General features: G+C 35.7%; 13 protein-coding genes across 25 annotated transcripts; 5 read left to right on the top strand and 8 right to left on the bottom strand.

The window, feature by feature from the left end:
- Nucleotides 1-3,382: 3,382 nt before the first annotated feature.
- Nucleotides 3,383-4,380, bottom strand: LOC128204840 (uncharacterized). The gene is made up of 2 exons (XM_052906249.1): nt 4,141-4,380; nt 3,383-3,633 (listed from the first exon to the last, which is right to left on the bottom strand). Exons 1-2 carry the CDS (start codon nt 4,348-4,350, stop codon nt 3,508-3,510), a joined length of 336 nt encoding a protein of 111 aa, XP_052762209.1. The 5' UTR covers nt 4,351-4,380; the 3' UTR covers nt 3,383-3,507.
- A 4-nt stretch (nt 4,381-4,384) lies between these two features.
- LOC128216228 (fatty acid synthase-like) lies at nt 4,385-16,062 on the bottom strand. The gene is made up of 14 exons (XM_052922802.1): nt 15,952-16,062; nt 15,558-15,704; nt 15,139-15,337; nt 12,885-13,118; nt 12,205-12,317; nt 11,519-11,687; nt 11,026-11,189; nt 9,555-9,705; nt 9,222-9,410; nt 7,652-7,773; nt 7,240-7,462; nt 5,590-5,708; nt 4,652-4,925; nt 4,385-4,410 (listed from the first exon to the last, which is right to left on the bottom strand). The coding sequence occupies exons 1-14, from the start codon at nt 16,060-16,062 to the stop codon at nt 4,385-4,387; spliced, it is 2,241 nt and encodes a 746-aa protein (XP_052778762.1).
- A 440-nt stretch (nt 16,063-16,502) lies between these two features.
- LOC128216217 (fatty acid synthase-like) lies at nt 16,503-38,012 on the bottom strand. The gene is made up of 16 exons (XM_052922790.1): nt 37,955-38,012; nt 37,563-37,730; nt 36,255-36,449; nt 35,849-35,971; nt 35,002-35,235; nt 33,360-33,667; nt 32,625-32,771; nt 32,183-32,416; nt 31,817-32,029; nt 28,139-28,458; nt 26,099-26,295; nt 25,515-25,694; nt 21,131-21,300; nt 19,644-19,734; nt 19,213-19,386; nt 16,503-16,534 (listed from the first exon to the last, which is right to left on the bottom strand). Exons 1-16 carry the CDS (start codon nt 38,010-38,012, stop codon nt 16,503-16,505), a joined length of 2,844 nt encoding a protein of 947 aa, XP_052778750.1.
- A 3,015-nt stretch (nt 38,013-41,027) lies between these two features.
- On the top strand, nt 41,028-58,321 carry LOC128243444 (leucine-rich melanocyte differentiation-associated protein-like). The gene is made up of 7 exons (XM_052961233.1): nt 41,028-41,140; nt 45,550-45,650; nt 46,190-46,316; nt 47,119-47,258; nt 50,839-50,971; nt 51,241-51,319; nt 54,004-58,321. Exons 1-7 carry the CDS (start codon nt 41,033-41,035, stop codon nt 54,081-54,083), a joined length of 768 nt encoding a protein of 255 aa, XP_052817193.1. The 5' UTR covers nt 41,028-41,032; the 3' UTR covers nt 54,084-58,321.
- A 22-nt stretch (nt 58,322-58,343) lies between these two features.
- LOC128243421 (lipoxygenase homology domain-containing protein 1-like) lies at nt 58,344-69,138 on the bottom strand. Of its 2 annotated transcripts, XM_052961201.1 has the most exons (12): nt 68,769-69,138; nt 67,602-67,739; nt 67,363-67,430; nt 66,790-66,951; nt 66,320-66,475; nt 65,736-65,910; nt 65,164-65,414; nt 64,623-64,761; nt 63,820-63,885; nt 62,099-62,265; nt 61,247-61,333; nt 58,344-60,436 (listed from the first exon to the last, which is right to left on the bottom strand). In XM_052961201.1, exons 1-12 carry the CDS (start codon nt 69,010-69,012, stop codon nt 59,633-59,635), a joined length of 2,457 nt encoding a protein of 818 aa, XP_052817161.1. In that variant the 5' UTR covers nt 69,013-69,138; the 3' UTR covers nt 58,344-59,632. The 2 variants fall into 2 exon arrangements, with proteins under 2 accessions (XP_052817161.1, XP_052817170.1); XM_052961210.1 differs by lacking the exon at nt 63,820-63,885 and having other exon boundaries at nt 58,345-60,436.
- Nucleotides 69,139-72,141: 3,003 nt separating this feature from the next.
- LOC128243433 (heterochromatin protein 1-binding protein 3-like) lies at nt 72,142-94,049 on the top strand. The gene is made up of 11 exons (XM_052961223.1): nt 72,142-72,175; nt 77,022-77,283; nt 77,745-77,868; nt 78,617-78,781; nt 79,485-79,616; nt 79,893-79,994; nt 80,662-80,848; nt 84,242-84,517; nt 87,938-88,115; nt 88,601-88,867; nt 90,112-94,049. The coding sequence occupies exons 2-11, from the start codon at nt 77,036-77,038 to the stop codon at nt 90,614-90,616; spliced, it is 2,184 nt and encodes a 727-aa protein (XP_052817183.1). The 5' UTR covers nt 72,142-72,175; nt 77,022-77,035; the 3' UTR covers nt 90,617-94,049.
- Nucleotides 94,050-96,600: 2,551 nt separating this feature from the next.
- On the bottom strand, nt 96,601-124,774 carry LOC128225081 (protein Gawky-like). 4 transcript variants are annotated; one of them, XM_052935100.1, is made up of 14 exons: nt 124,695-124,774; nt 118,794-118,862; nt 117,143-117,186; nt 114,073-114,140; nt 113,614-113,708; nt 113,347-113,464; nt 111,274-113,056; nt 110,340-110,480; nt 108,298-108,438; nt 107,048-107,134; nt 106,428-106,485; nt 104,596-106,194; nt 103,872-103,954; nt 96,601-103,655 (listed from the first exon to the last, which is right to left on the bottom strand). In XM_052935100.1, exons 7-14 carry the CDS (start codon nt 112,807-112,809, stop codon nt 103,176-103,178), a joined length of 4,125 nt encoding a protein of 1,374 aa, XP_052791060.1. In that variant the 5' UTR covers nt 112,810-113,056; nt 113,347-113,464; nt 113,614-113,708; nt 114,073-114,140; nt 117,143-117,186; nt 118,794-118,862; nt 124,695-124,774; the 3' UTR covers nt 96,601-103,175. The 4 variants fall into 4 exon arrangements, with proteins under 4 accessions (XP_052791060.1, XP_052791059.1, XP_052791061.1 ...); XM_052935099.1 differs by lacking the exon at nt 124,695-124,774 and adding an exon at nt 120,755-120,990; XM_052935101.1 differs by lacking the exon at nt 124,695-124,774 and adding an exon at nt 120,755-120,990 and having other exon boundaries at nt 104,644-106,194.
- A 4,577-nt stretch (nt 124,775-129,351) lies between these two features.
- Nucleotides 129,352-152,856, top strand: LOC128221120 (PRKCA-binding protein-like). 2 transcript variants are annotated; one of them, XM_052929585.1, is made up of 10 exons: nt 129,352-129,431; nt 139,350-139,590; nt 146,152-146,218; nt 146,455-146,544; nt 147,138-147,254; nt 147,593-147,726; nt 148,269-148,361; nt 150,051-150,151; nt 150,532-150,626; nt 150,970-152,856. In XM_052929585.1, exons 1-10 carry the CDS (start codon nt 129,391-129,393, stop codon nt 151,200-151,202), a joined length of 1,212 nt encoding a protein of 403 aa, XP_052785545.1. In that variant the 5' UTR covers nt 129,352-129,390; the 3' UTR covers nt 151,203-152,856. The 2 variants fall into 2 exon arrangements, with proteins under 2 accessions (XP_052785545.1, XP_052785539.1); XM_052929579.1 differs by lacking the exon at nt 129,352-129,431 and adding an exon at nt 135,445-135,941.
- A 1,794-nt stretch (nt 152,857-154,650) lies between these two features.
- LOC128225132 (40S ribosomal protein S2) lies at nt 154,651-156,802 on the top strand. Its single transcript, XM_052935167.1, has 5 exons — nt 154,651-154,669; nt 154,891-155,126; nt 155,334-155,615; nt 155,846-156,005; nt 156,574-156,802. The coding sequence occupies exons 2-5, from the start codon at nt 154,893-154,895 to the stop codon at nt 156,735-156,737; spliced, it is 840 nt and encodes a 279-aa protein (XP_052791127.1). The 5' UTR covers nt 154,651-154,669; nt 154,891-154,892; the 3' UTR covers nt 156,738-156,802.
- A 3,357-nt stretch (nt 156,803-160,159) lies between these two features.
- On the bottom strand, nt 160,160-164,436 carry LOC128221443 (kelch-like protein 25). 2 transcript variants are annotated; one of them, XM_052930061.1, is made up of 4 exons: nt 164,420-164,436; nt 162,728-162,909; nt 162,077-162,290; nt 160,160-161,629 (listed from the first exon to the last, which is right to left on the bottom strand). In XM_052930061.1, the coding sequence occupies exons 2-4, from the start codon at nt 162,884-162,886 to the stop codon at nt 160,290-160,292; spliced, it is 1,713 nt and encodes a 570-aa protein (XP_052786021.1). In that variant the 5' UTR covers nt 162,887-162,909; nt 164,420-164,436; the 3' UTR covers nt 160,160-160,289. The 2 variants fall into 2 exon arrangements, with proteins under 2 accessions (XP_052786021.1, XP_052786013.1); XM_052930053.1 differs by lacking the exon at nt 164,420-164,436 and adding an exon at nt 164,227-164,387.
- Nucleotides 164,437-164,515: 79 nt separating this feature from the next.
- LOC128221461 (gamma-glutamyl hydrolase-like) lies at nt 164,516-178,626 on the top strand. The gene is made up of 10 exons (XM_052930070.1): nt 164,516-164,589; nt 167,563-167,644; nt 170,668-170,779; nt 173,228-173,278; nt 173,454-173,538; nt 173,900-174,038; nt 174,920-175,026; nt 175,265-175,358; nt 175,657-175,794; nt 176,107-178,626. The coding sequence occupies exons 2-10, from the start codon at nt 167,563-167,565 to the stop codon at nt 176,235-176,237; spliced, it is 939 nt and encodes a 312-aa protein (XP_052786030.1). The 5' UTR covers nt 164,516-164,589; the 3' UTR covers nt 176,238-178,626.
- A 3,595-nt stretch (nt 178,627-182,221) lies between these two features.
- LOC128225165 (uncharacterized) lies at nt 182,222-196,796 on the bottom strand. The gene is made up of 9 exons (XM_052935212.1): nt 196,407-196,796; nt 194,346-194,503; nt 193,285-193,460; nt 192,716-192,843; nt 192,172-192,310; nt 191,749-191,958; nt 191,139-191,286; nt 190,724-190,884; nt 182,222-182,683 (listed from the first exon to the last, which is right to left on the bottom strand). Exons 1-9 carry the CDS (start codon nt 196,566-196,568, stop codon nt 182,361-182,363), a joined length of 1,605 nt encoding a protein of 534 aa, XP_052791172.1. The 5' UTR covers nt 196,569-196,796; the 3' UTR covers nt 182,222-182,360.
- A 7,273-nt stretch (nt 196,797-204,069) lies between these two features.
- Nucleotides 204,070-217,759, bottom strand: LOC128206535 (casein kinase I-like). Of its 7 annotated transcripts, none has more exons than XM_052909118.1 (10): nt 217,584-217,758; nt 217,389-217,469; nt 216,300-216,410; nt 213,729-213,877; nt 213,223-213,451; nt 212,791-212,961; nt 212,430-212,578; nt 211,512-211,641; nt 210,402-210,419; nt 204,070-205,732 (listed from the first exon to the last, which is right to left on the bottom strand). In XM_052909118.1, the coding sequence occupies exons 2-10, from the start codon at nt 217,462-217,464 to the stop codon at nt 205,503-205,505; spliced, it is 1,263 nt and encodes a 420-aa protein (XP_052765078.1). In that variant the 5' UTR covers nt 217,465-217,469; nt 217,584-217,758; the 3' UTR covers nt 204,070-205,502. The 7 variants fall into 7 exon arrangements, with proteins under 7 accessions (XP_052765078.1, XP_052765094.1, XP_052765085.1 ...); XM_052909134.1 differs by lacking the exon at nt 210,402-210,419 and adding an exon at nt 209,158-209,394; XM_052909094.1 differs by lacking the exons at nt 204,070-205,732; nt 216,300-216,410 and adding exons at nt 206,091-209,394; nt 216,123-216,233 and having other exon boundaries at nt 217,584-217,759.
- Nucleotides 217,760-220,011: the final 2,252 nt, after the last annotated feature.

Below are 220,011 nucleotides of genomic sequence, written 5' to 3'. Positions count from 1 at the left end.
TATAAATTAAACAGAAATGGTTAAGAATTCATACTTTGCTGTGATTAGGGCACAACTACCAATAGGTGTCTTGGTTATTATTACCTACTCAATAATTCATTTCTTGACAGGTTTGGGGAATCTATGAATGTCATTTCTCTTAAGCACAAAACCTGTTTAACAAATTAAGTACAACGGATGGTTGTGAACCCTTGAATAAAGTTTCAATGAATTACACGAAGTATTTGCTGAGATATTGACATTATGTGTGCTAACATGCAATACCTTAACCAGACTGTTTAAGTCAAATAATAATGGGGCAAAGTGTATATCATATGCAAGAAAGAGTTATCTTACTTGATTAAATATGTTGGATAGTTAGGAGACCTTGTATAAAATTTCAATACAAAACATCAAGTAGTTGCTGAGATATTGGCTTATGCATTTAAAACCAGAATTTCCATGCCAAATAATGAAGGGCCATTATTTAAATTACATGAAAGGTATGGTTATCTAACATATTTATTAATGAAGTAGGTTGGATAGTTGGAAACACCTGTCTAAAGTGGCATTGCAATGCATGAAGTATTTGCTGAGGTACTGACATGAGGTTAAATGCAAAACCGTAACAAGGATTTCTAAAGAAAAGGAAGGGCCATAATTTGCATTATATCAAAACAGATTTATCTTACTTGATTTTTTTTTATATGTTTGATGGTTAAGTATAAAGTCTCAATGTAATACATCACATAAATGCTGATGTATAATCTTGTGTGCTTACATGCAAAACCTTAACCAGATAATAAAAGACCAAAATTTGCATTATACGCAAGATATAAGTTTCTAACTCAATTAAGTAGGTTAGATAGTTGGGTACACATGTCTTAAGTTTCAATGCAATACATGATACATTTGCCAAGATGAGTTCAAGGTGCTTACATGCCAAAACTTAACCAAGATGTGATGCTGATGTGAAGCTGACACTAGGGTGTGTAGTATGGCTAGGGTGTGTAGTATGGCTAGGGTGTGTAGTATGGCTAGGGTGTGTAGTATAGCTAGGGTGTGTAGTATGGCTAGGGTGTGTAGTATGGCTAGGGTGGGTAGTATGGCTAGGGTGGGTAGTATAGCTATGTAGTATAGCTAGGGTTGTATAGCTAGGGTGAGTAGTATATCTAGGGTGTGTAGTATAGCTAGGGTGGGTAGTATGGCTAGGGTGGGTAGTATGGCTAGGGTGGGTAGTATGGCTAGGGTGGGTAGTATAGCTATGTAGTATAGCTAGGGTTGTATAGCTAGGGTGAGTAGTATATCTAGGGTGTGTAGTATAGCTAGGGTGGGTAGTATAGCTAGGGTGAGAAGTATAGCTTGGGTGAGAAGTATAGCTAGAGTGTGTAGTATAGCTAGGGTTGTATAGGTAGGGTGAGTAGTATAGCTAGGGTGTGTAGTATAGCTAGGGTGTGTAGTATAGCTAGGGTGTGTAGTATAGCTAGGGTGAGTAGTATAGCTAGGGTGAGAAGTATAGCTAGAGTGTGTAGTATAGCTAGGGTTGTATAGGTAGGGTGAGTAGTATAGCTAGGGTGTGTAGTATAGCTAGGGTCTGTAGTATGGCTAGGGTGTGTAGTATAGCTAGGGTCTGTAGTATGGCTAGGGTGTGTAGTATAGCTAGGGTGAGTAGTATAGCTAGGGTGTGTAGTATAGCTAGGCTGAGTAGTATAGCTAGGGTGAGTAGTATAGCTAGGGTGTGTAGTATAGCTAGGGTGTGTAGTATAGCTAGGGTGAGTAGTATAGCTAGGGTGTGTAGTATAGCTAGGGTGAGTAGTATAGCTAGGGTGTGTAGTATAGCTAGGGTGAGTAGTATAGCTAGGGTGTGTAGTATAGCTAGGTTGAGTAGTATAGCTAGGGTGTGTAGTATAGCTTGGGTGTGTAGTATAGCTAGGGCGAGTAGTATAGATAGGGTGAGTAGTATAGCTAGGATGTGTGGTATAGCTAGGGTGAGTAGTATAGCTAGGGTGTGTAGTATAGCTAGGGTGAGTAGTATAGCTAGAGTGTGTAGTATAGCTTGGGTGTGTAGTATAGCTTGGGTGTGTAGTATAGCTAGGGTGTGTAGTATAGATAGGGCCAGTAATATAGCTAGGGCCAGTAGTATAGCTTGGGCGAGTAGTATAGCTTGGGTGTGTAGTATAGCTAGGGTGTGTAGTATAGCTAGGGTGTGTAGTATAGCTAGGGCCAGTAATATAGCTAGGGTGAGTAGTATAGCTAGGGTGAGTAGTATAGCTAGGTAGTATCGCTAGGGTGAAATCACTACATTAACATGGACATATAAACTTTTATAATCATTTTCATGTCCTTGATGTTGGTGAGAACAAGTGGAACACTGTATTATGAACAATGCATTTGGTTAGTACTACTTTTCATAAATGAAGCAAATTGATGAGCTGGTTATATGTATGATTAAAGAGAAAAGAAACCAAAAATTTAATTGGAAATGTTTGAAAATGAAAATTACGTCACAGTGAAGTATCTGAAGGCCAGTAGAGCCTATGCGTTGGCACGGTGTCCGTCATCCTCGAGTCTGTACGTGTGTGCGTCTGTAAACATTTGCTAGTGAACTTGATTTAGTCTTCACTTTTGTTAGTATCTTAATCACACTAATACTGTATATAGATATCCACAAGAGCTTGATTCCTTTCTTAAACCAGCCAGATCGGGCCATGCATTACTGGATTATGGCCCTTGTAACTATCAAAATTGCTACTGTTATGTTCCCTAATAAAAAAAATACAGCCTAAGGGAGACAACCTGCTTTTTGTCACAGTATTTTTTTTTCACTCACTTGCCTTTGTAAAGGGGTGAAAAGTACAGTTTAAGCGAGACAACCTGTTCAGACTGAGTGCAATTCGCTTTCTCCCTTACCTTTTTGAACTTTTAAGTATGTTGGGTATTAGTCATATATACCAGATACTCTGGATTGAAAATGACCAAAGAGCCATGCCAGTAGAACACATGGGGTCCTCTGCTTTATAAAATAAACATTACTTATGATCAAGTACCTTGGCACTTTACTAAAGAGGCTTGACCATATATTTTGCTGCCATTTCACCAAATTGTAATATATTGAAGTTATATTGTGTCAACCATGTCAAGTTTTTGGACTATTTTTTTACAACAGAAAATCAATGCATACATACAATGTAATGTCCAAAGTAGATTTTTTTTTCTGCTGCTTGATAAAACAAAACAAAATATTGCCAAAAATATTTATTTTTCAAATCCAGAAGCCAAACAATAAGCCTTATTATAAATCATACAATAATCCATTTGAAAGACATATGTTGCTATGAGAAATGAGAAAGAGAAATAACCAACATCACTTCACAAATGACCCACATTCAAAAGCACAAAAGCATAATTATTCAAGTTTTAATCCAATCATTTTAATTAACCAATGAATGATATGTCTTGACATGAAAAAAAGTATGTTTTTTCTTTTAATGTCTGCAATACAGACACCATAAAGTCACAATCTGAGTTCTAGCCTGCTGTCTTGGCCTTTTCCACTGTAGCGTTGATCGTTGCCATGACTTCGTCAGCCATCTTTTGGAGGACGGTGCCATGTGGGGTGTTGAGAATGTGGACTGCCACCCCTCCCTCGTACACCTGACACACAAGCATAACAGTTATATGCATGCATGCTGTGTAGGGGTTGACCTCCAAGAGTAACCTTGACCTCCAGGGACTGTGGTCATGTGTAATACATGTTCCAAAGTAGTAAAAATCTTGACAAGGCTATTTTTAGCTCAACAATCCAAGCCATATGTACCGTGAAGACTTGTAGTATAATTATTGTATGTTCATTTTATGTATGATTATTTGAGGTTTTGTGACCTTTGCTTTTGATATTGCTGTGAACATGCTCAATTAATTAAATGTTTCTTAAACTAAGCAATGTACATTCATTAAAAAAAAATCTGTGCAGGTAATATTTTTTGAGTGCTATAGATTATGTGACCTGTATATGTCTGTAGGTTTTAAGCATGACTCAATGTGATAATAATAATTGTCTGAAAGTAAGTAATTTTTAAATCTAGGGAAAGTTAAGCTTACATTAACCAAAGTTATCACTATATGTCAAGCATGATATACAGAACATATAAAAGCATTTACCTTAGACAATCCATAATCCCCCGGCATCTTGGAGCCTTTCTGGTTCTGCCGGCCCCTGATCAATGTGACTGGAGCCTTTACAGTCCCAGCTGTTGGCCTAAAGGTGCAAACGTTCATATACTGCTGGACATAGCGGGTGATGACCTCACGGACCTGGGGTGAGGTTAGACCAAGGGAGACCAATCTGGGAGACTGCTTCACTTCTGCCATTTTGGATAAAGTGCTGATGTTGTCATCATCATCATCAAAATTCTCCAGTACTTCTAAAGCCTAAAATGCAATGTTTTACACCAAGTATCAACATTTGATTTTTTTTAATTATATAAATGAGGTGCATTGTGTTTGGTTGGGTTGTGACAAAGCTAGGCAAGTTGGTTTTATCTGGATTTCCCAATTTCCCACACAACATAAGATCACACCCACACAATATTGTGCCAACGAGAGTGATTTATATGATGTAATTACTTGTTTCACAACTGTTGTAAAATAAATAAGTTAAAACTGATCAAACTAAATCCAACCTCTTCAGAAGTAACATCAAAACTCTGTAAGAACGAGATCAACGCCATTTCTTCCATCTCATCTTTGTCGTATTCCCCCTTTGATGAGACACAGTCATTTTCCCCAGCCATCACATACATCTGTGAGCCCTCTAAGCAGATAAGCTGTTTCACAAGGTCAAGGTCATCTGTGTCTAGTTGTAAGGTCATCTCTATGGCAACAGGGCAACCAAACTTGTGACCAATCAGAATGAATGGTTCACAATTGTTGTTCAAGCAGAGATTCTGAAACGGTGTTTTGAACCATTATAATTGACTGGTATATACCAAATATTGAAATAAACATTATTTTTAAGCAGTCATAAGGAAAGCAGTTACCAGCTCATTAACATTTTTAAGTACATAATATAATTGTTATGAAAGGCTCAAGTGTAATCGTTTTTTAACCATATTTTGAAGAATCTACAGAAACAAGCATTCTCTTAAGCAGGCAAAAGGTCACTGTTGAATTTTGACTTGCTGACCTCAAAATCAATAAGGTTCATTTGCAGATCATGACAACATCTTTAATGAGTTTAAGGGCCGTAGACCTAAGCATACTCTAGTTAACAATTGGACAAAGCTTTTTGTGTCCAAGGTCATATTGACCTTTGACCAACTGATCTCAGAATTAATAGGGATGACCAACCTGCAAGACCCAGCAAACTCTAGTTATCAATTTGACAAATAAGTGTTGACCTACAGACTCCAAAACCAATAGAAGCTATCTGCTTGTCATGACCAACCTCCTTACCAAGTTTGAGGACCTTAGGCCTTAGAGTACTCTAGTTATCTTTGGACGAGATTTGGTCTATTGACCAACATGATCTGACATGAAAAGCTAAGTACCCTCTAGTTCTCCGAAGGGAGGCATAAAAATTTTAAAGTTAAATAACAAAATGAAGCCTACCTGCAGGAAGTATCCAGCAAGGGCATTCACAGACATTGTGGGTGTGTCAGCAGTGACATGGAGGCCGTACACTGGGGCCTTTACCATTCTAGCTAGCTCTAACACCTCCCAAACAGTCTCTGTCAACAAGAAAAAGGTAACTTGCAATAGCTGAAGAAAACCATGCTTCAAGCACCGACCTTATCATTCAACCAAGGGCGTAACAAAACAAAATCAAAACCATAAATTTAAAGACAAGAGATGTTTGTCAAACATTATGCCCCACTGAGCGCCATGTTGTCAGGATTATATGGACAATTGAATGACATAGGATGCCATTGAGGCAGTTTTAAGATTATGACCATTCAAAGGATAGAGTGTGTTATGACCATGACCTTTGACTCAATGACCTCAAAATCCATAGGAGTCATCAGCTGGTCACCAAAAACCTGAATGTCAAGTTTGAGGGCCATAGGCATTGTCAAGTTATCACACAGAAAATCTTTTTTGGTTAAAGGTCAGCCTGACCTTGACCTTTGACCCAATGACCCCTAAAATCATAAGGGGTCATTTTCAGGTCAGACCCAAACTCCAGGTCAAGTTTGAGGGCCATGGGTGCAGGCATCATCGAGATATAATTCAAACAAATTTTTGCATTCACGGTCACTGTGACATTGACCTTTGACCTCTAAAATCAATAGGGGTCATCTATTGGTCAGGTCCAACCTCCAAGTCAAGTTTGAGGGCCATGGGTGCAGGCATTGTTGAGTTATCACTTGGACAACCTTTTATCATTCAAGGTCACTGTGACCTTGTCCTTTGGCCTGATGACCCCTAAAATCAATAAGGGTCACCTACTGGCCAGGTCCAACCTTCAAGTCAAGTTTTAGGGCCATGGGTGCAGGCATTGTAATCAGTAGGACAACCTTTTATCATTCAAGGTCACTGTGACCTTGACTTTTGGCCCAATGACCCCTAAAATTAATAGAGGTCATTTACTGGTCAGGCCCAACCTCCAAGTCAAGTTTGAGGGCCATGGGTGCAAGCATTGTTGAGTTATCAGTCAGACAAGTGCTTATCATTCAAGGTCACTATGACCTAGACCTTTGGCCCAATGACCCCTAAAATCAATAGGGGTCATCTACTGGTCAGGCCCAACCTCCAAGTCACGTTTTAGGGCCATGGGTGCAGGCATTGTCGAGTTATGACTCGACAACCTTTAACCAATCAAGGTCACTGTGACCTTGACCTTAAGCCTGATGACCGGTCATCTACTGACCAGGCCCAACTTTCATATCAAGTTTGATGACCATAGGTCTAGGCATTGTTGAGTTATCACTCGGACAAGCTTTAAAATCATTTTATCATTAAAGGTCACCTTGACCTTGACCTTTGACCTGATGAGCCCTAAAAAAAATAGGGGTCATCTACTGGTCAGGCCCAACCTTCATGTCAAGTTTGATGACTATACGTCTAGGAATTATTGAGTTATCACTCGGACAAGCTTTGGTCTACCGACGGAACGACTGACTGACCTACCGACCGACATGTGCAAAGCAATATAGCCCTTTTCTTCGAAGGGGGCATAATAATAATCAGACATGTATAATTGAAATGTAAAATTGAAATCAATCAAGATTAAAACTTCTGGATAGTAATTTAAAAAATTACCATCATTGTATATAATATAGACAGGCATTGCAGGTTGAGGCCAACTGTTCAGCTTAACTATCATTTGTTGGTCACTGAAAGATGGTAGGAGAGGCCTCAACTTCTTGTTGTCTGAATCAGTCAAGTCGGCCATTGAGTGGTTCTCAGTTTCCTCTTCACTTTTCTTATCATCAGTACTTTCTGGCAGTAAGTCGAGCAATTCTTCGACCTTCATATGCTTCAACTGCAAGAGGGAGTTTATAGCTCATGATACAAGTGATCTTCATATCAGATATTCCATACACACAACGTTTTAAAAGCGCATTCCAACGATAAATACTTCATTTTACTTCATGATTTAAAGCAAAGATAAATTAGTTAAACATTGTATGTATTTTTTTTATATTATAAATAGTCAAATGTATGCTTCTACCTCTTGGGATGTGAACCATGCCAGTTTGTCAACATGCAGTTTAAGCTCTGCAATGTCCAGTATGTCTAACCCCAGCTGATTCAGGCTCAGGGACCCTTCCAAACTGGACATGTCAAGCACACCTGGAGGACACAGTAAACTGTTATTGTTCCATTTCAACTGGGTATTTATTATACAAAAAGAACGCAGCATATTTTTAGCCATATATATATATATTTATTGTTGCCAAAGTCACAATATTTCTAAACCATCAGCATAATTTTCTTATTGGCCTCTAACAACCAATAAACTTTAATTGCATATACCAAGCTAATGCATACTTTTCGAGCTATCACAGGATCAATGTTCTTTCCAAATTGAGGGAAAACATTAACACTATGTTGTCATAGAAACCACATGACCTTATGGCCTTCTAACCACATATCATGTTTACCATGTTTACATACTTCTCAAGTTATAGCAGGATCCATTCAATAAGAGTAATATTTTCACTGTTACTGTTGCCATAGCAACCACAAAATGTCATCTCATAAAAATCCTGCCTGAAAGTGGTATTTTCACCATTTTTGTTGCCATAGCATAAAAAAGATAGAAACATTTGTGCAAATTGTTCCTGGTGACCTTCTTTTAACATAGATAAATCAAGTTACCAATGTAGCTTTTATATGGTTTTGAGTTAAACCAAAATCCTGCCAAAGAGAAGTATTTTCACTATGATGTTGCCATTGCATCAATTAATTTGGTCGAACAGAACAATGAGGTGCATAATCTCTTAATAGCCCTCTATCCACACGCTAAAGTTCATTTACCTAGCTTGCATTTTTTTTTAGTTATTTCAGCATTTCTTTGGACAGACAGACGTACCAACAATAATGGTTGATGAGGTTTCTAATTCTTTAAATATAGCTTGTAATCAGGAGGTTGTAGGAGCTTTTCATGTGGAAAACTATACAAAAAAGCCCCTAAACCTAATGTCAATATAAATTATAAACCTAGATGTTGGTGCCGACAAGCTGACAGACAGATGGACCGAGAGTAAACCTATAGACAAAATCCCTCTGTAGTCTGGCAAAATTAATATAACTGTTTCAGTTATAATATAGTAAAAGATTTAAAGTTTGAAAGTTATCCTAATAACAAAAAAATACTTAAAACTTGTAAAAACAAAAGCTGTCACAGTAAGTGACAAATGCATCCAAAGTGCCATCTACATCAATGGAAAATGCAATTACTTATGTGTCTACATTTAGGACGTTTGACTCTCACTTGACACATCACCTCTGCCTACCAAACACATGTGCCAATTTATTTTAGAATCCCTGTTCATGACAGTTACAAATTGGACACAATAAACTATACTTTTTCAGCATACATGTATATATTATTATGTAACAGTCCATAATGCTACGTCTGTAAGCCAAACATCACCTTAATGCATCAAACACATGTGCCTATTTATATTAAAATACTGTTATCTTAATATGGCCACCTTGGTGGGGGGACAAACATTCCACCTATACTATTGTTTACTATTTTGACTACAAACTTAATGCTTAGAAAAACAAATCACCTGATAATCTGCACAAACACTCCAAGGTGGTTTCATTTTTGGCCTTTCTTTCTTGTGTTCCCCCTGCATCCAGGCATAAATCACATTCAGTGCAGTCCTGCAACATAGCTGCCTCAAGGTCATTTGGTGGTAGTCGCCAAGGAGATGGACATCCAATTTGTTGATGGTCAACCAGTTTAATGACTTGGACTGGAAGGATATTTAAATTATGTGTAACTTTACAGCATTAAAATTAATAATATTTTTCAGTACAAGTATATCATACAACGAGTTATTATTTGGTAGATACATTGAAGTTCTCAACAATTCAAACATTTTGCAATGCTAAATCACCTTTGTAATTTTCATCGATCTTGCCCTCACACCATTCCAACAGTTCTGTTGACTGGCTATCCCTCCTAAACACAATAAACCAGTTGATGCTCCTGCATGTATCCCTCACAACAGTTTCTAGGTTTTTGACCCTGGAGTAGCAATCCTCTCCCTGTAAAAAGATGATGGATGTCTTATGCCTTAAAAAAATTAATGCCTTAATTAATTTTCAAGACTTGAATGAGGGCTGTCCCACTAAATCGTAGACTTTGTTGAAAAATTATACGACGTCACATTTTTCACAAACTGCCCAAAAAAACATTTACAATATTGCCCTCATTTCTGACAAATTCTTTATTTATTAACAAGCATGCATTCCCAATGATTCATAAACACAAATTAAGGATCCCTAACTGTCACAAAATACGCTGATCCTAATTTTAAAACACCAAGTTTGCCTTAGTTTGGTGATAAGTGGTTGTTCGTTAAACCAAAACCAAAATTAGAGAGCAACAATGGTAAAAACAATTGCCAATTCAAGGGTTATAACTCTCAAGTGACTAAGGCGACATGGCTGGTCATCAATCCTGACCAAGATATTCTGCCCAAATACATTCTGGCCAAATTTGGTGATGATTGGAAAACAGCTTCTAGATTAATTGATCTGACAAGACTAGTTTTAGGTAACTTATATTATGGGTGATTACTCAAGCAATAGGGCTTGTTAGAGAACTTGTCCAAAATTTATTTCCATACCCATTCTGACCATATTTGGTGATGATTGGCAAAAGCTTCAAAAGCTAGAGGGGACAAGACTGAATTGATGTATTTCTAAAAGTAAAGGGCAATAACACTTGAGTGACTATAGCCATATGGCTGGTTATCTTACTTGTCTGAGAAATTATGCCAATACACATTCCGACTAAATTGAGTGATGATTGGACAAAGGCTCCTAGAATTAATAAGCGGGCAAGACCAATTTTAAGAAATAACTAAAATGAAAGGACAATAACGCTCGATATAGAGACTAGACCAATATGGCTGGTTCTTGTCCAAGATATTATACCAATACACATTCTGACCAAACTGGGCGATGATTAGACAAAGTATTCTTAAGTTATTGAAAGGACACCATACTGGACACTGCCCGACCACCCACCGTAGGTAAAACTATAATACATGTATGTCCTGTTTGTTTTTTTAAAAACCGGCTTATAAAAACCAATTTTACATGTAATGATTGTTTAATTTGTTAATTAATACTAGATTTGGTCAAATATAACTTGATTATGAAGATTGTTATAGGCTGATCAATATGATTCACTCTCAACATTGTTACAGAAGGAAACCAGTACTTGTGTCCTCTATGAGAGGTCAATATAATATGATCCTTGTGAGATTAAAACCCATGAGCTCTTTGATGAAAAGCTGACATCTTCATCCATCGACCACTCTCAACCTCAAAATATTGTTCAATTAGGACCATTCTTACCATTTTTATATCAAATATTCCTCCTACTGGTCCCAGTTTCTTGGCATCAGTTATCAGCACAACTGCACAGAACTGGGTACCAGTGATTCTCTCAGAAACCATTACTGTAACACCCATTTTCTTCCACTCACGAAGTTTCCGTTGTTCGTATCCTGTCTCTTTTCCTGAAATGTGAATACAATTTTCTTGTATCAAGTGTATAATCGTATAATACTTTTATAATACATTTTAAGGGCAAAACTGATTTACCAGTAAGTCATTAACACTGAAAGCTAGATTATGCAATTTTAGAATGTTGACAATCATCCATATATCTAGTAGATCCTGAATCTATAAACCGCAACCAGAGAAATATTTACTTTAATTAGAACTCTAAACCAAGTCTTAGAGGTTTAATATAAGAATTTATAAGAATATATTGTTGATTAGTTTGATAAGTAAAAGGAGAGCTATTAGATATGCTGAATTCACATTGGCTATTCCTAACCCCCACCTGAGTCAGCTGTAAGGAGGAGCTTCCTGGCCCCACGCTGTACAAGCCAGTGAGCCAGCTGCAGCCCCAGCTCCCCAAGGCCTCCCAGGACAACATACACCTTGTGAGGGGCAAGTAACAGGCGCGTCACGGCCTCCACTTCCAGGGGACCTGGCTTGCTTTCTCCTAGCTGGATGACAAAACCAGGATTGAAATCTGTTTGGATTCATTCAATATTTAAAAACTGAGAAGCATGATTTTTAAAACTAATGTTATTAGAAATAGTCTTAATCAAGTTTGTTAGATGATATAATGCCTTAATCAATTACTTCAACAAATGATGAATCCATTTTTCATGTTTTTATGCTGTATAACACATGATGACATGTGAGCAAATACAATGTATTAAACTAGCTCTTCTCTGAAATCAACTGATTATTATTTAATGTTGTAGAATGGTTCCCGACAACATGCATTTGTATAAAAAAATTGTTAGTATGGCCTACACCAGTGGTTAAATAATGTTGTGCTAATGCAATCAGAGTGCAGTTCTGATATTAACAAGAATGGCATGAGGATCATACAATGTGAATGTCAAGCTTTCTATTTACAGAAGACAAGATGAATGTAAATATAAGATGTAAAGTAGTAAAATCATGTATCATCAATTTGCTTTGAAAAACTAATAAATGTAAACATTACTATACCTTCAAGACCACGGAATCTGAAGGATGGGCCTCCTTGTAGCTGATGGCCTGATGTACCTTATCCACCTCAAACAATTTGGAAGAGAAAGGCCTCACGGCTCCAGAATCGATACCTTAGATGTGAAAGGAAGATTTAATATTCTTTGAATTGATGTAAAATGAATGGTAAAACATTGCAATCCTTTTTTAATGTAACAAACCCAACGTTTTCATTTCTCTGAGGCTCTGTGAATGTCAGCTTTATCTTATACTGTTGTTAACTTCTCTCAGTACAACTCATGAAACCCTTACTTATACTGCTGCTTGAAATAATCTTCAACCAGCAACTTAACCTAACCTTGTTATTAACCTCAAGCAAGCTGAGCTGGCTGCTTATCTCTCAAAACATCTTAAGCATAAAACATTTTATTATCTTTCTTCATTTAGCTAAGTCTTCCTCCTTCAACTTTATTTAAGAAAACAAAAAAATAATTCTTTCTTTTTTATAAAAAATTCCTTTTAAAATCTGAGCACTTTTTTAAAGGAGAACTTAACAATAAAAAATAAAAATAAAATATATTCCAAAACAAAAATTGTGTGCTCAGCCTGATCCTGTTATAAAAGACTTAGGGCCTGCCTGTTAATACCCAGCCACTAAAAACATCAGCCAGCTTATACCCTCAAGCCAGCAAACAACTTACCTTCAGCCAGCAGCAGAGCGGCATGATGTTCAATTTCCCTGTCCAGCCTGTCTATACTGATGTGACAGAGGCGACAATTCCTCTGTAGCAGGCTAATAAGCACCGTCCCTTGACCTTCATCGGCTGGTACATTTCCTGTGGTGTGGCACTGCATTAGACTCCCACCATCCCTTACTAGTGGGCACACAGTCTGCAGGCTGCCTGGCTCACCACAGTGGAACACTATATCCACTCCTAGCATAAAAAATAGAATTAAGGTTCCTGTACACTGCACTTCCTCTCATTATGATCTATCACTGTATGAAGTTTTATTAAATTCCATCCAATAGGTTTCAAGTTATGCTCCGGACAAGAAAAAGTAACAAAGGCCAGTAACTCTGTAATTAGCTGAAATAGAATTGCGGTTCCTGTATACTGCACTTTCTCTCATTATGATCTATCACTGTATGAAGCTTTATTAAATTCCATCCAATAGTTTTCAAGTTATGCTTGGGACAAGAAAAAAGTATTAAAGGCCATAACTCTGTTATTAGCTAAAATAGAGTCATGGTTCTTGTGCACTGCACTTTCTCTCATTGTGCTTTACCATTGTATGAAGTTTCAATAAATTCCATCTAGTAGTTTGCAAGTTAATGTCTGGAAAAAAAATTGACAGCAAAAAAAACAAATAAAGGGCAATAACTCAGTAATTAGCTAAAGTAGAGTTATGGTTCTTGAACACTGCACTTCCTCTCATTCTGCTTTACCATTGTATGAAGTTCCAATGAATTCCATCCAGTACTTTTCAAGTTATACTCCGGACAAAAAAAAGTAACAAAGGGCAATAACTCAGTAATAAGCAAGAATAGAGTTATGGTTATTATACACTGCACTTCCTCTCATTATGCCCTACCATTGTATGAAGTTTAATCAAATTCCATCCAGTAGTTTTTAAGTTATGCTCCGGACAAGGTAAATTGCAACGGACCGACCGACAAACCCACCGACCACAGGGTGACTCCAATATACCCCCTTCAAACTTTGTTTGTTGGGGGTATTGATATCAGTTTTTTTAAGCTGGCCCTTCGCAATTTTTAAATCAGTATCAGTTATACAACTATTTAGTTTTAACAGAAAAATGTCAGACCTGAAAAGAAAGATTTAAACTTGTCATACTGTTGATATTACTTTCTATTAGGGATGCAAACGGATATTGGAATATTAGATCAAACCTTTGGTATTCGAATGTCAACAACGGTATTCGAATATTTGATTGTTTTTTTGTTGAATAAATAAAATAACCAACCTTTTGCCTTCAACTGTGTTGTTGTATATGAAATTTGTTTGTCTTGTTTCACAACGATTGGCCACTAATACAAGAGGTGTGAATGTGATGACAAAACACTATACATGCGTCATATGTCAATTAGGGCATATGCCATGGTCAGGTACTAAACAGTCCCAGTAATTTAACAATAACTGACTATTTGACAAGTGACTTAACACAAGTTTCAAATTTTTACAGTGAAATTTAAATGAACAGGCCAATTAAGGTCATAGGGAATCGGCATTCACACGATATTGTTGTCTTAACTTCCAATTAAGTTGTACATATTGTTTTTAAATTGCTGTGACGATATGAATGCGATGTTCTGCTTACATGTATGTGCCACAAACTGTGTTTTCCGTCTTTCAATATTTCGGTCATGCTTTGAAATGTAACTGTATGGTATAGAATTATAGGATGTATTTCCTGTATTGTTGTATAATGGTTGAGTCAAAATCCATGCTTGTTTTTATTTTTTTATTTTACTAATTCCGGAGTAGGTTTGGTTTTTTCATAGTTATATATAGTAAAGGTCAATCCCAGAACAAGGCTGCTCGTCATACAGAAAACCCTTCTGTTATTTTAAAACGTCATAAAACGTGAAATATGAATGCAGTGGAATTGAAATTATTAGATTTTGTGTTGTGTTTGCTCAAAATGTATTGCCTTTTGTTGGGATGGGGAATTTCAGAGGCTAATTTAGGGAAGAATCAGGATCTGTCAAGTGTACCGGCTATAAAAAATAAGGGTATAAAGGCCTAGTCTATAACTATAGCAAATAATAATAGTTAACTACAACTTCTTAAAGATTCATTTTGGTAATCTAATATTTGATCCAAAGAATTACTGAATAATAGAATATCAATTTTGGCATTTGTTTGCATCCATTACTTTCTATACAGGTATACAATTGCATTATCATGAAGCATAACAACATAACATGTAAACCTTGTCCATTGGTTCTTCGCAAAACTTCCCCGTGCATATCCTGCTTTAAGAATGTCCAATCTTTTAAATCCTGGAAGTCTTCCAGTAACATGATTTTGTGCTTGTCAGTTTCTGCTGCCACATACACAGAGCAGGCATACTGCATGGCCACCGCCACCCCTGCACGACCCTCAGCTCCTGATCCTACCACAAGTACACTCTGGAAATGTGTACAACATACACACAGATGTAATATTGACTTGATTTTGTAAAAGTGGTATGTTCTTGTTAATCTTCAGTCAATTAGTATGTATTATCTTTCATAAACTAAAGCTTTTACTAAAGCCCAAGACATTCACCAACTATATTATGTGTGTTATGATTAATCTTTGTAAACTTTGTTCTTAGACCTTACGAGTCTAAAAGATGCCATATTGTACCTTATTCTTGTCAATCCCTGCCCTCTGCACCAGGGCATGGTAAGCCTGGAAATATGGTAGAGGCACGGTGCTGGCTTCCTGCAGGCTCCAAGAATCAAGAACCCGCCACTGGTGAACCTTCTCTGCATACACTTTGGTGGCCATTGCCTTAACCAATAATTCATATCTGGTGTTAACATTCCCACTGACCACAACTCATTAATGTCTCACTGACCACAACTCATTAATGTTTATTTTTTATCATGTATGATAATTTAAGGGACTATATCACTGCAAAAGTTCCAACCATAAATAAGCACAAACTATATGGGCATTTTTATTAAATCTGTTAAAATGTACAAGGTCTGGTTATGTTTGTAGAAAAAATAAAAACATCCATCAAAATAAGTCCTACCCCTGTAGGCACAAATCCGATCACCCTCTTTCCACTGTTGTCATATCCACTGAACATCTTTCCCAGTCCCTGTCCTTCCCAGTCCACTAGTCCTCTGCCTTTGGGGTTCATGTTCCTTCCCCACCCACCCCTCACTATGGCTACATCATTCTCCCCTATCGTACAGAAGCGGGGATAGCAGAGCACATGATCTTCACTGTTACCAAGGTAACTGGGGTAGGTCAACAAGGAGGACACCCATCTGGGGTTGGAAGCTTTTCTTGCTATGGCTAGGTATGCAGACTTTGTCACATGCACTGCTTTAAAATCTGAAAAGAAATAAAGAATTTAAAACTTTCCAATACATAAAAGAAAAAAAATCAAACTAAATTTACAGCCTGCACAATAAATGTTGACTCTCTCCAAATTTATTAAGATATTTGGATTTTATAATTTAAATCTTAAATTGCTTAATAACCAACATATAACGTCTAGTACCAAACAAATACCTTTGCAGTCTATTGCAGGTTCAACACAAACTGGTTCTACCACAGTGACCACGCCCTCTAGTTTTACTCCTCCTGAGGTAACACTGTTGCATCCTCTGTTTACATGTACTGCAATAACCAATAAATGCACAATATCCTGAATACCTGAAGTACATTGTAATAGTTAAGAGATTTTCCCTGAACACTTTTTTACACACAGGGCATAACAACAGGGTTCGAATTTAACTTTGAGCAGCACTCGCAAAAATTTTCAAGTGCTTTTTGAGGCAACTCGCAAAATGAAAAATCAACTTGCAATGTTATTATTTGCTTTATTCCCTTATAATTTTGTCTAATTAAAGTAGAAATTTACACTTAAGACCTATTATGAGTATTAAAAAGTTTCAATCTTGAGTAACTTGGCTACTAGAACTTGTTGATGGCTTATTCTTTTTGGGGGGTACGGAAAGACTCATCAGATGCTGGCCGCTTTTTGATAACAAAGCTGTCCAATAATTTGACATTGTTCACTTTGTATATTTACCCTAGCCATTGGGTAATACCCATTCGGCAAGCACGCTACAGATTTCATTAAGTCTATAAGTATTAAAAACAATAACATTATAAATTTAAAATAAAAGCAACAGTAAATGTTAGTGGATGCTTTGGACCATGAAATATATTGATTGACGAAGTCTCTTCACTTTGACAGTTGGGTGGAAATATATTCAAAGGTTGATGGGGTTTACATATAGTGCGCGAAAGCGCTAAAGTTAGTCAATGATTGAGCTAGGTGATTACGTCGTTTGTATTCACTTTGTATTATGCACGCCTCGGAGCATCCCGGAACGATTCGAGATAAAACTCGGCCTTTTCCGTATTTGTTCTATTTTTGAAAACTTACTAGAGCGTGACTCCGTACTATCTTCTTTAAACTGGTAGTGTAAACATGCCACTTATAGGCTGTTTACACTCGACTACGTAGAGGAGTTAAGTTCATGTTTATTCTACTTTCCTTTTAACATTTTGTGGCCTAGAAAAAGCCACTCGCAGAATTTCGCGAGCTTGAATAAAAGTCACTCGCAATTTGCAAATGTCGCTCGCATTTTGCGAGTCTAAATTCGAACCCTGAAAAAGCAAATTGGTTTAACAAGAGCGGTCACAGACAGCCGCCCCCGCCTCATGGGGACATTTTTTGTAACGAAAGCCAATCAATGGTAAGGGTAGTTTCTCAGGAAAATAAGAAATGTGTAAAATTAAGAAAGGGCAATAACTCTTTCAAAAAAGGTCAAATTGCAAAAGCCTGACAATATGCACTGTGTCACTATAAAGTCATAAACGTAAGAGAAGTTGCGAAGAAACCAATTTTAAATGTAAAATAAAGAAAGGGCAATAACTCTTTCAAAAATGGTCGAATCGTGAAAGCCCAACAATATGCGCTGCGTCACTATATAGTTATCAATCTGTGAAAGTTTGGTAGAAATCACATGAAAAACATAAGAGGATTTGCGAAGAAACCAATTTTAAATGTAAAATAAGCAAAGGGCAATAACTCTTTCAAAAATGGTCAAGTCGCAAAAGGCAGACAATATGCGCTGATTCACTTTATGATCACCAATCTGTGAAAGTTTGGTAGAAATCGCATGAAAAACTTAAGGAGTTGTGGAGAAACCAATTTTAAATGTAAAATAAGCAAAGGGGAATAACTCTTTCAAAAATGGTCGAATCGGGAAAGCCCGTCAATATGCGCTGCTTCACTTTATGATCATCAATCTGTGAAAGTTTGGTAAAAAGAAAAACATAAGAGAAGTTGCGAAAAAAAACAATTTTAAATTAAAATAAGCAAAGGGCAATAACTCTTTCAAAAATGGTCAAATCGGGAAAGCCCGACAATATGCGCTGCTTCACTTTATGATCATCGATCTGTGAAAGTTTGGTAGAAATCGCATGAAAAACGTAAAAGGAGTTGAGAAGAAACCAATTTTAAATGTAAAACAAGCAAAGGGCAATAACTCTTTCAAAAATGGTCTAATCGGGAAAGCCCGACGATATGCACTGCTTCACTTTCTGATCATCAATCTGTAAAAGTTTGGTAGAAATCGCATGAAAAACGTAAGAGGAGTTGCGAAGAAACCAATTTTAAAAGTAAAATAAGCAAAGGGCATTAACTCTTTTAAAAATGGTCAAATCAGGAAAGCCCGACAATATGCGCTGCTTTACTTCATGATCATCAATCTGTGAAAGTTTGGTAGAAATCGCATGAAAAACGTAAGAGGAGTTGCGAAGAAACCAATTTTAAATGTAAAATAAGCAAAGGGCATAACTCTTTCAAATATGGTCAAATCAGGAAAGCCCGACAATATGCACTGCTTTACTTTATGATCATCAATCTGTGAAAGTTTTGTAGAAATCGCATGAAAAACATACGAGGAATTGCAAAGAAACCAATTTTAAATGTAAAATAAACAAAGGGCTACAACTCTTTCAAAAATGGTCGAATCGCAAAAGCCCGACAATATGCGCTGCTTCACTTTATGATCATCAATCTGTGAAAGTTTGGTAGAAATCGCGTGAGAAATGTAAGAGGAGATGCAAAGAAATGAATGTGGAGCGGACAGAGGCACACACACACGCACGCACACACGCATGGAATCGCGCCTACCATTACTATATCCCCTCGCCTTTTCAAGGCGGGGGATAATAAAAATCCCAGCCTGATTAGGCAAAGTTGATGGAAGTAAAGAGCTTCGGTATGGCAGGGGAATAATGAACCACATTTTACAACTTTGCATACCTAGTGCCAATCCAGATTCCACACCATCCCTGTGTACAGCTGGATTGATGGAAACCTGACCAAGTCTGGTGATGTGTGGAGATCGATGGACTGGTTCACCAAGAAGGCTCAGCTGTATCATTCCAGTCATAAATGTCAACCAGTCACCAGTCCAGGTAACCTGACCACTCTCTCCTAAGGACAAAACATTGTGGTAGCAATTTTGATATAAACGGGGGTGAACAAAGTTATACATTCTAACAATATATCTATTCAAGGCAATAGTTTGCTTTGAAATCTTTCTCGCATTATCAACTTGTGGATCAATGTTATCTTATATTACAGTATATTCTTTCAAAACAAGATGACTTTCAATTATAAAGTAATAATTGAAATGCATAATCATAACATTTAACCTAAACAGTAAATATGTTGTAGTAGGGTTCATGTACCATTGTTGTCTGCCTGTGTGACCACCTGAAACTTTCCACTGTAGTTGTGACCCATCAGACATAACTCCCTGTATACCTCCTCTTGAGTTAACTGGTAAAAGGAAAAAAAAGCTCAATGAACAAATAATGTACCTTCTTCATGTTATTATATATTGCCAACCAGCTGTCTTTCTAGCTAAATGTCTACGTCATAATTCATTACCACTGTCATATTTCATTCTTTTACTCAAAGCACAGTAACATTTTAATTTGAGATACATGATTTAAAGGCCCGGTCACACCGCCCGAACTCTGTTGGAGCGTTCCTTGAACGGTAGGGAGAGGGGATCGAATTTCGACAACGCTCGTCACCGCGCACAAAATGGGGAAAAAATCGAAAACACGGGCGTTGCCTTAGCGGTGCACCGCTGAAGCCGGCATTGCTATAGCGTTGGCTTAACGGTAGCGAGCGTTGGTTTAGCGGTGACGGGAGCGTTGATAGAGCGGGGTTCTGCGCATGCGGGCGTTGGCTCGGCGGGGGTTTAAAGTTGGTTTAGCGGCATACCGCTTTTGACTACGGAGCTGAAAGGATCGCTTTGATAGAAGTTCTGATAGATTTTTGATAGAAGTCAATAGTTGAAGTTCATCATGCCACGTAGACAAAAGAAGAGGAAGGCTGGAGAAGGAAAGGCAGCAGCCTTCTTCTCTCTCTTCTCCTTCTGTCAACAGCTTGTTGCAATCTGAGGAGGTTCTGATTCTGCTGCTGGACTAGTGCACCAATCATAGCAAGTCTCTCAGCATCCATGGTAGTACAGTTTTACTGTAACTTTGAGCAAATTCGATGTAAATGAGGTCTGCACTCAACGGCAGCTCGATTCCAAATGGGCTACTGGTCCATTTCTCCCCGTATTTATAGCCAAATTCTGGTCCTGCTCCGACACCTCCATACCAACGCCAAACCAAAGTTCATCACCGCAATGGATAGCTGCTTCAACGCCCGACACCGTTCCAGCAATCCTGTGTCCGCTCGTAAAATGCTTACAACCGCTCCACCAAAGTTTGTGCAACGTTTAATCACCGCCCAGGCAAAGCTGGCGAAGCAGCGGTGGTCCAGCGTTCAAGATTTCTGCGTTGGCCTAGCGGACCCAAGCGTCCACAAACTTGCGTCTAGCGGTGCCAAACTCTGACTGGGCGTTGTTGGAGCGGTGGTGAACTTTGCCGGAGCGGAAAATTGCCCGCTCATCACCGCTCGCAATATTTTGTGCAGCTCAAAACTTTCAGAGCGGTAGGAGGGGACCATAAGCGGTGGCCAAGCCTATAGGGCGTTGCCTTATCGGGGGCCAACTTCTGGTGAACGGTAGCGAGCGGTGATGAATTGTTTTCACCACTCCAGGAACGCTCCAGCAAAGTTCTTGCGGTGTGACCGGGCCTTAACAAAACAATGCCTTAAATTGAATATCCCAGTCAATGTAACCAGATTTTACAAACTACGATTTCCTTAAACGTACATGTATCTCCAGCTTCCTCAGTGGTGATGTGGGTGGGGCATCTAGACATGTGTCAGGTAGGGATTTCCCAAGGCGTGTGATTCTCCCACTACACACCAGCTCCTGGCCTTCTGTGATCTCAAACTCACCAACAAGGGGGATCACCCTGACATGCATGCTTAGCAGTGCTCCTATGAATTTCAATTGTTATCAAACAGAGTTTGTGTATAAACTTAACATAATACATGTTTTTGGGGCAAATGTCCACTTTGATGATTGTGATGAAGCAGTAAAATGTATAACCCAACAAATGACATGAATCATGCTCTGGTAAATAATAAAAAAAACAAGAGATGTTTGTCAAACATTATGCCCCCCCCCCCCCCCCCTGAGCACCATGTTGTCAGGATTATTTGGACAATTGAATGAAATATGCATGGACCTCCACGTCAAGTTTTAGGGCCATGGGTGCAGGCAGTGTCAAGTTATCACACAGACAAGCTTATTGGATTTAAGGTCACTGTGACCTTGACGTTTGACCTGATGACCACTTAAATAACAAGAGCGGTTATAAGACAGCGCGGTCGACTACGCTGCTTTGACTTAGAATACAATAACGATGTAATAATACCAAGTTTGGTCTCTTTATGTCAAACCTAACTAAAATTATTCGATACATAAGGTGACTTTGATGCTGCCCTCATACCAGCCCACCCAAACAATGATGAAAGTCATTCAAATAAATTGATTTCCCATTATGAAAATGTGGTTAAGAATATACAAATATGCCTTTCAAAGAAAATTAAAAAAACAAAAACAAAAAAAAAACAAAAAAACAAGGGCCATAATTTGTATTTAGGCTTAAAATGGAGTTATGTTTCTTGTTGTAAGATGGGCGTAATTAATTTTGAATTTTATTAAGTGCATTTAATGAATGGTATAAATGTTTTTTTATTAAAATCCCAACTTGCCCTTAACTTTAACTTGCCTAAAACTTTTACCCAAGTCAATCAGGGGCCATAACTTGTATTAAGGATATGGAGTTATGTAACCTCATTGGGTGATGGTCCTGAACAACTGTGTGAAGTATTAAGTCAATTGAATGAAGGGTATAGAAGTTATTAAACAATATCCCAACCTGCCCTAAAACTTTAACCTAAGTTCCATAGTCAATCAGGGGCCATAATTTGTATAAAAGATCATATGGAGTTATCTAACCTCATTATGTGATGGCTCTGAACATCTGTGAATGGTATTGGAGTTTTAAGTGAAAATCCCAACTTGCCCTAAAACTTTAACCTGCCCTAAAACTTTAACCTAAGTCAATCAGGGGCCATAACTTGTATTTAGGATAATATGGAGTTATGTAACCTCATTGTGTGATGGTCCTGTACAACTGTGTGAAGTATTAAGTCAATTGAACCAAGGATATAGAAGTTATTAACAAGAGCTGTCACAGTATGTAACGAATGCCCCCGAATGTGACATTGACCTACGAACAAGGTCAGTACATGAAAAGTTGATCTTGCCTTTACTTGTCAAATACATATGGCAAGTTATTTTAAATTGCCTCTGAACATAAAAAATACCACCCATACTTGACAACCTACACTGTTATGTCCTTATATTCAGAATTCCCTTGTGAATAAACGCTTAGTGTATCTTTCACCTTAGAGGTAGAGACATGGGTCTTGCACACGACACGTCGTCTTCGTATGTGGAACACATGTAGCAAGTGATTTTAAAATCTGTCCATACAAGGGAAAGTAACAGCCCGGACACGACAACCTATACTCTATGTCCTTATATGCAGCACTCCATTGTGAATAAACACTAAGTGTGACCTTGACCTTTGAGGTAGGGACACGGGTCTTGCACGCGACATGTGGTCTTGGTATGTGGAACACATGTGGCAAGTTATTTTAAAATCTGTCCATACAAGGGAAAGTTACAGCCCGGACACGACAACCTATACTCTATGTCCTTATATGCAGCACTCCATTGTGAATAAACACTATGTGTGACCTTGACCTTTGAGGCAGGGACACGGGTCTTGCACGCGACATGTCGTCTTGGTATGTGGAACACATGTGGCATGTTATTTTAAAATCTGTCCATACAATCTAAAAGTTACAGCCCGGACACGACAACCTATACTCTATGTCCTTATATGCAGCACTCCATTGTGAATAAACACTAAGTGTGACCTTGACCTTTGAGGTAGGGACACGGGTCTTGCACACAACATGTCGTCTTGGTATGTGGAACACATGTGGCATGTTATTTTAAAATCTGTCCATACAAGAGAAAGTTAAAGCCCGGACACGACAACCTATACTCTATGTCCTTATATGCAGAATTCCCTTGTGAATAAACACTAAGTGTGACCTTGACCTTTGAGGTAGGGACACGGGTCTTGCACACGACACGTCGTCTTGGTATGTGGAACACATTTGGCAAGTTATTTTAAAATCTGTCCATACAAGGGAAAGTTACAGCCCGGACACGACAACCTATACTCTATGTCCTTATATGCAGCACTCCATTGTGAATAAACACTAAGTGTGACCTTGACCTTTGAGGTAGGGACACGGGTCTTGCAGGCGACACGTCGTCTTGGTATGTGGAACACATGTGGCAGGTTATATTAAAATCTGTCCATACAAGAGAAAGTTACAGCCCGGACACGACAACCTATACTCTATGTCCTTATATGCAGCACTCCATTGTGAATAAACACTAAGTGTGACCTTGACCTTTGAGGTAGAGACACGGGTCTTGCACGCGACACGTCGTCTTGGTATGTGGAACACATTTTGCAAGTTATTTTAAAATCTGTCCATACTAGGGAAAGTTAAAGCCCGGACACGACAACCTATACTCTATGTCCTTATATGCAGCACTCCATTGTGAATAAACACTAAGTGTGACCTTGACTTTTGAGGTAGGGACACGGGTCTTGCACGCGACTCGTCGTCTTCGTATGTGGTACACATGTGGCAAGTTATTTTAAAATCTGTCCTTACAAGAGAAAGTTACAGCCCGGACACGACAACCTATACTCTATGTCCTTATATGCAGCACTCCATTGTGAATAAACACTAAGTGTGACCTTGACCTTTGAGGTAGGGACACAAGTCTTGCACGCCACACATCATCTTGGTATGTGGAAAACATGTGGCAAGTTATTTTAAAATCTGTCCATACAAGGGAAAGTTACAGAGCCGGACGGCCGGACAGCCAGACGGACGGACGGTGCGATTTTAATATGCCCACCTTCGGGGGCATAATAAATATTCCAACTTGCCCTAAAACTTTAACCTAAGTTCCATAGTCAATCAGGGGCCATAATCTGTGTAAAGAATAATATGGAGTTATCTAACCTCATCATGTGATGGCCCTGAACAACTGTGTGAAGTATTAAGTCAATTGAATGTAGGGTATTGGACTTATAAGTGAAAATCCCAACTTGCCCTAAAACTTTAACCGGAAGCCGACGCTGGGGTGAGTAGTATAGCCCACCTATTCTTCGAATAGTCGAGCTAAAACGGGTCATTTACAGGTCAAGCCCAACCCTCTAGTCAAGTTTGATGATTATAGGTTCAGGCTTTGTTGAGATATCTCTGGGAGAATCTTTAACTTTTTTGTGTTAAAGGTCACTGTGACCTTGACCTTTGACCCAATATCAAGAGGGGTCATCTACTGGTCAGGCCCAACCTTCATGTCAAGTTTGAGGGCCATGGGTGCAGGCATTGTCCAGTTATCATTCGGACAACCTTTTCTCATTCAAGGTCAATGTGACCTTGACCTTTGGCCCGATGAGCCCCAAAATCAATAGGGGTCATCTACTGGTCAGACCCAACCTCCAAGTCAAGATTGAGGGCCATGGGTGTAGGCATTGTCAAATTACCAATCGGACAACCTTTTATCATTCAAGGTCACTGTGACCTTGACCTTTGACCCGATGACCTCTATAATCAATAGGTGTCATCTGCTGGTCAGGCCCAGCCTCTATGTCAAGTTTGATGACCATAGGTCTATATATTGTTTATTAATCACTCAGACAAGCTTTAAAATCCTTTTACCATTTAAGGTCACTGTGACCTTGGCCTTTGACCCGATGACCCCTAAAATCAATAAGGGTCATCTACTGGTCAAGCCCTATCTTCATGTCAAGTTTGATGACCATACATCAAGGAATTGCTGAGTTATCACTCGGACAAGCTTAGGTCTACCAACGGACCGACCGACCGACCTACTGACCGACCAACATGTGCAAAGCAATATACCCCTCTTCTTCGAAGGGGGGCATAAATTTTTTTGAAGAGACCATTCAAAAAAGGGCCCTAATGTCATCAATAATCTTATTTGTTTTGCAGGAGTTCAGTGTCTGAAAAATGCTTACCATTGTCAGGCAAGATAACTGGGCGATGGACTTGTACACCTTCAAGCTGCACAGCCATTTGTTCAAACAGCTCACCATGGTAACGGGCTAGACACTTCCATGCCAACAGAATGTGACCAGCCAATGGGAACACTGGACGACCACTGATCACATGATCCAGCAGGTGACTGTATTTGCCATCTGTGTTTAAAGTATAAGAGTACATGTAGCTCACTCAAATGCGCTTAAAAGTGTTCCCAAAGCATTCAATGTGAACCAAAACTTCTTGCTGACTCCTAAAAGAAATCACAAATGTAAACATAATGCTTGTAAAGTTGCATAAACTAGTGCGGTCACATAAGGGGAATAATATATTGACAAATCAGTTCATGAATTCTTGTGTGACAATGAAAAATCCACATTCAAGTGTAATTTAAGTATTTTTCTGAAAATAGGGCATGGTTAAAGAAAGTAGAGTTTAAACACTGTAGCATGTTTTGAAATGGCTTTTATTGATCATACCACACATTAAATTCACTGTTATATATATTTCTTTTAAACATGCGACTTGCTACATTTTTAAGATCTCTATTCATTATTATCACCTGTAGCAATCTGAAAGCTGGTCTGGCTGAATTGTCCGTGTCCCCCAGTAAGAAAGTCCTCTTGGTGTGGCACGTCCCAGGAATGGGCGTGGTCCCAGGTAAAGAAGGGTGATAGCAAGGGGACGCCTCGAGAGACAGGATACTCCATGGGGGGGAATATTCCAAGGGGGTTAAACTGCAGGCCAGCCAGATAGCACCTGGGTAGAAAGTGGTATTATTTACATGTGCCTTTACTTATACTGCTAGCTGTTCACATGATTTTGAAAACAATTTAATGTGAAACATAACCAATGATCAAATTTTAAGATAATGACAAAAATCAATAAAGTTCACTGAAACTGGAAGAACACTGAAGTACAAATACATGTATACAATAATGTTGATGTTCTGCAAAATTTGTTTTACAGTTTTCTTTTGTTTGTAGTAGTCATTCATAAATGTAAATGTACATGTATGTCTCATTTTGAGACAATAGATAAGCAAGTTTCTTAAACATTTGAAATAAATTTATGTGCCCACACATTTTAGCTTTTATTTTCAAAACAGGTCTTTACAAAGAATATTGTACAGTAAAACTGCGATCGCTCAAGGACGCCGGGGTCCGAGCTAAAACCTCGAGGGATCCGACACCGATTATGTGTTGCATTGTGAAAATTGCTCATATGTTCAAAGGCTGTCATATACTAAATGTAAAAGAAAAAACAATTATTTAAGGAATGAATTGCGGGCTTGATGTCATTATCGGGGTATGAACGCAATTGGGCTGGTCTAAGTGTGTGGAGTCCGAAGGACTCCATGCGTACTTTGACCAGCCCAATTGCGTTCGTATCCCCGATAATGACATCAAGCCCGCAATTCATTACTTATATTTACACCAGTAGTTCATTATTTCATTTAATAATTGTTAAAAAAATACTTTATTTCATTTTAAAAAACCTTTCAGTAACCCTTTCCTACCCATTCTGTAAATAGAACGACCCGACTGTAACCGGAAGCATTTTTTTCAAATGACGTCACAATATCGCGGGAAAAGATCAACCAGTTGAAACAACTTTTAAACGTAAATTTCAAATAGTTATGGCAAATATACAGCCTCTTCCCTTCATGTACGTGACTACTGACTATGTTCTGTATAGAGAAATTCAACTTGTTAGGTGTTTGAAACCATGTATAGCAATACATCATTTGATCACTCAGAACTCCTCGGCCATTTTTTTCAAAAACAACCTCGGATATATTTGGACGGTTTACATACTCAAAAAGAGGTACATTTAAGTCCGCTGCAAGCAGATCGCGTAGTGATTTTATTTAGCAGTTAAACTTTATGTCTTTACTCTTGAAAATCTTTATTATGTTTGCAATAATACACTTCACTGGTAATCAATTTAAACTTAGATCACAAGATAAATATTTTTCATGTATATTGTTATGTAATGAATTCCGATCCAAACATATCCGAAGATGTTGCGTTCATCGATTGATGAACGCAATTGCCGAAAGGTAGTTCATTTAAGGAATGGAAGCCGAGGTGTAAATATAAATGAATAAATAGTTTATTTTTGCAAAAAGGACATTCTCTACAAGCACAAGCAACAAGCAACATTGCAATATGACAGTAAATTTTTACGGCATTTGTGAGATTTAATTTTCGCAAAATCAAGGATTGATGATTGGCGCATCTTGTCTGTCTCATGAAACTGTTCAAACTCATAATCATCTTCTCAAATGCCCTTATAAATCAACTATCATCGGTCATACGTAAACAGTGATAAACAGTTTTTTCCAGAAAAAGTGTGATATTATGACCTTGAGGGAGCCATATGGTTTTGTGCATGATTTGTGTGTTTGTGACAGACTAATATGCTGGACTCCTCGACTGATTTAGGTTTCGATGCAGCGTCAGTATATTTTATATAAAAATAGAAGGAAAAATGTTCGGAACCAAGCTCTGACCTCGAGGGACCGCCGGTTCTCGAAAGACTGCCGTTCGAATGACTGCAGTTTAACTGTAATGATATTCAAACAAAACATGACACTTACTGTCCAAGACTTTCGAAGAAATTTTCAACTTCATCATCACTCCCTTTTTCCATCAAGCTTACAGCAGTAACTTGGTTGTCTAATAACTCTTGTATCTTTTTCGAAGTCCCTTGTCCTGTTGCAACCTCAATGACAATTGCGTGTCTAGGTACTTGTTTAAAGGCTTCTAGCTGGTGTTCATCATGGCTTGGAACTTCTTTAGCTTGTTCCCTTTTTGCTTCACAAGACATGATCTCCACAAGATAGTCAATGGTACAACTTTCAGCCTTTGATTGTGATGTATGCACCCAACACTTGGAAAATGACTTGGGCTGAATAATCTAAATGAAGAGTAAATTAATTTATTAATCTGTTGTAAAGTACTTTACAAAACAAGAGCTGTTGTAAGACAGCTTGCTCGATTATGCTGCTTTGACTTAGAAGTGAATACAAAAATGATGTAATATGTGCCTGTCAAAAGCAATAAAAAAATCAAAGTAAAAAGTAAACAAGAATCGCGATGTGACAAAACCGGCTTTTAAATGATTGGCAGAAGAGATTCAGTTTCAACTACTATCCTCTATTTTTTGTAACAGTGAGGCCACACCAAATTGATATTTCGTTCTGCGGATTTACCGCTCCTATTTTTTTGAAAACCTAAAAAAAATATTTTGATCGCCAAGCAGATTTTTTTCAGGTAATAATTTATTAAAAGGCTAAAAATACTCAAGTATAATTTTTCTACACTAGTTTTTGAAAAGGGAAGTTACCGATGCGTAGTGTTTTTATACTGTATATCGATCGGTTTAGCATGGGTTTCAATAAATTCAATCAAAATGGCAGCTTCCGGTATAAACAATGTGGCTCGAAGTTTGGAAATAAAATCTTATTTTTGACAATAAATAAGTTTTGAGCATGCTTGAAGTCATTGTTGATCGTCTCATTCACTAAAGGATCATTATTTAAAGCAATCATTATGCAATAAAGCAGGTGTATCTGAGACTGGTAGCGATTATATTGTGTAATTAGTGACTCGTTTTGAATGGAAATCGGACAGGTCAACTTAACTGGAACACGAGTCATTGTTTGGTCCAAATTGATGTTTCAAGCTCATTTTTGATCAAATTCTGACAAAACAACAGTTTTGAACAAATATCTTTTCACAAATAGCGATATAAACACTGGTCTGGATATACCTCAATATAAGTAAGCCTAAGTTTATCACCTTATATTTTGTTTTTATTTGCAGCATAATCCGGGATTGTAATACACTTGTCAATTGTAACCACTGCCCCGCCCACCCCTCGCCCTTGTTCAAGGGGTATTCCGGGGACAGCAGAGGCAATGGGCTGTGTTTTTACCTTTCAGGTGGCCCCGCAGTGCCTAGTGAATGTGGTTTTGTCCTCATATTGAAAATAGTCGGGAATGGGCCTCACATAGGTATTTGGGGTTGAGGGGCCATTTGGCAGGGATTTTACCAGCAGTGTGTCCCTGCAGGTCAGGTATTTTACCCGGGTTTTGAGAGACCGGAAGTCAAAGTCCCTGCTATTCCGGGGGGGGGGGGGGGGGGGGGGGGGCATATACAATTGGCTGGTGCATAAAAACATCTAAATAACCAAAAAAAAGTACTCTGAAAAACACCCTTGTTCTTTTTGTTTTAATAAGCACATGTCATTGCATTTCCTGTGATAATAAAAACAAAATTTATTCTATGTTATATGGAATCTGATGTTTGATGATGCCTGTGTAAGTGATCATTTTTTACAAATCCAAAATCAATCCTAAGTTATGTCTAAATACAGTTGCATTTATGATGTTAAACTGATTCAGGTAGATTTATATAAGTTGTTTCAAACTTTTTACTAAAAGCAGGGTTATTTATTATTATGAATGATCGTCATATTAAAGTACGTTTTAATTATATAAGAAATTAGATTTATCCATATAATGTTTGTACTAAACACGGATGTATAAATAGTATGTATTCCGACATTTTCCCAATGTCCATTAGAGGTTCAGTTCAAGATGGCATTAAAATGGGTTTAAGGGCAATTATTTTGAACAATCTTTCTTATTTATATTGAATATAAGGAAAAAAATATTTTTTGCTCTTCGCTCGCTTCGGTTTTTATGAAAACTGACAAAAAAAAAATTTTCTTTTTTTTTTCTTCGTTCGCTCGCTCCAATTTTTGTTGGCAAAAATCGGAGGAACTAAACATTAATTTGGTGTGGCCTGACCTTGATTCTAGGGGCCCCAAACACAATCCCATGGAAGTCTTCCATAAACTCTTCCTACATATCAAGTTTGGTCACAGTATGTCAACCATAACTAAAGTTATTCAGTACCAAACAGTAATCTATTTTAGCAACAGTGACCTTGACCCTATGGGGCTAAAAGGCAATCCAATGAAAGCTCTGCATAAACTTATCCTATATACCAAGTTTGGTCACACTAAGTCAACCCTTACTGAAGTTATTCAGTTCTAACCATATTTCTATTTTTAGCAACAGTGACCTTGACCTAGACAATGAGTCTCATCGCCCAAAAAACAATCTCAGGAAAAGTCTCTATAAACTCTTCCTATATATCAAGTTTGGTAACAATATGTCGACCTTTACTTAAGTTATTCAATACCAACCGTTTTTCTATTTATAGTAACTTTGACCTTGACCTTGAGCCTAGGGTCCTCAAATGCATTCCCATGAAACGTCTCCATAAATTCTTCCTTTATACCAAGTTTGGTCACTATATGTCAAACCTAGCTAAAATCATTCAATATATAAGGTGACTTTGACACTACCCTCTACCAGCCTGCCCAAACAATGGCGTAAGTCTTTCTAATAACTTGTTTTCCCTTTATGAAAACCTGGTTAAGAATATAAAAATGTGCCTGTCAAAAGAAATAAAAAGATAAATTGAAAAAAAAGTCAATAAAAGGCCATAATTTGAATTTAGGGTTAAAATGGAGTTATGTGACCTTATTGTAAGATGGTCATCAATAACTGTGTAAAGTATTAAGTCAATTGAACAAAGGGTATATAAGTTTGTTTTTATTAAAATCCCAACTTGCCCGAAAACTTTAACCTACCCTAAAGCTTTAACATAAGTACGCAAGTAAATCAGGGGCCATAACTTGTATTAAGGATAATATGGAGTTTTGTAACATAATTGTGTGACGGTCCTGAACGACTGTGTTAAGTATTAAGTAATTTGAAGGAAGGGTATATAATTTATTTATAAGTATCCCAACTTGCCCTAAAACTTTAACCAAAGTTCCAAAGTCAAACAGGGGCAATAATTTGTATAAAGGTTTTATGGAGTTATCTAACCTCATTATGTGATGGCCCTAAACAACTTCGTGAAGTATTAAATGAATTGAATAAAGAGTATTGAAGTTATAAGTGAAAATCCCGACTTGCCCTAAAACTTTAACCTGCTCTAAAACTTTAACCTAAGTTCCTAAGTCAATCAGGGGCCATAACTTGTATTAAGGATAATATGGAGTTATCTAACATTATTATATGATGGTCCTGAACAACTGTCTGAAGTATTAAGTGAATTGAATGAAGGGTATTGAAGTTATAAGTAAAAATCCCAACTTGCCCTAAAACTTTAACCGGACGCCCACGCTGACGCTGGGGCGAGTAGTAAAGCCCTCCTTATTCTTTGAATAGTCCAGCTAAAAATGATTTCATTACCCCTTTCATATTCCTCCTAAATGCCTCTGCCGCAGCCTTAAGATCCTTGTTCTTGCAGTTTTCCAATGCATGACCCCACCAGTATGCAGCAAGTATAGCTTCACGGGCAGTCAGACTGCCATCCATGTAGCAACAAGCCAACTGACCACTGCCCAACCCAAGCAGACCATCTACCACAATTTCCATTTCTCTAAGCAGGCTCACGAATCCAATCTGTCAAAACACAATATTTGTGCACTTTAACAACTTTTCATCACAGTTTCAATTACTGTAGTTCCCAACAAAGAATCAAACGCACAAAACAATATGCAAGTGTTGCTAATAGTCATAGGGAAATTACACCAATGTCGTATGACAAATACACACCTGTATGACTGTAAGAGCAACTTGTCTGTTAAGAATAACCTCAAAGGCGTTGTCACCACCCTCTGTAAGCAGGCAGTGCAGGTTGAAGTCATACTGTTTAAGGACCTCCCCACTTTCTAGGACTGACTGGTGGAACAAATCAAGACCTAGCAGTGACCGCCCAAGGGCTGGAGACATACTGCCCACTCCTGAGAACACCAGCCACAATGGATGATGCAATGGAGCTGAAAAGCACTGAAGAGTATAACAGTTAAAAATTAATATTATTATTAGAAGTGAGCATAAACAACTAATAACACATGATTGAAATCATCTTTATGTATATCTATATAATATTTACTAACTTTTTTAACAAGTGTAAACTCTCAAAATTACGAAGGTCAACTTGATATTTCAAACCAGGCAAAAATTACTGGGAAAAAATAAAACGAAGACGTCTTACCTTTACATGTACCTCAGGTGCCCCGGAGTTTAGGACACAGTATCCCCTGTATGGGTACTGGCCGCTCTGTCCCGAGGTCAATTCCAACTGGCTGGTTTCATTCAACAGGCTGTGCAGTTCGAAGTCATCACAATGGTTGCACATGAACTAATGGAGAAATAGAGAGGTTGGAAAAGTGGATTAGTTTTGTTTGAAAAAATATTCTTCAAGTATAAGAACAAGAGATAAATGGTTTAGGAGACGTGGTCTTTTGTTACTTTAAACATTATTTGTTTAATAATGTTTGTTAAGAGTTATTTAATGATGTTAAGGGTGGGTGTGGTCTTCTTATGTTAGCGCACTACCTGAGAAAATCACTGGTCTTGTGAGCTTGGTGACCATAAACCAACCTCTAAATGCTATGCAAAGGCCGGAAGTGCGTTAATCAATGCGCTTACTGGACGAATGTTGTTTTTCAGTTGTAGGGGTAAACCATAGAATTAAGAGGAAGTCTGCTGGTTCACCAAACACACATACACCATGAAGGCTGTGAATTGTAAACCTTTGTGAGAAGTTAGCACAACTGCAAATACTGGAATTCCATTTAGATTACCATTGGAAATGCATTACTAATGTTCAATGTACACTATAATAATGTACTTATATCAGTTTATTCTGTTATTACAAGCGTGTCTTCTAAAGAACACATCACAAACCTACCGATACTTCTATCTGCCATTTCACATTGTTTCTTACCTGAAGCAACTTATGCAGGCCCTCTTCTGTAACTCCTTGATACACACACAGTCGAGCGGAGTGTGACGCCATGTAATGCAGTGCGCGGGTTTTCTCATTGGCCAATAGGAGGGTATGGCTGTGATAGCCACCCATACCAAGGCTATTTACTGCACAATACCCATGATGCATTCTTGTGTTTTCTTTTACAATTTTGACTCTTCCATCTCTTAATGGAGATATTTTAGGGTTGTTTTCAGCAAATTCTGTGTTTGCTGGTATCATACCACTTCCCATGGCAACCAATATCTTTGCAATTGAAACCAAAACTGAAATGAAAATCATAGCTGCTTTGTATATTCACAAACTCTATAAACAAGCTGAAAATTAAGGAATTGAGAACAAAAGTGTTGCTCTGCTAGTAGATTTCATATGCATCAGAAGAACCAATGACAATGTATTTGTACCGTATTATATCATGCATAGGACGCACTTTTTTACCCCCAATTCTCGTCTTAAAAATTGCCTGCGTCCTTTCTATGCTATTAGAATTTCATCTGTTTTTTTCCAAGTCCATTTCAGGTCGAAAATATCGGACCGGGGAAGAACGCGGTAATAGTAAGTATCTGTACTGCGTCACCGAAGAGAACAACTGACATAGGTAAAATCACGCAAGTTAACACACAAAGAAATATATTGAATGTCTACTTTAAAATGATTTATTGAGAAATAAATTGAAAAAAAACATGAGTGTTTACTTTTTTTATAAAAGGGACGCTACTCACAAAAACTCGATGTGAGTCAGCACTTTAACTGGATTGAGATATAACGGAAATCGGGAAAGGAGGTAAATATCAATTAATCGTTCGATATTTTACAAAACATTTTGTTGTATGTTACTGTTTTAAAAAAATGATAAATGAATGTGCATAACGCAGAGTAGCATTATTGTCACTATCAAATCTTTTCAAATGTGCGAAGGTGTGAAAAAATCCCGCTGTCTGTCATTAGAAAAACATCAATAGAACAAACTATTGTGATGGTAATACCTTATGGTTGTTTGTTCGCACTTTACCCGATGTGCCTTCCGCTGGCAAGGCTAATTACTGACACTTAATTATGCTGACATGCTTTAATCCGCACAGCGACAAGCCTTATCAAAACAATCATCAGTTTTGACAATACACAGTTTTGTTCCGATTGCAACGGTTGCAACGGTTGACTGTCATTCAGAAGGCATGTCGAGACTATTGTAACGGTTACAACGGTTGACTGGCAGTCGGGACTATTACGGCATTTGTATAAGTCTTATAATATGCGTAAATGTTGTCAAAATGTCAAGACATATATCATTGTTGTGTACGTACGCTAAATTACCAATATACGACAATAATTATCGAAATACACAAGACAGTTACCAAAATATGCCTTATATACAATTTTTTGTTTGTTTTTTACTTCAATATATATGTTATAAATACTTGACCAACCTCAATTTTTCGGCTCCGATTTTGACATTTTTTCGCTGCGTCCTATCTTATATATTAAGGGTTTTTACCCGTTTTCTCAACTATTTTTTTGCCTGCGTCCTATCTATGCTAGCGTCCTATACATGATATAATACGGTACTTCTTAATCTATTAGCCACAGTGTTTGACCCTACCTGACACAGACAATGTGTGGCCTGTGCTGGCCTTTACTGAGCCTATCTGCAGCTGCCCCACCCTGTCCTGACACAGCACCCTGGCAAGAGCCCCAACTTCATCCCTGTCCACATCAGGTATACCTAGACCATGGGCTTCCACATACTCCACCTCATCGTGAACATCTTCATCCAGAGAAACATAGAAGTCAGAAAGAAACTGCTGCTGGCTCTGGAGGCTTGGGTAGCAAAGACCTAAGAAAGGAGGTTTGAGAATGTTATTGGCATAAAATAAAGAATTTTCTGTAAGTTAATTATAAATTTCAGCTTTCATTAAGCACATGATGTTATGGTTTGGCATGATATTCATAAATTTAAGCATCAATACATGTAAACATCCAGGGTCTTTTTTGTCAAAACGACATAACATAGAATAAAAATATTTCAAAAATTAAACTTCCAAGAGCCATTTTGATGCTCAAGTTTACTAGATTGCATGTAAGTGACACGAGACCTTCACTGTGATTGTGCTTGTTTTTTTGAAGGCTGTCTGAACCATTAATAAGCAAGAGTGGATCAAGTATATGAAGTTAGAGGATGTTTATTTCAGGAGCTCAACTTAGGATATGCAACCCTTCCACAGGGGACCGAAAAAATAAGCTCAAAAGGTGGCTATTTTAGTCTAAAATGGTGCAATAGCATTCATATTGACATGGAAAGCTTGCTTGGACAGTTTTAGGGGTCATGTGTCAAAACTACATTAAACATAGAATAGTAATATTCCAAAAAATAAACTTCTAAGAGTCATTTTGATGCTCAACTGTTGCAAAATAAATACTAAGTCATTTGCCAAGACAGAGTACCCCACCTGTTTCATCTGGCCTGGAGACCTGTGTCTCAGTGTTTACAATGATGGCATGAACCCTCTTGGCCGTCTCATGACACTGTAACACCATAGCAACCACTCCATCACCACCAATAAATCCTGAGGCTTTAAATACAGAATGAACAGAAGAAGCATTTAAAGCATAATTTTTAGCAATAAAAACAAATTATAAAGGAATTCAAATTAAATATCACCATATAAAACTTATAAGTTTTAATAACAAATGGGTCCCAGAGACATGATCCTTGAAAAACACAAAATTTTCATAGTATCATTTATTGATTTCGAGGTCACTCATATTAATGAAATCTTAAAACACAATAATAAGACAAGATTCTGTCCCTATTTTAATAGTTGAGTAACTACCAGTGTGCATAAATTATGATACCAGATTTGTCAAAAGGCTTCGGCATGTCTGAGCCAAGGCCATGTTCTGTCATCCACATGTTTGCAGCCATTTTGAATGCAATGCTTGCCCCGGCAACCACTGCACATTCAACATCACCCTGCCTCAGACTGGAATATGCTTGCTCAAGGGCCAAACAGCCTGCAGCATCACTGCCCTGGAGGGTAAGACTGGGCCCTGAAATCGGGATATCAATGCTGAAAGCAAGCCATCTTTCAAGTCTTTGTTTTTAAAATTATATTTTTAAGCCAAATCATTTAGGTTTTATTCCATTACCACATTATCATATGGCTTTATTTATGGGTATGTTTTAACATAATAGTTCAGTCAATCTTTTCCAATAAAGTGCCCATCAAACATTCTTTTGGACACTCACTTACTGTGAAATCATTAATGTTCGTGGGGCATTAATGTTCGTGGTTTTCGTGGATTGGGTGATCCACGAATTCAAGATCCCACGAAATATAAACCCTTTATTCACTTTTTCAATTGCCATGTTATGTAAATAGTCTAGTTTATTTGTTATAGAGGCCGCAGTATACAGCGTAAATATCCGTCACACTGTAAATCTGAAGCACGTGCCTAAACATGTGCTGTTCATGAAAATCTCTAAGTTTACAAGATGTGAGTGATGAGTGTTTGTTCTCGATTTTTTTATTTAATGAAATAATTAATCCATTACATTGGAGGTTACTGAGCACCCAACGTGACAATGTACAAAACAACGCGTTCAATATACTTATTAAACAAAAACGTGTGAATAAATATTGAAATGAAATGATATTCAAAAGTGATTGAATTTGTAGACATCAGCAATTTTTAGGGATTGTTTACTCAAATATACGGACCTTCTCTGTGTTTTCACAGTTTGCAAAATTCTTAATTGGCATTCAATGGCTTCGCCTATTTGACTTAACTTGTAGTTATGATCAGGGTACATCTTCTTTTATGAACTTATTTTCCATTTAAATCGATAATTGATATGCACTAATTGGCATGTCGTACCACTTTAGCGAGTGTCATAAACCGAGTGACGTAGAAGATGGAAATCACGGGCCAGCGCGTGGAGATAATGCAGACGATCTAGAACGATCGCAGTTTCGATTATTTATTTTTTTTCAAAAATGAAAAACCACGAATTCAAGTACCCACGAAATTGTAATTTTTCGGCAAACCACGAAATTTAATGCCAACGAATATAAATGATTTCACAGTATTCACAGCAAATGACAAAAATCAATAAGAATCATATAAGTTGACAAAGCAGGTAAGGACTATCATCAAACCCACCAGTCCAGTGGAACACTTCCGACACAGTGTTGGCCATCATGTGTTTTGCACAGCCAGTCCTCACCCCTGGCCTCGGCTTGTCTGGGTCGGAACTCCATGCCTCCCATGCCTGGGAATCCCCAGTCCCCACATACACACCCACCCTCGCAAGGCAGCTTGGATCCAGTCCTGTAGTATGCAAATAAGTTTATGTTGCAATGTACAAACAACTGTTCATCATTTTTTAGTAATAAATAGCAGATTTAAGCATTTTTAATAGTCTCTAAAGACACACAATACCTTGAAAAAGACACGAACTTACCAATGCTCTCTAAGGATGACTGACATTTGAAAATAAATGAAACTTTGGTCAAACGATGAAACAAGCAAATTCTTCAAAGTAACCAACATACCCGCATCTACAAGTGCCTCCATAACAACCTCCAGCAGAATTCTGAGCTGTGGGTCCATTACCCTGGCCCTTTCCTCTGGGATCCCAAAGAACTGGGCATCAAACTTATCGACATCGTCCAGCCTGCCCCAATGTGGGCACTCTTCTATGAATACCCCATCTGATAGTTTGAAACATACATGCATTAAAACATTTTTTATGTATTTCCCTGAAAACTGACAATGATTGTAGCAAATATTTGCCTAAGACAAACGGCCCACAAAAGCCTATGCTCTACTGGCATAACTTGTTTTTTTTTTGTGTTTTTTTTATCCAAAGCATACATTTGTACTTGAAATAGGCAGTATATTGAACCCAAATTCAAAGGGCAGTAGGAAGTAATCTGTATGTTTCACAAAGGGCAAAGGGATGGAATCACTACAAATAAACACAACTCTCTGTACAAGTTGTCTCCCTAGACTAGACTTTTGTTTGAGCTGCAGCATTTCAAGGACAATAATCCAGTCATGCATGGGTGGATCTGACAGGTTTTAAAGACAGCTTCAAGCTCTCATGGATTTCTAACTCCTATGTAAGTTTGATTTAGATACAATCAAAACTGAAGACTTTATCGCATTCACAAGCAATTATGTATGAACACAATGACTACTGACAGCACACCATGGCATAAGCTTTTCTAACCTTTGCCAGTAGATCTTAAAACAACAACATAAAATAGTTTTCACCTTCACCTCTCGCACCCTAAAAATATTATTTGGTTGTCCTATTAGAGGTGGTTGCTGCCACAATAACAGGTTTGAAAATCTATCTGGGTGCATGTGAGTTTGGTTTGTGCTCACCAAGCTGTACAAGTGGTTTTCCTCCAAGTACTCTGGTTCCCCAAAAGCACAATACCACACTCCCATGTAAAGTTGTATCAATAACAGTGATTGTAATATTACAATAATTTGATTCATGACTGCTATAAAATGAATCGGTTTAAACTATAATCTGAATCTGGCTTTGAGTGTCGACTTGATATAAATATTACACTCACAATGAGTCTTCTGTTGCTTGGCATGTCCCTGTAGTTTGCTTTGTAGCATTGTGATGATGCGTATTGAATACACTTAACTAAATGATGACGTCTCTTACCATATTGATCATCCTGTGAAACCTTGTCACTGATCATTTCCTCTCCTTTCAGCAGTTTGTTCAAGAACTCTGCCATGTTGTTGCAGCCTGGCAAGCGACATGATATTCCTGAGATGACCACAGTGTCAGTGAGCTCCTCTGCTTCTCCCCACTTCATCTTACTGGGGGACTTTTGAGGACTCGAGGTGGAACTGCTGGCTCCATCATCTTCCTCAACTTCTGACTTTGGTGTTGTCATGGCAATCACAGAAAGACTGAAAAGAATATGCCTTTACAAGGAATACTTCAAATCAAAGTTTCAAATGAAAAATGAAAAAAACAACAACATTCAATGGCTGCTCATTCAAGATACTATTCTCATAAACATTGCTATGAGTGCTCATTCAAGATAATATTCTCATAGACATTGCAATGGCTGCTTATATCCAAGATAATTTTCCCATAAACATTGCAATGGCTGCTTATTCAAGATACTATTCTCATAAACACTGCAACGGCTGCTCATTCAAGATAATATTCTCATAGACATTGCAATGGCTGCTTATATCCAAGATAATTTTCCCATAAACATTGCAATGGCTGCTTATTCAAGATACTATTCTCATAAACACTGCAATGGCTGCTCATTCAAGATACTATTCTCATAAACATTGCAATGGCTGCTTATTCAAGATAATTTTCCCACAAACATTGCAATGGCTGCTTATTCAAGATAGTATTCTCATAAACACTGCAATGGCTGCTCATTCAAGATAGTATTCTCATAAACATTGCAATGGCTGCTCATTCAAGATAGTATTCACATAAACATTGCTATGGCTGCTTATTCAAGATAATATTCTCATTAACATTGCAATGGCTGCTCATTCAAGATAATATTCTCATAAACATTGCAATGGATGCTCATTCAAGATAATATTTTCATAAACATTGCTATTAAGTCTTCAGACTATAGGATAAAGGCAGGAGCATACCTTCAGCCTTTTGAACTGTATGCCAATACACTTAAATGGTTTGTCTAAATGTGACATCCTTTCTTTATATTGGTGTCAATATGTTATATGGTGTGAGTGGGAGGGCCGACTCCTGCCAGAGATTTTTTTTCAGAATACAGTTTTAAAGGAACCATTTTCAAGCATTTCGAAAAGCTAACATTCAATCAAATTAAGACAAAATCTTAAACCAAAAAGTATAAATGTATATACACAGGGTCCAAAAAAGCAAGTGGCATAAAAACTTGATTGCTCAATTGTCAAAAGTACTTGCTTTTTAAAAAAGATCATTAAATCGCATGACTTTCAATTCTATTTTGATTTAAACTAGTTAAAATGAAAACTTTTGTAGTGGATGTTTTAAATCTGGGACCCATTTAGCTAAAGAACTTCAGCGAACACGTTATATATTACCTTTTTGGATGTTTAATGTGTTGGAAACATCAAAAAAATAAATATCAACATTAAAGTTATGGAAGCCAGAACTAGGACCCATTACAAATCCTACTTCCAGCTTTAATGGAACACTTCAACTCAAACCAATAATAGGGTATAGAATAGAACAAATTTAAAGAAAGACTCTTTAAAAGCATAATTATCACCGATATCTTTAATTGTACAAAATAGTAAGATTTAAGTTGTACTTTACCTATTGCTAGTGGTCAGCCAACAATTACGTTTCCACGTGCAAAACGTGTCAAACTAAGGGTCGACTCAGTGAAGAGGAAAACATGATTGTGGTTCTTCTTTTAATATAATTTTAGTTGTGTATGTTTTGTTCCGAAAAGCACCAGACTCTTGAAGTGTTTCAGGATATGGAACTACATTATTTCTAAATAAATTATTTATTTAGAAATCAATGAAATCCGTCGTGAAATGATTTATACAGTAACACATATTTTGAGACGACCCTTGATTTATTGTCATGTGACTGTCACGTGGTATCAACTAAAATGGCGGACAACCAAAACAGTAGTCAAAATGATGAAGACATGGAAAATGTGGATTTATCTACATCAATTGTAGACGACAGTGCATGGGAGGGGTTTCAAGACGGACAGGTATAAACATTTGTACATTGCTCACCGTGATTTATTTGTATAAACTCTGTTTTTGATACAATTATTAACTTCCTTGAATTTTGAACGACGTGATTTTTCTGTACCGATGTACTAGCTAAAGAACTCCAGCGAACACGTTATATATTACCTTTTTGGATGTTTAATGTGTTGTAAACATCAAAAAAATAAATATCAACAATAAAGTTGTGGAAGCCAGAACTACAGATGTACATGTATGTGTTTTTACATTTTGTTATTCTTTATGTTTGTTCTTTAAAATAAGCTTTGTCATACTAAATAAGCTGACTTAATAGCATCAGCAGCTAATATTATGCATCTGATAGATTATAAAACATCTTTATACTGTAACGGTCCGCTGTATGCTGCGGATGTGTGTTGTATGCTGCGGATGTGTGTTCATAGTATATCACATTCCGTTTAAACGGAAGTACGTTCATAGTATGTATGTTAACTTGATTGGTAATATGCAAATTAGCAAAGCCCGGGTTCTGTGTGGATTGAGAATTTACTGTATATAAAGACCAGCAGACCCCTTCAGGGTCGAGCATGCTTTTCCCTGAAGGGATCTGTTGGGCTTGTTTGTTTAACGTCGCACGTTATGATACGTTTTTTGTTGGCTGATATTATATTCCAACTTATGTGTGTTTTTTAGCCACAATAATGCACGTATAGGGAACTGTTTTAACATTTGGATATTCATTTTGTTCCTTAAAGGCCACAAGTCGACTGATCCATACCAGTGTAATGTGTATTCTACAACTTAACTCCACAACACTAATCACTTAACTGTTAAATAAAAGCACAAAAGTTCAACTTTATTTTCTAGCCAATACCTTATACTTATTACACTTAAGTGTTTAGTGAAACACCAATAATTAGTTTAATTTAGAGCGACATAAATGTCAATAAAGCATCGCCATTTTGAAAACATCTAGCAGGTGCCCGTTATCTTTCCGCTCAATATACTTAGCGCTGGGATCTGTCATTCTTGGCTAGGAAAACAACAAGTGGGACGCATAGATTTGCCAAATTAAAAATGGTCAAAGACTCTGAAGTGTGCTGTTTATATGGACTAGTGTTTTTTTATGCGCGGGCAAAATTTAAGGAACTCCTATGATGCAGACTTTCTTTATATTGGTGTCAATATGTTATATGGGGTGTGAGTGGGAGGGCCAACTCCTGCCAGAGTTTTTTTCTTCTTTCTACCAAACACAATTAAATACTAATTGTTCTCTTATTGCAGTTAAGAATTGTGCGCTGTCAAAGCCTATTAAAAATGAATAGTTTTGCTAGTCAGAGTTATGCACCAGTCAATTGTAACCACGCACACACGAGGTAAGGCCCATTCCCTGCTATTTTCAGCACAAAATTAAACCCCATGGCATTCACTCGGCACTGCCAGGCCACCTGGAAGGTACAAACATGGCCCATTTCCCCTCCTGTCCCTGGTATACCCCTAGACCTAGGAGGGCTGTAGTTACAACTGACTGGTGCATTAGAAAATGACATAAAGATAACTTATTCATAGAAATCAAGTCTAGTGCTGAATCACAAAGTAGAAATGTTATCTGATAATTGGCACTCTGTTGATGCCTTTTATGCACACTCGGTTGAAGGGTTGAAATTTTGCTTTAGTGTCAAATAACTATGCTTTTATTTTGGACAAAACAATTGGACTAGATCAATTCTTTGTATTTAGAACCTATAGTGGGAATAAAATGAAACCACTGAAAATATGGTACATTAATGAAAAAGATACATGTAGAAAAATTGACTGGGGGCTGGTTCAGGGGCTGGGTCATTCTTAAATATGGCTATGATTTTTGTGTTTAGCGAGCTGTATATATCTTACATAATTGTTTATTAATCCAAATAGCCTTGTGTATATGCATTGTATCATTTTCATGTAAGTACATGTTGTTTTCATGATGATGACACAATGCATTAAATATATATATTTTTATTTTTTAGATAACATTATGATTTATCTTATTCAATGTATACTCTCCATACTCAATAATTGTGTTGCTTTAAGTACAATGTTGACTTTTGCATAATTGTGGTCAGATGGGTGACTGTTAAATGACATCAAAACAAATAGCACTTTCATCCATTTTTGCTCACTTACATTCTTGATGTTATCAAATTAGAACAAGAGAGGCTGCTGCACTGTACTGATCAGCTGTTGATATTTACCTGAGTATGTTATCTCCTGGCACGTTTCAAACAAGATATTTCATTATCTTATTACCAATTATGACTGAAGTGACAACAGTAAAAGTAATAGTTAACACAACCCAAATTATTGAATCATACAGGAACTCTACAGCGCAAGTGTATAATTTTAAGTTGTCAAGGAAATCATTTGATAAATAGCGGCCAGAATAAATGAATTGCTTTTTAGCTCACCTGAGCACGAAGCGCTCAAGGTAAGCTATTGTGATCGGTCTATGTCCGGCGTCTGTCGTCCGTCGTCTGTCATCTGGCGTCCGGCGTTCGACGTCAACAATTGGTTATAATCATCTTCTTTTCCTAAACCAATTGGACAATTTTGCTGAAACTTCATAGGAATGATCCTTTGTTGGTGCTTTTTCAAAAGTGCTCAAGGAAATGAATTCCATGCAGAATTCTTGTTGCCATGGCAACCTGAAGGAAAAGTGTCAACAATTTGTTATAATCATTATCTACTCCTAAACCTCTTGGACAATTTTAATGAAACTTCATAGGAATGATCCTTGGTTGGTGCTTTTTCAAAGCTGTTCAAAGAAATGAATTCCATGCATACCTCTGGTTGCCATGGCAACCTAAAGGAAAAGCGTCAACAATTGGTTATTATCATCATCTTCTCCTAAACCCCTTGGACAATTTTAATGAAACTTCATAGGAATAATCCTTTGTTGGTGCTTTTTCAAAAGTGTTCAAAGAAATGAATTCCATGCAGAACTCTGGTTGCCATGGCAACCTAAAGGAAAAGTGTCAACATTTTGTTATAATCATAATCTTCTCCTAAACCTCTAGGACAATTTTAATGAAACTATATAGGAATTATCCTTGGTTGGTGCTTTTTCAAAAGTGTTAAAAAAAATTAATTTCATGCAGACCTCTGGTTGCCATGGCAACCTAAAGGAAAAGTGTCAACAATTTGTTATAATCATCATCTACTCCTAAACCTCTTGGACAATTTTAATGAAACTTCATAGGAGTAATCCTTGGTTGGTGCTTTTTCAAAATTGTTCAAAGAAATGAATTCCATGCAGAACTCTGGTTGCCATGGCAACCTAAAGGAAAAATTACAAAACTTAATTTGGCAAGATTTAATACTATGAGGCATAGTGCTTAAATATTTGGTGGGTAACATTGTCTATTGGTTACCTACCATGTTTATTCAAGTTTTGCCCCTGGAGGAAAATTGGCCTCACCCCTTCGGTTACAAGGTCATTATAAATACATTTTGTTAAAATCTGATAGTTATGTAAAGTTTACTCTTGAAGCAAGGGCAGCAAGTCTTGCTATATGGTCTCCCTTTTTGTTGGAGATTCCACTACTTTCTATTTTTAGTAACAAGGGAATAGATTTTATATTTTATTAAGTCTTCAACATACATGTAGTCACTTCTAAGGTAATTATTGTTCTGTTTTTAGGTTCATAGATTCAAATAATTATTATACAATTTATTCTTTGGAAGAAATTTCATTTTTTCTTAATTTTAAATTTAATAATCAGACTTTTCCATTGATCTTTATGTAGATTATTGTAATATTCATGTAGATTATTCTAAGCTACACTCTTATCTTCTGTGTGGATAGTGTTATTTACTTACAACTTATATAAGGAAAAAAAATATTATGAACATTAGAAGGAAGGTGATTTTGTCCTAGATGGAAGATGTGATAATATTAGTTCAATGTGTTCTGATATTTGATTTTTAGAGCTTAAGGCAGTTTATTGATTTTATTGGGTTGTGCACTGTTTGTGTATCTATACTAAAAGTTCTTTCAGTGTGCAAGCAATTTTACATAGTTTTGTCAGTGTGCAGGCAATTGAACAACGTCCTGTCGGTGTGCAGGCAATTGAACAAAGTCCTGTCAGTGTGCAGGCAACTGAAATAAGTCCTGTCAGTGTGCAGGTATCTGTACCAAGAGCTGTCAGTGTGCAGTCAATTATCAAGTCATGTCAGTGTGCAGGCAACTGAACAAAGTCCTGTCAGTGTGCAGGTATGATAATAAAATTTTGTCAGTGTGCAGTCAATCATCAAGTCCTGTCAGTGTGCAGGCAACTGAACAAAATCTTGTCAGTGTGCAGGAAACTGTGACAAGTCCTGTCAGTGTGCAGGCAACTGTGACAAGTCCTGTCAGTGATTATCCAGGCAAGTTTAATTCTCTTTTCAGTTATCATTTATAGGAAATGAAGTAGAATCTATACCTCAGAAGTTGATAGATGACTACTCAAAAGTCACACGAAGATTAGATCTGAGCTTCAATAACATCAGGTAAACACAACTGGCCAATAAACTTTGCTAAAGCCATATACTAGTACATAGAATTAATCTGAACAATATACAGTCTGTGAAATAATTTTTTCAATTAAGGAGTTACTTGGCCTCTTAAACATGCCAACTGACAAAGTTTGGAATTATTAGTTTATAGCATGGCAAAAATTTGAAGAAGTTTTGGTGTATCAGTCTTTAAACAAACATGTACCCGGTAGTTGAAAAAATGTGTATAATAATTTTAGATATTGATTGATGACCAGTTGTAATAAGTCGCAACAAGTTTGTAATTCAGTCATGCTACTGGTTCTTGACAATTGTAGATAATCTTGTGCAATAGTAAGACAAATCAGTCAATATCTTGCGACTTGTCATGCTGCAAGGCGCAGAACAAACTGGGACAGGTCTTACTGTGTAACTGCTGTGATGACCAAGACAAAAACCTTTAAGCAATATTATTATATTAAAGATTGTTAGATAGTAATTATAATAAAAATAATAATAATGATAATAATAAGAATAATTATTCTCCGTTTTAGCTGTGTGGATGGTCTGGAGGAGTTTTGTCACCTGGAGGAGCTGGTGCTGGACAACAACACTCTTGGGGACACTACCATCTTTCCCCGGCTGGACAATCTACACACACTCACACTCAACAAAAACAAGGTATACTCACACTCAAAATATGACTAAGTCAGTCTACATTCTAAAATGCAAGGTACATGCACACTGCTTACACTGAGCAAAATCAATGTACACTTTTACAACCTAACATTTATCTGTCAATGAATACAAACAACTCTCCCACTTAAGAAGTATAAAGTACACTCGCACTAAACAAATACAAGGAACACTCACACTTTAAAGTATATAAAAAACACTCACACTCGAGAAGGATGAAGTACACTCACGCTCAACAAATACAAAGAACACTCACACTGAAGAAGTGAAAAATACTCTCGCACTCAACAGATATAAAGAACACTCACATTGCAGAAGTATAAATTACACTCACACTCAACAAATACAAAGAACACTCTTGCTTAAGAAATATGAAGTGCACTCACACTAAACAAATACAATGAACACTCACACCTACAAAGTATAAAATACACTCACACAAAAAAAATACAAAGAACACTCACACTTAAGAAATATAAAGTACCGGTACACTCATGAATACTAAACACATACAAAGAACACTCACAATCCCAGGTTACAAGGTTTACAAACTTAACAGTATGTAAGATCTCTATAAATTATCGACACAGACTTTATTTAACTTAAGCAGATATTGTTTTAATTTGTACTAATATCTAAATATTTGTGTTTTGAAGTGTAATAATGTTATTTCTTATTTGTTATCCCAAGATGCTTATGCAAAAAATACTTTCAGATAAAATCAAACTAATACAGACAAAGCATAAGTAATTGTTACTGTTGTCATAGTAAATATTTTTGCATTCAGTTGACAGACTTGGACCACTTGTTAGAAGACATAAAGGTCAAGTTTCCGCGACTGAAGTATTTGAGCCTGCTTGGTAACTCAGCCTGCCCAAATCAGCTGTCTTCAATGGAGAAAGATGAAGAAGACTACCAGAGATATAGGTGTGTATGGGGGACTAGTGTATGACCTTGGGATGAATCAGACATATGGGTGTGTATGGGGGCCTGTTGTATGACCTTGGGATGAATCAGACATATAGGTGTGTATGGGGGCCTGTTGTATGACCTTGGGATGAATCAGACATATAGGTGTGTATGGGGGCCTGTTGTATGACCTTGGGGTGAATCAGACATATAGGTGTGTATGGGGGACTATTGTATGACCTTGGGATGAATCAGACATATAGGTGTGTATGGGGGACTATTGTATGACCTTGGGGTGAATCAGACATATAGGTGTGTATGGGGGACTATTGTATGACCTTGGGATGAATCAGACATATAGGTGTGTATGGGGGACTATTGTATGACCTTGGGGTGAATCAGAGATTTAGGTGTGTATGGAGGACTATTGTATGACATTGGGGTGAACCAGAGATATAGGTGTGTATGGGGGACTTTTGTATGACCTTGGGGTGAATCAGAGATTTAGGTGTGTATGGGGGACTATTGTATGACCTTGGGGTGAATCAGAGATTTAGGTGTGTATGGGGGACTATTGTATGACATTGGGGTGAATCAGAGATATAGGTGTGTATGGGGGACTGTTATATGACCTTGGGGTGAATCAGAGATTTAGGTGTGTATGGGGGACTATTGTATGACCTTGGGATGAATGAGAGATATAGGTGTAATAAGGGGCTTTTTGTATGACCTTGGGAGGGATCAGAGATATAGGTGTGTTTGGAGGCCTGTTGTATGACCTTGGGATGGATCAGAGATATAGGTGTGTATGGGGGCCTGTTGTATGACCTTGGGATGGATCAGAGGTAAAGGTGTGTTTGGGGTGGCCTGTTGTATGACCTTGGCATGGAACAGAGATAAAGGTTTGTATGGGGGCCAGTTGTCTGGCCTTGGGTTGGATCAGAGGTATAGGTTTGTATGTGCGACTGTTGTATGACCTTGGGATAGATCAGAGGTATGGGTGACTGTTGTATGACCTTGGGATGGATTAGAGATATATATGTGTATGGGTGACTGTTGTATGACCTTGGGATGGATCAGATATATCGATGCATATGGGGCCTGTTATATGACCTTGGCATGGATCAGATATATCGGTGTATATGGGGGCCTGTTGTATGACCTTGGCATGGATCAGAGATATAGGTGCGTATGGGGGACTGTTGAATGCCCTTGGGATGGATCAGAGATATGGGTGTGTTTGGGGTGGCCTGTTGTATGACCTTGGCGTGGATCAGAGATATAGGTGTGAATGTGTGACTGTTGTATGACTTTGGCATGGATCAGAGATATAGGTGTCGTGTGTATGTGCGACTGTTGTTTGACCTTGGCATGGATCAGAGATATCCGTGTATATGGGGGGCCTGATGTATTACCTTGACATGGATCAGATATATCGGTGTGTATGGGGGACTGTCTTATGACTTTGGGATGGATCAGAGATAAAGGTGTGTATGGGGGACTGTTATATGACCTTGGAATGGATCAGAGATATAGGTTTGTATGGGGGCCTGTTGTATGACCTTGGGATGGATCAGAGATATTGGTGTGTATGGGGGACTGATGTATGACCTTGGCATGTTTCAGATATATAGGTGTCGTGTGTATGGGGGCTTGTTGTATGACCTTGGGATGGATCAGAGATATAGGTGTGTATGGGGGCCTGTTGTATGACCTTAGGATGGATCAGAGATATGGGTGTGTATGGGGCCCTGTTGTATGACCTTGGGATGGATCAGAGATATAGGTGTGTATTGGGGCCTGTTCTATGACCTTGGCATGTTTCAGAGATATAGGTGTGTATGGGGGCCTGTTCTATGACCTTGGGATGGATCAGAGTAATAGGTGTGTTTAGGGGCCTGTTGTATGACCTTGGCATGGATCAGAGATATAGGTGTGTATGGGGGCTTTTTGTATGACCTTGGGATGGATCCCATTATTTCGTTGTCATTGTCACCTTCATTGTCAGTGTGAAATACTATAATCTTGGTCATAAAATGGTGTTTTTAGCTCACCTGAACACAAAATGCACGATTGTGATATATGACTGTCCGTCGTCCATCATTAACATTTTTCTTTAAACAACTTGTCTTTAACCACTATGTCAATTGCAACCAAATTCCACAAGATTATTCATTGGTTGGTTCTTTCCAGGATTTATTAAAATAGAATTGTTCCATGTATAACTCTGCTTGCCAAGGCAACTAAAAGGAAAACATTTGAAAATTGTTCGCTCAGAAATTGGTAATATTTCAAAATAAATTCACAGAAATGTTTTTACAGTTGTCTTTTATCAAATTCATCCAAGGCATGTTTGTTCGTTTAAAACTTTGCCTTGGTTAGTTTTCACTATATGACTATAATTCTATATATTTTTTAGTAATATCTTTGAAAATCTTCTTCTCTGAAACCCAAGATCTTGATATTTGGTAGTGGCCCTTTACCTAGATTGTACAAATTATGTTCATGGGGTTGCACTGGCCTGGCTTAATAGGGGGGCCCAGGTTTTCTATATACTTATATCTTAAAATTTTAAAATCTTCTTTGAAACAGCATGGCCCAGACAATTGATATTTGGTACAAAGTCTTTTGTAGTGGCTTTCACTAAAATTGTTCAAATAATGTCCGAGGTTAAAGCTGGCCACATCCCAGGGGTTCAAGGTTTGCTATATACCAGTATAGAAATAATCTTTGAAAAACTCTGAAATTGCAAGCCCAGATCATTTTAATTTGTATGTAGTCTCATGTAGTGGTTTGTAACTACCTACATCAAATGCAACCAATGACTTCCTCAGCAACCAATGATTACCTTAGGAACCCATGGTTTCCTGAGCAACCAATAATTCTTCATAACCAGTTTCTTTCTTAGCAACAGCTTATGACTTCCTAATCAGCCGCTTACTTACTAAGCAACCAACGATTTCCATAGCAACAAGTGACTACCTAAGCAACTGGCTTCCTTATCAACCAGTGACTTCCTTATTAATCACTTACTTATAAACTACCAATGACTTCCTTAGCAACAAAAGACTAAATAAGAAGCCAATGATTTTCTTAGCAACCAATGACTTCATATCAACCACTTACTTATTAAGCATCCACTTTCTTCCCTTGCAACCAATAAACTCCTTAGCATCCATTGATTTTTTGCAACCACTTCCTTAGCAACCAATGACCTCCTTGTTGTATGACCTTAGGATTGACTTACTTAGTGACAATTAATTTACTTAGCAACAAAGGACTTTCTTTTGCAACCATTGCCTTCTTTACCAACTCATTCATTAATTCCACCCTACAACTTTCTTATGAACTAATGACTTCCTTAAGAACCAATTGCCTTAGCAACTACCTGCATCCATAGCTACCAATGACTTCCTTTTCAACCAATCACTTCCTAAGCTGGTTTGATCAAACCATGGAATTATAAATTGTTTTTTGAAAGGAATGCCATAGCTTTGGAGATCGGTTGTGGTTTAATGGCATAATTCCCAATGTCATAGACCTGCTTGCATGTACTTCTGTTATGTACTATAAGGTCCGATTGTTCCTTCCCCTTCAGGTACTATGTGCTGTACAGATTACCCACGCTGAAGTTTCTGGACTCAACACAGGTGACAGCAGCAGATCTCAAAGAGGCCAACCGTGTTGGCCCATTTATGTGTGTCGTGCGGGGACCAGAAGACACCTCAAAAGTATGGTTGTTTTACACGCTGTTGAAATGTTGTGCATTCAAGTATAAAAACACCATTATTTTCACAACTTTCATACTTTTTCGTTCGACAAATTAACTGTCAAATGAATTCAGTCAAATTCAAAATATTTAATGTCATAAGTTTGTAAAACATGCTTAATTTACAATAATTCTTTTGCTTAGAAAGTTTCTATAAAATAGCAATTTTATGGGGGGAAAAATACTGCTAAGCTTTGTACTGCATCCTTACAATGTTGCTGTATATTTAAGGCCCCTGAAGAGTCACCCCCTTCACCAACCCAGTATACCCCTCTTCCACAGAACGCCCGCAGTTCTGATGACCATTTGAGTGAGTTCATAGTGTTATTCTTTTTTAACCATGTGTCATATGCCAGCAGTTTTCATCCAAAATAAAATTTTGGTAAATATGTGTTCTTGGTTGACAGAATTATTGTAGTTTTATTTATTTGTAGTTCAACAGTTGTTGTTTTTAGCTCTACTGGCCAAAGGCCAGAAGAGCTTATGCGATGGTAATGTGTACGTAGTATGTGCATCCGTGCGTCCGTGCGTCCCTGCGTCTGTAAACAATTGCTTGTGAACACGATACAGTCTTCAGTTTTGATTGTATCTTGATGAAACTTGTACAGTATCTAGATATCCATTAGAGCTGGGTTCCTTTTCGAAAACCAGCCAGATCCGCCCATGCATGCCTAGATTATGGCCCTTGATAGTATAAAAAAATGCTATTGTGTAAACAATTGGTTGTGAACATGATACAGTCTTCAGTTTTGATTGTATCTCGATGAAACTTGTACAGTATCTAGATATCAATTAGAGCTTGGTTCCTTTCGAAAACCAGCAAGATCCGCCCATGAATGCCTAGATTATGGGCCATGAAAGTTTCAAAGAAATCCTTTCTATTTTTAGCCAGGTCTGCATGAGCGAATTCTACTTTTAGCCAAGTTTACATGTACATGTAAATTCAAGTCTAGAGTTAAGGGAGACAATTTGCAAGTCTAGGATTTTGAGAGACAATTTGCCTTTTGCTTCTGCAGCTGATTTTGTGAAATACTCTGCCTTGTTCTTGTTGAAAGCCCAATGGCCATTTTTTAGCTTTAAGTTCTGTAGTTTGCTCATTCATCTTAACAAAATTGGTTGTGAATGTTTAAGTTATGCACCTGGTGTCATTAGTGGCCACACCCAGGGTTAACAGGTTTGGTAAACATAAATCTGGAAAGGTTTGAAAATCTTTTTGTGTGTTCGTGCATCCATCTCAGCACAATTGATTGTGAATGTTTGTTCAAATTGATCAATGTTGTCCTAGGATGCCCTTGACTTTGACCAACTTTTAAAACTACAGAAATTTTTACTATGAGTACAGTTTTGAAAGCATTTTTTTTTTGGTCAGATGACTTTTACTTGGCACATATTAAAATAGTTCATGCAACTTATCTGCTTAAAATACTTTCTGGGCTCAGATGTGGAACGTGCTATGTTTTCAGGTAACCCGAACACAAAACATAAACTATATGTCTGTTGCCTTTTACCCATACATACATGCTCTGGATTGATATGACCACAAAAGCCATGCCAGTAGAGCAAAGGCCCTTTTGGGCCTCTTGTTAGCTCTACTGGCCAAAGGCCAGAAGAGCTTATGCGATGGTAATGTGTACGTAGTATGTGCATCCGTGCGGTCGTGCATTCGTGCGTCTGTAAACAATTGCTTGTGAACGCGATACAGTCTTCAGTTTTGATTGTATCTCGATGAAACTTGTACAGTATTTAGATATCCATTAGAGCTGGGTTCCTTTCGAAAACCAGCCAGATCCGACCATGCATGCCTAGATTATGGCCCTTGATAGTATAAAAAAATGCTATTGTGTAAACAATTGGTTGTAAACAATTGGTTGTGAACACGATACAGTCTTCAGTTTTTATTGTATCTCAATGAAACTTGTACAGTATCTAGATATCCATTAGAGCTCGGTTCCTTTCGAAAACCAGCCAGATCCGCCCATGAATGCCTAGATTATGGGCCATGAAAGTTTTAAAGAAATGCTCTCTATTTTTAGCCAGGTCTGCATGAGCGAATTCTATTTTTAGCCAAGTTTACATGTACATGTAAATTCAAGTCTAGAGTTAAGGGAGACAATTTGCAAGTCTAGGATTTTGAGAGACAATGTGCTTTTTGCTTCTGCAGCTGATTTTGTGAATTACTCTGCCTTGTTCTTGTTGAAAGCCCAAAGGCCATTTTTTAGCTTTAAGTTCTGTAGTTTGCACATTCATCTTAACAAAATTGGTTGTGAATGTTTAAGTTATGCACCTGGTGTCATTACTGGCCACACCCAGGGTTAACAGGTTTGGTAAACATAAATCTGGAAAGGTTTGAAAATCTTTTTGTGTGTTCGTGCATCCATCTCAGCACAATTGATTGTGAATGTTTGTTCAAATTGATCAATGTTGTCCTAGGATGCCCTTGACTTTGACCTTTTGACCAACTTTTTTTAACTTTTAAAACTACAGAAATTTTTACTATGAGTACAGTTTTGAAAGCATTTTTTTTTTGTCAGATGACTTTTACTTGGCACATATTAAAATAGTTCATGGAACTAATCTGCTTACAATACTTTCTTGGCTCAGATGTTGAACATGCTACGTTTTCAGGTAAGCCAAACACAAAACATAAACCATATGTCTGTTGCCTTTTACCCATACATACATGCTCTGGATTGATATGACCACAAAAGCCATGCCAGTAGAGCATAGGCCCTTTTGGGCCTCTTGTTTAAACCATGCCTGACTTCGGGGAAAAGTACTATGATGTGACTCATAAATGTTTTGAATGATAAAAATGAACAAAATTGTAATTTCACAAGGTGTCTAAATGGATAGTGTATAGGTAATAGTTTCAGTTCACAAGCTGTTGAAAAAGTAAGTCAAAACCAAACGGAAAACCTTTCTGACATTGTCCTTTTAAATGGAAAGGAATCAAAGTGATCTTTACATATAACTTTTCAAATGTCTCTGTTTCAGGTACATTTGGTAAAAGCAAGTATGTGTACTATGGGAAACATTCTGAAGGAAACAGATTTATACGCAATAATGATCTCTGATCAAACCTGTGACAACAGCTTTTTTTTAAAAATTACAGGGCAAACAACATTATTATATATTAAGAACAAGGAGAATGAACCATCTGTAAATCTTACATAAATGGCACAACTAGAAAATGAGTATGTGCTACAATAGAGAGAAGATTGATGCATGGATGCAAGGATACAAGTAGATTCATTTCAGTGAAGATTTTGTAATTATGAGATTAGAACATTGTGTGTTTAGTCATGCCTGTGTTGAATCATCAAATAGAAGAAAATGATTGATCAGATGTGTTGTTATTCCAAATTAGGAGAACATGTGTCATCATTTTATTCCTTTTGTTTTGTGTATAAAGTGCAAGTGCAAACTGTTAATGAAAGCTATACAAAGCACTATAAAGTAGGGCAATATGCTTCTACGGACCAAGATGATGTCATGGAAACAGGGTATATTCTGCAAGGTCTTCGGTTTTTGCTTTTATTGGGGTGGTTATAACATGACAGACACTGTTTTTAGCTCACCAGAGCACAAAGTGCTCAAGGTCAGCTATTGTGATCGGTCTTTGTCCGGCATCCGTCCGTAAGTCCATCCGTCCGTCCGTCAACAATTGCTTAAAAAACATCTCCTCTGAAACTACCAGGCCAAATTCAATGAAACTTCACAGGAAGCTTCCTTGGGTGACCCTCTACAAAAATACAACAAGTGGTCATGATTTATCAACAACAACAACAAAATGGTTGACTTCCTGTTTTGCTTAAAAAAACTTCTCTGAAACTACCACTCCAAATTCAATGAAACTTTACAGGAAGCTTCCTTTGGTGACCCTCTACAAAAATACAACAAGGGGGTCATGATTTATCAGCAACAACAGCAACAACAACAAAATGGCTGACTTCCTGCTTTGCTTTAAAAAAACATCTCTGAAACTACCAGTCCAACATCAATTTAACTTTACAGGAAGCTTCCTTGGGTGACCCTCTACAAAAAAACAACAAGGGGTCACAATTGATCAACAACAACAAAATGGCCAAAATGTTAAAATCTGATAGTTATCTAAAGTTTACTCTTGAAGCAAGGGCAGCAAGTCTTGCTATTTGGGCTCCCTTTTTGTGGAGATTCCACTACTTTCTATTATTAGTAACAAGGGAATAGATTTTAAATTTTATTAAGTCTTCAAAATAGTCACTTCTAAGGCAATTATTGGTCATTTTTTTTCGGTTCATAGATTCAAATCATTTTTACTTAATGATAAATTTAATAATCAGACTTTTCCATTGAACTTAAGTAGATTATTGTAAACTTCATATAGATTATTCTAAGCTACAATCTTATCTTCTGTGTGGATAGTGAATAAGCCTTTATATATGAAGAACATTTTGATTCTTAACACTTGAATGAAGATGATGTTGACCAAGATGGAAACAGCGATAATATTAGTGGAAGGTGCTGATTGTGTTCTGATATTTGATTTTTAGAGCTTAAGGCAGTTTATTGATTTTATTGGATGGTGCACTGTTTGTTGTTTGTGTATCTATACTAAAAGTTATTTCAGTGTGCAAGCAATTTAACATAGTTTTGTCAGTGTGCAGGCAATTGAAAGAAGTCCTGTCAGTGTGCAGGCAATTGAACAAAGTCCTGTCAGTGTGCAGGTAACTGAAAAAAAGTCCTGTCAGTGTGCAGGTATCTGTACCAAGTGCTGTCAGTGTGCAGTCAATTATCAAGTCCTTTCAGTGTGCAGGCAACTGAACAATGTCCTGTCAGTGTGCAGGTATGAGAAACAAATTCTGTCAGTGTGCAGTCAATCATCAAGTCCTGTCAGTGTGCATTCAATCGTCAGTGTGCAGGAAACTGTGACAAGTCCTGTCAGTGTGTAGGCAACTGTGACAAGTCCTGTCAGTGATTATCCAGGCAACATGTTTGACCAGTATGTTTTTCAATATTCTTTGAGAACAAATATCAAGCTTTATTGATTACAAAGTTTAAACTCTTTTACTCAGGTGAGCGATTTAGGGCCATCATGGCCCTCTTGTTAATATAATAGTAACACTAAATGTAATGTTATACAAATATATTTCCTTTTTACTACATATATATATATACATGTATATATGAAAATTGCTGTACAGTTTGACTTTTTTGTATTGTCTCTATATATATACTGATGTATTAGACCTTAGTGATAGTCATTTTGTCATATATATCTTTGCACATTGTAAAATCAGTAGTGCTTTTTTATTCTACACAATTATATACTAAAAAAGGAGGACATTGCAGCTTAGTTGAAGTTTTGTATGAAGCATTTATTGTACACATAGCTCATAGCCACTCTTTGAATTGATTTAAAACTTTGTCCGCATATGCGGGTGAAATAGACAATCAAGTAACATAACTTGTGATTGTATTATTTAAAAGTTATGGCCATTTTTTTAATTTTATTATTAGCTCGACTATTCGAAGAATAAGGAGGGCTATACTACTCGCCCCAGCGTCGGCGTCGGTGTCCAGTTAAAGTTTAAGGGCAAGTTGGGATTTTCACTTATAAGTCCAATACCCTTCATTCAATTGACTAAATACTTCACACAGTTGTTCAGGGCCATCACATGATGAGGTTGGATAACTCCATATTATCGTTTACACATATTATGGCTCCCGATTGACTATGGAACTTAGGTTAAAGTTTTAGGGCAGGTTAGGATATTTATATACTTCTATACCCTTCGTTCAATTGATTTAATACTTCATACAGTTGTTCAGGACCATCACCCAATGAGGTTACATAACTCCATATTATTCTTAATACAAGTTATGACCCCTGATTGACTTAGGTTAAAGTTTTAGGGCAAGTTAAAGTTTAAGGCAAGTTGGGATTTTAATAAAAAAAACATCTATACCTTTCATTCAATGCACTTATTAAAATTCAAAATTATTGATGACCATCTTACAACAAGAAACATAACTCAATTTTAACCCTAAATACAAATTATGGCCCTTGAATTACTACTATTTTTTTTTTTTTTTTTTTCAATATCTTTTGAAAGGCATATCTGTATATTCTTAACCACATTTTCATAATGGGAAATCAAAGTCAAAGCGGCATAGTCGAGCACGCTGTCTTACGACAGCTCTTGTATTTTCATGCAAGCCACTACCCTGCAAGTATTGCGATAAAAATCAATGAAAATTTATATCATCTAGTTTGTTGATGCCGTTCACAGTCTTGATGCTTTGAATAAAACTCAGAAAAGGGCTTATACTTAGTAAAACCAGTTTGAAATAAACAATAAACATGACAAGAGCACTTCATTTCATAGTTTCTAAAGTGGCACAGAAGCTTGAAAAAAATTATTAACACCATTTCTTAGTCAACAGGATACAGTAGTTGCGTGGCTTTCACGAAGATGTAACCTTTTCAATTCAAATATACTAACTAGTCTAGTTTAGTGTAAAATATGCCAAAATGCATCACAAGCAAGATATGGCATCTTACAGTGACTTAAGAATACCTTATATTTTAAAGTATTTTTGCAGCATGCAATTCTGTGATATGTTTTCAGAAACAGTGTAAATGGGTTTTATGGTACATATTTTATACTCATATTTTCATTATTTTCATATCTGCATATAGACGTGGATGTGCAAGTTTACTTACAGATATAAAGAAAACTACGTGCAAATTTTTTTAATTTTTTTTTTGTCAGAAAGCTAAAATGTTGTATGTTTATTTTCATCATTATCCAGAGTCTTAAGATTAAAACTCACTACATTTTGCAGAATAAAAAAAGAACATTGCCTAATATTATAGGTATTTGCTCAATTTAAGTGAAATATTCTACTGAATATATTAGCATTTCTTTTTATAATATATGTAACTGGTCACTATCATTGTCAATGACAGTACTAGGTCATATAGCGCCTTTTGAAGTTTAATGGCTATTTCCTGCAATGATCTTATACAGCATGTATAAAAGAACTGTAGTAGTGATTCAGAACTTAGTATCTTGTTTAAAAGTAAGATTTTTGGCTAACTTTTGGCAACATACATATATGTCATGTGTGTTTGAAAATTTGTTGCTGCAGTTTTTAAAGTTGATACAAAAATATTGTTTGGCAATTAATATGACAACATTTTGGCATCAGCTGATGAAAACAGAAATGCTTTGTTATTGATACTTTAAATTCTGTGTTTCTTCAATGTATTCTTTGCTGTACTTATTATTTCTGCAATTGGATGAAAACATTAAAACTACAATGTCTATTTCTTTTTTTTATTTCATAATTTCATTTTACTACCGATATAACAAATTGTAACTATAACAACAACAATTTTACATTTGTCTCATAAAATCTAAACAATGATGTAAGGAAAGGTATGTCTAGCAATTTATGATTATATTGATCTCCATAAACATTTAGACATATCAAGTACCAGTAAGCATGAAGATATTATGTGCATGAAGTATGTCACACCTTCATGAGTAGATTGAGTACAATTAACTTCACATGTATCAACATTTTCAATATAAATCTGCTCTTTTGTCGTCTAAGGCAATATAAAACTGCATAGGCAAAATAAAACTTCACATGTGCCGACTTCGGCAATATAAAACTACACAGGTAACAACATAGACTATATGAAACTGCAATCTACAGTGAAGTGCAAGTATCATTTGAACGATTGTATGAGCATTTTTAAAACATACCGTAATATATAGTTATTTGTCAACTGATATATTCTATGTCCCATTAACAGTTTTAATAAATTAATTATTCTTCAAACAAACCATAGTTTAGGGCAACAATTTAATATAGTTTTTGTTTGACTACATTTTCTGATTTTTCATTACACCCTTAAAGTAAACAGAGCATAAACTAATCACTCAGACCATAAAAAAATGTTCATTTTGAGAGTATAGAAAATTATATAGAATATGACAGAGCTCAGTTAACTGCAAAAATATTACTTTTTACTTAACAGTTTAATTGGACCAACTAAAACTACTAAAACTCAACAAACAATACAACACAAATCTACCATATCTTCAACATTGTACTAGTATCCAATATTTCAAATATGAAAAATAAATATAAAGTCCTTGAAAAAAGAAATCTGGAAGAGAAAGAGGACTGATCACTTTTGATTCTACGTGATGAAATATATTTAAAAAGACACCTAAGAAATGGTTCAAAAGACTTTAAATGTGCTTAGTTGCTTGAGTATCTAGCTTAGAGTCAACTGTGCTACTGAGTATATTACAAAAATACTATCTCTTGAGTATATTGTAATCTAATGATTGACTAGCTTACGTTTGTGTATTATACAAAATGAAAATTAATGTGTATGACGAAAAAAATGAAATACAATCTTGGAATTGGACGGTCACTAAATAGAGGGTTTGGTGTGTGAATGTTGTGTTTAAAATTTTGTTTTTCACTACAAAATCTTGCTGGATTAAATCACAATAGCTGTTGAATCATTTGATATAACCATTAGATCCGAATTGAATCAATTTACAGGAGCTGGTTTGAAATCTAGTTTGATTGTTAGCTATTCGTCTCAGACTAATACTTAATTGTCTTTGTAGTATGTTTCGGAAGAGGACACTTTAAGTTCCCTAACAAACAATCCATCATCCTCATCCTGCGCCAACCAGCGGTTGCACATAAACACACATTCCTCGTACAGCGGAATCCTTGCATCTTCCTGATCATCATTTTCATGACCTTTGCGACCTCTTCTTCTGTCCTCCTCTGCTTGTCGTAGACCTGAAGCACTTGTGCTTAATCTCCTGCTAGAGGTCGAGTCTCTTCTATCTCGTTCGCTGCTTGCTGAGCTTGCTCTGCGAGACTTGCTTTTCTTTTTATCATTCTTATCACTTTCTTCTAGTTCATTGATTGTCGATTGTTGTCTACGCATAGCTGATCTAGGTCGAAAGCTGCTTGCTGCTGATCCGGGTCTCCTGAGAGCAGATCCAGGGCGTTTAGAGGTTTTTAAGTCTCTGTCAGATTCTGACTCAGAGGAGCTCTCGGAACTGGAGCTTTGGACAGAAAATAAGTCTTTTTTCTTATCGTTCTTACTTTTCTTATCCTTTTTATCAGGGTCTGTTTTATGTTTCATGTCTTTGCGTTTTTTAGAATCAATCTTATCTGGTTTATACTTATGCTCATCATCATGTCTTACAGATTGTCTCCTTTTCCCTTTTTCATAACTTTCCTCATCACTGCTAGACACGTCATCATCCTCACCGTCTAAGTCTCCCCGACCTCGTGCCTTTCTTGCTTGTTTGTTTTTCTGCTCATTTCGTTCCTTCTTCCTCATTTTCTTCAGTCTCTCCTTCACTTCATCTTTTGGAATGTACCGTCTGATTGTAACCTGTGGAAATTTTTAAGTAATGTAGTAGATTAGATACAAATTTTATATTCATGAATCAGTAATAACTTGAAATGCATATACAAGTTGGGCTAGCATTGAGTATGAGTAATAATAACCCCGCACATGGACACCAACTTGACGCTGAGGACTTTATATGCAGAAGGACCATTTTCTAAGTGTTGGGATATAATCTAACAAATGTACCCATTAAAGTGACACTCATATTTAAAATCAATACATACTGGTACACATGTATAACAAACATAATGTTTGAGTGATAAACCTGTAACTACCTACTAAATAATGCATTTATGGAAAATATTAATTTGAGAATAAGTGTGCATCTTAAACTATGTTTAAGCCTGTCTGTATTTTTATTTTAAAAATGTCAAGGTAGCCTTCAGTGTCACCGTTGCAGCGAGGGTGTTCAAAAACTTTGACCTTAAAAAAAACCAGTTAAAATATTTAAAAGAAACTTGGTTAAAATGTTGCCAGAAACAAAACACACTTGTATTGCAGGGCCCATTTCTCTGAGTTACCGTATGCCACTATTCCCGCAAAAAGTCAAAATACAAAACCTGTAACTGGCCCTTACTAAAAAACATTCAAGGGATTGAAATGAATCTTGGTACTGGTGTTGGTATAGATGTTGCTAGAGATAAAGTATAGCAAGGCCTGAAACTTTGATCTTGTTTTAACTTTTAATACAAATGTGGAGATTTCTTCCAATAAAATTTGCAACTATTTGTCCTAGGCTCATACCCCGAAAAATTCTCAAACAGTAATACTCTAGTGATGAAATTCCATTACCTTTTCTAAGAACCAGCCAGCACCAGGGTTTGCGTTGTCATGGCCAATAATTATGTGCTGTAGTTTTCCAACATTCACTGCATTAACCTGATATAGATAAAAAAACACTTCAAAATAATTTTTCCATTATAATTTATATTAGCCAAAAATGTAATATATCATTAATTGTACTTAAGAACTGTTACTTTGAATTTTTGGATGGCGTATCTTGAATTAAAAAAAATAAAAAATGACATAAGTATCTTTATAGTGGTGCTATTATGGTAAGCTCCAGTTTTATTTACATCTTATGCAGGCGTGTAGCTGCCTATACGCGAGTAAGCGGCTGATTCTGACAAAAAACAAATCAGCCAAAGTTGCAGTATGCGTACTTTACTACATAATCCAAAAACTCCATTTTCCAGTACTAAATAAAGCACCCCAGAACGCCCAGAATGCGTCAGATTGCACCATTGTTTTCAAAAAATTACGAGGGGTCTTGCCCCCGGGCCCTCCCTTGCACAATTATGAATCCACATGAATAGAGGGCTAGCTACGGCCCTGTTATGCCAATTGACATGATTCTGTTGATCACTCAACCATTCAACCAACCAATAAAGGGATTCAATTCAGTCTATAAATAATAACATATGGTCGGAAAATCCCATGAATTACTTTGACCACCTCTGACAAACAACATCCAACCAGTGACAGGGTGGAGTGAGGGTCGAATTCCCTACTTGTTAAATGTTAATTACAAAGGAATAACAAAATTTTCATTTCTTTTATCAACTGCTTACAAACAAATCCACGTGTTCTAGTCAAATAATGAGCATGTGATATCTCTGGGTATTGATTGGACAATCAAATTACCTCAAAAATATCTGTCATATTTCTCTCAAAATTGTTTTTGGGGTTGTCAATGGGGAGTTGTTTGGTCTTTCCCTTCTCTCCGACCATCTGAATGAAGACGTTCGCATCTGTCCCAGCATACCGTATGTCCCCGGTCTTTGCAGAGATTACGTATTTTGTGTCTGTACCTAAAGATGGCAGATTATGTGAATTTGTGACCTATAATGTAATGTTTTACAATGAATGTGTTAATATTCAAGTAAACTGAACATTTGCTGTCAAAAAAGCATTTTTGGCACAAGTCAATTACAAGTAAGCTTTGCTATTTTTAATCCAACCTGTAAGTAACCTTGTTAACAGACATTTTTTGTACTCTTTTATAGAAGGAATAAAAATCATTTAACCAAGGCAATCTTAAGGAATTTATTTTGAAAAAAGAAGCAACCAAATTCTTCACATGGATATAATAAGGCACACATAATAGACATCTGAAAACATTGTGGGTCCAGATCTGAGAGACTACTGTACAGAACTTTGAACAAAACTGTACCAGGTCGTGGAAAATAACTGTTAAGACATGTATTTAGGAGATGGGAAACAGAGATAAGTTACCAGAGTCATGTTAGCCTCAGTTTGGTTTTTCAGAAATATGAATACTAAAAGGGCTTAAATGGTAGCATTGGTATTTATCTCATTTATATACTGGATAATTAATGTCAACCTTCTGTCACTTATTTTCCGGACATGCCCATGTTTACAACATGTACAATTTAAATGTAAACAGACAACAGCATCTTTATAAAGCATCTTGGTGAAAATGGTCAACGTGTTGATTTGTTTATGTGTTTTTTCTTCGTTTAATTCAAAAAGGAATGATACAAATATTAAAAGCATAAATTTGATGAAAAATAGAGGGTATATAAAGTATTTGTTGTTTAAATTTTCACTAAGTTGAACATTTTCACTCTTATTTATGTAGCGAAAAATTCACGTCAAAATCTTAAGACAAATATATAAAGAGCAATGTTTCAACAGTATTGTGTTTTTGAGTTTGTTCATTTTATTACTAGCCATATCTCAGCAATGATTTTCTAGATTCTGCAAACATCTACAAGCTTCTATGAAATGAAAGGCTTTTAAAATAAAAATAACCTGAAATCAATTAAATGATAAACATGCAAATGAACTGAAGTTGTTAGTGAAATGTGGGTTACAGTAACTTAAGACAGATTATATAATCTTACCATGCTTGTCTAAAAATAGAATAAGAAGACAAAATTTTGTTAGAAATAAAATAAACCGAGAGTAGTGCGATTTTGTTATATATCCGTAGAGTTTGAGGTTTTTTTTTAAAATTATGATGTGGAGTATTGTGATATAAAACTAACACATGCCCCAGCCCTTCTTGCCACCATTATGCCCATATGCACAAACTTGCCAATAATCTCTACCAGAGATTGATGTGGTGTTATCTTTGGTAGTAAGTATAATTGAATTATGACCTTACTGTGCCCCATAGTATAGTGTCTATTGGATCATGTCAAAATGGTGTGCTTCTGATCAGAACAAACTGATTTCGTATTATTGCCAGTCAAAATAGCAATTTTAAGATTTAATTATATTTAAGATTCATCCAATCCCTGAATCAATTCAGGTTTTAATGTACATGCTGATGTTCCAACCACTAGTGCAAGTCATGCAAAATAATCATAACATTCCTGCCCTGAACCATGTTTTGTTACCTTTCTCAGCTTTGTGAGAATGTTCAGGTGTGTTTTCATGCCTTTGTTGTTTTCTTGCTTTCCTTCCTTTTGTGAATTATGAATTCAATTCCAAAATAAATATTATACAGTAGATTATAAACAAACATACATGTATACACTATTGTATAGATATATGGAAAAAAGTTAGTATTCCAAAATCAACTAAGGCTATCAGATAAGTAATGAAAAACCTTAAGCGCCACCTGGACACAGGAACAGTTGTGATTTGATATTAACAAGGCTAGCTTGTGGATTGCAAAACTGACCAACATTATGCCTGACTGTTATATCAGTCTGAACAATTTTAAGACCATATTTTACCAATTCAAGGGACATAACTTTTTTTAGGCCATGAAATGTTACAGAAATTGCAGGTGCACTATTTCCCATGATAATCAACAACTTATACAATTTCGCCAGTGTAGGTGGAAATCTACATACTACATGTCATTACGACATGTGTTTTCAGTATATAGAAATTGATGGGACATGGCTACACAACTCCTATAATAGCTTTTAAATATCTATCTGTGGGTAAAATAGTATCAGTTAATTGTTAAGTCCTAGCTATAAGACAATAGAATGTAAAAACAGCTATATTGCAACATTGTTATTGGTTAAAAAGCTCAATATTAAAGCTCAATATTACAAAATACTTTTAATTTTAAAATTCTATACAAGAATGAGTACAAATACACCATAGAAAAAAATATTTGGTATTAAAATGGCATAAAACTAAATATATATATACAAAACATAGATATTATTTTAAGTTTCTCTACCTGAGTGTAATTCCTTGGGTAGTTTTTTCTTGGCAGGTATTTCCCGCCATAGTCTGCCATCACCCTCATCCTCAGCAATCCAACCTCCGTACATGAAGTAGTAAGTGTCTTTTGGCCTCTCACTGTCACGGATTATTATCTGTTAAAAGTCAGAAATACATATCACATACATACATTTGTCTGTATTCCACCTAGTGCCGTTAGATGATTTCCACTCTTCTGATGTCACATTAAAACAAGAATCATTACAAAATGCTAGAATGATGTCAAAAAACTAAATCCTGAAATAACCCCATTATAATTGTCTCATCATCTTTTCATTTGGCTATTGCTAAGAAATTCCTCGATAATTTTTACTTTATTTAACAAAAGAATCCCTTGAATTCAAGTCCTGTGCATTTGAATGTCCATGGTTATCATGTGACTAGTAAATCTCTCCATTGGTTTATCATTTATTAATATTTTTATCAGGGTGGTTAGGCGTCTTACATCGAATTTTCAAAGTCCATGAATCATATATTTTACAATCAAACATAGTAACCTTATCCAGATACCATCCCGCAGCAAATCCTTTCCCATCATGCTCTATTTTGATCTTCTTAAGTTCCCCAATCCCATTCATACGGAAAGCAAATTTATCGATGCTGCCCTTTTCAAACAGTTTTTTGTCTGATGTTGTATCTTTCAGAAGAATTTTTTTGCTGGTCCCATACTGGCCGAACAGTGTGATGAAAATGCTGGAGTCAGTCCCTGCCATCTTTTTGTTTGCAGTATACACTTCTATTGCGTACTCTGAAATTTTGTGACTCAAAAATTTGAAATTCATCAATTAATAGTATTAAAAGCATGTCCACTTCTGCATTATATGAATTTATATCATGACAACTGTAAAAGTATAAAGAAACATTGCAACCCCTCATATTGGGAAGATTGATAAGAGTTTTGTAAATCATCAATTGATTATTATAAAATACATATCAAGTAAACAAAGAAAAAGGTGATGTTACATACTAGTATCAGCACTAGTGAATATCCCACATATTTGCAATAAAATAAATCCAATCATTTCCCCAATCTATAATATAACTGTTAACTCCTCCACCTCTCAGCTACCTGTAGGTGGATGTTCTAGTTCCTGAGCATCCAGGTCCACCCTGTTGCTGTAGTGGGGTTTCTCAAACAGTGAGAGCCACTCCCCACAGTGGAATATCCATGTCTTCATGGCTTTCACATCCGTGATGAGCACCTTCTCCAAGTGCCAGGCCTCACTCTTGCGTGTACCGTCATGCTGGGATTAATATAGCATTAAGATAGATTTTTTTCATATTACATCCACAGTGGAAGAATAGCCATACCAAAAAAATGTATTTATATGATATTCTTTTACATACTATTATATGGACTAGATGTAGTGGCCATTATAAACACTATTCAGTGGGATGTCATACCTGAATGTTCTTCTTTTATGTATGTTAAGTAGCTTTGTGCATATTTAAATTGATAAATGAAATTAGTTGATGCAGTTAATTGTGACACTTTCACCCTCAAAAGTTTTTTTTCTTTCAGAATTCAGTCAAGTACTAAAATCAGCATGTTCAGTTTGAATTGAAAATTTAAATGTGAAAAATCCCTACAAATGTACTTCAGTGATCATCAGAGATTTGTAAACAGTGTGTAAGTTTAAAAAAATAAAATACCTCAATGGAGAGAATCTGTAGATTTCCTAGGAATGGTCCTTTGATATGAAAGACCTCTTTGGATGCTCTAACGAAACAGAAATTTGAAGATCCCTGATTTTTCTTCAATTGAGTTTTAGGCAAAACATTTAAGGTTCCTTTGATTGCAACAAAAACCTGAAATTAAAATAAGCCCAAAAGTACAGGTTCAGTATGTATGGTGAGCACATATATATAATTTATATCTCAGAATGCTTTTATGTGTCTATTGAACATGTAACTTAATAACAGCAGCTTTTAATATAAGTACATCCAAATAATATTTTAACAAGCTATTATATTACTAACTAAATTCTCATTACATTAATGCATATTACTTTCTCATTATATATTAGAACTTAACATATCATATAAAACTCTACATGTACATATGTTGCGCTGATATGACTAGCGTAACACTCATCTTTCATCTTAAACATATTGGAATGTACCTTGGCACTAGTTCCAGCATTGCACTTGTCCGATGTGAACACCTCAATCTTGTAAAGTCTCTCCTTCAGCAAGACCTTGTCATCTTCTTCCACCACTCGTTTCTGCTTCGGTCTTGGGGCGATGTACTCTATCTTCGTACGACCAGTGTATTTCTTCTTTGGCTATAGCAATAGAGAAAGACTGCATAAGAAGTAGCAAACAAAAATTGATAGGATTATAAATGTTTGCATACACTGGTGAGCAGCATTTCTCAATGTTCATGAAAAGTAATTGAAAACTATTTACATTTCTTTGATATTAATACAGAAAAACTACAGGAACAACACCAGCAGCCAAAAAGTTTTACAATTATCATTTAAGGAACAAAGCCCTGCAATATACCAAGACAACAACCAAAGATACCGAAACATGAAAATATTGATAAAGCAATAAAGGTTAAAAGTATTCATTTTACAAAATAATTGTGCCTAGATTATCACAGCAATCATAATACCTGTAATACATTATTTATGAGTGTTCAACCTGACACATTTATCAATATCTATAAAAAATCTTTTAGGACAGTAACTTACCTTGTGCAAAAGCATGTGCCTTTTATGCTCCTCAAGAGTAGTACAGAGGTAGCAGAAGGTGTTTTTCACTGAAAAAATAATAAAATTAATAATCTTAATATTATATTCCTATTCTTGAAGTATGTTGTTAAAATTCTGAATTAAATTTAGTTAAATAGATCTCGAATTTCTGATCAAAAATATTTTAAAGGAAACATCTAGCCTCTGTTTACTATCATTGCGATATTCTTACACTCTACCTGGAGGATCGATATATGTGTCCCTCTGTTCATCTGTGGCAGGGTCACCCAATGTGACTGCAGTCTTATTGTCAGTAAACATAACATCAACACTGCGGCATCGATCATGCTTTCTCATCGACTCAGGTTTTGAAACAGCTGGGGTAAAAAAACACCAAATCAGTTATTTCGGTCCAAATTTAAATACAACATATCAAATGCATATTCGCAATTTTTAAATTTCTAGGAGCACACAAGAAAGAAAACATCATACATAACTACCTGAAGTAAACCGAACTTGGAGGAAATGTGTGCTCACTGCAGGGCCAAAATCGAAAACCTCCACAAAAAGCATGGATCTCTATTGACCAGGTGCACACTTTACTCCTCATTATTAACATTTAAGGACCTCAAATCCAGGTCAGTAGAAGGTAACAGAAGAAGTCGTACCAACACAAACTCGCACCACTACGAAGTCGCACCATATACGGTGAAGTCACCCCACATATGGATTAAAAAAATTATAATTATAGGCAATAGTCTATAAAAAAGGTGATCAAGGTGTGATATTGTTATCAGTGGAACATTAAAGAAAACTTTTCACATAATTTTATAATTAAGTGTAAAAGATTGTTGACAATGGGTTGAGAAATGAAGTAAAATAGGCATCCAATAATATTTATTTACAAGCATAAATAGCACTGTTGATCAAATAATACACTATAAATACACGTAATAATATGAAATAAACATTTAATCATACCATGCATGCTAACATATTAAAAACTGAATTATTTAAATAAAGTAAACCAGGCTCCACTAATTGTTTTAGATTCATAAAAGTAGAGTGTCATAAATACCTTATCATAATGTACAATGATAATCTTAATCAATAACATTAAAAAACAATCTTTTATCCAATGTACGTTGTGTTCTTACACATAAAGTTTGACAGTAATAACATGTACTATATAATCTTTATGTGGCGTAACTTCTCTATATATGGCACAACTTCATAGTGGTGCGAATTTGTGTTAGAAGGGAGGAAAAGTGCACCTTTGAGGTGCTGATAATCTCGGACAGACAGGCATGGTGTCCTACCAACTTATCTAACAAGGTGAATGTTTCTAGTACACACACACACTGCATGAGGGATATATCTTTCTTTCAGCCATATGCACTACTTACCTGACTGTGGCCGAGATGTAGGGTGCCAATGTTTTACTCCATATTCCAAGCATGGATCAAGCTTTTGCATCTGCTGTGACAGTCTGTGCAGATTGTTATGGGTTTTGTCACACAAATCTGTTAATCCTTTACCATATAGTTCAGTACTGACAGGTCCAGTCCATGTTTTCTTTAAATCACCCCGGCCTTCACAAAATGCTGGGGTAGGACGTAAATGCCACGTGCCGACGCAATCAAGAGACATTTTTTGAAACAAAAGAAACAATTATTAGACTTTCAACTAATATTTATTACGTAGATGATTGTATTAAGGGTGCTAGATTATTTAAAACATGCAAAATTGGCTGTTTATTTTCGTAACCATTGTAAACAATCGTTTGCGGTGTGAGTGAAAAATAAATACTCGTAAAAATAAGAATAGCATATTAAGGGAGCAGGCAACACTTTGATGAAATAAATTTCAACGCAACTCCGTTCGGTCTTTAACGGATATTGTGACTGGTTCAATATTCACGCTAAGCATTGATATTCACGTAAAAAATAGAATATTTAAAGATGCCATTTCATAAAGAATTCTTTGAGCAATTTCGTACTAAGGATAGCTTTTATACTTATGAAAATCAGAGCAGTTATACTTATGAAAATCTGTTCTGGTATGTAATTGCTCCTTGGATTCTAGATAAAATAGCACCCACTGCATGGGCTAAATGTTTACTATTTAAACGGTAGAAAAAACAACAACAATATTTCTTTATGATTCGGTATGGCAAGGAAAGAAAACACTTTATATGGCTATATTACTAATATAATATCCTAGTATTTCATTTATAAATACACATATAATTACAGGTATACATGGTAAATGAATTCCAATTTGAATTCAACTTCGGTTTGCCATTTTAGGGAAATCGCCCGAGGAAGTCCAAAACCGTTTAAACACTCTTTACTCGTATTGCAAAGCATGGGGATAAAATGTAAATATATCAAAGACGAAACTAATGGTTTTTCGTAAACGGGGTGGAATACGTCGTAATGATCGAGCGTTGGACATATAATGGCGTACTATCGACGCTGTTGATAATTTTAAATATTTAGGTACTGTGATAAATTACACAGGAAGTTTTACATTGAATCAAGAGCATTTGGTTGGAAAAGCCCTTAAGGCTATGAATACTTTATTATATAAATGCAAACAATTCGACGTTAAACCTAAAATATTTTGTCAATTATTTGATTCTTTTGTTGGCTCAATATTGAATCATGCCTGTGAAATCTGGGGTTTTAGCAAGTCAAAAAAAATAGAACGCATACATTTAAAATTTTGTAAGCGATTGTTACATGTTAAAATAAACACATGTAATGCTACTGTGTATGGAGAACTAGGTAGATATCCTTGAAGACTATACATTAATATATATGTTAGAATTATTAGATACTGGTTTAAGATTTACAACAGTAATAACATTATAATAAAGTCCGTGTATAAACAGGCCATTGATGACTGTAATAAGGGTTGTATTAACTGGGTTACTAAGGTTAAAAAACTGTTGAATGATTATGGTTTTGCATATGTATTTAATAACCCAAATATTGTACACGTTAATGTATTTATAAACGAATTTAAATGTAGAATAATAGATACATTTAAACAAGAGTGGTATGGTAATATTAGTAACTGTTCTGTTTTTGGATATATATAGAATTTTTAAAACCTCCCTTGATTATGAAATATATTTAGATTTAGTTCCAAAGAATTTAAGTTTATACTTTGTTAGATAGAGAGTTTCTGGACATCCTTTAAGAATATAAACAGGACGTTATGCACGTAATAATATACCTCGTAACGAACGATATTGTTTATGGTATAATAGTAGGGACATAGAGTATTAATATCACCTCATATGTATTTGTCAATGTTATCGTCAGTTACGAAAAACTTATATAAAACGATTCTACTATGTCAATCCATCTGTATTCAAATTCCATCAAATATTTGTATCATGTGATAAAAGGAAGTTAGGAATGTTTGTAAATATATAAAAGAAGCATTTGTTATACGCAACTCACTTGTAAATAATATAACTTAATATAGTAGTTACGGAACTTTCCCTCACTACCAAAGTTAACATAATACTTATTTTGTATTCAATTTACATAAACGTTTTGACTTCATTACATTCTATTTAATAATATTATGTTCTAAAGTTTAGATACGTGACATATATAAAAAAACTATATGTATTACGACGATGTAATCTTGTATAAGTCGAATAAACTGTCTGTTCTGTTCGTTGTATAATATTACAATCCATCTCAATCTCGACACATGAATATACCTTTGTATCATCGGCGAATACTTTCACTGCGGATGATACATATGTTAAGCCACTCATAGGGATGAGGAATAAAATTGATCCTAACACAGATCCTTGAGGTATTCCGCTCACTACTGACTTCCTCTCTGATGTTGTTTTTCCTATTCTGACTGACTGATGTCTATTAGTGAGAAATGCTTTATTTCAATACAACAACTAGCCATGTATTCCTTTGCTGTTAAGTGACAATATCTAACGCTTTTGCAACGTACGACCCCCTTCGATCATCTATGATAATATAAAACAGATATATTCAGCTGAAGCAGATTTTTCCTAACTTATTCAGGTATTACAACTATATACCATAATGCATTTCATTTTAATTTCTTCTCCAAGTATAGAGGATTTTCAACCTCTTCATTTGTGAAAACAAAACAAATGAACCCGTTAAAAAGCCTATATTTCAGCCCATTGTCACTAGTTAAGTGTCCATGTCCCTAATATTGCACAATTGTTTTCCCAAGATATTTTCGTTTTTCACATGTACGACGGCTGATAAAAATGTGATTTTTTTATAACTTTAATATAAATGCAATAGTCTAGGAAATTCATATTCTCCATTCTTGATGTTTAGTCTTTTCTCTACAATTTAATAAGTTTGCCCAGCTACTTGCAAGCAAGAGCATTATTGGTCCCAGATTCTAGTAAACTGATGCCACTTTAAAATGCATGCTGGCTAATTCAGATAAATTCCCGGTAATTATTTGGACAAGAAAACTACATTCAATATTCTTAAAATAATTGGTCAAAGCCTCATCATCATCATCATCATCATCATCATCATCATCATCATCATCATCATCATCATCATCATCATCATCATCATCATGATGAGTGTCTTTAATATATAAGTGTACACATTCATAGATGATAAATGAAAAATATTACTTTTAAAACTTAAATATATATGAATGAACAATTACAAATCTTTATTTCCAATAAAGGGAGATCACTGCGTAGAATATTGATAGCCGCCATAATAAAACATTGACTGCTCGGTGTTTTTGCAGTCTCGTTCTGAAACCTATTAGCGTATGTATCAAAATCATAGCGCAATTAGCGCAAAATATTGCTTTAAAAATGATATTTGAAAAGTGCATCCGTGTTATTAAGTGGTTGTAGTATATGGATACAATTTTGCAATATGTGTTGCATTTGTTTCTAAGGGAAAATAAAGATGCCAACATTGACCTACTTTCAATAAAAAAAACATTCGGATGAATCAGAATTTTCGGATAAAATATTTCTTAATTCTTCCCGTATTGTCCGGCAGATGTTAATCAATTTCAACTACATACGAAATTTTCTGATTTTTTTTTTATTTTGTTTCTGAATCATTGTTAATAATGCATACCTAATTAATAATGGATTAATTAATGCATCAAATGCACCTTGTCCAAATATTTGTACGTTTACAGATTTTTTCCCCGATTTTTGATATGGCAAATCATTCACGTACAAATTGTTTATAACCAAAAGTGGGTAGTTATTCCGATTGGGATTCAGGGTTAAAGCATATTGCGTCTATGGAATATCATAAAAACAAGAAAATAACCAGATAATATTTTATATTAGTTCAGTACAGAAAAAAATAAATTTGCAACAAATTATTATGAGTTTGATGTTTTACTTCATTTCATACTGTCAAAACATAACGATATATACATGAAGGGCACCTGCAAGGCTGAGCTTCACAGTTTTACAACAATTGGAACACTTCGGCCATGGCCAAGTTGTTACGATTATATTTACAAGGTCTATCTCCAAGCTTGCTGGAGATGGTCAAGTTTTTATGGTTGGCATAATTGTTGTCTGTGTCGGTCAAGTTTGGTTTTATAGGAAAGGTAAATCCTGTGTTTTAATGCATTTAATGCTTGTTTTGTGCAAAATATCTTTGCACTTACATGGTCAAATATAAATATTAACCAAATATAAAGTACTTCTCTAAAATTTAATACAATTTCAATATTTTTTAAAAAAAAACCCTGTTTTTGCACAAACCCGTTTAGACGTTAGGGATAGGAAAAATCCCGTATAACATGTCTATTATTTTGACTACAAATGCATCTGACTGGCCAAGGCTGGTAAAATCTTACGGCAAATAAATTTTCCAATTTTACAAAACTGTTAGCCACAAACTTTCTTTGCATTGTAATTTGTACATTATAAAAGTAAAGGGCATTCAGAAAGTACTTTTTCACTATATCCTTCAAGTCTTGATCAATTTGAAGATTCCAAGCACAGGTCTAGTGGGCCTTAAAAATTGAGTTCTTGCACACTTAAATCTACAATTATACTTATTCTGGTTATTATAACTCTGTAATTATACTTGCGTGGTAAAATATGCTCCAGTTAACATTTGAGGCTGGTCCATTCCTTTTTAGCAAAGAAAAATCACAGTTATTGGATTAGGTATGCATGATGTTGGTCAGGCGTAATGGCGCCAGCCAGGTGGTTTCTTATGAACAGCTTTGATTAGAAGTGATTGTTTTCTTTTAGTTTTACTGCCAAATATAGTCTGTTTTCCTTGGCTACAAGCTTCCATTTTCCCCCTAAAAATAATTCACTTTTTTCACTACTAACTAGTTGCATTTTATTGAAAATTTGAACATGCAAACCCCTTGGTTAAGGTTTTGCGTGCAAACACACATAAATACACAGGTAAATATCTCAGCAACTACTTGTAATTGAGACTTGATACAATGGTACTCAACCATCCAACCTACCTTATTAACCAAGTTAGATATCTATAGTTTGCATTTAATGCAAATAATAGGCCTTTATTATTTGACTTAGAAATTCTGGTTAAGGTTTTGCGTGCAAGCACACATAGGTTAATATCTCAGCAACTGCTTGAGGTATTGCATTGAGACTTGATACAATGGTACTCAACCATCCAACCTACCTTATTAACCAAGTAAGATAACTCTAGTTTGCATTTAATGCAAATAATTGCCCTTTATTATTTGACTTAGAAATTTGGTTAAGGTTTTGCGTGCAAGCACACATTGGTTAATATCTCAGCAACTACTTGAGGTATTGCATTGAGTCTCGATACAATGGTACTCAACCATCCAACCTACTTAATTAACCAAGTTAGATAACTCTAGTTTCCATTTAATCCAAATAATTGCCCTTTATTATTTGACTTAGAAATTCAGGTTAAGGTTTTGCGTGTAAGCACACATTGGTTAATATCTCAGCAACTACTTGAGGTATCGCATTGAGACTTTATACAATGGTACTCAACCATACAACCTACTAAATTAATCAAGTTAGATAACTCTAGTTTGCATTTAATGCAAAATAATTGCCCTTTATTATTAGACTTAGAAATTCTGGTTAAGGTCTTGCTTGTAACCACTTTTAAGTCAAAACCTCAGCGAATACATCATGGCTTGCATTGAAACTTTACACACAGGCTCCCAACCATTTAACCTTCTTATTTAATCAAGTAAGATAACTCTTTCTCCCACCTCAGATAAGTAGATCTATTAATTTAACCATGCTAGAAATTCTTACCTTGCCCACGGGCGAAAATAAAATGCCCGTGTGGAACTTCTTTTAATGGTCACCACATTGTAATTACCTCCCTTGTTGAAGACTGTCATCTGTAGCGCATCATGGAAACCTTGTCTTGTGGCAATATTTAGAACGCTAGTTAATTATTTCTCGCTTCAAATGTCACCATAAAACAGATTTCACGCACCTTTCAAGAAATAATGTTTCACTCTTTATAGAACTATTTAAAGACCGATCAGACCATTTACATACTCTGAATCACTGCGCGAATATCCATGACAACCACGAATTATCGCATATCCGTACGCAATTATTTTCACTAAGCACAAAAGAGTTCCAGCAAAAAAATACATTTTTACTTAATTTTGTTTAACTGAGGTGGGAGAAAAAAAATCTACCATAGCCGCTCGTGTAAGATAGGTTCAACCCGACCCTCGCGCAGAGTGTTTTGCGGAAACTCGGTAAACCTCGTTTCCGCAAAACATCCTACGCTCGGGTCTGAATGAACCTATCTTACACTCTCGGCCATGGAAGATACTTATAATCCTTCATATTATATAATTTTTGCCCCTTTATTATGCGACTTAGAAATTCTGGTTAAGGTCTTGCATGTTAGCACTCATAGGATAATATCTCAGCAACTACTTGATGTATTGCATTGAGACTTCATACAATGGTATTCAACCACCCAACCTAATTGAATAACCAAGTTAGATAGCTGTATTTTGCAAATAATGGCCTTTTATTATTACACTTAAAAATTCTGGTTAAAATTTTGCATGTAACCACATTTATGTTAATATCTCAGCACATCATGTATTGCATTGAAATCTAATCTAACAGTGATCCATGCATGTTTCGCCAAAAATTTTCAATTCTTACACTGAAAAGCGGCGGAATAGTCGAGCGCACTGTCTCTGTGACAGCTCTTGTTATGGAAGAAATTTCCATTCTATATTCGCTCAGGCAGGTAAACTTGGCATTGATTTTGGGGTTTTTGGAAATAAGTTATAGTGTTGAAACTTAGTGCATAGTAAGCTTATCGGTATGTAGACTTACCAAGTACATTGGGATTACATTTAGGGTCAGTAGGATCACGGTGAAGGTGGCTGTAACTTAAATGGAAAAATGATCTCAGGTTAATCCCTTTTGTAAGAATTAACATAGTGATAAATCTTGTTTTGTAGGATGCTTATGATGAGACAACATACCTTTGGACTGCTTTTGTGCAGGACACTGCTTGTCTGTTACTAAAGTAGTAAAATAGTTTCCACTTAACTTAAAAAAAGGATATATGTATGGTGAGGAAATTTGTTGTGTTGGAACATCACATAAAGAGATCTACCATGAGATTGCTAGTTTGTGTTTATGAGATCAAGGTCAATGTAGCAGTTACTAAATGTTGAAAATGGTTGCATCTCAATTACTTAAGAATTGATGAAGACATAATTTCCAATTGGTTTCGGGGTCAGTGGGATGAAGGTATTAGAAGGTAGATTATACCAAAACTAAAGAAAACATCTGTGTACAATAAATCATTGTAAAGAACCTTTACATGAAGTTGTAGTTTGGGATTGTATGTGGGCTCACTGGGGTTGAGGTCAAAGTCATTCATAATGAAAAAGAGTTAAGAATAACAGCAGATATAATTTGATATTAATAAGGCACATGCCAAACAAACCTTGGATTGCATTTAACTAAATTAACAGATAACAGAAAACAGTTCTGGTTCAATAATTATAGTTTGATGTGTAGTGATTTTTGTTGGAAAATAGCAAGCTGTAGATAGTTTTTGGGGTTGGTACGACCCAAGGTGAGGTAAACTCAAATCTTAGATGAACCAAATGAACCAATGTTTCTTATTGCACAAAATAAAAAACCTGGTTTCTTCGCATTGCAGCGTTTTTAGTTATTTATTATTTTGTGATATTTGTAGTCAAAATAAAAGGATCCATTCTGTACAGATCTAGAAGGAAAGAACACTGAGTGAACTATTTTTTAAACTCAACACATCTCTGACCTAACTCACGCTGTTATCTTAACTTTATGTCCTCATAGAATAAAACAGACACTCACAGATTGTCATGTACTTATTGATAAGTATTACAATTATGCATGTAGTGCATAGAAATATTATAAATAAAATAAATGCATACAGATAAATTGAATGATGGAGAAAACCAGAGATTTGATGCACTGCATTTTATTGTTATATCCATTTAAAAATGATACAAACTAAACTAAGTAGATATGTTTGTTAACTGCTTTAATAGGATGTTCCTTTTCATTTTTAACTGTAGGCTGTTTTTTTTTTCAATTTGCAGTAACTGTAAAGCTTTATGCATATTTCTTTCAGGCTAATTAATTAAAATGCCAGCAATAAAACTGAAGAAGGTGACAGCTGAGTATTTAGCGGAGAAAGAAAAGAAAGAGGCTGAACTGCAATCTAAAGAGAAAGCAAAGAAGAGCTTGGAAGATGTAGCATCTGAAGAGTCGGGGGAGGCAAGTGGGGACGGAGACGAAACTGAAAAGAAGGGAAAAAACTTCCTGGATGTGGAAATTCTGTTCGATAAGAGGAAAAGAACACTCCCAAAAGCTGAACAAAATCTTATTGAATGGTAATATTTAATGCATAAATATATAAATACATGTACACAGTCTTTGTAATTAGTCTTTTGAATGTAAAATGCCACTAATTCAAATGTTGAGTAAGCTCTCAAAGCATTTTACCAGTGCTGATCTTGCGGACTTGTATTGACTTTAACCACCATGTACATATGTTTATTTCTGTAACTTGTCTGACTTTTGAGATAAAACAGTTTGCGATATCTGTTGTGGTAGCCATGATGTCATTTGGTCAGCATTATTGTTGATGTCTTGCAAAAACCTTGAATGGTTCCATTCCATAATCCATTCAATATATTATTATTAATCTTGATACAAATGGTTATAACAATTAATGTGCACATAATATTTAGCAATTCAACTTAGTTTTGCACACAAAAAACCCATGCATATAATTAGTTTTAATTGAATGATACATAAATAAAACTCAAACATCATGCATCTGGTTTGATAGGCTGGATACCAATTTGGAGAAGAAGGAGGGTGTATATCTGCCTCTGATGACCCTATACACATACTACTCTGAACTCGGCCAGATGACAGGCAACAGTGTGGTCGACACACCAGTCTTTCAAAGGGTATTTAATCTCTTTCATGTACATCAGTGTTTTATTACAAGATATTATCAATGCAATGGATCATGTGCTGATTTATGAACTTAAAAGCTCAAGCTTTCTTAGCGATCATTGAACAGTTAAATAATAAAATGTTTTGAAGAAATATGATACCATTTGAATTCATACATTTATACCCAGTTGTGTGTTTTTTCTGGCTGGCAACTGAAAGTGACAACTATCTATTTGCATCAATTATGATATAGAAGGGCTTCCAAGATGCAGAATTTTTTTAAGCAAAAGAATATGCGATGTAGGTGTTATTTCTGCAAAAAAAGTGCTTGCTCATGTACTGTGCACAAAATGTTCTTAAAGCTGCATCCTCACAGATTGTCAATTATTTTTTATCTTGAAATGAGCAATTTTTTGCTTAAATGTCTGGAAACCAGTGATAGGAGACTGCTGACAAAAGATTAGATTGCAGTTTTCAAATTTAAGTCAATAATTTGAGGTTTTGTGTATTTTTTTTCTTCTAAAAGCGTTAGTTATGATTTTAAGCCCTAAAACATACATTTTCGAAATGTAAATATGACAAGTGCAATCTGATATTTTGTCATCAGTCTTATATCACAGGTTTCCAGACATTAACACAAAAGTTGGCTCATTCAAATAATAAAAAAAAAAGATTTGTGCAGCTTTAAAAATGTCAAAATGGTCAATATATTAGAGTGCAGCTTTAAAAAATATTGTTTAAATGTTTTCTAAATTTCAGTATCTGAGGGAAAAGTTTGGTAAATTCTTTGGTTTCCAAGACAGCTCGCCATACAAAGTGTTGATCAAAGAGAGAAAAGAGAAGAAAAAGAAGGTCGAAGGTGAAACAGCTCAGATTAAGATTAGAGAAGTCATCAAACAGGCCCTTGAAGACTTGGGAAACTTTGTATCCTTCATTCATGATTGATTTAACTGAATTCTGCATTGTTATTTTTTTAGCTTAGTTTTCGGTATACTGCAAGGTCAGTGCTGTTGTTTTCACTGAAGTGATTTTGGTCAAGGTACTTGTAAATACTGCATTGACCAGGCCCCAATATCACAAAATCAATCTTTTCAATCTGAACGCATTTAAATGTATTATAAGATAAACTGATTACATTTTTCTTATGACCTTAATATTTTTATAAATGCACTTAAAATTAGATTAGATTATGTTGATTTTGATAATTAATTTAAAGAAATTAAATTCTGTAGTAAAAATTGTATTTAAGTACAATTTATAATATCTAGTTATTCCTCATGCTCTTTTTGTTTTAAGAGTTACGTTTTTCAAGAATAATGACCAAATATGTAATACATATCATATTAAATGGACGTTTTAAAAAAGTAAAACATTTATAATTTTGAAAAATGCCATGCTATTCTGTGACAAAAAGGAGTTGAGATAGAAACTCAGAGACAACTGAAGTATTCTTGTGATATTGGGGTCCTTCAAAATTATAGATGTTTTACTTTTTGCTACCATGAAAACACAACTTAGTTCATTTAAAACTATTTTAAATAGTTTACATTGTTGAAGTAAATATTTAAACAATTTATTGAATGTGATTAAGTACTGAAATAAGAATTTAAGCCTTGACGTAAAACAGAGAAATGGCCACTCGTTCAAGAACATAAGCAGGGCCATAATGCAGAAGTTTCCAGCTCAGAGGGTGGATATCTATCCCAAACGCCTGAAAAGTGCTTTAGAGCGAGGCCTTTCTTATGGACATCTTGAGCTAGTAAGTTTAGAGTTCTTTGTGTAAGATAGTGTGCTTAAATACAAGGTATATTTGTCTTGCATGTCTAACCTGTAACATCTTCAAAATAAAAACCACTGCTTAAAATTGGTTCATAATACATGGAAAGTGAAGATGAAGATTCATTTATCAATGAAGATAAAAAGAAGATATTTAAAAAGAAGATATTTAGGAAGCAATGCTTTCCTTTAGAAATATTGAACTGTTATTGACAATTGTTACATCCATTACATTTTGACGAAACAATTGTGCATTTAGATGCGAGGAGTAGGCATGTGTGGGTACTATCGGTTACCAGGGGAACCAACAAAGGAAGAACCAGAGAAAAAGCCAAAGAAAAAACCAGAAGAGGAGAAAAAAGTACTTAGGTTTATCATTGCCCATGTCATTTTTCAAAAGATGGTAAAAAATATATTTTTCAACAGTTGTTTGTATATTTTACAACAGTTGTTTGTGCAGAATATGGGTTGTTAAACAGTATTAAACCAAGCTCTGACTTTCAAGCCCTGGGGTGGTATTCAATATAAAACTTAAGTGTGATCATACATCATTGACCGCATTTACACTGTTGGTCAGTTATTCATAACAAGTAATATGATAAGCTACATCATTCTTTGATCCAATTAAGACCAATATTGAATACCAGCCCTGGCCACAATTTCCCAAGTTCCATGTTTCAGGATTGTGCTAGCTCAATATTTTGTTTTGGTATAATGTGTGTAATATTTACATTCATATTGAGTTTTTGGAAATTATATTGATGATAATCATGATAAACTAATTGTTATAGAGTAATATTGCGATCAAGTAAAAATTTGGTTCAATGAAATAATCTACTTGTACTTAAGTAGTAACACTTAAGAATTTTTGAGAAATGTTTGGCCTGCTGGTTGATCTTATGTTTCGAATAAATTTAAACTACCCCCTGGGTTTGATATTTGCAAACTGAATGCCATTAGCTCAAGATTAAGTCATGATATAAAAACATGCATGTGGCATGGAAAATAAACAGTTGTGTGTTTTTCAGGATGGTGAAGATAAGAAAGATGCTGAGAATGGGGAGGGAGAGTCGAGCAGTGGCGGGGAGGAGAAAAAGGATGAGGGGGAGGATGGAGAGGCGAAGGAAGGGGACAAGGATGAAGAGAAAGACGAAGGGGAGAAGGCCACGGGAGAACAGGAAGAGAAACCTAAAAAGAAGAGGAAGAAACCAAAAAGTAAGTTAAGGAAGGCTTGGACAGTATTAGGACTTTCAAAGATGACAGTCTTAAGTTCAAGGTTTTGGATGGCTAGAATAGAAGTTCATCGCATTATCCAACTTTACATGACTCAGATTATTATTATGTCTCCCCCTCTCTGGGGGAGACATATTGTTTTTGCCCTGTCCGTCAGTCCGGTAGTCCGGTAGTCCGTCAGTCCGTCCATACGTCACACTTCGTTTCCGATCGATAACTGGAAAACCGCATGACCTAGGATCACCAAACTTGGTAGGGAGGTTGGTCATGAGGTGTAGAAGATCCCTATTGTTTTTGGGGTCACTAGGTCAAAGGTCAAGGTCGCGGCGACCCCCAATGTAAAAAACATTTCCGCTCAATTTCTTGACAATGGTTTGACCTAGGTTCACCAAACTTGGTAGGGAGGTTGGTCATGAGGTGTAGAAGATCCCTATTGTTTTTGGGGTCACTAGGTCAAAGGTCAAGGTCGCGGCGACCCCCAATGTAAAAAAACATTTCCGCTCAATATCTTGACAATGGTTTGACCTAGGTTCACCAAACTTGGTAGGGAGGTTGGTCATGAGGTGTAGAAGATCCCTATTGTTTTTGGGGTCACTAGGTCAAAGGTCAAGGTCGCGGCGACCCCCAATGTAAAAAACATTTCCGCTCAATATCTTGAGAATGGTTTGACCTAGGTTCACCAAACTTGGTAGGGAGGTTGGTCGTGAGGTGTAGAGGATCCCTATTGTTTTTGGGGTCACTAGGTCAAAGGTCAAGGTCGCGGCGACCCCCAATGTAAAAAACATTTCCGCTCAATATCTTGAGAATGGTTTGACCTAGGTTCACCAAACTTGGTAGGGAGGTTGGTCGTGAGGTGTAGAGGATCCCTATTGTTTTTGGGGTCACTAGGTCAAAGGTCAAGGTCGCGGCGACCCCCAATGTAAAAAACATTTCCGCTCAATATCTTGAGAATTGTTTGACCTAGGTTCACCAAACTTGGTAGGGAGGTTGGTCGTGAGGTGTAGAGGATCCCTATTGTTTTTGGGGTCACTAGGTCAAAGGTCAAGGTCGCGGCGACCCCCAATATAAAAAACATTTCTGCTCAAAATCTTGAGAACGGTTTGACCTAGGTTCACCAAACTTGGTAGGGAGGTTGGTCATGAGGTGTAGAAGATCCCTATTGTTTTTGGGGTCACTAGGTCAAAGGTCAAGGTCGCGGCGACCCCCAATGTAAAAAACATTTCCGCTCAATATCTTGACAATGGTTTGACCTAGGTTCACCAAACTTGGTAGGGAGGTTGGTCATGAGGTGTAGAAGATCCCTATTGTTTTTGGGGTCACTAGGTCAAAGGTCAAGGTCGCGGCGACCCCCAATGTAAAAAACATTTCCGCTCAATATCTTGACAATGGTTTGACCTAGGTTCACCAAACTTGGTAGGGAGGTTGGTCATGAGGTGTAGAAGATCCCTATTGTTTTTGGGGTCACTAGGTCAAAGGTCAAGGTCGCGGCGACCCCCAATGTAAAAAACATTTCCGCTCAATATCTTGAGAATGGTTTGACCTAGGTTCACCAAACTTGGTAGGGAGGTTGGTCGTGAGGTGTAGAGGATCCCTATTGTTTTTGGGGTCACTAGGTCAAAGGTCAAGGTCGCGGCGACCCCCAATGTAAAAAACATTTCCGCTCAATATCTTGAGAATGGTTTGACCTAGGTTCACCAAACTTGGTAGGGAGGTTGGTCGTGAGGTGTAGAGGATCCCTATTGTTTTTGGGGTCACTAGGTCAAAGGTCAAGGTCGCGGCGACCCCCAATGTAAAAAACATTTCCGCTCAATATCTTGAGAATGGTTTGACCTAGGTTCACCAAACTTGGTAGGGAGGTTGGTCGTGAGGTGTAGAGGATCCCTATTGTTTTTGGGGTCACTAGGTCAAAGGTCAAGGTCGCGGCGACCCCCAATATAAAAAACATTTCTGCTCAAAATCTTGAGAACGGTTTGACCTAAGTTCACCAAACTTGGTAGGGAGGTTGGTCATGAGGTGTAGAAGATCCCTATTGTTTTTGGGGTCACTAGGTCAAAGGTCAAGGTCGCGGCGACCCCCAATGTTAAAAACATTTCCGCTCAATATCTTGAGAATGGTTTGACCTAGGTTCACCAAACTTGGTAGGGAGGTTGATCATGAGGTTTAGAAAACTCCTATATTTTGGGGGGTCACAAGGTCAAAGGTCAACGTCGCTGTGACCTTTAATGCAAAAAAATATTTCCGTGCAATATCAGGAGAATGCTTTGATCTAGGTTCACCAAACTTTGAAGTGAGGTTGGTCATGATGTCTAGTTGATTTTGCAATCAGTTGGTCAAAGGTCAAGGTCACTGACCTTGAGGTGAAGAACCGGTTTCTGCTCAATAACTCAAGAACGTTTACACCCAGGAACTTCATACTTGGTATGCCAGTTAGTCATGACTAGTTGATGGCCCCTATTGATTTTGGGATCCATCATTGATTATTTCTCACCTACGACCACACAATGGGGGAGACATGCGCTTTTTCAAAAAAGCAATCTCTAGTTTTTACCAGTGATATATGATACAAAGAATGGTTTTGCAACACATTTTGAAATTTCTTGTAGTTGGAAGATTTTTATGATTTGGCAATTTGGTCTACTAACAAGACCCATACTAGAAATTGGTTCTGTGTTATCAAAGTTGTTTTCCATGTCATAAATTTAAATTATTGTCCTTTTTTAACTTAATAAATTCTGTTTGAGATTTTGCATGTACTGGTAAACATATTAAAGTCAATATCTCAGGAAATTCATCATGTATTGCATTGAAACTTTATACAAGGGCTCCCAACCATCCAATCTTCTTAATCAAGTTTAATAACTCTATCTTGCATTGAATATAAATTTTACACCTTTATTATTTGTCTTAGAAATTCTGGTTAAGCACATTTAAGTCAATAACTCAGCAACTACTTGATGTATTGCATTGAAACTTTAGACAAACAAGTATGTGAACTCTAATTTTGCATAAAATACAAATTAAGCCCATTTTATTTTTTTACTTAGAAATTCTGGTTTAGACTTTGCATATTATCTAATTGTACAGGGACAAATGCATGTTTCACCAAACTTTGCAATATAAATCTTTAAAATGTCATAATAGTCGAGCGCGCTCTTTCTGTTACAGCTCTTGTTTTGTTTACATCTTTGGTTTCACCCTGGAACCATGTTAATTTCAATTTTCTAAATATAGAGCAATTTGTTTGAAAATTACACATTTGTGATTTCTTTAGTTAAAGATAAGTAAAATTACAGTAACAAGCTTAAATGATCAATGAATAAACATGTGCAGATGTTAATTAATTGATGACATGTTTCAAATGATTATCCCTTACAGAAAAACCTGTAGAGGCCTGGGTACGATCAGAACTAGAGAGACACAGCAACCCACAAAAGGTTGAAGACGTCATCCCGTTAGCCATCACATACCAGAGTGACCCAAAGCAGGCATCAATGACCAAGATTAAGGCGTACATCCGCAAGTTTTACCACACAGAGGTGGCACCAGAGAAGCTGAAGCGCGTACTTGACGAGGGTGTGGCGAGTGAGACGTGGGAGAATGTTGGGGGGAGCACCTACCATCTCCTGGTCGATACATTCACACCCAGTCGCAGTATGAGGCTTTCTTACATTGTGTAGCATAGTTTTTAATTTTGTATGAGTTCAGTTAAACAATCCTGTTTTCACTGTCAAGCTTGATTTTTATAATTTTCACTTGGGTATACCTTTTTATACCCCCCAAAACAAAGTTTGGGGGGGGTATACTGGAATTGGGTTGTCCGTCTGTCCGTCTGTCTGTCCGTATGTCCGTCCGTTTTTTTTTTGTCCGGGATTCATCTTTGTCGTTATTGAACAAATCTTTTTCAAACTTTCAAATATTAATGACCATGATGTAAACCTGTGCCTCCGTGGATTTGGTCAGAGTCGCATGATCCTGAGTGGAGTTGTGGCCCCTTAATGAGTTAAATTGGGCAAAATTAGCTTTGTCCAGGATTCTTCTTTGAAGCTATTGAGCAAATCTTTTTCAAACTTTCAAATATTAATGGCCATGATGTAAACCTTTGCCTCCATGAATTTGGTGGGAGTCACATGATCCTGAGTGGAGTTGTGGCCCCTTAATGAGTTAAATTGGGTAAAATTAGTTTTGTTCGTCCTACTCCTTCGTCATTTTTGAATGAATCTTTTTCAAACTTTTAGCCATGGTGAGAACATTTGCCCCTGTGATTGTGGTTGGAATCACATGATCATGTCTCCAATTATGGCCCCTGAATAAGTTAAAATAGGCAAAAATTATACAGCTTTGTCTAGCCTAATCCTTGGTCATTTTTTCTCATTTTTTCTATAAATCTTTTTCAAACTTTCAGATGTCAATGACCATGATATGAACTGTTGAATATGTGATTTGGTGCACCTGTATTAATCAGAATGTTTGCATGGCCTTAAAAAGACCTTTAATTGATTTTGTCCTTAAAAAGACCATCAAAAGTCCTGAAGTTAGGTGCATACAGGCCTTAAATTTGTTACAATATTCGCTTTGGTGGCCTACTCCTTTGTCATTTTTCAATATATTTTTCTCAAACTTTCAGCTATCCATGACCATGATGTGAACCTTTGTATATGTGATTTTGTGCACCTGTATTATTTCCTTGGTACTCATGTGTGGGGGGGAGGTGGTGGGGGTGGGTAAACAGAAATTGGGTTGGCAGACTGTCAAATTCACCCGTCCACCTTCATTTTGGAATATCCTGTCAGGAGTCATGACCCCTTTATGGTGAAAATGAGAGAAACAGGTTTGTTATCTCCCCTGAGGTGGGTGGGAGTGGGGTAATATTCGCTTTGGTGGCCTACTCCTTTGTCATTTTTCATCATGACCCCTTTATGGTGAAAATCAGAGAAACAGGTTTGTTATCTCCCCTGAGGTGGGTGGGAGTGGGGTAATATTCGCTTTGGTGGCCTACTCCTTTGTCATTTTTCAATATATTTTTCTCAAACTTTCAGATATCCATGACCATTATGTGAACCTTTGTATATGTGATTTTTTACACCTGTATTATTTCCTTGGTACTCATGTGTGGGGGGGTGGGGGTGGGTAAACAGAAATTGGGTTGGCAGACTGCCAAATTCACCCGTCCACCTTCATTTTGGAATATCCTGCCAGGAGTCATGACCCCTTTATGGTGAAAATGAGAGAAACAACAAACTTTCAGATATCCATGGATATCCATGACCATTATGTGAACCTTTGTATATGTGATTTTTTACACCTGTATTATTTCCTTGGTACTCATGTGTGGGGGGGTGGGGGTGGGTAAACAGAAATTGGGTTGGCAGACTGCCACATAACTAAGGCCAGGGCAAACAACCTAGACAGGGAAGGCTTGGGGGGTATTCGTTAGCCTTTGGCTTACAGTTCTAGTCTTTGAATTGATTTGATGAGAATGAAGGATACAAATTGTAATGGCTGACAAATGTTAGTTAACTAATTAGAGCTATCAATGGTTGTATTACCGGGTAATACCCCCACCACATCACCTTCTTGGAAAAATAGACTTATCCTGTACAGGATGGACGGGACATGGTTGTTCCTATGTAGCCAGCCCACTGCCAAGTGGTGGGGGTATAACATTCATTATTATGTCTCCTCCCATCAGGGCTAAGCAAGAAAAAAATGAACCATTTGATGTTGTGCTATCTGCCTGGATGTAAGGGTGTAACAAAGTTTTTTGCACAAAATCTCCAAAACTGCTGGCGGGAATTTTTATGAAACTTCACAGGAATGATAAGTTCCAAGCTTAGTTGTGCATACACATCAGCATGTCCTGCTCAAGTAGGTTTCACAGTGTTATGGTCTTCTGATTTCTGGTCTACACATTATTTCCAGAACATTATCACATGGATTTCTTTCTACCTTGGCACAGTGACTCAACATTGTGAGTAGTTATGAGTTACATAAAAAGTTGCATTCAAGGTTATTGGTGGCCATATTCAATTTTGTTGAGCATACTTTTTCTACAGTTTATGCTGCATCTTCTTGAAACTTCAGAAGTTCACAGAAATAATCTTCATGAGCAGTGCTTCACCTGATTATTTTTTTCTTATCAACTTGTGGCCGACACACTGAATGACCATATCTACCTGAAAAACCTGAATGCCATAGCCAGTGGTGTCATTCCTACATACTATAGTTCTCATGATTTGACATATCTGGCCATTTGACGTGATATATATATTGACATTAAAATTCTTACTGATGACTACTAGTTGTGTAATTTGTGAAGTTACTGTACTGTTGGCATATGGAGGAGGTAGACATATGTTTTGCAACCAAACTGTCTGCTTTACCATGTCCTGGCTGTTGTCATGCAGGAGAGATTTTAAAATGACTTGGCAAATGTGTTCAGTAAAGACAAAGTGTCGAGTGCAAGACACATGACCCCCACCTCAAGGTCACGGTCACACTTGGGAGTTTAATCATTATGTAACTTTGTCATGGAGGGAGGGATATTAAAATTACTGGTATATAACTTTGTCATGCAAAGAGTGATTTTAAAATTACATGTGATTGGTACATAAAGCCAAAATGTCACATACAATACCCATGACTCTTCCTAATAGTTCAAGGTCACACTTGGAGTTTAATCATTCTGGAATGCTGCATATATACATATACAGTATAGTTGGCTGTGTCCAGGTTGTGACTTTGTCATGCACAGAGCCATTTTAATATTAGTTGGCACATGTGTTCCATACATAAAGGTGATTCAAGGTCATATTTAGTTTAATCATTCTGGGAATGCTTACATCTTACAACACCACCTTCAAACTTGATGTCAATCATCAAAGGGGCCTGCATATGGTTCAAGTTTATGACTGGTCTTCCTGAATTAAGGCATATTAGTAATTTCATAATCCATTGAACTCAATGACATTTCCAAGGCATTTGTCACATCTTTGAAAGCTCATGTTCGAAAATAGGACACAATTTGGCAATTAGAGTTTCAATTTACAACAACATGAATCTATTGTTGTTTAGGTGGAAAGTTAGCTGACCAAATAGCCCAAGCCATTGTTGCCTGTAGTGAGCCCAAGATAGCGTCGGCTGTGATCATCAAGAAATACATCAGCGAGTACCACCCCAAGTTCGACATTGATAACAAGGTCCACCTGTTCAAGCACGCTATAGAGAGAGCCTGTAGCAAGGGGAAAATCAGGTGCCCAGTTTGTTTCTCACAATTTACTGTTGATTGTTTAAAAAAAATGTGATTCTTTAATAGTTACCATTCTTCATGAATTGATCATGATGCAAAATAATAATCTACAAAGGTGATCAAATATTGTCATGATAAAATAATATTGGCATAACTTAACAATTGCAAGCAAAAACATGTTAATTTACTATAATCTATTATTAAAATGATTATTTAAACAGTTATTTCGGCAAATAGCTGTTGATTGCTTATTTTAACTGTTTATAATGTTTCAAGGATTAATTAAGTTAAACTTTAAACAATAGTATATAATTATGCTTTTTGTGGTGCATTTAAGAAAAAAAATGAAATGTGTATTTTTTCTGTATATTTTTTCTTCCTTTACTACATTACTAGAAACTGTCTGACATGACCTCAAGATATAAGGCAAACATATTTTCCATTAGCACTTAAACATTTTATAAATAAAAGGCTGCATATTTCCACAGGCAGTTGAGTGGCATTGGATCAACTGGGTCGTTCCAGCTGGTTGACCAGTTTTATCCATCACCCGCCATCTTGGCCGGGTACACTTCGGATTCTGAGGACGAATCTGCCGCTGATGATGAGGCAGAGGAAGTGCAGGAGTACGTCCCTCGACCAACCAAAAAGGGACGCCTAGCTATAAAGGACAAATATGTCCCTGCGCCAGTTAGCAAGCGGCCCGCCCCTGGGGCTAGGGGAAGGTCCAGGGAAAGCAAGTCGAAGGCCAAGAAGTGAGTTGCAGAGTTTGTCATATGGGCTCTTCAGTTCTCTAGACACTCAAAACAAGTCTCATTAATCCAATATTTCAGTACCATTTAGCCATCATTTACTTTCTTACCATAAACAAACCACTGACTGAACATGAAACTGTACTTTCATCATTTTCGCAATTTAACAAAAGTATTATGTATGCTCATACTGAAGTTTAAAGTAAGTAGTTCATATATATTAGCAGTGATTTTTTTAAAAAATATTTTACCGCCTGTGCCTTACAAATTGGGAATAAATGTCGCCTTTGGGAAGAACACAAAATCAGGCAAAATAGCTGAAATGATGGCAAATTTACATGTTTCAACTTTTTTTATGCATACATTATGCTGTGAAGAAGTAAGTATTGTCAAGATTTTGTTTATATTTCAAGATATTCATTGCCTTTTTATTCATTAATGTAATGAACATTTATCAAATTGGGAAAAATATATAAAATTTTGGGAAAAATGGACAGTTTTTCACAAGGGAAAAAAATCACTGATTAGTATGTAATTACTTGACATTAATATTAAGATTAAATTTAATGATTTGCTCACATTTTTGTTACAACCACCAAATGGACAGAGAAAGAGAAACCAACAGTAAACTTTATTTTCAAACAGAAATTTCAGATAAATAGTTCTTATAGTTCAATTTAAATACCTTTGATACAATTCAAAGTCCAAAAGTTCACAAACTATCTTCACTGAGCCTGGTATTTTAAATGTTCACAGATTAAAATCCATTTGAAATATTGCACACTCTATATGAGCACTAGTTAAACCTAACAACACTTTCATAATAATCCAAATAAAATGTTGTCATGTATTCCTCACAGTATGATTGAATAAAATCCAAGATTTGAAAAATGGTAGCACTAGTGAAACTTTTATAGAAACTTTAATTTTAAAAACCCAAGATGAAAGAAGTTTGCCCTAATATACCAAATAACATCTAACATCCTAAAGACCTGTCTCTCAAAGTCTATAAGAGTCTAGTTTATTCTAAAACTTTTATACATGGAATAAATAGAAAACATTTTAAAACATTTTTAAACAAATCCTGATTAATGCAGGGGTTAAACATAGTTTATTTTAATAAATCTATGTCACCTAATAATAAAACTAGATAATTAAACAATGAGTGTTGAAATACATACATGTAACAATAGACAATGAAAACATTTAAAATAACCATTATTTATCAATTAACCTTGACATTTCAGGTATGTTGATGTTGACAGTTCAGATGAGGAAATGGCCACATACACACCACAACCATCGAGGAGCAGGGGAAAATCTCCCGGCTCTGCTAAAGCTAAACCGGCCCCAGCTAGCAAAACAGCTGCAAAAAGTACACCAAAGAAATCTAAGGCAAAACCATCTCCACCCAAAAAGGCACTTCCATCAACAGACCGCAAGACAAGAGATAGGGTCAACTACCGAGACGAGGATTCCGACTTAGAGAACCTTGATGACTACACTCCACGCCCGAGCAAGTCTAGGGGAGATGATAAGACTGCGGCTAAGCCCGCTCCAGCTAAGCCCAAGGGAAGACAGGCAGCCAAGAGGCTTCAGATCGAGATCTCAGAGGATGAGTTCAGTGAAGAAGAGCAGGAGGTCGCGCCTTCTCCACCTAAGAAGGCAAAGACAGAAGCAAAAACACCAACACCCAAGAAAGGGCAGAAAAAGGCCGCAGGCTCAGCAAAGAAAGGGAAACGTAAGCGATAAGAAAATCTGTAATTGCTTCTATAGCTTTCATATTTGGCGCGAAATCTCAAATCATTAGAAACAGTTGCCATATCTGTTTGGGCTTTGTATTTTGCTGCAACACTTTGTAAATCATATACTTCCTTTTCAATCTGGGTTTTTTGTGGGGTGGGGCTAATTTTTGTGCCCATTTAAATATACTTAAAACATTAATGATAAACAAAAGTTTGGGGGGAGGGGGCTTATTTTTGTGCTGATTTGAATTGAACTTGTAACATTAATTATAAACATATGTTTTACCTAAAACCAATTTCTTTATACAGTTGCAATATGGTGTCTGTCAGAGACTTATCATTTAGATTAGATATAAGTTTTATTTTAATACTGTGTTCAGGTAAAAATGTGTGTTCAGAAAATAAACACAGCACTCTACCATTCATTTTGTTTTCATCCTTGTATAAATGTTTTCAACATTTTCATACTTTAAAGAAAGATGCCTGTTTCAGTAAGACATAAGAAATTAGAGAGGGTTGTGAAACATGACTATACATGTCAAAATTGTAGTTGGATTTTAAAATTTGTTTAAGAAATTTCACTTAAAACCTACACAAGTAGGCTCCCTGATATGTGCGTAAAACACATTCCTCATGCAATCATTCATTTCATTCTAAAGGTTTAAGATATACACATTCCTGGACAGAGGAATGAATGAAAAATAGTCCATGCATACAAGTACCTATACAACCCACATGTTGATTACCCATACAGCCTACATGTAAAGGTACCCATATAGTTCACATGTATAAGTAACCATACAGCCCACACATACAAGTACCCATACATACCATGTGTACAAGTACCCATATACCGGTAGTTCACATGTACAAGTAACCATACAGCCCACACATACAAGTACCCATACATACCATGTGTACAAGTACCCATATACCGGTAGTTCACATGTACAAGTACCCATATACCGGTAGTTCACATGTACAAGTACCCATATACCGGTAGTTCACATGTACAAATACCCATACAACCCACACATACAAGTATCAATGTAGTCCAGATGTACCTTTACCCATACAGCCTACATGTACAAGAACCCATACAGCCCAGATGTACAAATACCCATACAGGCCTCACAAACAAATACCCATACAAACTACACATAAAAGTATCAATGTAGTCCAGATGTACCTTACAGCCTACATGTACAAGAACCCATACAGCCCAGATGTACAAATACCCATACAGGCCTCACAAACAAGAACCCATACAGCCCCCATGTATGTGTACCCATACAGCCCACATGCACAAGTACTCATACAGCCCATACATACAAATACTCATACAGCCTACACATAAAAGAATTGATGCAGTCCACATATATGATTTCCCATACAGCCCAAAATGTATGCAAACCCATACAGCCAAAAATGTACAAGTACCCACACAGCCCACAAGTATGTGTATCCACACAGCCCACTTTTATGTGTACCCATACAGGCCACTTGTATGTGTTCCCACACAGCCCACAGGTATGTGTACCCATACAGCCCATATGTATGTGTACCCGTACAGCCCATATGTATGTGTACCCGTACAGCCCATATGTATGTGTACTCACACAGCCCACATGTATGTGTACCTATACAGCCCACATGTATGTGAACCTATACAGCCCACATGTATGTGTACCCTCACACCCCATATGTATGTGTACCCACACAGCCCACTTGTATGTGTACCCACACAGCCCACTTGTTTGTGTACTTACACAGCCCACTTGTTTGTGTACCCACACAGCCCAAATGTATGTGTACCCACACAGGCCACATGTATGTGTACCCACACAGCCCACATGTATGTGTACCCACACAGGCCACATGTATGTGTACCCACACAGCCCACATGTATGTGTACCCACACAGCCCACTTGTTTGTGTACCCAAACAGCCCACTTGTTTGTGTACTTACACAGCCCACTTGTTTGTGTACCCACACAGCCCACATGTATGTGTACCCACACAGCCCACATGTATGTGAACCTATACAGCCCATATGTATGTGTACCCACACAGGCCACATGTATGTGTACCCACACAGCCCACTTGTATGTGAACCTATACAGCCCACATGTATGTGTACCCACACAGGCCACATGTATGTGTACCCACACAGCCCACTTGTTTGTGTACTTACACAGCCCACTTGTTTGTGTACCCTCACACCCCATATGTATGTGTACCCACACAGGCCACATGTATGTGTACCCACACAGCCCACTTGTATGTGTAACCGATCAAGTTTTGTTTCACAACCTCTCTAGTATTTTAAATCTAAGAAGAACTAGAGTATATTTGTATGTTGTATGGAGTGTTGTAAGGAGTATTGTATAAAACATGTTGATGTTAAGATTATTAAAGAAAAATTCTTTTTAATCTCTCTGTTTTGAAATGTTATCAAACTTATGTAACAAAGTGTAAATCATTTGATATTATTTTTATTTTATTTTTTTGTTATGATTAAAACCTTTTCAAACCACATAACATAAAAGCTTAAGTAAAAATAAGTATAAAATTGATATTTTCTTAACAATCGGGCTAGATACATTTTATGGTGTGTTCATTTGTTTTAGCCACCAGTTAGTCAGGTCGTCAAGGCTCCAGATAGGCAGCATTATCATGTACATTTTAACCCTGGCTGGCCATTGGTAGTTCTATTTTCATTACAGTCCTCATTTTTCATTCAATTTTTGTGCATTTGTTAATGTCTTATTACCCATGTACATACCAATTTGTATGCTCTTTGCTAAACATGTAGTGCAGTGGTAAAAAAGTGTAGTTATAAGTTTGTATATTTCTCATAAGAAAATGGTACATATTGTGCTTTTTGAATGTTTCCATAATGCTTTAGGAATTTTTACTTTTTATGATGACATGGAATAGTCTCACTGTGAAGTTTTGTTAAGTGTTGTTCATTTTAGGACATTGGTTATAATATTTTTTCATTTATCTTGATTTTATGGTTTTGTTACCGCAATAGAGGCAAGGCACTGGTGAATTTGAGCTTATTATAAGCTGGTAGTCATAATCGTAAATAACAGGACTTCCAGCTAAGTTAATTCAGGCAAAGTACTAGTAATGAGTCTTATCAAAAAAATGATGAGTAGACAAGATTTATAAAAAAAAATTGTTTAATAATGCCAGTACAATGTTGGGCTTTTTTTACAAGAACTAAGGATTGTCAGTCTAGTGCCAGCCTCTGCGATTTTTGTCACTGAAAGTGACTGCATTTCTTATTGTTTATAATTAAGATCATATATTTTTGTTTTTAGTTTAGTTTGTATAACAAGCCATTACTGATTGAAATTGTTTTCGAAATTTTAGACCACAATGTCTTTTAACATGTCTATGTATACTTGAATAAATATTTAGTGTATCAATAATTAGAGTTGTTTTCATTTTCCATTCAGCTCTACCTTGTAGAAAGCAGCAAACACATGTCACGTTGCAATAAAAATGGGTACATGTGGAACAATATTTGCTTCCAGCCATTAGCAACACAGAAATAGCTGGGCTTTTTTCTACTCATACACATTAATAGGTACATACTTTACTGGTAACTAATTTCATCTGTTTATTCAGTGCTAGTTAATCTTACTGCCAATGGAACAGCTGTCATAATGTTCATTGAAGTCAAGAAATAAATTGCTACAATTATGTCCAGGCTGAATCTTGACCATGCAGCCATATAGGATTTAAAAAAAACACATTTCCTGAAGAAGGTTCACTATGATGGCCGCATGTCATACACAAGACCCGAGTCTGCACCTTAAAGGTAAAGATTACATCAGGTTAAATGACAAAATGAATACTTTTGATAGGACTTGGCTGGACTGAATCTTGTCCGATCTGTACTTTCCCATGTACCGGTAGTTTAGGATTTAAAAAAACTTGCCTTGAAGGTTGAGGCTGGATGTCCTGCACAAGACCAAGGTCTTTGCCTCAAAGCTCAAGGTCAAACTAAAAGGTCAAAGGTTGAAATGAGTTGTGTTGATTTGACTGAACCTTTCCAGGCTAATGAAAAATTGGGTCTGTAGGTTTTAAGTTAACCAAGCATTACAAGATTTCCAAAAAACTTGAGATTAATTGTTTGACGATGATGTTGTAGATCAAAAGCACACGTCCCAGGTATGTACCTTAAAGATCAAGGCCCCACTTATATGTCAACATGAGGAATGTTTATAGGACTGGTCTGGACTGAACCATGTCTAGGCAGTATCTTGATCATGCATTATAGTATTTTCAAAATAATTGCCATAGAGGATCACTATGATGATGTGGAATGATTATAAAGTTATTCCTCAACTCAATGTTATTCTGTGTTACATTTGTATGGAGGGGCATTATGTCTGTGTCAAAGGCTCTTTCAACGTATACAAATAGCCATAAACTCTTTCAAATAATCCCAAAATCAAGTCAAAATATTTTTATATGTTTGGAAGATCCCTCTGCTTGGCTTGGCTTAGCTTTCATTCAGGCATAACATGGAAAAAGCTTTTATAAGGGAGAAGTAATAATTCTAGTAAAGATTGCGAGTTTAAACATGTAAAATGCAAAGGGTTAACAAATTTTCTGTCCTTTAATTTACCTGTACTGTTCGATCCTAAGTTTCATGTGAAGACATAAGAATCTGTAATGTCATAGTAACCTCATAGGTTTTGACCAACCATGACCCATATCTAACATAACTTGACAATGTGATGTTGCATTGGAAATAAAATTATGGCATCTAGGCATGCAATTAATATCTTGGTTTAAACTGAAGAATTAAACTATGGACAAGTTCAAAGTTTTTGCATGATTGACTTTCAAACTATCAAAAGACAAAACAATAAAGCTGGAGTTTGGGGCCTTGCTGTAGATGCGCAGTCTACTTTGCAATATGTCTGCCAAGTTTTATCCGAATATCTATGAAGGATTTGCCAAGGATTCACTGAAGCCAGCCACCAAAGCTATCGGTTTGTCTTGGAAAATCAGATCTAGCTGATATACCATATAAGCACTTTTTTCTTTATTTTGTTTTTGGCTCAAAGAAAAATATCTGAATACCCGGTTACACAGTCATACGACAAGTACGGTAAGTCCCTCCATCAGTTTACCTGTTCCAAAAATACAGGCATCATGTTAATCACATGCGTTTACAATTAAGGGGTTATTGGTTCAAGGACTTTCGCATGGATAAGCTGTACTTCACCCATCATCGATTAAAATATCTCAGGCCCTCAGTTGATTAATCCAGATATCTTTGTCAGATGAATTGACCTACCGTAGCTTATTGCCATTGACCTTCAAAGGAGTTTAATCTGCAGATTTTATCTGGGGACTCACCAAGTCTTTCAAAATGAAAAGAACTTATTCATAAACATTGAAAACTGCCTACACGATTTTTCATTAGACATAAAAGAAAAACACGACCTCAGAGGTATTGCCTTGAATCAACTTGTGCATTGATCTGAAGGCATAATGATCATCAAACACCTACACCCAGCACTACATTTTAATAAGAGACCTTGACCACTGTGCTGGAAGTGAAACTGTTGTGCCCAACATTATTGGTGCTGCGATTATTTAAACCCATAATAAAGGCTATGGTATTTTTCACAGATCGCTTTTTCTTTCAGTGTGAGAAGTATGTACTCGGAGTTACCAATAGATGCAGAACAATCAGATTTTCAAAATTGACCAGTTGCCAAAGCAATTACTGCAACTTGTCCTTGTCATTTGGTTTTTCAGTTAATCCATTGGATAATGCAACCATGCGCTTTCTTTTACTTATAAAATAATAAATATAAAAAACTATTACTGGTCAACCGATTGTTTGAATAACAGCTGGCAACAGGTTAATTGCTTGATGATCCACAACATGTTTTGTTACATTTGTCATTGGACAAAATCAAAAGTAAATGCATAAAAATAGGAAGTAAAAACAAAATGTTTTGAGGTAAAGATTTATTCATAATACAATTTTAAGCAATGCTACGAGCACAATAATTATGTCATGACCACTTCGTATTTTTACCACTTGTTACATCAAAGCTGCCAATTCTAACTGATCTTACTTCCAAAAATTATAAAGCATCAATTACTTCAATACATCTTACAGATTGTTCCAAGTGATAAAATAAATCCACAACTCATAACTGTCAAAATACATATTCCAGAATCTGAACTGATATGCCATGAGAAAAATAAATACAAAAGAACATCACAATCTGATACACATGGTGTATGCTGCTTACCTGCCCCGTTATGTAATCAACATTACAATCTATGTAGATATATTGAAGGAATGTATACAAAACACTTTGGCAAAAAGGTGTCTAGGTGGTTTACTGTGAGCAGGCACTGATGGGATGGCAGTGCTTGTTTGAAACCGTACCCAGCCAAGTTCCCTGGGCAGGTCAAGGACCAATCACCTAACTTTGATTTTGATGAGTGGCATAGACAGTCTTAATAATCACAGAAACATTATACTACTTAGTAATGCGTAAAGTGACCTGGGGGGTGATTTTTCTAAGAAAAGAAAAAGTATTTGTTCAAAGTTAAGATTGACCACATTAATGATGATCAAGTCATGAACTAACATCACCTTGAATTTCAAATCCAGTATCTTGTACAACAAATTTAACAAAGTTATGGCAACTTTTACAATACATGTTGAATACTACTATGACTAGCACAAAAATCTAGTATTTTCACCTTAAATAGTGTTAATATAAACCCAATACATTGTAATCAATACATTAAAAACATTCTGATCAAATTATGAACAGTTTTCTTATCCCCCAGACCATTTTAAACATAAACTGAAAATTCACACTACATAGGTAACATTTTTCATGAACCAAAAATATCATATAGCAACAATAAATCACAAATGTACCTTCAGTTCATTTATGCTTTTGAGAATGTTCAAGTCAATTTCATCAACAACACAAACATAATATTATGAATAAACATGAGTAAACAATCCAGTGCCCTTGCGTTCCCTTCCTTCAATTCTCATTCTACCATTACCTCTATTATAAACATAAAACTATCATAATCTACAATATTATAATTATTATGACAAGAACTGACATGATAATCCAAAATTAACCCTCTGCTCAAGAACATGAACATTCTGTCACATTCAGTGTTTATTAAAATACAGAACACGTCCCTTGCCTTGCAAAAATCCCTCTCCATAGAAATCCAACAAACAGCAGCTTGTAGTTTGAGATAGGTTCATTTGCACCTATATTGTAGCACATTTCTCCCTTCTATTACAAAGGGCAAACTCTGACCAGAGTTAGCCAGCAGACTAGACGTACATACAAATGACCAAGTTATAAAAAGGCACATGACTATCATAGACACGACAAGATCATTTGACTACGCAATTGTTAACTTCCTTCCCGCAGACTCCCCTATCGTGCCTCTTGCAGAAAACAGATGGCTCATACCCGGCAAGATTCCTTGCCCAAACATGCGTTAGCTCCAAATCATGTATTTCTTTAAATTCAAAGCTACATGGCACTTATGCAGTTCACACAATGAACACGGCTGCGGCATGTAATTTACTATCACGCAGAATTGCACGTTTCTATCACTATGATCAAGACTTTCCAATAAACACGCAGTGAGCAGAATTGTGTTCAAGCGAGAGGGTGTACATAATTATATCATACAATATATAAATATCACAAAGGTGCTGCCCCATGCCATGGCAAGTATTGGGGACTGATCACACCAAAATGCTGTATTTAACATCTGACAAAACAGTAAGCATATCAATAAAATAACAGGGTACATACAAAAATTAAAATCTTCAAAATCTCACAATTTTAACACCAGGAGCACAGTAGTTAAATATGAACACATGGAAATCTTAATAGGCATCACAATCAATCATGAAAAGAAAACAATATCGATGAATGCTTAAATAAGTGACCTGCAGTAAGATTGTTTTGCTCAGTTGACATAGAGAGTACACATAAAAAATAAATTTCAACTTGGATTTGATAATACACAATGTGTTTTAAAGATCACAGACAATACATGCTGCAGTTCTCGCTAGATTACACGCCTCCAAATAAGGCAATTGCCATTGTAACTGGTGAATCACTATGGTTACAAAAGTTCTTATTCTGGCAAACTCTTAAGTTAATAAATACAGAGATTCTTGTCATAACTGCCAATACACCAGTAGCATCACCTTACCATATAATTCACAACTAAACTAGGCAATCTGTACTCTGGTATTGCAATTTTTTCTCAAGATCAATCAGAGTAACTAGAGTTTTGAAAACGAGCACCTACAATTTCGATAGTATGACAACAAATATCACAAATTTAAATTATTAATAAATCATTTGTACATAAAATCTACAGTGATACAATAAATACAAAATGAACGATTTTTGCTTTGGCTATGATGGTTACAGGGAAAACAATACAGTTTATGGCAAAGTCAACAGTAATATATAGGCAGCAATTTGGTTTACAGTTTTAAATAAGTGATTAAATTTCCATATAAATCTGGAACTTACATGACTTATCATGTTATCTTGACATTATTAAACAATTTTTCTATGATGGTTACAAAAGAATGTATGCAAAGGTGGTTTGTTAATATTTTTTTTGGCAAGACAAAAATCATTGTTCTATTGTACAAACATTATCTAAAATGCACACTATATTCTTAAATGCTTAACACAAAGTAACTTGCTCATTATGGTGATTTGAATCTCATCTACACAACTTTACTAATATAAATATATAAGTAGCACCTATATCTAAACAGAAAAACAGCTAGAAATACTATTTGGTCGATTGTTTCCTTTCTGCTTTTTAAGTGTGGATAATATCATGAGTTTGTTTGTGTTGATATCCAGCTGTATGCAATGGTGCTCCACTTTCCATTATTTGAAATCAAAGTAACCAGTAACTATACACTGTTCAGATGTATTATACATAAATACATTGTCATGACCAGATATTGCAAATATTTTGAAGCATTGAAAGACATCACCAACTATGCTGGGCCCTTGTGGATAATTTGGAATACACTTTTCATCATAACACTCTCATGGCACTGTTCATATTCTCCTTAAAAATCTACCTTCGAACAATTTGTTTGAAAACACCAAAGTCTAAAACATACAAAATGCAAAATACAAAATAAAGGTTATGTTTAAACAGGTCTAATTTTGAGCACATAATATCTGTAACATTCAATCTCTATTAGTCTGAATACAAGGTCATAATATTAGCACTTGACAATCAAAGAATACACTTGAATATTAGATCTACAACATAGAATGAGATACAAACATGGCTCATAATACTCTACATTATAAGATTTGCACTAGTGTTATTATTACAGACAGATATTTATCCTTTGAGCTCCGTGGAATACAGTTATATACACAGCATGATTATTTGTTAAAAGTTTATTGCATCGTTTCCCTCAGCATCTCAAATATTAACTGAATTTAACAGAAGTAATCAACAAATCTCAATATCTACGACCAGATTGTTTTTTTCATAGTTTGCATCAGTTCTCAAGTATGCATAAGTAATAAACAATTTGTAATAGCTGCTTAATAGACAGGGATTTAAAGATGAGAATGGGACTGCCTTATAAATAGATTATCACATTTACTGAGCCTGAATATCAGAGAAAACTTGTACTCTCTTGTGAATATGCAAACAATCTTTTTTAATGTTTTTTTTTACATATTTAAATGTCTTCACATTGTATGATGGCTAAAGGTATTGCAAGACAGAAAAGCAGAATTTTCATATATATATATATATATATATATATAAAATAAATTTCAATGGAAGATAAAACAGTTTCTTTCTTTGCATATTCACACCAGAGTATGGCATATGGATAATGATTAATGCTCGATTTATTTGGTGAGATGGAATTATTTGGTTCAATACTTGACATTGGTGCCCTATATCAGCCATGGTGAGAGTGGATTACCCTACTGGATAGGACGACCTCTCACAGCACGGCTTGGCAAACTACAGAAACTTGCTGTGCATTTCTTGAATATAAATTTGCTAAGAGATGACTTTGAGAAAATTTTAAGTTTTGTAGTAACCCTAAATGCACAACGGAACAAGACCAACTGAACAAAATACATAAACAGTAGCATCTGAAGGCTGAACTATTTACAAACACAGTTATATCCCTTCACCAAATTACTGTGAACACAAAATTATGAATGTCAACAATTTTGATATAATGCCATATCTTTGACATACAGAAGGCATAAACAAACATGGAATTGGCCATTACAAGCAGTCATAGTGCCCATAGGCACAGCAACAAACTTAAGTAGTTTGTATTTATGGACGTTTAGTATTTGATACTTAAATATAAATATTACACATAATTAACATGTATATAATTTGACAATAAACACTCTCAAGCAATAATATAGACTGGACTTTGGAAAGAAAAAGCTGTACACGATTAGGGTGAATAGAAATTGAGACAAATTTACAGACATCAATTCACATGATTAACCAGTAGGCAAGCCTTTAGTTAACCACAGACTGTATCCGTGAATCTTAAATAAGACTGGGTTTTTATAACATGTCAATGTGATGGTACAAATTCTTCACGATTAATGCTTAAAGACACTAAACAGGCAAGTACCACATCACAAGTGTAAACCAACCCTCAACACTAGCACTAATATGCAATTAATTCAATCAAGCTTCTTCAACATTCACACAACTCATTCTAAACAAACCACACACAGACTAGTACCTTAAGGCCTGAGCAATTTTACACTTACAGCCCTCACAGGACCACCAACATTGAAATGGAATTGTATTCGTTAAAAAATACAGATCATTAAAATGAAGACAAAAGTTTGGAGAAGTTCTTAACATTTGCATATATATAAAACATCTAATGCAATAACAAGTATTACTTTCTGCTTGGATTTTATATTATAAAACATTTTTTTTTATTTTCTGTAAAATGAGAAATAAAAATCAATTTTGATTAAAACTGGCATTTTTGTGTTTTATACATTATTTTTTTGGTTCCAGTTTTTATCAAAACAATTTCAAAACAATGCAAACAGATATACTCAAATGAGAATGTATATGGGTTTTTTGTATCACTAACATTAAAATGTATTGAATAACATAGGCTACCCTTTTATCCGACATATTTTTTGTTATTTTTTTGGGTGGTATCCTATGTTTTAAAATACTCCTTAAATACACATGATTAATTTGCCAAGATATGAACAAAGAAGAACAAGTGGAACAAAACAGGTTCCCCATAGCCATATTGCACGGGAGGGAAAAATCTCGGATACATTACACTTCTCTGGGACACTGGTAAAAATAGCAACTCTTCAATTCAAGCACATTCTTAGAGTAACTGATTGGAATCTGGCCAAATATACAAGTACTGATTAAATCTGTAGGCACTATGTAAGTTAAAATACTATTGGTATTTTAAAGATTACTTAAATTAAGAATTTGTGTAGGCTATTAAAAAGCTGGCCATTTGTCTTAAACAGCTACTATAAATACATTAAAGATGACTTAAATCTATATACAAGTTAAATAAGTTATTACAACTTCAAAGATATGGCATAATAAGAGCTCCATTTTCAATATGGTTACCGAGATGCTTCAGAATGTGTCAACTAACATAGCACGTAAAAACATTCAATAAGATACATCATTCAACTATGGCTGAATCTCCATATCACAGGTAGAACTTATCCAAGGACAAGCAACATTTCCACTCAGTGAAAATAAACAAAATATTACAAATAATACAAACAATTAGGAATTATACAAGTCTATAATAAAATTTGCACTTATCTTTGTACATATCAAATAATATAGCAATAATAAAAATGACATAAATATCTGTTTTATGAGTTTTTTTAGTGTTTTTTTTTGTAGTTTTTTGCATTTTTTTGGTTGTCATGATGTGATATAAATAATAAAAGAACTTTAATAATCTTAATCATGATAATTGAGGTTAAACAATGTTCAACATAGCAATAATGACTGACATTAAAAACTCTCCTATGATGCTACTGGTAGACAGGCTTGGCAGATTTCCTTGACACACTATCTGACAAGACAAATGGAAAAAAAAAATATGAAAGACACATTAATACTTCCGTCGAAGTATAAAAATAAAAACATGTGCGCTACTTCTTTGAAGAAGCACCAATATATTTGCATCAAGTGATATGTGTCCATCTGCCAGAACCATAGGCCCAGAGAACACAATATAACCATCAAGTGATCCCACAACTACCATACATTTATAACTAACCCGCATACAAGAGATCAATAAGATGCATTAGGGAAACAATTACAACTCTTTCAAAGTAATATACATAATCCATTAAGTAATCATTAACATAAAAATAAAACTAATAATTGCTAATACAAATCACAATGTCAACAAATACATAATACAATCAATGTATGTGTATGTTACTACACATCCTCCTAGTGTTTCAGAGTTACATGGGGCCGCCCAGCATGCTTCCAAGCAGATTGTGTGGGCCTGTGTCTTCCATGCCTCCCCACAGTACAGAGCTGTTTGGTCTGCCCCCTGCGCTCCACATGGCACTGGATACTGGGGTTGGGGCGCCTCCCCAGCCACCACCACCCATATCATTACGTCCACGCCCTCCACCCACCGCTGAGCTCCTCGCCTGCTGTATGCCCCCCTGGGGCCACTGGTTTCCCCCTGACATGCCTTGGCCAAGCCCACCACCACTCTGTTGTTGCTCTATGTACTGCATGGCATCCATCTCTGACACAGACTGTGCCATGATAGTGGTGTTCCCGAGCAGACAGTGGTTCAGGGCCTTTTGAGCCTTGCTGGCCTCATCCATGGAGCGGTACTTGACAAGAGCTTCCCCACGGTTCAAGTTTAGATAGAACTGCTGAAGAGGGCCATGTTGCATGCACAGGGTCCGCAGTGTAGAACCATCGGTCTGTTGAGCAAAAGCAGAACATTAATACACAACCTCATATTTTGCATACAACGCTCGCTCAATTGACCAAACTGCTTTTAACAATATTACATGAAGCTGATATAACAGGATCAAAACATTTAATAATTCAGTCAAAAGCATTTAAACCTAACAGAATGAACTATTATTAATGATGTATGAAACACATTTTAAACAAAGTTCCAAAAATAAACTTACAGTAGGTGTCAGGTTCTGCAGAATAAGGACTGTGGATGCCAGCATGGATGGCTGCATATGATCACCTGACCAGTTGCCCCGACCTGCAAAATGCAAGCATTGTAATATTCCTGCAACATAGCTCATTATAACAATCATACACTATCTTACATGTTTGTTAATGGACAATAATTAATAACAATAAGTATGTTGATAACAGTAATATCAATGTCTTACATTCTATCTAATAAGATTCTATCCTATTCTGTTCAAGGAATTTGAAAACTATTTCATTACTTAAAAACAATGAAGTGATTATGAACATGTATCAAGTCACCAGCTGCACCCAAGGCATGCATTCTCCAGTTAATTTTTCAAAGAAATAACTTTTAATGTTTTCTCTATCTTGGTTATACAAAATATATTTGCAATGCACTGGTGTAACTACAAGTTGATATTAAGCAGATCATCCTGATTTTGTTCCTGTTTAATTGATTGAAAGGCCAGAAGTGTTTGCCTGAAGTTTTAAAAAAAAATACCAGAAAAAAAAATACCAGGATTTCCTGCATAATCATCTTGTAGAAAAAATATATTTTGAGTTTCAATTTTAATTTGCTTAAATCAATGTTGCAATTTGCGAAGTTATAACATTTTGACAGTGCATTACAACTAAGCTAAGTACAGGCTGCCTTGCATGAACCAGGTAAGATAAATGGAGATTGGTATGACCGAGGAGCGGACATACCATCCAATCTGGTTGCAGTGCCAGCCCACGAATGCTGTCTACTCATACCAGAGCCCATCCACTTCTGCTGCATTCCCTGCGGAAGGCCTGGCGGGGGTCTCGACATGGCGCCCTTTCCCATCTGCACGCCCCATACCTCGGAACCAAAGCTTGAAGGAGCTAAACTGTTATCACCAGCACTCCATGGTTTGTTGTCTCCCTCCTGAGGCTTTGGGGGCCAGGAAGAGTTGCTTTCGCTGTTTGGGCTTGATTTGGTCAATGTAAGCAGATAGTCATCTTTGATAGTGTTCACACTCAGAGACCGGGCAAAACTGCCAGGTGTGATGTGAGGGTCGTCCTCAACATTCTTTGGAATGCCCTGCCATGGCTTGCCAGGAACAAACTCCGGAATGGCTGGAATTGTGTCCAATACTGAGCTGCTGCTTGAAGATGTTGTGCTTGCTGACGAGTTCTGAGATTCTAAAGCAGACTTGTCATCTTCTGTTGAGGAGTTGGGCCAGCTCTGAGAACTACTGCTTGTAACTGTAGATGACCAAGTAGAATCACCTCCTAGCTGACCAAGACCAAGGTCATCAAATCGGCGGAGATTTGACTGAGAGTTAGATTGCTGTATAGGCTTGGAACCGACTGTCTTGTTGAGTTCAGACTTGTCGCCTCCGTCATCAGCTGTTGTGGTGGTGGGTGTCAGGTTGGTGGGAGTGGTAGCTTGGTTAGCTGTTGAGGTGGGCGTGTCATCAGGAGAGTCCTTGTCAGGCGTGGACTTCCTCCACTGGTTCAGGCGGGACTGGGGCTGGGAAGAGGCAATGGACAGGTTCTGCAGTTCATTCTGAAGGGCATTCTCCGAGGTTTCAGGGGAAGCCTGGGGCAGTTGCTGGGGAGGCTGCTGTGGAGGTTGGATCTCATTTTTGTCCATGAACACCTTCTGTGCAGCTGTGATGTTCTTTTGCAGATGTAGTATTTGCTGTTTAATCAACTGGACTTTGCCGGCCACATCTTCAAGCTGCTGGCGCTGGACAACAGGGTTCATTTTCAGTTTGTTCTGCTGCAGCATGTGTTGCGTAGTGATGAGCTGCTGAAGGTTCTGTTGCTGTTGCAGTAGCTGCTGGAGCATGACTAGGACGGGAGTGGGGAGCTGGCGGTTCAGCAGTTGTGGGGAAATAAGGCCGGCCTGGACGGCCATTCTCAGCTGCTGCAAAATCTGCTGTTGGGCCATCTGCTGATGCACTGCAGCATTTTGCTGCCCTCCAGGCCCAAGCCCTCCCTGAGATGGGTTCATGGAATTCATAGACTGTGGTGTGGGCGGCGGGGGCTGGTTTTGGAACTTCTGCATCAGCTTCTGCTGCAGGGCATTGTTAATACTGGGATTGTTTGAATTAAGACTAGACTGGTTGAGACTAGGTCCATTGTTGAATGGGTACTGGTTGGGTAGCTTGGATTGAGCATTGTTGAATGGAGTATTTTGCATGGGAGTCAAGTTAGGCACGAAGGAGCTGCTGTCATGTTGAGCATCTGATATGTCATCGTCTGGAAGCAATCCTGGAATCCTTCCCATATCAAAGTCTTCCTTCTTAGAAGCACCACGACGATTGTACAGGTCGGCTGAAACAAACAACTCAGTTATTTTTACATGACCAAAACTTAAAAACTCGAATACAAGTCAGGTGATAATAATTATAATGCTTTAAATGCTATCTTGATTAGAACATCCTTACAAATATCAACATGAATCACTGATGAAATTTGCATAAAAAAACTTCAAAGTTGACATTTAAAATACCAGTATGAATCACTGAATAAAAAGAAAACGTTGCAGCAGTTTGGCCTGCACTCACCAACGGCACTCTGTATGTTCATGTTGTTGGTGATGAGAGCATGCTGAGCCTCATCTTTCTGCAAAACAAACACAACACATATGCTTAAACTTTCACTTACAAAAACACCAAGGATTCAGGTCCATGTACCTAAGCACATGGACACATACTGATATATTGTAAATATTTTTTACTATATCATGTCTATTTTGCAGCTGTTAAACATCAAAGATATTATAGATAATCAGGCAATACATTTTACACCTCACATTAGGAGGTTCTTATCTGTGATGCAACATGTTACACAGCATATATGATATTTCTTAACAAATTACCCTCAATAAGTTTCATAAGTATAAACATGTATATTTATATTTCCATCTCATGTTTAAAATACTTGAATAGAAAATTAACAGTAGATGTGTCCTTTTTCCCCCATGTTTGCCTCTAGAAAATGAGACAACTGCCAGGTTCTTTTAAATACACTTTTATTGGACTTAAAATACCGAGATTTCGTCACATAAGCAGCAGGTTTGTAAGGAAAGAATGGCAAGTGTAAGAATTTGCCCACTGAGGCTATGAATAAGCAGTAGTAATCGATGGATGTTAACATGTTGAAAGCTAGATGCAGGAGAGTTTACCTTGAAGCCCATGTCCATGAGTTGCTGGAGGAGTCTGCTCCTCATCTGGGGCTGCTGGGAGGCTGCGCCAGGGAACTTCATGTTATCCTGAAACAAACACATACATAAACATATACATAAATAGTTGCAACACGAAGCCCATCAGTAAAGAAAGCTATAGCGCAGTGGATGAGTGTGCCTTGCTTTACATGTACATTCAAGTGAAGTTTACGCGACAAGACAGAGTGTATCAACCAATCATGCTTATAATTTGCTTTCTTTTAAAGTTCATAAATATAAGTCATCGTCAATGAGCTCCTTTCAAGGCAAGCGTCAACATATCAACAAATCGCCTGATGTTTGAAGGTAAAGTAAACAATTTTTTATATACCTTAGTCATCAAAACATTATATATCCTCTAACAAATAACTTTTTATTTTTTTACATTTACCTACAACTACAAAGGAATAAAGCAAAAGACATTAATGCAGTTTGCCATCCAGATTAAAGCATGCTTAAATATTTGTCATTGTTTAAATCTTTGCAGACAATACATTGTGCAAACATTTTCACATAGTAATTACCAAGTTAGGCAGAAAATAAGTCTCTTACAAACAACCTCTATTTTATTTATTCGGGGAGAAGAAATAAAGTAAAGTGTTACTAATTTGACAAAGCATGCAATTTTCCATTAGGTTAAGCAAAAGCAAAAGTTAAGCTTCAAAAAGAGTTAACATAGTTATTGCAAAATCAATCAATTGAACTAAACCATGTATTATATATTTTCTCGATTGGCAGGGCTTCAGTTAAATAAATAGCTAAATTAAATAAACATAACTATTATTATAAAAGAAATTGTTTCATTTTCAAGAATATAAAGATACAAACTTAAACCAATAAAAAAGTATTAATCAAGGTGTAACCAAACTAATCAAGCCTATGATTGGTTCCAGCCTAATCAGTGTTAGGTAAGAAACACTAGAAGTTTGTAAAGGGCAGATGAACCAATTATCATGATGATGTCACCTCAAAAAGACAACAAAAACTCAAACAATGTTAGTAGGTTAGATGTAAAATAAGACCAGGGCCACAGAAACTGTTTTTTAATATTTCCATAGAAAATGTCCTCGGCACAAGATGCAAACTCTACTTGATAATAAATAATGCCCAGAACCCATAGTCCACACACATCTGGACTGAAGCAGCCAAGAATTTCTAGGGCCCTGGCTTATAAGGCGAGTGAGCTGTTGAGAGTGAGGGTTGCTGGATACCTTGGCAATAATATTTCTCTTGTCCTTATTCCAGCCAGTGGCACTATTCCAGGAGGAGTTAGTCTGTGCGGCAGTGTCATTCCATGTGCCCATATCTGCATCATCCCAGCCTCCCATACTCTCTTCACTCCAGATGTCTTCCTGTTGACAACCAATAATAACACTGCCCTTAACCTGTACACTCTTACTTGGGGCATGGGGGGCAACTAACTGCTTTCATTGATTGTTTCTATATTTCTACTCTACAGCAAATCAACAGTTGAAATGGGTTTTGTTTTTGTTTGCCTTGCATGGACAAACATTATTTAGGGCAAACTACTTGAGAATTCCTGAAAAAAGCAAACACAGAATGCCGGACAGAGAAAGATAGGAAGCCAAATTACAAACTCTGACATCATCATGATATAGTCCACTGCCCTTCATATCAAAGGAATACCAATCTAATACTCCAGCAACAAAAATGTACACAAAGTTAAAATACTCATGAAAATCATGCCTTTAACTCAGCGTTAAGACAATAACATGTTAATTATGATGGCATGTGTATCATCTGAACACGGATGCTTATGAATGATTTTCAGTGTGATTCAAATTTCCTATACAACATTTATCCGAAGATATACATGTACAAAAACTGCCATTATGCAACATGTTTCAAGTGAAAAGGCTACATGTACTTGCTCTTGTCTGCATGCCTGTCGCCATGGTGATGTGCAACATGCAGGTGGTTGTCATGGTATCCAAACACAGGGCTGTGTTACCTGGTTACAACTACATGCACACTGGAGTGCCATACACGGTACACACTCGGATATGTACATTCATTGATGGTATAGTACCTTCACCATTTATGAGAAAGTTGTATTGCCAGATAATCTTTACATTCCTGTAAGAGTTTGTTTCTAGCATCGTCACTACATGAAAATTATGTAAGCTTATGCCAAATCACAACTTGTTTTGGTGGATTTTTGTTCTTAAAATGAAAAAAAAACACACAACAATGCTGCATTGTTCTGCAATAAACTAATCTTATAATAAATTAACTTTAACAGAAAATATGAAATACTTGAGCTTTAGGCATTTAAGTATGTTATTTTTAAGCTGAATTCTTATAAATTTCATTATAATTAAAAATAAACTAAGCCAAATGCATAATAATAAATCAGCCACAAAATGATCAGCTACCACAAGCTTTGGTCTGGGATTTATGCACTTGTACCAAACCAATAAATAACATAGGAATGGGCAACAAAACGAATGAAGATGTCAACAAACAAAACTTTGAGAAAAATATAAACAAAACAGGCAAGGCACTAATGATGATGTCAGAGGAGGACGGGCATGAAATGATCTGTGCTGCATATTTGCAGTGTTTTCTTTTCGAATAATTTGATCACAATGTTCCAAGCATTGCCTCACGCTTTTGGATAATGACCATCAGTTAAGTTACAGTTTTTGCCCAAAACAGTTCTACCAGTTAGCTCTCTAAGCAAGCAAGTTAAATGTACAAGCCATTTGCACAAAGATTACAAAACAAGTACACATGAAAATGTTCCTATTACATTATTTATCATAAATTAAAAAAAATTATTAATGATCTGACATGCATTTTTAACAGCACATATATTTCTTGCTTTTTTAAGAAATATGACTTTTGTAACAATACATAACAGGGTAGACATGTAAAGATGTGTTCAGTGAACAGGAATTTCAAAATTGCTTTTAGACCATAAATAAGAAAACCAATAATTGTTATATATAACAATGTTTTCCCCCATTATTTTCATCTCAACTCCCCAAAATTTGGTATTTATCATGCTCTTTTTCAAAATCAAAAAGGCACTGAAAGTCAATAAAAAATGCTAAAAAAAATAATTGATACAGATATTTTTTGACGAAGATTTTTGTTTATATAAACCAGAAGTAATTGACTTAAGTCTAAAAGCAATTATAACAATTTCATTTTGCAAAGCAAATACGACTTCAATTGCTTAAACATCCAACTAGTGCAAGTATTGTATGAGAACCAACATCAAACTTACTTTGGGTAGATTCCAATTCAGGTCGTCAACGCCTCCATAAGCAGCAGGATTCTGGTTTGCTAATTTGGGATTGGGTTTTCCTACAGTGGGATTCCATTGTCCTTGATTTCCAGGGTCACCTCCCCAGTTCCCTGGGCGGGGCTGTAAAAATTGAAACAAGATTCAAGATTCAACTTATTTATTAAGTAACTTGAACACAAAGTGCTCCTCATTACATGATAGATATAGTACATTCAATTAAACATTTATACAACGATAACATGCTGCCAGGGTTTGAAATCTCAGACATGAGAAAAGAACTGATAATTAATATTTAAACATCTATGTACATGGACCATTTTCATCCAAAAAAAATCTTGCCAAATGAGCCATAATTGACACAAGGAAAATACTGATAGCAAACATTACATTGTGCGTAAAAACAAGCTATGTGGCCAACAAACAAACTTTTTTCGTGAAAATATATGATATTCTGTAATCCGACATCATTGAAATAAGGAAAATACTGATAGCACACAAACACATATATAATACACATATAGCCAATGTTTGAAAGAGAATGCGATGACCATCTGCATCAAAATAACAATGTTTAAAAAAGCCTGCCTGGTTTGTACAATACAAATTGTCCCTTTTTCTTTACTTTTTAAGTGCTTGACGTTTAAATCATTCCTATGGTTTCAATTTGATCATCACTGAAGGCAGGAGTTCTCTACATTCTGATTTGCTGATGTTCAATAGCTCCGCCTACTTGCGATGTTCCAATAATTGGCAAACTCGCAACCCAATCATTGGATAAGGAAATTACATGTTTAAATGTTGTTTGCTTTTTACATAAGAAGCTGTCCAATGACAATGTCAATGCACAAGACAAGGTGAAAGGAAAGCTCAAATTGCCTAGCCAAAACGCTATGGTGTGAAAAGTTAAACCTACTTGTTGTGGAGGAACTCCTCCCTGCCAGAGGCTGGTACCATCATCAATCTTTGAATCTGGTGGTCCGACAGGCTCTCCCCATCCACCTCCCATTTTGTTCATACGATTCTGGCCAATAGCCGGAGGTCCAGGTGGAACACCGACAGGGGCATTGTTCCAGTTAGGTTGGCTTGGTTTGCTCTGTGGTTCTCCCCAGTAGTTAGTTCCATCGCTAGTTGCCGAGCCCCTGCTGTCACCCCAGCCTGCAGTGCCCTCATTGTCACCCCAAGTAGAAATACCACTACTGGCTCCAGAATTTCCGCCACCGAAATTTCCGCCCCATGAGCCAGTTTCTGTGCTACCGCCCCATTGTCCACTGCCCTGCTGACTATTTGGCGGTGCTCCCCAAGACCCTTTGTCAGGACCTGGAGCCTGGCCTGGAGCACCAACCCACTGTCTACCACCGGAAGGATCTGGTGGCTTCTGACCACCCGGCCAGTTAGCTGGGGGCTGGCCTGGGGCCCTAGCTTGGTTTGGACTGCCCCCCCAAGCCTGTTCTTTGTTGGCCTCCCATATGGCAGTTCCATTATTGTTATTCCACATGTTATTTGTTCCCTTTTGCTGTTGTTCTGGCACTACTGGAGCAGTGGTGATTTTGCGTTGTACTTTAGGAGAAGTCTCTACATTCCACTCAGTATCTTGGCGGATGGGTTTCTTTCCCCATCCCTCATGACTTTCGATTGCCATCCTGAATACAGCTTGGCGCTGAATTTCTTCTGGGGTCATAGAGCTTGGAGCAGGTTGGTTACTGGCTTGAAGATTTAGGCCTTTGCCTGCTGCCTGGGCCCAGGAACTTGGTCTCGGATCAGCCTGGCCGGCAGCCTGGGGGTTTGGGCCCACATTCTGAGACACACTTGTGGAGTTTTGATCCCAATCAGCACTAGTTGGATTTCCCCAATTATTTGTTCCCGTTAACCTGGAATCGGCTCCTGAAGAAGTTGCTCCCCATCCAGCGGAGCCAAGATTGTCACTGTTTTGAGCACTACTCCCATTTGAACTGTTCATAATACTAGTGGCTGGATTAATAGCGAGACCAGAGGATACATTACCGGTGGAGGTTTTTTGAAAGCCCACATTGTTACCAAATGCACTATTACCCTGTGAGTTTAGGCCCCCATTAGGCCCAGGTGACTGAGAAGTGGTGAATGAACCACTCTGCTGGTTAGACTGAGGTCCATTTGGTTGAGCACCACTTACTGGCAAAGACCCTTGCATATTTCCAATTGAACCTGTTGGCATTTTGTTTGTAGACTGTGAGGGGGGTATTGTCCCTGGGGCACCCCAGCCCCCACGGCTGGAATTATCTGCAAATGTGGAACTTGCACCAGATTGCATATGTCCTTGGTTGTTCGAAAGACTGCTGTTGACTCCATAACCTAACAGATTCATGTTATTGGCACCTGAGGAATAATTTGAGGTACTGATACCCCAGTTTGACTCCAGTCCACTCAAACTGGAACTGCCTCCCCATGGGCTGGAAGCTCCTGGAGTCTGCATGGCACTTACTTTTGTGTTCACGACTCAAGTTTGAGCGACTTTGAAATATCACAGACAGATTTTATCCACAAGAATGTCACTTAGCATCCTACAGTGGCAGAAGTCAATATTTCAGTGAACAAGTGAACACTGATGTGGTTATCTTTGAAATACAATATTGGAACAGTTTGTCACAACCGTAGTTTGATATAGCTTGCTAATATCCAGTTTCCTGAACTCTACCATCGACTAGCTCCAAGTTGGGAATCTGAAAACAAGAAATCACAATTAATCAAATATAAAAATTCAACCATCTTATATAAAGAAACCCAGTAATAAAACAGGGAATGTTTCCAATGTAATAAGATGCTTCCAGTGTGAAAAAAAAACAAAAAACAATTTCCCTGTTGACAAAAGAACTTTAATACATGCATTGAACTTAGCTCATCATCTATTATATGATTAAAGCCCAAAATGTCATATATTTATTACAATAAAAGCAGCATTACGTCTTTTCTATTTTGCTTATAGCCTTATTGATATATAGCTGATGCTTACCAGTTTTAATATCTTGAACTTTGGCAATGTTATCATCCAGTCAAACCACACAGGTTTAAGCTCTGGAGTTTGATTTGGCGTTGATGTTTGATATTGTTCTCATTGGCTTCATCCAATCCTTAAAGAGTAAGAAACTGTATAAGAAAATGTTAATTGTAAGTACAATACATGATTTCTATTCATTAGAGCCAGTACAGTTACTGTTCTTATTAATACAATGTCAAGTTTCAACAAACAAAACAATGGCTAACACTTACATGTACTTACCTCTATATGTAATTTTACGAAAACTTGAAGAACTGGCAAAGCACATGTATGTGGCAGGCGGCAGGTTGAAGAGTACAATGGCAACTGATGAGTACCTGAAATACAGCATTAACTGTTATAGTGCCATGTATGTAAAGATATGTATTTATTATTAGGAGAAATCTATATCTTTAATACAGTTATAAATAATAAGTTTGGTGTATGATATCAAGATCACAGACAAACACAATAATCAGCACATAGAAATGAACAGTGGCATTTTGTACAAGCTCCAAAACAATTGGAAGCAATTTATATGCGTATTGCTATTTTGAATATGTTCATTTTACTTATAACCAAAGGTTTCCCATGCCAAAAGTGCTCCCATCTAGACTTGTCTGTAACAGTATCTTTTATATCTTTTAATAGTATGATCTATAAGTTCATCGAAAAAATAGTAAGCTTCATGGTATGACTTACTTATCAGACAGTGTAGTATATGAGATCTTAAGATGTATGGTTATGTTGGTAGATCATAAACTGCGAGTCTGAAAGACACAAACATTATAAAAGAAATTATTTAAGAAAGTAAAAGAATGTGCAATTGAATACATTTAATTACTTTTTATTGAGATATGTTTAAACAAATAATGCTGCAGTTCCTGTAACTCATCAAGAACTTCCTGACGTCCCAAAATTAAATGTTTCGTTTTGGTAAAAAATATAATAATAAACATTTATTATCTACTTTTTGAAATATATCCAATGTGGCATATGATTTGTTATACATTTACTTCTCATTTTCATGGCATATTAATGTCAGAATATTATGTTAACAGTACAAGGGTACACATACTCCGTACACCATAAAAAAAAGAATTCCAAAATTAGTCTATGCTTCATATAAATTACCAATTCAATGAAGTAATGAATATTAATAGAAATATGATAGTCCCCTGCCAGTGTTTTTTGTCTAGTCACCATCCTTTAAATCCAGTTAAAAATAACCTGCAACTGTTAGTACAAGAAATTGTTACATTTTATATTGCTTTAAACCACCACAACTTTTTTCTCGGCACAAAAACATACAACTGATAGGTATTTTTCATTATCAGTTTTAACCCATTTCATTCTGAGACCCAGTTAGATATGATACCTTGAATATCTGGGCATTTTCCAATAACTGATAAGCCATCTGCCTTTTTATGACCATTGTGTTGTATAAACACTAATAACTTCATTATTATTGGTACAAGACCCAATAAAGATTACATATTTGGAAAGGAAATAAAAATATGCACATGTTTATGTAAGTTTTATTAGCAAATGATTTTAAATAAATTATTTTTTGCAAGTTAACCAGGTGATGATGAAAAAAAAACCACCAAAAAATAAATATGCACAAATTGAAAGCAAAAAAAGCACACAATTCTTTTCAAATGTCACATAATCCAATGTATGAAAGTTTCTAAATTAATCTGTCTTTAAAATGCAGAAAGAATTATGCATATATTTCAAATCTATAAAAAGTTATAACAGTTTATATCATCCCATGTCCACTTCGGAGCAAATCGGGCGGGTGGATGTTCATCGCGATGTTGGTTGGAATAGCAGTTTGAGTCTTGCCCCCATAACAGTTTTATTGATAAATGACAGTAATGCAATATCCTGGCTTTCTTGGGTCATATTGTTCTTTAGGACCACCATTCTTTGTATTCCCACTTGGAAACCTTGGGGTGATCCTCTTTGTCATTCAATCATTCTAGAACTCCTCAAGATCGTCATAAAAACTCCACCAAATAATGCAAATGTCATAGTTTGTGATTTCTATCGATGTTTTAATATGTCTTCTGTTTGTATCAAACAAATTCACATAAACTTCGTCATTATAACCATCCCAATATCACTATCGTCACTGTGGTCGAAAGTCCTATCCATTTCAACCAAAATTTTCATCAAAATCGCAATAAAAAGCTTAAATTTAACTCGATTTTTGAGTTTTAAAATTATTTCTTCATTAAAATTTTCTGCGCATCTATCTGCGCATAACATCCGGTCATTCCGGAAAACGTATAAACCGGAAACAATACAGTCAAAACGAAAGTAAATAAAGTGAAAGTTCAGTACGTCAAAAACTACACCTTTTGGTGTATCCCGCATGTAAAGGGTAACTACACCAAAAGGTGTATCCCGAATGAAATGGGTTAATAAAATACCATAAAAATCATTTGAAGCTCATCAGGAATCATTTCGACAAGATAAATTAATATGACAAGTAACATTACCCTTATCTCAGGGGTGCCAACACACAATTGTAAAAAGAGAGGAAATCAGTAAAAAATAGAGGAATACCCCTACCCCATTATAAGAAATTAACATTTTTGCACAGATCAGATCAAATGCAACAACTTTGTTTTGTGACCAAAAAAGAGGAAATCAGCTGAAAAGAGGAAGATTGTCATCTCTGTAATATCTGTGTGGTATTCAGAATTGTTTCAAAACCACAGCATCCACAGAGTAAATCCTTATGGTCAAAGAAAATAAATCTTGAACACTATATTATTTACTCCCCAATTCCAGTTTCATTAATATAAAATCAATACTTTTTGACATCTTGATTCAGTAACCAGGTAACAATTTTTTTGTCCAACAAACATGTTAATCGTTCTATTGCCTGGTTTGCTTACTTCTTCAGCTATTGCAGGATTCTGCCATGAGCCTCAAATTCAGGGTCATGATGCAAGTGAATATGGGCACTGTTATTTATTGATAGCCCTTCTGCCTTCATAAAATGAAATGCTCAAGACATTGGAATCTTCTTTTAATAGAATTAAAACTTTTAATACGTTTGCAACTATATACACTCATTACATATTTGTCAGTTGAAAACCTAATATTATTGCAATTAAACACAATTGCAAATAATTTTCTGTCAAAAAAAGTTCTTCACAGCCATATACAATGTGCCCTAGCTAAAATCCTGAAATTGTAATTGTACCCTACAAGTATAAGAACACACCAGTCAATTGTAACCATGCCCCCCTAACCCTAGGTCAGGGGAATAGAGGGGACTTTACTTCTGGTCCTGCCAATCCCTGGTAAAATCTCGCTGTGGAGAGAAACTGCTGGTAAAATCCCCACCAGATGCCACCACAACCCAGAGACATCCTAGGTTAAAGGCCTAGTTTAAGCCTTCTATAAGTGACCCCCCCCCCCCAACTGTGTATAGTACACAACCTCTGTTTATTCATCTTAATCTACTCACCTTGATCCCTCTTATTGATCTCCAATCTGAGTATCCTGTTGTGCAGTTTTAGAAGTTTCATCATAGAAATGGACCCTAAATGGCCCTGAGCCAATAAACAAATACAAAGGAAATTGGCCCCTACTGTGACACCAGTGCAAGGCCCATTCACTGCTATTTTAATTGCGAAAACTAAACCACCACATTCACTTGGCACTGTGTGGCCTACCGGAAGGTAAAAAAACATTTCCCCCGATATATCCATGGTAACAATTGACTGGTGCATAACTGATGACAAGTACTTACCAGAGATTACACTCACATGAAGGCAGTGGGATACATAGGATGGTCTGAAATGACAGGAATAATGATGGATGACATTAAAAATTGTAGAAGATTATGTTCCATATTTTGAAAAACACACACACTTTTTTAAGCTTAATTCAAACTAAAATTGTAGTTCTTAAAAAAGGTTTGATAAATTTCAAACTCAAACTTTTCAATTGAACCATTGTTGTTGTTTTTAAATAACCAGCGTTCAAGACCAATGGTCGAAATTAGCACAAGCCCGCAAGCCCTGCACTGGTAAAATGTCTTTTGTGCTTGCTCAAATTCTGAATTTTATATAGCAGGGCTTGTTACAAAATTTGATGCCAAGCATTAGTATAAGCATTCGGGCTTGTTCATCCAAATTCTAATTTCGATGACTGCAAAACTATCACTAAAATTCGGCTCGGACTACCGGATATTCTGTCTAGGCAGTCTGTCGGACTCCTCCATTTCAATCCTATGTTCACAAATCGTATCCGAAGCTTAAAAGTATCCGAAAGCTTGTACTTATTTATTTTGCGACTCATCAAATTGTTATCATTCTGACACTCTTCAAAGTGGTAGGTGACGTCACAGATTGGTATTCATGTATCTTTTACTGTTTGTAAAATGGAAACTAAATCCTTAATACCCGGTGTTTACAAAAAATATTCCTCGTAGATTTTAGATGTAAACAATGTTTATGTCAACGGTAAAACAGATTTCGCCACCGGCAACGAAAAATAAAATAACTGATTGAGAAAAAAGCTGAAAGAGTTTGTAATTTATAGAAAAATGACACTCAGCAAGCATGGTTAAAACAATTGTCTTGGCCGATGTTTGAATCTGACATCTGTATAAGAGTATTAGACTGTTAGGAGCTTTGTCACTGTGTGCTCTAATGTGCGATTGAAAGCCATCAAAAAGCTTCTAAGGGGTATGCTAATAATGTAAGCAAGGAAAAAGCAAAAAAGGAAAAATAATTAAGTTCATCGCCAGCTGGCTGCTTGGTAATTAAGCTGAACAAAGCTATCTTCGACAGGTAGTGCATTCTGTTTATAACTGCTGAACATTATCAAATAGTCATCAGTACGACAGCCAGGATTTGAAAATGGCAGGGTGCTAGGTCAGGAATGGCACTTTTGATGCGCATTACACGAGCCTTAATGGGGCACTTGCAAGGGCCAATGCTCATCTTATTATGTAATGCTATGTTTCTTCTTTCAATACTAACAGTTTGTTACCTCAGCTGTTATCTTTGAGTTAGTGTCAAAAGTATGTATATTAATTTCTCATTTCTGGACATTGGCAAACAAAAGGGCACAGCAGGGTGTAGTAAAAAGGCAGCAGGGTACTGGAAAAGGGCAGCGGGGTGTCCCACCCTGCTATTTAGGGATAGCTGGAGCATTGAGTCAATACATTTGAATAAAGTTTATTATTATCCTGTTCTCCTTAATTTTATGCCGGACTCCTTAATTTTGTGATTACTCCTTCCCTAAAAGTCTAAATTGTCAAATGCTGATAACTGGGGAACTATCTCAAACTAATTGTCAGTTTTGATATCACATACACTGTTTATTAACTATAGACATAAACATGTGTTTTTAAACATAGTTATAAATAAACATGAATAGGTAAGATGGTTTACCTTCAATCAATGATGAATGAAGAGTCAACACAGAAGGCAAGACTTATCAACAAGATCTTTGGATATCAGCTGCAAAATGAAACAAACAAAAATTTAAATTGTGATTGTGTGTAGCTGTCAAATACAGCAACAGTCTTTGAAGCCTGTTTCCGCCAGGCCTTTATGACTTGCCGGGACTAACATCCCTTCAGGTTGACATGCCCCAATTCCCACAGTGTCAGGTTTTCGTAATAGTTGATTGATAGTAAGAAGGCGTGTCAGTTGTATAATTGCATGCTGATCTGCTATAGTAATCAGGGCTTTTTCTATGGTACCCACTGGTCCGACTATCGGACGCATTCCCAAAGCAAAGTATAAGATAATTTTCCCAATCTTCAGAAAATAATCCCAATCAAAAATAAATATAAAAAATATATTATTTTTTTTGAAGTCATTTTACCTGTACTGGTTCATTTTCAACATCCTAATAAATTACGTGATGTAAAGTTTTTTTGATTATTGAACTTGGAAATCATTGATTTTCATCACATTCAGAGATCAGTATGAAATAATATCTGTCATGATTTACACCCCAAGGATTGATATTATTTTGGTCTTTTAAAGGGAAAATAATATTTAATAATTTCCTAATTCGCAGGAGACTAGACAGCTTTTTCTTTTAACTGTAAAATTTCCCAATTTCTGCATTTTCACAACGCAAAATTTCCCAAAATGTCTCTGGTCTTTTTCCCCAAATGGGAATAAAAAGCCCTGGTAATGGTTGTATGATCACCAGAATGTGTGTCGTGATTATTTCACTTGACACATCCAATCGCGTCCATGGCTCTCACCAACTCATTGGACATTCACCTTTCCAATCATTAATATTATTGGCCTTTGATTTTAAATTAAACTGTAAAACAATGAGGTGTTAATTGATGGGTGTACTCAATTTGTAATTTAACACAAAAATTTTACGTTGCACTGTTCTACAAAATTCCGTCAAATTGAAATTTTGACATGGCATTGCATCTTTAATATACTATAGAAAACTTAACTGAGAACCCCATTGAAGTCTCATGATTCCTCACTCTGACATTGAAATTGTCATTAGAAATCAAGAATGCCAATTAAAGTTTAAGTTTCGATTAAAGTTCATGAAAAGAAAAAGTCATTCGGTCTAAGAATGTCTAAATGCAAACTCCTCATGCATCCTATGACTCGGCGATCTCATCTTCCTTCAATATATATTTCACTGACAATTATCAGAAGTAATATAGCCAACTAACAATTAAAATATTCTACAGGGGGCATTAATGTGCATGTCTGCAGAACAGTTTGATAATTGCATGTGGGGAATATATATAAGTGTCCCTAGATCACTTCAGGCCGCCATGAACAATGCGGTTTTGCCTTCAGATTTTTCTCAAGGTCAAAAACCATGCATTTTTAAAGCAATAGGAAACTTAAAAAGGTACCTCAAAGAAACCCCAAATCTATTTAATTGCTTTTAATATCACAAAAAAATCATTTACATTCCCCCCTATAATAGTTTGGACTGATCTGAAAAGCTGATACCTGTCCACCATTTTGAATATTCTTGATCTCCAGATATCCTTAACATTTTTTCATCAAGATCATTATTTTAACTATTGTTAAAATTGTAGGTCAACATAGCTGTTAAAAAAAACAACAACAGAAGTAATGTCTATGTTCGGTAACGAAATGAAAGGTGTATAAACAAGTGGTGGAAAAATGGCTGCCGAATACACCATCTGACCTACTTTACAGCCTCGTCTAGACGACCATTGCTATTTTAAGAAATTTTGGGTTTGGAAAAGTTCTCAACAAAACGACTCGATTATAAATACACTGGCGCACTAGCCTATTTAATAACAAGTGTTTATCGCTGTACTGTTAGCATCAGTTCTTGACGCAGTTGTACTTCTAAAATACAAAAATACCGACACTGAATTTCTTACCTCGGTAAGGAATTCGACGAGTTGCTACCCTGGAAAGATTGCACTTTTATCACAGATTGCTTACATTTTACAAACATTTAATACACAGTTTATGAGAGCACCGGTAAAGAGACATAGCAATTGTCGAAATATACAAATTTTAACTTTAATACGCTGATCTAACAGGCCCGAAAAGAGCCAGGTTAGGCAGCAAAGCTCATCTCTCCGAGCAAAACTGTCAGATTAAATGCCGGACGCGTCGCGCATGCGTATAACGAAACACGTGATCTGGCAAGCCGCAAGTTTATTAGAGCTGTAAACACGCTGATACAGGATATTGCACGCTGCACATCGTTGGGCTACATTGCACTAAATGTTCTAAGCAGATTCAAACTGTACAAAATATTGATGAAACTGTTCAACTTTAAAAACTAAGACATGGACTTTTTAATGCTATACAGAAACACGAATAAAATTGGCAAATACTTAAAAAGTGAATATGGTAAATTGGTGATTAAAAAAGGTATTTAAGCAAGGTGTCTTAGGTTGTCTACTTTTGATATCGAAATTGCTTACATGACTAAATGTTGTACTCTATAAATTGCATATTTAGGATGGATCTTTTGAATTTCACTGCAAATTATTCTTAGTCAGAAAAAAAAGTACACTAAATGGATTGATGACAATTTTAGATATGGCAATTTTTACACCATGTACCTATAAACCACGGTTATATGTCGGTTAATCTTCAACTGAGAGAGTAGTTGCAATAAGTACAAGCCCTGCACTGGTAAAATGCATTCCCGGCCCACTCTTATTCTTAATTTTATAGCACATGGATTGTTGATTTTATTTATGCAAAGTACAGTTGTGAACAAAGTTCTTGCATTATTTCAAAAACTTGGAGGCTAAAGAGATTCTCACAGACATTCGGAGCTCCTCGGCCATTTTTTCAAAAACAACCTCGGATGTATATGGACGGTTTACATACTTAAAAAGTGGTACGTTTAAGTCCGCTGCAAATAGATCGCGTAGTAATCTTATTTAGTAGTTAAAATTTATGACTTAACTCTTGGGAATCGTAATTATGTTTGCAATAATACACTTCACTGGCAATCAATTTAAACTGAGAGCAATGAATAGAACTCTTAAACACTACATTTAATTAATGCTTTTATTAAAAAAAATACGGACTACTTCAACAGATGTACCGGCATACATCCGAGGTTGTTTTTGAAAAAATGGCCGAGGAGTTCCGAATGTCTCACAGAAAGACACCAAAAATGCACTATCCATAATCAGTCAATAAGCTACAGTTTAGAGTAATAAAGTTACATAAAATGGTTTTAATAATTTTGAAATACACTTAAAATAACTGCAGAAAATATAGGTAACTGTATTGTTATTTTGAAATATGCAACAGTATAATTATACGTTTAATATGACAGTGATGGCGAGTATATGAAGTTGGCGATATATAATTGCTATTGGACATACCTTATTCAAAATTTTGTTGTTTCATATGTACCAAAAACTTACAATTTATTAATATTTGCCTATATTGCTTGTACAGAACTACATATAACATCTAAAATTAAATGGGATTTACATGGTACATTAAAGATAAACCCAGTAAATTTCAAATTGGAAAAAAATATGCAAAACCTGCGGAAGATTGAAGTGTCGTAAAAGATATGATACATCAGTTAGTAAGATTCAATGGGCTGTACACAACAACATCAATTTTATGTAAGTCTGACATTCAATATTAATGTTTTATTGTTTTGTGTGAATGGAAGATACTTGATATGAATTGCTAGATTTCCTTCACTGCTGCCCCTTTATTGTATAGGCAGTTCCTTGTTTGCCTGCAGATTTATAAATGCAATATAATTCAATACAATATGCATTTATTTGTAGTATAAGGCCTCCAGTCCAAAATATTATCATAACATGCAGTATATGTAAGAGCATCGGTAATTTCATTTGTTATTTATGCATTTAACATGGATATATATATATATATACAAATCAAAAATAGTAGGGCAGCTTCTTTTGTAAAGAAAGCATCTTCCTCACCAAAGGTTTAAATTAATGAACTATGTTGAACCATATAATGAAACACTTGACTACTGTTGGGAAATTGTTTCTAAGAATTCAAAACAGCTGATTTAGTTTAAACTTTATATATTTTAAATTGATTGTGAAGAAACTTATGCTATCTTATACTAAATCACTCTCATTGTCATGTTGCACTAGTGTGTCTTGTGTTGTGGGGGAAACCGGAGTACCCGGAGAAAACCCACTTGTCCAGCTTGGTGACCTCTAATCAAACTCACAAGCCCCAAGGCCAGGAATCTAACCCGGGTCACCTTGGTGGGAAGCGAATGCACTAACCACTGCGCTAACTGGACTGGTTTTATGATGGCTTTGGAAAATGCAGACATAAAAAGTCATCAATTCTATTGATTGTCAGATGTCATGAAAATTTGATATTCTAGACTTGTTTTCAAATGTTGCAACGAGTAACTTAAACTACTGTCTATATGTCATTAGTGGTCAAGTCACCAGTGTTTTTACTCTGCTTTTTTGTGAATGGGGCCAGGGCCGTTAGGTTTGTGAAAATAGTGACATGATGCACTAAAGTTGCCATATAAGTTTGGAACCTGTCTATGTAGACTAGATTCTAGTGGTACCTTGGTTTCATGGTATCATCTGACACTTCAAAGTCCACATATGCTTAGAGGCATAAAGTCTCCTTCAAAACAGCAGAGTACAAGTTGCAAATGTCCAAAACAAATGCTGAGTGACCATTTCGCTCCCTCTTGGCGAAGGTCTTTTGAACTGTGATAATGGAGACACAATTCACTAATTTGAAAAAAGCCTGATTTTTAAAAGATACTTATTTACCTGCTTTACATGTTAAGGATCCTAATAAATTGCTTTGTGTGAATTATATGATAAAATACACTTCAGTTCATGCAACTGAAGGAATTATGTCTATCCTCATTAACAAAATATAGAGTGAAATGATGAAAAACAAGTTAATTTGTTGAATTGATATCCCCCTGCCCTGATTAGGCAAAGTAGATAAAATAGAAAACAAGTGTGGTTATATATTCCAGCCGAAACATGCCATACAACTGCAGTGTGATGGAGTCTTATGAACACTGTGTATGAGATATGGGTTTATTTATATACAATTTGAAGAAAAAGGATACTGTTAACAGCGTAGCATTAAGATTTGAAAAAGTAACCTAGTTTTTGACCCCACATTACCCAGTTTCAAACAAATAAAATAATGCCTCTAGAGTATTCAAACCCATTCATTTATACTTGACCTTAGTGACCTACCTTTTGAACCCATGTTTAATATTGGACCAGATATATTGCCTGTACATGTATGTTCCAAAATGTTTTCTAAAATTTGACCTCTTGACCTACTTTATGACCCAATGTGACCCACTTTCATAATTTGGTGAGAATTCATCAATGGTAACATTCTGTCCAAGTTTGAACATAATCTGACTAATAATTACCATAATTCTGTCCAGACAAAAAAAAAAGATTTGACATAGTGACCTAATTTTATCACATGTGACCAAATTATGAAAGGAGGGATCCCTGGTTTAAGCTGGGACCTATAACCTGGGATCCCAAAGTTCATAAGGACGAGTCCCTGTGTTAAGTTAGTGAGTGAAGTCTGAAGACCCCTCATCCAGCCCAAATTCCCTTTATTACATATCATACCACATAGATGCTTAGTTCATCTTCTTTTAATGCACTTTGACTCACTTCAAATACCCCCTTTACCGTTCAATTACATGAACTAATTCGTTTCAGCAATGATCAAGAAACCTAGTTGACAACATAATGAAGAAGTCATTTGAATTTGTCTAAACTAAGTGAAACAGTGGACGATATACTTATTCTGTTAACATTTACACAAGTGTCATATTACCTGAGTTTTTAATACGACATTTTTAAGAACAATTCAGCTGTTCATTCCATTTTTCATGTTTCACCAATGTCATAGTGCCGGTGTCATAGTACAATGTTCACACCTAACAGTAAAGCCCCATAATAAAAATTGACTCGCTCAAGATTTATTCTCAATCGGAGCTCCTCGGCCATTTTTATCGAAAACGATCGATGTAAAACCCATATCTTTACAAATTAAATCGAGAGTTTTATGTTATTGGAGTAAGATAGTAAACGAAAAAGATTGTAAAATATCTAAGTTATTATATAATACGGTTCTAAAACTACATAATAGTGGTGTTATTGTTTCTCCATGGTTATCTTTCGTTAACAATACCTTAAACGAACTTGCAATGGTTTGTCTGATTATTTTAGAAGTCAAACAGTCATTAGTCCTGTTAATTTTAAGTCAATTGTTAAAAGTAGACTGTATGACCAATTCTTACAAAACTGGACTAGTACTGTTGATAGCTCTTCCAAATGTCTTGTATATAGAATGTTTAAAAGTAATCATTGTTTTGAAGATTATCTTGACTTGTTACCTAGTAACCTTTGTAAAATACTTTGTAAGTTTAGGACCACAAACCATTCTTTGCCAATTGAAAAAGGCAGGAATTTGAACATTGAGAGAAATCAAAGATTATGTCAGTTATGTACTAAGAATGTTATTGGTGATGAATTTCACTACTTACTTGAATATAACCATTTTTCAATCATACGTAAAAAAACTTATTGTTTCTTATTACATTCGTCACCCAAACTCTTTTAAATTAGATGAACTTATGAACTGTAACAATAGACCTAAATCAATTAAGTTGGCATTGTTCTGTAAAATCATCTTACTGAAATTCAGATGACTCACTCTCCATACTCCGATTAACCAAAGATCTATTGATAATTACAATACCATTCCATTGTGCCTTAATTATTACTTCATATTTTCACTGATGTTGTTTAGAAAAGTTCCTTTTTTATTGTGTTTGACATGTTTGTTCACTGTTTTATTTGATGTTAATTAATATGTGTTTCATTGTTTTGTTATGTCACATGCATATTATATGCCTTGACGAATTAAACTTGAACTTGAACTTGATAAAAATGGCCGAGGAGTTCCGAATGCGTTTTGTGTGTAAGCTGCCCGCATCCTAGAACCAATAATCAGCCGCATCCCACCCATTCCATTTGTCCGCAAAAATAACAAACGAAAACGTATTTTTCGAAGTGGAGTTCAAAGGTCACAATTACTTTCCACATGTACGGATACAAATGTTTGATATGCAATTATATAACATACCAAAATACCACATTCAGTGTGTGTATACCATGTGATAAACTACGTCATAAATGCTACGTCGATTAACTAACTAGTACGCCTGAAGGCAACTTTTTGCTTCGAATGAAGACTTTAAACAAAGATTACTTCACTATTTCTTCAACATTTCACGTCGCTTTCGGAGCCCCGCCTTCGGTCTTTTACCACAGTTTGCTTGAGAGTTTAGTTTCTTAAAACACTTCAAAAAACCTTTTTCACAAAACGGCCGTCTGGCGAAGGACTGTCAAAACACTTTTTTTGGAAACAGGTTTGTCGAAGTGTTCGATGAAACGAATCACCTTATCAAACTCCGGTAATAAAACGAAGGCGGAACACTTCAAGTGGCATGGATGGATCATGGATAAAATTATTTCGTCAATATTTTAAAGGAGAATAATTCTAGAGCAAAAATTGAACTTGGTTTCAATTTATTGCTCAATTACATTTTGTGCTCTAAAAAGAACATCAGACAATGCGCTTTTTAGAAGGTATACATATTTATATAAGTAATTTTTAATCCTGCATGATACCAAATTATCCTACCCCCAGATCCTACCAAATATGTTTTAATATGGACAAAATAAGTCGAGCTTTAGTTTGAGAAATGACTTGAATATGTTCGTAATATTGAGTTTAACAGTACGAAAAAATGCACAATAAAACGAGATAAAAAATGCAATGTACATGGATTAAGCAATATTAAAACCAAGCATCAATCATTTGGACTTACACAGAGGTACTGACGCTTAAGGAGAAGCTATGAAAGTACTATTTTCCGAACATTTTACGATGAAATACCATATATTGACGCAGGTGCACAATTTTATGATATATAAACAATAATTATCGTGTTGTATATGCGGCCTTTCAAGTATACTGTTTATCTTTAATAGTAATTTATAAAGTGCCGTCACGAATATATACAGTTTGAATATCGGAATGTTTTTGGGTGCAGCACTAAAAATAGGATAATTATTTATTGCCAGAAACATTGAACGGAATCCTACTGTGCTGTCACGATCTATAGTTTGAATCTTCCGAAATAGTAGTTTGATTTGAATTAATTTGCTTTTATAGGATAAGTGTGACGATGAGTGTCCCTAAACAAGCCTAACCCCCAAAATTACTCATGTTTCTCTGGCCGATCCAAAGCGGTAACTTCAATATTTACTCCTGCTCTATGCATCTAAATAGGGAAAGTGACTGGCATTCGGCTACTCATTGAAGTATTTCCATGTAGTTTCTATTCACGATATTGTTTTCAATATAATGAAATTGTCAATGAGTATACTGTATATTAAAGCTATATACTGTAAATATGCTTAATATTGTCGCGTATTCAGATTCAGTCTGTGTGTAGCAACTTTGCTTCTTTTACCTTTGGCTTTGCTCGCCCCCATCTCACTCCGAGCGAGCTTTTGAGAACAGCTTTTCTCTTAATTACCAGGCTTGCACTATCCATCGATTACCCCTTAAAACAAAGAATTGAATTCAAGTTTCTATCAATTTAAAAAAATAATAAAGTGCACACATTTGTAAAAAAAGAGTAAATGAAATGTTTTATGCTTGTATTTTGATGTCAGTCTTACCTGTAACGAAACCATACACTGCCAAATAAATTCAAAATCATTCACTGCCTAATAAATTTAGAATCATGCATTGCCTAATAAATTCAAAATCATATACTTGCCTAATAAAGAGAGCATATCGTTTTATCCGTTAAATGCTACCTGTTACATCTGAGAACTTAAATATTATTCAAAACAAAACAAAATACAATTTCACAAATGAATTTTCACAAATATAATAAATGCATGTGAACAAAGGTCAACATACATGGCTTATTATAAACTTTGCCTTCAAGGCGGTTTGCATTAATATCTTCCGCCGATTTAACATGACTTTCTAAGAAAATCGCCGGCACGTAACGCATCTATAAATAATAAGTTATTTTAGAAAGTGAGATAAAATGAATATATTACATAATTTTTAAGCGTTCCGATGGAACAGGTGCAAGCATACAGTACTTTAAGTTTAATGTGAAAAGGTGTTATAAATATTATGATGATCTTTAATTATAATGTTCCTTCTATTGAACTCAACCAATTGAAAATACAAACTATCTATCTTTGTTACTAGTAAATGCACATTGACGATTCCGACGATTATTTATTCACTTATTATGTTAAAATGCATAAAAGAAAATTTTTTTTTGCGGAAAACGCTATTTTGGTTGAACATTTGGTTGAAGGATAAATGATACAATGATACAAAAATTTATTTAACTACATTATAAACAACTTGAAAATATTTTTTAATATTTTCAGAAAACCGTTTTACTGTATCTTATATTTTTAAGAAGTGCTTATCAGTTTTGTTGCGTTCCGGCGTAAGTACTATACATTATGTATAATAGTACTTACGCCGGAACACAACAAAACTAATAAGCATGTCATAACAGTTATATTTGCATGCACCAGAATGTTCTTACAGTGTTTGCTAGCAAAGAAGTGTACTTAAAATGCTAACAGATCTCAAAATATGCACAGAAATTTAAGCTCTTAGCATCACAATTCGCACAATATTGTACCGAAGTCGTAGCCAGCCTGCAGTAAAAAACGGTATTCTTACACGGTACCACAGCCTCCGATTTTCAAAATATGTCCATTTAATGAAACTATTAAATAATATATAAACCATATAAACGTTTGTAGAAGTCAACACAGGACACAGCCCCAGCAAGTGTCGACAGCTCACTTTTTTGCACCACCGTTAAGTGGTGGAGCTGGCGTTTAGTGGCAATGTGCTACGGTATACAGTACGTCTTAAATTTATCATCGTCGGATACCAACATTGAAGGTAGGGTATCGGAATGGACCAGCCGTTGGTATTCATTAGAAATAGAAACTTGAAGATACAACACAATTGTTAGTGAACAGTACATGTCAAATATATAATACCGCCAATACAGTCGAATCAGAGTACCATTTTCTTGATTTGTATTAATCTTGTCTAGTGATAACAGCCTGAATATATTAGAAATCTTTCAAAATTTGTGTTTAATACTATGGCAAAATGTATTGATGCTTTCGCTGTCGTTGCTTGTTGATTTGATGCAATATATTTCTTAAATTCTTTCTTTTGTATCTTGTATATATATACTCGTCCGATAGACATATGGTTCTTTTTTGTGGCTACCTGTGTATATATCATAATGTTTGTGTATGACCAAACACATGCTGATATTGCAAATAAACTAAACCCAAGTTTCGGTTTATTGGCCGTATTGTCTAAATAAATAATTCATGTTCAGAATAGTCCATTCCGAAAATAGGGTTGGTACTACAATAAGTAAACAACAAAGATGGACGCTTATCCGGGATACGAACTGGAGGAGGATAAATTGTAAGTTTTAAAAGGAAACAGAGAAAGCAGTTTAGTTTATCGGTTATACACGACAATCTTAATAAGTAGGATGAGTTAATGCCGTTAAATTTGAGAAAAATATACAAATATGTTCTATTGACTTGGCCGTATTTCGGATAGAAGTCTGACCGGATAAAAGTAAACACTTTGGTCCGAATTGGAACCACCATGTCGGATTAATGATTATAATATTGATGATATTACTATTGACTCATTTAAAGTGGTTAGGAATTGGAAGAATCCCGTATAACACGTCTATTATTTTAGACTAGGAGCAAAAATACTGTATATTGTGTGTGAGTTATAATAAGCCTCCCATACTGGCCATAGTCCCGGTAGGTCTAAAATATTAAATCTAAAGCCAGTATTTACATTTATTTTGGAATTCTGAGTTTTAGACTCACACTCACAAATTTTATTTTTTTCAAAATATATCATTCATGTTAATAATGGTAAAATTTGTTATCTGTATATTTACAGCTAATTTTACAGTCCTTCGTTTAGAGGAGGCAATTTTACAAGGAAAACAAGATTTGCACATTTAATTATTGAGACTAAAACTTTGACTGAGAATGTTAGTGTATATGAGCTCAAATGTGCTGCAACTTCTAACTGGATTATTTTGCATTAAATATCAAATATTGATTACTGTTCTACTTCTGCTTGGACTAGTAACGTATCTTGAATGGTAAACATTTTTTTTAATTAAAGGAAAGATTATCTGACAGTACACATTGTTGAGCTAATGCAAATGCTACTCCCCCTGCTACTATCAGAAGAACATGTTACATCACAAATGTAATGACATGTATACAGTTTGTTTGTGTGCTCTGCTTAAAGATTTTTAATGGCAAATTAGTCCATCAAAATGATTTTTTTCTTGTTTAAATATTCAAATTTTACACATAAAAATGAAATCATATTTACACTGTGCTAAGGACAAAATTCCTGGTTTTGTTGTTGATTTTAGGAAGCGTCTTAGAACTTCTAGTGTCAGACTGAATTTGCTCTTGGTTCTGAACCAAAGCGAAGTTGTTTAACTTCAGTTAAGTTTGCATAATTTGAAGATGAGCTAATGGTAATTATAAGTAAAATGTTATTCAGATATCCTAAAAAAATCAGGAGAGAATCTAAAAAAAAAAGAAATAAAAAAAGTGTACAAGAACTTTTATCCTGCTGGTAGAAGAGGACAATGACTGCGTTTAAGTTGGAAACAAGAGTAATACCATCAACAGGGTTGCTCAAGTTTTGATATTGGTATAAGTTAATTTTACAAACTGTTTTGGTGGATGGAACTCCTGACATTTCACTGGAACAAGAATAAATTGGGAATGAGCTGTTATAACTTGGAGAGGAATTTTGGCAAAGAAAGTGGTACTACATACCTTTTCAGGTATTGAGGTTTTCAGCCACGGAAATGGCAACAACAGCAGGGGCACAATTTTCCTTGACTGGATTGGTAAGTGGTACTGCAGTGAACTATGAAGAAGTTGTAACATTGGCGGCATGGGCTCCAATCTGTTTTGGCAATGGTACTTGTGAGTGATAACGATGTTGAGAGATCACAGGTTTCAGTTGAAGTTGAGCTGTGGCAGTGCTGAAGATTGAAAATGTATGAGTAAAAATATGTGTTTACTTAAATGAATAATGATTTGATCATAAAAATGAAGTCATGATACTATATACCTGTCGGATAGTTTTAATTTCTTGTTGAGTAATTAACTTGAGCTATCATGATGTGTATTATATGATAATCTTTTATATATCATTAATCAAGATTAGACTTTTGGATGAACAAGCATCAAATTTTTTAATAAGCCATGCTATATAAAATTCAGAATTTGAGCATGCCTGGATGACATTTTACCAGTGTAGGGCTTTCCAGCTTTTGTTTATTTCGACCACTGATATTATATAATATAAATGAATAAAAAGCAGTAAAAGTACTTATTTGAATAGCACTTGATGGACTGGGACAGAGCCTATACCACATGTAAGATCTGACAAGCATCATCTGTCATAAACATCTAGCTTGTTAACATTAGCATCAACTTTTTCTTCCTAGTCTTCACCTTATTTATTAACTAGGTCAGAATGTGTGTCCTTATCATAAGTTATGAAATGTTGGTTGCTTTATAGCTTGACTATTTGAAGAATAAGGAGGCTTTACTACTCGCACTGGCGTCAACGTCCGGTTAAAGTTTTAAGACAAGTTGGCATTTTCACCTATAACTCCAATACCCTTCATTTAATTCACTCTTTTTTAGCTCGACTATTCAAAGAATATGGAGAGCTATACTAATCACCCAAGCTTCGGCGTCACACCTTGGTTAAGGTTTCGCATGCCAGCACACATAGGTTAATATCTCAGCAACCACTTGAGGTATTGCATTGAGACTTGATACAATAGTACTCAACCATCCAACCTACTTAATTAACCAAGTGAGATAACTCTTGTTTGCATTTAATGCAAATACTTGCCCTTTATTATTTGACTTAGAAATTCTGGTTAAGGTTTTGCGTGCAAGCTTACATAGGTTAATATCTCAGCAACTACTTGAGTTATTGCATTGAGACTTGATACAATGGTACTCAACCATCCAACCTACTTAATTAACCAAGTTAGAAAACTCTAGTTTGCATTTAATGCAAAAAATAGGCCTTTATTATTCAACTTAGAAATTCTGGTTAAGGTTTTGCGTGCAAGCACACACAGGTTAATATCTCAGCATCTACTTGAGGTATTGCGTTGAGACTTGATACAACGGTACTCAACCATCCAACCTACTTAATTAACCAAGTTAGATAACTCTAGTTTGCATTAAATTCAAATAATGGTCCCTTTTTTGACATAGAAATTCTGGTTAAGGTTTTGGATGTAACCATTTTAAGTCAATACCTCAGTGAATGCATCATGTATTGCATTGAAACTTTACACACAGGCTCCCAACCACTTAACCTTCTTCTTTAATCAAGTAAGATAACTCTATCTTTCATATTATATAATTTTTGCCCCTTTATTATTAGACTTAAAAATTCTGGTTAAAATTTTCCATGTTACCACATTTATGTTAATATCTCAGCACATCATGTATTGCATTGAAATCTAATCTAACAGTGATCCATGCATGTTTCGCCAAAACTTTTCAATCCTTACATTGAAAAGCGGCGGAATAGTCGAGCGCGCTGTCTCTGTGACAGCTCTTGTTTTTGCTCAAACTTCACATGGTTGTTCAGGACCATCACACAATGTTGTTACTTAACTTTATATTATCAAATTATGGCCCCTGATTGAATTAGGAACTTAGGTTAAAGTTTTCGGGCAAGGTGGGATTATATTATCCTAAGTACAAATTATGGCCCCTGATTGAATTAGGAACTTAGGTTAAAGTTTTAGGGCACATTGTGTCAGGTTAAAGTTTTAGGGCAAGTTGGGATTTTTACTAATAACTTCTAAACACTTCAATCAATTGACTAAGTACTTCACACAATTATTGACGACCATATAACAATGAAGTTACATAACATCATTTTGTCCTAAATACAAATCATTGCCCCTGATTTACTTAAGAACATATGTTAAAGTTTTAGGGCACATTGTGTTTTGTTCAAGTTGAAGGGCAAGTTGGGATTTTCACTTATTACTTCTATAGCCTTCATTCAATTGACTTAATTCTTCACGCAATAATTTAGAGGGTCATCATACAATTAGGTAACATCACTCCATGTTAACTCTAAATACAAATTATGGCTCTTGAGTGACTTTTTTTATTTTTATTGCTTAAAAATGCTTTTGACAGGCACATTTTTTATATTGTGAAACCTGGTTATTAGAACGATGTACGCCCTTGTTGGGGTGGGCCAGCATGAGGTTGGTGTCCACATATGGTGTCAAGTAATTTTAGTTAGGTTTGACATATGGTGACCAAACTTGGTGTATAGGAGGAGTTAATGGAGACCTTTCATGGGCCCCTGGGGTCATGGTCAAGGACAGTGTTACTAAAAATAGAAAAATGATTGGTTCTAAATAACTTTAGTTAGTGTTGACATATTGCAACCAAACTTGGTATATATGAAGAGTTTATGGAGACATTTCATGGGATTGCATTTGGGCCCTTAGGGTCAAGGTCAAAGACACTGTCACTAGAAATAGATAACCGTATAGTACTGAAAACTTATGTTAGGGTTGTGACCAAACTTTTATATTTTTAACTAGTTATCACTAAGTAAAACCTTGTTATAAGAATGATGTCAGATGATGTTTGAGCGGGCGGCAGGTTGGTGGCGTAAACCTCACCTATGGTATCAATAAATTTAAGTAAGGTTTGACATATAGTTACCAAACTTAGTATGTAGGAAGGTTTTATGGAGGACTTCTATGGGATTGCTTTTGGTCAATGTCAACGTCACTCTTACTAAAAAGTAAAAATAGAAAAAAAAAACGTTAAAACTGAATTTTAAAAGGAAGGCTGAAGTACTTCGGTCAATAATTGAAAACCTGGTTTCAACGCAGGGTTCCTTTTTTCTTTTTTAAATTGTCCTTTTTTTATTGCATTTGACAGGCACATATTAAATCTTTATTGTAATCATTTCTAAGACAAAGCAGCCTTTAGTAAAGCATGCCCCACAACAGCTCTTGTTTTATTTTTTAAACTGTTGAATATTGTTACAGTAGAGTCGGTGCGAATTACCTGAATGAGAATAATTTTTTAAGGCTCAGGTAATGTAATGGGTCATTTCAGGTCAAATCAGATACCGGTACATTCTTTTTACCAAAATGTACAAAAAAATATTTGTTTACACTGTTGAGGCCACATTTTCTGAACAATCCTCATGAAATGTAATCTGAATGAGTATCCCATTGAAATTGAGGTCATCGGTCATGTCAGGCTCTGGTCAAATGTTCAAAATACAGAGTTCCCACGCAGGAGTCTTCATATAATATTTAATTAATAATTATTTATGAAACTTGGTAGGACAGTTTTTTTATGTAATTTAAGTCAAATATTATTTCGGTTCAGGTAACAGTGGATCTTGAAAGTAGGTCACTGTGAAATATTAGAGAAATAAGAAACTTTTACACTTTAGAAGAAATATTTTCATCAAGTTTCCAAGTTTATTCAACAAAACTCAGGTCACAAATACATGACAAATTAAAAAATATTGAGTCATTAAGATACTTGCATTTTTGTATTACTCTGAAACATACATTTTCATGCCTATTGATATGATAAAATCCAAAATATGAACAATAACAAATTTACAGTTTAACCTATTTTGTCACATACACATTTGAGTTTGATCATATAGCACTAGCGGTTTTAGAGGGGGGCGCATCCGGCGCGCGCCCCCTCTAAAATCGTCAAAGGTTACTTTTTATGTCAATTTAGGAGATAAAAAATAATAAAATACGCCCATAATGCATCATTTCCAACTACAAATTGTTAATTTTTCTTGATTGCTAAACCCCAATCCATCTGCAAACAGTTTATGCCATACACTTTCGGTTCAGAGGGAGGGGTGCATGTCAAAAGGTTGCACCCCTAAGCTACGCCCCCTCTAACGTTGATTCCTGGATCCGCCCCTGTATAGTACAGGAAAAATAACTGACTTGATTGTACTATATATATCAAAGCGTCTAGGCATTTTATGAGATTTTGTTTTCCAAATTTTGAATGCAATGTACAGCAATTTCATTGGCAAACTTTATAGAATGGTAGACTGTTATATATTTTAAAACAACATCCATTAGAAAAAGAAGTCAAGATTATAGATCAATATAATTATTTCATACCAGATAATTTAATGAAAAAGTTCAATGAAGAGATTAAAAATCCGACTGGTATATGTTGATACAATCACGACATGGTTTTCATCAAATACACTACAGGCACAGTATACGCATGTGTATGTTGAATACACACTGTACAATATCAATGGATGTAGATAAATAGAAAAACCTAATTTTATGGAGAACAGCTGTTTCTCTCTGACGTGGCATGTGTAGGATTTATGTACAAATGTTGGTTTTAGGTTTACTGGAATATATAAAGCAATGACCATTGTATTTTTAAAGTGTTTTATAGTTTGCCTTATGTATGGGATGTGAGAGTGTTTTCCAAAGCAGCTATTATAAATTGTTTTAGGACTGAGTGAATGTAAATAACACTGCTAATCTAAACAATTTGACAGTACCGTACTTCCTGGATTCTGCACTGTTTAGAAGGATGGTGGTATAACAGAATTGCCAAGGTCAAAGTTTAAGAAGAAATACACTGCTTGACCATAGTTTGTATGTACATGTTCTGTTTGAAAGTGATCAGTGTGGAGTAAGTGCTAGGTATTGTGATTTGTGAGTGTCTGGTATGTCACTATGAGTACGACCTTCAAGGAGTACCAGTATGAGTATGAGCCAGTGGCTGAGGAAGACTGGGAGGAGTACTGGCTCGATGATAACAAGTTCACCCAGCTGCCCTGGGAAGACCTCAGGTACTCGTCAAAGACAGGAGGGGAGTCTTATGAAATGCTCCATTAGAACAAATGTGTGTCTATTGCAATCCAACCATTTTTAAAAACAAAATTCATCTGATTTTATATCTGTATGTCGTTATTTGTGTCTAGGCAGTTTCTTAGCAACTTTCAAACTGAATTCAATTAAACTCTATGGGAAGCTTCACTAACAAGAGGATATGCTCATATTTTCAGAAAATTCACACTCTCAATATTTTTTACTGAGTCATGGCCCTTTAAATTCTTTATACTATGATATAAGGCCAATCCACTCAATATTGATGTTCAGGCTATTTTCAGCAACTACTGAATTTAATTTAATGAAACTTAATAACAGCTTTTCTCCCACCTCAGATAAGTAGATCCAATAATTTAACCATGCTAGAAATTCTTACCTTTCCCACGGGTGAAGATAAAATGACCGTATGGAACTCCTTTTTAATGGTCACCACATTGTAATTTCCTCCCTTGTTAAAGACAGTCATCTGTAGGACCAGTCGGTCCCACTATGTGTGTTATTGCAACTACCGGCTTTAATTCAATAAAACATTATTGAAAGCTTTTCTGACTGAGTTGATGTTCAATATTATCATAATGATTAATTGCCCATTTAATTTCTGTGTAGTGTGATATTGGTTCATTCGTGTCTTGGTGATTTCTCAGTAATATAATGAAACTTTATGGGAAGCTTTACTTACTATCTAGAGGTGATATGCATGCTATCAGCACGTTCCGGTTGGATCATTAGTTATGGCCTTTTTAATTTCTATATAGTGTGATATAGGTCAATTTGAGTCTGGGCTATTTCTCAGCAACTGCTGGCTTGAATTCAATGACATTTTATGGGAAACTTAATTAACAAGAGAAAATGTGCATCATGTAAATCTGACTGAATAATTTAAAGTTGTGCCTCTTATGGAGTAAAAGAACAGATCAGTACACATGTTTTTACTAGGGATGGAAACCGGATACCAAATCGGTATCCGGATATTCGTATCAAGTATTCGAATACTATCCGGATACTCGTATCAAATTGTTTTCATAATAAGTAAATTTCCTATTATATGTCACCCACCTTCTGTTATTTGTATAATTGTCCACTTAATTTATAATTCGTCATATGGCAATTTCACTTTTTCATTCATTCTTTCTCAGTCTTAATAATTTATAATGTTAAAATCAAAGCTAAACAACTCATTTTACGTCATAAAACTCATGATAGTCACTTCGGCCGAGGTGGTTGCTTGGTTACTGCCACGTGCTTTTGAGTTTGTTATTTGTCAGCAGGTTTCATGTTAAATGACGCTTTGATTATTTGATAGTTGATTGTAATTTTATTTCATTACATTGTTTGATTTAATGCAATACCTACAATTTCTGCGGTGTTTTGTAATGAAAGATATAATTGCGGAAAAGATAAGAAGACAAACAGACTATCTGATTTTTCTTTATTTACATGCGTGTACTTTTTTTTATTTATCAATAAACTAAACATGTTTACATATCGTATGAAAAATAAAATACACTACACAAAATTAAACGTGAATAAATACTAAATAGTAAATTAATCATTTATATATTTGATAATTTGATTAACGTCATCGAGCCGGCCCTTGATACGATGGTGCCGCGATCGCCATCATTTCACGGAACCCCTGACCCTGAACAACGCTGAGGGGGAGGCAGTCGCGTACGAACCAGTCCGACATCGCTCGCGTAAGACTTTCGGCTGTGGCAGCCTACAACTGCGGAGGAGTGGACATGGTTACGTCAAGAGTCGTCTGCCTCATGGTGGACTTCGAAGGCGTAGTCGGTGGACTGCATACGGGGTGTTTTTTCATGTGATTTCTAAGATTTGAAGTTCCACCACAATATATACCAGTTTAACCTTACACAGTTGACACACAACACTTTTACCATCCTCGGATTTTGTAAAATACTTCCAAACACTTGAAGACAATGTTGGAGGCATATTTCCGTAGTCGTGATACAGGAATAACGATATATTATTCAAAACATAATTACAAGATTCAAAATGAGGGAAATTTGATTGAAAAGTGAAAAGATAAACAAATTTGTGTTTGTATTTATTGTTCAGATAGCAATAATTTCTTCATGCATATTCATCAAAAATACGATTGGTCATTAATAGCTTTGATTGCACGACCCTTATCTTGTGATTGGACGATCAATTCCTACGGATTAATGATCAATCCGTTAAATATCAACTAGTGCCAATTAGTGTCAAATAAGCACATCTGAGATCATAAAACAACACTTGTCATTGTAAACAAGGTCATAGAACTTCACAGGGTGCTGCACAAGGACACAATTTCACGCCTTGTGCAAACACCCAATTAGCAGACGATTTTTGTGACACATACTCGCTTCGCGACAGACACTGTTGATCACCTGAAACATTTCATCTGAAAAGTTTTATAACAATTGCTATGTCTCTGTTAAGCTATTTCATTGAAATTTAATTCTTAACGAATATTCGAATACCCATTTTGGTATCCGAATACTTGCGTGATATCCGGATATCCGGATACTCGGATATTCGCTTCCATCCCTTGTTTTTACTATGGTTATATATTTACATATACATTATAATAAATAAGCCGTTTCAAAGTATTTTATTTAAGATTAATCCATTTTCCTCGCATCTTTCAGATGTACAGCCAAAAGTTATTGGCTTAAGTGTTCCAAATTATACTTTGTCCAATGGGATGGCAGTATAGTTCTATCTGTCATACATTAACTTGGGTAAATCAGCAGTCATGATCGGATGAATCTGTAGAATAAAACAGAGTCCGGGTCAGAAGACAAAATTTAATCTCAAACACTACCTGGTTAAAGGGTTATTTAGTTGCATTTACTTAAAAAAATAGGCCTTATACCATTACATAAAAGCACTTTTTTAAAACTTAAAGATATGGTTTATTATGAGGAATTGTCAATATTATCTTCTAAAAACACTGAACATTAAAATCATTACTTAAAACAACTAAAAAATAATTTATGTCAAATGAAGTATTTTGAATGTTTTAAAGCAACCAAAGTTTTGTTATACGGATCTTTTTCTTTTTTAGAATTTCATTTTGCTAAATCTTCAACATTTGGGGAAAATCCATTCTTTTTGTCATTGCGAACAAAACCTTATTTCGGCTTTAAAAACGTTCAAACATATGGCGGAAGGATATGATTGTAAGATGAATTAATGCAAATGAAGATAATTTTTAATGCTTCACTTTAATGCTCCTTAAAATGAGAGCATATAGTAGCAGCTTCGTCCATCCATCCTGGATCCGAATCCTGGGGATAATTCGTTTTCATAATTTCATTTGTTTGCACAAGGATGTAGAGTGACATACTTTCTCTTTCCAGAGGCATGACAGTGACCTCTGGGTCAGTGACCTTGACAAAAGATGAGAAGAACCTGATAGGCATAAGTATTGGGGGTGGGGCCCCTCTGTGCCCTTGCCTGTATGTGGTACAGATCTTTGACAATACCCCTGCTGCCAAGGAAGCCACCCTGCAATCTGGAGATGAGCTGGTTGGGGTCAACGGGCAATCCATGAAAGGTCGCTCCAAGGTTGAGGTCGCCAGAACTATACAGTCAATAAAGGTAACAATTGCGACTGGCGATAAAGTAGTGTTTTTGTATTTTGTTCAAAATTTTAATCAAATGCCATTAAAAATAGAATAATCAATTATATGGGCCAATAACATCATCTTATTAAAAAAATCATACATTTATTCTAAATGCAAATATGAATTGCTAGAATAGAGAAAGAGTAGACAAGACTAAAATTATATGACATGTGTGGCGAAGTTTCTTTTTAGTTATTCATTTGGCCCCAAACTTGCCACACTGGAGTTGAGAGATACAAAGACATACTTTTCTTCAAACTTTTATATATTTCTTTTATTAACACAAAGTTACCACAAATGTATGATTTTAATTTATTCACGAATCCAAAAAGTAAGCAATAATCCAATTTCGTTTTATATTAAATAAAGATGGTTCACAAATGTCCAAAATAAACTGATATAATGTAAGTCCAGAAAGATCCAACGTTAATTTTTCTCTGGCGAATATAAATCACACGGCTTTATATACTTAGTACAAGAGCTTGAAATGCACGAGAATTCCGAGTTACATGATATCCCGTTTCAACGGAGCAGTCTCCGGCGGAGCAAAGGCACTGTTACAACACACTGGCGGTTCTAATCCATTATGTAAACTTTAGCGGAGCAATGCTGTATAGTAAATATTTAACATGTGAAAATATAGTACATGAAGTGAATAAACCTTTGTAAGAGTTGCATACACAATCTTTAACAATTTTAGTTGTATATAATACTTACATTAAGAAAATTAGTATTTATATTGCAAATAAAACATATGACTAAACAAGTATAACAGTTATGCATATAGTCAATGTTACTCTCACGACAATTCGCGACAGTCCGGCCGACGAAAGTGAAGTTCAACCGTTGTCCTTTGATATGCATTAAAGTTTACACTAATCACAATGTTCAATCCTTTTGAAAGATTGCCATTAATCACAATGATGAATGCTTGATCGTTGTCATTAAACAGTTACATCTGCGATTTAATTCTTTTTCTTGCCACCTCGAATGCCTTTCGTGTTGGTCTTTTTATTTTGTCATCAATATCATACTTTCTACTCCACGTCTTGGAGAAGAACCTTACCCCGTAAGACTACGGGAGCAAATAGACCTTGAGGGTCAAACACTGATGCAATCACTCTTAGCATTGATCTTTTAGTGAAAATGTCATTCCTTGTATTCAATGCCGTTACTTTAATTGACAATGTGTCATTTGTGTTGTTCCATTGGTGTCCAAGAACGTGTGTTTCACCAGGAGAAGCTAGGTCATTATGGGTTATTGCTTTGTTATATTCATCACAATTTGATATCCACTCTCTCAAATTCATGGAGGCGCTGCTAAAAATTTCCTTTGTTTCTTTGTACAAGTCAAGGGCTTCTTTAATGCTATCTGTTCCTGTAACAAGGTTGTCTACGTAAATATCATTTTTCACTTTGTTGGAAATGTTTGAATTGTATAAATCCAAATGCTTTTCAATAGTAGCTCCAAGCAAGAAAGGACTTGAAATAACACCGAACGGAATTCTGCAAAATCTGTACTCCTATATGTTTGAATAATCCGTTGACGGTATCTCACAAGATTTAATCCACATAAATCTAGTCACATTTCTTTCTTCCGGTTTGAGCCCAACTTGCAAAAATGCTTTTTCAATATCAGCTATCAATGCAACACGATTAATTCTAAATCGGATCAGTAAACCACAAAGATCATGCAGCATTACAGGGCCCCTGAACAAACACTCGTTTAACGATTTATATTCCTTTTTCATCTTGGCCGAAGCATCATACACTACACGTAGTTTAGTCGTGGTTTTCTCTGGTGTTAAGACGGCATGGTGAGGAATATAGTGCCTTGGGCCACCATCCATTGTATCATTTACCCTCCCAATAATTCCTTTTTTGAGTTGCTCCTGAATCACCGAATCATACCGTTTTAATACTTCAGGATGATCTTGTAGTTTACGCACACATGATTTCAATCTGCCGTATGCAAGAGCTCGATTTTCAGGTAAATTAGGATTTTCTTCTTTCCATGGCCATGCTACTTCATATCTTCCATTTACGTACTTGGTTGTTTCGTTAAATCTTTTAAAGGCAACCTCATCGTCGGATGTATTTACCTTGTCAGTGATCCCAATAGATTCAATATTCCAAAAATCTGTCAAGTCTGGTTTTTTCTGAATGGCACTATCAACACTTGCGTAAACTTGATTTTCTAAAATGTTTGAACCATATGTTAGAATCAGCAAATTTGTATCCGATTCATTTTCATCATCACTGATTTCACATGTTCTTCCACTTAGTATCCATCCCAATTTTGAACTCAACAGATACAATCCCCGCTTGACTTCTATTTTCTGGGCCATTACTATGTCTAAATAATAGTCGCTTCCTATCAGTATATCAATGGTTGATATTTCTCTTTCAACAGGAATTGAATCTGCAAGGTGTACACTTTTGACAAGATGTTTGACTTGATCTTTCAGGAGACAACTAATTGGACTTCTTTGTACGAGGGTTGATCCAGAATTACGTGGACTTTTTTAATAATTCAAATATCATTTCACATAGAACGTAGAAACTTCACATTCAATACATATAACATATCTACTATAATTCCTGCAATTTTCAGAGCAAAATATTGAATTTTCGCTAAATTACAATCATATTACGACATATGGTTGAACCCGACCGGCACAGTCCAGTGACGTCAATGACGCTGCGCTCATAAAGCGTCATATTTTTTTAGTTTACCAACCAACACTGACGCATAGTCAACTTCATATATTATGATAAACATAAATAAATAGAAAAATAAATAAATAATATTAATATAAAAAAAATAATTAATTAATTATTTTAAAAAAATAACGCCTTTTCGAAGTAACCCGGTTCATTAATTGTTCACCTTCCTGTGCAAATCTTTGCAGTCTTTGAATAACGCATACGTTTTTCTCTCTCATCATTTCATAGCAATTGAGGGACCCATCTCGCACAAACTTTTCGCACGCCTTAATCTTCTCTTAAAACCCTTTGGACTTCCATACCCTGCCCCGACTATGCTTGCTACGACGTGCTGTCAAACGGCGATCCCCTCTGATGACGTTCTTCACCAACGTCGAAAACGTCGTTCCTCTTGTCTTTTTCTGTCCCTTTTCCTTATCGTCTTCTATGAAATATCATTGTTCTCTTAATCGTTAATGCCAGTTAAATGCTAATGAACGGCACATGTTGCTTCATCTCCACCTCGGCCATCTTTATCATAATCTGTGTCCTGGTTTTCCCCAATTCAACGCAAATCTTTATCGTCTCGCGCTTATTCAAAGTCCAATGGCGCCATGTTGTATCCCAGACTGTGCTTGTAATCAAGTCAGAATATTACGACTTTTAAATGGAAATGACGTCAGAAATTTGAAAAGTATATTCGTATGAAGTCAGCGTTTAATATGACGTAATTTGGCGGAATTTCATAGAAAAACATGGAAGAAAAGCATGTTGTAAGAGATACATAAAACGTTTGTGAACGTTCATTTTAGTCGGTGCGCCGACCGTCCGTTCCTGTTATCTAAGAACCCGTAATTTTTCAATACTCATAAATTTTACAGATCTAAATTTCATACCATCTATGCAGAATACTTCAAATAAGATACGCATGAATTTTAAAATGATTTAGACGAAAAATATAGAAAATATTAAGAAGTCCACGTAATTCTGGATCACCCCTCGTATGTTGCCACTGATTGTTGGAACAATGTGGTATCTCCATTTATCAACTTGATTTGAATTTGTGTTGACTTTGTTTTTATTATTGTAGGTTTAGCTTTGCCAAAAGTTACAAGTTTAATGTCTTGGTCTTGTTTAAATTTCAGTCCCGATAACTTTGCCAATTGTTCTGTTATGTATGTACATTGGGATCCAGAATCCAAAAGAAGTCTTGCACTTTCACCGCTGTTATGTCCTGGTTTAAAAACATCCGTCTTTGCCGTTTGCATTAGCACAATCTCGTTTGATGCTACCATAACAGGTGTTTCAACACATGCATCTGGATTAACAGGCTCTTCAGTCAAGTTTGACATTTCATCAGCAAGATTGTTTTTTGAAGCCTTTGTTCCAAACTTCTTTGGGCATAAACTTCTGTGGTGTTTACTGTATATCCCACAATGAACGCACACTTTCTTCGTCTTGCAATCATTTGTCATATGGCCTTCTTTCAAACATTTGTAGCATGACCCTTTTAAAACCTGTCTTCTTTGTTCAATTGTTTTGAATTTGTTGCATTCGTCACTCCAATGATTTTCTTTGCAATATCTGCATTTATTTCCGTACACTTTAGTTTGCTTTGCTCCTGTAAAGAATGCTTCTACAGAACTTGATGCTTTGTTCTCGTATTTTACAAAATTCGACCGTGATCGCCTCTTTTGAGTGTATCCCTTAAACGTACGTCTTTCACTCTCTTTATGTTCTGAAACAATCTTGCCAGCCTTTTCGCTTGCAATAATGAATTCATATAATTCATTTCTAAGACTCCCCACAGTCCAATCAACGCTTGCACCCTTTTGTAATTCTAACTGCCTCAACACATTTGGGGGGGAATTTTGATGTTATAATTGATACAAATATGTTTTGATTCACATTTTTTCCTAACACTTCCAAACTTCGAAGATGCTTTTCTGTTGTATCCATGAATTGCCTCAAACTATCAACTCTAAATGTTGCTGGAGATAAATTCATCATTTCTTTGTAATGCATATTGATTACTTCTTGTTTGTTTCCGAATCTCTTCTTTAATATATCCACTGCAATAAGGTAATTATCGTTCGATAAGGCAAGTCCTTCAATTGCACGCTGTGCCTCATCTTTTAGTTTACTTTTGAGATAATTGAATTTCTCAATGTTTGAAAGTTTTTCATTTTTATATACACTACACTCAAATGAGTCCCAAAAAGCTGTCCATTTAAGTTTATTTCCGTTGAAGTAGCATATGTCCAACTTCGGAAGTTTTACCGAAACACTTTGTTTTTCTTTTATTTCATATCTTTGAAAGAATTCTCTTTGTTGATGCATTTGGGAAAGCATCATTTGTTGCATGTTTTCTTGCATTTTTAATAGATTGGAAACAACAGATCCTTCTTGTTTTGGCTTCGCATCACTTAAAACGGTTGTTTCAATATCCTTTTCAATAGACTCAGCAAATTGTTCCAAGTCTATTGTAACTCTTTCGGCACTTAGTATAAGAACACTATCCTCATCTAACACCTTTTCAGTTAATGGTGTGTCTTCGCTCCCTATGGTTTCGGTGAACTTACACATGTGTAATTCCAACTTGTTTGTGTAATTCTTCAATAATTTAACACATTTGTTTGCATTAAGTAAACACTCTTTTTTTTTATGGAAGTAACATCACAGCCGATTATAGACACTGCGTTAGTAATTTCCTTATCTAAGACGTTTCGATATCTTGTTCTTACAACATTTAAAGAAGTAACAATCGACGCCATTTTGTTTTATTTTCCACCATTAACTTTACCTCCTACGCCGTTAATCCCTTCCCTTTTTATTTTATTTTTCACACAAGCACTTTGTTTTATTACTCCATGCAAACACAATAACACTTTAAAGTAACACTCTTTTTACAAACTCTTTATACAGAGAAACCACAACTGTATTTCTCTTCTTTTTTAACTTTTTTTTTTACCTTTAACCTTTTTTACTAACACACACACTTTTTAATACCATAGTATTCACCTTTATTTTACTAATCCAAACTATTTTGCAAAACAATCACTTTTTAAATTCGTTTTGCTTCTTATGCTTCCGGTTGTTGTTTTTAGTATTCCCGGGTTCCGGCACCATTCAATGTGGCGAAGTTTCTTTTTAGTTATTCATTTGGCCCCAAACTTGCCACACTGGAGTTGAGAGATACAAAGACATACTTTTCTTCAAACTTTTATATATTTCTTTTATTAACACAAAGCTACCACAAATGTATGATTTTAATTTATTCACAAATCCAAAAAGTAAGCAATAATCCAATTTCGTTTTATATTAAATAAAGATGGTTCACAAATGTCCAAAATAAACTGATATAATGTAAGTCCAGAAAGATCCAACGCTAATTTTTCTCTGGCAAATATAAATCGCACGGCTTTATATACTTAGTACAAGAGCTTGAAATGCACGAGAATTCCGAGTTACATGATATCCCGTTTCAAAGGAGCAGTCTCCGGCGGAGCAAAGGCACGGTTACAACACACTGGCGGTTCTAATCCATTATGTAAACTTTAGCGGAGCAATGCCGTATATTAAATATTTAACATGTGAAAATATAGTACATGAAGTGAATAAACCTTTGTAAGAGTTGCATACACAATCTTTAACAATTTTAGTTGTATATAATACTTACATTAAGAAAATTAGTATTTATATTGCAAATAAAACATATGACTAAACAAGTATAACAGTTATGCATATAGTCAATGATACTCTCGCGACAATTCGTGACAACATGTATTTTTCTTAGAGCCCAAATAAAAGAACTTATATAATTATCTAGGGAGAAGTGACGATCAATTACAACAAGCTACATGCTGATCCAAAGCAGGGCAAATCACTGGACATAGGTATGTCTCTTGCATCATAGATGTAAGCTTTATCATGACTGTAACAAAAAGCAAAGCTTCAATTTTCATACAAATATCCCTGTTTAACAAATGAATTAACATTCTGCAATACATTCATTTGTCTATTGTCTATACGGCATTATCTGTTATTTTGATTATAAAAAATTGATGATCACATAAATCCGGATTGTGAATATGACCAAATATTCCTAAGATATTATGTGATCATGTTTCAGTGCTGAAGAAAGCAAAACATCGGGTGGTAGAATCGTTAAACTCAAACACAGCAGATGCCCTTGGTCTCAGTCGAGCCATTCTCTGTAACGGTGAGGGGATTGTTTGTGCTTGTGAACAGTTGTAGGGGATCATCTCAATACATTTTTACCAATTTTATTTCACTGTCACTTTTATTTTGTCTACATCCATTCCTCTAATTGGTAATTCCTGTCACTAGTGTTAAGCTGTCTGTCGTTGTCATTGCAGCATAGTCATTCAAAAACAGGGGGAGTCTTACCAACACATATTTCGTGTGATGGCTTTTTCAAATTAATATTTTTTGGTAGTAATGCTTTCTGTTCGAAACTTCAAAATAACTTTTTTTGCTTGTTTCTTGTTTATTTTTGCAAGGAAGACATTTCATTTAATTTCTCTCATTCAATAAATATTTGATAGAAATTCTTCAATAATGTGGCCTTGTAATGAATGGTCATAAATTAAAAAATGTTGCATAAAACTACATGAACACATTATGCTAGCCTGCCATTGACAAAACGCATCACATCTCCATAACTGTGGCTAACAATGATTGTCCAGGAAGTTACGCACCTTGACCAAATGAGAAAAGTGTTAGCAACCACTTGCAGTGCTTGTTAAACATGTAAGAAACCATGTCCCAAATATTGTACCTCGTCTAATTCAGATGGTCTGGTAAAGAAGCTACAGGAGTTGGAGCGTACAGCAGAGACGTACAAGGGCCTCATTGAGCATGCCAAGAAATTACTCAAGGCAACATTTGACCTCTCACACTCTCACAAGGGTAATGAAATGTTTGTATATCTAGCTATGTTAGAAATAAGAAAAAGTTGTTGTTAACTGCATGATATACAGTAGCCCTTGCCTGTCCATCTGAACGTCCTTAAACCTTGTGTGTTGAATTTGTCTTACATCATTTCAAGGATTGCTTCAAGGTTCCACAGATGTTATTATGTTCAGACGACTGTAAAGAAATGGTTTTGTGCTGCATCCATTTTGACCAGAATTATATTTTATTACCGGTATAAGGCATTCAAAGGAAAAAAACGCATTGTATATGACTGCATGTAATATTTACCAGTCAGATTTTAAAAGTTTAATGTTCAAAATGGTGTATTTCAGCATTTGGTGAGGTGTTTAGCAGTATCGGTGTACGGGAGCCCCAGCCGGCCGCCAGTGAAGCCTTCTCCAAGTTCGGGGAAGCACACAGGGACATGGAGAAGTTTTCCTTCAAAATGCTTAAAACTGTCAAACCAGTAAGTGAAAATACATTTTAATCTCGTCTGTTTTTAAAGAATCAGAAGTCTGTTTATTGTCAAAGCCTTGGTGATGTATTCATTGCCCTTTCCATAGTGCAAAATCTTAAACCTTGGCCATAACTCTTAATACCATTTAAGACACTCACTTGAAACTTGTTGCCAGAGACAAAGCACAAAATGTACAGCAAGAACAGTTGAATCTAGCTGAATCTGTCTGCATTTTGTTACCGTATATGGGAACAATTGTTTACCGGTAGTTACGGCATATGCATGTAAAGAAATGCCTCTTTTGATAAAGTAAGTGATATAATACTTATACTCAAGTTTTTTTCTGCCAAAAATATGTTTAGTTTGTATGAATTTATAAAAATATTTTAAGATTTTATCAAAACAAGACAAATATCTGAATATTTTAAGCATCTAATTTTATGAGGGCAGGAGGGTTCACATGCTGATCTCCTTGAAGGCAGAAGGGTGCTATAAAAAAGCAGCCTTTCATGACTCTTTGGCTAAAACCCTTATCCATGTTTATCCTCCAGATGATCAGTGACCTCAATACGTTCCTGAACAAGGCAGTGCCAGATACTAGGCTGACGGTCAAGAAATATCTTGATGCTAAGTTTGAGTACCTGGTAGGTTGAGTTGATTCTCATTCTTGTATGTTCTTTTAAAGCAGCTCATTTGTTTTCATATAACAAATTGTCCACATTTTTGGTTTGATACTTTATGAAAGACACATTTATTACTGAAGAATTAAGAAATGGAATGTTGTCCTTTTTACTTTTGCAAATAAATATATTTTTTTTTATTAAATTCTGCTAAACAAATGACTGGTTTAGTGATCAAACAGTATATCCTAACAAATCCATACTCTTAATCCTTGCTACTAGTAATATACAACACTAAGGATTGGCCTTCTGAATAACTAAATCAATTATAAATTGTCCATTGATCATAGTGATTGACACATAAGCACTAACACTAAATGCATAACTTTGTATTCTTTAATTGCAATCAAATGTAAACACATGCCAACATGCTTGCGTGTCCACTCAATGTTATTGTATGCCATTACATTTGTCTTCCCTGCCATAATTTTATTCTCATGCCACCATATTTGTCCTCCCAGTCATAATTTTATTCTCATGCCACCATATTTGTGAGTTCAGTGACAAATATAACCATATTCTGTCACATTTGAGTGTTCCCAGTAATAATTGTAATCTCATGCTGTCATATTTGTGTGTCCAGTAGTAAACGTAATCTCATGCTGTCATATTTGTGTGTCCAGTAGTAAACTTAATCTCATGCTGTCATATTTGTGTGTCACGTAATCTCATGCTGTCATATTTGTATGTCCAGTAGTAAACTTTATCTCATGCTGTCATATTTGTGTGTCCAGTAGTAAACTTTATCTCATGCTGTCATATTTGTGTGTCCAGTAGTAAACTTAATCTCATGCCATCATATTTGTGTGTCGAGTAGTAAAAGTAATCTCATGCCATCATATTTGTGTGTCGAGTAGTAAAAGTAATCTCATGCCATCATGTTTGTGTTCCCAGTAATAATTGTAATCTCATGCCGTCATATTTGTGTTCTCAGTAATAATTGTAATCTCATGCCATCATATTTGTGTTCCCAGTAATAATTGTAATCTCATGCCGTCATATTTGTGTTCCCAGTAATAATTGTAATCTCATGCCGTCATATTTGTGTTCCCGGTCCTAATTGTAGTCTCATGCCATCATATTTGTGTTCCCAGTCATAATTGTAATCTCATGCCGTCATATTTGTGTTCCCAGTCATAATTGTAATCTCATGCCGTCATATTTGTGTTCCCAGTCATAATTGTAGTCTCATGCCGTCATATTTGTGTTCCCAGTCATAATTGTAATCTCATGCCGTCATATTTGTGTTCCCAGTCATAATTGTAATCTCATGCCGTCATATTTGTGTTCCCAGTCATAATTGTAGTCTCATGCCGTCATATTTGTGTTCCCAGTCATAATTGTAGTCTCATGCCGTCATATTTGTGTTCCCAGTCATAATTGTAATCTCATGCCGTCATATTTGTGTTCCCAGTCATAATTGTAATCTCATGCCATCATATTTGTGTTCCCAGTCATAATTGTAATCTCATGCCGTCATATTTGTGTTCCCAGTCATAATTGTAATCTCATGCTGTCATATTGGTGTGTCAAGTAATAAATGCTATATCATGCTGTCATATTTTTGTCCCCAGAAGTAAAGGTAATCTCATGCCGTCATATCTGTGTGCCAGTCACAAACATAATCTCATGTTGTCATATTTGTGTTTCCAGTCGTATTGCCTGAAGGTCAAGGAGATGGATGATGAGGAGTACAGCTATGCCGCCCTCCAGGAGCCACTATACCGTGTAGAGACTGGAAACTATGAGTACAGGTATGCTGTACGGGGGCTTGCGTTGGGAGTTGCATGTAAAGCCATTTAAAAAGCTGGTGGCCATTTCATCAAGAATGCTTCTAACTTTTTTCATAGAGACAGAGATTAGTTTTAGCAGTATCATGGCACTGTTTAAAATCCCTCCTAGGTACGACACCACTCAAAGAAGTCTTGACGAGTCTTTAAATTTGATTTTTCCAAACAGTTTTGGAATAAAATGAATGTTAGATGCTTATTTAGAATTGTATGTTACAATTGTGCAATATGCATTAATTATGAAAAGAACATTCAGGACAAATCTGACAGGGGTTTAAATACTAACAAACTATTATAGTTTTCAGACTTTGCTTATTCTACTTGGTATATATGTTTTTTTATAGACTGGTGTTAAGATGCAGACAGGAAGCTCGTATAAAATTTGCCAAGATGCGGTCAGATGTTCTAGTAAAACTGGAGCTGTTGGACCAAAAGCATGGTTAGTGTTTCAACAATACAACATGGCACATTTTCATATATTCTTAAATTCACTGTTCATTACAGGATCTTTAAGTCATGCTTAATTGTTTGAGTCACCAACCATTTGTATGATATTGTGTTATTGTGTTATTCAGGTAAAAAAGCTCTCATGGTATCTTTAAAACCTGTAATCAAGCTGGCGTCATTCATTAGCATTGAGAAAAACTGTCATCTGCTTACTAATAAAAGTCTTGTATAGAATAAGATTTTTGGTAACTTAAGATACAAATATAAATAATTATTAATTGACATCAGTCCAATATACTTTTAAGAATCATTAATAATAAATTTTCCATTTTCAGTCCAGGATATAGTGTTCCAGCTGCAGAGGTTCGTGTCAGGTATGGCCAAGTACCACAGTGACTGTCACGCTGTCATGAAGGATGCCATTGTGTTTCCCATCGAGGTGGATTTATCTCGTGGGACGTTCACCTATGACACATCACAGCAGTTTAACGATGAAGAGGAGGATGAAGAGGAATCCCACATAGATACAGGAATGGAGTTCTCCGGGGATCTTATATCCACTGACTGATAATTGTGTAATTGTCTCACGTAGATATGGTAAAGGAGTTCTCTGGGGAGCTTATATCCGTTCACTGAATATTTTGTCATTCAGAATTGTAGGATTTTAGAAAAGGTTAAAACTAGCCAAAGATTAAAAAAAATGATAAGCCATATTGGTTTGTTTGTAGGAAAACATAGCTGTTGAGATTCATTGGATGAAAAAAAAAAATTAAAATGAATTAGTAAATCCAAAAAAGCGTGTAAAAGAATAATTCCTTTTCTTATTTTTATACTAAAAAGAGTGTAAAAGAATATTTCCTTTTCTTATTTTACAAACAAAGCTTTTCCATTTCTAGAGTAATTAGATGTGCATTTGAATAATGTAAGGCTATTTAAGAATCTACGGTACATACATTCAAGAGAAAACTATTCAACAAAGTGTTGTGACATATTGAAACTATTTACGGCATGTTAGTATGGCTGTAAGATTTTAGATAATGCATGTGTGATTAACTTATGAGGAGATCTTGGTCTGCACTTCCTTTGAATGTCGATGTGAAATACGTAAAACTGTATTTATTTGCAAGGCAAGAGAGATAGTACAGTGATGAATGGACTATGTTTTGTGCAATATGTTGTTACTGTTTTGTTATTTGTATGTGAAACTACACAATTACATTTTATGTGACAATAGTTTATCTTTGATTGTGCAGTTTGATATTGTTTTTGGCTGGATTCTTTGTTAAGTTTTGAACTTACGTTTTACTGGATTGTGAAAATGAACTTATTTTCTCTGACAAACATCTATTTTGTATGGCCTGGTTGTTCAAAACTCTCGTTAAATTACTTACGCTTACGCTGACGTGTTAACGTTAACCATAAGCGTTAACGTAAACTAACGAAATCAGCGTTATCCTGTTGTTCAAAATTCTATTGGCGTAAGCGTTACCTAACACTGATGTAACAATTACCATTTGGCGTTAACATCAGCGTTAAGCTCACTTCCTGTTTGTATTTCCATAATCCTTTACAATTTCTGTGGCCTGATGTGGTAAAAATACAATTAAGCTAACCCTGTCTATTTTGTTACAGTATATGTCTTTCACCAAAAAATGTTCATGCATTCCTACTTGTCTCATCTAACGGTTACATTCCATTCATGCATTTAAGTGATCTGTCTTACTACGCATTGAATCTCCATTTTTAAGGTCTGATATTTGATATTTTCAAACTGTTTTTGTTATTTTGTGCAATATAAAGACAAACTTGTGAAATCCTGTTATGTTCTACATTGCTTGTATCAGTTTGTATTTCATGTTAAATTATATTGTCATAAGATAAAAATGTTTTGGCAACTGGCATTGAACTAAAATGTGAAGATATTTATAAGTAAGTTGTAAAAAGATACCCATGGGGTATACTTGAAAACCTGTTAAGTTGCAATTATGCAATTATTATACTGGAATTAAATACTACAAACAATCTGGGACCAATAACATCTTACTCCCAGTTACAATTAATTGTTCACATCAAATCATTCCTTTTTGTGTAAAACATTGTTGTGTGACTAAGTTAAATGATTTGTTACTTTAAAATAGAAAGTCTATGTCGTTATTCATATTTCATTCCATGGAATTATAGTATTTATGTTGTAATTAAAAGAAATAAAACCAAAAAAAATAGTCATTTCTTATTCCTTAAACTAAATTTCATATACAATCATAGTGTCTGGTCTAGAAACCTTGTGAAATGCAGCCATGAAAGGTGGTGATGATGATAATGATGGTCACATATTGATGTATTACCACTAGACCCATACAAGTTAATACTTAATACCCTTTAGTACCATTCATGGACCATTTATGACAAGGACAGCAAGCCTATTTAATGTATAGTTTAATGTGTCAAAAGTTCAAAACAGTACCAAAACCTTGTCATTCTATGCAACCAATAATATTACAATGATGATGGCGATGATGACAAAATGATGATGACGATGATTCCAAGGATCATCATCCTCTGCACCACTGATGATACATAAAATAGATATGTATTAAAGAATAAATACTGCAATAAAAGGCCTCCAGTCCATACATGTTACAAATCAAATCAAATACAGCAAGTAGCAAGTTTTATTGTTGAATAATTTTATAAACATACAGAACAGCAGATTTAATTGGATTAGCATTTAAAAGATGCTATTACAATACACATATGTGCCATGTCTGTGTTTCCAATTTAACCAACAAAACAAATACTTTGGCAAAGGATGTCAACTCAAGGATATTTGAAAAATACAAGGTACTCATCTTCAGTGTATAATTATGCCCTCTTTCGAAGAAGAGGGGGTAAATTGCATTACAAATGTCAGATGGTCGGTTGGTCCGTCCGTCTGTCGGTAGACCAAAGCTTGTCTAAGTGAAAACTCATCAATCCCTGGACCTATGGTCATCAAACTTGACATAAAGGATGGCCTTGAGATGACCCCTACTCATTTACGGGTCAAAGGTCAAGGTCAGAGTAACCTTTAACGCGAAAAGGTCAGAGTGATAACTCAACAATGCCTGGACATATGTTCATCAAACTTGACATGGAGACTAGGCCTGATTAGTAGATGGCCCCTATTGATTTTAGGGGTCATCGGGTCAAAGGTCAAGGTCACAGTGACCTAAAATGCGAAAAGCTTGTCCAACGGGGATAACTCGACAATGCCTGCACCCACGGCTCTCAAACTTGACATTTTCTACTGGGGGATGACCCTTAAATGACCCCTATTGATTTTGAGGTCATATAGTCAAAAGTCAAGGTCACAACTCATATAGGTCATTAAAATTTACGTCATATTTTCTTATTCCCTGCTGCTAAGAGGATATATACGTGGTTATCTGCAAATATCTGTCATCATATGAACATGATTAAAAACTGTACCTTTGAATGGTCATAATCTTAAAACTGCCTCAAAGGCACCCAATGTCAATGACAAATCAGCTGTCAATTCGGTCCATGCATATATTTCATTCAATTATCCAAATATTCCTGACAACATATGGCGCTCAGGGGGCATAATGTTTGTTGTAATCATTGTTTAAAATATAGAATCTCCCAAAACAATCAATTCTTTCCATGTAAAGATGTTAAATATCAACCTACATCTATATGAAGTTTATAAATATATGTTATACATCTAGAATTTGATCTCTCCAACGGTGTCTTAATTTGGAATGGTTAGCCTACAGGTACAGTATGGATTGTAACGATTTCCAGATATGTTCTCTTAAATATATTTTACTGATACGCTCAGAATTAGTTTTTGTTATTCTATTTTATTGCTATTTAAAAAATGTTAATATACGCGCAGGGATATTCTCAGCGGGAGAGGTTTGGGGTAGTGACAGGGACGTTCACTGCGTTTGCGTTCGCCAAAAAGCAATCGATTAATATATTCAATTAAATCGAGTTCAGTTCCAATTATCTCCCTTTTCCAAAAAGATTCACGTACGTAATGGACGGAATATTTGTGTAGCTGATATTTAATCCGTGTAAAACTTATACATCGACCACCTAATTGTATCCTGAATCATATCATATTCGTGATTAGACGTCCAGATTCGCATTGATATCCTTATTTTCCGTTTACAACGTTTCTGTACGATTTTACAGTGTTATAAGGTGAAGACATGTTCACGTTGTTCAACATATCTGTATTTCATTTATAGCAATGGCGGACGCAGCACCAGCCGGTGGACGTGGAGGTTTTCGCGGTGGGTTCGGTTCCGGCGAGCGTGGTCGTGGCCGTGGACGAGGCAGGGGACGCGGGCGCGGTAGGGGCCGTGGGCGTGGCAATAAGGATGGCGACAAGGAATGGATGCCCGTCACCAAACTAGGCCGCCTTGTAAAGGACATGAAGATCAAGTCATTGGAAGAGATCTATCTCTATTCTTTGCCAATCAAGGTAGGTAGTGACAGCTGATATATGCTAAGTTATTCATCTGATCAGGTCCATGAAAGAGCTAAATTGACACGTTGTCTTTCATGAGTATGCACTGTGTCTGAATGTCTCGTGTGGTCTGAATAAGATTTTACATGAAATACAAAATGATATATTTAAGCTCTTTAAATGAAATTTTTACAAACATTTTTAAGCAAATTATTTTTACAGGAGTTTGAAATTATTGACTACTTCCTCGGCCCCAGCCTGAAGGATGAGGTTCTTAAGATCATGCCTGTCCAGAAGCAGACTCGTGCTGGTCAGAGGACAAGGTTTAAGGCATTTGTTGCTATTGGTGACCACAATGGTCATGTTGGACTGGGAGTCAAGTGTTCCAAGGAAGTGGCTACAGCCATCCGTGGTGCCATCATACTGGCAAAACTGTCTGTGGTTCCAGTAAGACGAGGCTACTGGGGTAACAAAATCGGCACTCCACATACTGTCCCATGCAAGGTATATTGAAATGAAAATCTTTTTAAAGACAGTTAACTTTGTTAAGTCAGTAAGATGTTGAAGTTTTGCAGTGTTGAGAGTTTTCAAGATTTTATGGTGACTATGCTTACCAGATTATCGAAATTTTATTTGTCCAGACAAGTTAAGCCTAACACCACCAAAAACATTAAATCTTTTAAATCAGAAGTGAGAACTAAGTTACCAATTCAGTGGGAAAAAAATATTTTCAGGTGACTGGCAAGTGTGGCAGTGTAATGGTGCGTTTGATCCCTGCACCCCGTGGTACAGGTATCGTCAGTGCCCCAGTCCCCAAGAAGCTGCTGAACATGGCAGGTATCGAGGACTGCTACACCTCAGCTAAAGGATGTACAGCTACTCTTGGCAACTTTGGTACGTTGTTATTAGTTTTGTGAACTGCACCCGATCTTCTTAAACTAGATCTTGCTTGATTCCTTCAATGTTGTCATGTCAAGTATCTAATCGCAAAATTCTATTAAGGGCTTGAAAGAATTAAACTATTTAAGTTATTGGGACTGACTTTGAATCGTCATTATATCAAATCATTCACTATAAAATTAATCATAGTGTATGCAAAAACATGGACAGGTGATAATAATTAAAACAACCTCATCTATTAAATTGGTGCATCAGAATTGACCCTCTTCCACACTTGAATGGAACAAATCAACACCAATCTGTTAGTTGTTCGAATGGAACATTCACAACCTGGTAACAGAGATTTAACTGAATTAGTGTCCAGTGTAGATCAAAGCAGGTCTTTATATACTCCTTCAAATGCAGAAACCTCAGATTTTGTATGTTGCAGTATAATGTCCTGCATAGCATTAACATTGTCTCATAGATGTAAGACTAATTTCCAGAGTGCCAACATGGTTTTTCACATTCATTTTTTAACAGCTTTCGTTAAGTTGATTATCACACTTAATTCCTATTTTAGCCAAGGCTACCTATGCTGCCATTGCCAATACGTATGCGTACCTGACCCCTGATCTGTGGAAGGAGACAGTTTTCACCAAGTCACCTTACCAGGAGTTCACTGACTACCTGGCCAAGAACCACAAACGCTCGGAGTTCCAGAGACAGGAACAGAAGATCTACTAGACCACATGAACTCACTGTGTATTGATACATTTTGTGTCACATGAATGAATAAATCGTAAAGAAGATTGTTTTTCCATGTGGTGATCAAAATTAGCACAAGCTTTTAAGCCTTGAGCTGGTTTAGTAAGGTCTATAATTCCAGGCGAAAGTTGAAATAATTCTAGTTAAGTTGCTAGACTTAGAGTGTGAATCTTATTTTCACCAGAACAGATAGTGAACGCAAAGCTGAAGCTGTTGTCGTTGATGATGTTCATTATGATGAACAATTATTACTAGTTACATCTTGGACTGAAGTGAGTCCCAGGATTGAACATGTGGGTATCACAATTTGGAGCAAGTTTTTATAAGATGATTTAATTTAAAACCTTAAATTCAGATGACTGCAGCTGCTTCCCAATGATGGACTATATTTTTATCACCCTCAGAAGTGCCTTTACATTCTCAAGCAACCACTTTCAAATGATTGTTGCTTACGGTTCTAAGTAAAGTTTGAATATTGACTGCTTTGGCAAATATTTGGCCACAAGAGTATAACCGGGTGAAAAGGTTTGTGGTCATCTTTATTTTCATTTATGCCATTTCTCTAAGCTTCAGTTATTGATGATGTTTTGCAAATTGAGATGCAGATTAAATTATCGTCTGCCTATAGAAGTACAAATGTTCTTGAAGGCCGGTGTATAAGTATAAAAGGCAGACAGTCAGAAAAATGGCCACTTCACTTGACCTCACCAAGCTGACTGCCAGTACATTTTTTCAAATGTACGAATAATTAACAAAAAAAGAAATGCTAAAATTTTCAAGATGGTTAATTAAATGTATCATAAACATATCTTGTGAATTTCAAGTCTCTCGAACAGTTATAAATACTACTTTCAAATATTTTTTATAACTCGGAACAAATTCAAATTTCCAAGCTATGTTGACTGACAGATCTTGAGAGTTCATGATCCTCGAACAGCCAACTGAATTTCACTACCAATCCGTTTACTTATACTACAGGTTTATTATCATAGTATGTGGTTGTTACTGACATATGTTGGCAAACATCTATTAATTTGGGGTGATAAATACTATCAAATGGCTTATTATAAAACAATTCGTAGAAGTATTGGTCATGGTATATGAAACTTCATTTATCTAATCTCATGAGAAACCAATGGACATTTTTTTCTGTACCACTCTATTAGAATCATGTAACACCTGACCTCAAGCCATGTGAATGTGTACAATCATAAACCCGATGAACCATGTCTCCTCTGCCAAATAGGCTTAATTCCTGCCCAATAGGATATTTGGGGTCATGCACCCCAGCCTTTAAAGCTGCACTCTAACAGATTGAACATTTTGACAACTTTTTTTATTTTTTGTCCTGGAACGAGCCAATTTTTGCGAAAATACATGGAAACCAGTTATATAAGACTGCTGACAAAAATTACATCGCAGATTTTTATATTCAAGTTAAAAAAATGTTTTATGCATTTTTCTATCGTAAGTAACGGTTTAAGCCATAAATCATTAATTTTCAAATGTAAAAATAAAAATGTACAATCTGATTTTTTGTCAGCAAACTTATATCACTGGTTTGCAGATATTTATGCAAAAAATTGCTCTTTCCAAGACTAACAATAAAAAAAGTTGTAAAAATGGTTTAGTGCAGCTTTAAAGCAGAATTTTCAAAATCTCCAACCAATTGCTAGTAATAAATCTACTTTGGTCAATGATTCAAGTCTATCTTGGTCCTGTTAAACATTGCTTTTTGCACATTTTTTTGTATTGATTGGAGTCCTGAATTGTTTGGTTCTTTGACAAACCTACAGCAGGCGTTTATCTCAAGTTTTGCTTGTTCAATGTTACAATTCATCTTTGTTCAATTCATAAACACTATATGTAAGTTTCATGGACACACTCATTGTCTTCGGTTTTCTAATAAGATTTGTGACATCTGTTTCAATTTACTTTATTTAAAAATATGACCACACAATAAAGAGTTCACCTTTAAAAGGGCACAATATAGGTTGATAGATTTTTTATTTTGATGCATTATGTTTAATTTGTTTGACTTGAACGATCAAAACAAAACAAGGAAATGACTAGATGTTTAAAACAAGAGAGCCATGATGGCCCTAAAACGCTCACCTAAGCAAAGGGCCACAACTCAGTGATAAAGCATTAATAAAAATGTTGCAATTTATTTACATATTTTAAAACATATGTTTACTGACGACGATGCTACCTGGAAAGTTTAACTGAATTTGGCCTAGTAGTTTCAGACATTTTTTTTAAGCAAAACAGTGTCGGCCATTTTGTTGTTGTTGTTGTTGATCAATCTCATTGCCTTGATGTAATTTTGTAGAGGGCCACCCAAGGAAGCTTCATGTAAAGTTTCATTGCATTTGGACGGGTAGTTTCAGAGGGGATGCTTTTTAAAGCAAAACATAGAGGTCGGATATTCTGTTGTTGTTGTTAATCAATCATGACCCTTTGTTGTATTTTTGTAGAGGGACACCCAAGGAAGCTTCCTGTGAAGTTTCATTGAATTTGGCCTGGTAGTTTCAGAGAAGATGTTTTTTAAGCAATTGTTGACGGACGGACTGACTGACGGAGCTCTGGCGAGCTAAAAATATATATTCCCCTTTATGAAGTGGTGTTTTGAAATAATAGCTATGAATGACCCTTCGTGGATTCAAATTTCCCTAGTGAAAACAACAAACACAAAATATTGCTAGTATTTCTTTACCCATTCACAAATCATGCGTTTTTTTTGCATCAACCAATTTTGTGCCCCTTTTAACAATGAAGGTGGTGAGCAATCTGCCCATTATATATAAATCATTCCAATAGTGAAATGGATTTACAAGCAGTTGCCATTTAATACAGGATTGAGGAAAAAACATAGAAAAAAACCTCTAATATTATAATGGAAGACGCATGGTCATATTTAAGTAAAAAGAGTGATGTGGGGTGGACACCACTGCTCCTTTGTCAATAAAAAACAACAACACAATTATTAAAGTCTAAATTCTGAGCCTGTTGTTATTTGTTATTATTTTCCACTATCCTGCAATTATCTTAAACCGTAATTGAAGGTAATGCCAAGTTAAATTCTGGCAATTTTTTTTTTTCCAACTATCAAGGGGAATAACTCTAATTATCAAAGTGTAGAGTTATAGGCATTATTTCACAAGTAATTTTGTTATTAGCAAATTTCATTTCTTTATCTTAAATGATTCTTTAGTTACCGGCAAGGTTTAACACAATGATGCCATCAATGACTACACCAAGGCTATGACAATACGGCCAGTTCTTTTCTTCAGACACAAAACGAGCTTATAATTGTACTTTAACTAACGAGTTGTTTTGTTGGTTTAAGTGTTCACAAAGTATAGAATATAAAAGGGGAAGTCAGATTGAGAAAAAAATCATAAAGAAAAAAAGATTTATTGTGTCCATTAATTAGGACTGCTTTAAAAAGATGAAGAATAGGCTTCAATCTACACCTCTCAATCTGCCCGAAACATATATCACTGCTTTCCAAGTATTAAGTATGGCAGGTCAAGTATGTGATTGTTGGTCTGTATTTGAGGACATGTGTTGTCGGCTCATGGTGATCGGGAGGCAGTAAAAATTGCAGAGAGCTGCCTTGACAGTCCTGCAATATGGGGCCATTTCACGCGTGGACGGATTAAACATCACAGTGGAATACTGATTACTCTGGCAGCCAACAATCAGTATCTGACCCTCTTGTGGGACTACTCCATAATGGTCAAAATGTGGCATGTTGCCAACAACAGTCGTTCTGCCACCCTCTTTAAATTCCATGATGTCTCCATGTCTGTAAAATATGTAAACTGTGTTCTCTATAACAGCTACACGACTGGCCGTTGAAGAGACAAGGGGCATTTCATCAAGGATGAAACAGTGCTTAGTAACAGTGTCAAAGCACTGTAGTTTTGTTGACAAAGTCCTGTCCATCATTTTTCCACCAAAAATATAAATTCTATTTCCTATTGCTGCTGTTGGCATGAAAGACACTGGTATGACAAGTCCACCAACAATTTTCCATTGGTTCAACTTTGGGTCATAACATTCTATGCTAGAGAGGGTTTGTGGTACGCGAGTGCTTCCCCCAATGGCATATATACAGCCGTTCACTTCCACCATAGAGTGTCCCCACCGCCCCTCCAGCATTGGGGTACAGTGCTGCCACCTGTTGTCACTGCTCTTGTACTTTAGCACAAGGTCTCCTCCATGGTAGCCACCAGACACATACACATCATCTCTGCACTTTGTTATACCAAAACAAGCCCCTGGCTCCTCTGGCAATGCAGCAAGAGAGTATTCAGCATCACGCCTAAAACTGAAACATTTTATCTCAGTAGCCTGAGGGTTGGGGTGTCGACTGCGGGTACCCACAATGCACATCATCTCTTCCTGCCTGTGATGACACTTCCGCGACATCTCAGACAGGTAGTTTGGAAGCTCGGATTCAGGATCATCAGACTCTGATGTGAGGTAGAGGAAGACATCTTTCAACATATCATTGCACTCCTCCGAGTCTAGGACAATGTCCTTCTTCCTGAGCTCCTTCACATACTTTACACAGATTAGAGGAAAGCGCACATTACGAAACAGTTTCCCGAGCTCCTGCCTTCTGTTGTTGGGGTCAAAGTCCACCCACTTCAACACAGCGTCACACACTGCCTCCTCCGAGGGAGTATTAAGATCATCATCATTTATAATTTCAATGAGATTATCAGCAGAAATCTGATGAAATTCATCAGAGATTAGAACTGCAGAGAAGAATTCAAGAATGTATGTCCAGCATTTTTTAGCAAGACTGAAACAGTTGAGACTAGATGCTAACCTCCAGATTCCAAGACAGTTTTCAGGACCTGAAAAAAAGAAGAAAATGATTATCTAACCATTGTTACTGCCACTGCCATCATACTTTTATGTGCTTATAAAGACAAGAGCACCATAAGATGAGGCCAAACCAACTTGGTTTAAATATTTGGTCAATGGGAATATCAGGATATTTATTTAGGCAAGAGTTATGGGCCTTGCTACATCTGTACACATGTTTTTTGTAACTGTTAGCACCAAATTTCTTGTGAATAGCTGAAATAATTATAGTAATGGGTAATGACCAAGATGATTTTTTTTTGCACAGAACTGTTGCTGATACAGCCAAAAGCACAAGCACTATGACATTCCCCAACTTATTTCTTTTTCTTAAGGCTAATAAAACTTATTAAGAGCTGGTATTTCACACCCAATTATCATACTAAGCCTAAAGTTTCCATACATCTTTTTATAGAGATATATATATGATGACCAACCTATTTGTTTTTTGAGAAAGCTCTCACATATATCTTCAAGTGATGGTATCTGAAGCATGACGGCAGCTTGCAGCAGGCTTTCCACATTGTCTCGTTGTACCACATTGTCCCCTGTGTACATGAACCGTAACACAGCCTCAAATATCCCAGCCTCCATACTGTGTATCTCCACACATCCGGCCAGACTCTCTTTCATCCCAGACCGAAACATTGCCTGAAATAATAATCTAGTTATAACTTGTTAAAATTAACCAATCAAGTACATGTTCTTAAACACTTTTACTCTCATCAAAACACTTAACTGAATATGTCACATGGATGCTTTAAACTGAATACTGGTACGGTATATATAAACGACAGAGACTAGTTTAAGCATAAATTATTGAATCAGAAAGTATTTTAAGGACATCACAGTCCTTCATACTCTAACCAATGGCAATATACCTCATAAAAAAGGGCTTTATTATCATCTCATTGAACAGGTACACAATGCACTCTACATGGTCATATAATACTACAAATTAAGAGTTAATTAAACTGTAGGTCCCTACCAATTTATAAGAATATTAAGATGCCATTATCAAATTTATGAAAATTTAAAGAATCTTAAAGGAGTTTTGCTAGACAGAATATAACAGTTTAAACAAGAACCTGGAAGTATTGCGAGAGAGAGGCGAGGATGATCCTGTGACAGCTGTATGTGCGTCCTGTGACCTTGACCTCAACATCAGAAAAGCTCCCATCCTGCCACACCTCCCTGACCCCTGTGGACAGGCACTGAAGGTACCGCTCAATAAACTTGTTCTCCATTTAACGACCTAACTTAATCCCACCTAAATGAAGAGTAACATATATATTGAACTAACCTAAGACAATACAATGACTTAATGAGTCATTAATGAGTCTTTTTCACCATTTCACCAGAAAATTGTAACCACGGCCCCCCCAGGGTCCAGGGAATAGCGGGACTTAGACTTTCTGTACAACCAACCCCCAGTAAAATCCCCGCTCCGAAAAGACAAACTGCTGGTAAAATCCTAGTCTAAAATCATAGACGTGTTATACGGGATTCTTCCAATCACTAACGTCTAAACGGGTTTGTGCAAAAACCGGGGATGTTTTGAAAAATATTGAAATTGTATTAAGTGAAGTATTTTATGGTTTATATTGATCATAAAGGTTTATACTCATATTTTACCATGTAAGTGCAAAGTTATTTTACACAAAACAAGCATTTAATGCATTAAAACACATTATATACCTTTCCAATAAAACGAAAGTTGACTGACACAGACAACAATTATGCCAAGCGGAACAACTCGACCCAATCGTAACCACCTCTGACAAGCTTCGAGATAGACCTCGTAAATACAAACGTAACAACTCGGCCATGGCCGAAATGTTCCGATTGTTTACAAATTGTGCCCTGAAGCCTTGCAGGTGCCCTTCATGTATATATCGCTATGTTTTGACAGCAAGAAATGAAAAATACACGTCAAACTCATAATTATTAGTAGGATATGACATTTTTATGTATGGAACTGATATAAAATAACATAATCTGGTAATATTTTTTGTTTTTGTGATATTTTTAGATGTTATGTTAAATGCTTAAACCCGGAATGCCGATCGGAATAACTACCCACTTTTGATACTAAACAATTTGTATGTGAAGGATTTGCTGTATCAAAAAACGTAAAAAAATCTGTTAACGTACAATTATTTGGACTAGTAAAATCCCGGCCAAAAGCCCCTACACCGGTGCAAAAACATAACTATCGCAGTCACTCAGCATTGCGAGGCCACCTGTAAGGTAAAAACACCACCCATTTCCCCTGGCATCCCCCCAGACCTGGTGTGGCCGTGGTTACAATTGACTGGTGCATAACTTGCACACTCAACAATAGTAGTGTGTAACCTTCTTAATTGTCCGGTCCCTAGACTTACCGAAATACGATTATTTACCGAAAGACGGATAAAATAATCGTATTTCGGTAAGTCTAGGTACCCTCAATTGTCTGTTTTTCATTTTTCGATATATTGTATTGATATTAAATACATCAACTATATATGTATATAAGGTTTTTAGGTCCGTGAAAACATTAAATAGTTTAAAATATATATACATTATGTGAATTATATTGAACTACCTTCATCGTTGAGTTCTTTGAGAGAAATAATATTATTATCCGTACTGTACAGTAATAAATACAGTAATCTTGGTAGATGCAGCGCTTATATGCTGTGCTCTATTTAAACTCTTCGATTCTAATCGATGCAAGTAATTCATTTTGTAATTGTATTAGAAATATAAAATAATGGAAGTAATGAAAAGATAAAAACCTGAGAATAAAACGCTATTTCATCATCTGATGACTAAATTTTATTTATATGACAAAAATGTAAAAAAAAAATCGTATTAACCAAATTTGCCTTCTTTTACTTTCGGTTTGGATTAGTGTCCTTCTCCGGAAAGACTGTTTTCTTCCTGGTCGTTATTCTTCATTATAAAGGTGAATAAGTTATATGCATTCTTAAGATTTTAATAACACAACAATTTAAAATGGTTATATGTGGCACATTCTTTGAAAATGTTTCCATACATTCATCAAGAGACATATTACCAGACAACAAATTAGTATTTATTTTGTTAAATAACTGAGAATTGTTTTGTAAATTCTCATAAAATATGTCCCTATGTCCTGTATTCCAAACCACTTTATTTTTATGCACAAATCTTTCATCAAACATAGCATTATGAATACGGTATTGGTACTAAACATCATTATAAAACGTGTGGTTCAAAACGTTTTTAGTAATAAGGCAATATAATTATTTTTAATGAATATATTTATAAACATCATTAACATCCTTTGAAATTTTCAATTGACAAAGGTGTTTTCGGAATTTACTTTAACACATTAACGGCTTTAACTAATCCATAAATTAGTTGTGAACAACCTAATACCAATCAGCATTTCATAGGCATGCTTCCTATCAAAAGTAGGCCGAAAAGGACTAGGCCGATTTGGACCAGACTGAAAAGGTAATTAGGCAGAGTTGACCCGACACCTCTGTAACCTTTAAAAACTTGTCTTAGTCTCTGTAATATTACAAGCTAGAACAAGTACAAAGAAAAGTGGCTAGATATATATATAGTTGGCGATTATCGTAAAATGAGTAGTGCTCAACCAAATACATTGGGAATCACTACAACAACGACGACTTAAGGCCAAGGTTTTTGAGATGTATCAAATAGTTCTCAGCTTATAGATATTCCGATTGAAACTTACATGGTCACGGCTTTCATTTGTCTACTGTGAGGTCACAGCATGAAATTCCTGGTCCAACACTCAAGGATCCTGATACATCAATCCTGTGTTTTTCCTAGCACCTTACAACAATGGAACTCACTCCCAGATACAGTTGTTGCAGCTAATATAGAGGGCTTTAAGTCCTTGCTGCACAATACCAGTGTTACAGTGATTTTAACTTTTAACTGTAAATTTCGAGTTTTACTTGCACAAGCTTCGCAAGAGACTACTCAATTTGAGGCATGGCCTTTATTTGGAAGAAAAAGAAAATGACGTCAGTGAATATGGGCTTGGAGCAGGCAAAGAATCTGAACCAAAATTATTTAGATATAATCAATATTTCTTGTGTTTTCTGTTAAGTTTCTAATACATATTGGAGCAGATCATTTAATGATAAGAAAATGTGTTTCTACTGGAAACTATGGCCCTGAAGTGCAGCAAATAGTAATTGGACCGTCTGTCTGCCCTCCGTCAGTCCCCAGGGCTTCTGATTAATAACTCTTAGGCCCAGGAACCTCAAACTTGGTAGGCAACAAATGATTTTTGATTTTGAAGTCAATGGGTCAAAGGTCAAGGTCGTCGTGACATTGATCTGATAACCTGTAAAGAAAGCTGCTAAAATATGTACTTATGAAATAGAGGTTAAGTGATTCTAGATGTCTGCAAGAAAGCTGCTTGTTTAATATGTATATTTTCACAGAAAAGCAGTTCCACTCACTATCCAGTTTCTCTATATTTCACAAATTTTTGTAATAGCTCATTAAAAACAAATGTGTTTCATATAAATTGCACCTGGAGGTGTTGTTTATGACCGTTTCAAATTTTAACATTAAACAAATATTTTAAGTGGTGTTTCTAAAAATTTACCAGTATGTAATTTTAAAGCACTGTTGCATAGAAAACTATACAGAAAGAGATTTTGAAATAAAATATACAAAAAGTTCTTGTTCCATTATCTATTCATATCGGCACTCACTTAGACCTGTTAAAAAGTTGGACTGTCAGAAATTCTGTTTGTTGTTCTAACATTTAACTAATAATGAATAAGTCCATCCTGTTACAAAGTTTGTTAGCATTATACACATGTATATAAGTTTAATGGCTAAAAAATTCCGATACATGCCTCTTTTAAACTTAAAACATTCAAGAAAACACCAAAAGGTGTGCATTTTGTCAACCTACCTATTTTTCTTGCAGTTTCTTTGAAAGAATAGATAAGTTTATATTCTCCTGAAATATTACGACAGAACGTCAAACTTTTGATATGTTGTAAAGAAAGTTTATATATTTTTTAATAGTCCTTGCAATAACAATTTACCTGTTTAAAAAAGATGTGCCAAGTGTGGAGCTTGTACTACTGACCCCCAAGATTATGAGCTAGAAGTGCTACTAAGTAAGCTATCTTGTCACTATGTTAAACTTTTCAAAATGTGCAATACTGAAACTATACCATGCCATTAAAACAATCAGGTTTTATAACAATGATTGATTACTGAATATCAATTAGGACCATTACCTTAAATGAATATTGACTGTTGAAGTTAGGCTTTTAAGAGTTTTAACTTTTGTTAAATAGAATAACATTATATACTTGACTGTAATTTTTATCATATCATTTTCTCCTGATTGCTTGCAGTGAGCGAAACATAGTTGTTCTGATAATGCGCATGTGTGTGTGCGTGCAACCATTCGTCCAGATTGAATTTGTCTGGGCTGTATCACTCACACAACCCAGGTCTATACCTCAAAGGTCAAGGTCATGGTTAGAGGTCATAGGTTGAAATGCTCCTTGTCCAGTCTATTACTTGACCATGCATTGTAGGATTTAAAAAAAACTTGCCATGAAGGTTCATGAGATGGCGTGTCATGCCAAAGACCTTGGTCTGTACCTCAAAGGTCAAAGTCATGCTTAGAGGTTAAATGTCAAAATGAGTACTGTTGATAGGACTGGTCTGGGTTGAACCTTATCTTTACAATGCTTTATAGGATTTTAAAAAAACTTGCCATGGCGGTTCACCATGCTGAGGCGTAGTGTTGCATGTACAACATATTGTTAGACTTCATGTTATTCTGTATTACAATTTTATGGAAGATCATTATGTTTTTGTCAAAGGCTCTTTCAACGGATTCGTCATGTTGCTATTAAGCATCTAGTTTTTATCTCTTTTTCAGATGAAGCTTTTGTCCATCATTGGTTTGCTGGTGCTCATTTTCCAGGTTGACTTGGCCGATCTTAACTACAGGCCCATTATAGGTACTTATAATGTTATTACTGTAACAGAGTCTTTGTCTTTTACTCCTACAATTAACCAAATCTCTAGAACAGCAAATTTCTTGAATCTATGCTTAGGATTTTAGGCAGGTTTTAAACAAGGCCGTGAGTAGCAAAAGATGGACATATTGCAAATGGATAAAGGGCGCATTGTTTCATGCAGTGAAGAATTTAGATACCTTGAATTTTACATGAAATGTTAGAAGCTGTGTTTTATTGAAGTAGGTTTAGGTTTAATGTGCCAAATGTATTGAGCACGTACATGTATATATTTATAATCATTGTAAAAGTTCCAATGAAAACAGAAGAAATATTTGATTATCTTAAGAATTTAATTCTCGGAAGGCAGAAGTGTAGCAATGCTGGTTTCCATGAGGGAAGAACAGTGCTACCATAAAATAAGCTCATTTCTAAAGGTAAAAATGACATGTGTCAGGAATTGTAATTGTATTTTTATTACAGTTGAGTACTGCTGCAATGGTGCTACCAAAGTTTTCGTTACCAACATAATTTAAATGATTTTAAAAAGAAAGTTACTTTAAGTATCAAATTATTGTATGATATTAGATAAAAGTGTTTATTTACTGTCGATGAACAGTAAAATTCAATCAAATCTGAGACTTTTATTTGCATACTTTGGATGTATTTTGTCCTTTCGAAAGATGACCTCTCTATCAAAAGGTTTTCTTCTCATGAATGTGGCATGTTTAAACATGTATAAATCCATGTACTTCCATTTAGGAATGGGTTTGTGTACCATTGATATTGCAATGTTTCTTTCCTAAACCTGCATTGAAGATTGAGAACTGATAAAAAATAAAGCTTCTCTTATTTGATCATTATACCCCCCAAAACAAAGTTTGGGTGGGGGTATACTGGAATCGGGTTGTCCGTCTGTCCGTCTGTCTGTCCGTCTGTCCGTCCGTTTTTTTTGTCCGGGATTCATCTTTGTCGTTATTGAACAAATCTTTTTCAAACTTTCAAATATTAATGACCATGATGTAAACCTGTGCCTCCGTGGATTTGGTCAGAGTCGCATGATCCTGAGTGGAGTTGTGGCCCCTTAATGAGTTAAATTGGGCAAAATTAGCTTTGTCCAGGATTCTTCTTTGAAGCTATTGAGCAAATCTTTTTCAAACTTTCAAATATTAATGGCCATGATGTAAACCTTTGCCTCCATGAATTTGGTGGGAGTCACATGATCCTGAGTGGAGTTGTGGCCCCTTAATGAGTTAAATTGGGTAAAATTAGTTTTGTTCGTCCTACTCCTTCGTCATTTTTGAATGAATCTTTTTCAAACTTTTAGCCATGGTGAGAACATTTGCCCCTGTGATTGTGGTTGGAATCACATGATCATGTTTCCAATTATGGCCCCTGAATAAGTTAAAATAGGCAAAAATTATACAGCTTTGTCTAGCCTAATCCTTGGTCATTTTTTCTCATTTTTTCTATAAATCTTTTTCAAACTTTCAGATGTCAATGACCATGATATGAACTGTTGAATATGTGATTTGGTGCACCTGTATTAATCAGAATGTTTGCATGGCCTTAAAAAGACCTTTAATTGATTTTGTCCTTAAAAAGACCATCAAAAGTCCTGAAGTTAGGTGCATACAGGCCTTAAATTTGTTACAATATTCGCTTTGGTGGCCTACTCCTTTGTCATTTTTCAATATATTTTTCTCAAACTTTCAGCTATCCATGACCATGATGTGACCCTTTGTATATGTGATTTTGTGCACCTGTATTATTTCCTTGGTACTCATGTGTGGGGGGGAGGTGGTGGGGGTGGGTAAACAGAAATTGGGTTGGCAGACTGTCAAATTCACCCGTCCACCTTCATTTTGGAATATCCTGTCAGGAGTCATGACCCCTTTATGGTGAAAATGAGAGAAACAGGTTTGTTATCTCCCCTGAGGTGGGTGGGAGTGGGGTAATATTCGCTTTGGTGGCCTACTCCTTTGTCATTTTTCATCATGACCCCTTTATGGTGAAAATGAGAGAAACAGGTTTGTTATCTCCCCTGAAGTGGGTGGGAGTGGGGTAATATTCGCTTTGGTGGCCTACTCCTTTGTCATTTTTCAATGTAATAGGTATTCTAAATAAACTAAATAAATGTATTGCCTTGTGCTTTCTAATGATACCATAACTAAGGCCAGGGCAAACAACCTAGACAGGGAAGGGTTGGGGGGTATTCGTTAGCCTTTGGCTTACAGTTCTAGTTGTTTACAGCTTTAACCATTATGTTTTGCATTATTTTTTTTAGAATCATCAGGTGATGCTCTTATTCAATAAGTTGATGCTTAATTGATTTAAAGCAAACCCCCACAAGACAATGTTTGGGGGTATATAGTAAGGACTAGCTATTTTTTCTGTCAGTCTGTTAGTTTTGTCCGAAAGATAACTTATGGGCCCCTTTTCAACTTAAGGATTTACCAAAAACGTGTTGTCAGTGCATTAACTCATGACAGTTTTGAATATTTTTTGGTACACATGTTTAACACCATAAAGTACAGATTTGGTCAATTACTAATTTTAATGTTGTTTTAAAGTTTGCAAAAAATCATTGTTCAGATGACATGGTTTAACACTATTTGTATTGATTATTGGTCAATTTCAACTTTAATAACAATCCACCTATGTTTGACAGAGTTATGGCCCCTTTTTAAAAAAACCAATGTTTACCATTCCTTTTTCCAGGAGGTTGTTTGCAGTATAGGTCACGCGTGTGACTGCTCTAGTTATGCGTAGCATCATTTGGCTGGTAGTTTGAGGGCCTTGAAAAAGGAAAAAACATAATAAAAATATAGCAAAGAAAATTGCAAAAAAAAAAAAAAATTGTCACAGCTCCAGATAAGCAGTGTATTTGCCTAATTACACAAATTAAAAAACAGAAAACGCCATTATGATTTCCCAAGCATTTAAAAACGCAAAAATGATGGTTTACAAACTTGTTTAAAGGACATAGCGTTGGTCTTCTTCATACTTTTTGAATTGTGTTGCAGGTGTGTTGGCCCAAGAAAGCTCCCAGTCGAGTGTGAAGTATGGGGATACTTTCATCCCAGCTGACTACTTCCAGTACATAGAGATGGGTGGTGCGCGAGGGGTTCCAGTCTTGTAAGTGGCCTAAAAACACTTTTTGTAGGCCACCTATTATTATGATTATTATTATTATTTTTATTATCAATGACTTTTGTTAAATGGAGTTTATATTGCCTCATGTTTTTAAGTGAGTCTTACATATGTTTTTAAGAGAGTCTTACATAGTATAGGTAATTTGCCCATGAATTGTTGTATATTTGAGTAAGGAAGCCCTATGTTCGTCATTAAGCAACTTTATATTTAAAGCACAAGAAAGACCATTGATGCAAAGCATCAAAGGGCGCCGTTTAATAGTAAATGCATTTGTTATATGTTGAAAAATAAGGAATAGTCAAGGCCAACAAGCATATTATGGTGCATCGAACTGCATCCATGTAATTCTCAAAATATTTGTAGTATTCTGCTTAACAACATAAGCTAAAGCAATAAAGTTGAAGTTAGAGTTTCAAGTTGAAAATTTCTTTAGGGGTGGTACATTAATTAACATGCCAGGATTAGGGTGCTTGTGCACTGTATTATTTTTGTCATTGCCACCTATACATGTACAACTTTTAATACAATACCATAAGTAGTTTTAAAGAAATGCTCTGGTCAGAAAAAAGCAGCAAAGGGCAAAAAATCTGTGATTAGCTGAAATACAGCTATAGATATTGTGCACTGCACTTCCTCTCATTGCGCTTTACCATTGAATGATGTTAAATGAAATTCCAAACAGTATGATTATTATCGAAATACACAAGATAGTTATCGAAATATGCCTTATATACAATTTTTTGTTTGTTTTTTACTTCAATATATGTTATAAATACTTTACCAACCTCAATTTTTCGACTCCAATTTTGACATTTTTCCGATGCGTCCTATCTTATATATTAAGGGTTTTTACCCGTTTTCTCAATTATTTTTTTTGTCTGCGTCCTATCTATGCTAGCGTCCTATACATGATATAATACGGTAGTTTTCTAGTTATGCTCCAGACAGGAAATGGTTCAAAGGGAATAACTCCGTGCAATTCGCTTAAATAGAGTTTTTGTTTCTTTGTACACTGCAGTACTTATCATGGTGGGGGGGGGGGGGGGGGGCACGTCACCATGCTGGAATGACAACTTGAAGGGAAGAATAAGTTTTTTCTTTAAATATTGGGGATTTATCATGAAGGGGTGATGATATGAAATAACAATTTACCAATTTTTGAAGTTCTTTAATAAACATTTTAATAATTTCGTCTAAAAGTTGCAAACATAAATAGTAACAATATATATAACAGGAAATCTATATGAAAACAATAATCTTCAAAAGCCATTATTATTTAAACTGAATCATAAAAGCGTAAGATTTAGGAAGTTCCCGAGAAAACATCTATCACATTACTTACTCGACCAATCGTTTTGTGCGCACTGTGTAGTGTTCTAAAAATATAACAACTCGGGGGCAATCGTAATGAAATTTTACTAATGTCACTTTCAACACATAAACAAATAAAGTTAGGTGAACGTTTTATTCCGAAATCGATTAAATTAAAGAAAACAGCTTACCTCATGGTTTATCAATGCAGTAAACATAACAAAACAAAATAAAACATAAGTATTCCCATTCACATAATTACCGGTCCATACATTTTACATTTCTGGCACATGATTACAGGTAACCAATCAGAAAACGAATACGAAACAGGAACAGTTATTAAACTTATTTGTCGTTCTTCCAAAATAATATTTTGAAGATAAATTGAAGACAATCTATTCAACCATAAATACCATTTTTAACACCCATGCAATCGCCATCTATTTGCATTTTTTAATCATAATAAAATAACAATAAAACCCAACTGTCAATCAAATTAAAAACCGCTCCCACCACTAACTAAAATAAATTCCCATTCCATAATAGGCGCGCACTTCAGTGCGGCGCCAATAACAAAACATGGTGGTAGGGGTTTTGATTACGTTGTCAGTCATCCCAGAAAATCAGAGTTCTGCTCATTTAGAATGAAAAACAGATGACTTATTTCTGTTTTTGCTATAATAATCATACAAATTATTCCACTTTCAACACAGTTTGACTCTTTTTACATTTTAATTGATATTTATTTGGTTTGACAATGATGTGTGCTCCTCACATCCTCATCTGCAAATGTCTAGAAGCATAACAGTAGAGACATGGTCTTTCTGGCATATTAAACATATTTGGCTGATTGTTAAGAACATACTTAAAGTTTACAACATGATAAACCACACCATTGTTAACCTTTAGTATGAAATGTTTGATGAATGAATATAAGTGTTAACAGCTGAAAAAGCTGTCTTAAATTTTGTTAGAAATATAGCAAGCAGATCACAAATATCTCCATTAAACTTTCAGAGCAATAACGATTTGAAAGTAAGCAACAATAATGTTAAAAAATATTCTGAATAAGCTTCATATATTCATGTACTTGTACTATTTGTGTATTTCTCATTCCAGTGTTGACAGAGAGATTGAGTACTATGAACACCTTATGAACAGTATCAATGGGTGGGTTTTGTTCATAATTGCTTTATTGAGAGGGCTTAATAACTTTTGCACCAATCTTATTGTTTCCTATTTTTCATAATAAATTATGTCATTTAATATATGACTATCTTACTTCTAGTTGTTTATCTCTGTGAGACTTCTGTATATGTATAGTTGAGCTTATGAATGTTTCCAGAGTGCTGTTTCCAGGCGGCGGTGTCAGCCTGACTACGTCCAAGATGGCAAGAGCAGCCAGGATCATATACAAACTAGCCATACAGGTAGAGTTGGCCCAATCTTATTCTTTCCAAAATTTTGTTTGTATTATATTACCAGTGCTTTGTAAGTAAAGTTTATATGCAGTACTAGTACTTTATTTATTTCAAAATAATTTGATTATGATTCTCCAAAATTCCAATGCACATTTGTACTTTGAATTTTAGCGTTATAAGCTAAAAACAGTTACTGAAAATTTGGTGTTATGGAAATGCTGATTATGTTTTTTAGGACCCTTCTTCTGTGATAATGAATATTAACATGTACTGATATATTGTAACTTACTCTTTAAAACTTGATGAATGACATCACAAAACTTGTTATGTGTTTCAAATTTATATATGCATGCATGATATTCCCCTACAGGCAAATAATGCTGGTCGTTACTTTCCGTTGTGGGGCACCTGCATGGGATTCCAGTTGCTGACAGTTCTGACTGCTGGCCAGAATCTGATGACCAACGCCTCAGTCTGGGATAAGGCACTGCCCCTTAACTTTGTGAACGGTATTAATGCACACTGTTCTAATTTTCAATTAATAATTTTAAGTAAAAAATATCTTGTCTAGTTGTCTTGTTGCATTATTTCTTTTAAAATGGGTCGGAATATCCTTAATAAAAAAAAGAAGATAAAATTCATATTTTGTAAGCGCAAAATTCAGCACAGTCTTTGAGAGCTTAAGCGAGATGTTCTAGAAGAATGGGCAACTTTGACAAGTGCTTTATGAGCTTTGCAATTACGTAACTATTTTGCAAATATGCTACATAATGTTCACTGACGAAAGGGGGAAGGCCACAACAGAAACTGACACACAAGTTTATTGTAAAATATGCTTACTTCATGGAAAAAATGTTCAGTTTTGTTTCAAATTCAGTTTAACTTGTTAACATTTTTTTTTGGTGGGTACCACAATCTATTGCTGTTATCTTCTTTTAATTTCTATTATATTTTATGAATTCTCCTTTCTACTTGTGAAACTGACATGATACTTATCTGGATCCTACTCCCAGTACTTACACAACAATTATGAATTTTCAACCACTTTTTGAAATCAATAAAACCCTAATTGACATATTAGAACTAAGTTTATTTATGCCTTCAATTGACAGTAGTTTTAATATAGTTTGTAACATGAAGGATATCGTAATGAGACTTGATACAGTTTTAATTCGGTTTCTTTATTTTAAAACTTTTATTTCACAAATTCAAATTTGATTTTAGTGGTAATTTAGACTGATTTTTAAAGAACAAAGACATAATGTTGTCTTAAGCTTGGTGTCATTTTGTGGATAATTGTGCCAGTTTTTGATAACTTAAAGTCTGTAACATCAAATATATACTTGATTGTCAATAAACTTGTGTAGAACAAGTACTATTTTATGTGCAGGTTACAAGAGCAGTCGTCTGTATGGCAGCCTGCCAGCTGATGTGTACAACTACCTGTCCACCCTCAATGTCACAGAGAATTTCCATAACTACGGCATCACTCCAGAGGTAATTCTTACTTGCCTGCTGAATAATGGAATACACAAAAATAGAATTCGCATGAAGAAGCTACTTCTTTCAGTTTACATGTGATTCTACATGAATGTAGGCTTCTAAATAAAAATTTAAAATGTGTAATTGAAGTAGAACCTCTTTTTACCTTTATTTTTTCAACATTTATTAATTAAGTGTAGTAGTATTACTGAAGCATAATGCATATAAATGTCATTTTTCATTCGCTTTTCAGACAATGAGTTTAAACAAAAACCTGAAGAACTTCTACAACGTCCTCTCCACCAATGTTGATATTTATGGCAAAATATTTGTCTCATCATTTGAAGGTAAGATGGTTTAACCAGTAATTGAAGAAGTTACTTTCCTAGGTTTACAAACTGTTTCACCATCATAAGCTTAACAGGTGATGTTGAGGTTGAAATTTTCTATAAAGTATACTGTATGATCAAATTAGCATTACTCCTATCAACCACTATCCCTCATTTATACTGTACCATGTCTATGGCAGATCATACATTATGATCAGATGGGCAATACTCCAATGCACTACCATCCTGCACATATACTGTACCATGTCTATGGAAAATTATACATTATATCACAGCTACCATGTCAATCTTACAGGGAAGCAGTACCCATTTTATGGTGTTCAGTTTCATCCGGAGAAGGTCAGCTTTCTATGGAACATGCATTACCATATCAACCATGGGCCAGAGGCTGTCAGGGTCGGGGAATACTTTGCCAACTTTCTTGTTGGAGAAGGTAGGTTGTATTGTATTTTATTGTTCTATTGAGCTATTTTTTTAACAAAAAGTAAAAATAGAATTTTCACATTTTGGTTTGAAATTGATATTTTTATATTTTCAATTTCTAAGTTTATATTTCAAACTGAAGTATTTTACAAGTTAGCAATCTTAACTACCGGTAAGTATGCAAGAAGTTTTTTTTGGTCTGACAGCACAGTTGCTGATTTTTAATGAGTTATTGCTTTTGCCTATATTGTTGATGTTAAATTATTAATTAAACAAAGCTACATACTTTAAGGTACTATATCAGCAGTTGTTGTATTTCCAGCTCGAAAAAGCACCAACCATTTCACCAATCAAACCGAGGAAATAGCCTCAATGATTGCCAACTATAAACCCCGGTTCTTCAAGGATGCTACGTTCGAACTAGAGTACTTCTTTAACTTAACACAAAGTTAGAGCTGAATTTAATTGTGAATATTTTAAAACAATCAGACCTTAACAATTGCATATACCTATCATGTGATTAGACACATATTTGGAAAACTTTAAAAGTTGTCTGCTTTACCAAATGTGCGCCAATCATCACCAAACTTGAATGCCATTTTTATGGGCAAAATATCTCAGACAAGTTTGATAACTAGCCAGAAAGTCCCACTTATACATAGTAGTATGTTGAATTTTATTGTTCTGAATTGGAAGGGTTTTTTTATCTGTGGAGGTAAAATTCAGGAAGGCAAATTGTTTTCGTTATTTTTGTGTGCTGAAATGAATTGCTAATATTTGTTACACCATTTAGCATTGGTTAATTGTGGAAAAGGGATGTCATTTGGAAGGTATCTAGTTAAACTGATTTATTAAAAAAGCATACTGTAGTGTTAGTTACGTTGTAAAGGTAACTCGTATGTATAACACATCAATCAAAACATTTGTGTGTACATAATAAGATTATGAAAACTGATTATTTATATGCTTGTCTGTATAAAAAGTTCCAGCATTACAAATGGGAACAGATATGAAACACCATGCATGTGTCTATGATATTCTGTTTAAAACTTCTGGTATATAGTCTGTGATATGTGTCTATTTAAGCCGAAACTATTATTTATTCCCACCTCTTAAGCTATGCATTGGAAGATATATTGTGTTTTAGTGTATATGCCAATCCATCTGTTATGCTCTTGTGTCCGCTTATGCACCAGTCATTTGTAACCACGGCCCCCCTACTTTCAGGGATATAACGGGGATAGCTGAGGAAATGTGCCATGTTTTTACCTCCTAGGTGACCCTGCAGTGCCAGGTGAATGCTGTGGTTTTGTCTTCATGCCCAAAATAGTGGGGAATGGGCATTACCTAGGGTCCCTGGGGTGAGGGGGCATTTTGCGGGGATTTTGCCAGCATTTCGTCCCCACAGGCAGGGGATTTTACCTGGGCTTGGCTGGACTGAAAGTCAAGTCTCCACTATTCCCCGGATCTGGGGGGTGGGGGGGGGGGCATGGTTACAATTGACTGGTGCATTAGTATAGGTCAAGGTCAAAGGTTCAAGCCATAGATTTATTGTTTTCTCTATAGTATCTTTTCTACACCTTGAAGGAATGTCATGAAGCTAGTGTCAAATGTTACCAATATGGAGATGACATGCATAACCCTTATTACCGATGTGCAAGCTGTAAAGGTCATGACACCAGATGGTCCAAAAATCTGCAAAAATACAGTATTTCCTCCAAACAAACCTAGAATTGTAAATGCGAGCTACTAGAAGACCGATAATACATCACTTTACATGGTTTAAAATAATAAATGTTGCTGTCTCATCTGTTACCCTGTTTAGAATTGCGCATAATGGTTTCCCGGTTTGAATAATATCTGTTTATGAATTCAGATGAATATATACAGACGCTATTTTTAAAAGTACTGGGATTTACATGGTTGACAACTCATGTAAATTTCAAATTGGAAAAATGCACAAAAATTGCGCAAAATTTATGTGTCGTATGTGATGTGATACATACATGTGATTCAATGCGTTGTACACATCTAGGGCAATTTTATCTAATTTTTTCACAATTTTCTATTTTTCTTGCAATTGTATTATCTGGGGTCTAGCCCCTTTAAGGTCAAGGTCACAGTACAAGGCCACAATTTCAAGCCATAGGCTTTTTGTTCTCTCAGTATCTGTAACCCTTGGAAGGATTTTAATGAAACACAGTGAAAATCTTTACTACAGCGAGACAATATGCAGAGCCCACATTACTGGCATCTTGCTCAAAGTAAAGGTCACATGTTAAGGTCAAAGGTTCTATTCATAGATTTCATGTCTGCTCCATTACTTCTAAGCCCCTTCAGGATTTTCATGCAACAATAGTGTTAACCACATTCACACGGCTTAAAGAAACCTGCACTGCAAACACGACTGTTCAAGTTAATAGATCAACATCATTCAGGTTTGAAGTGTTGATTACATGTTAACGCCATATCTCCTTAACCCCTTAATGGATTTTCATTAAACTTGTTTATGGTTTGTTTTTATATTCCAAGTCAGACTTTGCTGACTACCTCGAGAATATGACTTCCAAGAAAATAGGGTACTTCAGCAAACCATGAATCCAAAACAACCCTTGAGCTGTGATTGTATATAATGGTAATTTTTAGCAATGATGAAATATTTATGCACATGAAAATAGGTTTGTATTTTATTTTTTAAGCAATCTCATTCACAATATTATATTTTCTTGTATACTCTCTTCACTTGAAAATAGTATTGCATTGTTATTTATGCTTATGTATTTAACTGTGATGAATTTGATAATAAAATACTGAATTAGAATTCTCTTAAAAGTAATACTGATATGGTTATTTGTGTTTTTATACATCCATTAAAATATCTCTGTTGTAGACCCATATTGGTCTTTAGCTCAGGTCAAGGTCATCAGGTTAACACAATCGTAGTCTTTTTCAAAACAGGCGTCCATAAGAAACATATGCTCCCAAATGCCGCATTTGACACAAAAACAAGGGCCATTATATTGTCCATTCTGCATAAATGTGCAACAACATTTTTTTAGTTTTGGAGTGCTGATCTTCACAAGTTGAAATGCCAGTTTTTGCTATTCAAGGGCCATAACTATGGTTTACTAAATGCAGCTAGGAACAAAACACCAGGTGCACAACTTCATTAGCTATATAGCATTCCTCCAAGGTTTCTTGACTCTAGGTGAATTAATTTTTGAGTATTGACTGTCACAAGTCCAGAAATACCATTTTTCAAGGACCATAATTCTGGTTTAATGAAGTGCAGTGGGAAACAAAACCCCAGATGCACAACTTCATCATCTCAACAACACTCCCTTAAGGTTTCCAGACTCTAGGTCAAATAGATTTGGAGTTTTGAATGAAACAAGTTCGCACAGACGGAAGTAAGTATAAGGGCAAATCTAATGCCGCCCCTCCTCCCCGTAAGTGGAGGCATAGAAATTATTATTGATAAAAATGTTTTGCTTGAAAGTTGCAAGAAATTGACTATTGTTGTATTGTTTTAAACATAAATATTGGTTACAACTTCAAGGACTGACATAGGGCATGGTATTTGTTCTCCAAAAAGGGTACTAATTTAATGCACCCTTGTTTGCATTTCCTATTAAGGGCACCCTGACTCATCTGACAAGTAATCTTCTATAAGCTTACCCTGGTATCTGTTAGTAATGTATATGACTTCTAAACTGGATATCCAAGGGAAAATATGATTGATTTAAGCCAAGTTTACATCATGAATGCAACCTAGTACATGTGTGCTGCGATTTTAACACCACCTAGTATATGTGTGCTTTTATTTATCCAAAACCTAGTTGATGTGTGCTGCAATTTGAACACAACCTAGTACATGTGCGCTGCGATTTGACCACAGAATATGTGTGCTGCAATGTGAACACCACATAGTATATGGGTGATGCAATTTGACATCACCTAGTATATGTGTGCTGCGATTAGTATGTGTACTGCAATTTGAACACCACCTAGTATGTGTGCTCCATTTGAACATGACCTTGTGTAGGCTGTGATTTGAACACAACCTAGTATATGTGTGCTGCAATTTGAACATGACCTTGTGTAGGCTGCGATTTGAACATCACCTATTTTTTGTGCTGCAATTGAACACAACCTAGTATATGTGCTGCGATTAGTATGTGTGTACAGCAATTCGAACACCACCTAATATGTGTGCTGCTATGTGAAAACCACAAAGTATATGTGTGCTGCAATGTGAACACCCTATAGTATATGTGTGATGCAATGTGAACACCACATAGTATATGTGTGATGCAATGTGAACACCTCATAGTTTATGTGTTATGCAATCGAACACCACCTAGTATGTGTGTGCTGCAATTAGTATGTGTGCTGCAGTTTGAACACCACCTACCGTATTTTCTCGACTATAAGACGGGGAAATTGGGTCCCGATTTTTACCCCCAAAGTAGGGGACCCGTCTTATAAGCGGGTCGATAAAATATTAAAAAAAAGATTCATGTCAAAATCAGTAAAATTTTACATAGGATATTCGTCTATCCAGTATATCGTCTGCTGATACAAGTATGGGGCAATTAAGTAAACAACAACACGAAATCTCTTCACCGCGCGTGCTCTGACGTCACACAGTGTACCGTTATATCTGCATTTTTTCTTATGGCGCGTGTCAGTATAATTAGTTTGACAGATATATATCAAATCAATAAATTGGAATCTTAATATGATGTAGGTACCTAACTGTCAATTTGATTAAGCAAACAAATGACAATGCGAATATGAATCCTTTATGTTCGTCGCCAATCAAGGGACAATATTGCCTAAAGCATTATTGCTAAACAAACACCTATTCATGCCTCGGCTTTTCGCAGTTATGTTATCGAAGCCATTAATTTTGCCGAAGAACTTCATTAGTGTCTTCAATAAAAAAAAATACTAAAACATACATATGTTGTTATTGATGAATTATTACAATTCCGATAAGTAACGACCTGTCCTGCAAACTTATGTACTCATTTTTAACCTACCTCCAAATAGAGAGCTCACAGTTAACCGCCATTTTCTTTGAGTAAAACAAAAACAGTTACCGCGAAAGTCGATAATTGTCCGTTGAGCTTGAACATTTTTACACATTAGGAAGAATTTTAGCATTTTAGATTTGCTTAAAAATTGACCCCGTCTTATAAGCGAGTCGAAACAAAAAGCACCAGATTTCATGGGCAAAGTTAGGGGGCCGTCTTATAAGCGAATCGCCTTATAGTCGAGAAAATACGGTAGTATGTGTGCTGTAATTTGAACACCACCTAGTATGTGTGTGCTGCAATAAGTATGTGTGCTGAAATTTGAACACCACCTAGTATGTGCGCTGTAATTTGAACACCACCTAGTATGTGTGTGCTGCAATTTGACACCACCTAGTATGTGTGCTGTAATTTTAATACCACCTAGTATGTGTGCTGTAATTTGAACACCACCTAGTATGTGTGTGCTGCAATTTGACACCACCTTGTATATGTGTGCTGCAATTGAACACCACCATGTATGTGTGCTGTAATTTAAACACCGAGATATTGCCATTACATAGATGTTTGTCCAACATTATATTATGCCCTCTGAGCAACACTGTCAGAAACATGTGGCAGATTAAATAAAGGAGTTTTAAGAGGAAGTCCATCAACTAATGATTGCAATGAGTTTTCGGAGAGTAAATATATATATTTCTACTTTTGAGCTGCGGACAAGGCTTTCATAAGACTATTGTCGGTGACCTTTAATGTTCTGACCTCAAAGCAATAGAAGTCATCTATTTGTTATGGGCAACATACCGCTAAAGTTCCATGGCCCTAAGTCAAACCTGTTTTGAGAAATTGTGCAACCAGTTTGAATAAAACTGCTGACCTTAACCTTCTGACCTCAATAACAATAGAGGTCATCTATTGGTCAAGGACATGTTGCATACCTCAGTGTCATGAAACTAGGTCAAACAAATTATTGGGTGACAAAGTTTTGATAAGACTGATGATCCTGACATTTGACAAAATGGCCCTATATAGCTCACCTGATTAAAATGACCAACTAGTCAGTGGTTATTAAGGATGTTGCTGCTTGCTATGCAAGTTAGTGGTTGCTGAGTAAATTTATGGTTGATAAGGAGATCCTTGTAAAGCAAAATCAATAGTAATAGGAAGTCAAGACATTCTCAGCTAGTTGTTCCCAGGGACAATGGATGTGATGGCAATGGAATCCAACAGTCAATATGGAAGTCAAAGCAACCTACCACTGAAGTTTCATAGTCCTAGGTTAAACTAAACTTGAGCTGTTGTGCATACAAGACATGATCAACCAACTGGACAGACCAAAATAATATACTTAAAAAATATGTTTATAGCGGAATATTTGTACAAGACAATTATTACTGATCTTCTTTAGTAATTCTTTAATCATTTTGTATGCATAATATGTTCAGATCTATACACAATTGCCAACTGAATATTTTTAACATATTTCAATGTATACATTGTAATGTATACATACTGACAATGTTTAGTTATAGCACAGCTACACTGTTAAAACTTTTTGTTCTTTTTCTACACTCTCAAGGGTTATATCAAACAGTTCATATTGTTCTTTTAATTTCACCCAAGATTTGAATTCTTCAAATTTCATATGATCAATGTCACTCCAATGCTTGTTGGGAAAGTTCGGATCACTGAGCTGCTCGAGAAGGTCATGTGACCTTGAGTGTAAGAGAGCAGCCAGAGTGAGCTCCCTTTGAGCGAGGTGAAGGTTTGAGAGGTCAATGTAGTTGGCAGAAATCGCGAGTGAAGATTCCAAATTCTCCACACGATGGGGACACCCTGCAGGCACAAACAGCACTTCACCTATAGATAAAATAGAGGAATTTTTTTTCCTTTTGATTAAGTTGAACATATAATACATATGCATGACTGTATAAAAGTAAAAAACATTGACCAAATTTGATGGCGCAAAGAAAGAAAGAGTGCGGTTGAGCAAATGCAAATGCCAAAGCTCGTGTTTAACAAACAAAGGGCATAACTGGACAATTATTAATGCCAGATTTTTGGGCAATGGAAAACAGATGTACCAAGTTTTATTTGAATATCTTTTTGAGTTGTGACCAAGATTTAAGCTTTAAAAATGATGATGCAGACAACAAAAGTGAGTAGAACAACTCGTTTTCTTTGAAAAACAAACTAATAAAATGCTATCTGGGGCCTATTGACACAAACAGTACAATACAATACATATGTTACCTGTTACTCCCAATAACACTGTGTGGGAACGGACACCGGATATAGCTCAAAAAGTGATAAGTAAACAGACAATTATGCAGTTGTTTTTCTTAACCAGAGGTAAGATCTTGCTGTGTAAACGCATATCTACCGTACCGGCCTATGGTATACTTTAAAGTGCTTCTGATTTAGCAGACTTCGTAAAATGTTTCTTCAAATCTGAGCTGATCTCCTCAAAACTTACAGAATTTCGACAAGTATTGTTATTTTTAGGAAATATATCAAATAAATAAAAAATCTGAATCGAAGGATTTCACTAGCATAAGCTCCACTATTTTTATTGTGAGATATGGCAATGTTACTTTTAAACTGTTAAAGATATGCCCTTAGAAATGTTCACAGTACTGTACTGGGGATAGCCGTATTATGTACTGGGGATAGTTATTATTACGTTCTAAGTAATACCAAAATCGACCCAAGCTAAGAAAAAAGCTTTACGTGTTCCAAATTTGATCACAATATCTCATTCCCTACTGGTGACTTTCTGTGTGCAAAAACTTACTTACTTGATTTACATAGCAATACTATATATATGAATAGCAAACACCACAAAAATTCTACGGCCATATGTTTTGTGTTACTCTATAAATCAGATTACCGGCGTATTTCAAATATTTAGATATTGATGCTTGTGAAAAACACATTTTGGTAAATATACGTCACTACGACAAACAATACATACATTGTTGTTTCTTAATTTTAATAAACTTTAAACATTAAAATTAAACACATATGCCATACTCCCATACAGGTTCACTCTTCTATATTAGCTCATATAATATACATAATACAATCATAATAAATGCCACTGAACAAGATGAGAACATTATTACGTCATAAATGACTGTATTATGACGTAATTGTATGTCGCGTGACTACTATTTTGGTAAATATACGTCACTACGACAAACAATACATACATTGTTGTTTCTTAATTTTAATAAACTTTAAACATTAAAATTAAACACATATGCCATACTGATGAGATAAATGCACAAAATAGAATAAAGTACTCAAATTAAAGAGTACTAAACCAGAGTGCCAACTCCATGTATGAACTTAAATCTCCAATACTTATTTACTCATGATTAAGTATGTCATCTGTGAAGCCAGAAGGAGTCTGAGAATGCACGTAATGCGCGAAGAAAACCTCTGAACTCTTCCATCGCCCGACTTTACGTACGATCTCGGGATTTATATTCTGAGCTATTGCGGTAGTAGCTCCCGTTGGACGAAACGACTTTGCCGTGTAACCCTGTCCCTCTAGACCTGCCAGTTTTATAGCTTCATCCAAAATCTTGGCAACAGACGATGCTTGAATTGCATTATACGGCGCGCGAAGCGATAAGAATACCGGACCACCTGGCGGCCGGAACCTGTCTGTCCGTTCAATGTAGTCCTGTAATGTCTGAACAGGATCAAGCTTAACGTTGCTTGCCCTTGGCAACTCGACCTCAAACCCTGACCGCGATGTATCATTTTTGATTCCGAAAAATGTTATTTTGGCAGACGTTTCACGGAATTCAACCTGACTAATATTGAAACATAACTTTATCTCGTCGTCGGCTGGTGCAACGTCTGATGGTCTTAGCATTAACGTCAATGCTAATAACGTAATGGCTTTAAGCCTCAGACACTTAAAATCCAAATGTTTGTTGTCCGACCAACTTAAAAATAAGTTGTGAAAACGCTCTATAGGCATGACCTTTGATCTCTTCATTGGTTCACTGGTCCCCGATTTGACTAGTCCGCTAACGAGAAGTCTTACGTCTGAATCTTCGACAAGATTGACACGCCCCTTGGCTCGATATAAGTGACCTATAGCGGCAATGTTTGTTCTAATGACCGAATTAGGTCGAGACGACGCGTTAGCCATGTTGCAGAAAAAATCGGCCAGATAACATGTGTCATTTGGCGGGAAATCACACTTTGTTTCAGTACAAAACTTAAACAATTTCTCGAGCGCGTTATCATATGATCGCAAAGTGCCCTTAGCAAGGCTATATCTCAACTTGCTAATACTATACTGTGACCAGTTTTTTGCTACAAGTTCTTCCCGCCATACACTCTCCAGGCGACTATTTGCCACTTCCGGTTCCGGCACGGTTCCGGAAGTGCCCCCATTGATCGAAAAACTCTTGGGTTGTTCGGTAACTTTAGAGGTGGGGAAATTGACATACGAGCCAACCGTTGATACCATGTTTGTGTCTTCCACTGCGGAGCTATTATGGTCGCATACGCTTTTTGCGTTTGTACTATGTCTAAAATTTGTGGTATAAGACAAAACGGGGCGTTTACAAAGTTGTTTTCGCACCCCCAGTTGCCCTGCGATAGGGCGTCCACTGCTTCTGACAACGGATCCCAGTACCGACTGTTGAACCTCGGTAACTGAGCGTTCTGACAATTTGCAAACCGATCTATTGTGTGACGACCGTACAATTTGTCTATGTAACCGAACACGGCTGGATGCAACATCCAATTGTGCTTGTCTGGCGTTCTCGACCAATAATCGGCTTGACCATTCTGTACGCCTGCGATATGAGCACAACGTAACGTGATTCCATGATCGAACGCTTCCGCCCAAATTGCTAATGCCAGCCTTGACAGTTTTTGGCTCGGGCCCCCCATATGGTTTATATAAGTCATTGCAGAAATATTGTCGGTTAGTACTTGCACTACTAACCCGCGTAACAGCTTCGCGAAGGCTTTGATGGCCATCAATATGGCCAACATTTCTCTTTCGTTCGAGGTGAGATACGAGACGCGGCGGTTCCAGTCGCCCGATGCAACATGGCTGCCGTACGTTGCTCCCCAGCCTAGACCACTGGCATCGGTGACCACCTGAGCCTGTATTGTCTCGGAACATATCTCGCGTGAGTTCCAGTAATCTACTGAATTTAACCACCACTGTAGTTCTTCTGCAACTTCCGGTGTTATAATTAAGCTATCCGACCACGATTTACGCGCACTAAGTAATTTATACGAATTTCTCAGAAAAAGTTTTCCAGGTGTGACGGCCCAGGCAACTGACACACACTGCCCCAATACTTTCGCTAACTGACGGGCAGCTGCCAGCCCTTGACTAAGAACTCTCCGAATAGACCTCTTAAGCCTGGCCACGCGAATCAACTGCACTTTTACGATTATTTTGCTGTCGGCAGTACATATTGTATATCCAATATATGCAATACGCTGTGTTGGCACTAGGTTTGATTTCTCAAAATTCACTTCAAACCCTAACTCGTCTAATGTATGCAGTAACTGATCTTTGTGATCTGTTATATTTGACACAGATGCACAAAGTAGAAAATCGTCAACAAAAACTGTAATTCTCAACCCTACAGACCGTAAATACGTTATAACATGCCTCAAAATCTTATTGAAAAAATATGGTGAACAGCATAAACCAAATACTAACACATTCCACACATAATAAACTCCATCCCATTTAAATCCTAAGAATTTTCTGTGTGATACATGAACAGGTATATGTAAAAATCCGTCTTTGATATCAGTCGTAATAAACCTGTCTTCGGGTTCTATTAACTTCACAGCATCTCGAATGTCTTCATTTCTGTACTTTGGAACATTACAATTATCATTAAGCTTCCTTAAATCCGTGATAAGACGTAACTTATTGTTCTTTTTAGGCACAACCCCTAAAGGGCTCACACAAACTGGTTTTTCTTCCCTAGGTTCTATGTATCCGAGTAATAACAACCTATGTAATTCCTGATTAACAAACTGACACTGTTTTGCACTAAGATCGTGATTCTTTAACTCGAAAGGCTGTACTTGTGTGGCAAAGGGAATAGTAATACCATTAGTAATCCAATCAATTATGTGATTGGGAGCATCAATCTGTTTCCATGCAGATATATTTCGTTGGAGATTAGAAATACACATTGAAACAAAATTTTAATTAAGTGAAATCTGAATGAAAACAACGCTTAATGTAAGCACACAATGCGTAACTAATCGTCCTTATCGTATGTGTTTGGTGCACCCTCGTCCTTCTGGTGACTGTTGCGGTATCTCGACGACGGGAACTGGCGCGACGCGAAGCTATTGAAAACGTCTCCCCGACGACCTCCGCGTTGACCTCCACGATAACCGCCACGTCCCGACTCGTACGATGATGTTGACGCACCACGTGCTGGGGCTGTCGTACGGCTGGCCGCCGATAAGGTGGCTGCAGACCTTAAAGTATCGAGCGAGTCTGCGTTTAACCCGGATGTGTTCTTTTGTAACGCACGAAATATCCTTGATGTTGATTGGTCAAACTGTCCATTTACAAGAATAGCCGCATACTCGTCCTGAACATATTTACACTGGGCATGACAAATAAGAAACAACTGGTCCAATGTTTCTTGGGTTACACTAGATCCTGGTTCAATTGTCGATAGGAGTTTTGCCGTGGTTTCACTGTAACGGCTACACTTTGAAAGAATGTTCAATACAGGAACATCCGAACGCTTGATTCCTTGACGGGATTCGTTGAGTCGTAGCTCTGTCGGCAGCTTAATCCGTGCCAAACTGTCCTTCAGTGCGGAAAAATCCCCCTGGATATCAGAATTAGACCCGGTGGCAGTTAGAGCTGCGGTACCGGGAGCCAACACGTGGCTTCTTTCTGGGTGGTCGTTTACCGAGAAGCACCCTTCACGTGGTGAATTTACAAATCCGGAGGAAATATCAAGTTTCTGAATCACTGTCTGTAGATTTCGTTCTACGCCGATAATCCTTTCGTTCACAGAGTCTTTAAACTCCTGAAACTGTTCCTCCATCTGAATAATTGTCTATGAAATAAACTTATTTTCCTGACTGAACAAATACACGTCCTCTCTCGAGAGTGAACAAGATGAGAACATTATTACGTCATAAATGACTGTATTATGACGTAATTGTATGTCGCGTGACTACTATCATGGTTAACTAATGTGTATGAATGAAACAGTTTTAAGTGCATACAGATACAAACAAGAGGCCCAAAAGGGCCTATGCTCTACTGGCATGGCTTTTGTGGTCATATCAATCCAGAGCATGTATGTATGGGTAAAAGGCAACAGACATATAGTTTATGTTTTGTGTTTGGGTTACCTGAAAACGTAGCATGTTCAACATCTGAGCCCAGAAAGTATTGTAAGCAGATTAGTTGCATGAACTATTTTAATATGTGCCAAGTAAAAGTCATCTGACAAAAAAAATGCTTTCAAAACTGTACTCATAGTAAAATTTTCTGTAGTTTTAAAAGTTAAAAAAAGTTGGTCAAAAGGTCAAAGTCAAGGGCATCCTAGGACAACATTGATCAATTTGAACAAACATTCACAATCAATTGTGCTGAGATGGATGCACGAACACACAAAAAGATTTTCAAACCTTTCCAGATTTATGTTTACCAAACCTGTGAACCCTGGGTGTGGCCAGTAATGACACCAGGTGCATAACTTAAACATTCACAATCAATTTTGTTAAGATGAATGCGCAAACTACAGAACTTAAAGCTAAAAAATGGCCTTTGGGCTTTCAACAAGAACAAGGCAGAGTAATTCACAAAATCAACTGCAGAAGCAAAAAGCAAATTGTCTCTCAAAATCCTAGACTTCCCTTAACTCTAGACTTGAATTAACATATACATGTAAACTTGGCTAAAAATAGAATTCGCTCATGCAGACCTGGCTAAAAATAGAAAGCATTTCTTTAAAACTTTCATGGCCCATAATCTAGGCATTCATGGGCGGATCTTGCTGGTTTTCGAAAGGAACCAAGCTCTAAAGGATATCTAGATACTGTACAAGTTTCATCGAGATATAATCAAAACTGAAGACTGTATCGTGTTCACAACCAATTGTTTACACAATAGCATTTTTTTTTATACTATCAAGGGCCATAATCTAGGCATGCATGGGCGGATCTGGCTGGTTTTCGAAAGGAACCGAGCTCTAATGGATATCTAGATACTGTACAAGTTTCATCGAGATACAATCAAAACTGAAGACTGTATGGTGTTCACAAGCAATTGTTTACAGACGCACGACCGCACGACCGCACGGATGCACATACTTCGTACACATTACCATCGCATAAGCTCTTCTGGCCTTTGGCCAGTAGAGCTAAAAAAACAACAAAATGTTTTTGCTCTCATCCCTTGATATGGACAACATCCAACAATTTCCCTCGAGCTCGCGTATAGATAAAAAGCCGTAATCATTATCACAGTCTCGTTATTCTAAATACATCGTTACTATCCTCAGTCCACTTAATAGCTATCCCATGTGCAGTCATTTATTTGCTTCGTCTATCCCCAGTACACTGCCAGGGCATCAAAAGGTATGAATATCTCCGTAACAACAAAATATATCATATTTATATTTTACACATTACTAGATTATGTAATTACAATGAAATCGCTCGATTCAGTTTTTAATCTTTTTTGCAATTTGTTGATTTATGTTTGAAATCGTACCACATAAATTAACATTTGTGAGCAATCATGCAACTTTCGGAGTGAATTGGGCTATTATACAAAAGAGGAGACATATTTCCATCATAGTCGTATATTGAACAGTATCAAATCTTTCAAAACTCTTCGATTTTGTTAAATATATCAACATAAAATACAAACAAGAGCTGTCACAGTATGTGACGAATGCCCCCGATTGTGACATTGACCTATGAACAAGGTCAGTACAAGAAAAGTTGATCTTGCCTTTACATGTCAAATACATATGGCAAGTTATTTTAAATTGCCTCTAAGCATAAAATAATACCACCCATAGTTGACAACCAACACTGTTATGTCCTTATATATGCAGCATTCCATTGTGAATAAACACCCAAGTGTGACCTTGACCTTTGAGATAGGGACACGGGTCTGTCATGCGACACGTCGTCTTGGTATGTGGAACACATGTGACGAGTTATTTTAAAATCTGTCCATACAAGGGAAAGTTACAGCCCGGACACGACAACCTATACTCTATGTCCTTATATGCAGCACTCCATTGTGAATAAACACTAAGTGTGACCTTGACCTTAGAGGTAGGGACACGGGTCGTTCACGCGACACGTTGTTTTGGTATGTGGAACACATGTGGCAAGTTATTTTAAAATCTGTCCATACATGGGAAAGTTACAGCCCGGACACAACAACCTATACTCTATGTCCTATATGCAGCACTCCATTGTGAATAAACACTAAGTGTGACCTTGACCTTAGAGGTAGGGTCAAGGGTCTTGCACGCGACACGTTGTTTTGGTATGTGGAACACATGTGGCAAGTTATTTTAAAATCTGTCCATACATGGGAAAGGTACAGCCCGGACATGAGTTATTGAGCCGGACACACGGAAGGACAGACGGACGGACGGTGCGATTTTAATATGCCCACCTTCGGGGGCATAAAAAATGACTGACCATGTGTCAAAATCAAACGCTTATCGATTGATCATTTTATTAGCTATATCCGGTGTCCATTCCCACACAGTGAATAATGTCATTTGTAATGTCATTTATACAAACAGTACAAGCAATACAATACATATGTTACTCCCAACAATCTCATATGACAAAGGGAAAAAAATATACTTTAATGGAAATAAGCAAGCATACCGGGTTCCAGCACACACTGTACAGGGTGGGTATGGGCGAGGAGTGGGAATTGTGACAGGTCTGGGCTGTCCAGGTCCACCCGAAAGTTAGGGTCTTCACTCCACGGGTTGTTGTATACAGGGTATAACAAAGATATGTCCTCACGCCGGAAAAATGTCCACCTGGTGGAGTATTGAGAAAATATGTATACATGTAATTATTTCACATATTCATACATGGAAAATACATGAAAAGTAGACAACAATAAACAACAAAATAAATACACAACTAAATACAGTTTAATAGTGGACTATTGTAACAAAACAAAAACATAACTTCAAGTTAACATTGGCAAAATAAACATTGGTTTATTCTAATGTGTTACTGTTTTATATTTTCGTTCCCGAGTGTGGTTTAAACTTTAAACTAGCTATACCTTTTCTTGCCCTGAAAGAGTGCCATCCAGAAGTTAGAGCCAAAGGTGTCTACATGTAGTTCGCTGGTGAGACCAGCCGGGGCAATGAACAAGCTTGGCCAGCTGTCCTGGTAAAGGGAATCAGCTGATGTCCTCTGTAGCAGGTCACCTAACAACAAACATGAGGATATTTTTTCTATCATGGCTTCTTTTTTTTTAATGCATGTTTACCCTAAACAGATGGTTATTTTCATTTATTCCATCTCTACTCTTATGTAATGGTTAAGACAAAGTATATAGTCAACAATGAATAATGTATGCAAATAGGAAAGGTCTCCATCAAAGAGTATCATGCATGTTTGATACTACCTTACCCGGTAGTTAAAATTTCGGTGTGTCCAATTTTCTCAACATATTGTTTTTGGCCAATGATGTGATGCACAAGAGATTGGAGATTTGCACTGCACACATTCTTATCTAACATTTGCTTGATTTTAAGTTTGCCACCTAAATGATTATCAGAAAACCATAATTTATATCTTGCATACTACAATTTACACAATAAATCATACAGTGCTGTCAGAAGACATTTTCTTATGCTATTTGGTATTAAGTAGCATATGGTTCAAACCTGCAAAATATTTGGGTATGGTAATTTCCTTGGCTAACTCAGGGCAGTGACAGGGCAAAGACCAATCAAACAGGTACACCTGCTGGTCATGTGGCAAGTCCCCATGGAGAGAATCTATAATGTCCTTGACCTTCATGGTGCCACAGTCCTCAAGGTGGGCAAATTTCACAGATTCCTTCACTGGCTTCTTCACAGGGGCATCACACTCTCCTACCAGAAGAAAATTGTATAAACAGAGCATCCCATTAAAGTTACATTACATAGATATGTGCTTCAAAATCATTAAAGCTGTCTGGCGATGTGAAAAATCAAAATTATGAAAAGAGCACAATAAGTACCCAATAAATTCCAGTTTTGGTATGGAACAAACAACCTATACATGTATGTATAACACTATTGAAGGCAGGAGAAAAACTTGTGTACCTGCAACTTTGCTAACATGGTCCAGTGTCCACGGTTGACTGGTAATCTGCAGGCCTGTTACAATGACTGGGGTACTGGTCTGGGCGTATTTGTGCAGGAAGTCACTGTATGACAGTCCACTGGCCGGTACACGCTCAACCTTCAGCAGAAGCAAACGTTCTATTTTTATGAAATTAGTTTCAAACTTTGAGTTTGCATTTTAAATAACTACATAACACAGTACTCAGCTATGTGGATCTATGATCATGTTAACACAGATTTTTAGTCCATTAAAAGTCAATTTGACAGTTTAAGTAGATTACTTTCAATTGTTTTAGATGCATTTTTTTGGCAATCTGACATTCAACAATTAAAGCTTTTTTTTTTTAAAGAGACAACTTAAAAAATGTACTAAACGGTTAACACATAAAAAAGGTTTGCAAATCAGGAAAATAATTTTATGATGATAATATCCTTAAGGCTGATCAAACAGACTTGAACCAATTTATCAGGTTAGTGCCTGTATTGTTATAAATACAAGAAGTATTTTTTGTGTGCATATGACCTGGCTGTGTGCGGGAAAGGTTAACTGTGACAGAGAGTTGTGGTCCATCTCCCTTAGTATCTCCTCTTGCCGATGCCTGTGTCCCTCTGCCCTCTCCAGGCGAGCCAGCCGCCACTCAGCCTCCTTGTCTGCAGTAGCAGCATAAAATGTGAAATCATCAAGTCTATCTTGAAGTGTGACTTTATTTTACTAATAATTTGTTTCCCAAATGTCTTGTAGAGTAAAAGTTATTTTATTTGCCCTCGTCCGTTTAAAAAAAAAAAGACAATGCAAGCAAAGGTCAATGGCTTATGATTATTTGAGCGGTTGAGAGGCATAATTTATCATACATGTTTTAGCCAGAATGATGAGTCTTAGTTATGGGTACATCAGTATCACTGTAAGAATGTGCACCAATGTTTCTGAGAATATTTAGAATGTCTTGGAATTATGACCAACATTGAACCTTGCTGTTGACAATGACTACCATAAGAACAAGGCTGGAGCAAAATCTGAACCTACTAAAAAAGACAAAAGACTACACATAGCAATAAAGTCAATGTTTTCAACAAAATATGTTAAGGGTGTACCTTCTGAGTGATGTTCTCTGACCTTTTCCAGATGCAGCTTTGCCAAGGTTAGATTGCCAAGACGTTCATAGAAAGATGACAGAGCTGATGAAACTGATATATTTTTACTTCCGCAGGAGAGTTTATTCCGTAGTCTTCGTATCTCACCCTGCATAAACTCCAGACCCTCATCAGTGCTGTAGTGAAATGAAAGAGTTTCATGACGGTGTTATAAGTGAATAGAGAATATTTGTTGAATTACGATTAAAGATCAAAATTTATTTCACCTAGTGAATGTGGGAAACTATCATTTTGTGTGGTCAAGAGTAAAATCATTTAGATCTTCCACCAAATTTCACAATATTTCTTTCTCTTATGCAAAAATTAAGAATGTAAGAATTTTCAATCTGCCACAGTGAAAAAAATCTATGTTACATTTATAAAGCAATGTGGAAACCAAAATCTTTAAGAGCAGTAAAAATAACATGACATTACATGGAAAACCACATTTTAACAAGCATCACTTTTAAGGTACATGTATATATATATCATAACAAAAAAGAAAAAGAAACTTCATTAAAATGATGAAAGTACAATGCTAAATTCAAAACTCTTGTTCTACCATGCCACAAAATTTGATAAACAGATAAAACAAGAGCTGTCACAGGAACAGTGTGCTCGACTTTTTCACCACTTTCAATCAGAATTTCTAAGTCAAACAATTAAGGGTCATAATTTGCAGCATATGCATGATAAAGTTTTAATCTAACTTGATTAAATTAGTAGATTAAATGGATGGAAAGGTGTGTCTAAGCTTCAATGCAATACAAGATATGTTCTCTGGATATTGACCTAAATGTGCTTGCATGAAAACCTTAACCAAGGTCTGATACTGACGCCAATTTCAGGGTGAGAAGTATAGCTCTCATATACTTTGTATCTGTGTTCAACTTAATCGTTAAACAAAATGTTTAAACAGTTTAGACATTGTGTTTCCCTGTTACCACTTGTAAGCCAATACCAAAATCGGTTAATTATTAAAAGACTTTGTAGCATCTTTTTAAATGGGTGAATAACCATACCCTGCTACATAATTAATTAGAGTGTTAGGATTGTCAGTGCTGGGTAGCTCCACCCCTAACAGAAGGTGTCGTCCAGTTTTCTTCCACCAGCGGGCTAGAGCTGTTTCAACCAGGACCTCGTCCTCACCTGGCTCCTCCTCACGCACTTTTTCAGCAACCTGCAAAATGGAAGAAAAAAAAAGATACTGGTTAGGGACCACTTTTTCGCCCATATCAACAATTATTTGCCCACCCTGTAAAATTGTTGTTTAGCAATTCCAGTATGATTGTTTTTCATACAAATAATACGTTGTGTTCAATTGAAGCTTAAACCTAAGAAAACTCTTTTTTTCAGCAAAATTAGCTCTTTATCAGCAATATTTAAATTGCACCATATTTGTTTCAACAGGGGATTATAGACTTTTACCACTCAACAAAATAGAAAATATTTCTCCCCAAAATACTCATTTAAACAGAGCAGTATGTAAGATTTTATAGAAAAAAGAAAGAAATAACAATTTTGTTGCCAATCAGGAATATTGTTTCATTATTTTTTTAAATGATTACATTTTACTAAAAGTGGGTGAATTAATGGTACAGTACATTGTCATATCAGTGGATTTACTGAGTATGTTCGGCACATGAGTTCCAGGGCTTTTTCTATAGTATCCACAGGTCCGACTATCATACTCATTCCCACAGCAAAATATATGATATTTCTCCCAATCTTCAGAAAAAAATCCCAATCAAAAGCAAAAAAAACACAAAAAACAGAAAGTCTTTACCTGTACTGGTTCATTCAACATCCTAATAAATTATGTGATGTAAAGTTTTAGGGATGATTAATTCAGAAATCATTGATTTTCATCGCATTCAGAGATCAGTATGAAATTTTATCTGTCATGATTTATTGCAATAGATATTTACACCCCAAGGATTGATATTTCAGCGGTTTAAGGTCTTTTGAAAGGGAAAAGAAACTTATATTTAATAATTTCCTCATTTGCAGGAGACTCAAAAGCTTGTTCTTATAACTGTAAAACTTCCCAATTTAGGCATATTCGTGATGCAAATTTCCCCAAAATGTCTAGGGTCTTTTTCCGAAATGGGCAGAAAAGCCCCGAGTTCATTGTAAAAATAACCATACATCATAAATATTATCAAACAGATTTTTAGATCAGGAGCCTAACTTAGTCCAAATAATTGTACGTTTACAGATTTTTTTTACGATTTTTGATATGGCAAATCCTTCACGTACAAATTGTTTAGTATCAAAAGTTGGTAGTTATTCCGATCTGGATTCCGGGTTAAAGCATTTAGCATCTAAAAAATATCATAAAAACAAGAAAAATTACCAGATAACGTTATTTTATATCAGTTCCATACATAAAAATATCATATCGTACGAATAATTATGAGTTTGACGGGTTTTTCTTCATTTCTTGCTGTCAAAACATAACAATACATACATGAAGGGCACCTGCAAGGCTTCAGGGCACAGTTTTTAAACAATCGAAACATTTCAGCCATGGCCGAGTTGTTAGGTTTGTATTTACGAGGTCTATCTCGAAGCTTGTCGGAGGTGGCCGAGTTATTACGATTGGGTCGAGTTGTTCCGCTTGGCATAATTGTTGTCTGTGTCAGTCACCTTTCGTTTTATTGGAAAGGTAAATAATGTGTTTTAATGCATTAAATCCTTGTTTTGTGCAAAATAACTTCTTACATACATGGTAAAATATGAATATAAACCTTAAAACCATAAATAACTTAGCTTAATGCTATTTCAATATCTTTCAAAACATCCCCGGTTTTTGCACAAACCCGTTTAGACGTTAGGGATTGGAAGAATCCCGTATAACACGTCTATTATTTTAGACTAGAGCCCAACTTTGTTTGTGTGAAATTTCATAAAATAATATTCAGTATTTCTCAAGTTATTAAAGAAAATCCTCCATTTCCGGGCGAAAAGGGGTCTCTAACCAGTTAGCTTATTAAGTTTCCGGGTGAAAAGGGGTCTCTAACGAGTTAGCTTATTAAGTTTTTGGTATTAATAAACCTTTTAATTTAAAAATTGCGTCTTACTTTTCTTGGTTTGCCGACATTCCTAAGGAAGAAACTGGAGAGGGATGCTGGGTTGTGAATGTGTTCTGTACGATCGTCAGTGTAAGGGATTGACTCTGTTATAGGCCATTCACTAATTGCCTCTATTATGTCTTCATCTGTCACGACTTTGTTTCCACTCATTTTTAAGAGCGTCTACTGACATCGATGACTTTTATGTAAAAATATAGCACTAATGCACTCGGCGATTACATTAAATTAATAATAACTTATGAATATAATGCTAAAATACCGTTTTAATGATTGAAAATCAATAAATAGCTATAAAAAAATAATATGAATTCACTTAGAAACACCCTTTAATCGCCTACATATCTTGATCTCAAACGCTTGCATTTCGCGTTCTTTCACTTTCGGTTTATGTGAAATATTACACCGATTAGTCCCGGGTTTATGACGGCTACATTTAACTATATATATTTGCGTTTGGAATTGAGGTCGGAGCAGTGGTCTCCCATCATAATGCTATATATTTTTTTCTATTTTTTTTTCTTCTCATTTTTTGACAATTTTAACAAATTTCAAATAATCAAGGTGCATTAAGGCTAAAATACAATAAATAAATGAAATGTAATTTACAATCTTTACCGATATGATAATGTACGGTCACGTGATTTACATTGTGGCAGTGACCGGCAGTGATTCTGTATTGTCAAGGGAAGTAACACTGCGTGGATGTTGCGGAGCTGGATGTGGTAATAATATATATATACAGTATTTATATATATATATACTCGGCAAAAATGTCATGCGACAATGTCTTTAAATATCTATAGTTCAAAAGAAATATTTATCAATCACATTTGTTATACATTTAAAATAAAAATGTTCACTCAAGATAATCTACCCAATCACGTCAAATGTATGTATGTGGGTAGGTGTATAGAGTTAAAACTAAAAGTCACAAAATGTACATTATTTCCATACAAAAAATATCAAGGTCAAATGATAGATCTGTTACCTTATTTTTTGAACATGTTCATAACTTTAAAAGACTATCGGGATCCAAAATTAATTACAATAAATCTTCAGGAATGTTTTTAAGAAAATGAAAAAATAGAAGTGATCATCCTCTGTTCCGTCCTTTCTTTTATAAGGATTGTCTTACACATTCAAAAGAGTGCACCGTTCATGTCAGTAACACTCGGAAGAGGAGTTGACATTAAACAGAGACAGATAGATAGAGTTCAATGAATTATCTCCCTTTCTGCCTAATATCTTATAACGGCAAAACATTTATACATTTCCTTTGTTACTAGACAAATTGAACCAAACTGTGTTAAGGATAGTCCATTTATCAACTTTAAAAACTCATTCCATAACATTTTTCTACAGCAATTGATCCGATATGGAAAAATACTTGTTTTAAACTCGTTTACAACGTCATATTGTAACGTTTCTTCCCTAGCTAGCTCGGACACGCTACCTCAAATTAAATAACAAATTTATTCTCGGACTGCATTGTCCCCCAAATTAAGTATGAAATCAGTAATATTTACACGCGATTAACAATGATTGCTTACAAAACCAAATGATTAGAAATAATTATTATGGTTCAAGAATCAATGTTTAATTATCCCAAAACCAAGGACGCACAAACAGAAACACTACAACACCTATGCTTTATCTTTAAACAGGACCAGAATACAAAATGCTCAAACTATTCTCACAATATATCAGTGAAACCCACAGTCCTAATTGTATAGCGTACGGGGAATCAAACCATTGACCCTGTTCCATCTGTATCGCAATGATCAATGCTTATAAACCAAAAAGAAACCCCACGGATGTCCGAACCTGGAAACTAGATGCTGTAGCGCAATGCTTCACTTTAATTCTCCTAGCCTCCAATAGATCAGAACCCGCCCTAAACAGTACAAAAGGATACTTCTAAGCTTCCCTATATATAAACGTGATATTCTCACATCGGCGTCGAGACACGAACTAAAATCCATGCCTTTCGCTGGTTATATACCCTAACATCACGTGACCAAAACGTAATGATCCATTTTAACAAACCCGGCCAATGGGTGAAACCATTATATATAACTTACATTACAGACTAGGGGTATCAATTTCATTAATCTTTAGAAAAAGTAGAAACCTATAAGAATATAACTTCGTTCGTATCAATCTTATACTAAAACCATGACTTTAATATTAAATACACAAAACATCCTAAAGAAGTAATAAGAAAACAGCGGAACTTGTAAAAAAATCAAATACTTTATAAATGTCATTAAAACAGAAATGTTTATTTTGCGGGTTCCGGACTACATGATTCCAGGAACGTTACAATATATATATTGGCTCATTCAATCGTTCCTTCCAACTAAGTGTACTTTCTGTTAAAAACCTGAAACTATTGATCATCTTTTTATAGAATGTTGTTTTGTTTTACCAATAAATAAAACATGCTTGTATTTATTTAATTTAGTTACAAATGGATTTATTTCCTTTAATAAAAAATGGTTTCACTATTTTGACATTAAATATGATGAACATGTGAAATATGTTCTTCTAATCATTTTATCTGAATCAAGACATATTATTTGGTGTTTCAGAAACGAGGTTAAAAAAGAAAGTAAAAGTGTTGTTTCAAATGATCATGTTCATAGGTTTTGAAATAGAATAAAACATAGAATAATGATAGATTTTAAAAGGTTATATATTGATAAATGTAAGTCCTATTGGCCGAATCTCTGTTTAAAAGAAAGGTTTACCTAAAATATAATGCAATCATTCTATACCGTGGTTAAAGATTTAGACAACATGTCATATTCGACATTCCTTGATATATCACTAGGGGTGAAACAAGGAGAACCACTTCCCCAGTGCTGTTTATTCTTTTATCAACGATATAAGAGATAGTTTAGACCTCACTTATAATGATATTGAAAGGCTGTCCTCATATATGATACTTTTTGCTGATGACATAGCCATATTCACTACAGATCCACAAAGCTTACAGTCACAGCTCAATTATATAAACAATTATTCACGCAAATGGGGTTTGAAGATCAATGTTAATAAAACTAAAATTTGTATTTTCCAGAAAAGACAGTCAAGAGTGGATTGTGTATGGTCATTTAATAGTGATAACAGAAATAGTTGACCGATTTACGTACTTAGGAATTAATTTCACCTACAATGGTATTGTAAATGATGCTGTTAAAACAATAAAGGAACAAGCATTAAAAGCTTTTAACAATCTCTTATCTTTATTTCGCAGAGTTAAACTGGATGTTCAAACTAAACTGATATTGTTTGACTCTTTTAAGATGTGCCTATTATAACATATGGATCTGAAGTATGGGGACCATACACATTTTAGGCGTCCGTCAGCAGACATCGAATGCTGCTGAACTTGGTCGCTTTCCACTATCCGTTCTTTGTAAAGAGAGAGAGAGCTCTAAAGTTTTGGTGTAAAGTTATGAACTCCCCAAATTCTTTAATTGTACCGGTTTATTATAATACTGGTCGAGACAACACTTTGTAACCGTAAATGTTAAACAGAATTGGGCAAAAGCGGAAAAAGGTTTACTCGATAGATTAGGTTTTAGTAATATTTGGTTAAACTATGAAACAAGCTGTTTCCCCAGGCTTAAACAAAGATAAAGAGATCAAAATGTTCAACAATGGTTTGATATTGTTTAATTCACAAAGTAAAATTTAAAAAGCGTCATATATTTGAAGTATCTTCTTCAGTCAGGGTTTGTACACGTCAGGAAGTTTGTTGATGCACCAGAATAGAAAATAAACATCATGAAAGACTGCCAAGTGGAGCTTGGTGGAGCAGATTTTTGGTGAAGGAACTAGTGTTTTAATGCATGGGATCTTGCATGATTATTATCAGAGATCTTTGCAGATTTGATAATGCCTAAAATACAACATGCCCATTTGCCTAAAATACAACATGCCCATTTGCCTAAAATTAGGGATGCAAACGAATATTCGAGTATTCGAATATTCGATCAAACGTTTGGTATTCGAATGTCAAAATCGGTATTCGAATATTCGATGTTTTTTGTGTTGAATAATTAGAATAATAAATATTTTGCCTACAACTATGTTGTTGTGTTAAAGATTCGTTTGTCTTGTTTAAACAACGATTGGCCCATAATGCCAGAGGTGTGAGTGTGATGACAATACACTAAACACGCGTCATGTGTCATTTGGAGACATATCGTCGGGTACTATAAAAAGTCCCCGTGTTTTTACAATAACTTGCTTATTAGAAAAACACGTGGAGTGACCGAAAACGACAAGTGACAGAAAAAAATCCAATTTTTTGCTTCTACCAATTAAGAATTTCTGAAATAAACTAGTTCCCAAGTTGGTTTAGTTTTTCCGTAGTTTATATAGTAGAGGTCAATCCCAGAACGAGGTTGCTCGTCCTACGGAAACTCTCCATTGGCGCATAACGCCAATTGACCAGAAATCCAACTAGGTTCACGTTGTTTACAAATATGAAGGCAGAGGAATATTAATTAAAAAGTTTTTGTTTATTTTTCTTTGTTCATTAAGTATTACTTTTTGTCTTTCTGAAATGAAGAATTTCAGAGGCTCATTTGGTGAAATTCAGGGTCCGCCACGCGTAGTTGTTACGACAAAGTAGAGCTAAAATGCCCCGGCTATTACTTTAGAGAATATTATAAAAGTTTACTACAACTTTTAAAAGATGTATCTTTGTAATCGAATATTCGAATATTCGTTCGAAAGAATTACCGAATATTCGAATATCAATGTTGCCATTCGTTTGCATCCCTACCTAAAATACAACATGCCCATTTCCATTTCTTGAAGAAAATTCAGAGGCCAAACAAAGTTGAAGTAGAATACTGTTATTAAGAACACTTCCTGTAAGTGTTTTTGTGAAAGTTGGTAAATGTTTCCTACTAAAAATTGATTGACATGTCTCTAGCTTTGATCAATGTACAGCTAATTGTATAAATTGTCAATGGGAACATTATTTTCAACTACTGAAATTTATTTTACTTTATACTTAACTAGTAACTGAAACAAACTATTGAATTATTATTTTTATTGTAACTTGACGATGTTTTATGTTTTGTATTATATATGACACCATTTGTTGTAATTGGTCCATTGTGGTGAAAGAAACAAAAAAAAATAATCAAGTATTTTGCCTGTATTTTGGGCCTATTTAGTAACAAATACAATGATAACATCAGATTTCTTAAAACGTATTTACTATGTGCTGCAAGGAGTTAAACATGCTCATATTAGTGTAATTATGTTTTCATTATGTTTCAAAGAAAATTTCTTTGGCTTACAACTATAGAATAAACATGCTTTTATGAACTGTAGGGTTTCCATAGCAACCAAAAGTCACACTTGATGGATCATTGAATACTTAGAATATACATATATGATATTCATGTCATTTAACAGTATAAAGTATGATGGCATTCAATTTTTCTAAACATGGCTGCATTATACTAAACAAGTGTACATGGTTTACATGTTCATTACTATTCATGTAAATAGTGATAAGAGATACCTTATGTGCAAACATTTGTTGCTAATTTCATCAAATCAGGTATATGTCTGTGATTTCTATGTTATTACATTCCATTCAAGATCATCTGATTCACTTTACAATTTTACAACTAAAAAAAAACAATTTGTGAAAAAAAATAGGAATTATTCTAGGTATTTGTTAGTTTCTATGGTAACCAAATACATAACTGGTCTTATTATTGATTTAAATAATCGATAAAACCTGTCAAGTTACATATACTATGTTCTATACTTGCTAGAGCAAACAATATGTATTTGTTTTGGTTTATAAAACAAAAGCTAAATTGCTATTGAACGGTTCAACTTGATCAAGAAAAGTGGCATGTTTTGTTCCAAGGGTACATGAACAGAAATTGCTGTAAACGTTATATTCCAAAAAAGAGCAGGCTTAAATAGTAATGACATACTAAAACTTAATGTCAACGAATCAAAATCTATAAAAGTCAGATATGATTTTTTTTCATTTGAGCTGTTTTTTCTAGTTTTTTTTTTTTATAAATTTCAATTCATCCAATTGTAGCCATGGCAACCATTTCTATGAAACTCTCATGTGGTGTTTTATTTCTCAAAAGATCAAGATTATAAGTATCTTTCATGGCCGAGAGTGTAAGATAGGTTCACTCCGACCCGAGCGCAGGGTGTTTTGCGGAAACGAGGTTTACCGAGTTTCCGCAAAACACCCTGCGCGAGGGTCGGGATGAACCTATCTTGCACGAGCGGCTATGGTAGATGCTTTTTCTCCCACCTCAGTTAAACAAAATTAAGTAAAAATGAATTTTTTGCTGGAACTCTTTTGTGCTTAGTGAAAATAATTGCGTTTGGATATGCGATAGCACGTGGTTGTCATGGATATACGCGCAGTGATCCAGTTAATGTTAATTGTCAAATCGGTCTTTTTAAATAGTTCTAAGGAGAATGAAGCATTATTTCTTGAATGGTGCATGAAAACTGTTTTATGGTGACATTTGAAGCGAGAAATAAATATTACCATAAGAAAAGATTTCCTTGATGCTACTGACGAGTCTTCAACAAGGGAGGTAATTACAATGTGGTGATCATAAAACGGAGTTCCATACAGGCATTTCATCTTCGCTCGTGGGCAAGATAAGAATATCTAGCATGGTTAAATTATTGGATCTACTTATCTTAATCTAAGGTGGGAGAAAATTGTATTTTCCCTTTTCTTCATTTTTCAACAAATAGTGGTATTACGAAATTTGTTCTCAATCAGTCAATATAAAAGATATCAGCTTAGAACTTCAGCACTTTATTTCTGAAACATAGCACACTCAGAAAGCAAAAATAAAATAAAAATGTCATTTTAACTCATTTAATAGGACCAAATTTCACAGCCTTGGTCACATATATATTTGATCAGGAAATCTTAAACAAAACACTACAATCCGAAAAACGGCGTCAGTCATTTGCGTGACGTAAGTATGGTGTATGGAAAGCTTGTTCAGAGGTAAAGCTTTGCAAGTAACGTAATACAACAAGTAGTGTGTGTATACCACGTGATAACTTGCGTCATAAATGCTACGTCGGAATGCAACATTTTGCTTCGAATGAAGACTTTAAAAAAGATAACTTCACTATTCCTTCACCATTTAAAATGAAACATAGCGCAGTCTACGTCGCTTATGGAGCCCCGCCTTCGGTCTTTTACTAGAGTTTGATTGAGAGTTTAGTTTCTTAAAACACTGACAAGCCTCTTCACAATACGGCCGTCTGACGGAGCGCTGTCAAATATTATTTTGGAGACAGGTTTGTCAAAGTGTTTGAGGAAACTAATCAACTTATCAAACTCCAGTAATGAAACGAAGGCGGGGCTCTGTAAGCGGCATAGACTGCCTTTTGTTTCATTTAAAATGGTGTAGTAAAAGAAAAGTTATCTTTGATTTAAGTCTTCATTTTAAATCCACTGGACGGACGGTCAATCTAACCGTAAACTCTTGAGTCCATATTATATCACATTCAAGAGTAAAATACCCGGTATGCTGATTTTACTGGATCAATGATCACTTTATGGTACAAGTATGGCTTGAAATTGCCAAAAGGTGTAGTAAATCTACAGAAAAACAACATTTAAGATCACTTTATTCTTTCAATTTGGCTATATATATATACATGGTCAGATCTCATGTAACAAATATATATACAAGTAGACATTTACAAGTTTTCAAGTACTAATGTTTATCAGAAGAACTTTTCGCCAGCTTATAGCGGCTTTCACATATGGCTAAACAGTTAAACATTACAATTCATAATAAGTTTTGTTTTTGACCTTGGGCCTGTTTCATTAAAGATGTTAGTCGTAAAGTGGTAGAATCTTAATGGTAAGATTTTTGTTATATTACTTCATATTTATAAAATCTTACCCCTAGCAACTTTAAATGTTGAAAAGACAGTTAATGAAACGAATATAATAAACTTGGTGCCAACTGTAATGTTTCTATAGAAGTTTTGACAAATATCCTTTCCAAAAACAGGGCCCCGCATTACAAATCCTGATAAGCAAACTGGCAAAACAAACCCATACAAAACTGCAGTTAAAACATTAAAAACTTTTCAATCAGGAATTATTGATAGAAATGTTTTGTTTTCATTAGAAAACATACAGCGCTACAAATGTACAAGAAATATTGTGAAAAGGTGCATACAACTCAGTTTTTTAAAGATTGTTTGATTTGCAACATGATAAAAAAAATCGGCCTTCAATATCATTTTTATGTGCCTCAGTGATTCCTTAGTTATTTTTACATTTACCGGTACTAAAAATGGAATATTTCACAAACTTTAAAAAATCTTCCCTTTAGTTAAATATTATTTCTTTTATCTAGACACACCAGATATAATTACAAAATAAACCACTGACTTACACAGATATTGCATATAACAACATACACACTGTACATTTACATATTCATACTGTACATTTACATATTTACAACTAAAACAAATCAGGTTTTCACATACTATTTACATCCATTAAGGAATATGTCTGTAACATTGAGTGTTACTTGTCTCACATACAAATCAGACAACATTTGTTTTTTTATCATATCTTAGATATGAACATAATAAATAAACCTGAAGAAAAAATATATATGAAGAATGCAACTCATGTGTACTGATTCACTACACTAATTATTTAATGACTAAAACTCTTAACCATTCGTGATTCTGAGAATCTATGAGCATTAAAAATAGTTACTAAACTAAACATCAGTTGGCATAATGTGACATTCTGCCTGCTATATAATCCCCAGTCATTGATTTGGCATCAAGGAAATATACTGATAGTTATGAACAGTTCAAATACTTAAGTCTTGATCAGCCAAATATTTCTTAAATGAATGCTGGAACAAGTTGTCTTAATCTAAGTTATGAAACAGACATTAGCTAGTTCAAGATGTGAACTCTGATTTTTGAGATAATGACATGTTGGCACCTGATGATGAATAATGTTAATTCCAAAATGAAAAATATCACAGTCAGTATGTTGATATCACATCACTTGCGTGCATGCCTGGAGGAGCTTGCACGAGCAGGGGCATCACCATCTTTTGAAGCACTGCCTCTGCGGACACCTGAGTTGCCTTGGAGACCAGATGATTGCATCTGGGTTGCTGAGAGCCTTGTTCCCTCGCGCTGCATCTCCTGGGCTGTTGTAGGGATCCCTCGATGGAGTCTAGTGCTGGTCCGTCGCTCACGCTCACGAGACATTGGTCGCGGTGATGTGGCTGTAAATTAGACATGAAAATGCTGATGGCTGCAAACACACAACACCGGTAGTCACAAAAAGCTGGCAGAAATCAAACAGATTAATTATAGAAAGAGTAACTGTAGACATCCTGCATGAATTGGAATCATTTCATCCCTGATAGATCATCTTTTAAAAACTAATTCTCAAAGTCTTTCAAACAAAATATACTTTACAAAAAGACTTTCCCGATAATTACCTGTTTAAATCATTCTGTTTGTTGAAATATTAAACTGAAGTGCTAGTTATTTAAATGTTTGCAGTTTTATGCGTCAGGAAAGAATGGTATTAATCCTGAACATGTTGTTTATGACTGTAAGCAATGTAGGAGTCTCAGAGGTATTCTGATCTTTTATTCAATATACAACATAATTTTCATTAACAAATTGCACAATTATGTCTAAATGTTATAAATACAGTACATACATTGTATATACAATAGGTGTACTAATGTCACATAATGGATCAATACACTTATAGTAATGCTAACATAATTATTTACAAAAATCTACAAATATAAAAATAAAGATGATCTATACATCACTTATAAACTGTATTGCTTATATTAGGCAGTAGCTGAAACGGACAGGGGATCATTTCATCCAGAATCCTATGTATGATTACATATGTACGAGATATTTCTAAATGCAGTACTACAGTACTGCAGAAACTTTTTACCTAGTATGACAATGCTCAAAGGATTCCTGATGAACCAGCTCCCATATGGTTGCCAATATTTGATTACTTTATGACAGTTGCTAATGGAATTATAACTCAACGCACACAAAGCAATGAAATCTGCTACTTATGTGCATTTTGTCAAGGAACATGTGTACCAAGTTTCACATTAATATTTAACTGTTTTCAACTGGTACCACAAAACAATTTTTTTTTAAAGCTAACATTGGTTATTTTTAAAAATGTTTTAAGACTTTTTTATCAAACACAATGAAAATTGATTGTGAAATATGATTAAATGGATGTGTTTAACAAGTAACTGATAACCTTTTAATGTACATAAGAGATGTTACATCATTGAGGAATATATAAACATGTTATATTGTATAATAATCTTTAAGTGATATGTTATTTCTGCTGCACTAGTTCACCCGCTAGAGGCCTTTGTTTGAACAAATGAATGTTGAAACATAAATTTTCGAGAGAAACATATGCCAATCGTTTCAGACATCTATTTATAATTATCAAATGTGAACAGTTTTACTTGGTGTCTGGCAATAATTTGCAGTTTCTTGAGGTATGTGAAATATTTATAGCAATATTTACAGCAAGCATACAAAGTTAATGTTTTTAAATGAAGCAATGGGCAAAACATTACCTTATTTTAATCACAAGTCATGTTAACTTTATTGCTGGATTAAAGACTGAGCTGCAACAGTTGGGCCAAATATTTGAGACATCCTTACGCTTAAAATATTTGAGTTTAAATACAGATATTTGATCCTTAAGCATTCATACATCAAAGTTCAATAACTTTTCTAAAACAAACATTAAGTATTGTTAATTGAATCATTAACAAGTGAGGTAGCTGATAATTGACTGCATTATCTCGGAATCGATTATCGCTGGAGCCTATATTCTCTAGAAAAGTAGAAAAAAATGGCAGAAAAACAGTGCAAATTGTTCAGTATTCAGCTAAAGAACTATATATTATAAATGAAAAGAATTAAAAAGTAACACTATAACATAAGAATTTGCTTTCATGTTCATTCATTGTTTAGTAGGCAATTTAACATTATTTCATTTCCTACCAATAACAATTTAATTCAAGTGTCGATACATAAAGCTTATAAACAAATTGTCATTAATGGATTGTCAGATAAGTAAGACTATTATTAATTTTCAACCTGACAGTAAAAAAGAAATTCCCCTTAAACAAGATACGTTTGTCAAACATAATGCCACCGGAGCTCCACTTCGAATGAATCATGAAAAAGATTGAATAAAGGTGTTGATAATTCATGGTTGCACCAAGTTTTCTGGATAGTGAAGAGAAAACATTGCAACCATTGATCTGTCAAGTTAACATAATACTGTTGAATGTGACCTTGAATCTACTGACCACCTGCCCCAAATCAGAGTCATGTACTGGTCAACATATTTTCATGGGGCTGGATCAATATGTTCCAAGTTTTTGATTGAACCAAGCAATTAAGCAGATAGAAAAAATCATATGACTTGACCATGAATTTTGACGTACGCGAGAGCAGTCGAAGAAATGCAAAAAAGCACCTGCTTTTAAAAAGTTTTATTCAACATATTTTCATAAGATTGTTGACCATGACCTACTGACCTTAAAAACCATTATCTTTCTTCCAGAGAAGTTTCCTGGACATATGAAAAACTGTTCTCAAGTTATTGTGGGGACAAAAAATGGTCTACCAACTGACAGAACATTGAACTACCTGAAATTTTCAACCTATATATTCCTTCTTTTTTAATGGAGGCATAAAAGGTTGAAGAACTCTACTACTATTGTTTTGCAAAAAGAAAAAGACCTTTATGCTTTTTCCTATTTTAAACTACTGCTAAAAATAGCAGAACATACCAAATAAAGTGAAAAATAATAATACAAGCAATCAAGCAATGAATGTAAGTAAGTTAATTAGAGATCATATTCAAGTGTTGTAACATGTAAAACTACAAAGCTATTGATCAAACCATACAAGTGCCATCCCTATTATCTCTTGAGGTACAATACAGGGCCTTTTTACCAGTTATGGGGAAGCCCTTCTTGTAAAAAAAACTAGTTTTGGGAATCGTTCTCAAAGTACTTCTTTAAACAATTATTACAATTCAGTTTTACGAATGGTGTAAAATATCCATTATGCTGTAAATATGTCTCTCAGAAACATCATTTAATGAATCGTGAGATTCCCATTATTTAGAATTATTTTGAAAATGGAGAATTTCAGTGGCTATTTTGTCTGGCCCTTGGGGAAGTAGCGTGGTGATGACTTAGGCAAAGAAGGTAAAAAGGCCCTGCAAAACAACAATAGATTATCATATCAGATAAATAGAGATAAATCTTTAAACAATTCATGCATCACAGACTGTTATTTTGTTCAGAAGCAAATAACATTGTAATAAATGAAGCACCAGATTCAATTTAAACTTTCACCTATAGGCAGCACGGACATTTTCACAAATACTTAGCTCTGTAACCACAATTACTTCACAATTCATATGTGCATATTAAAACAGTTAACAGGATGACTTTGTTTTATGTGTATGTACAGATCAATCACAATGTAGCACTCGATATCACAATAATTAAAGGTAATACACAATATAGACTTTGGCGCAGCTATTTACAGATGAGCATGTTTGAGGTGTGTTGTAAATTGCTCTACTGTGGTCGCTGTCTAGTGGAAGTCTGGGCCCGACCATCGTTGGCCACCCTTCGCAGTTTTGGGTTGTCCGTGGCACTGCCGGACACAGGGACAGGTATTCCAGAGCCCTTCATGCTCATCCGTCCCCCAGAGGAGGGTGTGGCCAGTCTACTGTCACTGACTCGGGTGTCTAATACCCCTTCCCCCACTGCCCCACCTTCTGCTCCGCGCCCCGACAGGTTCAGTCTAGTCGGCACTCGGTCCTTACCACTTCTTCCGCTTCTTGCCATATCTGCAAAAAAAATACCTTGGTTCACCGTCTTCCATAGCACATCTCAAATCAGTCAATATGTATACATCTAAAAAAAAAAAATGCAACCAAAAGTCTTACAAAAACTTTCAAAATAAAAGAAAATACACCAGCATGCGCATACAGGGAAAAATCGTTTCATGCAAAATAAACCATGGCCTCACTTCCTTGTTGTTATGATAATTAAGAAAGCAAATCAAATAAAACATTTCTTCTCTTGTTGCATTTTTAGTAAAGCTTCACTATAAAAATTGCAAATTTTTCTTCATATGTGTAAAAAATGAATAAAAGTGAGTCAGACGATATCAAGAATAGTCAACTCAATTGACACATTTTTTTTTTAAATACATGCATTACTATGAAGATAGTTTTCTCAGAAGGTAGGCATGGTGTATAATTCAAGCCAAAGACCAGTGTTATGTGTTTAGGATGATACATTTTAAAAGCATGCAGGTACAAGCTAAGCAACTTGGTATAAAAATATATTAATGTATTTCCCAATATACATTTCATTATTCATTATCATCTTCCTCTCAAAATCTCCCTAATATGCATAATGAATACTACCAATTTAAAGACTAATTGAAACAAGTCTATAAAACTAAATGACTGTATAATCTACATGCATATTAAAGAGAATCTTGAAGGAGGTTAATTTCTTTTAATTAATCATTTTAAAAGCTTATATGAAGTATTAATAATGGTTACCATATCAATCCACTTTCCAGTGATTTCACTTGTCTTCTCAACTTCAATTCTTCAGATCATAAAAGTCACGAGTTCGCTTGATTAATCTTTCGAGTGTAAATGACTGTCTAATATCTACAATGTGCTTATTTTAGTGATAACACTAGGGTGCCTGTTACCAGCTTTCCTCCTTACTAAAGCTGTTAAATTCCTCATTACTGACTAGGATGCAAGTTTGCAGGAATTAATGTCCAGAAGTATACAAATAGATATCATATATAAATATAGCAGCATGGTCTTACCGACTGACCCAGTCATACCTATTTCAAATCATTAAAGAAAATATTTCATGAAAATGTACATGACATATACATAGCAAGGTCAAAATTGGCGCGCAAGTCCTTAAGCCCAGAACAAGTAAAATAGTAGTGAAGCTTGTACAAAATGTACATTTTTTACATAGCCAGATCTGTTCTTATTTTCAGAGTACTGTTTCAGGTTTTGTTGATCCAAATTTTACTTTCAGTCAATACGAGTCCTTAAAAAGCTTAAAAACAAAGCATTCTCTTTTATCCGGTTTCACTTCATGTGAAAGGGGTGAGCACAAAACATGTCATCCAAAACCTTCATGCTTACATATATACATGTAACTTTGCCACCAAGGGTCTCCTATATAGGGAAGATAGCCTGTTCTCGTTTTCAAGAATGATGATGTATGGTTTTGGTGTCCTGCAGATTTCAGAAAGCTTTCTTTTCAAATCAACTTTTCAAACATGTGTTTGAATTGTTGTTCATTGATCATTGTGGCTAAACAAAACTTGACACAGAAGCACAAGATAAAAATACGTACTGCTATATTGTGTAAATGACTAGACAAAGAACAGGCTACCATTACAATGAAGGAATATTATCCTCGTCTTCATTCAGTGAATTTAAAAATAAAATAAAATGCCGGTCATGTTTGTTTTTGCCTGTAAGTTTGTAGAAACTCCATCATTCTACAAGTTGTTGCAAGTCACCTGATCTATTTACTACAGATATCTGACCAATGCCCTAAAACTTAACTTTGCATTCCAAACTACACAATAACTCCACACGGGTAAGAACCTCTAGAAGTCTAGTAATTTAGTGCATAAAAAGCTATGCTCTAATATTGAAACTTTAGTAAGAATTTTGTATACAAGAATAGAAAATGACATACATGGGGTATATACAACAATAGGAGTAAAATGACATTGATAAATCTGGAAAATATGTGTGTCGTATATTTATGTGAAAGAAATCTAACTGGCAAGTAATAAATGCTTCAATATACTTTGCTGATCAGTTTATTTTGTGTTCAGTATACAATAGCATCTTTTCTATACTTAGTTAAGCAAAATATTTGCACATTGGTATAAAGGTGTACTTACTTCCGTACTCGCCTGGTGGCGTGGCGGTGGCCATCTGTTCTGGTCGACCCCTCTGCTGTGCTGTGCCATGGACTGGCCTTGCAGACAGGCTAACCTTCCCACGCTCAGAGTCATCATTGTTCCGCCCACCCTGCACACAAATAGCTCAAGTGTTAGCATATGAGACACAAGGCCTTAGGGTATACAACAATTTAGTTTTTATTCCTAATTTATATGATAATTCCCCCTAGACCAGGGATAAATACAGTGATATATTACAATTTTGCAAAACAAAATATTTAAAATCACTTTTAACAGAAGGTGCAAATATGGCAACTTTGACAACATTCGGTAGAATTCAGCAATTTTAAAGGGTCCCTATCTTGCCATTATAGTGCAGGTATTCTAAATATGAGATCTTTGTGGAAATACTGACATTTGCTGATGGTTGTGTTGTTATTTGTGGAATTGATATCATTTCCATGGAATGAGAAGCTATATTTCCTTAAATTTCTAAATTGAAGTTTATTTCTAAATTGAAGTTTCTCTCAAAATCAATAACAGATGAGATTTGATGCAATTTCTCTACAGATTATCATTGATGTCAGTCAATGTAGCAATATTGATTACTTCTCATCGTCTGGGCATGTGTCACGAAATCTTGCCATATTTAAGCACAAGGTTGTTTTCATAATCAGTCAAACATGGCTCAGTGTGTAACCTATATTATTCATCACTATACCTGGCGCTATTCTTTACAAATTTGTCAAAATGTACAATTGTCTAGATTTATCTAGATTTTATACCTATTTATCAAGATTTTAAACCTATTTATCAAGATTTTAAACCCAAACAAGAAAATCAGAAATTCCCATTCCCTGCTAAAACACCTAAAACTTTAAGTGAAAAAATGTCAATAATTATGCACACATCACTTACAAATTTAAGCATGTTCCAGTCGAACACATAATCATAGGTGAATCCCTGCCTGTGGAAGAGGTTTCTGAACAGTTGTCGCAAATAAGAATAGTCTGGCTTGTCATCAAACCGCAACGACCGGCAGAAGTTTAGATATGTGGCAAACTCAGCTACAATTGAATGCGTATTTTACAACATTATTTTTTTTCATTTCCAAGTCATGATCTGTCATACTAGAAATGAACAATAAGACCATTTTATAAACAGAAAGTTTACGTCCTAATTTCTCTTGATATTTCCTGACAACACTTTTTGTATGCATCTGACACTTCTAATTATTATGCATATTAACATACTGCAATCTTTAGGCATAATGACTTACATGGAAAGCCTTTACAGAGTTCTTCAATAGGAGTGGACATTTTCTTTTCACTGATGCGCTCATATTTTTGTCGTTTTGTGGCAGCCTTGAGGCCCTGCCAAGGGAGACTACCACGTAGGAAATACATGAAGATGTAACCCAATGATTCCATGTCATCTCGCCTACTCTGTTCTGAAATGTGGAAAAAATACTTAACTCTACTTGTTATTATTTCTCGGTTGTAAATTGCATATACAATATACATGAATTGCTGTAAGTACATGTGACATAACAACACTTGCACAACATCACCTCAATACTGTAACTTTAAAATATTTTTTCGATACAAATGAAGTCAATAAAAGTAAACATGTATTATATCGAAAAATGTATTGCACTCAAGTTTCTTTAAGAAAAATCTTAACCAGAATTGGTCAACAAAAGTGTACTAACCAATGCCCAAGTGAGTGTTTATACTGGCATATCTTGCTGTGCCAGTGAGATTCTTGTTTTCTCTGTATGGTATATGCTGATGTGTGCGAGCATCACGGTATTTCTTGGCTAGGCCAAAGTCAATTATATACACAAGATTGCCCTTTTTTCCAAGTCCCATTAGAAAATTGTCAGGTTTAACATCTCTGTGTATAAAGTTTTTGGAGTGTATGTACTCTATGCGGCTGATCTGAAAGTATCGAAGAGAGGCGATGTTTAGCATTGCATTGCTCAGCAGCTATCATTTTTACTTTTAATTAAACAAATGTATCATGTAAATAAGTGCAACAGTACAGAGACAAAAGGCTTGATTTTACACTTTAACTGACATTTAATTTTTAGTCATTAATGATATTTCACAACACACAACTTCCTTTGGTAAAATTGTTCCGACACCAGTATTAACTATCAAATTAGTATCATTTCAAGAGTCAAATATAACAAGGCACATTATCTTAGGTACTCACTAGTTGGTCGGCAAGTAGGAGGACAGTTTTCAGTGAGAATTTTCTGGAGCAGAAGTTGAAGAGGTCCTCAAGACTTGGCCCAAGCAGCTCCATCACCATCACATTGTAGTCTCCTTCAGCACCACACCACTTGATAGTTGGGATACCCACTGAGAACAGCAATACACAAAATAAGATATTGTCGAATTAATACAAATAGGTTTGATGCTTTGGTCCATGTGGCACTGTAAAAGGAAAAATAATACAACTGCTACAAAATGTTCGAGAAGGCATAAATAAAATGTTTTAATAAAAACTTAAAATGTCAAGAGATTTGTTTTGTTTTCATAACATGGGATTCAAAATAAAACCAATTAATTAAGCATCAAATCCCGTCTTCATTTGGAGTATGAACAAAATAACAAGAATAGTTTTATGATAAGGTAACATGCATGTAAACAACCCTGTGAAAATAAAAGCATTGTTGTAAAGCAACAAATCATTTCAACAATTCCTTGTTAATAATAATAATAGCTCAGGTTTATGAATGAACAACATGTAAAAACAAATTATGTAGGTCTTAAATTCCCTGGCCCTATTTTCACAAACCTTTCTCTAGATAATAAACTGAGTACATAATAATAATAATGAACTGTGAGCTATCTCAAAAGTCAATATGCCAAAATATAAAAGTTTAAATTAATGACCAAAAGTTTATATAAATAGTTACACAATTCAATAGAACTTGTGCCTCTAATAAAGTACAAAGTGGTAAAATGAGTCAAGATTTTTTTGACAAATTGAGTAATTACCTAAGTTGTTTTTTTTAAACTTGGGCTTGTGATTTTAATTTGAAATTTTTAAAATTACAAAAACTTTTAAAGATTGAAATTCTAGCAGTTATGAGCAACATAAGAATTTGGTTTACATTATTATAAGCTTACTTAGAGGAACAACACTTACCCAGGATATAAAGCAATGAGGTATTATCACAAACAAAACAACATGTACATACTTCTGTTTACAATTAAACTGAAGCAAAACATGCTTGTCAATCAGTTAATCATTTAAAGCATGATCCCCAATGCTATTTTGCACTGAATATAAGGTAAATTTGTACTGCCTCAATGGCGGCTTAGGACAGTCAGATCAACTCTTCAAAGAATTTGATCTGTCATCGTGAGTTAAATTTACTTTGTGGTTTAAGGTCGAGCAAAAACCTTGACCATTCAATGCCTCAAAACCCTGAAACACTAAGTGCATTTGCAAACATAAGTATCAAAATCTGGGAATTGTTATGTATTCATATGTATATTTTTTGGGCTTTTGGGTTGTAATTTTAGAATATTAACACGCAGTATTTGATTATTCAAGTTATTTTTAATTTCAATATCTGGTCTTAAAAGGGCTCATTACTTGACAAATCTAATTAAATCAATTTGCATGCTAAACACATAGATGAAACTAACAAAATAAATAAAATAATGAAAACTGACAAAGGAATCAGGAAAATATGAGAAATTACACAGAAATGCGAGGAATGACACATGTTTTTTTTTTATCACCCTAAAATGTTCATGCATAAATGTCAAACAGAAAACCAAGAAAAGTGCTAAATCAGTTATAGTAAAACAATCTGCATTTACATCAGGGGTTCGATTAATGCATGAATAAATAAAATGCATGACAATAGAAGATCTGTGCAAGGAATGACACATACATGTAAAACTCAAACTTTAATTGAAGAATGATCATGGGCAACAGTGCCTATTTTTGGTCAACTGTTTCTGTTGGAAATCTTAAATGCAAATTTTATACCATACAGAAGTGTAGCACTTAGCAATTCACCCTCTGTTGGGAAATGTAAGAACAGACAGTCAAAAGAAAATAGACTTCCTGTTCTATCTATGCTCTGGGTTTATTCTTAAAGAAACAAACTTGATCACATTCTTTTACCTTTTCTGTATTTTCAAAAAGCATTTTTGATCATTTATAGGAAAAATAAGTTTCCCAAATTTAAGTCAAAATTATGCATTTCTCTGCATAGAGAGGCATTGGCTCCATTCCCAACATGTTGAAAACCAACTGATAATGTTACAGGTATGAAATAATATGTATCTAAGTTGAGTTTTTTTAAAATTAATTTTATTATATATAAAGACATGCAGTTAAAATTCATTCCTTAAGGCATTGTAGATTGTTAGATAACAGATCGATATGTTTTATTTTTAAAGTTGATATGTTACAAACACAGAATTACAAATGTAACATACACAACACAGCTTACATACATGTATGCAATGTGACCGAGTGGTTTTGAGGGTTAAGGCAGCAAGTCTGTTTTACAGAGTAGGTAAAGCATTGGAAATGCCTCGTAGAGACCAACACAAGGATGTTCCCTGCTGGAATACTAACCTCCGCCCTGCATCACACGGTATATTTTGCTTTCTATGTGCAGTTGGGGATGCTTAGTTTTCACATACTCAAGTTTTATTCCAACCTCTTCCCCATTGGAAATATCTGTGCCTGTGGTAAAGACAATGGTTAGCTGTATTAGTTATGTGAACTGCACTTGCTAACTGTAATACTGACCTCCTCCCTGCATCATTCGGTATATTTTGCTTTCTATGTGCAGCTGAGGATGCTTCGTTTTCACACATTCTAGTTTGATAGCAACTTCTTCACCGTTCGAAATATCTGTGCCTGTGAAATATTTCAATGTTATAAAGTAAACTTAACTAATCGCCATGAAATTTAAACTTGATGAACCAGTCTATGAAGTAAGCAGAGAGTGCATAGCACAGCATATCTTTCACTGTTTAAAATACAAACAAAATCACTGACATGGCAAATGATAGTTTTACAATTATCATGTACTGGTATGTTCTCCATTATTTGTCTTTCTAAAAGAATATTATTTATTCAAAATGTGATACAATTTTGCTAAACAGTAAACTCTAAAAGGGCCTAGACAAGTTGACAGTTTTAATGAGTAGGAGCTTTTCTTATGTACAATGTCAATGTGTAAGATTGATCGGATCAGATTAAAATGGAGAAAGAATCATTGCCTCATTATATGTGTCTCTAGACTAAAGAGGTTGTGCTAGGCTAATTTTTTCTCCATCTAAAGTGTTCTCAATAAGTTTTAGTTGAACCGTCTCAAATAGTAAAGTAACCAAACAGCTACTACTTATTCTACTTAAAATTCATTTATTTTTCCATATTGGAACCGGCCCAATTGCCGTTTAAACCGTCAACATTAGCCGGCAGCTAGTTCTTGAACACTGAACTAACATTATATGTCAAACGCAGTTTTACTTTTAGACTAAAACAGAAATTGTAGTTTTGTTTAAGAAAAGGGAACCAATTTTCTTAGTCCAATAAACAAAATTATAGTTTTTTTTTAATGTGACATCATGTTTGGTTTTCTGATCTGCGCCTTTCACAAGCGAAATTAAAATACTGTATACTTACACAAATGTCTAAATTCTAAAGTAAATAGTGAGAAAAGACCAACAATCATTCCTTTGTCAATATATGGTCATAGAATGACTTCAATTAATGTTTTCATGCAAAACACTGAGTCAAATTCCTGCATTTTACGCCAGAGTGAAAGAGGAGTATAAATGTATTAATTTTGTTTACTCAAATTACTGTCAGAAAAAAAAACACTCGGCTTACCTAGATATATGTCGCCAAAGGAACCACTACCTATCTTCCTTCCAAGGCGATATTTGTTTCCTACTCTGAGCTCCATCTCACCTTTAAAAAATAACAGACTGGTTGTTCAAGTCGAAAAAAACACTAATTGTACACAAATGTCAACAGATCCAGAGTAAACAAAAGGCCTTGTTCTGGAATAAAATATCGGCTTACCTTTATTGTGGATATCAAAGATACATATAAATAAATATTAATTTATATTCTTAGATTATTAAATCAGTCTGAAGGATGCATAAAAATGACGATATACGATAGATTTGTACGATTTTCTGTTGACTATTTTACATCCGCCATTATTTACGGATTGACAGCCGTTGTTGACGATAGTGCGCAAGCGCAATCATCTGCTTCCTGTCGAAATCACCCGGATGACATAACGCGGGAACAACTGTCAAACTGGGCGCGTCTTGATGACTAAATATTTCCATGATTTCTCAGAATATATTTATGCTATGAAGACCGTATTCATTAAACAATACGTTTGCGGCGTTATAATATTTTGAATTCTGAGGGCACTGCAATAGCTTCAGAGCAATCTCCAAATCAATGAGAAACCTCAATTACTTAATTAATGCTGGGAGTAAGATTACTATATTATTGGTCCCAGATTAATGGTATCTCCAAACCATGATAGGAAATCTATATTTATTGCACTAGCAGGGGGAGGAAATAATAGCAATTTAAGTTCTATTTTTCACAGAACAGAGTTATTTTCAAAGTCTTTTATTCCATCAGCAATAGATTTATATAATAATTTAGAACATAACATTACAACATCTCCAGTTTCCACATTTAAAGCAAATTTAAGGGGAAAATACAAAGGTCCTGTGGTTCCCAAGTACTTTCTGTTAAGAGAACGTGTATTCTCCGTAATGCATGCTCGTATAAGGGACCATTGTAGTAATCTTCACTTTGACCTCTTTAATAACCATTTGCTTAATAGCACTAGATGCCAGTGTGGTTACCCAGTTGAAGATGCAGAGCATTATTTCTTTAGGTGTAATCTTTATACTCAGGAACGTATATCCATGTTTCGTGGAACACGTGCGTTTCACCCACTTAGCATTATGTCGTTATTATTTGGAAAACCCTCACTCTCCGACGATTAAATATTGTATTATTCCATTATGTACACTTATTTATAAAACACTCTAAACGGTTTACGGATTAGCCCCTCCTTTAAATATAACTGAACCACGTTGTTAGATAGTGAACAGTTTACCACATATCACCTGGGTAGCAGTGGGTCAGAATTCTTCTTCTTTTCATTTTACTTCATGTCTTTTACTAATATTTCTTACACTTATCCATTTCCTTAGCTTTTTCTTATTTATATCTTTTTTATTTATATTTATCACCAAATACTTGTACTTATCAAGTTTATGTGCTCATGGGGAAGCCGTTACTTATGTTGTTAGAACTTATGTCCAACCCATTTGCTTTTTGTATACTCTATATCATTGTTGTAAATACCGATCATGTTGAAAGAAAAAAGGCAATAGAATATGTTTAATTAAATCATAGTAGGGGGAGGGGTGGGCAACTTGGCCGATTTACCCCCCCCCCCGCCAGTGCAATAAATGTAAGTTTCACGCCCAAAATGTCATAAATGTAAGTTTCACGCCCAAAATGTCTCATGGACAAGAACTTGTGAATTCTTGGCAGATCTAGGTTTAGGTTACTTGAGCTATTTCGCGTCACTAGACCAATTATTATTACGTTTGGCTGTTTGCTAGTCGTTGTCTATTGACAATAGATAGTCTATTCCAAAAACGTAGAATAAACAGTTTCCGCAAAAACACACTCGAAACTCAGTAAGAGTCTATAGCTTGTATCCTAAGTCGAACTTGATTTTTATTTTTAAACACAGACACATGTTAAAGTGACCATAAAATCGTCAAAAACATTAAGTTTTTAAACAAAGTCGAACTAGACCTGTCTTTTATGGTGTTAAATAGGTTTACCAACAATTATTGAATTCGTAGACCCTTTCATGAGTTTTCTTCCTGACAAAACCAAAAGCTCACTCATATAGACACAGTGACACCAACACAGTTTACATTAATGATTAATTCAATTGACAATAATCCGAATGATAGCGGCACTAGTGCTTATACCAATTCCTGGCTAATATTTTTTTACAAACATGAGGACAGTAAGACGACCTTTGAACTACACTTGTCCTTGACCCCCAAATACACTGGGTCATCCACTGGTCAAGGATATATATATAACTGCATGATTGTTTATGATCATATATTAGATCATTTCTAACAACTCTGTGATACCCCCACCCCACCCCCCAACGATCAATAGCACTAGCTGATCCGGGAGGAGGCGCCTTTACGCCTTTTTCAACAGAGGGGAAAAAGTAATAAAATACGCCCCAATTGCACTATTTCGGACCAGAAAATGTTAAAATTTTCGATTTACCGAACACTTTAAGCAAAAAAAATTCGGTTCTGAGGAAGGGGCGCAAGTCAATAGGTTACGCCTAAGTAACGTCCCCTCTAAAGTCAAATCACTGAGCCGCCCCTGAATAAGCATTTTCTACCACTGAAGTTTCATGACCTAACCAAAC

This window comes from Mya arenaria, chromosome 2, assembly GCF_026914265.1.
Source record: "Mya arenaria isolate MELC-2E11 chromosome 2, ASM2691426v1".
Taxonomy (NCBI): Eukaryota; Metazoa; Mollusca; class Bivalvia; order Myida; family Myidae; genus Mya; species Mya arenaria.
Note: the sequence above shows the minus strand (reverse complement) of the source record. Positions and strands in the feature narration are given on the sequence as shown.

Bases quoted from the DNA above. Each gene is read 5' to 3' on its own strand.
- LOC128243433 (XM_052961223.1), top strand. From the start codon at position 77,036: ATGCCAGCAATAAAACTGAAGAAGGTGACAGCTGAGTATTTAGCGGAG. The intron at 77,284-77,744 runs GTAATATTTAAT...CTGGTTTGATAG, and splicing joins GAACAAAATCTTATTGAATG to GCTGGATACCAATTTGGAGA. The intron at 77,869-78,616 runs GTATTTAATCTC...TCTAAATTTCAG, and splicing joins ACACACCAGTCTTTCAAAGG to TATCTGAGGGAAAAGTTTGG.
- LOC128225165 (XM_052935212.1), bottom strand. From the start codon at position 196,568: ATGAGTGGAAACAAAGTCGTGACAGATGAAGACATAATAGAGGCAATT. The intron at 192,844-193,284 runs GTACACCCTTAA...CTGCTACTGCAG, and splicing joins CAGAGAACATCACTCAGAAG to ACAAGGAGGCTGAGTGGCGG. The intron at 192,311-192,715 runs GTCATATGCACA...CTTCTGCTGAAG, and splicing joins CCTTTCCCGCACACAGCCAG to GTTGAGCGTGTACCGGCCAG.
- LOC128216217 (XM_052922790.1), bottom strand. From the start codon at position 38,012: ATGGACCCACAGCTCAGAATTCTGCTGGAGGTTGTTATGGAGGCACTT. The intron at 25,695-26,098 runs GTGATAATAATG...CTTTAAACACAG, and splicing joins CAGCTTTCAGATTGCTACAG to ATGGCAAATACAGTCACCTG. The intron at 16,535-19,212 runs GTATGCAAAGTT...ACATGTAAACAG, and splicing joins GGAATCTGGATTGGCACTAG to AGGATGCAACAGTGTTACCT.
- LOC128221120 (XM_052929579.1), top strand. From the start codon at position 135,826: ATGAGTACGACCTTCAAGGAGTACCAGTATGAGTATGAGCCAGTGGCT. The intron at 146,545-147,137 runs GTGAGGGGATTG...CGTCTAATTCAG, and splicing joins TCGAGCCATTCTCTGTAACG to ATGGTCTGGTAAAGAAGCTA. The intron at 147,727-148,268 runs GTAAGTGAAAAT...TTTATCCTCCAG, and splicing joins TGCTTAAAACTGTCAAACCA to ATGATCAGTGACCTCAATAC.
- LOC128204840 (XM_052906249.1), bottom strand. From the start codon at position 4,350: ATGGCAGAAGTGAAGCAGTCTCCCAGATTGGTCTCCCTTGGTCTAACC. The intron at 3,634-4,140 runs GTAAATGCTTTT...CTTGTGTGTCAG, and splicing joins GGGATTATGGATTGTCTAAG to GTGTACGAGGGAGGGGTGGC.
- LOC128225081 (XM_052935100.1), bottom strand. From the start codon at position 112,809: ATGCAGACTCCAGGAGCTTCCAGCCCATGGGGAGGCAGTTCCAGTTTG. The intron at 107,135-108,297 runs GTATCCAGCAAC...TGTTTGTTTCAG, and splicing joins AGAGAAATATTATTGCCAAG to GATAACATGAAGTTCCCTGG. The intron at 103,656-103,871 runs GTAAGTTTATTT...TTTGCTCAACAG, and splicing joins TGCAGAACCTGACACCTACT to ACCGATGGTTCTACACTGCG.
- LOC128221443 (XM_052930061.1), bottom strand. From the start codon at position 162,886: ATGGAGAACAAGTTTATTGAGCGGTACCTTCAGTGCCTGTCCACAGGG. The intron at 162,291-162,727 runs GTTCTTGTTTAA...TTATTATTTCAG, and splicing joins CTCTCTCGCAATACTTCCAG to GCAATGTTTCGGTCTGGGAT. The intron at 161,630-162,076 runs GTTGGTCATCAT...TCTTTTTTTCAG, and splicing joins CTTTCTCAAAAAACAAATAG to GTCCTGAAAACTGTCTTGGA.
- LOC128243444 (XM_052961233.1), top strand. From the start codon at position 41,033: ATGGCGGACAACCAAAACAGTAGTCAAAATGATGAAGACATGGAAAAT. The intron at 47,259-50,838 runs GTGTGTATGGGG...CTTCCCCTTCAG, and splicing joins GAAGACTACCAGAGATATAG to GTACTATGTGCTGTACAGAT. The intron at 50,972-51,240 runs GTATGGTTGTTT...TGTATATTTAAG, and splicing joins GACCAGAAGACACCTCAAAA to GCCCCTGAAGAGTCACCCCC.
- LOC128243421 (XM_052961201.1), bottom strand. From the start codon at position 69,012: ATGTCTCTTGATTGCGTCGGCACGTGGCATTTACGTCCTACCCCAGCA. The intron at 65,415-65,735 runs GTAGCTGAGAGG...ACAAAATTTCAG, and splicing joins ACTAGAACATCCACCTACAG to AGTACGCAATAGAAGTGTAT. The intron at 61,334-62,098 runs GTAATTTGATTG...TATCTATATCAG, and splicing joins ATATGACAGATATTTTTGAG to GTTAATGCAGTGAATGTTGG.
- LOC128221461 (XM_052930070.1), top strand. From the start codon at position 167,563: ATGAAGCTTTTGTCCATCATTGGTTTGCTGGTGCTCATTTTCCAGGTT. The intron at 175,359-175,656 runs GTAAGATGGTTT...TCAATCTTACAG, and splicing joins ATTTGTCTCATCATTTGAAG to GGAAGCAGTACCCATTTTAT. The intron at 175,795-176,106 runs GTAGGTTGTATT...TTGTATTTCCAG, and splicing joins CAACTTTCTTGTTGGAGAAG to CTCGAAAAAGCACCAACCAT.
- LOC128216228 (XM_052922802.1), bottom strand. From the start codon at position 16,062: ATGAACCCCAAAGGCAGAGGACTAGTGGACTGGGAAGGACAGGGACTG. The intron at 9,411-9,554 runs GTGATTTAGCAT...ATATCCTTCCAG, and splicing joins GATCGATGAAAATTACAAAG to TCCAAGTCATTAAACTGGTT. The intron at 5,709-7,239 runs GTAATTTTTTAA...TCTTGTTGACAG, and splicing joins CTATATTATATACAATGATG to AGACTGTTTGGGAGGTGTTA.
- LOC128225132 (XM_052935167.1), top strand. From the start codon at position 154,893: ATGGCGGACGCAGCACCAGCCGGTGGACGTGGAGGTTTTCGCGGTGGG. The intron at 155,127-155,333 runs GTAGGTAGTGAC...TTATTTTTACAG, and splicing joins TCTATTCTTTGCCAATCAAG to GAGTTTGAAATTATTGACTA. The intron at 155,616-155,845 runs GTATATTGAAAT...AAATATTTTCAG, and splicing joins CACATACTGTCCCATGCAAG to GTGACTGGCAAGTGTGGCAG.
- LOC128206535 (XM_052909134.1), bottom strand. From the start codon at position 217,464: ATGGAGCTCAGAGTAGGAAACAAATATCGCCTTGGAAGGAAGATAGGT. The intron at 213,452-213,728 runs GTGAGTACCTAA...CGATACTTTCAG, and splicing joins TCCTACTTGCCGACCAACTA to ATCAGCCGCATAGAGTACAT. The intron at 209,395-211,511 runs GTAAGTACACCT...TTTTTTTTGCAG, and splicing joins GCCACCAGGCGAGTACGGAA to ATATGGCAAGAAGCGGAAGA.